This window comes from Glycine max, chromosome 5 (assembly GCF_000004515.6).
Source record: "Glycine max cultivar Williams 82 chromosome 5, Glycine_max_v4.0, whole genome shotgun sequence".
NCBI lineage: Eukaryota > Viridiplantae > Streptophyta > Magnoliopsida > Fabales > Fabaceae > Glycine > Glycine max.
The window spans coordinates 39629175-39886281 of record NC_038241.2 but is presented as its reverse complement, the minus strand read 5'-3'; the positions used below and the strand labels follow the sequence as shown (position 1 = coordinate 39886281).

The window sequence follows — 257107 nt, the reverse complement described above, 5'->3', positions numbered from 1 at the left end:
ACAATTAATTATGATTATAATTCTTTATCATCATCATTATTATTTATTTTTTAAGAGATTATTATTATTATTATTATTATTATTATTATTATTATTATTATTATTATTATTATTCACCGATAAGATTGCTAAATTATTATGTTAATTGATCTGAAACGTCACCTAAGTTGTTTGTTGGTTTGAAGCATTTCCTTCAACCTCAAGCACCTAGGTTTGAAACTTGCATATGTTAATTAATATAAAAAAATTTCTTTCATTTTTTTCATTGTTATATTAGTGTGAAATATCTATTTATTTTATTTATCCCTGTAATCTTCCCAGAAAACTCAGTTGAACAATTTTAACAGGATGTCTGCTTCCTATACATTTGTGACAAGCTAATAGAAATAATTTCATATATAAGTTTTAAAAGTAATTATGAATAATTTATTATAAAAGTTAATAAATTTAATGTATAAATAATTTATGATTTAATCATAGTACAAAAAACTTTTATGCCATTAATACATTCAAATTAATTAATTGATATAAAGTAATTTTTATGTTTAAATATATTGAGTAAAGAGGTTATTTTAAAATAAGGTATTCTATTTAAATTGTTAAAAATAATTATTTTTATGTTAAAATTATAAAAATGGACATGGAATAGTTTGTAGTAATTGTTTTGTATTTGAAATAGTTATTTGGTGAAAATAAAAATTAACTAAAAATAGTATTTTATTTTAATCATGAACTACTCAAACTTTATTTGTATTAAAAAAGATATTTTCTTTATAAAAAAATAAAAAAACTCTAATCTAATCTACTTATATATTGTAAATTAGAGGTGACTGGCCTCTAACTTGCCCAACTCTTTATGTTATACTCTCAACATTTGCTTTCTTCTCTCGTTATTAGAGGTATACACTTCAAACATTATTTTTGAAATTAGGAGTAGGAATATTTATTTTTAATACAAGTATCTTATCATAAATTATCAAAACTAAAACACAAGTCATGCGAGTTTTGTTTAAAAAGTCACATAAACACATTTTAAAACTTAATTATTCATCTATATAAGACTCACATTTACTCTTTTCATTCTCGTATAAAAGTTACTTTCTCATTAAATATATCGCATCCATATATTTTATATATATATGTAAGTCAAATTATTGTTGATTAGGTTAGTTTAGTTTAGGTTTGACAAATAAAATTTATAAAACTGATTAAGTCAATCCATTTTAATAGATTTTTTATTCATAACTTAAAGCAAACTAAGTTGACCTATAAATATATATCCCTTTCGGTGTGTACCAATAAGAATGCGTTTGATTTGTATTTTCATTTTCTATTTTTATTTTTGGAAAACTGTTTTCATTTTTAAAAAATTATAATTCTGAAAACATGTTTGGTTTGACTTCTTATTTTCTGCTTTTAAGAAATAAAAATACTAAAAATGTGTTTTCAAAAGAAAATATATTTTTAGATTTGTTTAAAATTATATTTCTTGCCACCGTGTTTTTATTTTAACCATAATGATGTTTCTGATTTCAACTAAAAATATTGAAAATGATATTTTATTGTTTCCAATTTTTTGTTCGTTTGAAAATGAAAACAGAAATCTAATCAAACACATTTTTATCACCATTTTTTATTTTCAGTGAAAATAAAAATAAAAGACAACCAAACCAAACAGCCCTTGATATTCTCCTTTATTCTCTCTATCTCATAAGTTCGTTACTTGTTGGCAAGGGTAAGGGTTGCTTTTGTAAGTATTGGACATTATCTCTCTCAATAATTTGAAGTTTGATTCAATTTATGACTAATGACCAAAAAATGTTCCAACCAGGCATTAGTGAGAATGATTAATGAATCCTATACAGTACTATTAGTGAAGAGTCTAAGAAAAGGGCATTGGTTCATAAATTTGAGGTTGATTCCTCTTAAAGGCATTAATTTTGATCGAAGCAACAAAAAATTGTTAGCGCTCAAGCATCGAAATTCGTGTTGCATATTAAATTTAAATTTCAACATGTTTGGAGTCAATCCAAATCGAGGATAAGTTTAAAGGGATCATCGGAAAATTGATAAAAAACCACCACATATACAAGAGGCCAATACCCAATGCTTGCTGACTTGTGTAATATTTCAATTTAGTGTATTGTTTTTAGCGTCACAAGATCTGCATTAACCAGAATCTATCAGGGTGACAGCGGAAATTCGCACACTCTTAATATAAACCCAAGCTCAATTCATTAAAGTAAATGTTAATTCTTCCCTCATCTGCCAGACTTGACTGCTGCATGCGTTGAAAAGAAGTATTAGAACAATAAACATGTAAGCGTTCGTAGTTCAGCGTGATGAGTGATCACAACCATTATCTAACAAATCGTGTTCCATTTCTCCAACTACAATTTGCATGTCAAAATGAACCTCCTGGGGCTGTGAGTCTGTGACTTGTGAGGATGCCTAAGCACTCCACAAAAGTAATCAATGAATTGATTCCGAACAAGAAACATATATACTACATGATAACCCCATTTTTCCATGCATCATCCCTTTTTCCCTAACATACAGATTTCACGGATGCCTTGGGAAAGATAATACGTGTAGCCATTTACGTTCATTGAAGTGAATATAATACCCAGAATCCATGCAGTCCACCTTACTTTACCAATTTATTTTGATAAGTGATAGATTAAATTATACAAACGAAAGTGATATACATACAAAAAAGTCAATGTACAGATACCTCATATTATTTCTTCTATGGATCTAATTGCCCCGAATTATAAATATTAATTAATAGATGTTTTGAACGTTGAAACAGCTACTTAAAAAAATCATTTTTCAAAAAAAAAATCTCTCAAGAAATGGATAAAAGCAAACTATTGTCTTTAAATAAGCATAGTCAAACACGAAATAATTTACGATATTCAAAGAAAAGAGTTAGATTACTAATTCTGACACAAAATGAACTATTTCCTATACAAATCTTCTAAAAGGCTTTTCCATAACACATTTTTTTCTCTATTTCTCTAATTTATATTATTTATCTCATATTATTTCTTCTTATTCTGTCTTAATTGTAAGAAAAAAAATTGTACGTTATTATTGTACAAATGGAATTTTTCCAATTTAAAATGAATATATTAATGATTGATTTTTTTTTCGTGTAGTATTGTATTGCACCCCATGGCCAATTGTTCCAAATGATGGGCAAAGGTGATATGTCTAGAATGGACTTGAAATTAGACTGTTAAAAGTTTGTCCAATTTTTGTGTGAGATCTGAATTTACAAAAAGCAAATGGTAGGGTGTCGGCATTCTCTTGAAGATCAGATTCACGAAAAACAAAACTACCTCTTAAGCACACTAACCAGATTGAATTCTCATTCGTAATGTAACTTTAGCAAAGGACAGTATTCAACACAATTACTGAAAATTATATTTTATTGACTTCAGTCTTCAGGGCTCATTACATTAGACCACACGATCTGGGTATATGATTTCAATACATACGAAACAACTATTTTCCATCCATAACTCATATAGTCCTATGAATTTGTGTCCAAAAATCACTGGTTCTCAAAATGTGTAAAGAAAAAAAAAAAGACAAAGTAAAAGAAATACTCAGGTTGAGTTTGAATTCTACTTATGGCCTGAATGGGGCAAAGACAACTACTGAATTGTGTCCACCGAATCCAAATGAGTTGGATATACCTGCAGGGATTACACTAAAGATCAGAAACGATGAATTTTACATTATTACCTCTATTCGATTGAAGAGATAATACATACCAACATTCACTTCGTGCTTCTTCTTAACGTTAGGGACAGTGTCAATGGTAACACTAGCCTCCAAGTTCTGTGGAAAAGTGAGAAACTTAGACGCTTAATATTAAAATGTTGTGGGAATCAACAAAAGTTACAAAGTTTAACATTTGATTAATAGGTTAAGATGAATTTCTAGTTCAGGACGTTACATCTTGGTTAATGGTTGGATGCAACCAGCCAGTTGTTATGGCTTTGATTGTTGCTATGGCTTCCAAACCACCAGCAGCCCCAAGACCATGACCAATCATTGACTGAAACGATAAGAAAATATAATGATAACTTCAAGGTTGACAGAAGAACGCTGTTAAGATTCTGAAGTATTTAAAACTAAAAAAAATGTTTCTTACCTTAGTTGCATTCATTTTCAATTCTGACGTGTCCTTAAAAACCTTTTTAATTGCATTAACCTCAGCCAAGTCACCAGCCAGTGTTGATGTGGCATGAGCATTCACATAGTTTACCTGTACAGTTTAGAGGTTAGCCAAGCCAATTAGAATTCATCAATTTTACATAAACAATTGAACGTAAGAATCTGAATTGTTTTTAAAGGAGTATATATATATATATATATATATATATATATATATATATATATATATATCAGTTCAGTTCTGATACTGGTTACTTGGTAATACTCTCTATTTCTTACCTCTTCAGGGGAAACTCCAGCATCTTCTAAACTCTTGCTTATGCAAGATGAAACTCCAAGCCCATCAGCTCTTGGATCAGTCATGTGATGATCATCACATGTTATGGCACCCCCCAAATATTCTGCTATTATTCTGGCTCCCCTTTTTGTTGCACTCTCCAAGCTCTCCATTACCTTTTTTTTTTTTCCGGTGATAGAGAATCAAGTTGTCATTAGGTGAACAAAAGTAAGTTAAAACAAAAACTTGTTAAGCCATATTGCTTTAGAATTGCTAGCAAAAGATGCATATGGTGTAAAAGAAAATTTTGGGTTCAAGGTTCTACCAGCACACCAGAGCCTTCACCCATCACAAAACCATCACGATCTTTGTCCCATGGTCTTGAAGCCTTCTTGGGGCCTTCATTCCTGTGAGACAAAGCCCTGCAAGCAATGAAGCCTCCAAGACCACTAGGCATGATTGCAGCCTCAGTTCCACCAACCACCATGATATCTGCTTCACCTTTTCTAATGTGATTAGCAGCCGAACAAAAGCAGTAATTCGCCGTTGCACAAGCAGTGGAAATGGAATAATTGGGACCCATTAGGCCTGTGTCTATGGCCAACAAGGCAGAACCCATGTTGGTGATGGAGTAGGGAATGAAAAATGGAGTAATTTTCTTATACCCCTTCTGTACAAGAGCTTCCACACCAGTAGAGAAAGCCGTTATACCTCCCATTCCTGATCCCACCAGAACTCCTATTCTTGTTTTGTCCATCTGCTAGAAACATAATGAATGTATAATTCCGTATCAATCCTCCTTATTAAATCATTGTTCTAATGATTACAACATGGACAAAACTTATATACTGTTCTTTCTTTAGGTGTTGTTTGTACTTTTCTTCAATTAAAATTGGAGTTTCACCTCAATAATCTATCGAATCTTCTAATGCAAACCTTTATTATGTGAATTACTAAGGTAAAACTCCAATTCTAATCGGAAAAACAACACAAACAACACCTTTGAAACTGTATCTAGATTTGTCCTTACAACAAATCAGTCACTACTGATATGGTTAGTGAACCTAAGAATTTAAATACAATCAAATTAATTAAATTGATACAATCAGAATTTTCTTCATTAGTTAGGCAACTACAAATGCAGCTTCAAAAAATTCTGTCACTTACAGTGTCCAGGACTTGCTGTCCAAGGTTGGCATCATCAAGGGCCCTCTTGCCTGCAACAATGCAATACCTCCAGCAATCGTCAAGGCGCCGGTCATTCTTGCCATCAATGTAGCCTTCTGAAGAGAAATCACGTATCTGACCTCCAAAACGGACCGGGAAGTTTGAGGCATCAAACCTATCTATTAGGCTTATCCCACTTTCTCCCTCAAGAAGCTTGTTGTAAAAGCCATCAATGTCACTACCAAAGACAGACACAAGACCCATTCCTGTTATTACTACTCGCTTTTTTGGATCCTTTTCTCTCTTTGGTGCTGCAACAGTTGGTGAAGCCATGACCTTGATTGTTCTGCATCTTGGAGCTGCTGCAAGTGCAAGGGTGAAAGCTTCAATCCACAATTCCCTTTAGAATCACTGTCAACATTGATTTAATATTATGTTTACATTCTAGTTTAAGTCCTGATATTTACGGTTACCCATGGAATATTGGGATTTGACTCATCTAGAGCAAACAATTCCCTTTAGAAGCTAAAATAAGTAATCACTGTCAACATTGATTTAATATTATGTTTACATACATAACATAAATCATAAATACATTAGAACACCAACTGTTAGATTTTTTCACAATAATCATCATTACTTACTTTATCCTTCCGAATATTGGTATGGCAATCAATAGAAGTACTACTTCCTATAGAGCGTGAACAAAGGCCAACATGGGCGAGTTGCTAGGCTCACCTAATTGATCAGTATTACAGAATTGTTGATTATTAGTTCTATAAGAAGTTCCAAAACCTGTTAGTACTATGGGTAGGATGAGATTGGTAATAGGATGTAGAATAGCTCACATTCAAAGCAGAAGAAATAGACATTAAAAAAAAAAAAAGACTACACCGTTTAAACAGTCTGTGGCTAACATGATAAATGAAATATTAATCTTAGATACACTATGTTTACCTATCCAACAAAAAGAGAAAACAGAAAACTCTTCTAATTCACGATCTGCATTTGAGAATCTAATTTATTGGCAGTCCCTAACATACAAACACAACATACACGGCAAGGAGACGTAGGGTTGGCCTAACGGTGAAGGGAGAAGGAAAGGGAGGAGAGGTGGCAATAGGGATGTAAGTGGATCAGATCCAATCGGTGAATCCATCCAATCTAATCCAACCCAATTAGATTTTTATGGGTTGAATTGAGCTACTAGATTAGATTGATTTTAGTTTATTGAACCTAATTAAAATTGAATTAGGTGACCATTTTATTTTGTGAGTATATATTTATCATTTTTTTTTAGTTTATCATATGTATAGTATAAATTATTATGAATATTAATTTTTAAAAATATCTTTACTATTTTTGAATTTGAGAATTTCTTTAATTTTTTTCTAAAACTTAAAAGGTCATGATTTTTTAATGATTAGAATGACAAAATAAAAAAGATATACACAATCTAATCTAACCCAATTAAATTTAATTGAATTAAATTGAAAAATAAACAAATTTCAATTCAACCCGGATCACTTACATCCCTAGGTGGTGGATTCGAATTCCCACTAACAAAAATTAGCAATTAATATTTATTGATAAAAAAATATACGTCTACATCAACATCACATGAAGTGAAATTGAGATAAATTTTAGCAATTAATCATTCAAGTAATTAGTTCTCTCCAATATACATTTTCAAGGACATTGGAATTCACACTACCACGTTTACATTTTCAATACAAACATGCCCTTACTAGTCATCAAGGTTTTCCTTTCATATACAATTAAGCAAAAGTACAAGTACCAATAGGAAAGAGTAATGGCTCTTACATGAAGAAGCTGAAATGTAGTGACTTGGCGAATGCATTTGTAGTCTCTGCTGCAATCTAAGCCCCTCATAATGAACGACAGATATCTTCCCATTGTTTTCTGAGATGTTTCTGAGCAATGCTCCTAAAGGACATGTACCAGCAATGCTTGCCATCTCTCACACACACTCTCTTGAGATGTTTGCTGATTTAAAGTAAGGGAGGGAACTTTGGATTATCAGTGGAAGAAAGAACTAATGGAAAAGAAGAGTAAATTAAAATAAAATAAAACAAGTATTGTTTAACGTTTGGTTTGGGAAGTCCGTCATTGTGTTTATTGTCCTGAATTGCGTTTATGTAACCAATGGCTTTGGCGAAAAAAACAGTGTTTCTTTCTTTTAATCGCCTAACTACCTAAACAACCCCATTGGACCTTCAATAAAGAGAAGTCGTCGTCCATGGCATACTTTTGTTGTTGGTGGATCATGTTTATTGTCCTAACTACTTATGCGGCTTCAGTTTAGGTGAACCTTCAGAATTCAGAACTTCTTGGAATAATTAAACACTGCTTTATTACAAACTTCAATACTTACTACATATTGTAGTCATTTATCAGTACATACATGGAATGATGGAGCCATTACCAAAAAATATACTACATGGAACGATAGATTTGGAAATATAGCTCGTTAAATTTGATAATAAAAAAAAAAGGTTTTCCCTTTTTATAATTTTATTTATTCTGTTTAAAGTGGGTTAAATATTTATCATTAGATTCAAAAATAAAATATTTGTTAAATTAAAAGATAAAGTTGAAACTAAAAACTTATAATTTTGTCGTCAAAATTTTAAACCAAGTAATATATTATGAATATTTTATCTTAATCGAGTTACATATATGTTATCCTTGACATAATATGCTACTAGGTTAAAATAAAAATTAATACGTCTTATTATTTTTTTGATCCCTAAATATGTCTTATTATTTAATTTGAAAATTTAACAATAAAAAAATATGTAAACTTTACCCTAAATTAAATAGCCTCCAAATTACGTACTTTTATTCCATGAAATGATCTTAAATGTGATGTATTGCCAGGTTGGACCAAAGAAACGAGGATTCGTGGTGAATGCTGAATGAAAAGGCATGTTTTTCATACCTTTATATAATGTATACACTTTAAAAATTAAAAACAGAGAGGAACATGATTTTAGGAGTGTAATAAAGGTTATTTTCAAATTAAAAAGGTTAAAAAATAAATGAAATAAGTCAATGTTTGGGTTGTAAAACTCAGCCTTATGTCGTTTATTATTTAACTTGATAGAAAAGAATATGAAATTTGGCCTTGTCTCTTGTTTACCTCATTATTTAATTTTCAAATTTCCCTTTAAATAATTTTATTTGTTAATTTATATTTGATAAATATATTGTAATTCAAATCATTCCGGTCTTACAACTGACATATTTATCAATCAGTTATTAGATTTGAACAATTTAAATTGAATTACAATATCCTAATTAATCACACCAACATATATTAACATGTATTAAGAAGTGAATATAATAGTACTATAATATGCATAAATATATCTAACAATTGAGAATGAAATTTTTGACGATCAAAATAGTAGATTTTTTAAAACTTTATGGTCATTAATTTAAAATAATATATATTGTAAAGAAGAAGTAACAAAGAGGAAGGCAAATCAAAAGAAAATGAAACATCTTCTGATAATGTCGACTTTAATATATTGTGATAAACAATCAATCCAAAAATAAATATCATGACAAAAATTGAATGTGTTAAAAACGAAGAAAACAAATTAGTAAAGGAAAAGATGAACTTTAATGAAATGCAACTTCTCTAAACACTTTCCTTTTTTAGTGACGGATCCTAGCAGTCTTTTAGATGCTTTTTTTTTAGTGTGTCTTTTAGATGCTTGGAAGTTGGATCATCAAACTCTTTTCCTTTTATGTAATGTTGATTCGCACGTGCTCAAGTCATGTACTATTTGACTCTTTACTATAAGTGTAGTTAACAATTTTGCACGCAATTTATTTCAGAAATCCGTCCTAATCTAATGCTTTTTTATCTATTATAAATTTTTATTGTTAATTGTCTTGGCTCTTAAAAAAATCATATTTTTTAATCATATAAAAAATATTCCATGATCTTGGTATTAAAAGAAACAACTCTTAATATGAAGGATAATCAACTTGACAAACATGATGAAAGAATCATATAATCAAGCAAAAATTATTTTAAAAAAAAGTTAAATTCTAGTTTGTGCCACTTAAATGAAAATAGCTCGTATGAGTCATACGGATCAACTTGATCTATATGACTCATACTACGGATCAAGTTGATCCGTAGTATGAGTCATATGGATCATGTTAATCCGTATGAGTCATATGGATCAATTTGATGCATATGACTCATGCATCAACTTGATCCGTATAACTCATGTGGGATCAACTCAAGTAAAGGATATTTTTATTCATTCACTTAAAATGTTGAGTGCATCAGTAATAATGTTAAATGTATCTAGCATCACTCAAAATATAACTAGTAGCTTATGTAGGTCGGTCTTTTTGGGCTTGAACTAGACCAATCCATCCGCCGGATTAGTCATAGTGAAAAGTAATCTGAAACTCCTATTCTTACCTCATTTTATGTTATCCCATCTAATTCTTTGTTTGGATTTTACAATTATTGATAATACTCCTAACTAAAATGCGTTTTTGTCAAGCAAAATACACAACAATTTTTGTTGTGTTAAAGTGTGCAACTCCATACACAACAAAAACACATTTTTGTGTGTTAATGGGTCATTTTGATTATGTATTGAGTTTACACCCATTAACACAATGGAAAGCACGTTTTTGTCACGTTAAACTTTTATAATTTTTTTTGCAGTTAATTCTTAATGTTGGTGAATTTTTTTATAGTAATTAAATTATTGATGATATAAATTATCTTTTTAAGTTAAAATTAAAATAATTAAGATACAATTTACCGATTTTACTAATAGTCAAATAAAGTATCATATAGTCTACCTTTTTTTATTGAATTTGAATTAATTATGACATGAGTTATCGTTTATAAGTTACAACCATAATCAAATTAGTATCATAATTAATTTGACTATATTTTTTTTTTGACAAAATTCAACTACAATTAAAAGGGTAACTTGTGTAGTCATTCATTCAAATTTTAATTCAAATATTCAAACTAATTATGATACAAATTGCACCCAATTTGCATTTTCGTTGAGTACTTAAACCCAAATACATAATGGGATCGCCATTCGTTACGTATGAATACACAACAAAAATTTTATTTATTAATCTCTTAATCAATATTATCTTTTTTCTTAAACATTTATGCATTAAAAAAAGGTTACATCTATCACAAGCTTGCAGATATAAAGGGCAAAAGACCCAACAAAAGTTGACATATTTGACAACTAACTAAATATCTTAAACATGTGGGTACAGGCTTAATTGCTTAAATTCCATTTTTGATAGTGTGTATGAAAAGGGATTTATTAGAGTATTTGTACCCACTCTAATAATTTTTTCTACTTCGAAATAGAATAGCCTGAAATTGTTGGCTAACAAGTAATTTTCTCTTTCTTCTGAAAATCTGCTAACAAATATCTTTGTACAGACCAAACATATAAAGGGCGAAAGAAAAATGAAATTAACTTCATATCTTTATACATACTTAGTATGTAAATGGGAAAGGTGAAGAAAAGGATAATAATAAGTAAATTTTGATTAACATTTTATGAGAGTTGTTAAAAAAATTATAAGTTATAAAAAAAAGCTCTTAAAAAATTTAAACTATACAACAAATATTCATTTAACATGATTCAAAATAGTATATCCGAATATTAATTACGGGTGATTTCTTTAAAAAAGTAAAGTGTTTTGCTTCTTTTTTTTAGAAGTTAAGATTTTTGCTAATTAGTACCTAGAAATGTTGATTAAAATTTAATAAATATTTTGAATAAAAACTATAATAAAATTGTATTGAAAATCATGAAAATAAATTTTAATAATATTTTTATAAAAAAAACATTTTTAATTGTCTGGTTAATATCTTAAAGAAATTTATTAATTTTTTATAATTGAGATTTATAATGGGAAAAAGGAATGGAGAGAGGAGGCTGAAATGGTAATTAGAAGCTTCAAAAAAGAAGAAGAAAGAAGTGGTAATTAGAAAGGGGGCACTACCAAACACAGACACAGGTGTCAATAAAGATCCATTGAACATGGCATAAACACCGACGTGCCCGTTTGTCACGGACCACAAAATCATGCACACACTCACTGCCTCCACACTGTTTTCTATTCTAGACTACACTTCCATTCCATGTCTTAGCAGCTAAGGAAGTTCAATCCATCCACTTTATCAAATAAAGAAGACGACAAAACAAAAACATAACTTAATGGAAGCCATATTTTTTTATTTAATTATCCTATTAGATAACGTAATTTAATTTATCTAGCATCAGTGCTTGGTCTTATACTTTTTCCTACAGAGTAGTAAAACAAAAACAACAATTCTTGGTCTGAACTCAAACTAAAGTAAAGACGATTCTATCAGCTTCTAGAACGTAGTATAGTATACCAAATCAAAACCCAAATGCCACCTTCCACTCCACCTTTTCACGTGTACGCGTTTTGGCATCATCATCACTCATCACTCACTAAGGAGCACCCCACCTAATTTAAATTAAATGAAAAAAAAATGACAACACCACCGAAAACAAATTTTCATTTCACATTTGACAATTACATACGCAACCCGTAAGTAACTTTCCACGAAGTTACATTTCATCTCATCTCATTTTTTCCCATCTTTTATATACCAACACTAGTGATTTCTTATCAAAATTTTCTCATTCCAACCTGAACCTGCTCTGAATCCAATTCTTCTTCTTCTTGTTCTCTGTTTAAGGCAATACAACATTTACTACTCATACTCAAAGTAGCTTAGTGTTTTGTTTAGCATATCATGGAGAATAATAATCAGTCGTTTTGGCAATTCAGTGACCAGCTGAGGTTACAGGCATCCAATTTGGCGAACCTTTCTCTAAACGATTCGATTTGGAGCAACAATTACATCTCCAAGAGGCGTGATGAAAGGATTAATTTTGACATCAAAGTGGGGGGTGAGATCAACTCTTTCAAGTCAAAGGATCCAGCTTGTGATTACAACGATAACGTGAATGGATCTCTTCTTGCCATGCCTTACAACAACAACAACAACAACAACATTATTTTGGGTTTTGGTGGAGTTGGTCTCAATGGAGGCTTCAACAAGGGAATTTACTCCAAGCCTGCCTTTGCCAATCTCAACAACAATATTAATCTCAATATCAATCCTAAGGGACACAAGGGCAAGGTTGAAGATGAGCTTTTTCACCCATCCAAATCTTCCAAGAAAAACAACAACCTCAACAAAAAACATGGGGACAACAACAACAATGATAACAATAAGGATTCCAAGGCTGCTGGCGACAAGAGATTCAAAACGCTGCCACCATCAGAGTCTCTTCCTAGGGATGAAACCATTGGAGGCTATATCTTTGTTTGCAACAATGATACCATGGCTGAGAATCTCAAGAGACAACTCTTCGGTATGTTCCTTAATTTCCTTGTTGAGACTCAATTATGCAATTGTTATATCTTATTGATACAATATACTTCAGGTTTTTTAATTTCCTAGTCATACACTGGAATTGAATCCTTGAACTGTTAAATTATCATTAACCTTCAGTATCAATTATCTTTTGCTAAGAATTTTATCCTGTCCCTTTTTCTCTTTCTTCCAACTTAATACATAACATGTTCTGATGAATCATTTTTATGATAAAGTTTATGCTGATAGCTGTTAGGTGAGGACCCGTGTATACTTATAATATCTGATTGATGCTAATTAAAATTCGTTTCATCGGAAAATGTTTGTGTTTTTAGGTCTGCCTCCACGATACAGAGATTCTGTTCGGGCCATTACTCCGGGGTTGCCCCTTTTCCTTTACAACTATTCTACTCACCAACTTCATGGAATCTTTGAGGTGTGTTAATTGTTAACAATTCAACATCTTTTTTCTCAGTTAATTTAATTAATGAGGCTGCTTGTTCTGGAGCCCAATTTGCATTAAATTAAGGAGTAGGCCATTTATATGAGTCATAACTCATAATTTGTTGTGGGGTTTGTTCAGGCTGCAAGTTTTGGAGGGACAAATATTGATCCATCAGCTTGGGAGGATAAGAAGTGCCCTGGTGAATCTCGTTTCCCCGCTCAGGTAACACTGTAATCCAACTCTAAATTGAGTAATTAGGTTATCTAATCATAAATTGTTTATACAGATAATTACTATCTTACAAGTCATACTGATGATAACATTGGTTGTTAGTGTAAAATTCTTTTACACTAATTAATGGTATCGGTATGAAGTATGATTTATTACTTTGTGGGTGCTTAAGATGCTTCATAAATGATGATTGCAGGTACGAGTGATAACTAGGAAAACTTGTGAACCACTGGAGGAAGATTCCTTCAGGCCAATCCTTCACCACTATGATGGTCCCAAGTTCCGTCTTGAGCTGAATGTGCCCGAGGTATTTTATTTTTATCTTGCTGAATATTGGTCCCATTTGAAAGAAGATACTAACATGGTTCAGTGTTTTTATTTTTCCTGGTCCACTAAACTCTATCCCTTTTTGGGTTTATAGGCGTTGTCTCTTCTGGATATTTTTGCAGAACAAGACACCTTCAATGACGCTTTCGAGGCTTTGCCGGCATAAAAGGAGATTAATAGCAAAAAATGCAACAAGAATATCACTCACAGAGACAATAGATAATTAGAGGTTTCGGTTGGTTTGAAAGTTATATTAAGTATGGACTTAAGAAGAGAGTCCGAAAGACAAAACAAAATGAATATATAGCGGAGGGCGCTTGGATATTCAACAACCTATATATAATGTATTACTGGTACTTTTGTATAGAGGATGGTCCATTATAAGTATTATACACATATATACTAAGAGAATAGAATAAGAATGAACTATTTTTGCATATGGGTTCTTGTACAAAAACTACAGATTGGGTTCAAATGGAATCCTATATGTTGTAGCTTGTGTTGTGTTCAGAAGGAACTGAATATATAGTGGAAAAGTGTGAAACCATGGTGGTTCATTACAGTGTTATTTATACATGATACATGTGTGCTTTTAACACTAATATGCTTTCAAGTTTTTAAAAATCTTAAATCTTAATGGTTCGTGTATGACTCAATATAGTTAGATATTACCTGGTTCAGGAGGGGTTAATTGTAATCATGGGGTAATTATTAATTAAGCTAGACCATTAAATCAACGACTTCAAAATCCGTGAGGCTTGGCGAGATTTAACATTGACCAGGAAATTAGACTATTATCTTCGTCAAGATTTTGTGCTGTGTCTTTCGGGAATAATGAATGATCTTTTATGAACAAGAAGAAATTGTCATTTCATCAGTCATCACAATGGTAGGGTTAAAATTGATGATCATTGTGACAAAAGTATCAAAAGAGAATTAGGTGATCTGTTTCGTGATAAAAGAACATGCTTCATTTCCTAACACATGGCACGGACTCACGGTGCATCATGGTTTAAACGAAAGGCCAATATAAATAATAATTGATTATCTCATTATAGGTATAGATAAACTTTGAAGGAACGTCGTCTCATAAGTTAATAAAAATAATAATATAAAATTGTAAGAAAATTAAATTTAATTCCACATTCGTTTCAATGAATAGTTAGGGAGAGGAATCATTACCCCAGGACATAGTGGAGGTGGAGGAGGTCATAACCGTAAAATTGATTTTGGACGGAATGAAATGAAATAGATTTTTCGATTACCAAATGTAGAGACTCGCGGAGTTGTTGCGGGAGGCCAGAAATTGTCAATAATAACCAAAAACAGTGGGAGTGAACTATCTGTCTCTCGAGGGATTGTAAAAATGTTTCACCAGAAATATTCTTGTTAGTGACTGAGTCGAAACGAAGAAGCATTCTTCTTCCCACTAATTGACAATACACATTTTCATTTCTTTTGCCAATATATTATTTAAATTTTTCGTGAATTTTGCAGTTTGTATGTCACAAGCTAAGACTAGCCGGACACAACTGTTACTTTGGATGCTTGCGCCGATGCCAATGCTGGTGGGCGGTGGCGAGTCACCTTATCCCTCACGAGCCATTTCTTAAAGAAATTCTTTTTTTTTTTTTAATTTTTATGACTATTTCTAGTTTTCTACAAGGTTAAATTAAAGCTATATAGGTTTAATAATATAGCTTGAGACATTTTTAACAAGCAATGGGTCCATAGCTCAGTGGTAGAGCATTCGACTGCAGATCAAGAGGAACCGGTTGGGCCCTGTTTTTGTGTTTTTTTATTTGACAGAAATTCCATCCACTGTTACTAATTTAATGGGCTCGCAGATCAACATGTAGGCTAAAATCACATAAGTACAAATAATAATAAAAAAATATATAAGTACAAATATTATTCTTATCGTTAAAATTCGGTAGACATACATTTTATGATTTTAATATATTGCTTTTGAACTTTTCTAACCTTAACATGAAACTAAGTGCAGGTTAAGGTGCGCAAGTAAATTTATCTGCGTATGATAATAAAAAAAAGAGAGTCTTTAACCCCATAACTAGATTGGTAACAATTAAGATGGTCCAAAAATATTGGGTGGAAGGGTTGATGGTAGAGAGAGAGACAAGGTGTGAAATATGTATGATTCTAGTGGTGATTTGAATAACAAAATTAAACAGCAGATATGGAAGTTATGAAATACAAGCAGGGCAGTGGACCAAGCCATTCTCATTACAATTGGGGCACCTCTCTCTGTGAAGAAGCTTGCAACTCCCAGCACAGTCGAAGCAAGGAACGAACCTAGCCCCACCACAACCTCCACACGTTTGCCTCCCAATCCCCCTCTCCACACGCGTCGCATTCAATATTCTCCCGAGTCGACCCGTCTCGTTCAGCTCCACCAACTCCTCCAACCCACCCACGTACCTCCCCTTCACGAACACCCTCGGCAGCGCCACCCCTTCCCCGTCCACCAGCTCCTTCACCTCCCTCAGAAACTCCCCGTGCAGCGACACGTCTCGCTCGTCGAACACCACCCTGTGCCCCTCCAGCACGTCTCGCGCGCGGTTGCAGTCCTCGAACGTCTTCCTCACGCCCCCCAACGACGTCGTGTACAACACCACCTTCTCGCTCCCTCCCGGCGGACACTTCTCCGGGAACGCGCTCAGCGGGTCCCGACGAAGACGCTCGAAGGTGAGCTCCTTCTCTTCCTTCTGTCTCTCCAGCCTGTCCCGAACTATGAACATGTTTTCCTTCAACTTGTTCCCTCGGACTGGCTCGGTAACTATGCTACTGTTAATTATCTGATCAGCGGGCTTTTTCAATTCTGGATTGGGCTTGGGCTTGGGCTCGGGCTTGGGGTTGAGCTTGGCGTCTAGCTCTTCCACCGTGTGGAAGGACTTGGTCTTTTGTGGAGGTTGAGGTTGTTGTTGGGGTGAGGTGGAGGGGGGTTTGAGGTCTTGGAGTGTTTTGCTAATCTCATCCCAGGATTGGGGGGCATCGGTGGCGTCGAGCAAGTTGAGTTTGTGGAGAATAGGGGCGGGGAGGGAGGGTTTATTATTGTCTTGGGGGAGAGGGGTGGTGTTGTTGAGGTGCTTCAGCCATGGCTCCTCGATGGTGTTGATGTCGAACACCGCCAAGCTTGTGGGTGCGGGACGGTAGGGGACTGCTGCCGCATCAACACGCTTCGAGGAAGCACACCCCATTTGCCTTTCTCTAATTCACTCGATATGCAAATCATATATAACACTGCACAATACATATAGGACCATCCATCCATATCTTTATCAACTTATTTGATTGAAATGTGTGCCTTTTATTTTATTGATGAAAATAAAATAATATAAAAAATAGGATTTAATTTAAATACGGTAACAGCAAATTTTTCATTCAATTATATGATATTTTACTCGCTTAATTATATCATTGATTTTTAAATTATAATTAAAAATTCAATTGAGTCTTTTAATTATTGAAAAATTCAATCAAATTTTCTAATTATTTAAATATATCATAATCACATCATTTTCATCAACATAACTAGCTTAATAGATGAGTTTGTAAAAATAAATATTTTTACGTAGATTGTATTGAAAATCGGTGTAGAATGTTTATTTATATCAACCATAAATCTTAATAAGTACTTTATTTATACAATGTAACCCATGTAAAAATTTATTGTTTCACACATGTATTGAAAATTAATGTAAAAATATCTATTTTTGTGACAGAAAATGTATGATTGTAATGTTTTTTTAAACAATTAGAGAATCTAATTTACTTTTTTAATAATTAAGTGGTTCAATCAAATTTTTAATTATAATTAAAAGATCATTATATAATTAAGCCTATTTTGTATTAAAAAAATTGTTAACTTTTACACTAATTAACCTTCTAGTATTATGTTTGATTCCTATTTTATTTTCTATATAATAATTGCAATCATATTTGAACCTATAGCCTCATACATACTATCTCAAACTCTCATCACTAGATGGATTCTAGTGGTTTCAACAATTTATATAATTTAAAAGCATAATCCCTTCGTTCCTTTTAAATTGTTGAATTTTGAAAAAAAATTATTCATTTACAAAGTTTAAGATCATATTAATTATTATTTTATCAATTATATTCTTACTTTATTTTTTAATCTTTAATTAATTTATATATGCATTTATTGTGGAGTGAGAAAAAAAGAAAATAAAATAGAACATCACACAACTACTTTAATAGAATCAAGAGAAATTTATTATAATTTTTGATTTCTATAAAACAATCTTAAAGGGCAAATAAAAAGGAATAGAGTTGGTATAACTTTTTAAAAAAATCATATAAATATATGCAAATATATTTTTCAAGATATATGTGTTCGATCATTAATAATAATAACCCATGAAAGAAGTGTAAAAATGAAAAAGAAAACAGCAGGCAAGGGGATGAGCTAGCAAGCTAATCTATTGATAATGATAATGCTAATATGGCATACATATGTTGATACACGCGTGGTGCGAGTGCGATATAATATTTATGTGGCTTTGGTAGAAGGATTATCCATGTGGTTAAGTTTATAATGGACAAAATTATGGACAGCGAGTGTGAGTACATGAGAGATGAGGGCCTTACGATAAATGTCTGGCTGTGTGTTATTTACGTGGACCTGCAAGATAGTGCCACCTCAACTACTGTCTGTCTATTCTTCCAAATGGCAAGTGACATTTGTGGCTGTGTTCTGGAGCAAATACCCCGCATAAATCATGCTAAGCTTTTTTTTATATTTTATGCTTCTCAATTTGGTTTGGTCTGACCTATCGAAATTGCAGGCCCATAGATACGACCAAAGATGCACTTGGTCTTGGACTTACCTATAAACTATTTACTTTTGGCGCCATGGTCTCATGATCTCTCATCTCATGCCAATATGGCATATTTGCGCAAAATAAAAAAAAAGACATTGAAATAAACTAGGTATATTAGCACAAAAGAAAAGTTAAAGTAAAATTAAACTTTCCATCTTTGTAGATGTTGCTCATTTTTAATTTAATTTATATAAAAATTCAAATTAATCCTTATGTAAAATTGTTTTTTACTCTATTCTCAATAATAACATCATCATATAGTCATTTTATGTGATTAAGAGATATTTGCTCGCAGTTGGTTAATTATACTCCTTTGATCCTTTTTATAATTGAGAAACAAACGGATACTATTCATTTTCTTAATTATAAGAAACATTTACTCAGTTGAGATGTATTAAATTGTTAGTTTTCATAGTATACTCTTCATTTTGTAAAATCTATTAATGAAACATCCACTCATTTTTCATATATTTATTGGTCTATTAACAATATAAGTTATACATACTATTAGTGGAGGTGTGGTGTCATTAATGCAATTAATTAAAAGAGTGCTTTTGAAATAAAACTAAAATTTATGACAATATAAATTAAAATTAACTAATTTAATTATTTTTATTGGTCTTGACAAATTAGTTATTTGTTTCTTAAGTGAGTATTAAATTAAACTTTTTTTTTATACATAACACTTTTTAGTTTGGCTTCTATATATATAAAATGAAAATTTTCAATTTACTCTTTACCATATTAAATTTCAATTTTTTATACATAACACTTATCCTACGTGCATAGCTAATAGACTAATATGTAAAAACAACTTCTGTTTGACTAATCCTGTAACTTGTGTTAAATAAAAATTTTGATCGTTATGTATAATGTTTTTATTTTATTTACATTCATTGATTATTCACGCTAAAGAACATTGAGGAGTCATAAAAATAATCGAAGATTCAAGACATTTCAAAGAGTCTCATTATACATGATCTAAGACACTTATCTTGAGATAAAGAGAGTAATTTTAACAAATAAAGTTAATTTCTTTTACAAATTTTCTTATTATCTTTTATGATAAGTATTGAATAAAAAGAAAAAATTACTCTTTCAACGTAAAAAAATAAGTTAAACAAAAAATGTTATGATCCCAATGCCATTGACATGCCTGAAAATCCTCGCATATTTGGACAAATGTCACGAACTAAATAGACAAAAAGGAAGGTCACATGAAGGCATCTTCTCATGTTTCTTAGTAACCGTATTCCTTATTGCCCCATTAATGCCCTTACATCGAACCTATGAGTATGAGCTACATTAATTTAGATTTCAGAAAAATTCGCCTACCCCTTTATCCAAAAGTGCTTCAAGTCCAGACAAGAGTATGGGAATTTTCTTCAGTTCGAAGTAAAAATTCAACGAATGAACTTATGATTCAATTAGTCCCGTCGTTTAAGATTTGAACGTGAAGTTGATACAAAAAGTTCAATATTTTATCGTACCACCTCTGTCTCTTTGTACCAAATAAAAATATTCCTTTCTGTTTTCAAACCAAACAGAAATTGTAAAAAAAGTTACACAATGGAGAGAGAGAAGACACAAAATATGGGATAAGGTGATCATATAATGAAAAACTGAAAATGTAAAGAAAAGAAGGAAAATACCATTGTAAACAATATTGTATGATTTTATTGTATAAACAAGTGATATCCAACCCAAATACTTGCACGTTGAACCTTTTATAAACAAGTGACTAATAACACAGTTTTTTTTTTATCTTTTTATTAACAAATGTTAATTTATTAAAATATTAGTTTTGTTAATAGAGAAAATTAAATTTGTGATTTTTTTAACCATCAAATCTATTTTATATCTCCAAACTAATAACATAGTAGATTGACAAAAGTGAAGATGATAATTGTTCACTGTTTAATTTAATTTCTTCCAGCTCTTTAATTCTTGAAAATCGTTCAAAGTAAACTCCATTTTGAAGTGTTTATGTGCAGGGAAGAGAGAAATTAGGAAAAAGAAAGAAGGGAAGAAAGATAGAGAAATTGATAAATATAGCATGTAAAGAGATAAACACACAAAAAAAAAATGTGTGTACGTGGGATGAAAGAGAAATTGAGTTTATAAATATAATTACCCTTAATTCTTTAAAAAAAAAAGATGTATTATTAAAAACTTACGAGTGTGTAATAAAAGTTCCATAAAAGAAAAGTGATCACCTGAGGAGGTGTAGTAATTATGTTCTTTTATATTTCTGGAGTGTATACGATGGATTTCAACAACACCCAATAAGTTTTTCCAAGCAGAACAAAAGCATTCAAACAATTTCCACCAGGAAAAGAAAAATAAAAAATCATTGTAACAAACAAGAAAACATAGAGGGGTATAAGGGCCAGCAAACAACAGAGCCGGATGCAGAGCCTCTGGAGCGGATATTTTAAGTAAATCTGCTCCTCAACTGTTGTTTGATTCTTTCTCAATACTATTTAATTTGAGAATCCACTTCTTATTCTGTTGTTTTCCCTTTGTATTTGTCAAAGCAGTTCCCAACGGTCCAATTTCACATGCGCGCCGCTAAGAAAAATACACCAATTAAAATAAACAAAGTCCTAACAGGACAGCAACGTGGGGTGACACTACGAGGACAAGTTTTCCCACAACAAATTTCAAACTTAAATATGAGTTTTGAGTGGAGTGAAGTTACTAGCACTTTACACTAGGGAGAAACATTGAAGCCATCACTGAAATCAAGCAAATGGGGAATTGCTCAATGAAGGGTACCACTGGAGAATGTCACCACTCTATTCGTGTTATGTGTGACAGTGGTGCCATTTTGCAGTTAAAAGCTCCTAAAACAGTGGCTCAAGTGCTTCAACACTACCCGGGTTATGGTATTTTCCGCCAGGGTCATGCTTCAGCACCTTTGCCAGAGCAAGAGAGTTTAAGCTATGATCTTTTCTATTATCTTCTCCCTTTGAAGGAGGTTCAAGTGGAGCACCAAAAAAGTTGCTGCGACAAAGTCCAACAAGTGGTTCAAAGATCAGAGGAAATGTGCAAATCTGCAGCATGTGATTATGTTGAGAATTTGTCAAATGGGTCAGCGCTTGAAGTGCTGCCAACAGCTAAGAATGGGGTGTGGAGAGTGAAGTTGTTGATTGACCCGAGACAACTTGAGGAAATTTTGTCTGAGCAGGTGAATACTGAAGCGCTGATTGAGAAGATGAGGATGGCTGCAACTTCATGTTCTACTACCAGTCCTTCTCCTTCAAGGAGCCCAAGCCCAACTACGAGTTCTAAGAAAGTGGGGTGGAAGACAACACTCTTCAATGGGAAAATTGCTAAAGACACTATCCCTGTCCCTGCCCCTGCAGGTTCTAATTTGTACCTGGGTTCTTGTTAGGGAAAGCTTTTCTATTTTGTATTTGTATAATCTATATATGCAGAAAAGCATTTAGTATGCTAGCTAAGTTTTCTCTAACAAATATTAGGTCTATATATGATGTATTTGGACTACCTGTCCAAATATTAATGATGTGATATGGATGTAATGTAAGGATTATTAAACATTTTTCAGTTGTGAATGTTGGAGTGAAAAAGTCTGAGCTTTCATCTTTATAAAAGGCATAGTTGTGTTTGAATTGTGCATCCACCGATTCTAATATTTTTTACATCAAAACATTAGACAAGGGGTTCGGCTCCACCAATATGACAAAATCGATATGTAAATACACTATCATGCAATTATATGATCCATTTCCTATTATTTGCCCCTTTAATGTATTCAACTGAACTTCTTTGGATTGATTTTTCTCACCAGAGGGGTTCAGTTGGTGAGCAGGTTCTAACAATAAGTAAAAAAAAAAAAAAAAGGAATGAGTTTATCTGCCTAGTAATCCATAAAATGACAGCAATGATCGTACCATGTGAGGAAGATAAGAGAGGCTAAATAATTCAAAAGGTTGCTAGAATGAATGGGAAGCGAGGGGAACAACAAAACAAATTAAGATGCGCCATTTGGACAGTAAAGTAAAATAGACCATGCATACTGGATTCTGGAGCACGGTTGCATACCGGGCAAGTACTGAAAGTGTTGTAGAATCAAAAAATGCGTTGTAGATAACTTATTATAAGTTTTTTCTTTTTTAATTTTACCAATGAAATAATGATTTATTATTAGAAACACTCAATGATATAGTGTTCAAAACTAATTGCAAAAAAGAGAACTGCGAATACTCTTGCAGATAACATTTTTTTTTTGGGGGGGGGGGGGGGAAGGAGGAGGGCGAGTACACCTAATATTCAGGGTTATGGGCAGAAAACAGAAAGGGGGTGTGATAAATAATGCGACAAACAGATAAATATAGATGAAATGAGATACAAGATATGAAAGAGGAAATAAATTTATAAATATAATTACTCCCTTTCGGTTCATCTTAAATTTTTTGTAGGCTGTTCATGCTCATGCAAGAATTGTCTTTTCCTACTTTAGCTAACCATCTGCGATATAATTTAATAGCGATTTATTTTAAGAAAATAATTATATTTTAAATTTTTTTAAAAAAAATATTAATACAAGTATAATTCAATATAGTTCTAGTACTTTTAAAATATTGTTAAAAGCAGGATTATACCTTTTCTTGGGGGAAACAGGAAAACTCAAATGGCTGCATCATTTAATTATTTGTTTATTTCACAATAATGTCATGTCATGCCAACGGCCATTTAACTAACGTTGAATACTGAATGGTGCTAGCACCAGCTACTGATTCTAGCACTTTTGCTCTAGAATTTTGTCTAATTAGCTCCAATGGTCCATTTTACAGCTTCCCACTTGAAAGAATATGATTCATTTCAAAGGAAATCACATATTAGCTTCCTACTACTTTGTTAATTTCTATATATTCTAAGTTTCAACCAGTTTGCCATCATCCAAATTCCAAACCAAATAAGAAACCTCAGACTCCTCTAGCTTCTTGGTTTATCATTAATTCCCCGCCAGAAGAACCAACATGGCACCCATCATCTATAATTTTTCGTATTCTAAAAGGTTTTCAGAGTCATTCAATTCTTCAACATCAAAAAAAGAGTCATCCAATTCCAACAAGGGCAACACCCTTGCTTTCAACTCCACAGCTTCAATGGAATGCTCATTTTAAAGTCACCTAAGAAACTAACAAGCTGGTATGTTTGTGCAGCTACACTCTTTTAACTAGTTACATGATCAGCAAGTAAAGTTGGTTTTCCTGATATAGTCTTTCTTTAGTTATATTTGTAATATGCACAAACTTCATACAGTGGTGGGCTTAAGCAATATGTAAGGTTATAATGTGACAGTGCCAATGTGGTTCTAATGTGTCAATGCTAATGTGGGCCTTAAGAACTATGTAATGTTATAATCAGACAATGCCAATGAGGTTCTAAAGTTTCAATGCTAATGTGGGCCTTAAGAACTATGTAATGTTATAATCAGACAATGCCAATGTGGTCATAAATTTAGGGTTTAAAAAATATCATAAATTGTAAAAAATTTGACAAAAATTTCAAAAACAATGCCACAGATTGCATTTTCTATTCTTAAAAAATACCAACGCAGGTTCGAATTTACCCGAATCTCGTTTTAGGTCAAAATTTGACATATTATAATTTTATGAGGACAAAAAATAAACAAAATTCTTTACAAATATGAAATATGAACGTTTCCTATTTCTTAAGAATAAAAAACATATTTTAATATAATATTAATTATTTATGTTACAGTTGCATCTATGCATCTATCAAAATTGAAGATGTTAAAATCTTATTGAAAATGTTTTTTTTAATCTTGATTGTGAACAAATTATTTATCAGTTGTGAAAAAAAAAACAAGAATAATATTTAAATGATTATAAGAGCATAATTTTTTTTTGGTTCGCTCGTGGGCATCAAAAATCTCAGGAGCAACCCCTGACTTCATATAGATTATTAGAATTACTTCCTTCAAAATTATTTGATGGTAGCAGAGCTCCATCTTGGAGCAGTGCTGAACAAACACACTTATCAATGCCTCGCAACATAACCATGGTGGTTCTTCTACAGAGGTTCATGCAAATCCCACTAGTGATCCAAATGTTCCTATCCTATCAGTTCCCACCTCTCGCATGATTCCTTTTCACCGCAACACAAAGCATACTCCCTCTCTATCTCCCTTGATACAAAACCTTCTACCTATACCCAAGCCATCAAACATCAGCATTGGATTTCTTATGTATAGACAAGTGCACCTGTTGCATTTGTTTTAGCATCTTGTATCAAGGAGATTTTTTATTTTCTTTAACTGCGGGGTATACCCCGTTTATTATTGTATCATTTTGGGTTTAATATAATTTACATTTTTTCCCCAGATTATTAGAATTACTTAGTTATATACAGTGTAAACTTATTTTCATGTGAAAGAAGGTTAATGGATAGTTACAACTATTAGACTCAAAATATTTGTTTAGTAATCAGCATCACTCTGAATCCTTCTTAGATCACACTTCTGTTGTGTGGTCAGCCTTGATGGACAGATAACATCAAACTTGATTCTAAGATTCTCTTTCTTGCCAGGTTTCTTTGAGATGGGCATGCCTTCATTTGGGACCACCAGCTCATAGCCTGATTTTACAATATCTGTCACTTGGATTGTGAGATCTCTTCCATCCGAGGTAGTCAAGTTAAGACTCGTTCCCGTGAGAGCATCTGCAAGTAATATCTTCTGGATCACTACAAGATCATTTCTATCCCTCTTGAAAATAGCATGAGGCCTCTCACCCAACACAAAAACTAGATCAGCTGGAGCACCTTGTTCTTTGTTGCCTTTTCCAGGAAAAGTGATTTTTGTGCCATTTTCCCAACCAGGTTTTATGTCTATCTTCAAAATTTCTTCAACAGACTTTAATACTCTGACAAAACAAAAAATGAAAAATATATGCTCCAACTTTTATGTTGATAGAAATTCGATCCAAATAGACAGGTTCAACAGAAAATAAGCCTTATATTCAAACAAACCAAAGAAATATAGTTTACATAACACAAGCCTGATATTCACACAAGCCAATGAAACATATTTTACATACACATAACATCAAGGGGGGAAACGCAAATCCCCAAAACAAATAAATTTCACCTTCTTTTCTTCACTTGTGGGCACAGCATACAGATACATGTTAGGTATATGCGTGGCTTGACAAACGTGCATGATCAAGCCAAATAATTAAGTGTAACGCCAAAAGAAAAAACCTACGAAAACAACAGCAAGTATAGAATCCAAACATAATAATGATAAAAACACCAATAATAATAAAGACAACCAAACAAAAGGACAGACAGACAAGGCATGGTACCATGCAAACTGTCCAAGATTTATCGTACAACAAAAAAAAAAACATCATACTTTATTTAATACAATTCCATATTAGCAGCAAATTAAAAAAAAAAAAACATTTGATAACAGTTAAAGTTAAACAAAAGTGATTTTGAGTTCAATGTTAGTGGCCCTAAAAAAAAAAGGTTCATTGTTGGTAATGTTTCAATTCAAAGCCTAGCTTTGTAGCAAACACAAACTTGCGATGTCAATTAATGATAGTAGTTGTATGTATCTTGAATTTACATCGGCCCTTCCAATTCTGTTATGGACAAAACTTAGGTGTTTTTAGTGTTATTTTTCAATCAAAATTAGAGTTTTACGAAGCTAATTCACGTATTAAATGTCAACGTAAGTTACCGGTATGAAACTCCAATTCTGATTTAAAAAGGGCAATAACATAGCTAAGAATCAGTGTCTAAATCTCAGCATGTATGCAATGAAGCAAAGAAGGGCATGGATTAGATAATTACCCGAATTTATCAGAAACAGTACGTCCTTGAGACCTTATACTTCTCTTTGCAACCGTTGTAAAGCTCTTCAAGGGAACAAAGAAAGCTGCATTGATCCACCACTGCATCCTTCGTATTAGAGTCAAGGAGATAATTATCACCGTAAAAGTCATACATCTGGCGCTTGTTAGGGTCACTTAGCACATCATAGGCCTCAGAAAGCTGCTTGAGCTTGGCCTCAAACTCTTCCTTCCTTTCATGGTTCTTCAACTCTTCATCCGTGGCATCATGCTTCACCTTCAGTATTTTGTAGTAGTCACCAGCGCCCATAATGTCAACACCAACAGAACTAGTTCTGCGTGAAAGTCAGTGCTTTATAAGGGAAAAAACTTTTCTATGCTTTTGTCAATGGTCAATGACTTTGTGTAGCGGAAATATGCCTTAGAACTTAGAAGAGATTAACACTTTAACAAAGTAATGACAAGATACGTACAGCACTCGACGCCTACTTTCAACTTTTAGATTTTGATTTTCTTTTTTAATTATCACCAATTATCAATTATATATCACCATATTCATTCTTTTCTTGCTTTCATTTTCTTTTTTTAAAATTCATAAAAATATATCAATTTATTTATTTATAGTAACAAGACACTTATAACAAGTATATATATTTTGTTCAATAAAATCTTTAAAACCTAAATGAATCTTGATTTTATGATTATTATATTTTTTTTACTATCACGATTTTTTTATTATCACGTTTTATATTATAAGTATAACGTACACTGTATATATTCTATTTCAAATTTCAAATTTAGAATAGCAAATCATAAACGTGTATTTAATTATAAGAAAATAAATTCTTATGCTATCTTAAATACTAATTGCTATCTGTATCAAAAAGAAATACTAATTGTTATGATAAAAAATATATTTTATTAAAAATAACTAATAATAATGAATATTTCTATTTTATTATTGATTTATATTGTAATTACCTGTACAATTGATTTATGTGTTATTTATTCTATTATTTAGTTACATGTTAATGAATTATTATTAATCAATATTCAATTATATTTGTGAAAATTCAAGGATTAATTTATTTTTAAAAAAAATCAGAACTAAAAAAGCACACATTCCAACTTTTGAAAATCTACTCAGCATAAAATCACAACACATGACTATCAAACAGCTTCCCAAAGAAAATCGCAACACCCTTAAATATCAAGTACTCCTAATTTCTGCTTGTTCCTCTTTTCATCACTCTCAAGGTGTTAACTGATTTTGGATGTCAAAAGACATTTTTCCTCCCAAAAACCAGATCCAATAAACACTTAGCAGCAAGTTTCGCTTAAGAATCGAATTCTCTGCATTCAAATTCACACAAGTAACCTTGCATTTATAATCCCACGGCTCAATTGTTTTTCTATAAAAACAAAATAAATGGTAAAGAATATACTTTCACTTTCTTTGTCTCTATCTGACCGCAGACAATCTACCTAATAGTTTATCAGTGGGGACACAATGTGTTCATGATTATCCGCAGTTTGCACCATAATCCAATGTTTTTGCAGCACATTACCAAATTGAACCCAAAACCATCGCAAACTACTAACAGGAAACAAGCCTGTGTCTAGCAAATGCTGTGACAACTTAAGCTATGTTTGAATTACCATTTGTTGGTGTTGAAAGTACGTTAGGAGAAGAATGCTTTTTGATACTCTTGGGTTGAAAAATAAGTTTGGAGAGACATGTTTTTTTATACTTTAGGGTTGAGAAATGCGTAAGGGGACACATGCTTTTTGTTACTTTTGGGTTGAAAGTAATTTTGGAAGGATAGCAAGGGTAATCCAAAAACATGCACGTAAGAAACTGAGTTAAAACGACATTGAAGGAAATAATAGACTTAAATGTATTCAGTTTGAAGTTACACTGGCATTCAGTTTAGCCTTCCTGAAATGGCTCTCTAGCCACTCAGGTTGCAAAACACAAAAAACATTCACAGTGACTTCAAGTCCTTTAACAAAAAGGTCCAGTATCAAAGGGGCACCATGGTGCAGGATATATTCACCAAAAAGAAACAAGCAAAGCCACATCACTTGAGAGTTGAGAGGTCAACTCGGTATCAACTTGACTCCATTTTCTTAATGGCTTTTTCTATGGCAGGCACATTTTTCTTAAAGGTTGACCACTGCTCTTCTGTCAAACTTATTCCTGAAACACAAAATGAAAGTCAGAATTCGAAAACAACCTTCAATAATTGATCAGCATCATGAGTTGTATAAGGAAACCAAAATTATATATACAAAAAAAAATGGCCAAAAAGCAGTAGCAACAAATCTTACTTTCTTTTCATAGTTCTGGTTCTAGGTTAGATAGGAGAAGAAAAACTTTATCAGGAACAAACAACATATGTATTTATGCAGATACAGAATTTTGCTTTTTCTATATAGTATAAAAGCTGCTATGTTTGTTAGTAAAAGGTTCTGTTTATCAATCCACACATGGGCATTACAACCAGCAAGCAAAATCAAATGCAGAACAGAAATGCAACACAAGATAGGCTCAAATATGCATAAGCACTTTCATGCTAAGCTGCAGAGGAATTTATTAACTGGATGAATTTTGGCATGCCAACTGCAATACTGAGGCTTCTATCTAGTCAAATTGGCAACATAGAGTGGATAGGTGTAGTCCAATGAAAAATGCAACCAAACTTAAATTGAAGACAGGTAGGTAGTTTCAATTCAAGACATTTTAATGATATGTGAAAGGAATAAATATAGACCAGTCCAATTAATTAACATAATGAAGTAATTCTGAGACAGGGAAGAACCCCAATCCATTTTGGTCCAAATGTTCTTATTTACAACCCACTCTGGCCCTACACTCCTACTGTTTCAAAGCTAATGTTAATCTATAACCAAGTCCCCAAACTTTTTTTTATGTGCCCAACTATAGACCGTCATGTGAAATGCTAAAGTTGAGCTGAAACTGAAGACATTTGAAACATAACTGCAGCCATGCATCAGTTGGTTGAACAGGATGTGAGAGTTATTGTAAACCTCTTGACATTATCTTCGATTCCCACAAATTTTTTTTAAAAAAAGGCTATAGTCATGACTAATGACTTTGTTTTCGAATTAGAGAAAGATGCGTTCAGAAACCATAGAACATCATAAAGGAACTCCACCCCCCCCCCCCCCCCCCCCCCCCTCTGCTAATTAGCTAAAATTTAATGACAAGGTTTAGTACATAAGGTTAAAAAAACTTAAAACAAAACCATAACCAACCCCTATTTCGAAAAACAAAAAGAAAAATCAAAACTTTCAGACCCCCACAGTCCAAAACCGATTTCCCTTTACAAAAAGAATCAGCAGAATCGAAAGAAGAAGAAAAAAAAAGCTTAAAGGAAACAAAGAACACTAAGTAACCTTTGGAAGTAGGAAGCTCCTTGCCATCCTTTTTATAATACTCCCGAATGGAGACCAATGTTTTCCCTCTGAAATCCTGAATCGTCACCCTTCTCTTATCTGAAAGCTGAAATCACCAAAAAAGAAAAGAAAATTCACTTTTTTCCTATTGCCACCTGTAAAATGCCCAAAAGGGGTTCAGAGAAAAGAAAGAAAAAACAGACCCTGCAGATGATGAGATCGCCTTCATCATCGTACTCCTTGCCCTTGGAAACTCCTCCTTGTTCTTCTTCTTCATCATCATCATCTTCATCTTGTTGCTGTTGTTGCTGTCTTTGTTCTTCTTCTTGGAGAAAAGCCTTCACGACCTGTTTGACGAAGGCTTTAAAATGGGGCTGAGACAGGTCGAGGCCAAGTTGTTCGGAGGCCTGTTTTCGAATCTTAGACTCAGTAACCTCGTCCATGTCCGATTCTTGCAAAACCCTGCGAACAGTTTCTTCGATTCTTCCTTTGGTTTCGGCATCGTCCATTTTTGTTGCACTGATTTCTCTGACACAGAACAGAAACAATCTAACAGAAATTTCGGAGAGATACGGAAACGGGGGGATGTGTGTCACAGTGTTGGGTGACTTATTAACTTTCTGCTGAAGGGTGAAAGCCTGCAACATAATAACTCGGAAATCTCGGTTAAAAAGAATAGGATAAAATATATTTGAGTCCTTATAAAAATTTTAACATTATTAATTTTTGTATATTTATATTTTTGTTAATTTTTTATAGTAATTTTTTAGATGATTTTTTATGTGCCTAATAAAATTAATTTCTCTTTTTACCAAATACTCAATAAACACTAGAACTCACTTATGTTTTATTTTTATTTCTAATTTTATTAAAAAGTACGAGAAAATGTAAAAAGTGATAAAAAAAATTATAACTTGTAGGATGTCTAAATATGAAAAGTTTTTAATTCATTTTTGAGAATTTAAATAATTATAAATTATTTAATTTATTTATAATCAAAGTTAGTTTATTAATAAAGTCAGATTATTATGTAATAGAATTGTTATTGAACACCAACAAAATATAAATAAATTAATAAAAAAATTATGAAAATAAAAATAATACTTTTTAAATTTTACATGTTCCCATCCCATAGCCAAAGAGTAATAACTAGGAAATTGTTTTCATAATTTATTATAGTTTTTTTTCGATACAAGACAGAATAAAAGAAAACAATGAGTTATAGATTTAATTAATTGTTATTATATTCAGTTAATAATAATTTTTATAATTTATTTACGAAAAGGATATAAAATTATTTGGGGATGAAATAAAAAAACTTAAAGTAAAAAAATATTAGTTTTCAATGATGGTATCCAAAAAATTTTGTTGATTCTTAAAATATTTTCCTGTGATAGAAATAAATTAATATTATAATTTTTTTAATAAATATTACCAAATAAGTTGGAAAAAATTATGATTTTTCATAGAAATATATTATATTTTCTAAAAATAATATGAACTAGAAATTGAATGAATTATGTATAGATTTAATTGCTTTTAAGAAAATTTCTAATAATCAAGATGATACATCAAGTTATCAAGTTAAACTGTTGTAAAGTATACTCACTCTTACAATATTCAATAATTTTAACTAAATAGTTTTATTTCAAAATTTACAATTAGATTAAAATTTCATTTCATATAGATTATATTTAAAAAAATTATATTAATCTAAAACTATTTGATATGTACATCAAAATTAAAATAATATAGTTTTGAAAATACATAAAAACATAATTATTTGATTATCTTTAAAATATTGTTTAAATTTGACAGTTTTTTACATGTAATATATAATAAATCAATGATTGGATGGGTATCATTTACATTCTATTTAAATTTTTTAATAATATAGTTCATATAACTTACACTATTGTAATTTTATTTGTTCTCACAAACAATTATATACATTATTGATTATTATAATAATCAAATATGTGAAATTCATATAATCACTTATGTTTATATTCATAATAATAATAAAAAAAAAGAAATGTGATTTATATTTGGATATGTTAGTTAAAAAATATTTTAAGAAGATTTAATTTATTTAGATTGTCTAAATAATTAATTTATAATAAAAATACAAATAGTATGAAGTTATTTGTAATTTCTGGTTTTGTATCTTTTTTTTTCCCTTACAAATTATAAGTTTTTTCTTGAAAAGGACTCAGACTTGAAACTATTAGCTAAACTGAAAGTGTCTCATATCAATTTATTAATGGTGAGGAATATAATGAAAAAAAAATAATAGTTGACTAGAAAATAATATATTAGTTTTTAATCGGAAATTTAACTTATTCAGTTAAAAAAAACAACTTATAATAGGAAATTTAATATTATAATATAATTTCACAAATATCACTAAAGAAGAGATAACAAATTATAATTTTTTAAGGAAACATATCAATCTCTAAAGTTAATCTAATTCAGTCACACCAAGAAGAATTTAGTCTTTTTTTTTAATTTAGTAAGAAAATTTTAATTTGTTGCATTAAAAAAATACTTTCACTTATAAGTACCCGCGCATGTTATTTATGATGGTATAAAAAACAAATAGTCGCTGGATATTTGTAATTATTGGTTTTGTATCTTTTTTCTTTTCTTTACAAATTATAAGTATTTTCTTTGAAAGGAGTTAAACTTTAAACTATTAACTAAATTAAAAAGTCTCATATCAATTGATTCACTTGGTGATGATCTAAATTAATTAATGGTGAGGAATATAATGAAAAATAATAGTTCATTAGAAAATATTGTATTAGTTTTTAATAGGAAATGTAACTTATTTAGTTAAAAAAAATAACTTATAATAGGAAATTTAATATTATAATATAATTTCACTAATATCACTAAAGAAAATATAACAAATTATAATTTTTTTAAGGAAACATATCAATCTCTAAAATTAATCTAATTCAAGCACACCAAGAAGAATTTAGTAAGAAAAACTTAGCATAATTTGTTGCGATAAAAAAAAAAAAAATACTGGCACTTATAAGTACTCGCACATGTTATTTATGATATTATAAAAAAACAAATTGTTGCCAACCTAGAGGCAAGGATTAAACTTGCGGATTTCTGGAATGATTAAATCTTAACTTCAACTATGTTCAATCACTTGATTAGTTGTTAGATATGTAAAGTATTGTAATGCAGACCTTGCAAATACTTAATTTATTAGTAAAAAAAAATTATATTATTTAGGTTACACTTTTTTTTCCTACTCTTTTGAGACGAGATTTTTTTTTTATGATTGTCCAGCATCTCAATTTTAAATGGGCTGTTCGGAACAGCCCAAATTTCTTATTGGACTATCATTTTTGCAACCCAGTCTGACCTAATAGCCCGTAAAGCTAAGTCAAATAGGTCCATTTTGATTTATTTTGTCTAAATTTATGTAAATTTAAAAGAAAAATTAAGATGAAATAAGTTCAAATGGTTATTGCTGTAAAAAAAAGTTCAAATAGTTTTTTTTTTATTACATTTCAACTTCATTTTACCAATTCGAACAATGAAATATTCATTATTAATTTATTATATTCCATTCTCTTCTATCTTCAAAGATAGCCTAAAGTAATTATAATGACAGATAACTGATGATGAATGAAGAAAGCCGTCGAGATTCAAAGAAATCCTGAGTATATACATGATTACATGGCATTACCCTATTTGCCAATGCATTTATAAGACGTACATAGCTTTCCATAATCCTTATCGAATATTGAATTTAAACATTTGTAGCAGACCAGAACACCCACATTTTCTTTACCCCTCTTCCTTAAATCTCTTGCTTTTGTCACCTCAATAGAGCCACGACTGGAATATTCCTCCCAAACATTTACCTCTTAGCTTTCTTCGAACTTTCCTTTTTGATACTGTAAAATTTGGCACCATTTTACAACACTATTTAGAAGCTACAGAGGTACGTGAAAGATCAGAAAATCATGACAAATTATAGAGCTCAGATTTTCAAACAGAGTATCACCTCACCTCAACTCACTCTATAAGATCAATACACAAGTTTGAACAATAATTTAGGCTAGCTAGCTAATTCAGATACTCAAGTTCTCCACTGGAATACTAATTTTCCTAGGACCATGGCTTGACAAATAGTTGTTCCCAACCTTTTCAATTATCTGTATAAGCTTCGAAGCATGTACAATAAACCAGAAATAAAGTGGAAAACAGATGCAAAATTAGATTATGTGCGTTTTTGTGAAATCAAAGTATCATGCAGGTCTAATACATTCACAATATCACAAACAACTTCTGCTCAACTAACCACCCCAAGACCTGTTCTCAACTAGACATGCCAAATCAATAGTTGAGGCGTTCGATAATCAAACACCTACATCAGAGTTTGCTTGTATTCGTTGAGAAATACTGTTCTCAAAAGGGTGAAACTCAAGACCTTATTTTTTTACCTTGGTTTTGGACATTCTTATTCAACATACCTAGGAGCTAGTGCTTCAATACATGTTTTTTTGCAAATAGTACAGTTCTAGTAGGAAAGTCGGAAGAGGAAATAAAATGCAAACTGAAGCTATAGGAAGAAGCTCTGGAATCCCAGGGTTTCTGTTTAATTAGGCATAAAATTGTGTACAACAAGGAAGACAAGTTTAGTAAGATGCATTCTAGCACTGACCTCAAGGTGAAAATTGGAAATTAAACCATACAGTTAGGCATCTTGGACCTATGATCTATATCATATATACAAAGTGATGCAAATCATAAGATTCAAACCAACTAAAATCAAATGGCATCTCTGAAGAATTGGTTTCGGACAAAACACGGTAGTGTTTTGGAATTCACGTAATCAACCCACCTAGTGGGAAATGACTTTGATTGTAGCTGTTGATACTCTTCTCAACAACAACAACAATATGTTATCCCGCTAGGTTAGCAGAAGATGCCATTGGACTTATTCAAAAACCAAATTTTCAAGGACACCATGGGATCCCTTGTAATAATTTCCTCTAATATCCTTGGTTTTCTTCTACCTTTTTTCATAATATGCTAAAGACCAAACAATCTACTCTCCTTGCGGGTGCCTCCAATGGTCTTCTTTACACATGTTCAAACCACCTTAATAGATAGTCATCTTCTACTCAATAGGTGTCACACCTCTCTATCTTAACATTTTCATTTCTTGTTGATACTCTTCTTAAAAGGATGAAAGAAAAAAACTGATAGCCATAAAAAAGGTGATATTAGAATCCTCAGGAAGTGAAAAACAAGACATAGTGAATAGTGTTGTTGCAGGTGTCCCTTGTGTTGGAGTCAGTGGTGGTGGGTGTTTTACTTTTACCACTTCCGGAGACAACCTCGTCCATGCTTTGTCCTTGGCGCCTATACCTACCACCGGATGCCATAAATGCAGGGCATGGCCTGTAAGCCTTTATAGGCCACCAACCAAGGCCTGGTACTGTTGCAATCCCACCCTGAATCCTTCCCTCACCATTGCATCCTTGCTCAATTTCTTCTCTTCCACATGCCTTACAACCACTGTATAAGGAAAAAATTAGTTGTTGCAAGAGACAAGACATAACATATGGAAGGATGATTATACCTCGTGAATTCCGAGCTATCAACAACAACGGGAAGTTCATCTGGTGAAGGAGAAGGACCCTCTTCGATAATAGATGTTGGAGGGGAAGGAGAGCACAGTGGAACAATTAACTTGGAAGAAGAAGAAGAAAGAGAAGGATAAGTGGAAATTGGCCATGAGTTTTTGTAGTTGCACAAATGAGGCGTCGGAGGAACTAAGAAAACAGTTATTGTCATTCTCTCTCCCCTCGCGCTATCTGGAGAGGATAACGTGCGCCACTACTTTAATTTTATTAACAATATGATATGAGGCTCGTAAGTGATAACGTGCGCCACTACTTTAATTTTATTAACCTCTCCGAATATGATATGAGGCTCCTAAGTGATAACGAGGTGGCCACTTCACACTTCACAATTCGTTACTCACTTCTCATCAGTAATCAAGTTACATGGACAGACTCTTCCAAGTATCATTCAGCAAAATTTCTATTTTAACGTCTTGCTGAACATTATAATTAATTAATTATTATTCGAATTATCCATTAACTGTTCTCCTAACAACTTACCAAAAAACCTCTTCTTATAACATAACAAATTAACTCCCGTCAATATTTCTTAGACCGTGATTTTACTTGATTATATTGTTTGAAACACAATCTGATTTTGGAAACTTTCTGCAGATTCTTAAATTATACTTTTGCCATCCAAAATCTGTCGGGGGCTTAAGTAACAGCAGGTACTTCTCGGACCATCAATTTTGAATCTCTCATAATCATGCTTTACAATAAAATCATGATTTTGTTAGCATATGATTCAAAATTCAACTCACAGGAAAAAGATGCACACTACTATTAACTAGGATGCAGATGCACGACAAAAATGGAAAACACTTGTGCATTAGCTCCCGCCCCGGTCACTGCTCAGCCTTGCTTTTCACAAGTCTCGACGGTCTAAACATTGGAATGCCTGCGAAGTGCGAACGTCCTGTTCCAACGTATCATTCACAGGTAACCCCTTTCTGCCCATCTTTTTGTATGTACTTTAATCCAATTACTGTACTTATAACTCTTTTTCTGGCACCATAGCGACTTCCTGTCTTATATACATTATAAAAATGAAACTAAAATGGAAACTGCAAAAGGATCTTCCAAAGAAATCACGAAAATTTCAAGCATCTTGCTTCTGCAAATAAAACCACCTTCTGTAACCAGTTTCAGACATAACACTGTGTCATCATCTCTCACTATTATCCATGCACAATCATCAGGTCCACATCCCCATTCATCACACAACTGTGATGATGAACCATATACCACCGTCCATTATGGAACTCATAAATATTGGTCACATTAAATGGTCCTGTATCCATATCAACGTATGTTTTCATTGTAACCCAAGCCATATCTGTCAAGATGCGAGCACGTACATCTTGAACCTGAGTGTTCAATCCTTGCTCCCAGTTGAATGCGAGTTGCCAACTCTGCATAACTGCATTGTACCTGTAACATGGATGATTGTGTTACTGATTGTATAATTGCTCGCTAGTACAGCAGAAATTGGATTAAGGTAAAAAAAAATGAATAAATAATTTCACAAGCTTGTGAGAATCTTAAAAATAAATATATGGAAGAAACAGAACTTTTTTTCCAAGGGCAAAAATATTCTATCATATGTTCAAAGTGCTTGTATCTCTGGAGTATCAAGCTCCACACCTCAGTAATGCAAAAACCAGTATTATGGGCCTGAAACTAGTATACTAGAGGATTCAGCCAAAACATCCATGCTAAAAGAACAGTAATAGGAATTTTGCACTACCATATTGCTCACAAGCTAGATGAGACCTCTCCAGAACAAGGAACAAACCCCACCTTTCTTATCCCCAGAAATATCAGCACTAAGGAGTAAAACTTTGCATAGGTATAACATAATAATATATACTCTCATTTCTGGTCTAAATACAAGACCACTGGTCCAGGTTTAAATTATCGATAAAAATGAAATTCAATGACCTAAGTCAAATAAAAAGCATCCAAGAACTTTTGTAAATTTGATATATATCAGACCTGATAAACAATATCTTCAAGTATCACTCAGCATATATCATACATGTCACGACAAAAAATCAACATGAACAGCAAGTCCAAAAACACGAAGATATTCTTGCAAAACAGACAAGTTTATAACAAGAAAGCAGACCAGCTACTCAAGTAACAAAAAATCATACCCGGAAAAGAGTTCTCCTGAGGCATGAATGCACTTGACATAATCTGCATTCAGCCAAAAACGACTCATTGCTTGAAGAGACTTATCTCTTACAATGTTGAAGAATTCTGTATTAATATTCACAATTGCTCTAGTTGCAGCATAGTAAGCCTTCCACCCATTAGTGGGCGTAACACTATCTTGTTCCAACGTGAAGTCCTAAACCCAGAAATTCAAAAAGGTTAGAACTGAAGATACATAGGACAAAATGAGAATGATGGATTTCATCTAAAGAATCCAATGAAAGTAATTACACATATTCTCAGTTTGATAGAAGAAATTAGAGCATATTTATGTCAATTTGCTTTATGCCTCTATCCTACAGCACAATCACTTCCCCCTGTATTATTTTATCATTCCACTCCTCTTACACTTCAATATTGGGCAAAGGAAGAGAAGAAACTTCATTTATTCGGATGTTTGTTTGTAGAAGTCTACTCGGTTAAAGGAGTAAAGCGCAACAGACAAATCCCCTTCTTTCTCTAGATTAAATGGAGGGCAAGTTGAAGTTCCAATGGACCAGCATTATCAATTGTGAATTGTGGAAAACGGGGGGAAGCCAATAATCCGCTATATCATTATCATATAGCAGTTAGCATCACAGGAAAATAGTGAAAGTTGCATAGCAGTTTCAAATTATGAGATATATCAATTATCAATTGTAGAAAATTAAATTGGATGGAAAAAAACATAAAAATTGGCACAATATTAACTCAAAAAGTTCAATTGACTGGAGATTCGTCAAAGATGACAAGAGGATGCATGATCTGTGCCACAACCACAACACCCACCCATAGCAAACAAAAGTTTTGCCAACATAAATGTTGATTCAAGGAATTCCGTGCAACACAATAGCACTATAGCACCGTTATAACAGCTATTTAACAACATTGCAACAGATCAATCCACTTTACCATGTCATCAAAGGTTTTGCAAGACAGGTAACACCTTCATACTTCCAAACAGACATTAATAGGATTTTCTATTATATAACAATGATGGAAAAGCACGTAAATGAAACTTCAAGCATGATTCGATCAGCAATTATCCAAACAGATTCACACAAACCCTAATGCCACTTCTAGCTTTATAAGAAGCCTTAAAGCTTTGCATACAAACCTTAGAAACAAATGTCACTGAGATTTTACAACATTTAAAGAAAACTCCTAACATTCAATTCAATTCAATTCAATTTTTTCCTTGGATAACAAATAGTACAAAACATGCAATTAGGGCCAAAAAGGTCATCAACGCCAATAAAATGCTACAAAGCATTTTAAACAAATCAATGGAAACCCTGCAGCATTCTTCATGTCTACTCTACAAAAACGGCACAAAAGAAAAACCTAAAAAAAATTAGAAAATCCTAACAGTCACTCATTCACGATTTTGGGTGTCTATTTAGCATAAGATAACAGTTAAAAGAAGCACGAGAATTAGAATTGAGTAATAATATATGTAAATACCTTGTGATAAAGGGCCTTCCAAGCATTATCATCATTCGCAGCCTTTCGCATCAACGAATTGGTCATCGAGAGGCGACAGAGACTGGGATAATCCAAGTAACTGAGAGCGTGCGTTGTAATCTCCGGAACCAGTTCCTCCATCATCGACGACCCCGTTCGCCGCTCCGTCAACACCGCCGGCGCCGGAACGGGACTGGGCTCGAGCATTTCAGTGCAGCCGCCGTTGAGGTAGGGCACGGCGCCGGCGTCGGAATTGGAGGCGCAATCGCAGTGGTGCTTCCTCGGGGGCGTGAATCTGCGGGGCAGGGAGAAGGAGGATCGGAGGAGAGCGAAGAGCGCGAAGAGGAAACAGAGCGCGGTCACGGCGAGGGCGACGAGAAACGGTTCCGACAAGACAGAGAAAATCTCCATTCATAAGTCATCAAAAATCGGCATTCGAAGAACATCAAAACCCTAATTCAATCTCAATGTCCAATATTGCTTGTTATATACAAAAATTCCTTCAAGTGGATTGAGTTGTGACGTTGAGTTTAGTTCCCAATTCCCAAACCCTAGTAAAGTTTTGAGGATTTGAAGAGAAAAAAGGGTTTGGTTGGAAGAGAGAGCCAAACCCGTGAGGTGAGGATAGTGGCGTTTTTGCTGCGCTGCTAACCTGACTCTGACTACTCTGACTCACTCATTCGAACAAACAAGGAAAACCCAACTTCTGCTGTCTCTGCTCTCTCTCCGTTGCTCAAATATTCAATTTTCAAAGGAGCAACGTCGTGTAATAAAATAACCCATCAATTTATTTGGACTTTAAATATTCTTTTAATTCAATTTGAGTAATTGTTTTTATAATTTATTTTTATTAGTTGTTCAAATTTTTGAAAAGTCACTTTTATTTGTTAAATATATTAATGATTTCATAATTTTTAATCGTGATTTTTTAAAATTTTTTTTAAAAAAAAATGATTTGTGACTATTTTATTTTGTCAAATATTTGACTCATATGATTTGATGATATTTTTTTATACATATTTTGTTGATTTTAAAGAAAAAAATAAAAAAAAATGGAGAATTGTTGTAACTTTTTTATATATTCTATGTTAAATTATCATAAATTATTTTAAAAAAAATTAAATTAGGAAAAAAAAAAATTAACGGTGATAAATTATCACAAACTATAACACAATTAACACAAAAAAATAAAAAAAGATTAAAAATAATTTTTCAAAAATTAAAGGGATTAATAAAAATAATTTTTTTAAGACTAAAAAAATAAATTAATCAATTTTAAAAGAATAAAAAAATATTAAGTCATTTGTTTATTTATTCTGGATTAAATTAATTAATTTCCATTATATTTTTCATTTATTACTTAACGCTAACGTTAGCCACGCACTTTTTTTAATATCGGTTATATGACGTGGGTTTCTAGAATAAAATTAAATTCCATGATTATATTTTTTTTTTGGTTCACTTGTATATTGTTTTGATAGTATGCGCGCAATTTTTATTAAAAATGTTAATACATATTTTTAATAATTTAATTTTTTTTATTAGACATTACATGAAAAATTAAAATTATAGGAAATTTAATGAAGAGGAAATAGAAACAGGTAGTTAGTGGTTTTTAATAAGAGACAATTGGAGATATTGGTTGTTCGAATTAGGTTTTGGGGGATAAAATTAAATTTGATTTGACTATTAATGTATAATATTTTCATAAAAACATTAGGAATATATTTAATACATTATATGTTTTCCATTAATAAAATTTTGTAAAATTCATTAAATAAAAGAAAAAATAGCTCAAATGTTTTATTTTCTATTTAACTTTTTATTTGTTTATGAATGCCAAAGTAGTGAGAAAGGGTTCCACTTTCTTGATTAGGGCAATGAAGATTCCATCTCTGCCGTATGACTCACTAAATAAAGGCAATTCCCACGACATAACAACACTACAATTGGCACTTGTTATCTCATTTTGATACGAACTTTGAAAGTACAAAACCTTTGTCGACAAATTTGCTTGCTCAAAATCTAGTTTGCAAAGAATATGATATTTGTTACTGATTGCTCCCAAGTTACATATGGAATAACATGTATTCCATGAGTTATGCTGCCCTTGAAAGGATGTTATAGTTAAACTGTCTGGAAAAGACCATTGTTACAATACAATGAAAGAAAAACTCTCAAAAATTTGAAAACCTAATGGTGGTTTCAACATTAAGGATGTTGGTTTACATGGTCAAAGTTGATTTATCCTATCTTTCATAGCAGTCCGAGGAGTTGGTTTACTTTTGGACATGTTTTATTTACTCTGCTATTCTTTTTCAGTACATCTGGCATGGTATTAAAATTTTCTTCAGAGATGTTTTTGCTGGTATCGACCCAAATTTAGACGCTCAAGCATAATTTGGAGTATTCCAAAAACTTGGAGATCCAAGTACAAAAAGCCAGGTAGTCTAACATTCTTTTGTTCTTTTTTGCCTTTTTTTATGATTTTTAATTTCGCATAGAGCATGAGAATAACATTACTTCAAAAGGCTTATGGATGATTTTTTATTTTTTTTTTACCATTATTTGGTGGTAACGGAAAAGGAATCTATATTTTGTTTTCCTACATGCTAATGTGAAAAGAACCGTGGTCTAGATATTCTTTAGTTTAAATTTAGTTATTATGATAAAAAAGTTTTTTTTACTTGCAATGATTGTTACAGTGGGTAAACTCATTAAGATTAATAATAACACTACTAGGTGGAAGGAGGGAAATTTGCATGTATTTGCGTAGAAATCGATCTTAATCGATCGTCGGAAAACGGCTTAACGACCATTGGCATTAAGTCAAATAGAGGGTTTTTACATAATTTGTGTTAAGTATGGTTGTTTTTGTATGGGGATTGAGCTAATGGAGACACCACAGTTAATGCAACATTAAACTCAACATCAACAAATTTGGGGACAAAATCAGAAATTACCATCACATCCTATAAAGCCAAAATCGGTGGAATCATATTTGAATGAGATTGACTTATTGTTACAAGAAAATAAAAAAAAAAACTCAAAATGCAGATGATATGGAGAGAAAAAAAAGGCAAGAGTGAATTTATTTCAAATAAATATGATAATTTCAGTGTTGGATATAGGGAATGAGCTAGTGGGGCATGAAGCAAATCATTAGCAATCAATTGTTATTTCAAATGTTTTTACAAGCTAGGGTTTAAATTTGGTTTATTATGATGATTTTTGTTTACTTACAACAATTGTTGTAGTGGTTAGACCCATTAAGATTAATAATAACACTATCTGGGTAGAAAGGCATTTTGCATAGAAATCAATTTCACTCAATCAGTTGACAATAAGTATGGCTTAATGTCCATTAGTTGAATATGGGGTCTTCACATAATTTGTTTTAAGAGTGGTTGCTATAGACACTTAACCAAAAAAATCGTAATTTAAAGCCCAATCCTATGAAGGGTGATGGTGGACCACAAACACAGGTCAGCTAGACTACTAGCAGAAACACTACCAAAATGCAACATTAAGTTCAATATCAACAAATTTGAAGGCAAAATCAGATGTTACCACCACACCTTATCAAGCCAAAATCGATGGAATCATATATGCATGGGGATTAACTTATTGTAAGGAGAAAAAACGTAACTCAACCAATTCAATTGATATGGAAGAAAAAAGCTAAGAGTGAATTTATTTCAAATGAAACTGATACAAATTCTGTTTTGAATAAGGAAATATGCTAGTGGGATATGAAGCAGATTACCATCGATTAATAACATTAAATTCAAATGTTGCTACAACTTGGTCCTACAGCATGATGATCGAGAGGCTAAAATGTGAATAAGCAAAAAAGAAAAGAAAAAAGAAGGCATCATGATGTTGCTAATAATTATGCCAAGTCACATGCGAACCAAATAGTAACGTCATCTCTAGGCGCAAAGCTCTTTTAACAATTCCCATGCACGTGGTGCAAGTCACAACAAGAATAAGGAAAAGTTCACCACAATTGAGCCTTCTATAAGCATTGCACAACAAAGCTTTAAGGAGGTGGTGCACCAACAAAATTTTAAAAACTTTTGTGAGTATTTAGCAACTTAGACAAGTTTGTTGTCATTTTGTTAATGAAACTAGTTTTCCTAACCCAAATGTTATGTCTCGATCTAATGACAAAGATTGTATCACATTTGAGACTATGGCCATGGAATGACCACATGACATTGTTGGTAAAATGGAGCTAAATGGTTAGTGATTTCATTCTTGGCACTTGGACCCTCACCTTTAAACTTAATTTTGATGAAGGATTTTGATAATGGGCTATTAATGTTCAAACCAAAAAAGTCATAAACAATGGTTTCTAGAAGCACATCTGGCATTACTTAATTGGTTGCTAGGTGTTTATGGAAGCACATTGGGTATGACCTAATTTCCATTATTGAAGTCGATGGGAACGTGGAAATGGGTCTTTGGGTTTTTGATAAGCAAGGTTAGAATTGCACCGTTTTTCTATTGAGCACCTGCATTTACTCTTCTAATCTCATTGTTACTTTTGGTGACCAAGTTTAAGCGTGCACTAGTGTCTATGTTATTCATTGTTGAGATCCTTCTCCCTTTAGAACAAATGTAAGATTGTTTCTCACAACCAAAGGTGAAGCTTTTGCTCAAATGATGAATTTAGTATGGATTGGTAGATTGTGAATGCACATAACTTGTAAAGGTAAGAAGACTATTACTAAGAAGATTGATTGAGCCACCTTTTCTTACTCTTATAGAATGACCTGCCTAGATGTTTTTGCTAAATTCTTGTCAGTTTCACACAAATCACAACCCCATTTTAATTAGGATGGGAGGAATCCCCCAAGAGAAAAGGCCTAGGCTGTTTCTCTTTGTGGCAACTTAAATTGTGCATAAGGATTGTATAGGTGTTTGTAAGATTGAAGTTTTTATTTTACTATTAACAATGTTGTTTCTAGTCTCAATCATTTAAATTCATGGATATATTCTTCTCTTATGACAAAGTTTGGATTCTTTAGAAACTAATTACGAGAAATGTTAAGAACATCATCTCTCATTAGCTAAAATTTATTGAAAATGACAAAATTTGGGGGGTCTCACATGATTGTGTTGTATGTAGTTTTGTGATTTTGTGTGGTTTGTACATCTAACATGTCTTTGAACCCTTGAAGTTTATTTGATGCAATGAGTTTATGTTTTGTTTTGTGGTTGATATATTTGAAGTGGCTTCTCTAGTTTTGGGGGGTTTTGTTTGGTAGCTTATTCTTAAGACTTTATGAAAAACAAAGTGAAAAATTTATGATTCTTCTTATGTTCTTGATTGTTAGCAATAACAATCGAAATTCTAAAGGGTATGAGAGAAATCACACACACACATGTAAACACAAGAGATTTAACGAGATTCGACAAGTGTATCTACGTCCTTGGAAGTAGAGGGACTATTTCTATTTCTTATTTATAAACAATAAGGTTATATCACAATACATATTATTATGCATACTATGGACTTTACCCGCACCCCAACCCATTTTGCAACCCAACAACAGGTGGACTTTATGCTCTACTCTATAATTTTGTTCAAGCCATAAATTTGTCCAGCCCATAAAATATGAGTCATGCACAATAATCTCCACCTTGACGAATATTTAGTCCCGTGGAAGATAAATAATAAATCCACCTCGGTCCCCTGGGTTGAGAATCCTGTCATGTCTAACACCCAACAACATTAAATAAGTCCAAGTAATACTTGAACTTGTCAATTGTGACCGCCTTCGGTTAACATATCAACTACATTCTCTTAAGTGTGAACTTTCCTAAGCAAAACCTGACCAGATGTCGTCAACTCGCTAATCTTGTAGAACCTCACATCAATGTGCTTGGTTTTAGCATGATACACCTGATTCTTTGCCAAGTCAATAGCACTTTGTCTATCACAATGTAATTGAACTTCACCCTACTCAATGCCTAGCTCCTTCACTAGCCTTGCTAACCACACAACTTCCTTGCTAGCCTTTGCTACCGCCATATACTCCGTTTCAATTGTTGACATTGCCACAAGAGATTGAATATAGACTTGCAACAAACAAGCCCATCTCCAAGAGTAAAAACATACCCTGCTGTAGGTCTTCTGTCATCCAGATCACCAGCATAGTCAAAATCCACATATCTTGCAACTGAAGGACCACCCTACTGACTACCAAACATAATATCATTGCCTATTGTAGCCTTTAGGTACCTCAAGATCCACTTCACTACTTCCCAATGCTGCTTGCCTGGGTTAGACATAAACTTGCAGACTTGGTTTACAACATGTGCCAAATCCGATTTAGTGCACACCATAACATAAATCAAGCAACCAACTATATTTGCATAGGGAACCTTTGACATGTATTCCACCTCAGCATCTGTCTTCAGACATTGATCTACAGAAAGCTTAAAATGTTTTGCCAATTAAGTACCCATAGGCTTTGCATTGCTCATGTTGAACATGTCTAGCACCTTCTCAACATAACCCTGCTATTAGAGCCATAACTATCTCAATTTCCTATCCTGTGAATCTCCATCTTGAGAATCTTCTTGGCAGAACCCAAGTTTTTCATGTCAAACTCCTAGCTCAACAGTGATTTCAACTCATTCACATCATGCAAATGGTTACCAGCAATTAGCATATCATCAACATATAATATTAGAAAAATAAGAGTCATCATCAAGGTTTCTCACATAAACACGACAGTCATACTCACATCGCTTGTAGTCAATTAGAAGCATGTAGGAATCAAATTGTTTGTACCATTGCCTTGGAGATTGCTTCAATTCATACAAAGACCTCTTCAACTTTCAAACCAACCGACCTAGTTCACCTATACTAAACCCTTTTGGCTGCTCCATGTAAATTTTCTCCTCTAGATCATTGTGAAGAAAGATCACGTCCATTTGCTCCAAGTGCATCTCATGACTGGCTGCCAAGGCTAACACTATCCTAATAGAAATGTGTCTCACGACTGGGGATAAAATCTCATCATAATCAACCCCCTTCTGTTGTGCATATTCCTTTGCTACTAAACGAGCCTTAAACTTTTCCCCTTCTTTTGCACTTTTGACTAGTGTTGAAGATCTTTCACATGGAGTAAAAATGAAAAAGTTGAGCAACTTATAGGTGAGGAGAAAACCTATAAACCTGAACCTTAAGGTTTTGAATTAAAATGCGGTGTCAGATTCACGTATATGGTTACTCATGGCCCATTGGTGTGAATCTCCTCGATATTTATCCCTTGATTTTCCAACAATTGATATCAGATCCGATGGTTTAACTTGGTAATGTTGATGAATTGACAAGTGCACCAATGTGTCCCAAGTAGTAAAGTTAAAACAAAAGTCCGAATATCAAATCCATATGAACTTTGTTTGTACTTAGATAAATAAATATTTTATTAATAAAAAGAGTTAAAAAAAATTGACTTGAAAATGTTATGAGAAAAACAATAATTTAAGTTAACAGAAAATTAAATCAAACATGAGGAGAAATTAAATAAGAATTTAAATTAATTAATTAAAAACATAAAAGATGAGAAAATCTAATATTATTGTAAAAGGAAATTCAGAAAATGAGAATGTTGGAAACTTAGCATACGAGAACTACTCTTTGATGTAATGTTAAAAATTTATTGGCTACACGTTGATAGCAGAAGCGAATCCAAATATAATATTGTTATACAACAAGAAAACTGAGTAAAAGGCACACCGTTCTCATCTTCTTTGGTTTCTTTGTTCTTTCCTCCATTTCCCCTTTCGTTCGAATCTCTGTCTTCGTACCGTTAGGCCCATTTTCTTCCCGCTTGTGCTTTCTGGTCTGGGGCTGATACTCTGATTGTTCATTTTAATAATCTGTTTGAATCATTTGTAAGCTTTGATCTGTATACATTATGATAATTGAAAAGGATATACGGTATATCTTTTTGATACTTAATGCATTGCCCGCCTTTTAGTAAATTTTGCGGGCATAGATTATATAATGACTTTTATGAAATTATTTTGTAATAATTGACTTTTATGTTAAAAATAATTAACTGTTTTACCAAATAGAAGTTTTTTCCCCGGGAATACAAATAAGTATACGAAAAGTGAAAATGTGAAACTCAAGGGCAAGAGGATTCGACGGGGTAGTCGTTGCTATGTACGTAAGACCATGGGGTGGGACCAAATTCCCAATTAGTAATCAAATCATTTCATTTGATTAATCACATGAAACTTTGAGATTTTACCCTTTGACTCGGGTTCTCTCAGCTCTTAATGTTTGAATACGTTAGACCATTCAAAACTAAGTTGAAATACCAGCTAGTGTGATTTTAAGTAAATATTCATATGTTGGATCCTAAGTTGAGGAACTGATTGAGTTAAAACAACTTTATATAACTTTTTGTGTTGAATAAAAAAAATTATACAAAATTTTATTACTAACTTTTTTTGAAATAAAAACTTTCAAATATAAATGACGAGGTGAGACTAATCTTAATATATCAACAGCTTCCCAGTAAAGCAAGTATAGCACCATAATAAAAAAGGCGGGTAACGGGCAATAACTAAAGAAAACATTGAGTATGAAATGATACCATATGAATCAATTTTTTCTGTTCTGTTGGGCTGCTTCAGCATACTGCTCTGCAAGTTTCTTTACTTTCTCGCCTTCCTTTATGAGAAAATTAGCATTCTTTGCTTTGGAATGATATTTCATAACCTTCTCAGTCGTTTTTGCAACAGCCCACTTGTATTGGTCAGCCGTGATTACACCACTCTTGCACAGTGGTCTGATGTGCTCCTTGATGTAAGCTTCTACCTGTACAAACTCCAGCATTATTACGGAAATATGGCAATTATACAGGAAAATATAGAAAAGGAAGAAAATAAAAATGATAGTACAAGCTACTGCATATTAAAAAAAATAAAGAAAATAAGATACTTATGGGAATATTAATTTTGCAATACCCTTTTAGTTACATGATTTACAGAGTCAGTCTGCTTAGCAATGACATTAGATTTCTCTTCCTTCTTTTGGGAATTTTCACCACCCTCAGACACATTAGAAGATTTGTCAGTGATGGTAGTAACAGAAACTTTTTCTGTGAGATTCTCATTCTCAAGTTCTGAAGCATTTACTGCATCGTCCAAGACCTCTGTTTCGTCATTATGGCAATCATTGGCCACACTTAGATTTTCTGTCTTGCCATCTCCAAGTAATGATCTTGATTCACTGACTGGAAATTTTTTTATAAGTGGTTCTTTGTCTGGGCCATATAATTCTTCAAATTCTGAGTCAGGTGGCTCAACAGCAGCCTCACAGGGTAGGAGCTCAGAAGAAACAGAAGGCTGGCCCATCTCCTCATCAATTGTAGAAGCCCTGTCCCTAAGGACTGCATCATTGTGACAATTTGGTGAGCAGGATGCATCTCCTGGCACTTCAATTCTTTCAGACCCCTCCCAGTCTGCACAATCCAAAGCGATATCTGACTTTTTCAAATTCATCGTGGAGAAAACAAGTTTCACTTTTGACTCATTTTGCTCTTGTTTTGGATTTGAGACCTTTGTAACACTAGCACCAATATAATCTTCATCTTCCAAATCATACTCAAAATCACCATAAATATCCAGATCAGGATGAGAATCTAGTTCAAGTATATTATCAGGCCCTGACATATCACTATTACATGTTTCTCTGCTCTCATGTGGACTGCTAGGTGGGGAATCAGACAACAGACCAGCATTTTTCAAGGCTGTTTCAACTTCCGGGTCAGTTGAAAGATCATCAGTATTAAGTTCCGATTGTTGATCAGTAAGCATTGCTGATGAGGCTGGTGGACTTGTATCTGTGGCTACATTGGTTTTTGTGTTATTTGTGCGATGCAAGAGCTCTTGTGAACTAAGGTTCAAATACACAAGTTTGCTGTTTGATCTGTCAGCAACTTCTTTTTCAATATTAACTGCATCTGCAACAGCTAATTCTGTATCTGCAGTTCTGCGAATCACAGCCAGATTTGTGTTCCTCAATAAGCGCTCTGTCAGGCGGTAAAGCTGGGCCTGCACAAAAGTAACAAAGTTTAAGAGGGTAAAAAAGTAACCAACAGAACTGTATACATAAATAAAGCAACTTGAATGAATGTTGCACTCTATGTCTGATCAGTAACTTGATCTTTTGGAAATAGCCATGCTCCATTACTTAAATGTGATTCAACTCCACTAACATGCCAAATGAGGAACACAATTAAATTATTCTAAATTTGTATAGTGTTCACCAGTTTTAATCCCAACCCTGAAATCTGGCAACCAGTCAATCCATGACTTTTATCTATTGAAAATTAATTATTCAAAGATTTAAGATTCTATCACTTTTTCTGAAAGGAAACTTTGGGTTGCATCACTCATCAAGTTATATTAACAATGGAACAGGAATAAAGGAGAGGGATGGGAAAACCAGTGGCAATCAGATGTTTGTGTTAAACATTTGAATACAGCAGATAACTAAATGCCAAATTTAGTTCCAAAGTAAGCTGAAAAGAATAACTCCCCTAAGGAATTGGAACTTATTTTCTCAAACCCAATGTCACTGTGAATTGCCATCTATTGGTGCCTTCATTAACTTATTTTTATTGTTTTTTTTTCATCTCAAGTTTTCTCCTCTAATCTAACGTGTAAGTGTAACATAAAATGGAGGAAATGAAAGGTACAGCATACCTGCCTCACTGATATAGGAATTTTATTGTGGCGACAAGGTGCCAATACTGGTCTCATATCAATTGGCAATTGGGCCTACTCACAATAACAGAAAGAAGTAACAGTGAATTGCCATATACAATTTCTGACAATGTCAAAGGTAAAATAAAACAATTTTATACAAAACTAATAAGATCATTTACATACAAGCAAAGGATAATTTCCTTTAAAAACTGCATTGTCTTCCTGATTTCCATTTGCTGTGTTCCTGCTTGTGGCAGCTGTTTTCCTCGCAAGAACCTCCAAGGCCCATTTTCTTTTATCACTCTTCATACAACCTAATTTAAGGCCTAACTCTTTTGTGCTAGTTTTGGCACCAGCTGATGAAACCGATGTCCTTTCTGAGTGATTGTTTGAACGTACTTTACCAGAAGTTGAATTATCACCAACTGGACCATGTACAAGCTTCTTATCTACTTTTTTTTCAGATGAACAAACGCTGTTCTTTGATAAAAGATTATATACATTAGTTGCTTTAGTATTGTTATCAACAAATAGATTTGGTGCTTTGTCTGATGGGTTGTTATGCTTAGTTTGCTCCGAGTTAGCAATGGTTTTAAGCACAGAGAGAGGTTTGACATCCTCTTTCCGAGGGAAAACAGATGTATCTGCTAAATACAACCTGGAAAGAATAGGATTCTTGGCCTGACATTCAGAAGCTTGCTTTGATTCTGGACTGTCTGAACCTTTTCTTAGTAGATCAAGAACTGATTTTAAAGTTTCAATCTTTTCAGGCTTTGTAGCTCTCATGCAACGATATTTCCAAAACTCAATTTCACAGTCCCTATCCCACGCACGCTTTCTTCTTCCATTGGAAGTCCCAAAAATTTTCTTGGTTAGATTTTCACGCACTTTTCCTTTCTGCAACATTGACTTCTTTGCCTTTATAGCTGCAGGGGATAACTTGTTTACAAGTTCAGTTTTAGGCCCTGTTATAGCAGCCCTAAATGCTTCAAGAAGCTTGGGATCAAAATGGTTATCCTCAAAGTTTATAGAGGATTTGTTACGGACAGCTTCTCTAATTTCTTGCCTTAGATTTTGAACTACCAAGGATGATTCTCCATCATCAGAGACTCTCTTCATGATCTTTTTAACCCTCAACCCAGCCATATTTCCTTTGTTTTCAGATAACTTGTCACAAGCATTAGTGTCAGTACGTCCCTTGGATTGCCTCCGGTTTGTCCCTTTAACTATATTCATTATATTTGATTTGACAATGGCCTTTGTTGGAGAATGCTTTAAAGCAGGGCATTTCTGAGCATTTTCTAAGGGATGAGCATCTGCAGAGTCATTAGTACTGGTCATTTGACTACCGGTAGCTCTAATTTTCTTTTGTCCAATTTCATCCGGAAGTTCAGGCTTGTCATCTTCTTCTGGAAGTTCAGGCTTGACATCTCCATCATCAGCCTTTATATAAACTTGCTCATCACTGTGAAGTCAAGGACAAAAATCAGGGAAAAAGAACAAAGAAAAGAAAGTCAAATTTTGAACTCCTCATGTGATGAACATAAAACAAGTAACAATTAACACATTTATTTCGACAGAATATGCATTTAAATATCATAGACAATTGGTGCAGTTTTAATAGCACACAAGAGTATCAAGAATATCTAGGCACCAGCTCCTATGTCTTTCTGTTTGATTATGACTATTAGAAAACATCAATATTCAAAGGGCTCTTTGCAACCGGCAGCACCACTTTCATGATGATATTTTATGCCAACAACTACATCTTTCAGGCTTTAGAATAATATACGACTTTCTATCTATTTTGTTAAGAAGTGCCCCATTAGCTAGGAAAATAATCTAAGTAGTTGTTATAAGACTTGAGCAACCCTCTCCTCTCGAGCTAGCTTTTATGATTGAGTTAGGCCTGGTCCATTTAATGGAAATACTTGATTTGGTAACTGTTAAGAATATAGGCAAGTATTATGGATTAAGGAAGCAGCGACTCCTAAAATCAAGGGGTGACTAATTGGGAGCTTGATTCTGGGTGGCCAATTCCTATTAATTAGGATGTTGATTGCAGGGTGATAGATTGACAATTAAACATTTGTATACCCTTAACCCATCCTTCTATTATAACAGATGCAGTAGGGACACTCCCCTTTCTTGAGGTGTTGAGTGTTAGACACGTTAATTCCCACACCAACACCAGTATGGCACATGTTAGACACTACTCATTCAATGTTCACTTAAAAAAAAAATTATTGACCCAAACATACTATATGACTCAAACACTCAAGTCAACACCTCCATCTCCATATGGACAGACATTTTAAGAAAACTAGTATTATAAAAAAATATTTAGTTTTTAGCATTAAGAAAAAGTCACTTTAAAATGTAATATAAAATATTAAAAAACAATGTCTCTTAGTATGTTTTGTGAGGCTCATTATAATAGAAAGGTGCATATACAAGAATATACAAATATTGGTTACTATTTTAGATCTTTTATGTTTCTCATATGTATGTGTGTTTTATAGAAGTGTCCCACACTCCCACTATCCTATATTTTTTACATTGACCATGTCAGAGCATCTGTGTTAGTGTTGGGTCTAGTGTCCATGTTGGAGTCATCTGTCAGAGTATAATAAGCATGAGGAGTGAGGACTAAGGCAAAGTGTGCTTCATCCCACAGCATTTTTACATTCTCTCTCTCTCTCCCCAACACAATGACCATGGAAAACTACTCATTTAATATGATATGATACAAATTTAAATCATTTCTTACCTATAATCAGTATGCTTTCTCTTTCCACCAGCCACTCTGGCATTGTCCTTACAAGCATTGGCTTCAATTTCATCTCCTGAGATAATTTTATTATCGACATTATAAGGTTTAAAAACCGGTATAAATGCTTTGAAGCCACCAATATGATCAATGGTTTCCCACAGTCCAAGTGTGGACTAAAATAAAGAAAGCAACAGGAATAATATTCCCTGTATGGTGAGTACCTTTCAAAAAACATTCTTCTGAACTCAAGCACAGGACATCAGTTGCTTGATCTTTTGTTTCATTCTTGTCTGCACTATCAACTATAAGCACGTTAAGATTATGACAATCAGTCTAGCTTACAGAAGAAGAGCACAAAAAGTTGATTTATGATATACTTTTCATTCAACCAAAAAGCTAGTGATATACAATTTAATTTACCAGATAAGAAAGAGCCCACTGACAAACCAAGTTGAAGACCCATTTCAGATTCAATTCTGGATGGACTAGTTTTGGTAAGGGACTCGTTGAATAACTTGGTTCCGTCAAAGCCACTTGGGTCATCCCTTGCTCCACTGACACTTTTCTTTAAATCATTATGCACTAAGGATTTAGAAGTTATGCTACAGGATATGTTGTTTGACAAAGACAGTTCCAGTTCTTCTTCCTCCATGATTCGTAACGTATTTGTCTCTGTCTTCACTTCCCCACTTTGCTGACCATTTGTGTCAGACATTAAAATACATGATTCAGTCATTGGGTACCCACCAACTTCAAAAGACAATAGGCTTTTCTCACTTGTTGCCGGAACCCATATTGTTTGGTCAACCATTGAAACAACAACAGCTGTCTCTCCTGTATCAGCAACAGACACAGACACTTTTCCTGAAAAGGAATCCTCAGCATGGCATTCACTGTTACTATTACGATTATCTGCATTACATTCCACGGTTGTCCTCTCTACTGAATTGGATGTTCCTTTAGAAACTTCATCAGCAACACATCTAAAACAAAACCCTGAATTAGAAGACTAAAAGATAGAAAAATATATCAAATCAGCAGCAACACATCTAAAACAAAACTCTGAATTATAATACTAAAGGACAGAAAAAAATATCAAATTTTGTCAGCAAACAATTTTATAATTCATGTGATGGAAGCTTACCTAGGGATTTTGTTAAAGACACCCCTTTGCTAGTTAGTTTTATTTTGTTATTGGATAAAACACATTCTTTTCATAGTTAATTACATCGTAAATAATTTCTCTTTTGTTTAGATTACAATCACCTGACCATGTTTTCTGTCATAGGGAACCATAGACTTTAAATTAGCAGCTACAACTTATTACACTCTATATTACTATTTATAAGATAGTAGCCAATATGTACCAAGGATGTTAATAAATACAAACCATATTGAGCTTTGAGATTAAAGGAAAAGAAAAAGCAATTAGAAGAACAAAAATACCCAGCAGAATGACCAGTTTACCTGGGGCATAACCATGTACTGTCTGATGTACCTTCAGTATCAAATCCCACACAGAAGGCATGATACCTGTCAATAAAAGACACCTATTAGACTTAACTATGCTTCTAACAGTGTTTGTTATGAACTTATCACAAATACTTTGACAAGTTAAGAAACACTTTTTTCTGCCAAATGTCCCTTACAGATGAGGTCTAAGCCTAGGCAAACATGCAATTACACATAGCTGACCAATCCAACCCCAACATCCTAGTCATAAAAGATAATAATAACCTACTGAAATTTTAGTCAATGACATCTTAAACAAAAACAAAAATCATTTCAAACAATATATCTGAAACCTATTAACCTAATCTGTTGATTTAAGTTTACCATATATCACATGAATCACAGGCTATTGATGTATCGAGATCAGAATCTCCTTCAATAGTAGCCAACCCATTGCGAACCTTGCAGCCATCACCATCCAAGCAAATAACTGCCTACAAAATGATGAAATACATAAGGATTAGTGTTATGCATTAAATGTTCAAAATGGCAAGAATGTTGACAATAATATTAGTCCATGAACAAATTATCTGCAAGGATTTTCGTTATTTAAAAATGTTGAGGAATTTATAAATGTATTAATTGTGTCGGAGAATCAACTTATGATAAGAATCAAAAGATATTTGCATAGAGGATATATGCTCATGCAAAAATACAAGAAACACTAGAAGTCAAGATTTTTTGCCTGCAATTCTAAAATTATATTATATGGAAAAAAATTACATTTTCATCAATGTAGTAAGAGGGAAATGACAGTGTGTTATTCTTCTCTTCAATGGACCAGTCATCATCTCTGCAGTCATGAAGGAAAACAGTTAAGATTATATAAATTTATTTACTGCAGAAACATGATCAAACTGTAAAGCATTTATTCAAAATTGAGTAATGAAACTGTGAAGAATTTACTTAAAATTCAGTCATAGTGATGGACGGCTAGAATTATGCAAAATTCATGACTTTCAACTCAAACACCAATTCTGAAAATCCTAAGCTTAAATTGAGTAATGAAAATAAGGCTGTCAATCATACACACATAATAGAGGAAAAGTTACCTGAAGAATGAATCATCTTCAACTTTATTGTTTCCAATGGTATCATATACCTTCACAATCATGAGTTTCACATGTTTAGTCAAGCACCAAATTTAATAGTATTTTCAAGGTATTAGATGCATTAAAAACACAAAATTTCATAATAATATTAATCAAAACAACAAAGTAAATGGCCTAAAACAGAATTAATAAAGTGAGCAAATTCAATTGTAACCTGAAGATTTATACTAAAGCAATGAAGATAAAGCAGCATTCCGCAATTTTATATCACTCACTGGAACACAAGTGATTAACTGAAACTCATTCTGGCAAAGTGGGCAAAGATTAGTGATAGTAGCCCAGTTGTCAATGCATACAAAGCAGAACCTGTGAAATAAATGTACCGAGTCAAAATTTCAGATATTTCAACATACATACTGAAAAGTGAAGAAAATATTATCAACATTTAATGGGACCAAGTGGAGGAAAAGAATGAAAATTTAACATAACGAAATCATGGCGCAAACTAATAGAGGCTCTCCTACAGGCATGACGACAATCCCCTTAAACATATACATTCAACCAGAAGACTCTTCTTCCAAAAGGTCATATAACACATTCCAATATAAAGAATAACTGCACTAAGTAAATTGGAGAGGCTAATGTTACACCAGTAACCTTAATGCTTTTACTAAGATAGTATACTATCAATGGACAAATACGTAATACATGAGGAAAAGAAGCTGAAGTTTACACCAATGAAAAATGACCACAGAAAGAGTAATCTACTACAATATAAAAACAAAATCTTCTAATGGATACTGGATAGTATAGAATGTCTGTGTATCTGAGAAATCCCTTTCATTTGGGAACTTACGTCCATGAAAATCTTCACATTACAACACCACTTTTTGGCATAACTTCCCCTACAAAGCAGAAAGCAAGTACAGAAGGGGGGGGAAAACACAGGGAGCATAAGCAATAAGCAATAACCAATTTAACACAGTTTAACCAACATCACCCATGTCCATAGTTCCGGAAAGATAACTAGGCCTGATCACGGTTCTGTTATTCTTACAGATGAGGCGTAAGGCAGAATCAATAAAACAAATTGGCACTACCGAACCAACGAGATCGAGAAGATGACAATTAAAAGAGAAAAAAGAAAACAAATATGTGAAGTCTTTTTTTAAAAAATAGATACCAGTGCTGACAGCAATCCAGAAGTCCCCTGTCAATAACCATATCCATACATATTCCACATCTTTCCCCTTCAACAGCTACATCATCCTGTTAATTAAGAAATACTAGGTGTTCGGTTCAGGTGAAACATATACCATAAGTGAAATTAAAATTATAATAAGCTGGCATGAAATTATCAAAGCTGCAACAAAAATAAGCGCAAGCGAGGGTTTAAGAGGCATTTCATAAGGTCGAAACTATGCAGAAGAGAAGAGAGCGATGAGCTTACATTATCGTTGGCGTAAAAAGCGTCCTGCGTGAGTGTGAGCATGTCACTGGTGACGAAATCCGCTTCCATTGCACTAATTTCACTGTGAACTTTGCGTCAATTAGAGAAACGAATTCTCAATTGGAAGGAGAAAGAGGAAAAGGAATGCGATGAGAATTGGTAGAGAGAGAGTGTGTTTATTAACCGACTAATAATTGTTTAATCCATTACCTGTAACTGTAATTGAAAAAGTGTATATAAAGGGAATCGGTGAAGAGAAACCACGTTAGTATTTGGGTTCAATTCATCCGATCTGCCTCCGAAACGTTTTGCTTTGAAACTTGAAAAGCTTAATACGTTGTCGACGTCTTAAGCATCACGTGAGCATTGAGCGCTTTCGCACCTCCTGGACATTCTTTTTTATTCTTAGGCCAGTGAGAATTCAGTTTAGGCCCAAATGATAGCCCTATGCATTAGGCCTTAGGCTTTGTCTTTCTGCACCCTTCAAAAGGTCATTCTACACCCCCTTCCTTTTAATATTTTCAAAATCCTTAAACTAATCTTATACACATATGCACTTTATTTTTTTATCCATATAATTCAAAGACAGGTATTAGAGGTTTTACAATAACTCGGGCATCTCTTTCCTAAAATATTTGCGGCAAGTCATCTTAATTCTTTTGAGTTTTTTTTCCCTTCCTTGTTGTTTACATAAGAATATATTTTAACTTAGTTATAATAAAATAAAATGAAAATTTGCGTTTTTGGTCCCCTATTTGTCTCTAATTTTGATTTTAGTCCACCTTTAAATTTATTCACAAATTTAGTTCCCCAATTATGTTAAATTCTGTAAATATGGTCCCCAAACTCAAATTTAAACGTTGATTGTTACAAAGAAATATTGACTATTATGTATCACATTCTGATTAGGCATAATTGGGGACTAAATTCATGAATAAATTTAAAAGAAAAATAAAATTGAAATTGGAAACAACTAGGGAACTAAAAATGTAATTTTCCTTAAAAAAATATGTTTTCATTTTATTTTTTTAATACCCGTTGTTCTATTTTTTACATAATTAGTGACAAAGAACTTATTTGTATTTTTTTTAAATGTATGTATTTTGAGAAAAAAATATATGAAAATAATAATAAATATAATGGACAATGTGGTTAAAAGAAATCGTTATTTAAAAAAATTAAAGACAATAAATACAATAGATATTGGTCAAAAAATATTAAAACCACCAATAATATAATTTAAAACGCTCTCATTTTTATCAAATAAAACAACCAAAACTCACATAACAAAAAGTCATAGTCCATGTGAAAAAAATACTAGATACTCCCTCCGTCTCATTGTAATTATCGTGTAAGAAAAAAAAATCAAAATAATAATCATTTTAACTTGCATTGTAACATTAATTATTTTTTTTCACTTATATCTCTTATGATATTAATAATATGATTTACAAAAACAAAAAAAATAATTAATGACATAAGTTTAATTTTATAAAATAACTATTTTCTTTCATTTATTTATCGAATTTTCTTATCCTATATAAGACAACATAAGTTGACAACTATAATGGGATGAGAAGAGTAATTCTTATTTAATAAACCCTAAACCCTAAATATAAAAAAAACTAATGCCTACGATCTTAGTCTCTAAGTTATGTTAAGGTGTCAGCAACATGACATATAAAAGAAAAGATTGTCAAATTAAGAAAGGTGACGTTTTAACCACTCACCCCCACTTTAGTTCCTATTTAAATTATACATATTATTATAATTTTCATTAATACATTAAACAAAGTCATTAGTTTAGTGATTAAATATTTTGTTAAATTGTGGGGTGAGAGGTTCAATCCTCACCTTTATTAATTTGATAATTTCTTTTTTATGTTTGCACGTCATATTACCATGTTGTGAACTAAAATAAAACTTGGGAACTAAAGATCTGGCATGCTTGAGTTATTGTGAATTTCCTCTATCTTATTAAATGATGTGTCTATCAAGCCCATTTTCGTATAAACTATAAAGTGTAACGTTGAATATCATAAACATAATAATATTTACAAAGCAAATGGTCGCAGTGACTCAGCACGTAAATCAATCAATTAAAAGGAAGAACGAGGATCCAATCGTGCGAATGAAGCTGTTATAGGTCTACTTCTGAATATTTCTGTACCTTTGAAGGGCACAACCATCTATTCTCGTTTCTGTAAGTCGCTTTTATACCATTTAATGGTCTATGTTTTATTATTCTTGCTAACTAAATTCTAAGATGTTTGCACAATGTATTCTTCAATATACGAGGACGGTTATTACTTAATACTGGTCATCATATCATGTCATAGCAAAGATTCACTGCTCTTTTTTGACTTTTTTTATTTTTCATTTCTTTCGAATCATTAATTCATTGGCATTCGATAATATCAATGGAAGTGCAATTAAATGATAAGACAAATGATCAGATGTTATCAATAGGGATGAGAATAGGTCAGGTCAAGTTTTAAAAGGTCTGAATCTAATCTACGATTAATTTTTTAGGTCTGAGTCTAGTCTATAATCTATCAAAGACTTTTATTTTGACTCAGTCTGATCTTTTTAAAAGCTTAGTTTGTCTTGATAGCCTATTTAAAAACATTCTTCACATTAAATCTTTAATATTTCTAGTTATTTTAAAAAAAAAAAAAAAATAACACACCTTCTATAATAAGCTAAACAAAGCCTTAATATATAATTTGCCTTAATTTTTAATCTAACGTTAATTTAGTTGGTGGTCCTTAATATATTAGCTGCTTTTGCTTGAAGAAAGCTAGACCAAAGACTAAGCAAAAACTATCCACCATTCTTGCTTCGGAAGCATCCTGTAAGCAGAGAAAACAACATTCACCTAATTTACTATTTTGAGCTCTTTTTAAATCCTACCTCTTGGAATTTTCATGAAATGCACCATGACTTTGCTATCATTATCAATCTGGTCATGGCCTTTACGTTGTAGTTTATGCCTTTATGGCATGCCACTTGTCACTAGACCTAACTAGTACCTCATGCTGTAAGCATAGGACTACATGGGAGGTGTTAGTTCTTCTTGTTTTTGCAAGTTGTCATGTCAATATGTCACAGCATGCATGATCTCATTGCAAACTGCTAGGTGACAAACCAAAATTTTAGCAGCATATGTTGTGCACTCATGAGTTACTTAATTATGCTTGACATTTTGTGAGGATATACATGTGAGTTTCCATATAGTTTCACTCTCAGGTGCCCTTTACCGATTGACAGTTACTGTGAATGAGATTGAGGCTTTGCTTTGCACGTTAAAGAAGCTAACTAGTGCGTTGTTGATGATGACTTCCTTCACAAGGTATTTCCATTTAAGCTAGTACTAGTAATAGGGATTCCATTTTTTTTCCTAATTAACTAAATGAGCTGATATTAATATTGCTCAATGCCATCATAATTTATTAGCATTTTGATAGAACTTAAGTTAGAGGTGCCAAATTCATGAAGATTTTTACCTGCAGGAGGAGTTCCATCTTGCACCTTTTCATAATAGTAGCAAGCAGAATCTATTTGCAGGTAGGGTGCGTACTTGTGCCAAATCTTATTTATTTTTCTTATGTCCTATTAAGTGCACGAACATTTGTCCAAGAAAAATGATAAATGGTTACTTTACCAAATTGTACCAATATGAGGTGCTTAGTGTTACTTGCAGTGTGAGAAATTTTACTTTTGCTACTAGGAGAGAGACAGAAAGAGAAGAAAGAAGTTAGATATGAGACGAGAAATAAGATTAAAAAAAATATAAAAAGTGTTATAAATGTTTATATAAAAACAATATATTATAGTTTTATTGGTAGATGACTTCTTTTTCAATTCATCCACATATAGTCAGTCATTCATAGCCTAATTAGTCAACTTGTCGTTCATCACTTTTCATATTAATTATTTTTTTACAAAATAGCAATTCTGTATATACGATTGTAATAATGATGAAAAAAATTAATATTACTACCAAGTTTTTGAATTGATCACCGAATATCTGAAAGTTAATTTGAGTATCAAGGTAACCATTATATGTGTTTGTGATGTGCATATTAAATGAAGACATGACTCTACAACTTAGCAAAAATTAATAGTAAACATGTTTATCGGCAAAATGCAGGTATTTAATATGTTTGACACATCAAGCGTAATGGAGTAATTGGCTTTGGGGAATTTGTTCGCTCACTGAGTGTCTTTCATCCAAATGCATCTGAAGAGAAGAAAATTGAATGTATGAAATTATTTGTCTTTAATTATCACATAAACCAAATGTTATTTCACTTCTATGATTTTTTTTGTTATATAAGTTGAGCAGAGCTTTGCCCTCTACTTTAGAGTTGCATTTAGCTAAATTTCAAAGTAGTTACTAAAAGTGCAAAATGTTAATCAATTCACTTCATCTTCTCATATTTCTTCCTTTCTCGTATTTGCACAAAATATCAATTTAGTCCGTAATTGTACTAACTTAATATCATTTTTTTGTTACAACTAACGTGCGTAATATCAAATTAAACACACACTATATTAATAATTGAAAACTATTAAAAAATACAAAACTATTACAAAATACAAAGGTAGGTCTTATTTTTTATTTAATGAGCTCTTTATTTTGTAGTGTTTAATAAATTTCAATTAATAATATTGAGTGCGTCTAGAGGAATATATTAGAAAGTAATTTATATTTATCTCCAACAAAAAAGCGTAGAAGTGTCAATAACGTTCGTCCAAGTTGCCTTTCGGATAAGTTGAAACAATATGCATGAAGTGGGTGTTAAAATATGAGGAGGAACAGTCGTGAAGGAAACGAGTAGCAGTGTACGTACGATTGCGATTCGAAGGCCAAAATAAATTCAAACTTGAACGTGTTCTTGACAGACAACTATTGACTGGATATAGTAAGTAGTGTTCCTAAGTAATTAAACTTTTGTTGTTTTTCTTTGCATCTGCAGAGAATGCTTGCTTTGGAACGTAGGAATTGGAATCAGATTCGCGCCTAATTACTGAACTGATGGGGGGCAATGGAAAAATGACCATTAATTACAACGGAATATGACTGAGGGGCATATCACGTCACCTCATTCACCTGCCCCGGTCGTCGATCTGCACTGCATGTGCATCGAACAATTCCTTATCTCAAACAAATGGAGAATAGAGGCCGATCCACTTTGGTGGCACATATCGCAATACTCTTTTTTCCGCAAATAATTTATCCAACACTTTGTGTGAAGATGAAAAAGAGAAAAGACAAATTAAGTGAATTTGGCAGGAGGATTCCTTTCTGGGGTGGTCAGTAAGTATTCATGAACATTGCTATTCGTTAAGAAAAAAATTTCAATACAAATTGTAACGAAAAATGGTAAGCCAATCACATTGCTATTTGTTGTTTAATTAGAAAACATCACGGTGGTTTGAATAGGCAGCCAAATAATAACTGGCCATGTAATTTGATAGGTCAATAAGTTTATTTATTTTTATCATATTCCACATATCCTTGATTAATATTATTTATTTGAAACTAGTCTCTTTATTAACAAAATAATACTTTGGGAAAGTTAAAAAAGAATATAATAAATTGTATTCAAGCTCTCCTTCATCTGCCACAAGCCTTCTAGGCTTCAATTTATAAAAGGAAAAAGCAATGTGAACAATTGTTTTATTTTTCAATAAAAGCATGCACCGTAAAACATTTTTCAAAGCATTCAAATTAAGTTATTTGCGTTGCAGGCTATAAAGCTAAAGGAGGTTAGTAAAAATTTTCAACAAGTATGGTGCATTTACCGTAACTTTTTGACTGGGCCCTAGAGAGACTTTTTAATTATTGGCTAAATTATCCATCTAATCTAATTCCTATAACTCCCGCTACTTTAATCCTTATACCTTGATATTTAATGAAGATTGATCTCTTTCATTACATCTATGTTAACTCTATCAAGGTATAGTTAATGTGAGAGACATATATGAATGGCGTAACTAAAATTAATAATTAAATTAACCAATTTTAAGAATAAGTTCCTATATGAAAATTAAAAAAAGGTGGGAGTCCTTATAGTTTTTCTTTAATAATACAAAAATATTCCGATCGTTCCCATGGAGAATAAAATAGAATTATTTTTTATAGTACGATCGATGCAAAGCAAGTACTACTTAACTATGTATCAAGTCCTCCCCGCCCAGAGTATAGGAACACAAAGAAGTCTAATTGATGGGGTGTTGTTGCACCAAACAGCGAGTCGATCATAAAGATCCAGCAGTTCTTGCTTCCCAAACCTATTGTAAGCCTTCTTTCTAATTTTTACATTCATGGTCCAACATTGCTGTTCTGTTTTTAATCAATTTCTTATTCGTCCAGTTAATATTTCTGAAATTGAAGCACTGTATGATCTGTTCAAGAAATTAAGCAGCTCCATCATCCACGACGGGGTTATCAGCAAAGTAATTAAATTAAGTTCATATGTTCAAGCTAAAACATGCACCATTACATCGACGCTCCGTATGACTTGTTGAAATTTCACACGCACGATACATATCTTTATCTTTTTAACGCTTACAATGACTCTTCTTATGGGGATATATGGTAGTACGTATACATGTTAAACAATATTACAACATGTTAATAGCGTGTGAAATTTCAATAAGAAACTACTGGTTGAATCAAATTAATTTGCCCTTTACTATATATAGTTAACATTAATGTGGCAGAGGCTTAATTATCAAACAGAAAAATATATATCATGAATATTATGCAGGAAGAGTTTCAGCTTGGCTTATTTGGAAGCAGCGAGAAACGGAGCCTCTTTGCCGACAGGGTCAGCAATTTTAACTCTTGAAATTTAGAAAACATCGTGTGATAACTGACTGTAACAAAAATAGGATGATATGTGATCGGTGCAACAATTGATATTGATCTTACAATTCACTGCTGTTGTCTAAATATGTTGACAGGTCTTCCAATTATTTGACTCAAAAAATGATGGGGTGATAGAATTTGGAGAGTTCGTTAAAGCTCTCAGCGTCTTCCACCCAGCAGCGCCACAAGCACAAAAAGCAGATTGTAAGATTTCTTCTCAACTCGATCAAGAGAGTGTGCATGTGAGTCTGCATGCCTTAATTTGCATTAATCGAAGCCTTGGTGTCTAATATTGTGGCAGTTGCATTTCGACTCTATGATATAAGTCAAAGAGGCTTTATTGAACGTGGCGAGGTAAACAACATGAACTGTGTCAAGCATGAGTACTTACCGTTACCCTAATACATCTTCACATGATTATATCATCTGAAAATTTTGTATTCATCTCTCTTTTTAAATTAGTAAAAATTTGTATATATTTAAGAGGAGAGAATTATAGACAAGATTTCCACATAATATAATAATGTCATAATGTAATAAATGATGAGTAGAGATAAATACAAAAGATAATGTTGTATAAATATTATATATCTTATACTTTTCAAAAGAACAATATGCTATTTGGTACGCACGAATCTCGTTTTTTACAAATGTCACGAATTAAGCTATGAGAGCAGTATCATTTTTAAAAAAAATATGAGAACATTATTGTTTGCGAGGAATTAGCAATGGATTTGCGACAGACTGTTTCCTCGCTTGCCTGCAAGTTTCTTGTAGTGATATAAAATAAGCTTCAGTTAGAAATTACCCTCTTACAGATTTTATGGAAATATTTTCGTACTAATGAGCATCTCCCTTTTCAAAATATGTATGGAAGGTAAGAGAGATGATCCTGGCACTACTGAATGAGTCAGATTTGGTTCTGTGTCATGACATTATTGAGGTCATAATTGACAAGGTATCGGTACTTTCCTTTGGTTGCTATTTAGGTTTATATATTGTTGAATCATATAATATGGTGTGATTTATTATATTATTAAATTTAATTTTTCATTTAAACTTAAGAATTTTTTTAAATTTTATTTATTTTTAATTTAATGTGTTTTAAAAAGATATTTTAATTTTTAATTAATTTCTAATCTTCCTAATTTTAAATCTAACCTTCCTGAGATCTATCAATATTTTCCACCGTTGCGTCATCATCAGCTATCAGAGCACCGACTATTTGTGTTTTACTCGGCTTCTTCTCTGACTTTAGCATATTCAAGAGAAAAATCGTGGGTTATGGAATGTGAAGTTTTGGCCATGAAATTCAAACTGGTCAAAAGGAAAGTCTACTAAACCAACGGTTGATGAGTTTGGAGTTGAAGTAGTAGTGGCTTGGATCATGTCATTGATATGAGATTCAGAATTTGACAAATTAATTTGGGTTCCCTCCAAAGCTGTTCACCCCACTCGAAGACAAGGAAAAGTAATTATTTCTAATGTAGCACGGGACATATATATAAGAAGGAGAGCTGAAGTTTTCAAGCACGGGGGAAGGGAAAACTTGGCTTTCAATTTTGATGTTTGTGGACAAATGGAAAGAATGACTGGTCAGGGGAATCTAGGTTCTCTGTTTGGACGCAGGGAATTAAGATTAGGGGAGTTCGTGCTTAGATAGGTGATGACCCATAGTGGGAAAAATTTATTAAAAAAAATGCAGCTAGACTTACAATTAATTAAGAAGACTGGAAATTAGTTAGAGATTAAAGTATCTTTTTTAAAAAATATTAAACTAAAAAAAAAACAACTTCAAATTTATAAAAAGATTCTTAGATTTTAATTATAAAAATTAAAAATTAAACTTAATTATCTGTGTAATAAAATAAATCACGTAAGATTTTATGATTGAACAATATATAATATAAATTAATGTGATTTGTTTTAAATTCACATCAAAATAACTGTGCTTTCATTTATCCTCTATTTAATTTCTCTTCGTTCTTTGGGGATTAATTAATTATATTTTCTTAATTAAAACATATGAAAAATCTGGCAGCTGGGATTTTGTGATTAAATATCTACCCCTTTCCATTATTGTTACATTGCACAGACCTTTGAAGAATCAGACTCAAAAGGAGATGGAAGGATTGATCCAGAGGAGTGGCAAGAATTTGTAGCTCGAAATCCATCCTTATTGTTGAGGAACATGACAATTCCCTATTTGAAGTAATATGCTCTTTCGATTCCCTTTGATCATAACTTTCCATCCTTATTGTTGAAGTAATATGCTCTTTTTCACAGCCCTCTCTTGAGGCTCCCTACCAATAAACAGAATCTTAAATCACACCGAAAGCTTGCCCCCACATAACAAATTAATTATTCAACCGCTTATTGCACATATATAACTTTATGCTAAGCTAACGAGAGTATATATACTATCAATGGAAATCACCTGTCGTTATTGTGTGTCCCCCTTTCAGCATTCAACCGATGCCCCCAATGGATGGATAATTTTAAGTTTTTACTTGAATCACTAGACCTAAACTTTAGCTTGGCATTTCAACCTACGCAATATATATGTTATTTGACTTAAATGTATAACTCCGATCCAAGGCTTCCAGAGAACTATATTAGTTTTGGATTAAAATATATTTTTAATCTCACATAATACTTTTATAATTTGTTTTTTTATTCAAAATAAGTTTTTAATAGTCTTTTTTTATTTGATATTCATCATATGTTAATATGATAATATTGATTCATACTCCATTAATCAATTTGATATTTCTATAGTTAAATTCTATTAGAATGCATTAATAATGTAAATATTTTTTTAGATTATTATCAAAACATGAATGGTCAATGTGTCGTATATTATAATATTATTGACTTTCACAATAATTACTTTAAAAATTATATATATTTATAATAATTTCTAGTTATAAGTTAATAATATAAAAAATTATACTAATAATATATGAAAATTAAACTTTCTATAATTTACATGAATTTTATGAGTTTAGTTTTAATACATTGTTGTGTAATTTTGTTATATTATCAACAAATTAAATATCAGTATGACTTTAAAAATTATTACATAAGTTTACAATCTTATCATACATTATTTTAGGATAAATATCTTCTATAAAAACCTAAAACTAAAAGTATATTTTGCATTAATAATTTTAATCATCATTAATTGACAATTATTTCACGCCCGCAAATTTCTTTTAAATATATTCAGAATTTTCATGTGACTAATCTTGTTTTTTTTTTATTGTAATGTTATTCCTTGACATGGTTGGTTTATCCACCTACTCATTTGTTACTTACTAGGTTAAAATAAGATTGATTATTAAAAAAATGTTATAAAAGAATTTAAAATTATTCTAGAAAATTTTCAAAACTTCATTTTATTCCTGAACGATTTTTCAAATTAGAGCTAACAGTAGTTACTGGGCCTTGCAGGGATCTTACTACACAGTTTCCTAGTTTCAAGCTAACATCAGGCATTGAAGACTGTACGAGCAGCTCATCCACTGAGAAAGATATCATCTTAGAAGGACAAGTTCAACGGTGTCAGCATTAATATTGCTGCGCAAATAAAGGAGATAACCATTGCAGAACATATACACAATTCCTGTTAGCAATACATGGAAATTGTCCATTGTCCATTATCATAGTGGTCGTATTTGTAATTTCAGCCTCATTGTATTTGTAATATTGCGCAAATTTTTTTCTAACACTTTTAGTTTTTCATTAATTTAAAAAAAAAAACATTTTTAGTCCCTCTAAATTATTTTTATCTATTTTGAGTCTTTCATTTATTTTTTATGTTCCAAATTAATCCCAAATATACAATAAATAAATGACTAAAAATAGGTAAAACAAAAATTAGTTTTGAATAATAAAAATAAACAAAGAGATTAAAAATACACATATATTTATAGATCCATTTATTAGATTCTCGTTAACATATTCACAAGGGCTCGCTCAATGTTAAATTTAAATTTGAACTTCAATTTCGTCGCGGGTTTGTATCTTATTATTTTCATAAATTAATTCATTACTTGTGCAGTAGAAAATAACTTGGTTCGTGGGAATAAGAAAAATAATACATCGCATTTAAATATAAATATAATTTTAGTATAACTTTTTATGCAATTTATTGTAATAAAACCTTAATTTTAATTAAATATTATTAATGATATTTAAAGTGTTTTATTCAAGATTTATAACATATTATGCCGTGAATAATAAAAAAAATACAGTACAGTAAAAGTAGTGAACAACATTAACCAGTTAACACATGTGCGACTGCCCCACCGACCATAACGGTCAAAGAAGAACAATGACGACGTGAAAACTGAAAAATAAAACATTATTCTGCAAACATGTTCCTGCACTCCTATCGATGACAATTTTGTTTGTTTTTTACCTGGACACTGGACAGTGCTCTTTAAAAAATAAATATTTCTTCCTGTTTCCTATTCATTCATAAAGTGTAATCACAAAAATGCAAGAAAATTCATGATCTTTCCGTACTTTTTTCGTTTAGTTTATTTTAAAAAATAGTTATTTATTTTTGACAAATTTTTAGAAAAATAAAAATAATGATTGTTTTCTAAAATTAATTTACACTCAAGAGAGCACTTAATCAACCATGAGAAACACAACTAAAAAAGTTAAATTTCGACATTTTATGATAATTATGAGCCATCACTAAAATATGCATTGTAAATTGTCGAATAGTCTATAATGATGGTTTCGTAATTGTCTTAGTAGGTAAAGAATTTTAAAAAAATTATGACACAAAATTATCTTAGAATCATAAAATCGTCTTAATATATATAATATTTTAAGACGGTTGCTAATATAACCATTTTAAAATGTATGAGATTCTATGACGATTTTTGATATAATCATCTTAGAATATCATACATACCAACTGTCTTAATATGTAAAGGATTTTAAGATGATTATGCAATTAACCATCTTGAAATGTTTTATCTTCTAAGATAATTATTGATACAACGTATTAAAATGCCATTCATTTTAAGATAAATTTTGATCTAATAGAAAACTTTTTTTTTCCAACTATTTTACAATTATTAATATCCATCATCAAAAGTCATGTACATTTAAGGCTTGTTTGACAAATAATGTATGTTAAACATACATGCATTTCATTATGTGTGAATCATACAAGTTATGAAATAACTAAAATCGTATTAATTGAGAAAACTTTTGCTATACAATTTTTATTATTGACGGTTGAAAAGAATATACAAACTCGAGTAGCATATATGTTATATAATTTGTATGTACACCTCATCGTAATCGTACAAACTAAAAATATATGATCTTTAAATTAAGCCTATCTTACTTTATTCTACACGACCGTGATAAGAAGTTGACTTTGGAAGTTGGTCTAACATATCTTAAAATCCACTTCAGAGCATTTCAATGTTGGGTTTAGCCAAAAATCTGCTAACAACAACACCAACTGCATGTGTTATATAAACTTTGCATTGTTCCTTCACCAGATAATATTATCTTTACCAAGAAAAAATCTGATTGAGTGCATGTTTGGACATAAAGGTGATAAATATATATTTGAGGTAAAAGTATTTTTATAAAAAGGTCAAAATTATTATTTTATTTTTTATTTTATTTTTACCCGTTAGATATATTACAATAATTTTATTTGTAAACAAAATATGCATTAAGATATGACACATAAATATAGAGTTCGCATTAGCTAGGCTCGAGCTCAAAAAAGAATAATTGGCATATGAGGAATATTTGGGCCAAGGAGCATGTGAAGAAGAGTCATCACAGTGAAAACATATAAATAAAAAGGTTGAATGATGTTGGGGCAAATAAAATCTATTCACCTTTGTTCCATTACTAGACTGCATCATCAGTGATAATGCAGATCTCAAAGTCATGGGACACCAAATCCCATATTCCTGTAGACATTACTGAATTTTTTAAACATTGGTTTGCTTATATCGAAAGCTAAACCTATATTTTAATTTATAAATTGAAAGTATTATTCAATGAATACGATCTTTAAGGAGCAAAAAGCAAACAAAAATTGAGTGCATCGGAAATTATCTCGTGGAGACAAAATAAAGCAAGTATCTATTTCCTTGGCTAGTGCTTTTGTGAACATGAAGGTATTTGCTAAAGACGCTGAACTTGAATTTCTAGGAATTAACCAACGCAAAGCCAAATCCGTGATAGATACACTACCTAGCGTTGATTGCAATGGGATGTACCATGCACTTCGCCAAATGAGGATATCCATTAACCTTCTAAAATCATTATTAGTCTACAATGCCATGTACCAAACTTAATTTATTGTTGTTTATTTTAAAATAGAAAAAGAGAATCATAAGACAATGAGGTTTAATAGTATTTTTGTTTCTCTACTGTACCAAATATGCAATTTTACTTTCCTTAATTTCAATTATTCTCATCTATTTTTATTTTTTAACTATTTAAATTATTTCTCTTGTCTCCAAATGTTATCGAATAATTAAAAGAAATGTAATAAAAGCATAAAGTATAATTAACTATATATATTATTTAAATAAATATAAAAATAGAATGTATAAAATATGATGAAAAGCATTTTTTTTATTTTAATAAAAAACAAATTCTTTATATATCTTCCTTTAAAAATTTATGCAACTCAATGATATACAGGTTTTTAAAATTGGATCAGATATGGAATCAGTGAAAATATATATTGATCCAAGGTTCAATAACTTAATTTTATTTAAATTAATAATAATTGAATAATATTATTTTAATTTTTAATATAGTTTATTAGGTAATATTAAAAATCATAGCATAATATTTATATTTTTTTATAATTTTATTAATATTAAAAATCAAATTACTCATCTAAATGTCAATACACATGACATATAATATTCAAAATAAAATAAAATTTATAAGATAAAATATATTTTTATTCTTTCTAAAATTTTAAAAATTCGATTTTCATTTCTCTTTTTATTTAATATTTATTTAATTTCTCTTTTGACCCTTCTAGTTTTGCAATGGAATTTTTCAAGCGCTATTTAAATTATTTTTCATCTTGAAAGATCAAAAGTGTACTTTTAAAAATTAAAAGACAAAAAAAATAGAAGAAAAAACTATAATTAAATTTTTAAAATTTTAGAAGAACTAAAAATATATTTATTTTTCTTTATTTGACTTAACACGTTTCACTATCGTTTCTTAGTTCGACATTTGTACGGTTTACCCTCGTTGCAAGTGCAATGTTCGTGCAACGGTCACATACATGCATATAAAAGTACTACACTGTCAGTTTCCACTTTCCAAGTTTCAACTTTCAATCAATTGATTTTTTAAAATATAGAATAAATTTTCAATTTAAATATAAACAAAAAATGTTAAATTAGTTTATCTAATTTTGTTTACTTTTATATAGAAAGATATTCATATTTCTTTAAGTATCTGCAATCTTATTTATTATACATGATACTCACATTTGAATTAGCTTAATGGTATTTTGTAAATAATAATATTATATATGATTGAATTAATTAAAATTTGTTTATTTTTTAGTGTATAAAAATTGACATCTTTTTCTTACATTAGAGTCCAAAATGAGTATTTAAATAATTTTTTTCTTACTAGTAGGAAAATTTTGGATTAGTAAGGACTAGAGAGCATCTTAAATTTTATTATTGTGTTGAAACAATTCAAAGATTGTGATTAATTTATGGTTTAATTAGTTATTTATTTTTGTACTTGCATTTTTTTAATTTATATTTAAAAATATTCTTATTTTAGTTTCTACATATATTATTTTTAAAATTTTTTAGTCTACACATATTTTAAAATAATATGTGTAGACTAAAATTAATTAAAACAGTATTATAATAACTAAAATGATATGTTTTTAAATATAAAAAGTAAGAAATAGAGTTTTTGTGACAAGAGTTAATTAGTCATTTAGTAAAATGGTCCTTTATTTTTAGAACAAAAGATCAGTTTAAATAAGACAAATGACTAAAATGGTTATTTAGTCATTTTTTCAGTCTTCTTTTGACATGACGCAAGTGCATATTTAAATAAGCATTGTCAAATAAATTTTAAATAAAATTAATTTTAAAATAATGTGATTAATATTTTAAAAGTAAGTTAATAGAAAAAATTTAATATTTATTTTTATTTAGCGTAAAGACTACCTAAAACTATTTTAATTGGGAATTAATTTTGAATTAAAAACATTTATTCAATATTTGAAATATGAATATAAATACTTAACATAATTAGGGCAGCTAGAATTTTAGCATAATTTTAAAAGATTTAACATAAAATCAAACACACATTAACAATGATTTAGTTTGAACGAAAGATGAAAATATAGGGATAAAGAAGCATAGACATAAACACCTATATCTAGTATATTTGAAACCTTAAGAGAGAAAAATAGAAAAATAAAAAAGAAGAAATGGTGTCAAATAGTTGTTGTTAATATATGAGGGTATCCAATTATTGTTCATTACTCAAAAACAAAAGAAATAACTTGATAAAAAAAAAAAAAAAAAAGCAAGCAACAAGGATCATGTTCCCGTTATAGGAGAAGGGTCAAAACTGTATAAAAGGCAACGGCTACAATACCCTTCACCTCACACTCCTCTCCTTTACAGCATCACTGGTTTATCGGACCAGAAAAATTCGGCCCCTCACTTGTGTGTTGTGGTAATAACACATAACAGACCGCATACATCATTATCGGAAAATTCCACAATCCCATTCCTCTTAATTCTTCCACAATTCTTCGTCCTCTCTGCAATTTAAGCTCTTCTTTCTCTCACTTTTTCCTTTGATTCTTTCCTTTTGGTAAGAGTCCTCTCTCGCTCGCTTCCCTTTGTTCCACCATTCCTTCGAGAGTTATTTTTATCTATTATTGTTGAGCCCCCCACAACTCACACAACACAATTCCCTTCTGGTACCTCAAGAAACAATTCTTTTTCGTTTTTGTTTCAGTCCCATTAGTTGAACTACCTTGTTTGTTCTTACTTGTTTTATGGATTTCTAACATTTGTTCCTGTGATATACCAATTCAAGTAAAGCAGCAAATAGGTAAGGTGAGGAATTTTCGAACCAAAAACAAACAAAAATTTTTAAAAAGAAAGGAAAAAAAAAAAGTGATTGGATTTGAAAGATGTCAATTGCTTTGAGTTCAGTTTGCAAAGAAAAGGTACATTGGGAAGGGCAACCAGGACATTGTTCTGGCGAGCCAATCTTGATTTACCTCACAGTGGATGGTGCTGTGACCCCAATGCGTGTGTTTGAGTCTGATTCCATTGCTTCGGTGAAACTGAGGATTCAGCAGTGCAAAGGCTTCGTGGTGAAGAAGCAGAAGCTGGTTTTTAGTGGCAGAGAGCTAGCTCGCAATGGCACCCTCATCAAGGAGTATGGTGTCACCGATGGCAATGTTCTTCACTTGGTTCTTCGCCTCTCTGATCTTCTCTTCATTGTTGTGAGGACCGTTTCTGGGAAGGAGTTCGAGTTCCACATCGATAGACACCGGAATGTGGGGTATCTGAAGCAACGCATTAGAAAGAAGAAAGGGGAAGGTTTCATTGATCTTGAGGATGATCAAGAGCTTTTCTGCAATGATGAGAAGCTCGATGACCAGAGTCTCTTCCATGACATATGCAAGAGTGATGATGATGTGATTCATTTGATAATTAAGAAATCGGCTAAGGTTAGGACCACACCAATTCACAAGGATTTGAATCTCTCGGTGGAGGCACCAGCTAAGAGAGTAAAACATAAATGGGAAAAACATGTTCAGATAGCAAAGGTGCCACCTGATGTAGGTTTCTGGTTGGAGCCAATTATTGTGAACCCTAAGATCAATTTTTTTCCTTTCCTTTGGGACATGATAAACTCCACATTTGAAGGTTTGAAGAAAGGAAATCACCCTATTAGGTCCTCTGAGGGCACTGGAGGGACATACTTGATGCGAGATTCAACAGGTCAGGAGCATGTTTCGGTTTTCAAGCCCATGGATGAGGAACCAATGGCGGTGAACAACCCAAGAGGTCTTCCAAATTCATCTAATGGTGAAGGTTTGAAAAGAGGGACAAAGGTTGGAGAAGGAGCCTTGAGGGAAGTTGCAGCTTATTTATTGGATCATCCCAAGAGTGGACCGCGTTTGGCGTCCGGTGAAGCAGTGGGGTTCTCTGGTGTTCCCCCTTCTGTTATGGTGCAGTGCTTGCACCAAGAATTTAACCACCCAAATGGGTTTGCTTGCTCCTCAAAACATGTTAAGATTGGGTCACTGCAGAAGTTCATGAGTAATGATGGTAATTGTGAGGACTATGGACCCTCGGCATTCCCAGTGGAGGAGGTGCATAAGATTGCTGTGCTTGATATAAGATTGGCTAATGCAGACAGGCATGCTGGGAATATATTGATCAGAAAGGAGGCAGATGGCCAGATAAAGCTCATTCCTATTGATCATGGCTATTGTCTACCAGATAAAGTAAGCATTTCTTTTTCTTATTTTTGGATTCATGTTGAATCATCTAAAATCACGTTGAACTACCAGCTAATACGATTTTAGATAAATGCTCCTATGTCTGGTACTGTGTTGAAGAATTGATTGAGTCAAAAATCAATTTTCAATTGAAATAACTTTTATTTTTACTAATATTTTTATTTTAGAATAAAAGCATTCAAACACAAATTATTTCAATTAACTCATTTTTTACCATTATAAAAATCTTGCAAAATCAATTTCATTCAAAATTAATTTTTTTTAAGTGCTCACCCAAACACACACTAATTCCATTTTTTTCCTGAATTTCTGCTATTATTTTGCATTCCCCTTTTGGCATCCACAGAGCTGATTAGATGTGAGAATTTGATAGATACTAGGAATTAGGGTGTTGCATTGATACATCCTAGTCTACTAGAGGTCCACATCCTATAAATTAAGATTTTATTCTTACATAGCTTGAATATGGAGTAACTTCATTATTCTTTCTGCAGTTTGAAGATTGCTCATTTGATTGGCTTTACTGGCCACAAGCACGTCAGCCTTACTCTCCTGAGACTGTGGATTACATCAATTCTCTGGATGCTGAAAAAGACTTGGAACTTTTGAAATGTTATGGATGGGATATTCCACTTGAGTGTGCTAGAACACTTCGCATTTCCACAATGCTACTAAAGAAAGGGGTTGAAAGAGGCCTTACTCCCTATGCAATTGGAAGCATTATGTGTCGGGAAAATTTGAACAAGGAATCTGTCATTGAAGAAATTATTGGGGAAGCCCAAGATTCCTTGCTTCCTGGCATGGAGGAATCGGCATTTCTTGAAGCCATCTCCCAAATCATGGATTACCACCTTGATAAGCTTGCAAACTAGACTCTCTTTTTTTGAGTTATAGGTGTATTTGTATGTATGTATTCAGTGAGTGAACTAGTCCATTTTGGGATGGACTGCAGGTTTGCATAAATTATGACATATATATATATATATATATATATATATATATATATATATATATAAATTATGGCTTGATGTGTCCTGGACATAGGCCTCAATCATGCTCTTGTCTATTTCTAGCTACTCGAAACTGTTTCTTCGGGATTGTATTGCAATTTTGAACAGAAATCAAAAGGTCTGAGCAAGATTGTATTACACTGAGGTTTCATCTGTCATAGTGGGAGTGTACGAGGTGTGACAAAGGAGCTGGATCTGTCACGTGTATATAAATAAAAAATGTAATGTTAGGTTTCAACCCTAAAAAAATGTAATGTATTATAGGCTTATGAAATGAATATATTATATTTTTTTCTCTTCGAAAAAATGAAATGAAATTTTTGCTACTTGCCCGCATCCTAGTTGGGCTTGGGCCATAAGAAAATGGAACAAACAAAATATAAATAAAATAAAATATAAAAAGTATGAATATCACATAAAAGTATAAAATTTATCTTCTATCACACTAAGGAAACACAACCTTAGAAAGAGAAAAAAAAAAGAAAGAAATATGCAATGATATGTATAATAAGTGAAGGTGTCCACATTATTTTTTTTTTCTCTTTATGCTTGTGAGATGCTAGGCATATTTTGGCATTATGATCAGATCTTGATTCACGAAGAAAAGCAAAATAATTCTACTAGCGGTCAAAAGTGAAAAAGATAATGACAGCCATGTGGTCTGGTCATGATTCATTATAATAACATTGATTGTGCATAGTAAAGGAGAGACGCCAATTTGTGGTTGAGACGTAGTCGTCTAGTTGAGGTTGTTCTTGGGTGGGATTTCGCCGGTTAGAGAGAGAGTATACTATGTAAAAACACTTAGATTGAATATTAATCATAACTTGGAATTTATTTTGATGGCTAAGATTAACAAATTAATGTACACGACTTGTTTAGTAGTCATATAATTATTTATTAAGTTTTCATTTTAATAATCCATATATATTTTTAAAAAAATGACAAGCTATAGTTGTGAAAAAGACAATAAATTTCAACTAAGTTGACAACCTCAACAAGCTAAAGTATTATATTGAAGAAATAGGTAAAAAAATATATATATATATGGGGGGACTATACCAACACCCATGAGCAAAGAGGTATCAACAAAATCTATATAGTTAGGAAAATGTAACCTATTGTGCATATCATCAGCTATACAAAAAGAGGAAACAGAGTCCCACCAAGTGAAAGTATTAACTGTAATACCATGGTCAACTAATTTGTCAACGCAGGTATTACCTTCCCTGCAAATATGAGAAATCTGAAAATGCATGAGTGGTCACAAAAAGGCTACTGAGGGAACGATTCCTGAGTTTCCAAGGGACGAGAATAGGTTTGGTGAAAGATTGAATGACTAAAGTCGAGTTTGTTTCAAGCCAAAATCTTACCCAAACCTTTTTGCCAAGAAGTTTCAATGGCCAAAATAGCTCTCCACAGTTGAGCAATGAAAATAGCTCTCCCAGGATGCCTTTTGGCAGCTCCATCAGAATTCCCTTTAATAATTCATATATTATAATTGTATGGTTAAAATGTTATTTGTACATATTTTAAATGACAATTGTTCTATAGAATGAATAGAAATTGAGAAGAAAAAAAAATGAGATGAGAGAAGTAGAAGATAAAAAGTGATTTCATGTTATTTGGTTGAGTACAGAAGTAGAGAGGACAAAAAATATTTGTGAGATCCACCTAAAAAAAATCCTCCTTTGATAAAGAAAAAAGAGAAGAAAAAGAGTAAAAAATTGTAAAATCTACTAAAATTATAATTATAATCTTTTTAAAGAAAACTATATATACAAAAATAAATATTTTTTTTTTATAATTTTTTCTTCTTATTTTTCTATTCAACCAAACAAGTAAAGAGAAAATTTAACTTTTTTTCTCTCTTCTATTTCATTTTTTAATTTTAACAATTCAAACACATTAAAAATCAACTCATTCTTTCTATCCGACTTCTTTTCTCTCCACTTCTTTCTTTATCCAAACAGAGGCATAGTGAGAGGGATATACCTAATGAGAAAATTATTTCACATGCACAATCATTTTTAAAACTTAAGCATATTTATAATAAATGTTTAATATTAGTAAATAAAATGCATTGTTTATTTAGAAATGTTTCAACGTTGCACGAAAATCAATATAAAAGTGATGAAATAAAAAAAAAAAAAGAGAAATTGAATGAAAATACAAATGTAAACCAGCTAGCTTTCCATCACGGAGCTCGATTGCCCTTTAATATTTTGGTACAGGTAGTGCACAATTGTCAAACCAATATCTGACACCCTCAATATTAGTCTTCCAAAGGTCAGGAACATTAGGATGTGTACAGTGTCAAAAGCTGTCGTATTAAAATATAGTCATATTCAAGTACCACTTTTTTAGGTAATATTCATATAGATTTACTGCATTATAAATAGCAGTATAATTTTAAAAGAAAAACAATTATCTGTTAGGACACTCATTTAATTATAATTTATCATATATAATAAATTTATTAATTTTTAAAATAATTTAAATATTAATTTGTGATTAAATGATAATATAAATATATAAATATTAAAATTTAATTTAAAATATATACATTTATAATAGAACAAATGTAAAGAGAAGAAGAACTAACGGATCCTTTGATTTGGTATCTGTAGCCCCTTGGGTGTACTCAGGGGCAGCACCTGGTCATTCCTTGGGCAGGAATTAGGATCATTTGGATATAGGGCGATTGAGCCTTAAGCAAGCACTACGAGGGACGTTGCATAACAATTGGGGAATAACGAACCATGATACGTGTAAGGAAATCTCAGACTAGGTAACTACGTTGTGTTGTGTTAGTTATCCGTAATCATTTTTGAAATATCACTACTTAATCAATACGCTTAACAATATATAAACCTAGGTTGAATCCTAAAGAAGATAAATTATACCATGGTTTATTTCAATCTGTTAATAGAAATCGCAGCAAGTTGCTTTTAATTCTAAAGAATTCTAGTGCGGCAAAGGGACCACCGCCATCACTTCATGTACTCCAACAGCAAATAGTCAACAAAAGTGTCCATAGTTCACTTCAATACAAATATCTTGTTTCGGTAATAAACATCAATTTATGAACCAGAAAATACACCTTTTAATGCATCCTGTCGTATCTTTATTTTCTTATTAGAAGAAATTCAGAAAATACCAGAAGGACTAAAGTTAAAATAGTTTCCAAATATTCAAAGAATTTTAATATTGTCTTCTTAATCTCAACTTGACTATATCACTTTTCTTAAAATGATTTTGTTTTAGAATTAAGAGTTCTTTAAAAATTTCTGAGATATTTAGTAATTTTTTTTAATTATAGTATGCTTATAATCAACTCTTAAACACAAAATGAGTAACTTTACATTTAATTATCAGAAATCAATTTCTACCTATAAAAGTTAAAAAATATATTTACATATGCCTCGAAGGAAAAAAATGCTACATACTTTACTAATGAGACGTGAGAATATCTAGAGATGAAATTATGTTATGCTATTATATATGTTAGACTCTTGTTTGTTATAAAAATATAAACAACATAATTTTATTTTTAATTCTTTAACTAATATGTAGACATAAGTTAATATTTGTGTACTCTATAAAGTAATAAGAAGGAAAAAAGAAAAGTCTTGTATCATCATATCTTAATTTATTTTCTTAAACCATGTGGGGTTTAGTTTTGGTCTCATCCTTAAATCATGCGCATTCACATCCCCATTCTCATCCGCATCCTGCTCTCAACATAAAACAACACTCTGGCTCTCCCTCCACCGCCCCAGGCCATGGCGGCCGGAGTCTCTGCTCCGCCCCCCGCCCCGCAGGCGCCGAGGCCAAAGCGGCCTCGGCCTCCGTCGGGGCGCACCAACCTAGCCTCCTGCGTGGTGGCCACCATCTTCCTAATCTTCATCATCATCGTTATCCTCATTGTATACTACACCGTCTTCAAACCCCAGGACCCCAAAATCGCCGTCAACGCCGTCCAGCTCCCCTCCTTCTCCGTCGCTAACGGCACCGTCAACTTCACTTTCTCCCAGTACGCCTCCGTTAGAAACCCTAACCGTGCCGCGTTCACCCACTACGACAGCTCCCTCCAGCTCATCTACTCCGGCAGCCAGGTCGGCTTCATGTTCATCCCCGCCGGCGAGATCGACGCTGGCAGGACGCAGTACATGGCAGCCACCTTCTCCGTCCAGTCCTTCCCCCTCTCGGTGCCGCCCAGGATGGGCCCCACATTGGCCAACGGCGACGGAGTGGGCTTCAACTATGGGCTTAGGGTTGAGCCCACTATGGAAATCGAGTCCAAGTTGGAGATGGCGGGGCGTGTCAAAGTGTTGCACTTCTTCACCCATCACGTTTATGCCAAAGCCGGTTGCAGGGTTGCCATTGCCGTAACTGATGGATCTGTCTTAGGTTTTCACTGCTAATTCTTCTTCTTCTTTTTTTTTTTTTTGTAACTCTAGACTTTTTAATAGTAAAAAAGTAAAACTGTAATTGTTACTTGTTAGTCATGTTAAGTAACCAAACCCAAGGCGTCACGATTAAAATTGTAAAGATGATTTTCAATTTTCCTTCTCGAATGCAAAGTTTCGCCATTTTGTTTGTCGAATTGGGAAATTGTGGCGTTTCTAAAAGAATTTTTTTTCTAGTTTAGAACCAGAAAGTTGTAAACTATTCATTTTTATTTTATAGAACAAGCCGAAAGACGAGAGGGGAATAAGACATTTAATTTATAATGCTAATACGTGGATACCATAGGAGAAGAGAGAAAAGTATAAAAAATTGACAAGTGATACAATGTAGTAAAGAAAAGCGAATTAGAAAATGTGTTGATAGTTAGAGGGTAGCAATACTATTTAGAAAGGAATATGGGTTAAGAAATGTGAAGATTATTTATGTATGTATCTTTGCTTTATTGGTATAAGTTAAAGCTTAAGTAAAGGGTCGTAGGGGGAGGCAGCAAGTGGAGGGGAATGATGAGTTTGAAAGGCGGGGAGGGAAACTTTATACTTTTTTGGGAAGTTAATTAATTGTAGGTTAAGCAAAGTTGGATACCATGCTTGATAGTGATACTAATTTGACTATGTCACGGCTTTTGTATTGGTTGTGGGCATTGGAATCAACTGAATCAGATTTGGGTGAGAAAAAGAGGGTTGGGGCAGGCATGGCGTAGGACCGGCTCTATTTAGGGATGTTGATTTCTGTTGTCTGTTTTTCCTCATATGTTGATGGCCATGACATCTTGAAAAACAAAGATAGAAATACAGTAGCACGTCTACTTGTATTGATAATTATGTCGGTCTTTTTCTACTTGATTAATTTATTTGGATGCGACTTTATTGAAACGATGTAGTTTTTTAAATATGATAAGTTGTAATTCTAAATGACAAATTGCAAAAGATAAAGTGTTAACAGTAATATTTATGAATTGTGAAATACTTCCTCCACTCTTTTATATAAGAAATAAATAATTAATAATCAATTTATCACATATAATAAAAATAAGGATTTTACTTGTATGTGAAAATGGCCGTTATAAATAATCTTAGGTGACATTTATACAATTAAATTAATTTGAGAGAATAACAAATTCACATTGTAATTTTAAGATAAATTTTTAAATCATAATTTATATCTAAATATTGTAAAATTGAATTTTTATTGCGACAAACATGTTCTCGCAAGAGTTGTTCACCTATTTTTCCTTTATATCATCTATGAGTGTGACTTAGGTAATAAACTTATTTTCTTTTATATTTAGTAGTATTCTCAAAAAATTACATGCTTGTCAAGATATTGAATTGATGAGTTAATGATTGAACCATAAATCACTAATTCAACCTGTTTGATTTGATATATATGAGAAGAAGAATCAACTTATTTTAAGAAGAATTATTTATTACAACAATTAGATTTATTGACTTTTATCGATTCAATTATATTTATATATTATTAAGATTCTCAGTCAATAAATTATCAAATTATGTATATTTTAATATATTTTAAAAAATTTATGTTATGTCTATTTAAATTTATACAAATCTGATAGTAAATAATATTGAATTAATATAAAATTTTATACGTAAGGATACATTTTTAAATGTAGGGATCCATATGATATTTCCGAACCCCTCTTTCGGGTGGATATAAGGGATCCCGAGCTTATCTTTTCACATGGATTTCTAGCCATTTATTATTATCATCTAATATAGCATTAATGATCATTAGTCCTTATACATTCTTCCAAAGGACTTGTTCATTTTTAAGTAAAATTCATTATTAGTGATGCTTGTACATTTTCCATAACATCAAATTTGACGTGATTTTGTTGCATTACTCCTTGAACTAAATATGGTAGTGTTCTAGGCCCCTCATCGTCCCTGAATAATAATTAAAAAACTTTTCATTCTAAAAGCGAGGTATTTCCACAATTGAATTGTAGAAGTCATGTGAATAGTTTCTTGAAGAATGAGGTTTATTACAATAGTACCCTACATGAAACCTATCTTAAATATAGGGATCCATATGATATTTCTAAGGTTTGTTTCCAGGTGGATACAAGGATTCCGGGCTTATATTTTCATGTTGATTTCTAACGATTTATTATTATCATCTAATTTTAACATAACAATCTTTACTCGTGATACATTCTTCTAAGGACTTGTTCGTTTTTACGAAAAATTCGTCGTTAGTGATGGTGCTCGTACATTCTCCATAACATGAAATTTGATGTACATTTTATAATTACGTTTGTCCATATGTGTGTGTCTTATAAATTGAAACTACTGATACATTTTTTGTATCATTATGATCCAGGGTTATGTTGGCTTGAATATATTCCTTAACATAAATTATACTCAGGCATTTAAATTGTGAGCAGTTTTGTGTTTCACTTATCTTATTTTTGAGGCTGAGGGACCAAAGAGTCGTTGGTGAATACTATGACATGACATCCTTGGTTTTGTTTCTGTTTTGTCTTACCATATGATGCCTAATGTTCGACCGATCCTGTACACCAAGGATCGTGTTCTCTATGAACAATTCGATAATGCTATCCAATTTCTTATAGTCTGATCCCTTTTGTTTAAGGGATTCTGCATACAATCTCCTCCCTTGGTAATCGGAGATGATATAATGAATAACAGAAAAGGTGGAATAATTCATTCTTTTTTTGTGAAAAGTACTCAATTTTTGCAAGGATGTTTAAGAAACAAAATAAAAAAATAACGATAAATAACACCCCATATTTACTGAGATCACAAGCGAACAGTAGCAATTCTTACTGAAAAAGGCTGACATCGAGGTCAATTGAGAATGCCAATCTAGGCCCATCGACTAAAAATTTCCCTGCAGGTATAACTACGTGCTCCTAAGCTTTATCAAACAAAATTTCAGCCAAATACTTTATATACAACATTAATCATTAATGAACAAAGAATAAGCTAATTCGAAGACCAACTGCTGTTTTGATTTTCAACAATAACAATATAGTATCATTTTTTTTTTCTGGTAAATAAAAGTTAAATGCTTTAAGGCCGAGAAGGTTTCCTCAATCCAAAATAGGCCAGAGCTGTAGAAGTCACAACAGCCACTTATCTAACAATTTATACAAAATGACAATTCAATCATTCATAATTTACCTTGATCATTCCTAATGAATTTCATCAGTCTATACAAAAAAACTAGAACCAGCACCCCCCAATGTATCACAATAAATAAATAACTACAGGAACTATTTGTAATTGTAGAGCTTGCGTTCTAGCTGCAAGTCTGGTTTCCACCACTGGTGAATCCCATGGGCTTCTTTGAAATCACGCGAAGGAGTAACATTAACTGTCAGAGAAGCTGAAGGAATGAGGTGAAGGGGTTCAGATTCCTTCCCAAATGCACTCATCAGTAGGCCACCAAGTGAATTTTGAGTTGCTAACCTTTCAATGACGCCTGCTCCAATCTCATCCATTTTTCTTCTATGTTCAAAGTAACCAATATACTCTGAGCAGATATGGTCAGATGGATTCACAAACAAACCTGGGACCCAGGCAGCCAAAGCAGCAAATGGATCAACAGATAAATCCTTCGGCTGCTTGGCTTGCATAGCAATGGTGAGTCCAGCTGTTATCACGCTGCCCGCAATTCGAATCCCATGTTTCACCCTCTCATCCTTAATTCTTTCAATTGGAGCAGATACAAATGGTGGGTTGAAAAGAAAAGATTCGATAAACATGCCATTCTTGGCCATGGTTTTCCCAGTGAGCATTGCCATTGCTGATCCTAGAGAGTGTCCAGCCAACCAAACATTTGAATCACCTACAGTTGCTACTGTGTTTTGAACAGCTTGAATAGCTATTTCAGAGCGGGAAGTTTGATGAAGCCCTTGCTTGATAAAGTGGATATCCAGCTCAATATCACGAGAAACTGAATGTGATTTGGTTAGAGTTCCTCTAAAGGCAATTACATAATGTGGACTTCTATATAAAGTGTCATTATATTGAGATGATGGAGGCCTGAACTCATATATTGCACCAAAGATGGAGGAATCAACATCATCTACTAGGGGACGGAGCAGCTTAAAGTGAAAGAATGTCCACCAAGGTGGTGCAAGAGCATTTTGCCCTTCACGTTTTTCTTGCCTGTCCCTTTCTAGAATGTAAACTCCTTGGACCAAACTAGCAGCAACTGACATTCGATGATATGCATTGTCCCTGAAATAGATGATATACTATTTTGTATAAGCCAAATTCTTCCAATAGGGGGGCAAAAAACACAAATCCTCCTATACAACTATCAGAATTCTAAAGAATTTCCACTATCGAAGCTCTATGCAAAAAGAATGTATTAGGCTTTAGAGAAACGGAGTGCTTGGTAAAAAAAAGTGCAGTCTAAAGAAGAAAAATAGGTCTTGAAGGACACATACATATCCTCTCTCAGAAACAGGATTCGGTGCATTTATGCATTCATGTCAATATTGGACTGTTCAAATTTAGGATGCATATTTAATATTTTTAGTCTGATTTATGAGGAAAAAAAATGCGAATAGTCTAATCTTAATCCAACCATTACAATTAGCTAACTGCGTGAATGTGTTAAATTTCAACCTGCAAAGAATCAAAGTTCACATATTCCCCGATGTCTAGATGAGAACACAAGGGTTATGTTCACATTAAGGTTTTAAAATACGGTCCACAGCCATGATTTCAGTCACAACGGTCAAGGCTTTTGTATTCAACACAACCGCAATTGATGTTTCATCAACTGCATTTATCAGAAGTTTTTGCAGCATCAAGGACCACAACCAAACCGCAATTTAAAACCTTTGGTGTGATATTAGTTTCACCATATTTCCCTGATCATACACCGTTATGTATACAATCACGCAACTGATACTCACATCAGAAATCATACATGGTGAAGAAGAAACAATCTAATCTAAAAGTACACAAATACACCCCCCCCCCCCAACCCCCCCCAAAAAAAAAAAAAAAAAAAAAAAAATTAAAGTGGGAGATTGGTTTGATAGATCTTACCATAAGACATAAGTTAGATGCAAAGGTCCTGAGAGGTCAAAACTTTCTCTCTCAGATTCCATGGCTTCCTTCTAATGGTAACTTGAGAAATTGTGAAAAAGGAGAGAAAATAGATCGGTACTCAGTATCTGTCAGCAGCTGAAAAGCAATTAATTGGCCAGCATAATGATATTCAGTCAAATCAAATAAATGGCATGTTTGACAATATGAGTTTAATTTTGAAGAAGAAAAAGCAATTCAATTTCACATGAATATTATGGTGCATTCCACACTGGAGATTCTATAATTGAAATTTAAAGAAGATTTGAAATTCACATAGCATTTGTAGAAGGACGGATTGGAGGAAGCATATTCGCATCGCAGCAAAGAAAATGGAAATGGAAGTTAACGTTAGAATCACGATGCGAATCCGAGTCCGAGGATCTCCGCTTCAACCGCATCGCAATTTTGTGTTAAATAGTCAGTTCACGTCGTAGGGTCCAGTGATTCTCCTTAAGTTAGATTACATTAATGTTTTTTTGACAGCTAAAATAGTGTAAAAATAGAGAAATGAAAAAAAAAATATTAACTTAAGTTAAAAATAAAGGTACAGAGAAAATGTTATAGTCTCTATTATCAAATAATAATGTTAATTGGTAATGTCATAATAACATTAAGATTCATTGACTTTCCTAGTTGATAAATTGACTGTGTAAAAAGTAACATAAAAAACATTATAAACTTCTAAAAAATCTTATTTACCAAACACTATTAATAAAGTCAAATAAAATTGTACTAACATTTTCTGAAATTTTTTCAGATTGCAACGTAATATCAGTTTTGTATTTCTACAATAACTTTTTTAATTATTTAGAAAATATTAAACTGACTCTTCACACATTTTACTAATTTCATAATTATTTGAAAAATGTTACATCATATATCCCGGTCATTATATATATATATATATATATATATATATATATATATATATATATATATAATATGAAAAAAACTTTCAAACTATGAATGTAATTTACTCTTCTTTTTTTTATTTTATTCTCCTTAATCTTAAGTATGTAGCCTGCCCATAGCTTTGAACTTTCAGGTTGGAAACCAAAGGTTTTGCCAAGAAATCTTTTTAAAAATTGGCTTCAAAGGATCGTGACATCTAGTTGCTTGCTAATACAAACACCAATTCACCGTCAGCGACAAAGGACATAGTTTTCTTCTCTCATGATAGTTTTTCTCATAGCATTTGCCATCGGCAATCCCATCAATTTACCATGTTAACTTCAGATATTTTATCCTTTATTAAAACAATTTAAGCAATCTACAATATATTTAAGTAACAAGCATAAGTTTATTCTAATAATGAATAAGTCAAATAACTTATATTTTTATTTGTACTTAATTTTGCTTCAAATTAAAATATTGATTTAACTTTTTTTAATTAATACGTATAAAATATTAAATATTATTTAAAATCATAATAATTTAAAAACGTCAACAAATATAAAACATTACATAAAGTTGATTTTCAATATTTTCATGTTCAAAGTACTTCTAAATTTTCCTTGCAAAAAATATTTCTAAATATGCTCTTCAAATCCGCTTGAGATTGACGATGATTTTGTTTATCATCACGAAAATTTGATTTTTTCTTTGCAACATGTTCAAATAAAATCGAGGCAAGAACCATTAAATACTTTGTTGGTCAATATGCCATTACTTACTTTCTCGTTCATCTTCAAGCAACTTAAATTACCACAATGATTATTTAATAAGATATTCATTTGTGTAAATAAAAAATAAATATTTATCATTAAATTTTATTATAACATCAAAATTAAAATAGCAAACAATTTTTTAAATAAAATTACATGACATTGATACGCTCATCTATGTGACGTGTGTGAGAGAAGAGTAACGACAAGTAATTGAGTTGAGTTGGGTAATTACTCATAAAATTGTTGGCTCTACAGATATAATAATATAGAGAAAACAAAATTGTTTCGGGCAACAAATGAATCCGAAGCACCATTTGTTTCAAAGAGGAATGGACAGATTATTCATACTGTGATTTGTGAACACATCTGAATCTCAAACAAACAAAAATGGGCAGTGGAGATTTGGAAGGACTGAAAAATGAAAGATATAGGGACACTCAATTATATATAACCCAAAAAATCATTTTTTTTCCTTTTTCAGAATCGTCTCATCTATTCAAGAGGACAATGCAACAGAATAAGATGAGAATGAAAAATGAGTATGAATAAGAAAATAGTGAACAATGATAATGACACTGCTGGCTCTCGTATAAACGTGATTTGACATACATATCTCTACTTAGACCAAGCAACTGCATCTATTTCAGCTTGTGCACTCCGGTATAACTCTAGTCTCTTTGCGAGCGCACTACGTCGTTCCATAATTGCAGGATCCTCATTCAGTAACGAGGACAGACGCTTGATCTGCAAAGAGGATTTATGCAGACAGTCAATACTTAATTTTTTTGGCCCATATCAAAACCAAATATATAAGAGAGAACTTAGTTAATGTGAGCAATAAAAACTATAAATCCAGATTATATAATATAAGTATATATGGATAATTAAGATTAAAAACTAATGGTTACCTTTCTACGTAAAAAAATCATGTGCATTTATCTCATGTCTTGTGAGAACTAATTATTATTAGTAAGAAATAAGAACAATAAACATTTTTTTTGTAATAATAAACATATATTATTTGATCACATGTGAATGATTAAGATTAAAAGATGAATGCACATGACTTTTCAAGGAAGAATAAATATAGATCATTAGATCTTATTTGGATGATCAAAATTAAAAGAAACATATACATAAATGATAAAACTTTGGAAAGGAAGATTTATTCTTACCTCCATTTTGCCTAGCTCGGTAAAAAAGTGATCAAGTAGACTTCGTTTTGCCTCCCGCACTTGACAATAGACGATGGACTTGGGAATTGAATGCCGCAGAGTAGCACAGACCATATTGACATATGACAAAATTGTGGTTCCTGTTTATACAGTGTGAGTGTGAATGTCTGTAGTTCAATGTATTTCGATGGACATACCATATCAAACTATGAGAACAAAGCTGTAGTATAACAAGTTTGAGACTGCAAATGGTAAGACTTACCAATTCGCCTTAGATATGAATCATTATATCTATCAAAAATTGAATGTGTGGGATTGCCACCCTTATCAACATCTTGAGGAAGCTTCCGAAAGAAATCAACAGTCAGATAGCCACACTCCATATCAACTAGCTGCAGTGTTGCTCTTTTGCTTTCATCCCTCATTCTTTCGAGTGAATCAACAGCTGCAGCCCCAACCTCAACCCGGAGACCAGGATACTGCTTCAAGTCCTGTAAAATCAGCCAAACTATGTATTAACTGGGAAAATTGTGAACCCTATAGAACTAAGAATTAATGGAAAGAAAATATTAAAGCCCATGTATATGTAAAGTAAAAGTCAGTAAAATTCCAAACCATCTTAGTTTAATCATAGATAATTACAAAATCATGAAGAGGTCAAAGGTCATCAGTTCCACATTAAAGACTTATCACCATTACTTTGGAAAAGATAGATGCATTAGCATTCACAAAACCAATACAAAATTCGTCTAACAAGGAAAGGCAGGTTCATTGTTATGGAAAAGCTAAAACCATTTGAGAATTGGCAAAGAAAATACTGAGAGTTAGATATTAATGCACAACATCTCCAAGCATACATATCTTAATACTTGATCAAAGAAACCCCCCAAAACAATGCATGTTTTCAGATTCTAAAATTGAAGTTTTATCATATTGCTATACAATCATCTATACTCTATGGTAGTAAATGTTGGATTTTAAATGGACAATATGAAAAAAAAAAAAAGTGGTAGTAGTAGAAATAGTATGCTAACACAATGGCATTGTCTTAAGAAAGACAATGGAAGAAATTATTTAAAGAATCCCATGATGTATCTTTGAAATTTGGTTTTTAAATGAACTAAATGCCATTGTCTGATCCATATAGCCAACCTCACCTATTGGGATAAGGCTGCTATTGTTGTTTTTGTAAATGATATTAAAAACTGCACTTTGTCACTAGAACACTTGTAACAAACATCATTGACTACGAAGTATGAAAACTTATCAAACACAAATACAGCAGCAAGAAAATACAAAAGAAAAACTAAATAAGTACTGCTAGGAACATACCAAAGTTTCACAGTAGCTTTGTGAACACCAAATACAGCATAAAGATATACAATGGGAACATAAAATAAGTACTGCCAGGAACATACCAAAGTCTCACTCATAGCTTTGTGAACCAAGTCCTTTAACAGGGAGTGAACCTGGAAGCAATCAATTCAAAATGACACTTGAATGAGCATGAACAGTGGGATCAGCAAAAGATTGATGTAGAAATACATAATACTTCAAAACATCAATTTTGAAAAATTGACCAATTTACAATTTTTTTACTAGATTGAAGATGAGGATAAGATTTTAGTGATTTTATCTATCCAATAACGAGGCTAAGTTGTAAACTCAGAACTACAAGGAAAAGGAGTGTGCCCTTTAATCAAGTATTTTATTTGACCACATGCTTTCCACCACCACCATCACCAAGACCAGAGATCTCGATAAAACTTTGTGGTACAAATAAATTTCCATTGACGAGTGACTATCAACGGTTAAATTTTGATAATTCGAATATGAATATCATACCGCATCAACAGCTGCCTCAGCAGGGCCCCTAATAGTTATTAGAGAAGATTCAATTAGACGGCGGTATCCTTGTTCTGGAGCTATTAGATGAGGCTGATACCCATCAGCTTCTGTAATAAGTTTCCTTATATTTTCCATTGAAAGCTGCTTATCAAACTGCAACCTTTTTAAAGCAGCAGGGAGCTGATTGTCAAAGACATTATAAATTTTATCACCTCCAGGCCGCCTGTAGGAACATTGCAAATTATTGAAATTAGTTTGAATCCAAAAATGAATGCAGTATGGAGTTAACTTTGAAACAGAGAAATTTCAAACTAGAATACAAAAATGTAACACGTACACGCCATCAAGATGGTCTTTAAATATTTGATCAAATGAGCGGCATATTTCCATGATAGCATACAACTTTCCCTGCATGTGATGGGCAATGTGTCATTAAAAAATTTCACTAAAACACCAAGCTTGAATCCCTCAAAAATAGAATCACACTATCTTCCACCACCACAGCTACCATAAATGAGTTCATCAAAATCAATGGCGATATTGTGGGAATGGATATTCACAGACATGCACAATGACAGAAGTTAAGAAGGAAGGACAAGGCCTTTTGAGCAATGGACTTCTTAAATAACCATGGTTTTTAAAACTGAAAATTAATAGTTAAAAACTGGTTGAGCAAAGGAGAGGAAACTTACCCCAGCATCAGCTGCAACAGGTTTTCCTAAACGAGTTAGTTCAGCTTCAAGTTCGGCAATTGTTTTGTTAATTAGGGATTGAATGCCAGGAATTTTGGACTTGATTACTGTCTCCAAATGCTGAAATATAAAACCAGAGTTACATAATTACAAAAACAGTACATTTTATGATGCTACAATTTTCATTTTATACCTTTGAGAGCATCTTCGCCAGATGTTCAGAACCCATTCTGTTTGCAAGGTGTTTATATTCAGGGGTACTATTAAAGTACTCACGTTCTCTACGCCTAGCAGCAATCATGTCAACATTCTTGTTTATGTCTTGTTGTGATCTATTCACAACACCAATCCAGGGAAACTTTAACCTATATGCTCTTCCTTCCAATATCTGAGCAAGAAAAAATGTTATACACATCAGTATTCATCATGTATTTAATTTTTTTTCCTTCTTAGAATGAAATATCAGCCTTACTGCCTATTCATTGGGGTTGTCATAAATTTGAGAGGTGACTGAGGATTAATGAAACTATGCTCAATTATACAGTAGAAAGAATATTTTAACATGAAAAATCAGAGCCTTGTAGACACTTCATCCAACTCCTAATCAAATATGACACAATGACTAGAGTCCATTGAAATAAAATAATTCTGTTAAAATAACACACATGAATTCAGTTTCAATTGAAATCAAGCTCATATTGCCAATTAAGGAAAAAGCTCACAGTCAATTTGGGTGACTGATTGTTCCAATAAATGAAGATCAATCTCGGGAAACAGGGGAAACCAGTAGAGCAGCATTCAGGAGGGAGGTATCAAAATCTAATTTTTCATATTCCATAGATAATAACAGTAGAAATATAAAAGATCTTCATGTGCCTTTCCATATTGTTGAGCATCTTTGATCTTACAATGAATTATCACCATGCCATTTGTATTGGAATTATGTTTGACTTACATCAACAGCATCAGTACCCTTGTCCATAAGATCAATCTTTGTCAAAACTCCAATGGTCCTATCCCCTAAAAATTTGAAATCAATAAACCAAGAATTAGAACACCAACAAATTACTGCCTTTAAGCTGTTCACTTCAACTAAACATTTTCAATAAACCAGCAATGTAAACAATTAGAATCAAGATGAGAATTTGGCTCCTCTATAGTTAAGGTGGCTCTGCCAAAGCAAGGCGGCTCACTTCAAAGGATAATGTGTAGTTATAACTTTTGATTTTCTTAATTGATAATGTGATAAATATATGCATATGTATAACAAACTATTAAATTTTTAAAAATTCAAAAAGCTAATTTTCTAAAGTGCACCCCTCACTTTAGAGGAGCTAAATCCTCATGGTGAAACTTACATTGTAAATATATAACACGCTGAATCCCAGTAAAGAATGAAAAACTTCATTAAGTGCATGCAACATGAACAGTATTCAAAGATGATAGAAAAGATTAAAATTACCAGTAGGGTCCACTTCACGGGAAATTTTAATTGCATCGGATGTCGCAAGATCTTGATTGGCTGGTGAAATAGCCAAAATTATACAGTTCGGCTGCACATTAATCTCAAATTCAGCACAAGCACATTTTCTTACATGGAAATTTTTTTTTTCAAAAATGTCTACTCTATGTTTTTGCACAATCAAAAGGTCAGAAAAAATATAAACTAGGTTTTTACACAATCAGCGAGCTTTCTAAGTTAAATTTCCAGATATGCATTATGTTTGTAAAAATAAAAATAAAAATTGTTACAGGGAGGTAAATATCTATATGCTCGCTTGTAAATTTTGTTCCTTAGATGTACTATTTCCAATTACAAGCTAGAGCATTCAAACGAACCCTACCTTCTCAATGTAGGAGCGAACCATATCCTCAATGTCTTTCACAATACTATCCGGTTGACCCTCTATTTTTTTGCAAAAACATCCGTTAGTATCTCATGCATCATAAAATTTTAAGAACTCTCACCATCTGTAACCATGGACAACAGAGACATGTCAATTAGTTGCTTACCTACAGCTACTTTCGTAAGGCCGGGAAGATCAATGAGCGTCAAGTTAACAACTGCAAAAATCCAAGGGGTCACCCCGAAGTCAAACAAACAGACGTTACAGATCGCAAGATAATGCTACTAATCATTGTTCCTGACAGATCAGATCTAAGATAAAAATGTAGGACGATAATATAGAAAAACGAATTTCAAACGCACCATTAGGAGAGTATATACTAAGATGAATGGGAACACTCGAAATTTGTTTGGTTCGTCCTGTCTCTCTATCAGTTTCGTCCTGAATCTCCTTCCTCACAGCAACTACACAAATTAGAGATTATCACTAACAGCCATACATAGGAATAAGCATTCAAATCAAGCTTGGAGAGAGGCATATACATATACATAAACAATAATACAACCATTTATATACCTATTTATTTAAAACAATAATAATAAATAAACAAGAGGCTGAGACAGAGAGAATAGAAAACTACCAAAATCGGTGAACCTCTTCCTCGGGAGGTGGAGGAACTCTGCGTACTCCCTGCTTCCCTCGTCAATCTTGTGAAGCTGCAACACGAGAGGTCGTCGCGTAACAATGCCTGCAAAACGATTCGCACGCGTAAGTTTCAAATCACAAGCATCGATTTAAGGCAAACAGAGAGAGAGCGACGATGACCTGATCCACGAGGTAAGAAATCTTTGCCGACAACGCTCTCCAAGACGGAGGACTTTCCTGAGCTCTGACAGTGAGACAAACACGATTCGATATGAATCGTTATGAGATGAAAAGAGAAGAGAGTAAGAGAGAGGGATCGGAGGTGAGACCTGGCCTCCGACGACGGCGATGGCGGGAAGAGAGTCCCATAGTGTGGGGAGTGCACTGTTTTCTCCGTGGTCGCCTAAGGCGGTGCAAGCTCTCTGGATTTTGTTGACCAAAGAGATTAGGTTCTCCATTTGGATTTCTGAGATCTATTGGCTGGATCGGGTTCAGATGTAGATCGCCGGTGACGGTGACGGAGAGAAGAGAGAGCTAAAGCGTTGTTGGTGTCTGTGGAACTTGGTTTGAAAAGGGACGTGATGCCAATTGCCAACGGGATACTCGCTTTTACGACGGTCTTTTAATATACCAATGGAAATGGATTTTACTGATTCCACCGCTATATTCTCGCTTCCGCTCTCCTCTCTCTAATGGAATTTACTTTTTTTTTTATTGTGCTTAATTATTAATTTTAAATTTTAAATAATTCAATTCCATTCTTAAATTTTCAAGAGATTCTTTTTATTTTTTAAATTCTTAAAAATTTAAGAATATTAATTTATTTATATAAATTTAAAAATTAAATTGATTCTCAAATTAAATATTTAAAAAAAAATTAGACTAAATTGAACCATTAAAATAATCTAAACAACAAATTGATAATTAAGTCTTAAATTGATTTATGTAACTACAGTTGTTAAAAATAAAACCCAAATACTTTCGTTTTTAAATATTATAAAAATAATAAATAAATAAGTGAATAAAAACAACTTAAGTATTGAGGAAAAAAATGTCAGAAGATTAGTTTACGATTCTTATGTCGACAATAAACAGAAAATTAAAAAGTATAAGTGAGACAACTACTTGTATAAGAAAACGAGAAACTAAATTTAAATTATACAATCTATAACATTACACCTAGGTGGGAACTTTCATTACCGATTCTGACCTTTTTCTCTTGATGGGCTTTTTGTTGGTCTTGCGAGCTCGTGCTCTTTTTGGTGGGCTATTTAACCATAACAACAATTTTTTTTAAAAAAAAAAACTCATGTTACTTTATCTTTAAATTTTATTATTTTATGATTTAATTCAATAACCATAATTTACTCTTTCTCATCTTCTTGTAATAGTTATGTTATTTGTACAACAATTTATAGCATAATATATTTTTTCTCTTTATTACATCATTAATCATATTCTCTTTCTCCTATCTTTCACTATTTCCTTCTTTTTTTGTTGTTGTACAACCATTTTTTCTCTTCTCATGATAAAAGTCTTTTTCTGTGCTTGATTTCTCTCTCTCTCTCTCTCTATATATAAGAAGCATATATCAAGTGAAAAGAAATATTTATATGAAAGAGTGAAATGAGTAAATTAAATTTGTATAATATGCATAAATTATTAGAATTAAAATTTATTTAATGATGATGTGACAACTTAAAAAAGTTACACAACTTTATCTTTTAATTTTAATAATTCATAATTTAATTTAAGTTTAATAATTCATTTGATTTCATAGTTATACAAACTTTATTTTTTAATCAATTTACTTAAAATTATCCATTTTAATCCTTATTCATACTAGTTATAATTTCATGTAATCCGTATTAGTTTGGGGATATTAAATAAAAGAGATTAAAAATGATACGTATATGACTAAAGAGATTAAAATGCTATATAACTATATATAAGGACTCAAATGGATAGTTTTAAATTATAGGGAGTAAAATATAAAATCTATGTAACTATAAGTATTAAATGACTAATTTAACCCTTAATTTAATAGTCATAATTTACTCTTCTTATTCTCCTATAATAGAGTTTTCTCACTTTACATGCCTTATATATTTGATGTATGATGTATTAGGTAAGAAGCATAATTTTAAACCACACAATTATATATAAATGCTTAAGATCAAAAAATAATTTAATAATCATATCACTCATCAAAGAAGTCACATAACTACTAAGAAAATTTTAGCTTAATCAATTGAACATGTGTGTTAATTTTTGTAAATTCTTTAATACTTATCTTCAATTTTTAATAATAAGGAGAGGTCGCATAAGTTTAAAGTTATGGTGTTGAATCTTAAATTAGTAAAATATTTATAAATCCCATTAAAATGTACATGAATATGTGGTAAGCATGCAATAATATTCATTGAGATGAAATGGTAAGGAATTAAAGTATACATTCATATCGTTTAAAAATCAATATAGATAGATTAGAAAATAAGGGAAATATATTCTTCATATTTTCATTTAATAAAAATAATTTTAATGCTTTTTTATAAATTATAATTTTGGTTCCCTTTTTTGTGATTTTAGTTTTCACGTTTTAGAAAATCTGCAATTTTAGTTTAATCTGAACTTTACATATATTTTTTTATTTTAATTAATGAAATTACTTTTTTTTTATGTCACTTTAAAAAAATATTAGTTCTAAATCCAATTGGAAAAAAAATAAAAGTTAGTTATGAATTCTGCTATGTTAGTTATTACAGTAAGGTGATGGAATCGTGAACTTTACATATATTGTTTTATTTTAATTAATGAAATTACTTTTTTTATGTCACTTAAAAAAAATATTAGTTCTAAATCCAATTGGAAAAAAATAAAAGTTAGTTATGAATTCTGCTATGTTAGTTATTACAGTAAGGTGATGGATTAGCCTGGGTATACTTTTTTTTTTAAAATATAGAAAAACTATGGATATACATTAACCCAATGAATATTATAGCGTATAATTTATCCCTATTCCTTCTCTCATTTATTAATTACTGCTTATATATCTTTATGGTATCAGAACTTGAATGATCAAGCATAACTCTGCCTAGCTAGTATCTTATCTATTACATCCTAAACCTCAAATTAGACGAGGAAGGGTGTGTTCGTTTTAGTATTAACAAGTCTCAAACGCTAGCTGAATCCAATGTCACAAGATTCTTGGATTGATCTAAGCATGCATAAAAACGTGTGCTGACTGCAAACAAACACACATGAAAACTATCTTACGTGGAGATAATAGGCTGTTGCAACAATCAAGGGTTATCAGCTGCATAAGCTTATATCAGAAAATTGAGGCCAAAAAGGTTATTGAATGAAGAACATGAACTAACTAGACAGCAAAAGCTAGAGTACCTAAACTGGGAGCAGCAGGACAAACAATTAGTGTCTTTGGCTTCTAGCATCAATGGCACCGAGTCTTCACACAAAAGAATGGTTGGAAGATACTTCAAACTTAACCTTTTAGACCAAAGCCAAAATCAAACAACTAAAACTGAAACTAAGTGTCTAATAGATAGGAGCAATATAATGAATGACTATAGTTTTGAAACATAATCATAGTAACACGAATGGGTAAGAAAAACTATCTGTTTTTGAAACAAAATTGACTATAATGACTTAGTATCGTCTTAGTCTAATTTAAATCTCCAAATTGATAGTAACACGAATGGGTAACAAAAGCTATGGTTTGGAAACATAATCATATTGACTAGTCTCAGCATAGTCAAATATCAATCATATTAATTAGTCTAACTATGGTTTCGAAACATGATCTTATTGACTTAGTTTCATTCAGCTTAGTCTAATTTCAATCCAAATTCCAAAGCGCGTTGCATAATTTCTCCATGACTCATTCTTCGCATCACTTTCCAAGATGCCGTGATGTAAAACTTCAAGTTGCACCCTCCTTAGTATGTGCTTTACAGGATTAAATAAAGTAGAAGGGCTTGTCTCTAATGGACAGTGTTCACCTTCTTGAACGGATCACAAGCTGTAGAGGTGGCCAAGGTGTCCATTCAGCTCACAGTTGAAACACCAATAAAGCCCTCAATCCATATATGCATATTGACCCTTTCAACAATGATAATATAGTCTTTTTAACTTCAGTATGTAGATGTACACAAAAGAGAAACATCTAATTTGACAATCAATCACTTGAAGCTTGACTAAATATAGATTCCTAGTCGTGACTAAATTTCCTCATTGGCTAATAAAATTTCCAAGGTAACTAACACCTTTTACTATTATTTTCTTTGCATGCCCCGGTTGGCACTTCAAACTTTTCTAGACCAAACCAAATTATTAGTATAAATTCACTCCTTCACATTCTCTTATTGTATCTTCCCTCTCCTTCGTTCCTTGATAAAAAAACTCAAAACTCACGCTTGTAATCTTGTTAATTAAGAATGATTCGCACCATATTTGCTTGCTTTAATGGAAAAGTATCACATAAAAAAGTGAAAGTAGAGCCACTGGAAGTCACAAAACCAGTTTACAGAGATGAGTTAACCAGAAAACAAAGGCCAAGGAAGGCAGTGCAGAAAACTGTCCGGTTTGCAGAATCAGAACCTACCATTTTGGGAGAAGATAGTGAAAAAGAGTTTGAGAAAACAAGGTTTGGTAGTGGTAATGAAGTAGGAGAAAAAGAAGAGATGAGAGTGAGGATTAAATTGACAAAGGAAGAAGCGGCACGGTTGCTATCAAAATGCAACAATGGAGGAGTTCTCCAATTCAAGGATGTTGCTCATGAGCTTGCGTTCCTGGTTAACCGAGTTAACATTGTGCCCGATGCACAATGCTAACTTCTTCATTTGGATGAGTGATTATTTATTGCAACCCTTCTCTTTTCCGTGTAATTATTATGATTTATTTTTGTAAAAAAAATCCATATATATTATGAGAATTATATTCTTTTTTCATGATATTAATGTCCACGAAACAATGCATAAACCTCATTTCATGGTTGCAGGGCTCATTAAAAGTAACTTAAGCATAATTGTTACATTAAGATACTCTTAACTGTTGGGAGTTTGCATAGGTCTAATATTGCTGAAATTAACATCTCCGGCTTAAACCTCATATATGAAAAAAAAATCATTAGAAGAATTAGATTGCGAGATTATGGCTTCCTCATCCGACGATAGTTATAAAAAAATCCAAGAGAAAATAAAAGGAAAATCAAAAGCATATAATGCTATGTAAAACTTTATTATGGATAATGAGGTAAGGTAAGATTATACCGGTTAGTCATACTCTATAATGTGTGGTTTAGATTTACAAAACAGGATGCAGTCATGTTCATGAAGAACATGAGAGAATACCCATTCAATATTCTGTGAGTTGGAACCTAAAGAATCACTAAGTAAACTAAACCACTACTTATTTACCACTTTATTATAATTCATAATAAACTAGGAAATGATTTAACTTCCACCTTAGAATAGCTAAAGAAAAACTTTAGGGACCTATTGGGCGACAGGGTTCAAAAAGACCCCAAAAGAGAACATATATACTATATCCGACAATCATCGACATCAATTGGAGGAATCTGCAGATGCACCATAGCCATAAGGGTTTTTGCTAGCCCAATTCCATTGATCGCGGCACATATCATCGATGCTATATTTAGTCCTGCACGGCGATAAATTTGTGAGAAAAAAAGAAAAAGGGAGCGGAAATAACAATTAGAGAAACCTTGCCCATTTTTTTATTTATCAGAAGACGAAAACATTTCCATGTGTAATTAGTTGCAAAATTGAAAAGACCGAAAAGAGTTTTGAATAGACGTGAAAGTATTCAGTCATTTAATATCGTGGCGGTGATATTCACAAGGACGGTGATGACTTAATTTGGGCACGGATTGTGTGCTTTTGTTGGTTTAAATGTTGCCAGCCTAGGTGGTTTCTTGCTATTTGGTGACATTCTTTCTCTAAATAGTGGGTAACCATTTATTGTGGCTGTTGTGGTTTACTTGTAAACTGCACAATCTCTAATATAAATTTTCTTTTCGCTGATAAAAAAAAAGGATGGTGATGACAATGAACAAAATCATAAATGTTCAGTTCAGGCAGAAAACTGAGAGCCTTAAGTTGAGCTAAATCTCATGTCATGTAATTATTCACTTTGAAGCAAATTAATACTTACTTCCAATTAAGTTCTCTTTCCGCTTTCTCTGTTGATGCATAAACAATTTCAGCATCTCCAGGTCTCCGACCAGCCATTGCAAGTGGAATTTTCTGAACATTAATAAATTGTAAGATTATATTAGTCAGGTACTGAAGAATATCATAAACAAGTTGGTTCAAGATGTTTTAGGTTTATCTATTTAAAACACTTAAACATGAAATTGAACAGATCCGTTGCGTAGGAAGGGAAGATGTTTGCTTTCTAAAATTTTAGTTGCCCCCTTTCATGTTGTTGTGTCTACCAATCAGAGAGACAAAACATGTAGTTGAGGTTCAAAAGAATCAGGAATGCACCGGGACAGATGCATGAAAATTGACAGTCCAAAAAAACGACTAGGTTTGAGTTTGATTCACATTTCTTCCATTTCGTTGTATCTTATCAGAACACATGATAATAGAGATTTAGTATGTCAGATGAATGGTTACTCTATCAAATTTGAAGTCCCGGGAAGAAAGAAAAACAACGAAAATGAGAACCAAATTGCATTTATATAAAACTGCCAAAAAATTGCAGCAAGGTTTATAATATACTACATAGATAATAGATAATAGATACAAGAAAAGACATGAAGTTACAAGTCTGTTACCTTTCCAGAGGCCTGTTCAAAAGCGTTTACCATCTCCAAAACAGATGTTCCCTTTCCTGTTCCCAAGTTATAAACCTCACAACCTGTATATACAAACAGTACAAAATTTTACCAAAGTAACATGACGACAACAACAAAGCCTTATCACACTAAGTCAGGTCAGCTACATGGATCACAGTTCGATTGGATAAAAGACCAGAGTTTCAACATAAAAAGAAATCCAAAACAAAAATGGCCAATAGGAAAATTTATCACTGCCTTATAGAAATTAATCATTCAATTCACATTCACAATAATTGCTAATGCCAGAGTTTACCAAAAGAACACAGTAAGTTATTAGAAGAAAATAATAATTAGGAATAATACCTATTTTAGGATCATTGAGTTTACGCAATGCCGCAATATGCCCATCTGCTAAATCAAGAACATGAATGTAATCACGAACCTGAAAAAAAAGGTCCGTTCTGTAAGATTCTTGAAGAAATCTAAGGCAGATCTTAGGAAATGGGAATATAGGCATGTAAGAATGGCCAAACTGTGACTATGGTAGCTCAGGATGTCCAGATCATCAAAATATTCCAAAAAAGTGTATTGTTTCAGGATATTAATCAAGTGTTAGTTGTATCAGTTATGAAATGAGTTAGTTAGTTAGGTTGTTACAAATGTTTATTAATTGTTAATGACATCTCTAATAGGCCCTATAAATAGAGCTCATATCATCAAATTAATGGGATATCGCTGTGGAAGTCTTATCTTATTCTTATGATTTTTGGCCTCGTCAACTTAGGTCACTTGTATCTCTTCTCAATTTTCTAATATGTATAGGGTGTGTGTGAGCATTGCATTAAATCTTTCAAGGAAAATGTTCACTAAACCAAGTCAAAAACAGTGAGAACATACTCCAGTGCCGTCAGTTGTTTTATAATCGTTTCCAAAAACAGTCAATGCAGGGCGTCTGCCAACTGCCACTTGTTGAACAAAGGGCATGAGATTGTTTGGAATTCCACGAGGATCTTCACCAATATAACCACTGGGATGTGCACCAACTGGGTTGAAGTATCTCAACAGTATAACTTTCCAATCAGAATCTGCACGGTAGATATCACGACAAATTTCTTCGATGATAAGCTGAAAAGAGAAAAACTCTCATTAGATATCATTGTTAGTATTCAACAAATTATAATTATGAAATTAAAATGCAAAACCTTGGTTCGTCCATATGGGTTTGTTGCTGACAAAGGGAACTCTTCGGTACATGGGACCTCCTTTGGCCAGCCATATACAGTTGCTGAAGATGAGAACACAAGCTGAAATCATTCAAAGAAATATAAAATCAGTTAAATAATCAGATTGCAGCATCAAGAAAATATAATTAATGCGTAACCAATTCCACAAGACACTTCAAAATAGCAGGGGATAGGAGAGGAAAAGGTCTACACTTCATCATAACATGAAGCTTCTATTTATTTTTTTAAAACAAACGGTTGCAATTTAACGGTTGACACTTTCCCACTTCACTGCCAGTACTAAATGAATATGACATTTATGACCCATTAAGGACCCTGATTCCGGTCTCACAAATTGAAATGCTATGAAAGTGTGACATATTCATGAATATAATTATATTTGTCAATGCAGTTGAGGCAAACCACACAAGACCCAAAAAGTAAAAAAAACAAATGAATATACCTTCTTGCATCCGTGGGCAGCCATGACTTCAAATAGAACGATTGTCCCTATCAAGTTGTTGTCAAAGTAGAGCAGTGGTTTATCCACGCTTTCACCCACTGCCTTAAGCCCAGCAAAATGTATCACAGCATCAAACCTGCAGGAAAAAGACACATACATGAATGAAAAACAGTTACAACTTAACAAACTAGTACAAGAAAACATGAAGCACCGACAAAGAAAAGAACAATCATTTTTTTCTTTTTCAATTATAAAAATTTCTGCCAAATCCTTACTTATTGGTTGAAAATATTTTCTCGAGGGCAGCTCTGTCCCGCAAGTCTAGCTGCAGCAGGAAAAATATAATGAAGAGTTAATCATCACCTCAATAAAGTAATTGTATAGATAATCAAAACCAGAGTTCGCAACTAAACAGACAAAAAATTGGCTTAAAAAATCACAGAAACATCAATTGGACTTGAGAGGGAGAAAAAGAAACATACAAATACGAGTCTAATTGGAAACGAAATTAGACATCATGGAAAGTAACTGAGCAATACTTCCTACTTTCTTCGGTGTGCAAACTTATTCCTTATAAAAAAAAGATCCGAGGTAATATTGGATTTGGATCTTAAACTCACATCACATCAAAAAGTACATTATGTACTTGTCGGGTTAATTGTGAAACAGACAGAGCTTCGTATGATTATGAAACACTCGTGATTTTAACATGTCACCGTCTGTTTATAAAACTATAAACTATGGAATAAAGCGAAGCGCAACACTTTTGCTGCTTTTACCTGTCGGTGGGGCCCACCACAATTTACAAAGCGGAATAGGCCCCGTAAAAAATTTAGAAAAAGCATAGTATTACTACACAAACCCAAATATTGAATCCAAAAATCGAAAAAACAAATCTTAAACACAAATCAAACAAACAAAAAAAAAACACAAAATAAACCAATTTTGAGGGCCGTGCAACCAATCAAAACAGAGTTTTTCTCCGGCATACCTTGGAAAAGGAAAGGTTATTTGCGAATTCTCCGGCGAGTTCCTTGACTCTGTTGATGGCGGTTTCGGAAGAATTGTCGAAATTGTCGACGGCGAAGACATGGTAACCGCTGAGGAGAAGCTGAAGGACGGTGTGGCTACCGATATAACCGGCTCCTCCGGTAACCAGAACCGATTGGGAAGGCATAGTGGAAGAAGCGTTTGGCGAGAGAGAGAGAAAAACGGAGCGAGCTAGGAAGATGATAAGTTAAGTGAATGAATGAATGCGTAGACGTAAACAGAAGAGAGAAAAAGAAGGGTGAGTTTGTTACGTGCCAGGACGTTTTTGGAGCAGGCGAGAATTCTGTGAGTGACACGTTCATAAATAAAGTCGTAACTTACTACTTATATAGCCAAAATATCACGTCATTTTCTTCTTCTTCTTCTTCTTCTTCTTTTTTACAATATTTATTTTATATTTTGTAGTCGGGAGTTCCAGGTCATCCACGTGGAGTTCCAGTGTGTTTGGTTCGGATTTTGTCTTTTGTTTTTCCTATTCTTTCCACTGCAGTCTTTACGATTTTCTAATGATTTTCTTCTTCTTCTTCTTGTGAGTGTGATTCTTTCTTTTATAGGGTTAATGATTGGCATAATAATACATGTTAATGACAGTTACACTCTCTGGTTGGAGTTTTTGTTTGTTGCCTCGGTAGCTATTATATAATGGAATTATGGCCTTAGTTGTTACAATTTTCATATTATTGTTACTGTTTTGATTATATATTGTATTCCTTTTTTTAATTCTTTCGAGCATTATTGTACTCTAAGGATCGGATAATTTATTAATGTCATTTAAAAAAGTCTAACTCTTTTTTGTATTTTTTGGTACTAGAGAGGATTTTTCTTCGTTAAAGGAAAGTTATTGGCAATAAAAGAGGATTGTTCTATAACATTTATTTAAGAAGACATTTATTGTTAATTGTTCCGTCCTTTTATATTGAAATTTCTCTTCGTCTATCAAAATTTAATATACTAGTTAACATAAATAAGCATGCTTATTGACTTTCGACTTTGTACAACAGATATGCAGCGCTTAAAATGTGTAAATCAAACAAGTGGAGCTGTGCTTAACTTAGGTTCAACTCCATTATTTAATGACTTTAATTTGGAGCTGTACTTTACTTAGGTTTAACTCCATTATTTTACGATTTATTTTTTTAATTTAATTAAGTTCAACTTATTCAGTTTATAAATCAAAATTACCGAGTTACTAATTAGTCCAATTTTCAACTAACTTCGAATTAGTTTTGTCAGTAGTTAGCCTTAAAATAATTAGAAATCAAGTTTCGTATGCATGGTGGGTTATGAAAATTTATCCGTGGATCAAATATCAACCCGCTGGGTAACTTTTTTATTCGATATATATCAAAAAATTAAAAATATATATAATATAACTAATAAAATATTAGTAATTTATGGTTTATATTTTAATATTACATAATTACTTATTATTATAAATTGTTTTGTTGGGTGTTATTATTAAGTTTCTAAGAAAACTGTTGTTATTTTTTAGCCTAAATATAAAAATTGTCAAATGATCATGAACAACTAAATAAATATGAATGTATAAAATATATAAATATTAAATTATATCAAGATGAACATGATAATTATTAGTTATTATATTGTTATTAAGTTTCTAATCCAATAGTTTAAGCGGATCAATCGATCCATTGATTCTTGATTGAGTCAATTCGACCAAAATCACCAGATTTAATATATTTTTACAACTATACGTTGATACGATAAATCTAATAATATTAATAATAATAAATTGAGTTTCATCAATTAATAGTGTAAGTATAATGTATTTACTTAGCTAGAATATGAATTTTTTTATCAGCTTATCTGAGTTCATACATTATATAGTCCCTCAAATTGATTGTGTGTGTATTATTGTTCATATATATATATATATATATATATATATATATATATATATATATATATATATATATATATATATATATATATGCCACGTTTTATATATCCCCAGACATAATCGTTAATATCTCTATTCAATATGAGCCAGCATTGATTAAGTAAATTGTGACTCTTTATGAATAACATGAGATTTTACCATATGTTTTATATCATTTTATTTTTTTTATAAATAAATAAAACATTATGAGTTTCACTTTGTGATTTCATGTTACTATAGCTTTTTTGTATACAGAGAATGACGAAATTGACCAATTCACGAGGATAGCAATACTAATTCTTAAATAATTCAAACTTAGATACCATAGTTTGTATATTTTTTGTACTACCTCTATTTTCTGATTCTTTATATAAAAATGGAAATATTTTTATTTTAATTATAAAAATATAAGATTACTTGTAAATCTATTAATTATTAATTTTGTAATACTTTTAAATGTATAAATATGATGTATTTATTGGATTATTAACAATATGAGTCATAATCATTGGTTAAAAAACTTATTCCTTGAACTACAAATAATCTCATTGATTAAAAATAATTATCACTTAAACTATTTGATTATATGCTTAATTTTGAGAAGAAAAAAAGTAAAATTATAAAATTATTAATTATAATTAACTGATTTAATTATTTTTAATTGATTTTGATGAATTAAGTATTATATATAGACACATAACCGTAGTACTATTATTTTTTAATTAAAATAAAATCTTTATTTAATAATTTGTAATATAAAAATTAAATACTCTAATTTTAATCTGACTAAAAGGTTTTAAAAAAATGCATGTGGATGGATGTGGTATGTTTTGCATAACTCCCAAAATCCTATGGTGAGATTGTGACTCCTTCCCGTAGACTTGTGCGGACCAAGCTGACAATGACTTGTTTATATTAGAAAATACATATAAATTTCGTTAACTTTTCAATCAGCCAAGGCTTAGTTAACCAGTGTTGAAATTGCATCAGTTGATGTTCCAACAGTTAATGCTTCAATGCCCGATGTTAACGCTTGGCACTCAAAATATTTGTCTCAAAACTAAAAAAATAAAAATCTTAATCTTTTCATAAAATTTCTTTTTTCTCAAAAATATTTGTTTATCTAATTTTCAAGCATGCACTATACTCCATCAACTAAGTTATCTACTGTTTTCCTTCGGTTCACTTATAAACTAAGTTTTGTTGTCAGCATATGTTTGTAAGTGTCATAAATTATATTTTTAAGGAAGTGTCATAAGTTGTATTTATAAGTTTTAAAAAAAATATTCAACTAAACCGCGAAATATTAAATATTGATTTGATTTGGTTGATATATAATGTTATATTAATCAAATCATACTTAATCACATGTTAATTTTATGCTTGCTGTGAATGACTTTTTTTTTTTACTAAGGGACATGACTTTTCTTTTAAAAATCAAACGAAATCATTTAAATAAAACATAATGTTTTATATTTATAATTCTCTCTTATCACATTAACAATAAAAAGTTTTCATTTAAGGTGTTATTTATATATAGGAGTGGGATTGAATGACACTGAACTCTATTTAAATAAGTTTCTCAATGAGATCATGTAGAAGAAAATAAAATAAAATAAAAAAATCAAATAAGTTGACAAAGCTAAAGTCATTTAGCTTCTAAAAAAATATATTTACTTTATTTTTAACGGGATATTTTTTATAAAAAATCTCCCATGAGATTTTTTTTTCATATTTGATTATTCTATAAATACTTATACGTATTCAAACATGTGTCAGATTAAACTTTAGCCCCAAATTCTATATATGAATTTTTTTATTTGATTCAAATGTTAATATAATTATTAACCCTTTTATTTAATCTACCATCATCACAATCCTATATAGGTGACAGGTGTAGTCACAATAATAATAGTAGCGATGAATTACATAAATGATTAAATTTTTTAACTTTGGAATTAAATAAAAATAGATGACCAAAAATTGATGTCAAAATGTAATTTGCCAGGTAGTGTTATTTGATCCTCACACACGCACACATATTAGTTAGGTAGTATATATCAAACATTAAATACTATAAGGATTATATTTTTCTCTCGTCTTATTTTTATCCGACTACTATATTTTATCATGTGCTATCCAATGATGTGAGACAAGTCTATTAAAATACATATTTCAGATACACATTATTAGTTAGTTAGTATATATCAAACATTAAATATTATAAAGATTTATTATATCTTTCTCTTATCTTATTTCAATCCAACTATTATATTTTATCATGGGTTATTTAATGATATTAGATAAGTTTATGAAAATACATATTCCAGACACACATATAGTTAGTTAGTATATATCAAACATTAAATATTATAAAGATCTATTCTTATCATGTGTTATTTATTTAATGATGTTAGATAAATTCAATAAATACATCAAAATGTTTCTTAAATTATGAGAAAAAATAGTGGAATTGAAGAATTATTATTATTATTATTATTATTATTATTATTATTATTATGATGATGATGATGATGATGATGATGATGGTTAAGTTATAATTTTGGTTTTTTTATAATTTTAAATTTATGATGTTAGTCTTTTATTTATAAATTAAAATATTTAGTCCTCTTATTTTTTAGAATAAATATTTTTATTATTTTTTCAATTGATCATCCAAAATTAAATATTGAGATGTGACATATCGATGCTTATATAGATTATTGATGTGACGTTTATATGACAATAAGTTAAATAAAACAGAAAAATAATGATGATAGAAGTTGAACACATGACCTTTATTTAAAGACAAAACAAAAAAAATTTAAAACACTTGTTTTGTTTAGTTAATTTTATAAATACCATTTTACATGTATCATTAGTCAAGAATTATTATTTTTTGAATTTTATAAATTTAAAAATAAAATAAATTATTTAATATTTAAATATATTTAGTATTAAATTTCACATGTATTTATTTTTATTATAAAATTTTATATAAATATAAAATAATAAATTATTATATATTTTTTATTGAATTATAATTTTTTAAAAATTACATAAACTAATATATAGATTATTTAAAAAATTATTTTATGTAATTTATACAAATTATGTAAATTTAAAATAATATATCAAAAATACAAAAAATAAAAATAAAAATTTATTACTTTTTTATAATTAAAATGAAATTTTTTATTATTTACATATAAAAATAAATTCACATAAATTTTCTAAATTATATAAAATTATTTTATAAATATACATATTGAGTTATGTAATTTCTTGAGTTATATAATTGATATTAAAAAATTATTTACTAAATATTCTTATAACTAAAACGAAAATATTAACATGTAAATGTCCTAAAAAATTAGATATTAAAATTTTATTAATTTATATAATTAGAATAAAAATAATTTACATATTAAAAAAATTATGTATTTTGCATAATTTATATATTATTTGATACAATTATGTTAATTTATATAATTGGAGTAAAAATAATTCGTTTTTTAAAATTAATTTATAAAATAATTTATATATTAATTTATGAAATTTAATTATAAATTGATAAAATTGAAATGAAATAGGTAAACTATTCAAAATAAAATATATTTAAGAAGATTTATATGTTAAATATTCTTTTAATTTATAAATTTTTATAATTTGAAAAAAAATTCTCCACTAGTGATCCATATAAAATAATGTTTATAAAGTTAACGTGTCTTAATGATTTATTATCTTACATTTAAATAAAAAGGTCATGAATTTATCTGTTATTATTTTTTTCTACTTTATTTAACCTTTGTCACATAAGTATTATGTTAACGATCTATAAAAATATAACATCAACACTAATACATCCTGATTTAAAAATACTCCTACCAAGATCTTTTTTTATTTTTAACTTTATTTAATCTTTTGTTATATAAGTGTCATGTCGATAATCTACCTAAGCACAATAATACTAATATGCTATATCAAAGTTAATATTTGACTTTAAATGATCAACTGATGAAATAATCAACATTGTTTATTTTTAAAAAATAGGAGACTAAATATTTTGATTTAGAAATATTTCTATTAAAATCCTTTTTATTTTTTACTTTATTTAATCTCTTGCTACAAAAATATGATGTCAACGGTTTTAAGTAAGCATCATAATATATTACATCAAAATTAACATTTATCTTTTGGACCAAAATTATAAATTTAAAATTATAGGAGATTAAAATTATAATTTAGCTTTAACTTAATTGGTGCGTACGCTATGCTCTTTAATTCATTTATGAATGTTTAGCTTTGACTCTAAATGTTAACTTTACAAGCTTGATTCTTCAAAGTCAACATGCTTGTATTTTCAAATAAAAATATCCTCTACCTCCCAAACCTTTTGCCTTTTAGGGATTTCGTGTTCATCGTTCCTAAACTCAGGATTTCTGAATGAACTTTTAATCTAATTTTTTCCCTTGCATGTGTCTTACATAATTTTAGATAACATTAGTACGTCAGATAATAAAAAGAAATGAGACTATATAATCATTTTTATAAAACTATTCATTTTTATTACTCAGTTTATTTATAAAAAAATCACATAAATTTTACTCATTTAATTTTCTTAAAATAAAAAATATAAAAAGTAACAAAATAAAGATACATATGTTTTTAATTTAAATTAAAACATCTTGAGAAATTCAATTCATTTTAAATTATAGGTAAATACATCTTTATTTTTTTTTAATATTTTACACCCTATTATTATTTAGAAATGTATGGAGCTATAATTTATCAAGCAAAACCTTATTCATCAGTAGCAATCAACATGTCAACTTGATGAGGATGATCCTCAACCCAATAATATTTCATCATAAGAAAAGGCTAAAAGGCTAATTTATCTGTTGCCAAATTTGATGATCGCCTAGCAAATCCAAATTTAATGTGATGTATAATTTATTATGTTTATCGTTTGAATTTTTGTCATTTCTTGATTTGAATAAAGTTAGGTCGTGGCTCTATCTCCTTGGAGCTGCCCTCACTACAAATACAATCATCATACGCCAAGTGTCTCCTTTGAGTTCCATACCGGCACATTATAATAGAGTTGGCAACACTTTAGGTAAGGAAGAAACTTTTAGCTTTATCGTTGTAGGACCTTCTCTGCTCCTTGAATTAGTGCCACAGTATCTAGAAGAACATGGAATCAGAATATGAAGAACTCCATAATCTAACCTTGGGAGCAAAACAAAAAGCATGAACAAGGACAGCCCCAAAGGGAATAAAAACCAAAATAAAAGAAGACTGATAAGACATAGAATCATCTGAACAATCATTGTATACAAATTTGACCAAGGCTGGCAATGGTAGTTAATTCATAATAGTTCAATTTGGGGAATCCTATTCAACTTCAAATGATGGAGAATAACATAATTAACATACAATATAGTACGATTAATAACATAATTAACATACAATATAGTACGATTAATTAAAATAGTATAAATAATTAATGAAAACTTTTTTCTTAACCATTTCATTGTAGTTTTAAGGGTATTTCAAAAGCCACAAGGTCTACATTAGTATAGTTGAACATTGTATTTATTATTTATATATCGACTTTTAAAGTGATTGATCCAACTGATAAAGAATTCGGTTTCCATAAAATCTGAAAACTTTTGTCTTATGTGATTTTTTTTCCAAGTTGATGTAAATGTGAAAAATATAGGATGACATCTACCGGTTTGTCTCAGTCTTTAACTCTTGAACATGCAATTTTATTGATTGTTTTTTATGACCGTTTTCTTGATGTGGGATTTGTTTGAACTTAACTTTATCATATTACCATTCCAAAACTTGTGGTATTTCAGAGAAATTATGCATATAGCACATGAATAAATCAACTATTAGGATTAAGTGTATTAGTTTGACAAATAGTTAATTTAATTTGATAACTTGCTAATAATTAATTCAATTGAATAATAAAAATGTAACAATACTCAAAGGGTTGGGTTGGACAATACTTTCAAGTTTCCATTGGATTTACACGTCTATTTTTACTTATATAGGTTCATACATATTAGTAACAAGTGTAGCTTACTGAGATTGGTCTAGTATTGATTTTTTTTTCATGCTTCTAGTAATGAAAAGATTAAATACTTTGCATAAAATCGTAAGTTTAAATCTTGTTATTATCATTGTATACCAAAAAAATATTGGTAAAAAGTGTTGTTTTGGATGTGAAAAGGAACAAAAAGAAAAGAAAAAATAAGTTATAATAATGCAATAAAGATTATACTTAGCATTTTTTAAAAATTTTTTAGCAAAGAACACTCAATAATTTCTAGTAAAAACTTTTAAAATTTTAGATGCGTAACTTGCTTCTCAAAAAATTTCCCGTTTGAGTAAAGAACACTTGTTTGTTAAAAGAAGAGAAGTTGTGGTACTTTGAATAAAGACGATACTTTCAAAAGAAGACGATAGTAAAGTAAGTTACGATAAATTACTAGAAAATTGTAGTTTTACTAGTTTGTCAAACAATAACGTTTAAGCCAAGAGGTAGCATATTCTCTTTTTGGATAATTCATTTTTCAAAAGAAAAAAGAGACTCCAGTTTGACCTGTAGGCTGTAGTATGTAAAGCTTCGAAAATGCCCAACCCACCGACGTTGTCAAATTCAAAATAAGTTCGTTACAATTTATTATAAAATAAATAGGTGTCATTGTGAGAGGTAGCCACGATGTGGTCCTAATTGATTGTGAATAATGAATAATTTGTATTTCAACCTGGGTTGGACTAGCCCTTTGTTTTGCTTTGACCCCTGGGTTAGAGAGCTGCGAGGGCGCATTTTAGTGGCAACAAATATTTGCATTAGATGACAGAGATGATCATATACAATGCAATCCTTCTGGTGACATAATGGTGATTGTTCTAAGACATCAAAATTTCAAAAACTTGCCTGCTAAAAGACACAGGTGACTGGATATTGCTCTTTTGCTCAATCAAGAAAAAGATCATTGGGCTGGGAGGTGAAGCTTGCCTAATGATACAGCACACGAATCAGATGCATCCATACAACTCAATACTTCGTCCAAAGGCATGGGCTAGGAACTAAGAAGTCTTTCAGCCTCATCATTGGCTTCTGCTTGTATTCTCTGCGAGGTAAAGTGAAATGAACACTTACAAAACAAAGCACAGACCAATGCTTCACACCTGGCATGAAAATAGTCTTCGAATAATAGTCTTCGAATTCCCTGATCCCAATGTTAACTATGCTTTGATTTGGTCATGTTTATAAATTTACTGCAATATTGAAGTACCATTTGTAAATTTTTGTAAATTGCACAGTTATATGCTTCGATGACTTTGTTATTTCTGTTTTGGTATATAATACCTGCTTTTATTTTGTATCATCATCAGACTTCTTTTGTACATACCTTGGATATTTAGTTTATGATTTGCTTTTGTTTGGATATTTAGCCTTTGATTGGCTTTTGCTTTGGTTTGGATATTTAGACTTTGCTTGACTTATGCTGTGATTGATTAAGTTTGTGGATGAGTTAAGCTACTTGTTTTGGATATTTTTTGGTTTTGTTCTTTTCTCTTGTTGTTTTTTGGCTTTTTGATGTTGCCAAAGGGGAGAGAAACCAAGGGTAGATTTTATCTAAAAACTAGGCCATAAATTCCAAATTTAAGGGGGAGTAAGGATGAATGCACGCATTACAAATTGTATATCGTTTATCTTATTTTCAGATTTTTGTCATCATCAAAAAGGGGAAGATTGTAGCTTCTACAGTTTGTTATGGACATAGCCTCACCAGGATAGAAATCAGGGGCCCTTGGACTGAATTTAAAGGGGCCCACCTTTCTATATACATTAGACAGAGCTGCCACAGCAACAGTTACCCTTTCGCCTTCTTGTGCTGGCAGATCAACTGTTTCAGTTGCAAATCTATGAGTGCGAGTCAGACCAGAAGGGGTCTGCACCTAAACAAAAGGAAAAGAAAGGATAGATGTTAAGAGGTAATATATGTGAGACTTCAGAAAAATGAAGTGTTAGGTAAGGATATCAGTAATTGACAAGAGGTTATTTCAGTAACAAATTAGTATTGAAAGGAAAAAACAAATAAATGAAGCACTAGTCTCTCAAATCTATGAGCCCATTTCCATATTGATAAGAAAAGATAACCAACTAAAATATATTCACTTGTGGAACAAATCAACTGGCTGAAACAATCAATCAAGATGGGAACAAGTAATCATAGAAAAGAAAACAAGAATCAACCAACAGGCTTAGAACATTGTATAAACACGAGAAATGCCGAAAGTTAAAGCTGGGAATGAAACCTTTACCCAGTGCAGGTACCTCCAATGAGGTCCTGGCTGGGGGAATATCACAGCAGAAGTATTTCCAACATTTATTACGACTCAACAGTCAACATTGGCATACAAAAAATTATTTTGAAAGATCATAATTATATATTTTCAGTTTGCAGTGAAATTTTCCACTACTAGACCAATTGGCATGTATTTGTAAAAATAAAAAAGTAGAGGTCTGAAAAAGATAAGACATCAAAAGGTATTCCTTGTTTCACTGGGTGCTCACTACTGAATAATCAACTTAGTCACAAATTTTATAAGTTCTCAACTACAACTATTCATCAGAAGACAACCTACTGATCAGATGTCAAAAGGTGAGTGGAGAGTGCATACCACAATAGAGTGAACAGCAGCAGGAATGCTTTGCTTCATCAATTTCACGTATCTTAACCCCCTTTCCCATGCGGTGATGTCCATGCTGCGTTCGGCAGGAGGTGATCCTTAGAAAAAGTGAATTTTCCATGATCAACACCATACACATACATATTGTATTAAAAAAAAGACAAGCATTGGCTACAACAAAATGAAGAGGGGGAGGGGAGAGCAAACACTGGAACAATTTATGTATGGTGCTTGCCATGGCAGATATAAAATACATGGATTAATAGAAATCCAAAATCAAATAATGAAAAGACTTTTTTTTGTTATATGACCAACCCCAACCTGATTTCTTCTGATTCAATACTGACTATGTCTCCCAAAACAAGTTCGTATTGGCAACGACACTTTGCACAAGATACTATCTGCAGCAGAAATGTTTGTGTTGACCTTAAAACTATCATATAATCACAATTCACAAGTAGTAAAATACAAAAGAAAATCACGAGAGACCTACCCTGTGTTTCATCCAAAAACAGATGTCTAGGATAATCAATAAAAAGATAGTTTCGCAAATCTCAACAAAAGACCATAGCAGAAAATGACTTCGCATTAACAAGAACAACTCACTTCTAGTACTGTACACACTGAAGAATGACCCTCATTGACAACATTAAAACAAACATCCTATCAAGGAACTCGTGAGTAAGAATGGAATAGAAGTTTGGCAATGATGTAGTTGCGTCATCTTTTTATCAACATGCCCAAGGGAACTAGGTTCAGTGTGAGAGGGGAATGTACACAATTTTTGCACACTGAATGAAGCACAAGCATACCCCATCCTTGATAAAAATATGATATATCCACGGAAACAAGGATCAGTGAACTACATAGATAACCAAAGTAATAATAGAATGAACATTGGGCAAAGGCAGGGGAATACCAGAATACCTTGTTGTGGCTGTGCAACACCTACAGCTATCCGACAGCTAGGGCATTTGACTATTTTCCCAAACGGAATCTGCAATAACCAAAAAGGTTAACATAGGCGTCAAAGACAAGTCCAGTCTTTGCGACAGAATATATGCGAAGTGATTCAGTGTAATGCCATTTCCTCAGAGAAAAAAGTGTTGAAGCGTACCTCCTCACCAGGAGAAACGCCGACTTCGCAAATATATCTAATAACCCTAAGAGCGTCAGAAACCCTTAACACGGCCGCTAAACCCTGAAGAGTTGTCGGCGATGATCTGCAAGGCGTCGTCGGAGGAAGAGTTGTTGGTCCAATAAGTTGGCAGCGGTGACGTTGGAGGTTCCATTGTGGCTCTGGCTCACGGAAGCTCGAATGGTTGGGGAGTGAGGAAGTTGAGAAAAATAATAGAGAGGGAAAAGGAGTGTTAGTGTTGGTGTGTTTGGGGAGAGAAGAAGAAGGGTGGTGGAAGGGCAAAATTGGAGTTGCGTGCACCGTAAAAGAATGGAGGTGCGGGGAATCGAACCCCGTGCCTCTCGCATGCGAAGCGAGCGCTCTACCATATGAGCTACACCCCCTTTATTTTTTACCCTAAAAATAACATAAATAAATAAAAATTCACTCTCCTAACAAAACTAATTTAAGAACGTATCAACTGATATTTAGAAAACACAATTCTTCTTCAAATTTGTAAATAAATTCTCATCTAATAAAATTTTATTAAATAAAGATTTAGCTAAATTTTTAACTTTAAAGTGCATGCAGAGACACAAGGTATCTTGTAAAACTAAGAACAAACCTTTTTTTTTTCTTAATTTCTCAATAATTATTTTTTTTAAAGGAAACCATATTCATGTTATTGTTGGTGATTATATTCGTCACAGGGGTTACTTAAACAGAAAATCCAAACGTATTATACTTTTTTTTTTTTTACAGAAACAAACGTATTATACTGATTATGCTACTTTATGATAAGGGTAATCAAAATAAATAATTTACAGTAAAATAAAACCATTTTAAGAACGTATAAACTATTATTTAAAAAATGCAGTTGTTCTAAAATGGTTCAAGATGACTCTCCAAAACTCAACAATCAAATTTATAAGTTCTTATTTAATAAAAGTTTATTAAATAGTAAACATAAAGACAGACACAGAAATTATACAGTAAAACTGAAAACAAACCTTTTACACTAATTTTACAATAATTATCAAATGTTTTAAAGAAAATGATGATAGTATTGCTGGTGATTATTCGATGTAAGGTTACTTTATTTTTTAAAAGAGGCAAAATTTCATTCGAATTTAGGGAACTTTTTATTCGCATTATTTGTTGTTTAGCATGTCGGCATTTTGTTATAGTTTTTTTTTTTTTTTCTTTCTTGGTACAGCCTTATTTTAATTTATTGATTAAACGTTGCTTTGATGGAAAGTTCCATTAGTTGAAGTTAATTTTCTTTTAAACTTCATTCTCCATCGTCAGGGCTTGGTTGAATTTTATTTTGTTTAAATAGATTTTTATGGCTCCTCTCGTCCATAAGTTTGAAATAAGATGATCCTTATTATTAATCTTTGGAGAGAAAAAAGAAGAGAGGTTATAACAGTGTAAGTGTAACACAGAAACCACCAGCACTCTCGATCTACAACTACATCAAGTATATATATATAAAAAGGGTATTTACTGTGGAGACCGAGAGGACGATGAAGAAGTGGGAGACAAGGAAAAAAAAGAAGCAGTGGAAGATGCCTCAGGCGAATTCCTGCACAAGGGACACGTGGCATTCAATCTGAGCCACTCATCTATGCAATCTGCGTGAAAATAATGGTTACATTCGGGAATGCTCCTCAAGGTCTCTTTGGGTTGATATTCAGAGAGGCAAATTGCGCAGGTGTTGTCATTGGGCTTCAGTAAGCGCCCACTCTCCCCAATAAGAGTTTTGGGATACTTGTCAATTGTGGCACCGTCCAGTCCCATTACGAAAGGGACGGGTTCTAGGGAAATTGTCACCGGAAGATCCGCGCTACGTCGACGATTTGTTAGCTTGCCGCAGATACAGCAAGAAATCCCGATTAGACACAAGAGTCCAGGTATTCCCACTCCTATTGCTAACCCATATTTGGCACTTCTTGAAAGACCTGTGTATATAAGGAACATCTCATCATACTATTCATATTAACTGCTGTTAGCTTTTACAGAAGCTTTTTCTTTTTTTTTTTTTGTAAATTATAAATATCTATTTAAAAATTTTGTGAGGTCTGCCTCCAAACTCATCACACTTCCTTTGCTTCACACGCTCAAACAGAACCTTGAGAATTTATTAATAATATTTTATAATCCATGCCTCACGCTTTGAAAGAAACTAACTCATCTCTAATAGTATTTCTTCTAGTTGTTGTCATATTCTTCAACTAATCATGAATCATGCTTCTTGTGTTCTATTATTCTATCACTATCCATGACTACGTGCCAAGTGTCCTAATTTTATTTTAAGCAAACGATGCCTCTAGTCCATTTTCATACAATTGAAAGTCAAAATATCAAATCACCTAACCGCTTACCTCTTAATAAAAAAAACAAGAAAGGAAAACCTCTCACGGTCATAACCCCCCAGAGACGGAAGATCTAGCTAGTAAATATCCATGTTCCCATAATATATTACCGTACTTTGATCAAACTGGTTCCCTCACTCCCATGAAAAAATCTCCTTATTCAAAGTTTGGCAACAAAAAAAGAGACTCAGTCGTTTGAAGTTTGGCAACAAAAAAGGAAATCCACTCGTTCTCACTGGACATTTTCCCTATTTAATTAAAAACATTATTCATATTTGAAAACTCCAATAATATAACACCCAATTAATATTTTTCATTCTTTTCTATCTCTATTTTCTTATCACATATAATTGTTACTACTCAGTACTAGTTTGCCGATCTCTTATCTCTCTCGTCCAAACATATATTGTCTTAATTAAAATGTTTCTTCTAAAATCTAAAGTACGAACGCATTTATTTTTATTTCCTATATATATAGTGTCAACTTCAAGCACAGCCAAACCATTCATTTTCTTTTGTTGGCATTAAACCTGAAGTTGACAAAGCGATGCTTATTTGTTTCCTCAATCGTGAAAGCCACCCCTTACCAACCAAACCACAGATTAGACAAACAACCTCAACCATCCGAAATAAACGTCAACGTCGCATGTTGTTGGGAATTAAACATAGCCACAGAACGAAAATTGAACAGGAAAAAGAAAACACGCGCACAGACGAACATACCTTTGGTGGAGTCCCTAGCGAAACACCGAACTTGAGGGGTTTTAGTTTTCTCCTTGGAGAACCCACAAACTTGGCCACTGAGTGCACAGTTCCTACAATCGGGTTCGGTCCAAACCAAATCAAGATCAGTGTTGAGATCGGGCCAGAAGGGCCACATGGGCATGTCCAACACGGGGAGAGGGACAAGAGCCCGAGACATGACCTGGCACTGTTGAGACAACGAGGGTGACGACATAATAGGTTGCGACCACGAAGCTATGACCGAGTAGTTGCTGTTGTTGCTCAGGCACGAAATTGGCACCAAGGGGTATTGAGACGAGTCCGTCACGTTGGAGGGGCATCGCAGGAAAGTGAGGTTAAAGGGAATTGTCCCATAAATCATGGGGTTTAAAACAAAAGGTGAATCCGAAACCGAAAGGCTCCACTTTTGTAAGAACCGTTTCGGGAGACACCCATCTGGGTCGTTGACTCGGATGCTTTGGGATTCGTAATCGATGCTTTTGACGGTTAAGTTACCGAAGCCTGGGAGGGTGAGAATGGTTTGTGTTCCTCCGTGGAGGCACGAAAGTTGGAAGCTTTGAACTGGGTAATACCTGCAGCCACGATCTTGGTTGGATCCTCTCAAACCGAAAGGGAACTGAATATCTATATCGCCGCAACGCAAGGTGTTGCAGTTGATCTGTTTGCTCCCTCTTGTGCTTTGGAGATTGGAAAGGAAGATGCAAAAAGCACATAATAATATGGCTGAGGGAGCCATTGATTTGAGAGGGTGGGAAGGGGGATAATTAAGAGTGGAAAGTGTGGGGGTGGGTGAGGTTGGTTTCTTTAATTGTGATTCATTAGAACAAGTAACCAAGGGAGGAAAGAAGTGGAAATGGAAGCCCCAAGTCAAATTTTTTAATGAACTACAATTGTCAACAATGGTCAATTCGGAGAATAGAGTAGCAAGCGTTCTTGCGTGGCATTCTCATTGAAATGGTCCCGCACCTAATTGACCAATTCCAAGAGACAGAAAGAAAATGCTGCTGGAGCCGCTTCTCACCACGGATTCACTGCTTCACACTTCAGCTATCCTTAGCGGTGCGTTTGTGCGATTAAACTTTCTTAGCAAAATTTCAGTCTTATTTAGCAGAACAAAAAAAAAAAAGTCTTCCCACACCAGTTGAAACAAAATACTAGAAAAATAAAAATTTCTACAGTATATCTTGAAACTTAAGCTGCACATAAAACTTATAAGACAATTTATGACATTTTTATGGTAAAATACACAAGCAAGATGAATCCCCTTGTCACCCTCAAATTGACACAGCAACTCATCTGATTGATCCTTTTGACTAGTAAAGTTAAGCTAATTAAAGGAATTGTCTAATCATATTAGTTAGACTATTCATGCATTCCACCAACTTTTTTTTTTATATATATAAGCAAATTAAACCTTATTAAACAGCCCACCTAGGCACAAGGAGTTCTGAGGAAATTCCACCAACTTTTTAAATTCAATAATAATAATAATAATATTTTTATTTTATTAACAAATTTCTAGCACATGTTTAAACTTTTATTATTTCATCTGTAAAAAAAACAATAGTTTATAAAAACTATAGTTAGAACATTTAATGGAAAAAATTAGTTAAAAAAATTGTACAAACTAAATTAACATAAAATTTAATTGTTCTAGACCTCAACTCAAATTTGTAATCAGTCATTAAGTTTACCCACTCACCAAACAGCCCAACAATATTTCATTAGATCTAGAGCTCACACAAGGGAGGAAATAAGCTACACAATAACTACATAACTACTCGCAAGGCGCCAATAGATAATTGTGTAACATTGTTCATCAACATCAAATAATTACCTTATCACATAAATAGATCTCTGATAAGACAAACAGTAATATATATGTTAGACTAGCCTATAAAAGGTGACACCATTTACGACACCAAGACTTGTTACATTTTGAAGGATCACAATATATTCACAAAGTATCTATTCATTACTTGGGTTAGTGTAGAATATTGATATCGTTTGTGAGAACGATTTGTTCTTATTCCTTGTTCACCCTCAACATGTGCTTATGAACCTCCAAACTTCTATCATCATATGAGTGAAAGTGGAAACCAAAAGGGACAACTTTGGTAGTCATCATCAATGTGGAATCAAGACAAACATATTTAAAATTTATCACTCAAATTGATCAAGAGATGCAAAATACCCCCTATGAATGGAATGAGAGGGAACTTGCAAAATGCATCAATAGTGTGGAGCTTCTAGGTAAAATAAAGTAAGGGAGAAACAGACATATGCAAAAGTAAAATGATAGAAGAAACAAAGAATATAAAGTGACAACGTGAAAAGGTATTTGCTATAGGAAAAAGGAGTTATGATGTTTGCAATAGCCATATGAACAGGATTGCAAACATTTGGGCACACTCACCAAAACCCTGAAACAAAACAACTACGTTTTAAACAAAATTGAAATTTTGGATTGGTTGTGACTGGAGTTGATTGAGAAAGTGACCATTTTGTTAAAAAAAATTAAGATTTTAACTATTTTCAAAAAATCTTTTAAATATAGCTTGTTGACATGTTTAAATAATTAACTGAGCTAAATATGTTTATAGTTTATACCTATGTTTAATTAATGCAACTGACTTTGCTATCCTGCCATGTCCTTTATAATTTGGGCTTGGTTTGTATCAAATCATTGCAATCAACTATTTGTATGTTTGGGCCACGGCCCACGATAAACAATTTTTATTTTATTATGTATAATTATAAGTAAAATTACATAGTTGATCCTAAAATTATATTAAAAAAATTTAAGAAACTCCTTAAACTAATATTTTTTAATTTAATTCATAAACTAGAAAATTATGTCCTTAAGATTAGTTTATGATAACTTGAAACCACTAATATGATAATTTATAATAACAGTTTAAAAATTTCACATACTCCGCTAAAAGAGTTTACATACTAAAAATGACTTGCTTCTCGAATAGGCAGACAAAGTTTTTAACTAGTAAAAAAAAATAAAAAAAACTTGCTAAAATACATTGCTAAACATAACCTTTATGTATAGAGTCAAAAGAATAAAGTTTAGAGATCAAAATAATAATTAAACCAATAAAAAAATCAAACAAATTAGGATCTCAACCACATTTGGGAAAAATCTCAAAGTAAAAGGAGGCCATAGAAGGACAAGCTAAAAGATGATGGTTCAGCTAGGAACAAAATTAAGCAAGCCGAATATGCACATACACATACAAATTTAGTGGGCACAGAAGAACGGGATAAGAGTTGATACTTGGTACACTATTGTCCGTGTAGGAAACTTCAATTACCAGTGACAAATCAGCCTTTCAAAGTCTCCCACAATGTATAAAGTTAGTGGAATGTAATTTGAAAAGTAATTTCTATATCAAACTGGAACAGAGGACCAAAAGAGCTACCAGTCTGAAAGTGTTTAATCAAAATTATTAGTAGGCTATTTCTTGATTCAATCTTGAGACATTATTTTTCATGAACGATTTTCTATTTATTCACACCTTACAACACAACACTAAATTTCATTCACACCCTATCAACATCAAATTCCTATGAAAAATTCAAGAGGAATCTGTAGAGTGAAAGCCTATATGAAACTTTTGAGAAAGATGGTGCACTGCAACAACTATTCGACAAAATAACAAAAACGAAGAAAACGAAATATAAAATTAAATTAACATAAAAGAAGGAAAAATAAACGTACAATCAAATTAACATAAAATATTGGCAACATTTTGAACTCATGATTATTGAATCTTTATGTGATCTTACCTAGTTTTGCTTGTTAAAATTTTCTCTCCCAGTGAGTTCTTAGGCAAGTCATATTGTGTAACTAATGTAAATATACAGAGCATGTGACCGTTTCTAAACTAGCATAAAGTTCCTTTGAAGAGTCATAGATTATGTTAATAATATAAGGGACTAAGTTCATATTCTATTTTGCTTGGGCAAAAAATGGTTCTCGTATTGAAACCTTAGTCTTAAAAGGATAGCCTAAGCATCCACATCTCGAGTAGAAGAGTACTAACTTGCACCAAGCCACCAACTCCACATTTGTCATATTTTTGGGACCAACCTGCAAACATTGTTCAAGTACCCCAAAAAGAACTTGTCTACCACAAAAAATCAGTTTAATCAATCTCGGAGTGCTCAAATGCTGAAATTGGTTAAGCCAGTTGCTAATTGTGGCTTAATAGAGATCCCAAGGGAACTAACTTGCAGAAATACCAGTTGGAGTGAGCTTTTAAGCCATGATTTGCTCCTACAAATTTGTATTACCAAACCAAGTTTGACTTCCAAATTTGAGGTCAAAAGAACAGTGTAACTCAATTTAGGCCCAAGTCTTAATATGTTATGATGCTGTCCGTTTTCCCAAGTCTTAATACTATGAAGCAAGCAACAAGCTTGAATCAAACAGCTATCCTATCCTGTAGTAATATGTTGTGATGCTGTCCCTTTTCACTCAGACTCATTTGTTAATTGTGTTTGAGGACATCCATTATCCAACATTAGAACAAGATTTGTTAGACTTGGATAGTTGCTAATCGAGAAGTCCCAGCAAATACTACAGAAACTAGAAAGCTATTGATGTAATGAAGTCCCACATCGCTCAAGAGAAATAACAAGCACTGAAGACTGAAGTATAAAACAAGCATTATTTCATTGTGCAAAGCATACCTTTCTCGGCCTTTTGGCTAAGATCAAGTGTAGTATCTGTTCTTATCAGTTTAATATCTGATATGTGGACCATCGGTTCACACGATATTAAATTAATTTTTTGAGGGGGAGGGTCCACTACAGTAGCTTGCTATTGGGGCTCTCATGTGTCGTCCATGCGTTGCACTATTGCACGGGCCTGGCGCACCCCACCTAATCAGTTTTTAAGCTTGCTCTTCACATTGTTTCTCCCCAGTATTAGCTTGCTTTTTACGTTGTCTTGCTCCTTCTAGTTGATTTGGTGGTTTTGAATTCATGCCACTGAATAATTTTTGTGTTCTCACCTAGTTTCTGTTAAAATATTGTCTCCTGAGTTCCTAACATAAGTCTACATACACAGAACATGCTAACATAAAGCTCCTTTCGTGAGTTATAGATTGTGCTAATACGGAGTTAATATTCTATTTTGCTTGGGCAAAAAAGCGGTTCTGCTATTGAAACAGTCTTAAAATGCCAAAAGCCTAAACACCAATAACTTGATAGTAGTGAATTGCACCAACTCCACATTTGTAATAATTTTGGGACCCACTGCAAACATAGTTCAAATACCCCAAAAAGAACATGTCTGCTAAATTTCTGTTTAATTCAACTCAGAATGCTCAAATTGGGTAAAGTCAGTTACTAATTGTGGCCTAAAATAGATCCCAAGGAACTAACTTGCAGAAATCCCAGTTGGCCTAAAACACAGGAAACCATCCTAAAAACCTAAACCAATAAAACCTGCAAAAAAATATCAGAAAATCAATGGTTGTTCCAGTTCAATTGGTTAGGTTATAAAAACCTTGGAACAGTCGTAGAGTAGCTTGAAATAACAAAAGATTATCCCTGTCTAGATTATAAATGATAGCTACAACATCCATGTGGGGCTTTCTAGCGAAGTAGAGTAAACTTGTGGCAAATGTGGGACTTAGCTGTACAGTGTGCAACACTGTCTATATCTATGAGGGACTTACAAATGAAATTCAGTACCTTCCATTTAAGTTTCAAGCTAAAATCATTAACGACATTTTCCCTTTCCAATTCTCATGTGTCCTTAACGACATTTTCTCTTCGGTTGCATCATACAGAGATTTGCAATCAGTCTCAAGACTGTCCCTTTCAAAAGACAATTCTGATTGCTCATCTCAAACACATGGTTCCAATCTAACGCTGGCTGCCTTGAGAAGAAGCAGCTACGAATGTGTTCTTTTGTTGCTGAATAGCTATTGGTTACGCTTGTGCCACTAGCAAAAGACTTGGTACAAATATTTGATTTGCCTAAAATTTAGTGTGTGTGATCACTGAGTTACTATCAAAATATGTCATAGTTGAATCAATAAATTTAATATATAAATATTTATTAAAAAATAAACTTTATTATGAGTTACTTCTATAGTATCCTTTAAATTTATATATAAAAGGAGAGATCAGGTTATACTAAAAAAAAATGAAAGAGTGAAAATTGGCTTGTTTGATAGAGATAAAGTAGCATGAAAATATTTGAAAAAAATATTAAGTCCCACTATACAGAAATTTCCTTCCCTCATTGGAAGAAAGCAACAGAAATAAGTAGAATGCATTAGATGGTGACTGGGAGATGGTATGCAAATTAATATGTGGAATGACTCATGGCTTTGGTCTCATGATACACCTTATGTCGATAGTCCTCATATTGAAGGCCGTAAAGATCTTAGGCTGGGTGAGCTAATTGATCCCATAAACAAAGTATGACGCCAATATGACACATGAATTAGGATAATTTCCCATAACTTGCGTAGAATTTGTAGACCATTTTCTCATGTGATTGTTGGTTACTTTAAATTAAGCTGCTTTTCTGAATATAATGTGTGTCTACTTTCTATTCATCACTTCTACCTCGACATTAATATCAAGAAAAAGAAAATAATTATCTTAATATATCATGCTTTTAATTTGTACAAAATAAAATGTAATAATTGTAGGAGCTAGAAAGAGAAGGATTGCAATCATCCAAATGAAGAAGCTTGAAATAGCTTCCCAGTACTACTACAAATTGATTGTGCCATCGGACACAATGCTAACTCGGTTAACAGGGATCAACACAAGCTCACGAGCAACATCCTCGAATTCGAGAATTCCTCCATTGTTGCATTTTGATAGCAACCGTGCAGCTTCTTCTTTTGTCAATTTGATCCTCACTCTTATCCCTTCTTTTCCTCCCACTTCATTGCCACTAACACACCTTGTCTTCTCACTATCTTCTCCCAAAATGGTAGGTTCTGATTCCGCAAAACGGACAGTTTTCTTCACTGCCTTCCTTAGCCTTTGTTTTTTGGTTAACTCATCTCTATAAACAGGTTTTGTGACTTCCAGTGGCTCTAGTTTAGATTTTTTATGTGATGCTTTTCCATTGAGGCAAGCAAATATGGTACGAATCATCTTATTAACAAGAGTTTTGAGTTTTATCAAGGAAGGAGGGAAGGCACAATTAGTTACTAGATAGGAAAGAGTGCTTGGTTAGTGTTGAGCAAAACGGGTAGGGAGGAGTGAATTTATACTAATATTTGGTATGGCTGAGAGCACTCGCCTGAAGTGTCTACTGGGGCAAACAAAGAAAATATATAATAGTAAAAGGTGTTAAGTTACCTTGGAAATTTTGTTAGCCAATGAGAGGCCTAGGCATCAACCCATGAAATTATTGACGACTAGAAATCTATTAGTCAAGATTCAAGTGATTGGATGTCAAATTAGATGCTCCCTCAACCTTTGTTTTTATTCTATTGATTGAAACCAGGGAACTTTTTCTTCCCTTTTGTTTGCATCTACGTACTGAACTTCAAAAGACTATATTCTCGTTGTTGAAAGAGTCAATATACATATGGGTTGAGGGCCACCCCTACAGCCTGTGACCAGTTCAAGAAAGTGGGACTATGTGGCAATGTCCATTTAAGACAAGCATTTTTGGCTTTGTTTAATCTTGTATTCATGGACATATGGTGTATGAAGGTTTAAGCTATGCCTTCGAAATCACCTCTCCCCTGCTGCTTGATTAGTTATCGTGAAAGACTTGTCCAACTTAATTTATCTTGTAAGTCTTGTGTGATGGCATCAGTGACAGAGACAATTGAGTTATCAAATTAACTGTTTAGTGCTGAGTAACATAGATGGTCAAGAATTGCAATATAATCATGTACCTTGGGATTGGGAGGCTACTTGGAGGGAATACCCGATTTGAAGGCAGTAGTAAATTGGAAGTGCTTCTAAGAAATAAACTATAATTTGTTATATCTTATTATATACTGATACAAGTACCAAATTTAAGAAGAAAATTTGGCATCTATGTTCTACAGACTCCATTATAAAGGACCTATTATTAAAATTAGGCTAAAATATATTTTTATTTTTTTTTATATTTTTAATTATATTGAGTTTGGTCCTTTATTTTTTTAAAAAAAATTTAATTTAGTCTTTTATATCAAAATATTATTTCCAAAACAATGATTTTTTTCGATTTTGACACACTATTTTAAACAATTTATTTTACTAATTAAATATATAAAATTTATTTCATTAGATTCGTATATAACCAAAATGATATTCAAACTAAAAACAATCATAAACATGATAAAATAACGTGAAAAGTGTATTTAGCAAGGAAGCAAAAAAAATTGAAAAAATTTAATGTGATTTTTTTTTTTCATGAGATTCATTTGTTACCCCACTTTTATCACCTTTATGGCTCTATTTGATTCAAACATATAGTGAGATATATACTATATAGTTTTTAAATATGTAAATTTAATGGAACAAGTTTCATATATTAAATTAGTTAAAATAAATTCAAAATTATGTCTCAAAATAAAAAATGATCATTATTTTGAAAGAATTATTTGGACTCACTCAAAAAATATAAAAGACTATTTTTTTTAAAAATAGTAGATAAAACTAAATATAATAAAAATAATATAAAACTAAAAAATGTATTTTAGTCTTAAATATAAAACTTGGTATGCAACAAAAGGGGCAAAAACACCAAAAAGGGTCACTTTTACATTTTATTTACTAAATAGGGGCTGTTTTGCAATTATTTACCTAGGGGGTCTGTTTTTTTATTACAAAGCGCCCCCCAGGAAGGCGCTTCCATGAAGCACGCGACACGTGGCACAACGCGGCGCACGAGGCAGCAGCAGGGTAGCGCCCCTGACACGGGCGCGTCTGGTAGCGCCCTGCCGCTGGGCGCGACTGGTAGTGCCCTGCCGCTGGGCGCGACTGGTAGTGCCCCTGACGCGGGCACGACCCAGACGCCTATGTATTTTTTAAATATATTTTAATAAATTAAGCTGATTAACGATTAAATAATTTAATAAAATATTTGACATGTACATAATAAATAAATAGTTATCACTTAAGGTTTATAGAATACTTATGTCAACATTTAAAATTGATCACAAAAATTAAAATTGTTGATTTTTTAAAAGTAAAAAATAAAATATCTCCATTAAAAAATAATGGGACTAAAAGTACAAATATAAGAGAATAGAGGAACAAAAATTGTATTTTAACAAAATTAAACATTTAAATTAAAAAAAAATACACGCCCCCCTTCCCAGTTCCGTTGAGTCTGGGAGAAAATGTATTTTTTTAGTGGGTCTAAATCTAATTTCTTTTTTTTTTAATGTTAAGAGACGTTTAAACTAAACCAACGTACTGAATCAATGTTTTACTATCAATTCAATGAGTCATCTGTCATATGCTATAAAGTTCCAAACGATCATAACTTTTTTATTTTTTTTTAAGAAACAAAAGATCATAACTTGGAAATTTCATATTTTATAAAGTTATAAAATTCATATTATACCATAGAAAACTTAATTAAATGACAATTTAATTGAGTTTCGTCGTAAATTAGAAAACTTAATTAAATGACAAATATTTTTTTAAATTATTTAATCGTTAATCAGCTTAATTTATTAAAATATATTTAAAAAATACGCGCCTGGGTCGTGCCCGCGTCAGGGGCACTACCAGTCGCGCCCAGCAGCAGGGCGCTACCAGACGCGCCCGCGTCAGGGGCGCTACCCTGCTGCTGTCTCGTGCGCCGCACTGTGCCACGTGTCGCGTGCTCCATGGAAGCGCCTTCCTGGGGGGCTTTGTAATAAAAAAACAGACCCCCCAGGTAAATAATTGCAAAACAGCCCCTATTTGGTAAATAAAATGTAAAAGTGACCCTTTTTGGTGTTTTTGCCCAACAAAAGGAGCATTTAGAAGGTAATGATTAGTTGTATTTCGTAACTACAGCATTACCAAAACCCAAGACACAACAGTGGAAGTTGGTCAAACAATTTAAGCAATCGCGTGTTGAAAATTAAAAACTATTCTTAACTCATTTACGTGGTTAAATTCTGTTTTTTACTTGAAAAAATGCCATCACATTGACTCATTTTCCATTGCTTTCTTATTCAGTCTGTTGAATATCATATCATGGCATCATAGAAAGTGATACGAAGAATAAGTCAGAGAGAAATTATGCAACGCGTTTTTGATTGAAATTAGACTAAGCTCTTCTAAAAAGAAGAAGAAAAAAATTATACTAAGCTGAGAATTCGAAACCATAGTTAGCTTTTACTACCCAGTTGGCCAGTTGTGTGTTACTATGATTTTGGGTTAACTATGTTATTGTGCGTGATATATTTTGGGTTAATGGTATAAAAAGTTTTATCAAAAAAGCTTGTGCAAAAATATAAATTGCAAAACTATTAATTAAGAACATAGTAGTGATACAAAATGGATTCACTAAAGTCAGTCTAATGGTGATGAATTTGATATTTTACATGAGATATTAGATTTAAGATTTGTTGTTGTAATTGAAAATAAAATAATAATAACAATAATAAATAAATAAATATAATTAGAAAATATTGATAGATTGAAGATTTTTTTTTTAAATTGTCCTTAATAAAAAAACTATTATATATAGTAAGACTGTTGAGTTTTGTAATATTTATTTTAGAAGTCATACTTAGAATATTTTTAATCGATAAATGCATAAAAAAAATTATACCACAACTCTTAATTAAAGAAATGAAACTTATAAAAAATTAAAACAGTTTATTAAAAATTAAAATTTCAATTCCAGCACGTCATCAATATTATAACAAAAGAAGAAATAAAAGAAATAAAAGAAGTACTACTCCTTCCATGGATATAAAGAGAATTGTTTTCCTTCCATGGATTGTTAAAGTTGTGATACACATGGCGGCAACCCTAGTACTACTCATTTTATCATATCATATGTCCACAAATTTCGTTGCAAACAAAAGTTTTCATATTCCGTTGACCCTTTTTCGCAGAGCATGGCACGACGGGGTTTTTAAATTTTGTCGTTCCATAAAAGAAAATTGCAAATACTATTTAGATTTTTAGATAAAGTACTAAGAATTTAATGAAATAATAAAAAAATATTAAATAAAAATATATTTATTATTTTATTAAAAGATATAAAAAAATAAGAATTACTTTAAATGATTGTAATTATTATTCACTAATTCAGGCTAATAATGGTAGGAGTTGATTAGAGTAGTAGACACATGAGAATTTATACTCGAACTCGATTTTTATTATCAGCATTTTAAGAATATGATTGTAATAATTTAATAAGGTGATAGTATTTCTTAATTAATTTTAGTGGCAAGAATATTTCTTACTTAATATATTTTAAAATACTTATTAATATTGTACTCATAAATATTAAAGTACCCATCTTAAAAAGTGAAACTCATTTAAACTAATCTCTTAAGTATTTCACTTATATTTTTTTCTCTTTTCTCATAAATAAATAAATAAGGATTCCTACACACAATTTTTGCAAGTGGAATTATTTTTTAAAATATTTTTTTAACTTTTTTAAATTATTATTTATATGAGTATGCTGTTATTTAAAATTCAAATACATTTCATTTTAATTATAGTTATTGTTATTATTTTCAAATTAAATTTTTATTTTAAGTTCTAACAAATTTTACTATCTTGAAAATATTAGTATTATAATTTTATTGTTATCTTGAAATTTAAATCGAATTGGATATTATTTTATATTGATTTAATTTATTGAAAAATATAATAACATAATTTTAATTTATTTAATTAAAATAAATAATTATATACAAAAATATCTATCCAATGCGAAAAAATCAATTTAGTTATAAGCCAAAATCAATTTAGTTATAAGAGAGTTACACCAAATTTAAACCGTTAATGCAATGCGAATGCAGGAGGTAGGGTTTCAAAATAGAAACAATGAGGGGTATTTTGATCTTTTAATGTTTTACTCAAAAAGAGGGGGTAGAGAGATTAAAAAAGTGAGTGGGACTATCAAATCAAAGACCATGTTTATTGCATATTATGAGAGAGGCCCTAATGTTGGGCTTGTCTAACGCAATAAATCGATTGCGAAATGGGAAAAGTGCGTTTGTAGGAAGCAGCGATGGGTGGAGCTCAGGCGTTGAAAAGAATCCCCCGCATCAAGTTTCCAAACAGCCTCTGCTTCCTACTTTTATTTATTATTATCAATTCATTCCCCTTTATTTTTATTTTATGTCTAATTTCCATTTAAGCGTAATCTGTCCCCTATATGCTTTTATAGTTTTAAGTTTATTCTTTCAGATGAAGGGGCTAATTCGTGCATGTATGCCCATGATAGTTAAAAGCTGTTGTCTAGAATTATTGAAATTAATATCTCATTTACTCTGTTTAATTGCATATAAGGATTCATCATGGACAAAATCGTGTTCTCTACCCACACCTCATCAACAACATTACTAAGGCATGGGATATGGCTAAGTGGTTGTTTGTTGTTGTTTTAAAAATTGGATCAGAGATTCAATAGTTTAATTGTGATTGAACCGTGGTCAACAAATTGTTGATTATTAAATACATATTTTCAAAACTATATAATATATACTAGATAGCAAACTAATGTAAAATTGTTAGAGAAATAAGTTTAAGTAAAATTTTAATCTAACATAAAAGAATCAAATTACATGTTTATTACCGGTGCAATATTCTGAGAACAAAAATCTTATCATTTCTCTCCCAACAAATTTGAGGGTAAATACTAATTATTTCAAACATGAAAAACTTTACCATATCATAATCAACTTCAAACCAACCAATTAATGAATACTATTGCTATCTCATTCTCATAGATTTGCACACATCAGGAACTTTACCTTATCACAATCAATCTCAAACAAACTAATCAATGGATACTATTGTTATCTCATTCTTGTAGATTTGCACACATAAGAAATTTTACCATATCACAATCAATTTCAAACAAACCAATCAATGGATACTATTGTTATCTCATATTACAAAAATCATAAAAAGCACAAGATTCCCTTGTTATGAAGAATAATGAACAAGTGGAATGAATCAAGCGGGCCCAAATCGCTTAATTGTAGCAAGAGCATGAAAAATTGAGTGTTTCTTATCACAACCTTTTTTTCGTAGCGGAAGCTTTTATCAATATATTGGTCTAACAAAAATAATTAAAGGGTTTAAATTGATTATTTCTAGAGAAGTAGATGATTTCCCTGAACAAATTTTTTATTTGGTAGGTAATATGATAAAATTACTGCGAAAGTTACGAACTTAGAAATGAAGAGTAATTTGAAGAAATAACTTTATATCTTTGTGTACTGACTCCAACTGAATTGTTTGGATGAAAGAAATCATTTTATCTACTAATCATAGACAAATTGGAGTATTACCAAATGATGCACGTATTGCCAATGTCGTAGATATAGGTACTTTGAGAATGTCTTCTTAAACACCAATGGCTCTGATGGGCAGTTTTACTAGAGAATTTTGTAAAGTTCAAACCTTTGAAACTGATTGAAGAAGGTAAGAGTTCCCAGAAGGTGGAGAATGCAAGATCTTGAAGACAATTAGAATTGTTATTTACGAACAAATGTGGGAGCTTTGAGGTGTGTGACTGTGAATGACTTGCACACATAAGAAAATTTATGCACAAACGCGGGAAGCAAAGCAATGCACCATCTCTCTCTAGAATTTTAGCTTCTCTCTCGTGAAAACTCGCATCTGTGTCTCCCCATGTAGTATATACTGCAAAGATTTTGCTTTTAACGAGCAAAGCAACAAGGCAACAAAGACAAAATTTTGAATTTCTTGATCAGCAAGTTTCCAAGTGAAAAAATACTCCTGAAAACACGGTTAGGTTTTTTTTCTCCTGAAATTATTAAAATACTCATTTCAATAATTTTTTATATTCAATTTTTATACACTTTCATTTATACTAGTGTTAACTAATTAAAAATCACCCTGTTATAATTTTTAAAATAATTATTATAAAATCAGATATTGCACGTACTTAATAATAATTATTAAGCACTTAATACACTGTGTAGTTTTAAATCCAACTATTAGAATCTGTTAAATTTAATTTTTAAACACGTACTTATCTAGACATCAATAAGGGATATCAGTTAAAATACCCAAATAAAAATGTTATGCTTCTAGTTATCTAGACACGGTCACCATGGCAGCACCGCTTATACAGCATGAAAAATAGGATTTATATGGAAATTTAAATTTATGGCATTCTATAAGCTAGACCTGTTATTTCAAATCTAATACCATAGTAGGAGTTTATGTTTTTTTTAATGATTTAAATATATATATATATATATATATATATATATTATATTTCGTACCAGTAATTTAACATTTTCTTATTTTTATTTTTGCAATTTTTTTTCTTTATTTTAGTTTCTGCATTTTTTGTTTTATAATTTAACGTTTTTTTACTGATTAAAACACTTACGGTTTAAAGTGTTATCATAACACTTTAAGTATAAAAAGCAAAACAAAGAAATCTTAAAAAAAGAAAATGATTTTTTTTCCAATGTATTTAAGCCTTTTTTTAATTAAAAAAAATACGGATTTTGTTTTGATCTTGTTGAAGAAATGTATGCATGGAGTCCAGATGTGAAGGACATAATAATTATTGTTTGGGGGTGGGGAAAAGGATGGGTAAGTGTGTAATTTTGGTCCGTAAGACTAAACCGAACCGAACAGCCTCGTTTTACTCTTGGGCTTGGAGTCACTTTGTATTTCCTCAAAGGAAAGTGTTCAGTCTCCTCTACCAGACCGAGTACGCAACTCTTTCCCTCTTTTCTCTATTCTTAAATTTCACTTGTTACTTGTAGCTGTAGCTCTCGTGCATCATGTTCTATTTAATTCATTATCTTACGATCCTCGCTCGTTCTCGATATTAGGGTTGCAATTGTTGATCTGATCTAGTTAATACTTCTGATTGCGATATGCTTTGCTGAAATGACCTTGGGCAAAAACACAAAACTGGTTAGCAATTTATGACTTAGTTAAGGAAGTCATGCCAACGGTGCTGTTTTAACATTTTGTTGTTGTTACTGTTTCAGGATAAAGCGCGCTTCACTCTTATCATTACTGCCATCCTTTCTTCTTTTGGAAGGTCAATGTCATGGATGACGGTCCTGCAAAATTAAATATCATCCCTGATCATTTTCAAGTTCCAACAGCAAGTATAGAATCTCCTGAGAGCAGAACATCATCTATTGCCGAACCTGGAACCGATCAATCTTCAAGGTATTGTTTCCTGTCTATAAAGAAAACAATAATGAGAACAGTTATTAAGAGACTTTCAATTTGTTTTAAATAAGTTACTCAATCTAGCTTAGTTTAGGTCCTCGTGCCGTCAACGGACTCGAAGTAAATTAAGGACGGCTTTCATGTTGAACTTGTTTACTCCACAGCGGCTGTCATGGGGTTCCAGTACTGGAGGTCAGGAAAAGGTCTGATTTGAGCAGCTTTTATGCTGTGCATCTTTTGTCGTTGGTGAAGGTTCTGTTATATCCTACCAACAAAAATTCATATTCTGTAGGTTGAGCTAACAGCTGCAGAATTAGAGTCACTTCGATCGGAGCTTGCTGATATAGCAGAGAGGGAAGCTCACTCGAAAGCTCAGTGAGTGATGTGATCCTCAACTTTGGGAATATTAATGGCTTTGCTGTCATGATGTGTTATAATTGTTCACTAAGTATTGAAGTCTAGATATGTGTGAATGTTTAAGTATTAAGAACAAAATGAGGAATTCCTTTTGCTTTCATTGTTCTCCATTTCACTCCTTACAAGTGATTCTTTCTGGTGTGTTAGAGATAGCTATTCTCTAGTCTTATATGGAGTGGAAATTGCTACATTGAGAATTGATGTGTTTTCCTCAAATAATGATATTGTTAAAATAATTTTGTTTAACAATTAACACAGGTTGGAACATATTGATGAAGTTTTGCGGTCTGCTCGTCTATCTGGATATTTATACATTCGAACTGTACTGACTGCCCACCCTACACCAGTTTATGGTTCATTAGTTCGAGCTTTATTATTTATTTCACATAACAAGCTGAACTCTCATTTGCTTTTGATCTTTCTATGCAGAGATGGGCAACACTACCAGGAGAACCTCCACCTTTAGATGATACTGAAGTAGATGATTGGCTTCCTCGTTTTGTCGTTCTCCATGGAGCATGTATATTTTTATATTTGTTGTGTACAGGTAATGCAGTTGTGTTCCTTCCGACAAGTTGTAGTTCACATTTTTTTGCTTTAATATTGATGTAGGCAAATCTAGAGCAGTAAATCTTTGCTCTTTGTTTCACATTCTTCTTCCACACCTCTCTAGTCTTTGAGTATATAATACAGACATGTCGATTCATCTGCTGAGGTTATACTCTTTTCGAATATGCTTGTAAGTTACAAACATTTTTATGCTGGTGCTAGAATGTGCATGAATGGGAATCTAGTGGTTGGAATAGGATATAGATACAAGTATCATGAACTTGCTGACATGCAGCGATTCAGCTGTTTTAGTTAGGATAACTAATGTGAATTGATTGCTTGTAGGAATTGCTATTTCATCACAAAAGTGATGGAATGTCTATTTCATTTTACCAAAACATAGATGTAAATAAAAAGGAGCAACCTATCCAGCACACTCCTTCAGCTCTAAAAAGCTTTCAGGCAGATTTGAGTTATTTAGGACCCAAAATATAGCACAGGCTGACTTGTTTGTCAACCCAAAAATTTATTTGGTTCAAATTGGTCCAAGTGGCCAAGCCAAGCTTATTAAACTTAAAAATAATTTTTTTATTATTTTCTAATCAATTACTCTCTCTGTTCCAAAATAAATGTCATTCTAGGTTGTTTTACAATTTATACTAATAAATAGAAGAGAGTAGTATGCAAAACTAAAATTATTATTAATTACATTGAAAAACTAAAGTGATATTTATTAGGGGTATTAGTGGAAAAAACCCAATTAATATTACATTGAAAAGCTAACATGACACTTATTTTTTTTCAAATGTGACACTTAATTTGAGACGGAGGGAGTATAACATACCAAACATAAAAAGGGAATGGAGTCATTTTTCATTCCATCCACACCAAACACAACATGAGAATGAATATTTCATTCCCAATTTCCCACTTCCATTCCTTCAAAATTATTCTATCTAACCAAATATGAGCTTATTTTTCATCTTTGAGTGAACATGGTAATACTAATCAGAACATCAAAATTTACTGGGCTTAGCATTTTTTGTCTTCTGTAGATAAATTTCATTTGTGGTTTTTCCAATGTGGGTGAATGAGAAATGAAAGTATGGAAACCTCCTTTTTTTTTTTAACTGAATATTGGAAACCTCTTAATCACCAGATTTGTGTGGAATTCCTTTTCAATATTTTCTTTTAATAAATTCCTCACAATTATGGAACATTCCTTCTCTCCATTGGCTAGTACCTCTTCCGGTACTTGCTTTAAGTTTGTGATTGGCATTTTTCTTTCAAATCTGCAGCTTAGTGAGGCTTCATCACCATATTGTTAAAGATGTCTAGATGATGTTTGAATTTTGAGCTGTCAAGAATCAACACCCAAAAAGTTTAAGCTATTAGAAGATCTGAGAATTCTTTTTATCAATATTTTTTAAATTCCCTTTTATGTCAAGGGCTGGACAACCACAGGCCCAATCAAATTAACATAGAGGAGTAGGAGCAGCTGGGAATTTATTTTTGACAGCTTTGTCAAGGAGGTCCATATCATGCTCAGAACTATCCAAAATGCTTAAGTTATTTGGAAAAGGCTTAAGTTTGTTTTTAATCAATGTCTTTGAAAAGAAAATTGCAAATGGTTAGCTCAATCAAATATATTTTATTCTAAAGCTTTCAGATTGCCTTTCATTTACAATGCATCATGGCATGCTTGCTGATTAAGGGGAAAAAATTGCAGACCTAAGCCCCCAGGACTCAACCCTTCTATCTGATATTGTTGAGGTAAGGAGATTACCATGCTTTAAGCGAGAAGATGGTGAAATTCAATATGCCTTTTGTATTTTAACTCGTCATGGATTGCGCTATGAGTGCTCAAGCAATTCTAAGATACAGGTGTGTCCAAGTTTAAGATAATTTGATGGTATTTATTACTATTATATTTCAGTTTTTACAGTCTGAACAGATTTTAAGCAATTTACATCCCTGATACAGTTATGATCAACTTCTAAAGACAGTCTGTATTCAATCACTCATGTCATCATGTCAAATGATGTAGTTTACCTCCATTATTCTTCTTTCAGGTGGCCTCTTGGTTATCAGCTTTACAAAGTGACTGCAAATTGGAATCTGATACATTTTGCAAAGCTGACTACAAACTGGAATCTGATACATCAGTTTCCAATGGTTCGATTGAGATGTAACATAATTACACCTTGTTTGGTGAGTTTAAGCGGCTTTGTAAATCTAAGCTACTTTGTAAATATGACAGTAATGTCTTGAAGTGTTTTCAGTAAGTTATTAAAGACTAACAATTTATTTGTCACTTTTGGCTCAAATCGGGACTTGAACTATCCCTTTTTTAAACCTTGCAATTTTAGTGACCTTTCTATAGTATGTAAACTAGAGTTAGGATATCTACATAAGAAGCATAAAAAATGAATTCTTATACCTGAATAATCAGTATTGTGGCACCTTGAGGGGAAAAAAAGAATAAAAACCCTGCATGAAGGGTGGTGGTTATACTTCTGTGTTATCTGGTTCATGGCCAGCATTATGAGTTGTTAGTGTCTAACTTTCATTATCTTCCAGGGGGGATTCTGATAAACTTTTTATTGTACTGTAGGCATATAACTTTGGTGTACTGAGCGTGGTTGATGGCCGAGAAACTAAAAGAGGCCTTGTATATCTTTGAAAACACAGGGCAATCTGGACCTGGAAAGCTTTTGTAACTGTCAGAAAAGGAATGACAGATAGGAAATCACATTTTGCCAACATTTGTGGGGGATTTGTAGACCTAATCTGTTGTAATCTGCAATGCCATGGCACCCTTTCTTGTTGTTATAGCCATAGGTACAATTTGTAAATCACCATCCAACCCGTAACCAATGGGAAAGCACTATTTAAGGAAGATATGAGATCGGAATCATTTGAGGTGTTTGTTTTAAGATAGATGGTTTCATTCCTGTGAATAACATTCTTACATGCGAGTATATTAAAAAACATTACTGGGTTTTGATTTAATATTTTCCAAAATATTTTCAAAATTCAAATAATGGGATGAAGAAGTGGGAGTGGGAGTAAAAGTTGATAGTTGGGTTATGTGTCATGGGAAAGACATACCCGCCTCCCCAGTTATGTAGAGTTCACGTAAATAATCACATTAAGTTGTTAATTATGGAGTATATCTGAGTTGGTCATCATCTAATTCTTCTATTAGGAAAAGCACGGGTGCAAAAACTAAAAATAAAATCTGAAGGGAGTGGTACCTTTTAGCTATTACTGAGAGAGATACTTCTGGCTTGTGTTTCACATCCGAACTTGTTCTTTCCCCTTTAAGTCTGTTCAGGGAGGAAGGTACTAGACATTTTAAAAGGTGAGCAGTTATTTTGTACAACACAAGCTGAGAGCTAGCGGATTCATTATATTTGTTATTATTGTGTTGCATATCATGTGATTGTGAAGTTTATATTAGTGTTTATAGATAGAGAAAGATCTTTTAGCCTTTGTCTTTTTTGAAGTGTGTAAATCAATGAAGTATCATAGATAATTTTATGGGCAAGACCAGGATCCCTCTACCTCATTAACAAACCATAACAGTCCTTGTTAGTTTCTTCATTAAGAATAATAACTTACTTATTATGACTATTGTAATAATTGTTTTATATTCTGTAATAGTTCTTTATTATCAAACAATTAACTATAATAGGTAATCAAATCAATTTATACTATATGAGCCACGAAATATTTTCCAACAACCTTTTCGTGGAGTCATTATCTACAAGTAATTTCTTTTATTTACATAACTGGTTCCCTACCTGTACCCCTCTTTTCTCACCCTTTAACCTAATCAGTCATTTGATTACGCCTCTATATTGATATTTGATACTTGATAGAGTGCCAAACTTGTTGGAAGTGTCTCATCAAGAAGCTTATATTACCACATCATCGTTTTGAATAATGATAAGTACTTGTGTGATTTGATTTCTTTTGCGGTATCCAATATAATAAAAATATGTGATTATATTACAAAATCAATTCGAATACAAAAATTGGTGTTAATATTTTTATTTGAACCCGTGGGTTGCATGGGTTGTTGGACTAGTATTTGTAACGACTGGGATCATATATAGTTTATAGTTAAGTAGGCACACAGTGAAAATCTTTATAAGGAAGCCGCTGTAAACGTTACAAGCGGAGAGCCGTATCAATTCGCTTTTCATTTGTAATGTGTAAAGCAGGCATTGCAATATTACTGATTTCTTTGCAGCTAGAGTTTAATTTATATTATGTTATCCTATGCATTAATAATATGATACGATGAAAAAATATTTTCTTATTAATATGATTTCACTTGGAGTCTAAAATATACATATATTTAATATTAAATTTCAGCGCCTATGTTAGGTGAGAAAGAAAAGTAGAGATGTGAGGAGTGGATCTGATTCCCCACAGTTTGGGCTTAGGTTAGGTTTGACCACAGCAGTAAAGTCAGTTAATTACTCCTCCTAACTACGTGTGCAGAGAAAGACCACACATTATTAAGCAAAAAATGAAAATGAAGATAAAAGCAAGGACCAAATTGCAAAGCCAAAAGAAATAAAAGAAGCGATAATCCTTGAACTGAACCTTCACCGTCGCATATTTCTGTGCCAACAAAAGAAGATGGCCTCACAGGTTTGCAAAGCTGCTTCCAGAGCCGCGAGGTCCCTTCTCTCCGCTTCCAGAGCCTCCCGTAATTACCTTTCTCTAACGAAGCCTCATTCTTTGTATTGCCTTAACTTTATTTTGATTTAAACCTTTCATATACCCTAAATCTTCATGATTTTTATCCACAAAGAACCTTGATTTGTTATGGTTCTGGTAAGGATGAGGAGTAACCAATTGTAATATAAATGTGGGAATAATCACTTTTGCAGATGGACGTGCGGTTGGGGCTGCTACGGCTGTTTCATTGAGCTGCAAAGTGCCTCTTTTCTACGGAAAGAACGGTTCTGGAAGTGGTTCCGCTTCATCATCATCATCATCATGGATTTCAGGAGCACTTGCTCTTCCTGCCGCAGGTTTCGTCTATACTCAATTAATAATAACACTGTTCAAACGATACGTTCACTTTTTCCACTACTGTTTAGTTTCATCGTCACCAATAGTACATATCATATATCCTGCATTCCACTATGTTTTTCTACAATGCATAAATCTGAACCATACAACTAAAATGGACAGTTACGATCAGATTTAAACCAATACATCCTTGTTTGTCTATATGTAAAAGAAGATGCCGATTGGGGTGTCAATATATATATATATATATATATATATATATATATATATATATATATATATATATATATATATATATATATGCATTTTTGTTGTAAAGGAAGAGGAGCCTTGTCCATTGCTTAACAGTAGCATTGTGACTTCCGGTACCTTTTCTACATCAATATCACTGTCTGTGCCTGGGGATCAGGTTAAATTTTTTTATGTAATATATTATAGACTTTATTACTTCCCTTAGTATCCCCTACAATATTGTTAAACTTTTTCAAAACTTCAATCCGTGCTTATTCTTTTAATTTTTAATCCAGTCCTGTTAGTTTTTAACAATTGACAGGGGTTCCTTGATCTCCATCATGAAGTGTATTACATTCTAACAGATAAATCATAAATCACTTGGAAAAACCATGCCAATTTTTCATTCTGTTTGCCTTTGCCGTGTCTATCAGTCCTCCTACAAGATTGCATTGATTATAATATATATATATATATATATATATATATATATATATATTATTTTGATATCATGGTAGTTTACACCAGTTAACTTTGAACAAAGTCTCAACGATTTGCTATATTTGTCGGTGGGTTCTCGATGTTACAGAAATACTATTACAGTGTGCGTCCTTTAACCAGATATTTTCATTCTGCTGCTAATTTGATTTTATTTGTTTTGTCTCGTAGCTTACATGTTCCAAGATCAGGAGGTGCGCGCAGCTGAGGTACGCTTGACATTTCTCTAACTGCTGCATTTCCTTGTCTGTTTTTCACTCCTATCCTTGCTTGCGTGCTGTTTTTCCTTGACACGATTATAACGTGCAAACCATACCATGTGTCTACTTTTTCTTACTCAGCTGGAGCGCACTTTCATTGCCATTAAGCCTGATGGAGTGCAGAGAGGGCTGGTAAAGTGAAAACTTCATTTCTTGCACTTCTTTATCATTTGTTTGTGAAACAATGGGAACATGCTAGTGCAACTTTTGTCTGCACATCTCGCTATATGGTCCCCACTTTGATAAATTATTAGATGGGGTCTGAGAACATTATATTTTCAAGTTTCAACTAATCTCCACAACATGATACCTAATGAATTTTTATTAATTTTTTTTTAAATTAAAAAACTTAAATGTATCACACACATATTAGTTGAATCATGAACGCGAAGTAGTCCAAGATTATCTAATAATTTCTCTCCCACTTCCCTGTCTGAGGTTTGTTTAGGTTTTTCTTACCATTTATTTTTTCTCTCTATTTCAGATTTCTGAGATTATATCTCGTTTTGAGCGGAAAGGGTACAAGCTTGTGGGGATTAAAGTAGTGATTCCTTCAAAGGAATTTGCCCAAAAGCACTATCACGACCTGAAAGAAAGACCCTTCTTCGATGGGCTGTGTGATTTCCTTAGCTCTGGCCCTGTTATTGCAATGGTTAGAAAATATAAATGACTAAACCAATGACCTTAGGAATCAAACAAGTCAGTGTCCCTAATCGGTCTGTTTTTTTTTTTTTCCAAAAATTGATATCATAGGTGTGGGAAGGACAGGGAGTTATTTCCTATGGCCGAAAGCTAATTGGAGCCACAGATCCTCAGAAATCAGAACCTGGAACCATTAGGGGTGATCTTGCTGTTGTTGTTGGAAGGTAACTAATAACGTGTTTGGTTACAAGATGTGGTTTTCACGTTTACTAAGATGCTAATAGTTATAATTTTCACATGCAAAATGTAATTTCTTACTTCTTAACGGGTTCCAAACATATCATATAACTGTTTTAGCCAAGAAACGTGCTAGTTTAGTTTCTCTTTACATAATGCATTGTCCATCATTTGGTGATCTCAAATTGATTGTTGTTGTCCATGCCTGCAGAAATATCATTCATGGGAGTGATGGTCCTGAGACTGCCAAGGATGAGATTAAGTTGTGGTTTAAGCCAGAGGAGTTGGTTAGTTTCACTAGCAATGCAGAAAAGTGGGTTTATGGTGTCAACTGATTCTTTCCCTCATGCCTTGGGTTTTCTATAACAACTGCTCAGTGAGTTTTTGAAATAAATTATTTGTCAGCGGCAATACTAATGAACTCTGGAAGCCACAAATAAGCGCGATTGAGAATAGTACCAATAGGAATTGCATTATTTTTATATTTTATTAGCCGGGTGAAGACAATGTGTGACATTTATTATGCCAATACTTCAAAATGGGTTAATTGGCCTTTTGAAAGGAGTTGAGGATGATTTGTTCATCCTATAATAGAAAAGGTGATTGAAAATTGAAAATAAGATGTCTTTCAAGGGTATTAGCTAATAAATTAATAATATGAAGTGTTATACTTTTTTCTTCTTAAATATGTTTTTATTCCTTTAAAGTTAAAGTCATTTTCTTTTTAATCCTCTAAATTTAAAATTATTTTTTAGTTCTTAAAATTCACATAATACTATTTTTAATCTTAATCCTCTTGTATACAATTCGTGACAATTGTTTATCATAATTAAGTCCGTACAAAAATAAAAATTCATTAATTGTTTTAAAAATTGTTTTATTTTTTTTGTTGACTTGATCTTGATATTTTAAAATATTTTAAATTACTAGATAATCATGTTTTAAAATGTAAAAAAAATTAAATTATGACGATAAAAAAATGTTAAAATTTATGAATCTCTTATTTTTTATTTGATTTATACTTTGTAGAAGGACAACAAAGAACATTTTATGGATTTAAAAAACTAAAAAAGATAACTTTTAAATTTAGAGGACTAAAGAAAATAATTCACATTTTAGAAACTAAAAATATATTAAAGTCCTTTTATATATAAAAAAAAAATCACTTATAACTTTGGCCTTTAAGTGGGGACGGAGGGTGCTTAGAAATCATCTCTGGAAGGTGGTTGGCGACAGCATAGTTGGAAAGAAGAAGAGAAATGGTGGTAAGATGTGACAGGTACACTTTAAAAAAAAAAACAATTAAAAGAGATAATGTTATCATTTTAAAAAAATATCAACAATGTTGGTAAATGATTAGGTCTCACAAGGTTGCAGACTAAGGTTCCATTTCTTTATTTGGAGAAAATTTCGTATCTCAAAAGATTCATTTCTTACAATTAGTCGAGAAATATTTTTGGTGCTCATAATGTTTTACTTAATACATTTTTTTAATTAAGGAGATAGGAAATAAGATAAATAATTTAAATATAACAATTTCCTTTGTTTAGGTGTATTTTAGTTAATGATTTTTTGTATGAACAAAATATTTATGAATGAATACAATAAAAAATCTAAATAACAATAAATTATTTTTAATAAATATTTATTGTTATTATTATTATTATTATTTTAATGCATTATATGTTGACTAATTTTTTATTTAAAAATGTTTCCATCATAAAAGAACGAAGTGGATAATCTAAGAATATTTGAGAAATTTAACAGAAAATTATTCTTCCTTATATGTTTTATTATCTTCAGAAACGGATTTTTTTAAAAAAATTCTAAAAATTAATTAGACCTTTTTCTAAAACACAGACACACATATATTTAAAAGGGTGTTTAGTTTATGTTATATGTAAATACTTTAAAATATATAATTATAAAAAAAATTGTTTGAAATTTATTACATCGAACAAACTTTAATTTTCATGATTTGAATTTCACTACTTTTTAGTTTGGGTCCATTTATATTTCCTCAAATCTTTTATATAAGAAACAAATAAGTCTATTTCAGGTAAACCTAGAATATCTCCGAAGACTAAATTTTTGAAGTAATTATTTTTATTTTATTACTACACAAAATAATCTATAAAATACCAACACTCAATCTTATAAAGTTATTTAAAAAAAAATTAACCTTATTTTAAATTTAAAAAGGCGTTAATTATTGTAAAATAAAAATAAGTACATCGAGTATAATTATTTTTTCTTAACTTTGGTTCTGAGTTCTCTGACCCAAGACCTTTTCTGCATGCAAATGCGCGTGATATCTATTCGTGACAGTTGCTTTCTTTTTTCTCCAACGCATCACAAAACGAAACAAAGATGGGGAAGATTTGTACGTTGGCACAAACTTTACTCCTACAAATAATTATAGACCCATAAAAAAACCTCGTATGTATATAAAAAAAATGTTGGGAGAAATAAAATTCATTTCGATAAGAGTAATTTTGTTGAATTTTACTTTAACCATCTTAAAAGTTATCTAAAATTTCTTACATACATTACAAAAAATTAAACTCTTTCTATAATTTGTCTAAAAAAAAGTTTAGTAGGGACAAAAAAAAAAAAGGTAATAGATGTAGTTAAGAAAACAAAGAATAGAAGTGAAAAGTAAAATAAGAGAGAATTAATATATGGAAATGAGTAAGTAACTAACTAGCTAGTTAGCCGAGAAAAAATGCGTAGTGATCTGAAAAGGTTGACCAATAAAATCTATCTTTCACGTAAGTTTTAATTAATTAAGGTTACAAACAAACAATTCAGAAGAGAAGAGAAAAGATAAAAAGCAGAAGAAAAAAAGGGTTCATCTCGATCGGGATGGCAGAAAAGAGGTTCATCGTTGAGGTGGAGAAAGCCACAGAGGGCGGAGAAGGAAGGCCATCCATGGGCCCTGTCTACCGCAGCATTTTCGCCGACGATCTACTTCCTCCTCCCATTGAAGGTCTTAATACCTGCTGGGATATTTTCAGGTATATCACTGTTACTTTCATGCACAATTCATCAATCTTATCTTATTTTCTTAATTTGATTAACACAACACAATGGACACATTATCAAAAGTTCTAATTACATAATATCTGAATTATTATAAACTTTTGATACTTATCTTGAATTTCTATAAATAAAAAAACAATGCACACATTTAGTGCTAAACAGACTGATGGGAACAGTGTCTCAAGCAAGATGATTTGTCTCTAGAGATATATCATAACGCAACAAAACAACAATCAACGCACCTCATGTTACACGCCCACACAATGTCTCCTACGTTAGAGTTGATACATTTTTAATTTTAAAAAGAAGACAGAATGGAAAAATTGGAAAATGATGAAGATTCATTCCATTTTTGGGCTGTACAAGTGGAAGGAAGAGGGACATAGAAAAATAAAGAAAGAAAAAAAAAAGTTAGATGTGACTGTAACAAATAATATGATGACTGATGAGAAATAAAGAGAACGATAAAAAAAAAGGATGTAATGAGATGGAAGAAAAAAAATAGATAAAAAATAAATTGATAATTATAACTCAAAAAATATGAGTTTAATTTTGACAATATAAAAGTTTTTATATTATCAGTTAATTAGAAATTATCTTAGACATGATTTTTAGAATAATTATTATTAAGTTAACAATCTTATTTATATATGATAGTTTATGACTAAATTAAGTGTAAAGACTTTACGTACCTTCAACTGCAAAAAAAACCTTGTTAGTGTATTCTAATGATGAGTGTGCATATATGTTTCTACATGCAATGGGTGAATGGTGGGCTTTTTCTCTATTACATTCAACTGTACTCGGAGTAGGAGGGGGATATATGGGACTTATATTTTGTAGTGATTACCATTTCTGACACTGCTTGTGTTTGTTCAGGATGTCTGTTGAGAAATACCCAGCAAGGAAAATGCTTGGTGTCCGTGAAATCGTGAATGGGAATGTAAACTCTCTTTCTTTCTCTTTCACTTGTCATTATGAAAATGTGTTGCCAACTTTTGTCATATATACTCTTTTGTAGCCTGGCAAGTACAAGTGGCAAACTTACAAAGAAGTGTATGACTTGGTGATGAATGTTGGCAATTCCATCCGTGCTTGTGGTTACGGGGAGGTATGCTACACATGCTTATTTTCATTTCACCGGAAAATGAAACCATGTGTTTTCTTTCACTTGTTTTAACACTTTAATGTGTTACTCCAATATTTAATTTGGATTCTCATTGCATAATGTGCTGTCCACTTGTTCTGTTATTTGCTATCAACATTGATGTGCTTGGTAGTGCACTTTGATATATTCAGGAAGCCTTTTGATATTTTTTCTTCTTCATATAAGTATCTTTTCTTGCAGTTTGTGTATTTAAGTTTAATTTACACAATTCCTATTTTCAGGGTGTAAAATGTGGTATTTATGGTGCCAATTGCCCCGAATGGATTGTGAGCATGGAGGTACAATTTATTTTGATTTTGATTACACTTATGTTGTCTTTTCTCCATATAAATTTGCTTTCTAATAGCATTGTTCTTTGGAGTTTTTTTATTGAATTTATATTTTGATCTCTGTGTTTTTTGCATTGTATGTTTATCATTGTTTCTATTTTTACTGTATTGTTAAAATATTCTTTTATTAAATGTTTGTTGTTTCATGACTTTCGTCTATTGAATGTCTATTGTTTCTATTATTTGGTGCTCTAAATTATGTGGTAGGCATCCTTGGCTGCCTAGTGATGGCCATTTTTAATGTTGCTAAACTAGCTGATCAGTATTTTCTGACACATTGCAACATAATTGCAGGCCTGCAACGCTCATGGACTTTATTGTGTTCCCTTATATGATACCTTGGGTATGTGCAAGGCTTCTTTAGCATGTTTCTACATCATGGTGATGGATTGACTCAACCACAAACTGATTTTTTTTTTTCATATTAGTACACAAGGTTCACTAATGTCAAAGACCAATCATCTAAACAAATTAATTATTTGAGGAAGTAACATGAATGCTTTGTTTATATATCTAACAACTATTCACTCAACAGTCCTTTAGGTTTGAAGTGTTTATTTCGAAAAATAGGCATCCCATTGTACACTCATATTGATAATCCATTATAAATTGCTCGTGAAATGTTTTAGATTCTTTAACCATGAACATTTGCCATCCTAATATTTTTCAAATGTTAATTATTATGGATTTTGACACTGATATATATACGATTTACTAGGTGCCGGGGCTGTGGAATTTATTATATGCCACGCAGAGGTCTCAATGGCTTTTGTTGAAGAAAAGAAGATACCTGAGGTTTATGCCTATTGAAATTATCTGTTATATTATTGTTAGGACTTAGAGGGATTAAGAATTGCGCAATATAATTTTCTGTTAATAGTCAGTCTATTCTAATCGATATATTTGTTATTGAAATTTTTCAGCTATTGAAGACATTTCCCAATGCAGGAAAATATCTCAAGAGTATGTTTCATTGATTCTCTCCATTCATTCCTAAAATATCCATGTATTTGGAAAGAAACAATTACCTTAGTTTATTTATTAATTAATTTTGTAGCACTTGTGAGCTTTGGAAAGGTTACTCCTGAACAAAAGCAAGAAGTTGAAGAGTTTGGGTTAGCAATGTATTCATGGGATGAATTTTTGCAAGTGGTGCGTTATTCATTTGACACATTATTACTCTTTCTCTTATTATTAGCTGTAAAAGGTTCACTGAAATTCTGAAAATATGCTCCTTCTATAATTACTTTGCAGCATCTGCAATTACTCTTAACACACACACGCACACCCCATAAGAAAATAATATTAATGATATATTCCTATCTCTATCCAACATTTCCTTGTAAGTGGGAAATTCAGTTCAATTCCATACTTACATATGCACATTTAGGGCAAGTTTACTTTGAGAAATTTTTCCTGTTTTTTGTTTTCTCTGCTTCCTTTACAAATCTTCTATAGCAGGAAACAGATTAAAAATAGGATAACAGTTTTGTAATTATTAAAAGTAAAAAGAAGAAATAAGAACAGAAAACATTTTCTCAAAGTAAACGGGTTAAGTTTCTAACTCTCAGCTCAGAAAAGGCCAAGGAAAGCAATGTGTTTATGGATATTAACTGGTTTCATTTCTCATTCCTCATTCCAGTTTTTGATGTCTAGAGCAGGGTCATAATCAGAGTTTTGATCTTCCTGTTAAAAAAAAAAGTGATGTGTGTACAATAATGTATACAAGTGGAACTACTGGTGATCCCAAGGGAGTTTTGATCTCCAATGAGAGCATTATTACACTCTTAGCTGGGATTCAGCAATTGCTGAAGAGTTGCAATGAAAAGGTAAGCTAGTGGTGGTATTTTAATTTGAGTGCTCTAGTCTCTAGAAATGTTTTCAGTTTTAGGATAATGAATATTTTGCTATCCTATCTTTGACTTACCCACCTTTTTCTTGCTTGCAGTTGAATGAAAAAGATGTATACATATCATACCTTCCTCTTGCACATATCTTTGATAGGGTCATTGAGGAGGCAATGATAATGCATGGTGCCTCAATAGGTTTCTGGCGTGGAGTGAGTATATGTGCCAAATCTTTCATTTCTTGATGAAGGCTTCATATGATTATTGAGCTTTATATTTGGCTTTATCACAAGAAAAGTCAAACTTTGTACTTGACACTAATGTGAACACAATTTGTGCAATGGCTGCAGGATGTCAGACTGTTACTGGAAGATATTGGAGAGCTAAGGCCAACCATTTTCGTTGCAGTTCCCCGTGTGCTTGATAGAGTGTACAATGGTAAGCTTTTGCCATTGTTGATAGTGTAGTGATCTTTCTAAAATAATGTGATGTTTAACTGATGATTATCAAAATATGATTTCAGGAAGGACACAAGACTACTCTCTAAATTATTTTATAGTTATTGGAGTAGTCTTTTTTTGTTAATTCCCTTTCTCTTTTTAGTTTTTTTGAACAATAAATCCACAAACAAAATTAATGCATTAAAAAATTCTCAATCTCAATCTGATATACAGGTTTGACCCAAAAGATTTCTTCAGGGAGCTTTATGAAACAGACAATGTTCAATTTCGCATACTCATAGTAAGTACTATATATGTTTCTGTATGTCATTGCTATCTTGGCCAAATCACGACATACCCTGTAAAACTTACACTGTATACGAGTGTTCCTATCCTATGTCAATCAAATCAATTCACACAAAAAGGTCATTTATATTATTACTAGGTTATGTATCAAAATTATTGTTATCCCTCTCCGGGCCTTACAATATTCTGATAAATATTGGTTTTTTTTGTTAGCAAGTTGCATAACATGACTAAAGGGCAAAATCATAATGAGGCATCTCCACTATTTGACAGAATTGTATTTAATAAGGTGGTGAAACTTTATTAATTTTAATTATTCCCCTCCCCCTTGTCACGAACAGCAAGTGTAGCAAAATTGCTGACTAATATATTCATTTTGTAACTTGATCAGGTAAAACAAGGTTTAGGGGGTAATGTACGCATTATTTTGTCTGGAGCAGCACCTCTATCTAGACATGTGGAAGGTTTCCTACGGGTGGTGACTTGTGCTCATATCCTACAAGGATATGGTATGCTCTTGTTAAAATTTGATGAATTCTGTTCACACCATACATTCTTTGTTTTAAATCTTTTTTTTGAAAAAAAAAATATTCATTTACATGAAGAGAAAAAAAAATTACGCAGAATTTGAAGGATTAGAGATCCTCCTAATGAACAAAGGAAAAATAAAACAACAAAAAGTCAATGGAGAATAATCAATTGCTTCCTAGTTAGTCTCATGGAGCATAACTAGATAAGGAAAGATTATCCTTTGATAAGGGAAAATTTGGCAAATGTACCAAGTCGTATCAAGTAATAAAGAGTAAGAGTATTGTTTTCATAAGATATAAGTACCAGCTCACAAAGTTATCACTATTTAGACCAATTTGTGAGCAGAGAGAGTGTATATACATCTAAAAGAATAACAAAACACAGAAAAAACAGAACATAACATCACAACTCATAAGAATTGACAATATGAGGTGAATGCAATGGTTTAACAATACACAGGGTTAGAATCCTCCTAATCCTCTTTCCAAGAAACCTAATATAACCTCAACTCAATGTTTAACTTCCAATTAAAGATCAAATTCAATATTATTGGTTAACCTTACTTCAATTCCTTGATAGTTGTTACTCACATACGGCTTTCTTCAAAACTAAGAATCCCAATTTCTTAGATCTTCTCAGTTTGGATCAAAGCATTATGTGTAAGAATTCATAATATCACACAATTATCAATTCCTAATCCTTTGATATCGATATCTATAGTGATTTACTCCCAAGTTTCAATCTACTAACCAATTTTTCAATTGTTAATGTAAATTATGTCTGACTGAATCCTCAAATTATGACTAAATATGGAAGTTATTGTGATGTCTCGTCACTTCAATTCTGTGCATTTGTCAATAGACCTAGTGTGTGCTTGTGTTGCTATTTAGAGTATGGACTTATTAACGTGGTTTTGTTCAAATTAAAATAGGTCTTACTGAAACCTGTGCTGGAACCTTTGTTTCATTACCAAATGAAAAGGACATGCTTGGTACGGTGGGGCCTCCTGTACCATATGTGGATGTGCGTCTTGAATCTATTCCTGAAATGGGATATGATGCACTTGCAACCACTCCAAGAGGAGAAATCTGTGTGAGGGGAAGTACTGTGTTTACCGGCTACTACAAACGTGAAGACCTCACCAAAGAGGTTATGATTGATGGATGGTTCCACACAGGTTCATTTTTCAGTTTATGTTTGAATAAGATATGCTTCTACGTGGATTGCATGATCATATTTTATTCATGAATGGTCTATTTAAACAGGGGATATTGGAGAGTGGCTACCCAATGGAACCATGAAAATTATTGATCGGAAGAAGAATATATTTAAGCTTTCACAAGGAGAATATGTTGCTGTTGAAAACCTGGAGAATATTTATGTTCAAGCTTCTTCTGTTGAATCTGTATGTCTTGTGAACCCTTCTCTTTTAATCAACTTATCTGCCTTCATTATGAATGATATCAAAAGGTTTGGTTTACTGCAAAGATAGTAACAAAGGTTTTAGTTTCAGCTTCATTTCATGAGCAGATAATGTTCCGTGATATGTTGATATTACTTCTTTTCCAACTCTATTTCAGATATGGGTCTATGGAAACAGTTTTGAGTCATACCTCGTTGCTATTGTCAACCCCAGCAAGCAAGCACTTGATAAGTGGGCAGAAGAAAATGATATAACCGCGGACTTCAATTCTCTCTGTGAAGATTCTAGGACAAAAAGTTACATAATTGGAGAACTCACCAAGATTGCAAAGGATAAGAAGGTTTATGGATATTTCTCTAATTCGTTATATTATACAATATATATTTAACTTGATGAATTTGAGAATTTTTAGAAGAGTTATGTTATTCATACTTGTCTTTTCTCTAACATTTTTTACAACTTCCTTTTCCTTCTCTCTATTACATTATCTATCTTATTATACATTTCTTTCTCTTTTCTTTTCATTTATCCCTTGTGTTGCAAAACAAGTTGCATAAATTTGAAGTTCTTTTCTCAGAAAACTCTTTCATAAATTTTCACATTAATTTGAAATTTCCTACACCGTCGAAGTTATTTTTAGTCATACAATACATGTTTTTCAAGCAAAAGATAATATCAACCATTAGACCTGATAAGTATTTCTTTGAATTTTTTAATTTTGACATGATATATTAATAGAATTACTTATAGTTTAATAGTTGGATGGATCAAATCATTTTGTATAGAGTGATTGAATGTTGTGTGAAGTATTATTCCAATATCAATTGACCCCTACCTTATTATATGTGCTTGTATGTCTGCTGGTATATATATATATATATATATAAATGATGAAGCTTTATGCGATCCTGATTATAGTAATTTGTTTGTCAGTTGAAAGGTTTTGAGTTTATTAAAGCTGTTCATCTTGACCCAGTTCCATTTGACATGGAACGTGGTCTTATGACTCCAACATTTAAGAAGAAGAGACCCGAATTGCTTAAATACTATCAGGTACAAATCGTCAAAAACTCTGGATTTAATTTTGCTTCATAAGAATTGAATGGATGGTGGTTTTCTTTTCCCTTAACTTAAAATGCCTATCAACAAATAAACACAAGTTTAATTTCTATGTATGGTTAGTGTAAAAAAAATTACATAAAAAATTATAGTAAATATGAACTTTAAAGTAATTATTAATTATTGTAAAAGTTAAAATATTTATCACACTTAATAATTTGTAATAAGAAAATTTAAAAATAATAGGACATTCGAATTGATACATATCCACCCTTCAGTTTGTCAAATGCCTTGACTTTTTTCCCATTCAACTGCTATTTAATTTTGCCCCTTTTATTTTTGGTACAAACTTGTTCACCTTTTTAATCTACGGGATTCAGAACTAATACGTTTACGTTTTTAGTTTATGTTTTTAGTATTGACTGCAATTTTGTGTGCACAGAATACCATTGACAACATGTACAAGACACAGAACACGCAGAACAAATCCAGTGCCTGAGATATGCTTTGGGAGCCCACGTCACGGAGACAATTTATTTTATATATGCATGTGATTGAGCTTGCTTTTCCTTTCGGGGACTCTTTAAATGATTCATAGATAGCAAATAATATGCATGGATAGCTAGCTACGTGACCGTAAGGAGCAAAAATATGTTTAGATGGTTTAATTTGTATTTGAAACTAGCATTAAATTATTGCCTCTTCATGACAATAAATATCACTTACTTCTCTTATACAATAGTGAGCAGATTTTCAATATGGGAAATTTTTCTACATAATTTCCTGCAGTCCAGAGTCTTTTTTGGGTTAGGTGAAGACATGAGTTTGTCTCGTGATCAGTTCTATCATTTCCGCGAAAATATTTAAACATCTATTGTGATAAACCAAAATGTTTTACGATATACTAAAGGAAAAAAAAAATCCATGATTTTAATTGTTCATTCTTTTTGTTGTTGTTGTATAATAATAATATTAGTAACAAAGAAGATCGAGTAAGTTTGAGTAGGCTTTTCCGAGTGAGTCTGATTCGCTGATGCTTGTATTTCTATTATTCGTGGGGACACGACCCTTAGAATTGTCCACCCTTCAGGTAGATCATAAGCAACACAAACCCTCAAGAGGTCATTGAGGTATTCAAGAAGTGCACAGTTAATGTTTGTCTCCACGCAGAACCACCCCCATGACTGCAATATTCAATACTATTAAAGCAAGAAATAAAAGCTTAAAAAAAGTAGGAGCAGTGGTTTCACAATTTTATTTTATCTTTTTCACTTAAAAGCCCTTTCAAATTAAAAGTTGTTTGATGATAAATGCAAAAACGTAAGTTTTACTTATAATTATCTTGTCCAATAAAAAGCACAGTGTAAAATTAACATAATTTAAATAAAATTATCTTAATGATGATATAATAGGAAAATAAATGTATTTAAAATAATATTTAAAAATGTCAAAATTACTTTAGTTAATTAATAAATTTGTATATTAATGATAAATTGTTAGAATATAATAATTTTATAATATATAGAATTGTAATAATAATTCCATATTCCATAATTCTATAATATGAAACAGATGATGGTTTAAAAAAATACATATATTACAATGACATTGTTTACACTAAATGGCTTACGGCTTAAATATATAGTTTATACAAATTTATATACCACAAAATATTGCTGATCGAACATAATTTTTCATACACGCTTTTAAGAAGTTAAAAAAAATGGGAAATTGGAATTCGAAGGCTGGTGCTTTAAGCATAAGCCAGCGAAAAACTATAAAAAATTGCTCAAGAGAGCTTACTTTTAAGATGCTCTTTTTTTCATCTTTTCTTTAATAAAAAAGAGCTCCTTTTATTTTTAAGAGCTTCTACACAAAATATTTTGCCTAGCTTTTCCTTAGAAGGAGAAGAAAACCCACAAATAACTGGCTAAACACACACAGAAACCCGCAGAAACTAAGAACCAGCAATCTTTCACATTCCATGTGTGATGTGTTCACCATTGCACTGGAAAAAGAATAACGTGTCAGCCAAATCATGCAATAAAATTACTAAAAAGCCTTTCTTTAACCACATTGCATATCTACATGTTTACTAAGTTGGAGTCAAGGCATATCATTCGATTTCTCTATCAGAAACGTGATTCAGCTTTGAGCTTGTGCATTCGAGTTGCACCTTTCCTTTTGGTGAGAAGCCATACTTATGAAACATTGAATAACATCATACTTGGGCTGTTAATCCTGAGGCAATCTCTGTTCAAATCGCATTCCCTTCCCTGCAAAGCAACCAAATGCACATACCCAGCATAAATAGGAGGACGATATCATTATTTAAAATAAAATCAAAGAGAAAGAATATTGAAAAAATGACAATTATTAAGAAAAACTAGAAAAAATGAACATAAAAATTACCAACGCCATGAGTGCAAACAATTATATGGAAGGAGATTTCTCCACTCAACCCAATTGTTTCTCAAATATTGAATTGCCACTCTCACTACTAGATGCAAGGGGCAAAGATGTAAACTGCAATGCAAGTAACTCGTCCCTGCTATACTTCAATCTTTGATCTATGTCAAAATAAATGAAAAATTCAAATTAGATAATCATATAATACTAGCAACTAAAAGATTAGAAGGTAAATAGAAATTACCAACAAAATATGGAGATAAGGGAATTTGATCTTTCTTCTTAGTCATTTGCATAGTCTTGGAAGTTGATCGAGATGGAGAGGAATGATTAAGTCCGTTTTGATTGACAGGAAATAAGGTACCAAGTTCATGCCTGACTTCAACTTGTGGATGATTTCTACAGAATGACAAGATAGTGTCTTCAGTTAAGAGCCAACAACCTTTGAGGTCCAGCAGTTTCAGAGTTTCAGGAGCCTTAAACATATCAAGCCCATAATTTGTCAATACCGCATCACAAATACTAAGATTTGTCAATTTAGGAATTGATGATAAATAGTAAAGTGAGATGTCTGCAAGTGAAGCACTTTTAAGAGATAAATATCTCAGCTCTTGGAAGCTTGACAAAGGGTATAACGCTTCATCCCTAACTTGCGTATGCTCCAAATTCAACCTTTCTAATTTAAGATTTTGCAGAGCCATTAGAGAGAGCAGGGAGTTCACATCAGTCCTTCCTTGGTGCAGAAAACCTGAGTTGAAAATACGGATAACTGGATAAGAAGCTTAAAGACAAAATATTAAAACTAGAAGCAGAAAATGGAGATACAAACAAAATGAGAGAGATGGCAGGAAACAAGGTGGTGGTTTTGTTATGAAAGATGAAAACAAAAATAGTTTCATCAAACCAAATGGCCCCTTGTTAATATGCAATCCTTGATTTCTAGGACCAACAGCAGTTATTTTATATATTGCAAAAACACCCAATAAAAGTCAATTGATTTCATGAGGTAACTTGAATAAAAGATAAAATATTGAAAAATGAACTGTTGTCCCTAACATATTAATGTAGGACAAACAGGATAACCTGAATATCTGGCTTAATTAAAGATAAGATATACTCTTAGTAGGGTTTCAAAACAACTTCAAGATCAGCAAATAAATAAAATATAAATGCTATCTAATAAATACTAAAACAGAAGAAGAAAGAATCTTTAGAGCCTCATATGTGAATGTCTGCTAGCACGCATCCTATTCTTCTTCCCCAGAAATGCAAAAAAGGAAACGAATGTTAAATACATTAAACACAGACAGGTTTTGAAGCAGTATAGTCTAGCATAAAAGTTTTCTAGCGAGGAGCAGCTCAGTGGTAACATAATAGGGCTCAACCAATAGTAGGATTAAACCAGAGTAGAACATATAGCAGCCACTGCAGGTACGGAACATGAATTTATAAATCATAATAATAGTAACAACTTTGTCAACTAATCAAATACCTTTAATATTTGTATTGCTCAGGTCAACATCCTTTAATGAAGGCATCATACTGATAAATGAGATGGCAGTGTCATCCACTGGTGTCTGAGATAATGACAGAATTTCAAGATGGGGAACATGTCCAGCTAAAATCCCTAATCCAGCAGAACTAACCCTGGTACCACTCAAATTCAGACTTTTCAAGTTTCCACCAGCGCACGCAACCATCTCAACTGAATCATCCCCCATCATGCATGAGCTGAGATTGAGATGTTCTATCACTTTCATTTTACTTAAGAAGAAGAATCTGTGAAAGCTGGAATTGGCCACGTCCAAAAAGGATAGGAAATTTGTATTTGCATATAACAAAGCTTCAGCTTCATTCATGAACATGGCCCCAGAGAGAATAAGCTTTGCCAAAGGAGCTTTATCATCTTCAAGTATAGAATCAATAGTACAGTTACTCATGTTCAGGTATTCAAGAAATGATAATTTAGGCAATTTTGTGACACTGGTCCAAGCAAGATTGAGATAGGTCAACTTTGGGAATGTATTGAGAACAGAAGCACCTTTGTTTGATATTTTACTACCCCAGAGATCAATATAATGTAGCCTTTTCAGTACCTAGGAGGAGGGTGTTTAAAGGGAAACAGTAAAGGATATCAAAAGAGAAGAAAAAAAAATGTATGTGTGTATATATATATATATATATATATATATCAATATTTTACAACCTGAGAACTGTACAGACTCATAAAGCAGTCCTTTACAGCCGCAACATCAGAGGCAGTGCTAAACTGATCCCAATTAAATACGAGACCATAACTAATCGGCAATGATAGAAAGCAATAAATAATGGCTTTGCCAAGATGTATTATGAATTTAGATGCAGAGCATGACCAATGCTGTGCACAAAAATAATCTTAGAAAATAAGAATCGATGGTGTAGCAAACAATGTCTCACTTTTGGTATAAACACGCCAAAAAAAAAGGTTTGGATCCTTTAGCATAGCGTAAGAATTGACACAATTTACAGCATCTAACAAATTTCTGCAGTAATCTATTTAAACAATCCAATATGTGCATCTGGCAGAACAACAAATTCCATAAAAATAGGAAATGTGATCAAGGGCCAAATATATTCATCTCTGTTAGAAAAGAGTACGTAGATTGGTATAGTAGTGATTATGAATTACACTACCTGCAATGAAGTTAATGCGACGTCATCAACAGGCAAACCACCCAAGTCAAGAAGAGACAAGTTTTTAAGCGAGGCGAGAAGCTTGACTCCTTTTGCAGTGACGCTTGTTTCTGAAATACGTAGCCTCTCCAGATTAGGAATGGAAAGAATATGGTTAATTCCAGCATCGTTGACCTTGAAGCATCTAGATAGATCCAACTCCTGAAGGCTACTCATTCCTAAAACCAATTAAGCGCCACGCAATGAGCGATATCGGATATAGTAACAGTAAGAACAGGTGAAGAATGAAGATAGATACAATAATGATACCTGTAATTGGCCAAAGAGCTGAAGTGGAGACTCGATGACAATCGGAGAGGTTCAAGTAGCGCAAGTGACGATATGCTCCCAAATACGCCATCCATTCTGCGTCCACGGAGTTGTCCCCTCTCACATCAACCTCTTCAGCACTATGTTTGAAAACCCTAACACGAACGTAAAAAAAACAAAAAAAAAAAACTATTAGAATTAACGTGAATCATATACACGGTGAAGATGAGAGTACTAACTCGAGGAGAGAGGGGTAAAGGAGGCGGCGGGCGATGAGGCGGCGGAGGAGAGAGTCGGCGAGATGAGAAGGCAAGCGATCGAGACTGCGGCTCTGCATCCGCCATTTATCCACGCTTTCTCTGCTCTCACATGCTGCCTCAATGCAGAATCCAACCAATTCGCTTTCGCTCTTCATCTTCTCTCTCTCTGACTTCTGAAATCGGAAGAATGATATGATATGAGATTACGCGAGTCTGACTTTGATTTCGATTCGGCTAGAGTCAGATCATGATGTTGATTGTTGAAGACGAAACTTGCTTCTTCCCAAAAGAAAAAACCAAAAACCTGCTCATTGGGCCTAACCCATGTCGGTTTATGAGAGCCCATGCTTTGCGGTAAACACATATGGGCCTATTTTTAGATATCTCCCTATATATAAGCGTGTTTAACAATTTTTTATTTTTTTATTTATAAAAAGCGTGTTTAACAAATTATAACTGAATACAAAAAATAATTATATATATATATATATATATTATATTTAAAATTTAAATATATAAATAGACTCTTGACATGTATTTGATGTATTATCTTATATTTTTTAAATCAACTTAATAACTTATCTATTTCAATTTATTATTTTTATTATATTTATTTCTAATTAAAAATTAAATATTTTTTAATCAAATTATCATTATTAAAAATTCATCACAACATAAGTTATTTATCATAAATATAAAATATATATTTATTATAAATTCTAATTATACAAAATAAACAACAAATAAAGTCAGAATAAGATCCTATAATATTTGTCTTCATACCTCTATTTTAAACAAAAAATACTCATAACCAACCTCATACTTGCACAAGTAGAAACTTTAACCCCCCAACTTCATAATCGCTAGATACTTATATATTGGCACTTGCACTTTACTTATAAAGTTAACATATCAATAAAAAAATTACTATAAAAAATTAAAAATTTACTCTTAAACAATCTAAATATCCACACCTAATATTAGAAACAAATAAACATAACATTGATTCATTTAAATTTTAGTCATAAATAAACAACATCACAAATATAACAATCCAACAAATCAATTCTTAAAATTAATGTTTTAATCACTTAATAAAATCTCTAATTAAACTTGAACATCATATAACGATGATGATATACATATATAAATTTATTATTCTTAAATAAAGTAAAACAAATATAATATAAGATGTATCAAATTTAATACTATTTTACTACACAAAATAATTTTATTATTTATAAGTTAATCCAAAATCAAAATATTATTTGAAAGCATATAAATAATATTAGCTTTAAAATAAAAGTGTTAATATAAAATTTACAAACCAAGACATGGTCGTATCTCATGATTCCAATATAAAAAATCTTACATGAAATCAATATGACATATCTTAGTATAATAACCTTAATTATAACATCAATATTTGAATTGAAAGACATAAACTATGACTTTAAAATACTAATTGAATTAGAAAATATAATTATTTTTTTACAGAAAAGAATATGTTAATATAAATTATTTAATTAAATAATGTATTTTAATTACATTAATACTCATATCCTACTTATTCTCACAAAAATCTGGAGATAACACCTACTTCATCTTCAAAACAGATAACTATATTTTTTCAGTTACATATACTTTTGTAGATACATGATATATGTGGAGTTGAGGTTGATTTTGTCATCTGAGTTAAAATATTAGATATTAATATTAACCTAGAGTGACAGCTTATTGAAAACCCCAATAACAGGATAACCAGAGAAAATCCGTTAAATAAAACATAAAACTTCAAATATATATAATTTAATAAATTTTGACCAACAGTAATAACGTGTCAGCGTTACTAGCAATTTTTCGCTACAAGAAAATCAACACACAAAGCTTGTAGGAGTATGTTTTTAGCTGCAGCCTGCCGACAATTCACAGGCAAGTACTCGTTATAGCTGATTTTTCTTGTGTTGGTTATTCGTTTAAGTAATGTGTGTTCCTTCTTCATCTCTTCACATTTTTCATATTTCATTACTAATTTTATCATTTTTTTTTATTTCTCAAAAGTTTAACTGTTATCTCCTGTGTTTGTTTGACTCTCTGAAGCCCACGTGGGCTTATAATAAGTGATAGCCCCTCACATTTGTTTGAGATTAGAGCATCTTGTAAGCAGCGCAAAGAAGCTTCCTCCCAGTTGAAAAATACGTCGCCTAGGTTGTTTTTTTATTGAATCCCCAACTTGTCCTTTCGTTTGTATGATTGTGCGCCTGTTGCAATTTGGATTTCAGTTGTTCTTGTGTTTTCAAGTTTGTGCTTTGCCTCTTCTTAAGTGGGGTTTTGACACATTTTGTTGTAAGACCAATCTTTATTTCAAAGAGTCACTTTTTTCTCACAAGTGTTTTTCCACTTGTGAAAAATTTTCAGGATATGGAAAAATATATAGACAACATAATGATACTGTTATTTTTTGGAAATTATTTCTTTTACTATATTGAACATGACTACTTATAGAACCTAACCCCTGGATGTAATGCCTAAAGAATAACATGTGATAGGAGATAACATTTGAGTGACTACTATTGTTTTTATAGTTTATACACGGCCAGAGAATTTTTGGCCACTCATTTTGAGGGCTATTATGTGAAAGTGTTGCACTAGCATTTAACATTACTCTGAGTAGAATATAAATAGTATTTGAATTTAGATTCACACATCACCGTCTTCGTTGGACCTCAGATATACCACAGGCTGGAAATTTTTCAACCATTCAATTAATTTAATAATCATCAACTTGAAATAACCAAATTAGTATTGCACAGCACAAAAACATAATACTATATAGCACAAACTGTTTCTCTGTAGAGAATACAAAATGCTGCAAAGCTTACAACATCAAACACAGAAAAGACATCCAAAGCTGTTGAAAAATACAAGAGATGACTCTTCTCTGAAATATTGAGAAGTTCACTTTGTTTTTTAAACTTCTCAACAACACTGTTTCACTGTCTGTCTTGTATCACTCACTGTATATAAGTTGTAAAGCGGAGAAGAAAGAGGATGAGCTCTGCCTTTTGTCTCTTCACTCCTTTCTGCTCCGGTCCTTCCATCTTATATAATCTACCTATTTTGATCTAACCTACTGAAATGCAAAATACACAAGGGAAGAAGAAGATTTGACATCAAAATATAGAAGGAAAAACGTAAAGACCCTCTCCTCACTGCACATTTGTATGGCTACACAATCTTACACAACAAAGCAGTAAACCATTCCCATGTCACTCTCAGGCCAACACGTAGTTTGTCACGGAGACATCTGCTGCTGAAGCAGAATGGATGTAGACAAATTCAAGGCTTTTGCCTGCTGATAATGAGCTGAGCCATGATGGGAATGTGTATGAATCACCTGATTTTGTGACACCCCAGATTGGACCATAAAGCTTGGATATTGAAAGATTGAGAGAATTGAGACTCTTGTTAGATTTGTTAGTCACCACTGTTGAGTATCTGTAGTAAGTTATTCCATGGGCAATCCACGAGGTGGTCATTTTCTGTTCAATGGAAATTGGACCTGACCACGAAGCTGAAAGAGAAATTCCTCGGTTAGATATTGGTCAAAACTTACATATCATTTTAGTTTCAAGTATTTCTCAGGTAGTTAACTTAAGCAATAAAGAATGTGCAAGTGAAGTGACTAGCCAAAATAGTACCTGGAGGTGGAGTTGTCTTGGGACTGGGGGTTGGTTGAGGCTTGGTAACAACAGGCTTAGGAGCTGGAACAACAACTGCAAGGAAGTAACTAAAGCTGATTACTATATTATCATCAGTACAAGAATTTTAACAGGAGAGGGGCATAAAGCGAGAATAATGATGGCAATACCTGGAAGAAGCTGGTTATAGCCACCATGACCTCCACCTAGTCTTGCCAGAATACCGATAAGAGGAGCATTGTTATAGGTTGCTGGCTCTGTCTGCTCATAGTTATCTCTTTCATCAGCAAAGTCATCATATGCATCAGGTCCACCAACAAGAGCACCAGTGAGCAGGTTCGGGTCGCTCCTTTTGCTGCTAAACCAAGTAGCATAACCTCCACGGCAGCTGACAAATGAAGGGTTAACCTTGATGGAAACAATGGATGAACCTCTGTGATGAACCCTTTGTGGGAAGTTGCTTCCATAGCCCACCATATAGCTAGTGGCTCTTGGGTTGTCACCAAGAAGATAGTCAACCTGAAGATTTAACATGTCAAGTACTTAGATCCCACTGATATATTTAATGAATGAAACATCAAAGTTCAATTGAAAGTGAATTGAACTATTCACTTGGTCCTTATAGTTGTGTCCATTTTATTTATGTTTTAAGTCCCCATACTAGAAAATTGTATGTTTTACACTCTATACATACATGTCTGCCAACACATTCGAGACTAAAATTTACAGTTTCCTCCAATAAAAATTAAAAATTAAAATAGAGACAACTATAAGAAACCAAGTGAAAGCAGGAGGTGGAATTACCTGAGACTTTGCAAGGGAGATAAGTTCAGCAGGGGGCACATTGCCTGAACTGCACCTCAAGTTTCTACCAGAGGAAGCAAGGTAGTCAGAGTAGACAGTGGCTAAAAATGAGGCACTTGTGACAAACTGCATGTTGTTCCATCTCTGGCGGAAGATGAGGCCACCCGGAGTCTTCTGAACATTGCGATCACCCTTTCCAAGGCACGAACACATGAAAGATTCAGCCTTCTGCTGATATCTCTCGAAAACTGGAGCATGATGCCCAGCTTTGCCTTGCATCAGGAACTGCCAGGAAGAAACAAGGAAAGCTGCTTATTCACTAATGTGTGATGTTTGATATAATACACACAAAAGAAGCTAACCTATGTTTGTTTATTACTTTTTCACTAATTGTTTATAAGATAAAGAATCAATGGTGTTACCTTGGCAACTAATGTCTGAACACCAGCATACTTGACATCCCAACCAAATTCAGTCATCTTCCAACCAGTTCCACCCATGGAATCACCATTTCTTCCAAGGTAATCCAAGTAATACTGATTGTTAGATGCTTGGTAGAGCCAAGCAGCAGCCCAGAGCAATTCATCCTGAACGTTCAATTACCAACACTCAATTAATGGGAAAGTTTTGTATTTGTTCAACTTTAACATAAAGGGGTGAATCAATAAACACAATTATAAAACAAAAAATTACATTGTAACCACTGATGGATCTGTAATATTTCTGGGCAACCGTAATGCTGCTGTCATATTTGCCTCTGTATTTGTCAGCAAAATCAAATAGCTGAAATTGAACAAACCCAGAGAGAGTAAGTTGAACAAGTCCGGATGGAAAAGGAATGGAGTAAAGTCAATCGAGTACCATAATTCTCAATAAATGAATCAATTAATTAACCTTATGTTAAGTTGGTGAACATTTATTAAATCAACCTCTTGGGTATCCTCATTTATTAGATGCAACTAAAATACCAGACGGGATCAGATTCAGATCTGTGACGACAGTAGTAGTAGTAGTATTTTTTTACTTAAGGGCCTTATTGAGATCAGAATTTCAGAAGCATCTTTCTATCTTCACCACTCCAACTCTAATAAATGAATAATTAAATGTAACATGTTTTCCACCTATCACAAACAGTGACAGAAAACAGAAAAGGAATCGAGAAGGTGGTCGAAGAGTAAAGTATAAGGTAGCAGAAAATAGAGGTCCAATGTAACTATTACTAGTAAAAAACCCAATACACATTTTGATTATTTTTATTTTAAGACCCAATACACATTGATGGTAGCTAAACGAGCCGCAGTGGTCGTAAAGTAAATGTACATACCAAACAAATAAGGTGTGAGTTCACCCAAAAATAGCACCGACACTGTACCCACGTGATAGGCACAATGGCAATAAGGAAGTTTCATTTGTGTGATGTGAATCCGTTTTGAGGGGATCAACCGGGGCTACATTTGTACTACGATCTAAAGGGTATGTTATACCGTGACAAGAGGGTAAGTGTGCCCCTTCGCCAACCCATGAGAGACTTGGCCACTCTTCTTTCTTGTCCATGTTCCCATTTAGACATAACAACCTAATTTATTTTAGGACCACACTCATTACTATTATTATTAATAGGGTGATAAAAAAACGAAAAAAATCAAGAAAGAAAACATATTGTTAGAGATTGGGTATGGACTAAAAAGCTCAGTAGGTGATTTTATTTTTAATAAACAAATTTCACTTTTGTCATAAAAAGAATCCATTCACACTACTTTAGTTATTACGTATAAGAAAAAAATAATATAGAGTGAACTCTTGCTCAACAGAGCAAGATTAAGGGAGACCAAAGAAAAAGTTTGGGGGGGTGGAATTAAGAAGTGTACAAAAAGCAATTTGATGGGTCCCAAAAATGCTAGATTAGATACTATCTTCATTTCATTGCTTTTTTAGTACACTAATATTACGTAGCGTTCTGGAGATGTATTAGAACAAAATAATTATTTTTTGACTGCTAAATTATATGAGATTATAAATACTTTAATTTCATTTAAAAAATAAAATAAAAAGCTGTTTCACTTCCACCTACGAATATTTTCTTGTTTTGAAACAAGTGCCGATTTAGAAAATTCTAAAGGATTAAAGAAATCAAAATTCTTTATAAAATAATTATTACTCCTAAAAGACTAAATCATCATTTTTTTCTTGAAAATAAACGCCATTAATAATTTGCATTTTGAAAAAAAAAAGGAATGATTATTGAACATTAATGAACAAAAAGTAAACCATTTTCTTCGTAATAAAAAATCACAGAAAATTTATAAAAAAATAATTCACTAAAAATATGCTTAGTTCAAACAGGAGACTAGGAAGGCAAAGGGATTGGGTGTTCATTATCAAAAGAAGATTAGGTTTAATTTTATTTTAACTTTTTGGGCCATTGCATAAATCGCGGTCTAACCTACGCGGCCCAACTTTGATCGCTCGCAATAACGACTCTGACGAAAGAGCCATAAAAGTGTAACTGCCAATTAACTCCAACCGTTTCGCTAACATATGCCGTTCAGAACAAACAATTCATGCGCACCACGCTTCACTGTTTGTCCACTTTCTACACTACAATGCGCACATCTAATTAAATTATATACCATACGAAAGCGTAAAAGCTAGTAGTGTGTACTACCTGGTAGGCATGGCGGAGGAGTTCGGCGGCATAGGCAGGGTTAGAGCGTCGGAAAACAATGGAGGCAGCGGCCATAGCGGCGGCGGTTTCTCCGGCAAGATCCGACCCGGGATTGCTTGGATCGATCTTGTAGGCATGACGGTCGGTTGTCATGTCCTCTGGCCTTTGCCAACAGTAATGGTCAGTGTTCCCGTCTCCCACCTAATTGTCAAAAACCCACAACACCAACATAAATAAATTACTACTACATGTAACATCTAAATTCAACTACGAACAAAACATTTATAATAAAAAATAACCCCGAACAAATTTACTATTAAAATAACAAAAAAAGGTACCTCTCCGTAGAGAACATTGGGTTGAGGGTGAGCTTTGATGAAGTAGTCCGTACCCCACTTAACGGCTTCCATGGCGTGACCAAGTTCACCACTAGCAGCCATTTGTTTGCCGTATTCAATGATGCTCCACGACATCATCGTAACGGTAAACGCCATGGGTAACCCGAACTTCACATTGTCCCCTGCATCATAGTACCCTCCAACTAGATCCACCTGTATAATTTAACATCAATAATTTGTAACCTGAATTTGGGTGAGGAAAGTGAGAAACTAAACTAAACTAAAAAAAGAGTTGAAAAGCTTACCCCGCTTGCTTTGCCATCTTGCAAACCAGAATGTGCTCTCCATGTGACTCTCTGGTTGTGGGGAAGGTAGCCAGATCTCTGGGCTTCAAAGAAGAGAAGGCTCTTGCTCAGAGCTTGGCCATAGTCATGGCCAGCGAAGGCAAAAGTGGGGAACAGAAGAAGAAGAAGCAAAGGGAACATGCGAATAAGCTTTTCCATGTGGTGAGTGAAACAGGAAATGGCAATGCTGATGAGTGGTAGCAGCTGAAACTTGGGATAATCCCACCAAATTAGGAGGGAATCCTTTAAGGAAAGAGGGAAGTTTCAAGAAAAGGAAGAGAGAGAGGGAGTACGGGGATTGGAAACTGAGGAGCTCGAGGCTCTATATATTATGGAGGGGTGGGAAAAAGGAAGGTATCAAGAACCCCCAAATTGACAGTCGTTTAATAAATAAATAAATGTAAAATTAAATTATTATTTGTTTTGCTGGTAGTATTGTTTTTATTTTGTTTTTGGATTTTGAAGTGGCTGCAAATTGCAATGCAGACGTTCCTGATGATATGAGAATGGGACAATGGCATGTGGCCTTACAGAATGGAGGTCGGTGAGGTTTAAAAGTATCTGTTTTGGTTGAAATAAAATTACTGTTCACTCATAGAGGAATAAAATATGGGAAAAATAACTAAAAAATGGTTTGACTTACTGAATGGAGATTGAGCCAGAATGGTAGTAGTATGTGATGTATTCAATTCTGACTCTGGCATCATTTTATTTCCAATGTGTTTTTCAAATTTTAAGACAATTTCTAGTCAATTTATTTAAAATATTTCTTGAAATTATTGTGCGATTAAAATTCTGGCAAGCAATAACTAAACACTTTTCTCAAAAGAAATTATTTATGGAGGCAAAATTAGAGTGATTAGAGCAAGTCTATTTCAAGGTCACATCACATACTCATACCACATGTGTCAGAGTACACAATAATATACTATTGCTTGCTAGTAACCTAGCAATTGAGCACCAGCATTTTGAATTCAACAAAATACAAGTGTTTCATTAATTCTGTTAGGATAGAAAATACAACCACTCTAAAACACGTGTAACTTTACAAGGGAAATCTGCCGGGGAACTATTCTTAAATAAGATAGGGGGAGAGGGAACAATAACTCTGCAATCAATCAGTAAATTCTTAAATAGACACATTCTATCAGTATAATTTTGTAGTCAATTAATTAACAAATACTAGAACTCCTTAATATTTATGAGTGATCTACTCGTCCATTATTTATCAAATGCTTTAACAAGGGTGGGTAACATTTGTGAAAGAGGGTTATAATAACCCGAAAGCCTCTTTTATATGGTCCAAAGCAAGGCAAGAGCCACATGACATACAAGTTACGTGGGGGTTTGCCATTGGTTTAGTTACTGCAAAAGTGTCAACAATGTTTGACCGGTAACGATTTCCATTTCCCAGCGTTATTAACTTCTCGCCTGCCATGTTTGGTTTCAATGTAACCCCCATGTTCTTTCGATTTGATTGTTCCTTGTTCTATGCGTGGAAAATGAGCCCTTCCGTAATTTACGTGCCGTAGCCCAGGCCCCATTCTATTTAATTATTGATTAGTCTCTTTGTTTTTTATTGATTAGCCTTTGTTTAAAAATTATTTTATTCCTTAATTAAATTACTCATGTTTTTTTCCTAGTGGAAATCTTCACTTTAGAAATTTAGTAACGAGCATGTTTGGATGATTTGAGAATTACTAGTACGATTTTTTGAAAAAAGGTTGCACGGGTTGCAATATTGCATCACTGCAAATGAAAAAGGAACATCAAAATTCATAGATAAATCTACAATTGAACGGAACAATGGCTAGCTAGCATTCTTCCTGACAGATGCATATGATAATTAATTTCCGTAACCTCATATTCCATTTTTGTATACTCTTACAAAAGAAAACGTGTTTGTAGTAAGAGTCAAAATGAGAGTACAAGCAGTTAGATGTAAAATTAATCACAGAAGGGAAGAGATGGTTGGTAGGCGCTTGAGTCACATGTAATGGAGAACACTAACAACTAACAACGAAATTGAAGTAGTTGTACAAGCAACCAACTATGAACGAAATAATTGATACGCAACGCAACGCTGAAGCTTCATCTGCGTTCATATGGTTTTATCTTAGAACATCATCGCACGCAGGTGAAGGACCTGTACCCAGGATTCGGATGCCCGACAACCCGACAACCGACACTCATAGCTATTTATTTTTCGTATCTCAAATTAGTTCTCTATTGCCACCGACAGCATCCCAGGTAAAAATAAGCTAATATAAAATTTAAGAATAATTATCTTTGCACACGTATAATCATTTTTATAAATTTTTTGTTACTAAATTCTGGAAATTTTATATTTTATAAAACTCTGACCACAATGAAAGAAGTGAATTGTTATTTAAACAAATTTAATTGCAACAATGTCAGATATTTTGAATAGGGCATTGTCATACTGGAAGAGTGGAGAGGATTGCTGACGATCAGCGTCAATTCAAAATTTCATCGTACAACTTTTTCTTTTTGGAAATACTTGATCGTGAAAAAGAACATTATTAGAAAAATATAATAAAATCAAATACATATATTTACACAAGAAAATATAAAATTGATTACTATTTTAACTATTAGATTTGTAAATAATAGTAGTTACTGTTGTATTTTTTTTTAAAGTTCACTGCTACTACTGATAAAAAAAAATTCTATAAAGTGCACTACTTTAAAGAAGTTACTAAATCCTGAATTCTTGAAAACATACAAAATGGATTTTCTATCAAATCAATTTGAGTTTAAGAGAACATTTTACTTTAAACTTACTTTACCGCCATAAGTTCAGCTGAATCACTAGGCACTAAGGTTGCTTTTCCTGATTAATGTTTATTTTGATATTTGAAATTTTTTTAATATTTGAAAAAGTAAACTAAGTTGTTAATTTTTAATTATTAAAAAAAAATAGGAATGGAGAAAGAAAATGTAAAAGTAGTATGTGGTCAAAACCAAAAAGTGTTGTCCCCATGTCAGAGCGCTTTATTCCCAACCGCAATCAACGGCCTCCGCCGAAAATGAGATATATAAACTCTCTTTCACATACTCTCACTCTCTCTAAAATTTTTACTAGTACTTTTTAAAAAGTTTTAATTAGCATAGAAAAAATGAAGACACAAACGAATTTGACACGTCATGCATAAGTCAAAGAGGCAAGTTTCCGGAATGACTGAGTCCAGCGACAATTCCCACCGTTGAGTGCCCGTTCTCCAACGTTTTATATGCCAAGAAGTAATGTAAGAGGCTCTTGAATGTTGATTTTCATTTCTTTTTCTAATATATGAATAAAGATATAATATCACACAAAATTATTTTAATTTAATTAGTAATATATAATTATCTAAAATATTTAGTAGAAAATTTATGTCATGTGTCTTACCTTTTTTTTTTTCTTTATGCATGGCACTGCTATTCGATGAGTTAAATATTGTGCAATTAGCTTTATCAATTATCAATTGAGTTAAAAGATAGACATGAGCATCGTTCAACTTTGTTTTTTAAAAAAATAATCACTTACTTTTGTTACTTTTTTCAAAAATAAGATAATAGCTATTCCTCTAAAATAATCTTACCAAACATGGATTTACATATGATCTTCAATGAGACCGCACGTTGCTTGCAGTCTCAAGGTCAGTAAAAGAACAAATTTGAAACAGCTTTAAAGGGTTCATACATAGTACTCCATGACTTCATAAATCGGACAAAGAGATCCTTCCTTTTGTTAGTGGAAAAAAATCACTGTTGGTTCATACCCTAACATTGTGTCCCCAAATTTAAGTCTAGAGTATTTTTTTTTTTTTCTTTGCCTTTTGTTGAGTGCGTTAGGTCACCTTTTGGAAATTTTGGCACTTGCTCCTGACTTTACACAAGACGATATAGACAAAACATCTTTTTTTTTTTTTTCCTTCTTAGTATAGCTGCCTTCCACATTCCCTAGTTGTTTTACACTGACTTCGATTGGGAGCTTACAGAAATTAGAGATCGTCAAAAGTCAAAATTTCAAGTTGCGCTTAGCAACTATATGATCAAGGTGAAAAGCCTAGGTTAGCTAATCAATTGCGTTGACATTGCACTTGGTAGACCAATTTCTGCTGGAAATCCTTTAAAGGTGAAATTTGATTTTGCAAACTAATTCATAATTTATTCGCGGATATGCTGCCAAACATCATGTACGAATCCTACCTTCATCAAAGGGTTGATATTGACATAATGCATCGTAAATTCTTAATAGTATGATACATGCAAGAGGTCTAACAAGAGTGACAACTTAGCAAATGGTTGAATTCGATTCCCATATAAACAGATTGATTATGTGAGCTATCATTTTATGCAACCTTAACTAAAATTTTTGAAATCAATAATTTAAGTTAAAATATATTTTTTGTTTTATATAAAATTAAAAATATTCAGATTTCGTCTCTATGAAAATTTTAGTACATTTCTTATGCTCCTAAATTCAAATCTACATGTAATAATTTATGGTAATTGTAAATCTAGAGATTGAAAATTGTCACAATATCAAAAAAAATGCCAGAAATAAAAGAAAAGTTATTACAAATTACATTTTTTTTCTATAATTTCTGATAATTTTTAACTTTATAAATTGCCATGTAAGTTTCAATTTATCCTAACATTACTAATTACATAGTAAAAGATCCTCAGTATGACACAATAAATATGATTTTGATTCATAGCGAAAAGAACTTTAGTCACAATCCTAGATAGTCAATGTGAAAATTATGAAACAATATCTAGCAGGATATTTTGTTTAGTGTGTGCATAATCCATTAGAAAAACCAACATTTCATGTTAGTTGGATGTTTCGATGTATACTATGTTAGTGATAAAATGAAAGGAAACATACTAGTAAAGTATATGTTACTTCATTGGCGATTCCTTATCTCATGGGTCAACAAGTAGTAAAATTCTATAACTCTATCGATTACTGAAGCAGCGTATATTTTAATTTTTAGATATTGTTCACAATTGCTTTGGATAAAATATAAAATGGAATATTATTTTAGTATTGAAAAAAGTATTATTGGTTCTTTATGATAATGATAATAACATTCGTACCATTAATCTCTAAAAAAATACAACATTTTAATGATAGTAACATTCGTACCATTAACTTTACACCATTTCATTAGAGATTATGCTCAAATGGGAGTTTTGAGAAAGTTAATTCACATTGAACACCAATAGATTGACATATTTGCCAAATCTTTGGCCAAAGTTAGATTTGTTTTCATTAAGGGATCATTTACACATGCATGTGTGATTTGCATAACCATTATACATCATCCCACAAGCATTGACATGCATTCGTCAAACTTGCATCACCTTATCCCTCTGCATTCTGGATATTCCATCTTATGTTGTTTCATGTGATTCATGTTTTTTACATTATCATCATTTATGTTTTACCGCACATTAGTTTAATGAAACCAAGCGTATTCACTTTCTCAATTTCACGTATCTTTGAATTTACACTTTTAAGTTTTAACCATATGTTTTAACTGCATGTATATATGTTTTTAACTCCACAAATATTTGAAGTTTGTAACTTCCCCCTAAAAAATTGTACGTCTTTTATGTTTTATTCATGACGGGTTCTAGCGTGCCTAAGCTTTCCATATCATTTCTTGAAAGAAAAAAAAAAGCTTCCCATATCACGCACAGTTTGACATTTTTAAAGACCTTAGATATTATAATAAAATAGTTAACGGTAGAGATAGTGAAGGTGTAGCAAGTAGACAAAGTATTGGATAACTGCCTTTTTTTATAAGTCCCGTATTTCTCTCTCTCATCAGAGTCTCTCCTTCTTCCTCTAAATTTTCCGTAACAAGTAGACAAAGTATTATATTTATTTATTTTGAAATATATTGTAATATGCTGTGTAATATGTTCCATATTCACTAGATAGTATTGAATTAGATTCAAATATAAATAAATAAGTTTATTAAAAATTTATGTCAAGTAAAGGCGACGATGAGTTCATTTCGACATGTCACATGTAAACCGTTAACCTCTTGTACTCCAATTTAACAAAATAATGTTTGGTTGATAATAAAAACAATGAAAAATCAAGTTATAAAAAAAAAAATCACTTACAAGTTACAACCCTTTGTATAATCGGCAAGCAATAGATAGCAAAAACTTTGCCTTTGACGCGTGCCATATGTAAGATTCATGGGTTCAACATAAAAGTTAGAAGTGTGGGGCTTTCCCCTCAGGCGGATTATCAGCGTGGGAACAAACAACTTTTTGAAGATTTTAAAACTACCAAACTATAATCACAATTATTCTCTCTATTTTATTTTAAGGAAGTAATTAGTTACATCACCTTCTCATGATAAATTATTTTCATTTGACTAAAATAACATTATCTGACCAATATATTCTTATTTCATAAATGATTTTTTTTACATTATTTCATAGATGATTGACTACAGTTTACAATTACAATTATATAATTACTGGTACATTTATTTGTTGCACCAAATAAGGATATTGTGAAAAATAATAATTATTACTTTATTGATATTAAGAAATAATTGAAAACATAAAAATGTTTTAAAAACGACAGATAAAATCAAACCGAAACAATAAGAAAGAAAACTTATAAATAATGTAATTAAAAAATAATTTTAAATTATTTTGTACAAATCCTTTTACTTATTATGTAAAAATAATTAATATATATATATAGCTTTTGCTTTAAGAATTAAAATACAATTATGTGCATGAGGTATATAAATTATTTGGACCCGGCAAAGATATTAGGAAGTTGTAAAGAAGCACGGACCCATCATGACCTTAAATCGATATCGAGATAATAGTGATAGAAGTTGGGAGCTTTTATGGGGACAAGGGGCCCATTTATCCTCTCACCTTCCAAACAATGAAGTAACCTTCGTTTTAAATTTCCAGAGATATTTGAAAAAGTAGTATGTGAGATATAAATAAAGTTATATCATTAATCCAATCTCTTCTTTTTTCTTCATACATTTCCTAAAGTTCTACTGTAATTTTTTGCCTGAATATTTCTTTTATAAAATCCCTATTTTTTTTTGTATACTAATACAACATCTTTGAAGCTTGCAAAAATGACAGTTATACAACATATGAAATATATATAAATTAATATTTCATCGTGAGTTATTTTAAATAACTCGGGCTCATATTTTTATAATTTTTAATATATTTTAATTAACAATAAAATATATTTAAAAGAGCATGTTAAAAAAATATGTAATAAAATTTAACTCCTTGTGTAGCCAATTTAAGAATATATATAGAGAGAGAGAGGTTAGAATACAATCGATTTATGTGATCTTATTAAATATCACCATATGTGCCTCTAAAACACTTTCACTCTCAAACAATACAATATTTATTTTCCTGTGCCCTTGCTGCTCTGGTTCTCGTGCCCTTCATTCTCGTGGACGTTGTTGTTCTCATTCCTTCATTCATTGTTTGCTTTGATGCTTTCTCATGGCAATCAAATATGTATTCGTGTGTATTCGCTTAAATCTATCTTGATTTTAATGGGAAATATATAAGTTGATTGGGTATGGATTTGAGTTCAAAAATTATCAAACTTTTTTAATTGGGATTAAAGTTGGAGAAGGAGATATCACTATTAGTCTCATACCTATTTTCATATCTGTCCCAATGATGACGAGAATACTCAATACTCAAAGGATACGAAGATGAAACATGAGACAATAAAATTTAATCTATCAACAAAGACGACTATGAGCATATGTTAGGGAATCAGGATTTGAAACTCGGGAGATATCTCTATCCCACGACTTTGCCATGTCTAAATGCTCCCATGACCATGTTATCGTTCTGGAACTGGTGGGTTATCACTGTCATTAGTATGCTTTTTGTAGTGCTTGTTACTTGTATTTGTTAGCTCTCTGTTTTCTTTCCTTGTAGTTCTGTAAATTGGTAAACGTGTTGTTCTATGAATTTTTAAACAGCTATGTCAGCATGTAGTTTTGTGATATGGTAAATGTATTGTTAATTGTTTACGAAATTAGATTGCCAGATATTTGTTATTACCAGGTACATTGGCTGTTCTTCTAAAAAAAAGGTACATTGGCTGTTTCAATATTTTTAAAAGAAAAAAAAAAACATTTTACATTGGCTTGACTTGTAAGCATTATTGAAATTGGCTAATTCTACATAGTGTAAATTTTTTTACGCTATAAACTAATAAAAATTATAAAAAATATGATTTTTAAAATAATTATTATACAAATTAACAATATCATATAGAATAATTTATAATTAGATGCTAATGTAAAAAAAATTATGATGTTAGTATATGCCTTTTTTTCATTTTTTTAATTAACAAAATTGTGTATTGGCTAACATTCCTCGTAAGAGAAATTTCCATCATTTTTTATGCTATATAGAAATTTCAATCCTTTTTTTTACTATATAGAAATTTCAATCCTTTTTTTTACTATATAGAAATTTCCATCTTTGTCTTTTTTTTAATTCCATTTTTGTCTGTTTGATCCTTATGTAGTGCGCATAAAATAAATTTCCATTCGTGTCTGCTTCTGCCACTTACATTAAATAGAATTTACTTTTATGCTATTCTATCCTGGGTCTGAATGTTGGACCAGTTAGTAACAGTTACCTGCATAATGTTCCCCTCCATTATTGTAAGTGATGATAAGTTGCTTTGTCGTTTTTCAATTTGTTTATTACGATGATTATTACATTAATGTTAGTACTGTGGTCGAAATATGCATGCCAATTGATTAAAAATTAACACAAAAATCAGATAATAAAAAGAGTTTTTTTATAGAATATATTTTAAAAATGTGTGCATATAAAAATAAGATAAGGAAATAGTAAATCAAATAATCTAATGTTTTTTATATTCAAAAAATAAAACTGATTCACTAATGTAGGGATGTTGTCGTTCCAATGAGTGGCAGTTTATATGTCACTGAATTTCTATTTTAAATTAATTTTTATATTTAAAATAGTTTTTCATAAAATTTTATGAAAATAACTCAATAAAATTTAAATAAAATGAATTAAAAAAAAAAAGATACCCTGCCTTTGAACTCGATTCATCCATGGTGGGGCTTCTGTTTTGCCTTTGATCTTTGGATTTGGTTACATTGGAAACAATGAAAATATTATGTGAGATTGCATTAAGGAGGAATAAAAAGGTCTAGAGTTTGATCTCTTTTCCTAACTAAAACTAATAATTAATATTTTCTAATAAAAAAGTTACATTAACAAAATGTGTTTTGGGAGGGACAAGAAAGACTGTCTTTGAGCCTGTGTTCTGCACTCTACAGGCGTAATGGTTCTGAAGCTCTCTTTCACACGGAATAAAACCCTGCTATACTTGATTCCTTGATAAATTAATATGACTAAATCAAACAAACACCAAATGAAAACCAAAGGATGATGCATCATATAAGGTTTTCTTGTTTTCATATAAATGAAAATAATTTATTTAATGGAAGAATTTATGTTATATTTGTATCATGTGTGAAATTTATTTGGATAAATAATAATCAAATGCCTCAAATAAAATTAATCTATGACTTGATGGATTACATAATATCTGTTTACCTTAAAAAAGAAACTCCACTTTGAAAAAGATGATGAAAAAATTAGCCGAGTCCATTCAAAATTTGGGCGGGGACCTTTGGTTTTGTACTTTTCTTAAAGTTAATTGCTAGTGCCTGCTTAGTAGATTTCGAAATTTAAGTACAACTTTGCCCATTGATTTTATGCTCCATTTACTAATTATTATTATTATAGAAGGCCAAAAGGTCAATTCATTAACTTTTTTTATGAACTACATGGCGGAGTTCTTTTATGGAAATGGATTCCCTTTAATAAGTGAATGCATGAAATTCTATTCATTATTAAATTCTATTTATTAAATAACAAAATAAAAAATCACGAAAATTTTTTACATTCTGTGATGATAACAGTAGGATCTGTAACTATCTTTTGATTTATGGAATCTCGGTCCCTTCTTTTATATGGTGTCATTAAACATTCACAAACTAACCACAAAAAAAAAAATTAACATTGGAAAAAATGATGTATCGTATCTAATAGATTTATTTGCACTTTTTATTGTCAATTTTTATTTATTAGGGGATTTTACTTTAACAAATTAATTTAGTGTATTTTATCTTTTACTTTTAAAATTTTTGTAAATTTTATCTTTCGTTGTATATTCATTAATTAACTAACATGGCATGTTGTAATTATATTTTTTACCCGTCAACTTTTTACTTTTTTGATGAGTTTTATCTCAACATTTACTAATAATTAATAAATAAAAGGCGAAAGATAAAATTTATAAATTTTTAAAAGTTATAGAAAAAATACACAAAATCAATTTATTGAATATAAAGTTCGCTAAAAAAAAGTAAAAGGTTAAGAATAAAAATTATAGTTAAACATATCTAATATTACAAATTATTAGATATAATAAATTTTAATTAGATAGTTGAGATTGAAAAGATAAACTTTAAAAAAAAAACTCTATTATCTTTATTCCTAAAACGTGTTTGGATAAGTTTATCCAAAAATACTTTTAAAAGAAGAAGAAAAAAATAATAATCAAATGAACTTTGTATAAGATAAATTATTATGCTCACCCCTCTCAATTGAACCTTCACCTAATAGTTATTGCTGCACGGTGAAGGAGATTGAACAAAATAGCATCGTGATTTTGGCCATCCCACCCCCACCTGCCCCTTGATTCTCAATTTGCAGTCGAATCAAAACTATAATGAAGCGATTTTTATGTTTTGCCAATTAATCTGTGTAATTAACTTGGAGCAATAATAACTATTGATCACAGTATCCTCATGGTCGTATGCGAACTAGGTTAACTAGGTTGTTGGCTGACTTTTAACTTGACCCTTTGGGGACCAAGGTAATAATTTTTACCTGGTACCAAAGCCACATCACATGTTGCACCTCTGGTCAACAGTCAAGCAGCGAAGTGAAAGAAACACCATCCCCAAGAATATTGAATGGGTATGTTAGACAAAAAAAAAAAACTTATAAATCAATAGTTAACCTAGTTTGTTGAGGTTGTGAGTTAAATGGATTTGGTTGAGGAACTTATAAATCAATTCGTTCAATTCACATCTTATATGTTTTAAAATAATAAATTAATTATTTGCGAAAATTAAAATAAACTTATAGATGTTTAAATAATGAAAGCCATTATATTTTAACTTTTCGATATAATCTTACTCAAGATATTATCAAACATTAAACACAAATGCTTATTTCAACGAAAATTCAAACTTAATTAATTCGTTCATGTTGTGAGAAAGTATTCGTTCTGCTAAAATAAATTCCGTTGGTGCACTTTTGGATGCCTACTAGTTAGCTTTTCTTGTTGTTGGGGTATACATACATACATACCATGACCATACATTATTAGAGAGCATTGAGACTTTAACAAGTTGAAGACGCAATAAAGAAAAGGGTAAAAAGAAGGTGAAATACTATAGGATTAGGATCCTCTGAGATATTCTAACTTGGAAGTATGGAAAAGTTTGTTGTAGTAGGAGGACTCAATCTCCAAAAGCCGACACCAAAATCCTAACGTCCAAAGGTCCCCACTAACCGTAATAAATTTCAAGCTTCAACTTCGCCTTGGAATTCCTCCATCTCCGTTATGTACTATCATTTTTCATCTGTGCAAAAACAGTATTAGTTGACCTACCAACAATTCATTTGTTATCGCCAATACACACAAGACAATGGTTGAAGGAGATTTTGTACTGTTTCATTTTTGAGGTTTAATTATAAACTTACTCTCTACGCTTATATTTTAGTCACTGTACTATCAATAATTGTATATAAATCAATTCATGCCGCTTATTAAAATTACGGGAATGTCTAAACTTAAGTTCACAGTCTTAAGTCTCCAACCAATCACCTTGCTAGTTAAACTTCAGCGCACACAGCACTTAGAACAGACAGGGGCTACTCTACATGATGGTCCTACACTCAAGTCATGAGTTTTTCCTCAAATCTACATCGAGAGTTTTGTGGCTTAAAACTTGGGTGATTTTACTAAACCCCCACAACTAAACATTCATATTAAAGGTTTTGTGTGTATTAAAATATAAACATATATTAACATATAAAAACAGAGTATAAAATCAGTTTTACAGCTAGAATCTCCATGTAGTACAAGGTTCCCAATCATATTAAATAAATTTATTTACATACAACACTTTTATTAACTTAAATAATTGGTTCTCATGTCAAAAATCAAATAAAATCACGTGTTATTCATACCAAACAACAACCCCTATATTCCAAGATATCTCATTTTCATGGTTAAATACAGAGAAAAAAAAAGTCAAGATAGTAAGGTCTTGGAGAATATTAAAAAACCTTCCAACAACACTCTCACCGTAGTGACCATTATGGACCCAACAACAAACAACAATCCCTACAACATTCAAGTAGTTCATCAAATTCATATAATCATATGGTTCCCTTACAACTTAGGATTTGCTGCGAAGCTTCAAAGGAGGAAGATTTTTTACTTTTTCTACTAAGCTCCATTGTTCTTCTCTCCAGCAAGCACGAGGTAATAATTTTATTATTTTTCTCTCTTAAGTCGGTATGTAAAATTAGTTTAAGAAGGGTTTGCATCTTAACTATGGGTAATAGGGTTTTATTATCTAGTAGAATAAGAAGTAAAAGTTGAATTAAACAAGTACGGCTGGCTAAGCAGGCTCAGATTTGGGTGGTTTGCCAAAAATAGTAAATAAGAAAGTGATTTACCTTGAAGTAGGTGCTATTTTTTTTTTTTATCCATGAGAATGAAAGTAGATATAATGATTCAGGAAAATGTATTAATGACACACTAATGTTGGTTCATGTCTTCATAATTTATGTCAGGCTGGCTCATTGATATAATATAAATTTACATTGAGTGTACAGCTGAATCTTAATTTGATTAAAATTTTCATAGAAAATTGTTACATATAGTCATACGAAGTATTTTAATTTAATTTTTCTCAACTCAATAAAAATTAAATTTTCTATTATAATTAAATTCAATAACTTTGAATTATTAATTGAGAAGAACACAGTGTTACACACTCCACAATATTTAGAAAACCTGGTTCATTTTCTCTGTACGTAATTGGTCGTTGATTGTTCTATTTCCTAAATTCCAAATAATCCAAGTATAGATTCTATAGTTCCCATTACAAGTTGAACCCGAGTGTTGTTCTTGTGTCTTCTCTTTAAACAACCATTATTGGTCAGAAGCCACGACTATGAGTCTGAAATCAAAGAACATGTTATTATAGTTATGGAAAGAAGTAGTCTTAAAAAAGCAGTAGGAGAATACGATAAGAATGTCTCATCCTAGCCGTCAGTTAATCCGCAATTAACGTTAAAAGGGTGGGCCCGAGAGATGAGATGGACGCGTGTATGAAGGGTGATTTCATGGCCGCGAAATGAGGGGACACGATAATGGTGGGCCAATCATGAAGAGCCATTTATCTCTATGGTCATGTGAGTGTGAGTGCTCGTGTGCGACGGGGCCCGCCACGTGATGGTTGCCACCTCACTTCCTCGCTGTGCACGTGCTCCCCCATGCTCCATGTTTCTAATACTCCACATTCACTCCATCAAAATATGTTGTTACTCTTTTCAAATCAATCATGTACTGTACAATTTGTTAAGAGTCTTAGCTAATTAATAAATACTATTTTATTCCGTTTGTTCATGTGACTTTTTAACTGCGTACAGTATATCAATTCATCATTTCTCATGAGAATCAAAACCACCTGTTGTTTTAATTCTCATAAATTATTTATTTTTTATTTTCCGATAATTCTTCAGTTTGTCTCAACAGTCAAGTCGGCATTATTACTTTCCTTAAGTTTAATTGTTTTATATTATTAAAATAGTCTATAATGTTTTCCCCCTCATCCTGGACTCTCTTCTTTAAAAAAAAATGTAAAATTTAGCAACCTTGTATTTATGAGTTCAAAAGAGCTTTGTTATATGGTAGGAGCACTTTCGTACGAATATTTTACGAAAACAGGAGCTTAAGTTACGAGTTTGATGAACTTGCATTGCAAATTTCACATTGTTAATTTATTAAAAAATAGAAAAAAATTTAGCATTAAATTCTTTTATGGTTGCTCTTAAGACTGTTTGTTAACATGATTTTTATTATGTTTATGTTTTTTTTTATGCTTAAGTTACGAGTTTCCTAATTTTTATATAATAAATTTAATGAGATAAATTTTACGAATAAATCAATAAAAATGAATCTGTCTTATTTATGACAATGACACTGAATTGTAAGTTTATTTCTTACCGATTAGATCAATATCCCTTAACTCCAAACCGAATATAATGAAAGAAATAAAAAAACATTTTTCCATGATTGTTAATGTAAATTGTTCGTTATCTTTTTAAATCCTACCTTTTACCCCTTTACATTTTTGTCATTCTTTTATCTCCATCTTAATTATACACTTAAAAATATTTCTCCTTTACTAGAAAAAAACTAAAACAATCAAATTAAGTGACCCAAACAATGGAAAATTTTGCAAACTCAATATCTATACGCTGTAAAATAGTCCAGAAAATGAAAAAGTTAAATCAAATGATATTTAAAAAATCTAGAACCACAAAAAAAAACTATAAAAAAATAACTAATAAAATCTGGAAATATCATATTTTTAGAAAACAGAAATATTTTCTATTTCTTATATTACCGTTCTATTATTTCCTTATGTTTTTACCAATTTGTCTATGTATCTTGGTGCATAATCTTTGGAACATGGTTTAAAACTCAAAGACATCTTTACGACAATATCCTTATAAAATCTGTACCATCTGGGCCTATAGAGGGAAAAGCCTAGAACTGCTTTAAGGTTCAAGACATGTAGCCTAATCCAGCTCACCTGAAGCTGAATTCCGTTAAATTTATATATATATATACACACACACCTGTTTATTACCATTTAAAATATGTTACACTAGTATATAATTTAAATTATTCTACCAAAAAATATATACACATAATTTAAATTTCTAGTCTCCCTCACTGTCAAGGAGTATAAACCAACGCCAGGGATGTGGAAATATATTGGGAATGAAGCCCACGTGAGGAAGCGGGGTTCAACATAACAAACAAAAATACAATTTTGACTTTTCTTTAATTTTTTATTTGATTCTTCTTCTTTTTTCCTGCAATTTGAGTCCCCACATTTTAGAAATTTTGTAATGTGGATTTAATTCTTAATGTTACATACATTTTGTTTCTTTTATTTTACATCAATTGAATCATAAACCTAACATATTCATTTAAGGTATTATAAAAAAATAATTTAATAAATTAAAAAATAAAAGAAATAAAGGTATGCAACATTATGATTTTTCTAAGATGTGAAGTCCAAAATCGCAAAAAAGAAAAAACAAAGACCAAAATTATGAATCAGGAAGGGGGACAAAAATATAATTCAGTAAAAAAGAAAATGAAGTGCTGGGTATTTTGCAAAGGAATATGGGAAGCTTATGCGTGTGGCCCATTTGAGTTGGAAATAACCAACAATGTTCAACATAGTAATAGACAGCTAGATTCGTTAAGCAAATGGCCAGGGATTTAATTTTTGAATAATATGAAAAAGATTTATTGGAAGGGTAAAATACATTTTGATGATTTTTATATCTCTAAAGAAATTATCTTGGACTATTAATTGAAGAATATCTTTTGTAGAAGAAAAAAAAAAGAGTTGTAATAAACACGCACATGTGGCCCAACTGGAGAAAAATAAAAGAAATGTGTTAGCATGCAGAAACCCATAGGGTTGGGACGTTATGGCGCAAGTAGACATAAGAAAGAAACCCACAACAAGAAAATAAGGACCAGCGATATGGGCCATTCGGAACAGAGAGAGGAGAGTAAAATGTAAATCAAGTGAAGTAGTTGAACATGTGCTATGCCATTGGGGCTGGCCCAGGGACACATACGGACAAGGGTCAAGAAAAATATCAAATTCAATTTCTTCTGCTATAAAAAGAAAAATAAAGAGAAATGAGATGTGTCGGTGACATATTTAAAATTAAGGATATCTAATTGTTTTTTATTTTAATATACATGTATGGTAAATGTTTTTGAAAAAATATCCATATGAAGCGCTATAAATGCCCCTGGACAGGGTTTGAGGCTGTGTTTTGGCATCCAACTTTGCAATAAATTAGCATCTTATTTTATTGAATTGGGAAAAACAATTACAGGGTGGCTTATTTGTTTCTTTCATTGGTAAATACTATATCATTCCTTTCCCTCTCAATATATCTTTGTCTGTGCGCACAATTTCTACTCTTGGATTTCAGTGGGCACTTACCAAAAACCATGGAAGGCATGCGTGCAAAAACACCCTCGACTCAGCTTTCTCTTATTCGGGGAGTGAGACTGAGACAAAATGGTGGCAGAGTCCCTCAGAAGAGAATGAGGGTACTGTGATTGGGCACTTGTGATACAGATACTCCTCAAGGCTCAAGCTGCCGCACAAGATATATATAGCTTCATCTCCTTGCTCTTCATCTTCGCATAATACATTAGTTATTAATTCTTTTTTGTAAATTGAAAGACCTATCTACATCTCACATTGGTCATTTCGTCTGCCTAATCAATTTTCTTTTGAAATTGTTTGTTTTTACTAGAAAATAAAATTCTGATAAAAGTAATTAATTTCAATTTCGCATTCAACGTTTAACAATGCATAGAGGAAGTAATTCATGATCTTGCCAAACGAACACACTTGGTTGTGTTGTTCTCTAAATGTAAAAATATTTAACATATATTTTTTATATTTCTCTCTCTCTCTCTTTTTTATCATATTTTTTCTCACTCCACACATCCAACAACGAGTGGAACGCTTAATTAGGATTTTTTAATTTAGATTGCCACGCGGGACTGCACCTACTAGTGAATTCTCAAATGTCAATGTCTTCATTTATGCATCTCTTGTTCGTAAACGACGTGTCTGGTTAGAAAGCTGATTCATCATTTTATAGGTATTTTACTAAAGAAATGTCTTTTTTAAACATATTATTACTCCTAATTAATATGGACTCCTTTTTTGTTACTTCAGTCCAAAATTGTCAAGTTATATAATTAGGTGGTGATTGATTTTTATAAACACGTGATCCTTTTAATAAAGGACCGACGCTCGTGTGTACAACAAAAAAGAGTTGTCGTGCATTAATTAACGCGACTCAAGTGGGTGAGATACTGAGATTTTTTTTATTATTATTAAGAGGAGGGGTTTTTTTCTTACATAATTCAGAGGAGGGCTTGAAAGCCCAACAAAAGGCCCAAGGAATTACGAAGACACATTAAGGCCACAATAAGTAAAGCATGCAGTCCCCTATATATCATGTTTATGCACAAGCAAGATTCGCCAAACAGTCTCTCACCGTGTTGGCTTCTCTATAAACGTGACTAATAGTGATATGCATAGCTGAAAGGAGGCCTGCATAGAAATTCAAGTTGTCTTCAAAAGTTGGGTGGCTTCTCTATAACCAGATTGAGTTTTACAACTATGATATTTTATCACTTTTTCATTCACTTATAGCCTTTTCCCATTTTCTTTTTTTGGAAAAAATATAAATTATATTAAACCCAAAATTATACAATAATAAACGGGGCATACCCCGCAGTTAAAAAAAATCAAAAGTCTCCCTAATACAAGAAGACATATATCAAGATGCTAAAACAAAATGTAACATGTGCGCTTGTCTATACATAAGAAACTTAATCTTGCTAATAATCTCTATGACAGAAAATTGATAATCTTCAAAAATCAGCTTGTTCCTAGACAGTCAAATGCAGTAGACTGTTTTCTTTGACAGAATTCCTTTTTTCATATATATATTTTTTGAAGACAATTCTAATTAATTCATGATCAAATATTAGATGTGGATGTCGATCTTTTCTAATAAATATTTTAATTTTAATTTATCATATGGAGTAACTTCTTTTAGTAGATCCAACTAAAGTATATGAATCTTTGTTAAAAAGGATGAAAATAGAGCAATATGTACTAAAGTATATTTTCTTTTGTGTATTGAACTTGAATTTAATTTCTTATAGCCATTGTCATAAGACAATTAATTAGCATAGGGACTAAGACCGTCGTGTACTAAAATACCTTGATTGATAAGAAAGAGGGAGATAGAAAAAAAGAGTAATGTGGATGCAAAATTTAGGATGAGGTTTTTCTTTTTTATGAATGTAAGGTTATTTAGAATTGTTAAATTTCATTTTAAAATTGATTGGTATTAAATAAATATATAAATGATATTTTAAAAAAGTGAGACAGTCAAGTAAACGTGAGACTTGAGTATTTCTTAACAAGAACAATCTTTAGATGTACCTGTCAAAATAAAAAAGATGTAGCTGGTGTTAATAATTAATAATAAAATAAAGGCTTAAGTTGACTTTTACTAATACCATGTAATTGTACAAGATTATGGAGTATGACCCAAGTGCCAAGTGTGAACGATGGTGCTTCATCATGTTGCACGCATATGCATTAAGAAGTAATTAACTTGCTATTCTCTTTAAGGGGCGCACCGCCGAAATCAGAATCTTTAATGTTTCTATTAATAACAAATCAATAAATTTCAATTAGTCGGTTCAAATTATAAATTCCTTGGCGGTGTTCATAACGGAAAAAATTACCTCTAAGCTGTTACATAAAATTGAAACCAACGTGGGCCTAAATAGCTCCTAGTTCTTTTTTTTTTTTTTTCTTTCTCTTCTCTATTATTGCTTCTCTACTGGGAAAGTCATTCAACCTTTTGTTGTATAAATAGGTGGCCAGTGGAGCAGAAAACTGGCATTGCCAATCAAATTAACAAGAGGCATTCATAAATCTTAATGGGAAGCACAAAAGTCGAGTCCTACTTTGTCTTCATGAGCTATGATCCTGAATACGGGAGACTTCAAGCTGATCGGTCTGTTCTCCTTAATTTGTTTTATTATACCATTTTCTTAATTGATTGTAGTACTCATTTTATTAATTTATTGCTTTCTTCTTGCTGCCAGAACCAAGAGAGGGGTACATGAGCTTGATTTGTACCTTGATAGAAAACACGATGAACTCTTAGCAAGTACCCTAGAGCCAGGAAGCTACAAGAAGACATCTTCTTTGGTCATTGTTGATGCTTTTGCAGTCGAAATTACCGAGGATCAAGTAATATATATATATATATATATATATATATATATATATATATATATATATATATATATGGTTCTCCTCTTTTCTTTTCTTGTTTCTCATTATGTTTATTCATGTGGCGGCATCGATATCTCATGTTTGTCTTTTATATCTAAACATATTATTTTCAAACAGGCCAATGTGCTCAGATCTGCAAAAGGAGTGAGGGTTGTGGAGAAAAATGAAGTACCACTCTAGTGTAGCATAGAATGATAGAATATTGGGGGTTTAATTTGAGGAGAAAATTTCCATGGTTTTGTTTTATTAACTTTCCTTCTCTTGAAGTTTCTCAAATGTGTAATTTGCTACGAAGATGTGAACTCTGTATGCAAGATATATGTATAATGTGTTAAGGGAAACCAAGGTAGATTTGTGTTGATTGTGTTTTTTGTTTTTAATTATATTATCTTCAGCATAATGACGCACATAATATAAGTTTGGTGAATATCATCCATACTGGAATACTTTGAGAACAACTCTCTATTGTGCACACATCAGATTTAAATAAACACACGTGGATCAACCGGTGAAAGAACACCTTAGTCGTGGAAAATAAATGATGGGATCTCACCGGAAAACTCTTTGGAGTTTTTTTCCTCCTAAAAAAAGTCATGCATCTTGAAGAAAGTGGGTTTGAACTTTCTTATTCTAATATCATTTAATTTCTAAAGTCCATACAATGAGCCCTTCAGTGCTCAAATATATTCTAAAGATACTCTAACGAAATAATAATTGTAATAAAGTTATTTTAGTGTCTACTGTCAAGCTACAACAATAAAGTCTCTTAAAAAAAATACACATGCTCATAGATTTCATTTGAGTAATCATATAGACATACAGCTTCTTTTGATATAAAAACCTATAAAAGTGTAGTTTAAAATTTTTCCCATCATCATCATATCATATCACCACATATCATATCACCACATATCATACACAAGCAGGGAAAATTTGCCATCGATTCGTTGTTTTTTCTGTTCTATTTATTATTCTGTCTTTTTTTTTTTTCAGAATTTCTATTTCTGTCTATGCTTATATGTTTTTAGGTCTGCAACTCTGCATGCTCGTGAGCAGTGTGGTGGATATGCAAGACCTTGAGTGAATTATTATATAACAAAAAATATTATTATTATTATTATCATGGAATGGAATGAAATGAAATTAGATGTTTAATTGAATAAAGGTAAAATATACAGAGAGCTGAAAATGGAATGAAACATAAAAAAACAAAAGTTGACACTGGAGTGAAAAATTGAAGACTATTAGTTCAAATATGTAAAACTCTAAATATATATTTATGTATAATTTTCTTAAAACCCTAGAGTGAATTCGTACATCCTCAGTTAAACATAAGTCTGCCACTGTACTAGTTCACTAAGTGGGTGAAAAAACAACTAATTGTAGGTTTTAGCATTCGAAATAAAAATAAGTTGACTCACAGGTAAATGAGAAAAAGCTGCCAACATAGATATGATGCTAAATTTACTTGTATCATTTACTTATGATGCATTGATAAAACAACACATACCATGTGTTTGTTTTAATTATGAATAAATTAAAAGGAGATTTTTTGTTTCCCCCATGAAAGTTTCATTAAAAAAGAAAACTAATAAAATATAATAAAATTCTTCCACTTCGATCTTAGTCGTTTTGTGTTGTTTTACCAATTAGCATGTTTCAAATTAAAGTCGCAAATTCCATTCATAATTGGTAGGTAATACAAGACATGTACTATCGAACAAACAGAAACACCAAAAGTACAGAACCAATATTGCTAATGCTAGTTAGGGTAAGAAAAAGAGTACGGCCTAGTGTCATAATTTGCTTCCTGTTTTCAGCGATGTTCAGAAACAAAGCCTGCCCTGGACTACGGGTTGGATCATTCACATGCATGGATCACAGGTTATATATAGTAAAAAAAACTTTACCCTTTACAACTTTACCGCTACACAGGACTCGTTCTCATGTTATATATAGTAATAGTAGTATATTTTATTTTTCTCAGCCTTAAAATCTCTGAGATCGACAAACAAAGGAAAGTTGAAGGGTGGGTCCTCTTTCCAGGTTCAATGGCCTGGTGCTGCACAAATATTGATGAAGGGTCCCCCTTTCATTTCTCAAAAAAATACCACGTGTAACCCCTCCCCGCAAAAAATCTCTTATGCATGCAGCAGATACAAGTAACTGCACTTATTGGCAAGTGGCAAGTACAATCCACCAGGGGAGTGCAGGTAGGCCTAGGCCCTCGCTTATTACCTTAACTTTGTTGAGTTATAGTCGCACAATTTATTAATGACAAACGACCCATGAATCGTTATCCATAAATAAGGGAGAAAACTAAAAAATGAGACAGATTTTCACCGTTGCAAAATGGACATGAAAGAAGTACCTGCCATTTAATTCTCTCCTTTCTGGAAATTAAGGTGTGACAGGCATTATCCAATCTCGCCAAGGGAGATTGAGCAATGCAAATTGGCCGTATAAAAACCCAACGTTGGGCTCAGAAAGAAACTAAGGATATATATATGGAAATGTATTGATTACTGAAGGTGAGAAACAAGATGAACTTCTTTGTGCTAAGCAATCTCGCCAAGGAACAGTTTATTTACTCCTCCCCAAGGGCCTCTAGCTAGTCTCGCTCTTGGACCCAATGATCACGCACTAATTGGTTCAAGCGAGAAGCCCTTGAGGGAGAGTGAACAACCAACCCCTTCATCGATTATCTCTTGACTTGGCCTTGTTAATTATTGATTCCTTGAAGAGGGTTCATATATATATAACACAAGCCCTTTTTATACTGCACTACTGAATAGAAGCTGCCTAAAAATGTCGTTGACTTTTATCATGTGGGGTCTCCATATCTTGTTTTGTGGCAAGATATTGCTTCACAAGATCAGGATCTCCCTTTCTCCATTTATCTTAGAGGCATGATCAAACACACACGCACTTCTCGTTGGAATCTTTGGCATCGGGAACAAATATAGTTTACAAAAAGAAAACATGCATGCATGTATGGTTTTAATAATTAACAGGATGGCCTTTAGAGATCATGAAGGGCAGTAACACAGAATATAGCAGCTTGCATGCCTCAAGTCAATTAGGGCATCTCAACGTTATCTTTAATCCCATAAGCATTAATTGCTGTTTGACATTCCTTGTGTCTCGTCCCTGTCTTTTGCTTTATATCCTATTGGCTATGCCTATGGCTCGCTCGCCCCTTGGTTTTGCAAGTCCAAGTGTCTCCAAAGTCTTCTTAATTTCACGTCTAATTTATACGCTTTGGCTAATTAATAACGCCAAGACACAAAAAAAAAAACACAGAACCAAAAACCTGGTAGCTAGCCACTACCTTCTATATATAAGGACTCACTATAGGATGCTGTATAGCTTTGGTATAATTTTGTCGGATTTATCCCCGGGAAAAAAAACTATAAATTTGATTAGATAATGCTATAAATTAGGATGTTAGTTACGGAAATAAAATGAGAAAATATTTAACCTGTAAATCATAGGAGAGGATAAAAATAAATAACATGATTTTACATATTTCATTAAAAAAAATTCTTAATTCTTTAATTAATATTTTAAGGAAATTGGCTATTATTTATCATTAATCAACTATATAGTAATTAAGTAATTAAAGAAGAAGGAAGTATTATGGATACAACACAAAACAAAAAATTATCATGAACCCAAAATAAAAATAAAAATTATTTATCCGAAACCTCAAACATATTTTTTATAAAATAAAATAAAACTTTCCAAAACACGAAGGTGAACACTGCATTCTCTTGTCTGTTTTAGATTTGGCGCGAAAATTAGTATTTAATAGTGTGTGCAGTGAAATTTAGCGGGATAGGGTTTTGATTGGGGGATTTCTGTATTCCGAAGGCATGGATTCGTTACCACCTGCAAAACGGCGTCGTGAGAGCAAAGACGGCGAGACCGAAGCATGAACGTTGCCACCGGTTGTGATCTTCGCTCACGGTGCCGGCGCTCCTTCCTCTTCCGATTGGATGCAAAGCTAACATTACATTTCCCTTTTTAAGCCCAACCATACAACTACATCGATTTTAATCATAGGACTCTTAATTTTAAATTTATTAAATGGGTTAAATCTTTTTAAAGGCTTTATTGTGAAAGTTGTATCTCTATTTTTGTGATAGATGGAAGAACATGTTAAAGGAGGCACTGCACGCTGTTGATGTTGTCACTTTTGACTATCCTTGTGAGTTTGTTTCTAACTATATCCCTTGTATTACATTTTCATTTTATTTTATTTTTAAAAAAGTGTACGATCTCTAGTTGTGATGTGCTACAATGGCAATGGCAAATGGCAAAGGAGGCAAAGCACTAAGCCTTATTTGTTGTAATCACATCCCAAATCATGATATATTAGGAAATATGGAAACTAGACAAATAAGGAAAGTAATCATAAGAGATAATCTATAGGATAGATAAACTCATAAAAGTGTTCTGAGATATATTCTTGATGTCCTAAAAGGACATGTATGTGATAGGATGCAAGAAGCTACTCTACTTCTACTACTAAGAAAACATCATTAAAGAGCTACAAAGAAAACTACAAAGAAGATAAAATAACAACTTTGATTTTTCATTTGATATCTCAATAGAGTGCAAAGCTTACATTATATAATAACTCTAATGAATGACAACCATACATGTATCACCATCTAGTATTTTAGGAAATCGAAATAAAACTAAAAGGATAATATCTGAGTCTTAAGCCACCTATTTGGGCCTAGTAAGGCCCATCCTATCAGTATGTTGGGCTGAGGAAGTCCCAATTAAGATGATTTGTATCAAGATATTTATGGCATAATGTATCTTGTGTTTATTTTCTTGTAGAGTTGGCTGCATGGTGGCTTGCATGAAAGACATTAATGTTTCTGCTGTAGTATGCTTGGGCTACCCATTAAAGGTTTGATGTTATTTTTTATGATTTCATGCCAATCTTTGCATTATGGGATAAACTGATTGCGTATGTTTTTTGGCTCCTTTTACCTTGGGGTAGTAGGAGTACTGAAGAAGATTTCCAACTATTTGTCTATCTTAGGGTGCACTCCTTGCCTCATTTTTATTTTCTCGATAATTCAAAATCCACTTATCCCTTTTGTTGACGATTATAGTTTAGTCATGAATTTCTAGTCTTTTAAATATGCCCCTTAAGCATTTTGCTTCCTATGTCATTTTGGCCTTCCGCTAGCCATCTTAATTTGCACACTTCGTTGATGTAGTTTTCCTCCTTGGAGCATGTAGTGTGGAGCTCTGAATTCAGTAATCTTCATTATGCCACTCCTTTGAATATTTTTCTTTTCATTTCTTCCTGGCTGGCTGTTTCATCTGCACTTGTGATACTCAGTTTTCTGTTTGAGCAATTGTTGGCATGTCACATTTAAGGCATTATAGTTGGTGCATCGGTGTCCTGTGGCTGTTTTGGTAAAACAGAGATGTCATTACAACTAAAGTACAGATTTTAAATAACATAACTAAGAATCACATTAATTTAGTTGCCAATATTGCAGGGAATCAATGGTGCAGTTAGAGATGAAACACTGTTACAGTTAACAGTTCCTACAAAGTTTGTACAGGTAGTTTTTTTCTTTTCTAATTTGTCATTAACCATTGTGGTATGTATAGAATAACCTGTCAAAATTTTCATATTCTATCAGTATGGGTAATAACACATAAATTGCTTGTGTTATGCTAATGACTCTCCTAATTCTATCCTTGTGTGTGTGTTTATGTGTGTCTTGCACAGGGCAGCAAGGATGCTCTCTGTCCACTTGAGAAGTTAGAAGCCACTCGGAAGAAGATGAAAGTACCCAATGAGCTGCATGTCATCGATGGTGGTGACCACTCTTTCAAGATTGGTAAGAAGCACCTGCAAGCAAACAATTCCACCCAAGATGAAGCTGAGGATGTTGCTGTGCAGGCTATTGCTGCTTTCTTTTTCAGGTCTCTTGAAGGATGAAGAATGCCCCTGCATTTGTTACTTCTGTAGTGTATCAAGGTTTGTATATAAGAATTGTCGTATCTTGCATGGTGTTAATCTTGGCCATGTTCTTGTAGGTGGCGGTAATTATACTTTTGGGAATTTTTAGTTGAATAGACATATATTAATTCCTTGTTGACAGAATTGATTAACATATGGCGATGACTGTTAGTTTAACTAAATGCAGTTTTATATATCAGTGTTTGTGCTTGTTTGGATAGGCATTTTCATGTTAGAGAATCACAATTCACACCATGACTGCGTTTTGAAATTTGTTCCAACATTAGTAATTTCAGAGCAAAATTGATTTTGCATGAAAACCATGGTTCTGTTGTCTCACCGCAAAAGCAATATTCTTGTTGCTTTTGCAGTGAAGAAAAGTCCAGTTGGAGGTACATTGATAAAAATATCCTCTTAATTGAATATTATTCTATTACTTTAACAATATTTATGCACCCATATTAATAATTGTACTTTTAAAAGTGTTTTTTTATCACCGTTATAAGCATTTTTTGTACTAAAATCAACTAATAAATGTTCCTAAACATAAATTGATTCACTTGAAATTTAACTAAATTCAATTCTGCAAAATTAAGTTTACTCCAAACAATTTTACAAACTTCAATCCAAACAGACTAGGCAACGCAGGTACTGTAAGATCCTGTTGTTGAACAGACCAGTAGATGTAGGTATACTTCAACGTATATTATTTATCATAAGATTCACACAGCCAAATGAAATATTGGAATTTATTTTTCCCAACTATTTGGGTACAAGAACAGCATCATGAAATTGTAAACACACTTGTTATTTGTGATGATGTTCTTTCCGCCAGTTAAACAGGCTTTGTTTTAGTTGCGTCCTGTTTGCAGTTTCCTCCTTTCTGCAGACGTAAACAGAGAAGTCAAGATTTATCAATGAAACAAAGAAAATCTTGTTCTAACCCAACGTGCATGCATTTAATGTAAAATATGTAGTTTCCATGTGATGACTTTTAAGAATAGATTTGTACTCCTGTGCATATAAGTACTTAGTTACCTTTGTCTTTGGGCACTTATCATCACTTTCACTGTCACTGCTGCTGCTGCTGATGCCTCCTTCATTGTTATTATAGCTGGATAAGCCATTCTTAATCCTCCGGAACAAGTTCATATCCTTCTTATTGTTGTTGAGCTCTCCATTCTTCTTGGCATGAGCCCCAAAGCATGTTGTAGTGGTGCCATAAGGATAAGGGTCCTCTTCGGTGTGGGTAATTTGTGCTTGGACCACAGTAACTGTGATCTGGGTTTTGGAGACCCCATGCTTTTTGTCATTTTGGGTCTGAGTTTGGCCATAATAGTGAGTCTCTGTTTTGGTACCATTGTGGCCTTGTGACTCAACCTGAGTTTGGCTATAGCATTGAAGTTGATTTTGGTTGCTACCATGTCGCCCTTTGAAAGCCTTGCTAGTTATCTCAGACAATTTTTGGCCGAACGAGCTGTGTTGGGTTTTGGGTTGGCAGACTTCAATTGCAGTATTGGGGTTGTGTTGGCTTTTTGGTTGGCTAACTTCAACTTTTGTGTTGGGTTTCTCACACTGAGCAGAGGCCATTGCAATAATTTGCGTTGCTCAGATGTGATTTGTTTCCTTGCAGTTGCATGGTAGCGTATCAAGGGCCTTTTATTGGCATGGCATGGTGAGGCAATAGTGAGACTCCTCCCCTCCCTTTGTAGTGGAGAAATAAAATAAGAGTTTCAATTATGCTTTCTTGAAATATGGTCTGAATAAAAGTAGTCTTGTCATTTTATCTAGAAACAGAAAACGGAACTTATTCTCCGCGTCCTTCCACAACATATCAAAAAATAAATTGAGAGGACCTAATTTCATGGCGTTAGCACCACCGAACGCACAGACATGTTGATTAAGTTCCCACTCAATTTGTGGACCAAGAATTCAAGAAAAGAAAAGAAAAGCTATGAAAAGCAAGATGGCATTTTCGTTTTTGGTGAACAACTCATGGCATATTGGTTATTAAATTTTTTTTTTGGTATCTCAAAAGTTGTTTATAAACACATTTATCTAACATATTGAGAATTGTAAACTTTGTAATTTGAGCTTTAACAAGTAGTGTTTGTTTCACAGTTCACCTCAACATAAACCCACGTTCATCCAAATGAAACAAAATCTGGCTTCTACATTTTGTCTTTTGGAAAGTGTGAACGGAAGTTTAAGTGCATCTTAGCAGTTTTCCAAATATACCAAGTTTTTTTTTTTTTTTATCTTGGGAATTAAAAACAGTATCCAGAAATTTATAATAATTCATGTACTTCATTCAACTAACTAAGTTAGATTTCCTTGATAAACATACTTTAAGTTTGAGTTCAAACTTACTAGTTAAAAATGACTCCATAAGTTTTCTATTTGTATTATTGGAATGATAATCTCAATTATTGATTAGAAGCAGTTAACAAGTTTTTCTTTTTTAAGCATCTCAACACTTGGACATTGAAGTTAAGCCTCTTGCTCTTTTTTTGTTACAACCTCCTATTTGCTTGATCTTTCTTGTAAAAACTTATACAAGAATTTTCCATTGTTGAAAAGCTAACCCAAGCCCCTGATTAACTAGCTTAAAGTATGTGTAATTAATGTATGTGTCATGATATATTTTTACAACTCCATTGGTTATTTATCGGCTATGGGTTTTGATTATTTTGTATTCTCTAACCGTGGCACATGCTAATGTAAAATGTTTTAGATAAATTTGGTCATATGTTCTCATTACGTTTGGGTGAACTCACGACGATATCTCTCGGCCAGAGGTCAACAAAATCAGAAAATCAAAATATCTTAATTTTTTTTTTTGCTGAATGATCAAAAGCATCTTTATGTTGTTTAGCTTTCTATTTTAAGTTTTTATTATTCATGTTTTCCCTTATACTTTCACTTTATTCGCTCACTTCTATCGTCTAAAAATTAGTTTTTGAAAATAATTTTATAAAAGATTTTTTGAAAGCTAAAAAACAAACACAATAGTGTAGTCTAAAAAGGTTAACTCTAACACAAAGCATGTTCTTGGTTTCATATTTGGTTTTAAGGGAAACTTTTCTCCTAGGAAAATATATGGGAGTTTCCATTATGAAAAAAATTGAAAGACCTAAGGATTTTCAATAACTTGTAGATATAGTCAAAAGTAAATTTTCAACTTGGAAAGTAGTTGTCCTTTGTATAACTAAATTTAGATCAGTTATTGAAGTTATCCCAATGAAGCCTACAAGCTATATGCTGGATGTCGTGTGATCTTAAGGGGAGAATCTGGCCATGCATGGTTGGGGGGATTTCTTAAAATTCTTGGACAAAATCTCCGCTGATGTGTCTAAACTTTATAGTTGTCGCAAATCAAGAAACTTCTGATAAGAGACTAGAAAGTCCAAATTTGTCATATTTATAAGTAAGCAGATTCTCTTTCAAATCTTCTCTAACAATGGTTATTTATATAAGATTTATCAAACAAAAATTTAAATATCTTAAAAATTTAAGTTATGTTAGGAATGTCATAATCATCATGATCACGTCGTTGTCGTCGTCATCATCACCATGTTAGCGACGATCACAATATTGATGTTATTAGTGATGACAATATTGACAATAAAATACAAGTTGGTAATGATGACAATTGACAATCATGATAATTGTTACCGTGATGATTTTGACATCGGAAACATATATAACAATGATAGTAGTTATGGTGATAATAGGTTTTAGATATTTTAAAATGTCATAAATTAATCTTTAAAATATTTGATGATCTGTTTAGTAAAAATCTTATAGAGATTTTATGATTAACTAAAGTCTTAATTTGAATTTAAAATGTTTTAATATTAACTTTTCATTTTAATGTAACAATTGAGATTAACCATTATTATTCTCACATAAAATGGATATTCTCATATGATATATCCTCACTTTCTCTATATATAATGATATAATAGTTACTATAATATATATATATATATATATATATATATATATATATATTCCGTGACTCCCCATGTCAATGTTATTACTTTGGAGTTTCTCTTTTTACAATTCAATCTGTTTTGTTAATCAACATACAATTAGTAAATTACTCCCACTTTAGAAGATATATATACGAGTGGAGTCATGAGAGTGATGAGATTACTGTTAAATATTGGACATGATATAGAGACTACAAATAAAAAATAAAAATAAAGCAACAAGTGATTTTAACACCAAACCAAACAGTTTTATTCATATAATAGGAAGCTCGAGTTTATATCATAGTAGATGCATTTGTTTTTTGTATGTCTCAATCCTCAGACTTGCACCATAACCAAAGTACATTGATTTTTATTTAGTAAGTACTTTTACTTAGCATCTTCTCTGCTATAATTTTTTAGGGTTTTTTTTTAAAAAACTGGACAGCAACAATCACCCCACACACACACACACACATATATATATTGGCCTCTCTGAGACTGAGTTGCGAATTCTGATCTCGAACTCCAATTATTATTATTAGCACAAAGCTCAATTTCAGTCCTGCATGTACGTAAAATGTGTGAGGAATAAAACTGAATACAAGACAAGAGATAAAAGGAAGGAAAGGTGTTAATTATTAATGACTTGCCTTCCTCTTGTGGCAAGTTTCGTTGTCGCTCTCGCTGTCGCTGCTGGTGTCACCTGATAAGCGATCCTTGATGTTCTGCAGCATCCCTCTCTTGTGCTCCCTCTTAATTCTCCCTTGGCCATGGCCATGGCCTTTTGTGTTGGAGCCATGAGTGGTACTGAGATGTGTTTGGGGGCAACCGCATTGTGTTTGAGTTTTGGTGGTGAAGGGGCCTAACCCTGACCCTGACTGGGAAAGCACTTTGGTTTGGGTGGCATAATTGGAGCTGTGGTCATTATGTTGATGCCCTTTGAACAAGTCAGAAACTTTCTGCCCAAACGAGGCGTGCTGGTTTTCCTGTTGGCAGCTCACTTTGCAGGTTTTGTGGCACTGAACGGAGGCCATGCTGATAAATTGAAGTGTGTGTTGCTTAATTAGTTTGTTTGTTGCTGATGCTTCCAAGGTTTCAGACGTGAGCTCTTATATATAGGAAGGCATTCATATACTACTGTACTGTTCCATCAATCAACAAACTTGGAATCTCCTTTTTTCTTAATGGAACCAAGAATATATATATCACAATTATTATCTTTGTATCATATTCGATAGTGTCATCACCTTTTTGCCAACTGAATATATACCAAATTAATTTCGTTCGGAAGATCATCAAAGATGGACTAGAGAATTCAGATGAGCATCCAGTATATATATATATATATATATATATATTGGTATTTAACGATGAATATTATACTCACCTTTTTAGATTTAGCGATGTTAATTATATTTATTTTTTTACTTTTTATTTGTATTTTCTGATTCTATATACACTCTTATTTGTTTTGCATAGGCCACTTAGTGATATATGTGCAGGGGCTTCTGCTTGCTGATGCTTCCAGAGGATGTAATTTTATTTTTGTTTTGGTGTTTTTTTCTTTCTTTCTTTATCTCATGTTACCAAAAAAATTATAAACTCTTATTTTATACAATATAATTTATATGTTAAAAAATATTAATTTATTATAAATTTATTATATAAAATATATATTTAAAATACTTGTTATATATGTAATATTTAAAAATAAAAATAAAGATTGAGAAAAAAGTAATACTTCCAGAGGCTTCTGCTTGCTGATGCTTCCAGAGGATGTAATACTTGTTATATATATATATATATATATGCTTATTTTATTATCTTTTGGGTATATGTGCATCTCAAAAGTCATCCCAAATTATTTATGTTAAAAAACATTTTCCTCATGTATATATCCAGTAGCGGAGCTTGAGAAAAAAATTTGGAGGGGCAAAGGAATAAAAATTATAATATATAAATTAAATATAATATCATTTCCTATGAGTATATTTAAATACTTAATGATATTATTTAAACATTAACTATTGATAATTTTTTATTTTTGTCAATAATAAAAGTCACAGAAAAATGGGGTTTGAAAGAGATTTTCAATTTTATAAGGAAAAAAATTATTAATCCTAAATATTTTTTTTCTACTTCATTAATAACATTTCTCGGGTTTTTCTTTTATAACTATTGTGACAAATTTACAAGAAACATAATTTTTTATACAACACAATATTTGTATGAGAATACACAAAAATAGAATTATGTGATATTTTGTCGACAAATTTAAGGGAAAATAATCATAGTTTTGCCCAAATTATAACAAACTATGCAGAAAATTTTTGTAGAAAAATTTTCAAAAAAATTAAAAAATTAATAAAAAAATCTACACAAAAAATTCAAAAGAAAAATCGGCAAGTCCAAATCATATTACATAAACTTTATTATACTAGAGAGAATATATTAAAGTCACGACATTATCAAATAAAAATATTCTGTCAGTATTGATATAAATGATGTTTCCCTTGTTTGTGTTTGACTATAGCGGAAACAAAAATGGTGGGTTTGGAAATGCAAAAAAATAACTTTTATTAATTAAATAGGTAATAAATAAAAGTGCTATTAAATTAGTCATAAGGATTAATTTAATGAAAAAAAAAATAAAATTAAGTGTTTATAATAATAATAATAACTAAAGATTGCTATTTTATATTTTGTCAAAGTTTAAAAATTTACAAATTAAAATATTCTATATTCTTTTAATTACTTAAATTCATTACTAGTTAAAAAATACATAACTTTAAATCATATTTGAGATCTTTATAAATTTTTTATTAGTGTTATTAAAAATATAAACATTTTCAATAATATAGAGGAAAAATCAAATTATACTAATATAAATTTAATAATTATTATATTATTTTATAACTTTTAACCTAAATAATATTTTCTTAAAATTTATTGGATTGAAATTGCCTGCCCCTATGTCCCTTCTAAGCCTGCGTGTATATCCCTGTTTGTAATGGTTAATTCAGAGTCCCACTAGCAATTCTACAGCGTTCAGTTCTGGAAAAAATGTAAATGATTAAAGAAATTCCTTTCGAGGAACAAGCAATTGGAAGTCTATCGTATGGAACCATCTTGATTCGAGCTGCAGAAACGAAATGAATATTGGTGTGTTCGTTTGCAACGAGGGAATTAGGGAAATATCAAAATTGATTTGGTCTCTAGAAAAAAAAAAACAATTTTTTTAATTATTGTTAGATTTTTCTTCCAATCTTTAGTTTGGTTGAAAATCATGAAAAATAATTTTTGTGTTAAATACAAAATTACAATATAATTGATTTTACAATAAAACATATAAACATAAATAAGTTAATTTCAAAATAATGTTTAACCAAAACCAATTTTTTAAAAATAATTTTATTCAAAGTTATTTACAAAATTCATCCAAACACATATTTAGTGAGGTGATATATTCGCTAATAAATTTAACTCAATTGATTGAATAAATAAGTAAATAACTATAAATTATAAGAACACCTTGTTTTTTTATTTTTCTTATATTTTCTTCTTAAATTATATCTATCTATCTATAATTCTATCTATATAGATAGATAGATATCTATAGTTATAAATTTTTGTTTGTTGTCCCCATCAATCAAATTAAAAACTCTTTTCTATAGGAACGACCAATCACAGAAATTAATTATATCCCTTTCAAATTGTTAGATTAAGTACATAATAATACTTTTTTTATATAAAAAAGGTAAAATTAGTTCCATCTAGGAACTTCTAAATAAAATATGAATGTGACACTATTTTCAATTCTTACATGTAAAAAAATATATGCTCAATTACATATAAATTTCATGAGATGGATAATTACGACTCATATATCGGTTTGGAGAATAAGATGTTGGGTAAGAATGAAAACAAGTTAGATCAAGCCATGATAAGTCTGATTTTCATTAAAAAAAATAAAGTCTAAATCTAATTTATTTATTTGTAGTGAACCTTTTTTTTTAAGTTGAGTTTATTTGCATAAAAGTTTGACCTAAGTCTGAATAAAAACAGATTGGTCGATCAAAATTAATAATATTTTTTTTTTATTTTTACAGATTTAAGCATACTTTTTAAAAAGTGGTTTAATTTAGTAAACAAGCCAAATTAGACCATAGGTAAATTAGATTGCCAACCTTGACAAATTGTCTAATCTATTTCCACCTTAGTTTTTTTGTTTGCATAATAGGTTTCCACCTTAGTGATAACTAGCATTGTAAAGTTTCTTCCCTTTTTACGTAATTATGCATCACCATGATGCATCTACAGCTACGTATATATGACGGTGGAGAGTAGAGATTCCCGGCAGTTTCCGATGGCTCATATTTTGATATGTGTTCATAAATATGGCTTTTATATTAAATAAAATTTAAAACTAGCCGAAGATATCCTAATTCTAGTAAAGCCAATGTGGGAAAGCAATGATGAGTTTGGCGGCTAAAATATCTCCTTTTATTCAAAGATGACAATAATAATGAAGCATTCGAATGTTGACTTTTAGTAAAACAAAACAAGATCAAATTATAAGGCATTGGTGTGAAAATAGCAGTAAGTTTCGATGAAAGCAAGATATTCTAGTTAAACAAAACAAAAAGAAAATTTAACAATAAAATTAAATACCAAAAAAAAAAAAACTTGAAACGTAATGTACCCGAATTAAGTTAAGTTAATCGTTGTCCGTTGAGTTGAAATTCATGCTAACTAATTATCCACCATGCTTTAAGCCTACTTACATGATAACATGAATTTGGATCAGCCACATCTGTTTTAGACTCTAGTCCAATTTTAAGATAAGAGCATAAATGATTTGAGATGTTTTTAAATTATTAGATATTGATTAATCAAATAGTTGTGTTAAATATATATAGATATATAAACAAACCCAAACTCTTTGGGGGAGCACTCAAAAAGGGTTAACATAACTAAGAGAACTAGAGTACCGTGTATAAAGAGAAATCAAGTTACTTTTAAGTGTAATTTTTAATAAAGTTACTCATTTCAATAACTCTTTCTATTAAATTTTATTAATGCATTTGTTAAATTTGAAGTTGTTCATCAGATCAATTCTATAATTTTTTTTATAAAATTTAAAACTATTTTATACTCTATTAATAAAATGAGTGACTTTACTAAGAGTTGTTGAAATAACTAATCTCCGTCTTCCTGCCTATATATTGGACTCCTTACAATGAATAATTCATATAAACAATTAATTTTCTCATCAAACGTTACTTATTTTACCATTATTTATGTCAAATCCTATATAGAGATAGAGTTTAATTTTGATATATTATCCAAATAAAAATTTAGTCTATCTATTAATTAATGCTTTTGATATAATTTTTTAAAATAATTATAATGCAAGTCAATGATTTTCAATAATAATACAATTAATTTTTTAAAAGAATAGTAATAATACAGTTCATGAATAGATCAGTGTTTTTTTTTTTGTATTTGTGTACTAACACAGAACGAGAGACTACCAAAAATAGGAATGGTAAAATAATATTTGAAAGAAGAGATTAATAGTCATGTATATAAAATGGTTTTGTATCATTATCTAATCACAATTCGTTATTAATATAATTTTTAAAGTAATTATAATAAAAGTCAACAAATTTGATATATAACATAAACTATAATTAAATGAAAGTATAAAATTTCTCTTAAAAAAATTTAAATCACTGTTAAAATAACTCAGTCAAATGTTTTTTAGAATTAACTTTCCTCATATATGATAGCATAAGAACGAGAATTGAGCAGATAGGAACAACCAAGGTGAGCTACAGTAGAGACTGGAGAGGAAGTATCAAATCAACCAAAAAAACAATAGAGTATGAAACTATTTATTTTGCGTTGACTTGGCCTGAGCGAAGATCAACCAAGAAATTGAGTAGATGACCACAACCATGTTACTTAAACGGTCTTCTATGTTTCTTCCTTTCTCTTTCTCTTAGTAGTAAGGGACCAAAGCGACCACGCGGAGTGAGGTTTGAAAATTCCCTTCATTCGAACCCTTCAAATTTAATCATGCCTCGCAGGAACATGGACCCTATCATTAACCAATAATAACTTATCTAGATGACAGTGGACTCGGTCAGCTTTCTTATTCATCACACTATTCACTGACCAAATACCGGTCTTAGCTGAAAAACTCGCTTATCTTAGTCAAACTTGGACTTTCAACCCTCCAACACTTGCTCCTTATTTGCCACTCAAAGGTAGTATTAGTACCACTCTTTAAATACATACAAGGCCTTCTTCATTCAGCAACAAAACATACCTTACTCACTAGCCTAATTTGCTCCTTTAGCCTCACTCCTGCTCTCTTCTACGTCAAATCCTAAGAAACCCATTTGAAATTTGAAATCTCGTTCTGGCTAATTCCATGTTCATTGTTTACTATACCTCACCACTCCAAGGGTCTCATAAATTTCTTCTGCTTCCAACTCTGCTCCAGAAAAAGAAACTGTTGGTTCTAGATACAAGTGGGTTTCCAGAGTAGAAGTGAGGCTATTGGGCATGAGATAAACAGCAAGCACCATCATCTACGACCCTTTTGACTATATTATAAACAACACAAAAAATGGAGAGTGACTTGAGCTGGGAGCAGAACACGCTCATAAATGAGCTAATTCAGGGGATGGAGGTAGCAAGGAAGTTGAAGGCAGACTTGAGGATGCCGTATTCAGTTGACTCAAGAGATTTGCTTGTGCAGAGGATATTATCTTCTTATGAAAAGGCTCTACTGATTCTAAGATGCAATGCATCATCAACTTCCGAGTTGCAGGCCATGAGTCAAGCAACACCAACTTTGCTACCCGAGTCCCCATTATCTGTCCATGGAAGTCCTCTGCGCGAGGACGTTGATGGGACCATCAAGGATCACCAAGAAGTTAAACATGATTCAAAGAAAAGGTGAATTTTACTATACAGACTTGGTAGCAGTTTTCTGCCACATAAAGATCAGCTATGTTTGGTTCTACGGCTCCTAACTATTTGTGTTTCTTTTTAATTGCTTTCAGAAAGGCAACGCCCAAATGGATGGATCATGTAAGAGTGAGCTGTGAAAGTGGTCTTGAAGGACCACATGAAGATAGCTACAACTGGAGAAAATATGGTCAGAAAGACATCCTTGGAGCCAAATATCCCAGGTGAGAGAACTTTCCTCTATCCTGCTTTAGAAAAGAATCACAAGTTTTTCTTAAGGATAAAATTGCCTTCACCTTGGCCAGCTTCTAATAAACAACTCATTGTGACAATTGCAGAAGTTACTATAGGTGCACCTTCCGCAACACTCAGGGCTGTTGGGCAACAAAGCAAGTGCAGAGATCAGATGAAGATCCCACAGTATTTGACATAACTTACAGAGGCAAGCATACCTGTTCTCAGGGAAACAATGCCGTTCTGCCACCTAAGTCACCAGAAAAACAAGAAAAACCAACACACAGTCATAACATTGATATTCACCGTGCACAGGCATCTCAAGAAAGCCTTACAAAGTTCAGAAACATCTTGTCTGTCAACACAGATAATCTGAACAATGGAGATATGGCATATCCTTTCACTTTCCCTTCAACTTCATTTGGATGCATGAAACAAGACAACCACAGCTTGATTCCTTGGGCCCTGGAGAACGAGTCCTTCTTAAGCGACCTATACCAAACACACCTTTTATCCACAACAATACCAGAATCAAACTATTTCCCATCTCCAACTTTCCAGATGAATGTGTTTGATGGGATCTACAGCAAGCCACATTCGGAATCCGATATCAATGAGATCATTTCCACCAACACATCAGCAACCAATTCTCCAATTCCTGATTTCAATTTCTCACTTGATCCAGTGGAAATTGACCCAAATTTCCCTTTCAATACCCCAGGACTTTTCTCCTGATTGCATTTCACTATAAATGGAATACTATAAGCACATAGTCTTCCTAAAATGGGACAACTTCAGACAGCAGTAAAATTGTAGAATAAAGAATGAGCAACTGCAGCACTTATGAAGGTCCTTGTGGCTTGTAGTCAATATCAGAATTACAATTTTGGCACTGAGTTAGCAATTAGCAGTATGTACTTTTAAATAAAATAGTCTCTCCAAATTTGCATTGGTACAACCTACAAGACACATCTTTAGCAGAAGAGCTGAAGAGCATAGCAGTCACAAAGAACAGCTAACTAAACCAAATTAAGTTACAAGATTACATCATCCAAAAAAAGAATATTATTCATATAAGAGAGCTTTTAGAACATTATTGAAGGGTAGTAAAGGGAGCAGATAAAAAATTACACATCAAAATTGGATACGCTGGCCAAAACTCTGTAACATTTCATTCGAATTGATGATTTAATTACACAAATATCCAGCACTTATATCCACTTTATTTACAACACAGCCCATGATCATGAAATTATATAAGTATATAATGATAGTGAGAAACTGACAATAGAATGACTTGTAATATCAAATCTGCATTCTACGTTTCTTCTTGTTCTACTCGTCCAAGCCTGAATTGGGAGTGGAAGCATTTTGATCACGTTGTGAATTTTCAGCTTTTCTGAGACCCTCTCTGAGACCCAAGACAATGAACAAGTTAGTGAGAGTGAGGAGCGACTCAGCCCCACCGTGTAACCAGTCTACATTGGACAAAGAAGTCCCATAATGCACCTTCGCTGCCGTAACATAAAAACACAAATCAAACATTCGTCCATCTTCATCATTTATAAAATTGAACATAATTTTAAACAAATAAACGCACCATAAATTCCAGCTGGTACTGCTCAATGGCAAAAGGTTCAAAACACAGCAAATCAGCAACCTTAATATGTTAAAGCATCTAATAAAATAATTGGAGCAGAGAGAGAGAGAGAGAGAGAGAGAGGGAGACTGACTTGTGGCTCCAACAAAGGCAAGCAAGAAGTAAAAGCCGAAGAGGGTGAGGTTGGGAGCGGTCTTGGACTTGGTAATGAAGTACAAGAATCCGATGTATGGAAACAAGGAAAACGCGAAGAGCTGGGATGCGATGCTCTGGGAGTCAATGGTAGGTGCCCATGGATCAACTGGCAATGGCAACCCGCACACGATCCCTCTTCTTTTTCTGCAAGTGTTTGATTCAGTGATTCTTCTTCTGAGGCTGAGGCTGAGGCTGTTTACGTATTCATGTTGCAGAAATCTTGTTGTTGGAGGTTTCAGAAACTTAGGGGGTTTGCAGAGGGACAAAAGGGGCAGGGACAAGTTAATAGTAGCTGCCATTTCAATCTTGTTCATTCGTCACTCAAACTCAACTCTCTTCTATCTCATCATCATTGGGACCGTTCAACTTTCCAAACGGGCTGGCCCAGTTACTAACTGGCCTATTGGACTACCCTTCATTTAATGCCTAAAACTTCCTGCACCCCCACCATTACTTCTTGTGCCTCGTTACATTTCAAAAAGCTCAATTCCAATTTTTGCGTTTTGGATGAGCTTTTTCCAAAATGCGATGGGATGCAGTAATTGCATTTTGGATTGAACTTTCCAGAATGCTGTAAGGCACAACAGAAAGTGATAGTGAGAGTGCATTAAAAGGTGATAGAATTATCCAAAATGTTGGTTGATTAGATTAGATACTGCAAATCTAAAATACTATTATAATTACTAATTTGCTTCCAATTTAACTAATTTAAATATTGATTTTAAAAAAAATATATTTTGTTTTAGGCACTATTTTTTTATTTTATTTAATATAAAATAAATCAAGTTTTAAAATATAAAGTAATCAAATAAATCTTTAAAATCTTTATTTTAGTTTTTTAGTTAAATAAATGAATAAATAAAATATAAACTAACGGGGACAATCAATATACTACTCCAAAACTAGAAATGACATTAGTAGTTTTGGAATTTATCTGTTGGGACTTGGGAGATCAATCTTTTAAATAGATATTAGTACTTTAAGGGATTGATTTTTAACTTTCAACTAAGGAATACCTTGGATAAAAAAACAGTTTTTGAGTTTTGTTTGACTTGTTGTAAATTAACTCACATTTGAATATTTGATTCAACCTACAGCAACTACAAGATTGATCCCAAATTCCAAATGGGTCGGATTACCTTATCTTTCTTCATAAAATAAGGATGGATGTTACTATTGGCCCAGTAAAATCACTCTTGGCTCCTACTAGTAAAGAGTACATACCAAAGTATCTTTTTCCCATCCACCTTTTCCCACTTCCCCTATTTTCATTCTCCTCTCCTCTTTCCCTTTCTTCACTCATTTTCCCTTTTTTTCCTCTCTTCTCACTCATATGCTATCAAGTTTTTTTTTTTTCATGGTCCAAATAAAATCATAATTTTATTGTACAAAATTTTACATAACAAAATTATAATTTTATTTTTTTCGGTTTTGTTGTTCAACCAAATCAAAATTTAGTTATACAAAGTATTATCTAACACAACCAAATTACATTTTTTTTGTGTTGTACATTTATTGCACAGTAAAATCATGATGCATTACGAAATTGTGATTTCTTATGTAATAGGGGTGCAAAAATTGTGCATCGTGATTGGCATAAACAACAGTACTTTCTTAATTTGTCTCCGCAGGTTTAATTGCTTTCAGCTAATATAATTGGCATAAACAACAGTACTTTCTTAAAATCTTTGCAGGCGCGCATGTGTATAAAATATGAAGATAACTCTCTTAAATCAACTACCTTAAGGAAAAATTAAATAAACAAAATGACAATCTAACAACTTTTTGATTTTGAATTCCTGTGCAGGCGTACGTGTATAAATAAACCATGCTACCTCATAATAGATTATTGATTAAATTTGAATGAAGTTCATAAAGTAATTTCATTAAATAGAAAATAACTAAAAATAGAAAAAGTGAAAAGAGTGATTTTTATTTTAAACACACTTTTTATTAATGTTTTTTTGTATACCAGTTAACATTAGTGGTTGCAAAATAGGTTAATTTGCTTTAAACTTGCCTTAAAAGGCAAGTTGACCCGCCAGTAGAAATGGATTGGAAAACAAAATTCATCATGCTTAGATGTGAGTTGGTTGGTTATAAAATATCGGGTTGACAGATTGACCTATTATGACAAATTAGCGAGTGATAAAATGTTGACTGAATGGATTGATTGGTCAAAACTCACTAAAAAAAATCTTAACATTCCAAAAATGCAAGGTTATTGATGTTTTCCTTTGTTTTTTCCCTTCAAACGTTAACTTAAAATTATTGATACTACTATATGATAGGGTTTATTTCCAATCCATTCATCTGGTTTGCTTGCCCTGTGGTCATCTCTAACAAAATAAGGGATAAGATGAGCTCCAATCTTTAGTTAGATGGTCCAACAATGTTACCATCATAGAAATGCACTAAGTGTTATATTTTAATAAGCCTGTTGATCATTTGAGTCACTTAACTCACTTTGTCATTTTTTACCGGTTAGACAAGTTGTCTTACTAGATTCAACTTGCTTTGTCACTCATAATTAATATGATTGTGTGTATTAACATCATATTTTAATTTTAAAAAATTATAATCAGTGTTATCTCAACTATACAAAAACAGAAATCATAAACACACATTTCCTCTTTTATTTCATTTATACTCTTTTTTTATTTATTTCTTTTTTCATCACATTACTTATCAAATCTATTATTTTCTTCCTCTGCTTTTATTTCTTCCCTTTCTTGTTTTTTTTACCGCCTCAATCTACTCCGAAATGAAATGGATCTTCATTATACTCTGTACGAAGAGGGTTGAGAATTTCGGGTTTAGTAAAGTTTATTTTATTTTTAATTTCATTCTATCACGTGACTTGTTTGATTATACATCTTATGTCATTCCTCGATCTGTATTACTATATAGAAATTGTAGTAAAATTTTAATATCATAAAAGTTCAAACCTTTGTAGTTGATAAACCACTTCGGCCGTTGCCCATTGGCCTGAAAATGGATGCACCACCACCCATATACGCGTCTCCTACCCAGTTGACTCCGGCCGAATCCTAATTATAGTGTACCCTTAAAGTCATTTTCGCTTTAATTTCGTTTGCCGGAAGAACTTTCGAGTATATTTTATTTTATTTAATAGTAATGATAATTCACATAAACGTCCAAGTTACAGATTCGTATGCGATCCCAGGATTCAATGTTGCCTTGTAAAATAAAAATTAAACAATTGCGTCGTGAATCATAAAATTTGAAACTTATATATATATATATATATATATATATAACAAAAGCATTAAGCCACTATATATACACATATGCTAATTGCTACGTTATGACATGAAATGATAATAATTATTATCATCATCTAAAGACTGAGCCAATTGTGTTAAGCACACGAAATACCGATAGAAGCGGTGGCCATAAACCGCTCCGACGCTGACTTTCTGACGAAGGAAGTGATATCTGGCGAAAGAACACCCACCTCAAACTCTGGAAGTTCGGGAATTGTGGAGAGAACCGGTTCGGACTTATCATAAACAACGTAGAAACGGTCATTGGAATATTTCTCTGCCACTTGGAAAGTACTAATATTGTTACTAGTACTACGGGTGCTAGAGATCCTCAGTTTGTTGCGGGACTTGAAAACAAATCGAAGGAGTTTCTGGAAGGTTCGAGAGAACCTGAAAGACTTGTTGTTGGACATGGGTGGTTGTGGTTGTGGTTGTGATGAGAGACAACGTTCGGGTAAATGAGACATGGAAAGAGTTCTTCTATTGCTCGGGGAATTCGCTATTGCCGTGTTTAATTGGCGTTTGAAGGAGTTGAGCTCGTAGGAATCATATAGGGTGCTGCCACAATCCCAAACTTGCCTAAGCTTTTCTTCTCTCGATTTCTCCATGTTGTGAAAATATATAGTGTTTTCTTAATTTTAGGTTGGATACTATATAGGAGGAGGTTTGAGAGGGAGAGAGAGTGACGTTTGACCACTTTTATGTGATGGTTGGTGAAGGATTAAACGCGGTAGTAATGACTTTGTGTTATGACATGGAAAGTGTGGGTTTATAATAAGGGTTTCACGTCCCGCGGATATTGACCACCATTACCATTAAATCCGTGAGGATACTTTTATTTTTTCAATTTCGGTGCCAGCAGTAATATATTTTTTGCTAGCTGCTTGCTCTACATTGGGCAAATCATTAAATGGATTAATATTGAAAATAGATGAGAAGGAGTGGGAAAAGGTGGGACACCGGGACGTGGAATAAAAGTGGCCTTGAAATCTTGAATCATGTGTGTGTAGTGTGTAAGTATCATGTCACATCGCACTCACACGTACTAGTACATACTTGGCTATAAGTGCGATTATGTTCAACCATGGATTAATTAATGGATCATGAGTTAACTTAATTAATCGACCTATTAATTAAATTAATAATCATGTGGACGCGGTGGCCTTGCTAATCTATACAACCTCAACAAGTTTAAGTATTTGCGTTTTCATTGTCGTCCAAGTTACTGGGTGCTTCTCCATGAATATAAGAATTGATCATCACATAAGTCTTCTTTTTTCTTTTTTAAAAAGGAGACCACTTAAAGTCTTAAACCATAATATAAACTTATATATAGAGCCACTATAGAATTATTTTGAAACACAAAATTAAATGTTCTATTACACCTGTGTGATAATGCATTTTCATGATAATTTGGTTCGACTCTGAATGCATTAAAATTAATAATTTAGTTTCTTCAAAATTAACAAGATGTATAACTTTTTGGATCTTTCATTGAATAATTTAGTTTTCATCATCTAAAAATGCATAAATTAATATGGAAACTTTAACTAATAAAGGTTTCATGCTCTCACTTAACTTTAATAGAATCTTTTGACTTGTTAAAGAAACTAATAACCGTTCTACTTTTTTTTTTTAATTAAGATTACCAGCAGTTTTGTCGAATTGAAACCTGAAATGTACAAGTTAACTACTTAAGAAGCTGGAATACGCAATAACCTAAAACCTTGTGGAAAGATGCAAAACGCAGTTATCAGCTTCCAGGTGTACACATGCACACTTTTCGGATAGAGACACTTCAAAGTGGCTGATGATAAACTCGATCGTGATAAATATGTCATGAAAAGTATGGGTAATGTGAACAACTGTGAAATTGGAACTCTAATAGGAAATTTGACTATGGATTAGATAAGTTTGGGCAGGAAATGCAGTAGGCTAACTTTGAGTAAATAAATTGGTCATTTTCATGAGGTACCGTAGATTGAATATATGACAAAACAGGATCCACGACAAGAATAAACTATTGGATATTATATGTTAAAAGAATGTTTCCACGATTTAAATTTATTTATTAAATTGGTTTATTCACATTTTAACAACTTAAAATAAATTCAAATGCTTATAATAAAAATACTGTTGTGTGCATATATAGCCGGTAAGTTTTTTTTTATTATTACCTAATGAGAATGCAAAACATGCAAAATTAAACTTGAGGTGCAGCACAATACATGCCAAATAAGACTACTCACAGCGACCAACCCAAGTTTAACGCGAAGAAAACCTACAAAAAGGTACACTTAGTACGAAGACCGTGCTAAGCGCATGATTACCGTCATATTTTCTAAACACAGTCGTCACGCTTAGTGCGAGGTCGTGCGTGAATTTTAAGCTAAGTACAGCTATAAAAAGAGGTGCAAGATGAGGAGAAAGACACATTGAGACTCAGAGCTTTCTACTGAACACACACCCAAAATTGAGTATCTCAAATATGAGAAACCCTCCTCCCCCCTTCTCCGCCTCTATCCTTATTCTTTTTCTTTTATTCCCATTAACCCCTAAAGTGTTAAAGTCTTTCATGATAATGAGATGTTAAATCTCCATTGTTGGGAGTCTAGCGGCCAAATTCTTGTAATGTAATTGTTTCCTACTATCTATTTAATGCAATGCCAGTTTTTATTATTCTTTTTTATATTTATTATTATTGATTGTGGTTTGATCACCCATATTTCATGCATCTATTTAGGAAGTAAGCATTGGAAAGTATTTATTTTTTAAAGAACTGATAAAAGACATCTAAATGAAATCATGTCTAGGAATAGAATGATCATGTTTAGCTTATTCATGCATCTCTATTCTTAATAAAATTTACTATTTTATCTTTCCAAAAAAATTTGGGGGAGAAAACAGATAAATTAGGTTCTTTTACTTGAGGAATCAAGGTTAGAGTATCATAGTAGATGTGGGTAAAAATTATTGGAAAAATATTAGATAGAAAAAAATTATTAACATTATATCATGAGTAGTTTGATATGTTAGACCCCAACACATCTGCATTCTGAATTCATCTTTTGCATTCAAAATATTGTTTATTTTTCTTGTCTTTCTATCTTTTACCTTTTCCCTTTAATTTCACTCATAATTTTTTATCTCTTCTATTTTGTCTATTGCTTAAAAATTGGGTTTACACCAATTTAAGTACAAACAAAGTTATTGTGAATTTGACACTTAAAATTCCATTTTAAATTTTACTACTTGTGACAATTTAATGCACTTGCCAATGAATTAATACACAATGAGGTGGTGACCCGATGGTGTGGTGTGGAGGTGGCATTGGATGGTTGCGGTGGTGATGTTTGAATACAACGGTGATGTTGAGTGGAGGGGGTTAGAGTTTGCTTGGAAGGGGAATGAAAAAAATGGGATATTAAGAATTTTGGAGTGCGCCAAGAAAAAATTAGTGACATTAAGTATTTGCCTTGACAAGGTAGGACATGTAGAAAATAGAAGTAACCCAATCCAAACTTTAAACATTATATGAAACTGACATTTGGGCTTTAAAGCCCACTAACGTTATAACATAATAATAATCATATGGACAAAAAAATTAATCAAAAAGAAAAATTGATATATTACTTTTATAGAGAAAATGTCTTTTTTACATGAGATAATCATATTCCAACTAGTAAGTTCACTTTAGGTGGTAGGACTTTTCTCAATATTTAATATAATTGGATATTTAAAACTTAAATTTAATATCACTAGTTAAATTATAAAAAAAAAACCTTAGATTAGTTGATTCTTTGTGATAATAAAATAGTCGATATAATAAAGATGTAAAAAATAATAAACTATGTTTTTATTGTGACTTATTTATCAAACATTTAAATTTAAGTTGCTTATGAGCATTATTGTTGATTTTATATTTATGACACCAGTATTATGACCCTCTATACATAGATATTGAGAAAAAATGTACCATTCTTCTTTATTTTTCTAAATAAAAAGTAAATTTTCAACATTAAATATTTAATTTTTTAAAATTCCATAATCAGTGTGCAAAAACATATGCACACAAAACTTCAATGAAGAACTGCTTTTTTTTATAAATTTTTTTTCCAGGTTTTGAAAAACCAATCTAGAGCGTATACACAAACCCACCATGAACTCCAATACATCACCAATGCTGGGAACAGTGCTTTTATCTATCTGCATTGATGATTTATGTATGCATTAGGTTAATCCACAACATCACTACTAAACAACTTAAATTGGTTGGCATCAAGAACCAATTTCCTTATGGAAGAGAATGCACCCATCATTCCAGCACCCGTGAATATCACCATAATTGAGACGTTGATCCAGTAAGTGAAGGATGATTTTGGAGGCTTGTATTCCATGTTGTATAGAAGCATAGGCAAAATGAAATCTAGAGGGATGAAACCAATAGCACCAACCACACCGTTAATGTCTCCAAAAAATGGTAGCATGGCTGCCAAAACCCCACAGAATATCATGTAAATTGTTCGGAGAATTATGCGAGGAATGAGATTTCTTTTGGAAAACATCCCCTGCCTCACATCAGCTGATTTCTTCTCCATTATCTCATAAGCAACTTGAGAATAAACCTGTCACATGTTGGGACAAACATTAAATCTTGCTCATGGTTGTTTTGTTTATGGAATTTATTTACAATGCACTAAGTGTCAAGTTTTCTTTTTGTCAAAAGAATAGTGTAAAATTTTCTTAAGAGTATCATCAATCATAAATATACATAAATGTTGGTTAATTTTGAAAATCGAGATAATCCTGGATAAATCTGAAGTCGTGTATAAACACTTTCAGATTGAATCAAATTTCGGGATTCAACCAAAATTGTTCAATCGGATAAAATCAGAAGATTATAATTCAAGAGTTTTGTTTTGGTCTTGTGAGTTTTTCACATGTTATGCTTTCTGAACCAGGATGATTATTTATAATCAAAGAACAGGTGGCTATTGGCGGTTGATGGAAGTTATTTATTTTTTAAAAATTGCCGTTGATGGAAGTTTTAGTAACTTCCAACCGTTGATGGAAGTTTTAGTAACTTCCATGTAACTTCCAACCTTTGCCTAAACCGAACATCTCGTTATTACATTAAAACAAGCGTGCACTCTTATTTTAACACAATAAAGAGATCAATTACACTAAAATGTCCAACAAACCTCCCCCATTTTAGTGTAATTACCGATCAAATCACCAAAGTCATAACATACCACAAACTACTGCATAGATGAAATATCGTGACGATTGAATTTCATCTTAGCAAATTACACGTTTCAAATATTCGAATATCAGGGTGTCACTAAGGATTGAACCCTTTCTATTCATAATGAATACATGAAGATAATCTGCACAATAGTTTATAACATTACTCTTGCTCGACACTAGTTTTACTAGCCTGTGTCCCTATCCTTCATAAGCATATCAAAGCCAAGTCCCAGCTTCTTGAAGCGGCTAAACTTCATGCTTATATAGGTAGTCCTTTTCTTTCTTGCACCTGCAAATGCAATTTTTCAAAAGAACCATTAAGAAGTTATACTTCAACCTCCTTAACTTGCAGAACCGAACACATTCCTTTTGGGATACTTTCGATGATGTGTTCCAATCTCTACATGTTAAGCTTTCCACATTGAATTCAGCACCTAATGTCATATTAGATGGGAATTGGGTATCTTAACATAAGAGATTTCAGATGGACTTTAATCCTAATCCCACAGCCGACCTTTTCACGAGATCTCTACTTAACCCTTTGGTTAAATGATCGGCCAAATTATGCTGAGTTCTCACAGCCCTACATCCCCAAATTTTGAGATAACTCAAATTTGGTGTCTTTTTGTGCCAAAGTTCATATGGGGTAACCTTATTCCTTTTGTTAGGAATTTGGTTCAACAAGTAACAGGCTGCCAACATAGCCTCACCCCAAAATCCTTCACTTAAACCCGAATAGGATAACATGGAATTCACCATTTCTTTCAAGGTTCTATTCTTCCTTTCGGCTACACCATTTTGTTGTGGTGTATAGGGAGCTGTAGTTTGATATATTATTCCAGTAGATTGAAAATAAACCGGATCATAATACTCACCTCCCCTATCCGTACGAAGAGTTTTGATTAGTTCATTTTGATGAAGTTCTACCTCTTTCTTATAAATTTTAAATTTATCAAGAGCTTCATCTTTTGTATTTAATAAATATACATAACAATACCTTGATGCATCATCAATAAAAGTAACAAGATATTTTTTATGACCTAATGATGGAGTAGCATGCAAATCACTATGAATAAGGTCTAAGACTTTAGTCTCACTTTTAACATCCTTAAAAGATTTCCTAGTGATCTTGGTCAACATGCAAGTTTTGCATTTTTCAATGTTCATATCAAAAGGAGGAATCATACTTGTTTTTGACATATCTTTTATTCTTTTGTAATGAACATGTCCTAATCTAGCATGCCAAATTTCTGATTTTGTCATATTAGTTATAGAACTACACGAGGCCATACAAACAGATTCATGAACAAAAAGAACATCAATGTTTAATTTAAACATTCCATTACAACGATAACCAAATCCAACAAACGAACCATGTCTTGACAAGATGTACTTGTCACTTTCAAGTACTTGCTTGAAACCACAATTATTTAAAACCATACCAGACAATAAGTTCTTACGAATACCAGGTACAAATAAGACATTATCCAAATACAAACTTTTTCCGGAAGTAAAAACTAAATTCACACAACCTAATCCTAGGATTGGTTCAGTTGCAACATTGCCCATCTTCACAATAGAGCCATCATCGATTGGTCTAAATTCCTTGAACCAACGACGATCTTTGCACACATGGCTTGTTGCTCCCGAATCAAACCACCAAGCAACGTCATCATCCTGCACATAGAATGCATCAGATATTAGTGATACATAATTTGAATTCGTATTCGAATTAAAATTATTCACTACAATCTGACCTTGTTGCTTTTCAGGATCATTAGACCCACTTGGACCAGCCTTGTTCTTTCCTTTGAACACCCGGCAATCCCTCTTTAAATGACCAGGTTTCCCACACTTCCAACATGACAATTTTGTCTGTTTGTTTGGACCTTTGTTCTTATTTCCTTGAAATTTTCGTTTGTTACCTTTAGCATTGTAATTTTGCTTAACTGTTCCACTTTCCTCTACCATATTAACGGAAGAGGAACCTGCTACGGTTTTATCATTGACTTTGTCAATTTCCTGAGCCCTCAGCGACTCCTCAATCATGAAATGACTACCGAGTTGAACCAGAGTCAACTCTTCCTTCATATGTTTCAAGGTATGCTTGAATTCTTTCCAAGAAGAAGGCAGTTTATCAATTATAGATGAAACTGCAATGGATTCATCCATTTTCAAATCATGTTGAGTAAACTGACCCAAAATCCGTAGCAGTTCATTATATTGCTCCATAACAGGCCTCGAATCAATCATTTTGTAATTAAAGAAATTACTAACTAAGAATTTGTTACTTGAGGCATCTTCTGCCATATACTTGGATTCAAGAGAGTCCCATAATTCCTTAGCAGACTCAACATTTTGATAAATATCAAAGAGAGAGTCAGACATACCGTTCAGAATGTGTCCACGACAAATGTAATCGTCGTTCTCCCATTTCGAACGCTTCCTTGTTTGATCCAGAGTTTCGCCTTCCATATACACCGGCATCGGTGTACTCAGCACATACACCACATTCAATGCTGTCAAGAGAAAGTGCATCTTCTTCTGCCATCTTCTGAAATCCTGCCCTTCAAACTTGTCCAACTTTGCAAACTTGCTTGTCATCTTCAAACTATCGTTCGTCATCTCGAAAGATTTGATTCAATCTTTTGTTGGTTAATTTTGAAAATCGAGATAATCCTGGATAAATCTGAAGTCGTGTATAAACACTTTCAGATTGAATCAAATTTCGGGGTTCAACCAAAATTGTTCAATCGGATAAAATCAGAAGATTATAATTCAAGAGTTTTGTTTTGGTCTTGTGAGTTTTTCACATGTTATGCTTTCTGAACCAGGATGATTATTTATAATCAAAGAACAGGTGGCTATTGGCGGTTGATGGAAGTTATTTATTTTTTAAAAATTGCCGTTGATGGAAGTTTTAGTAACTTCCAACCGTTGATGGAAGTTTTAGTAACTTCCATGTAACTTCCAACCTTTGCCTAAACCGAACATCTCGTTATTACATTAAAACAAGCGTGCACTCTTATTTTAACACAATAAAGAGATCAATTACACTAAAATGTCCAACAATAAATGGTAAGATTGTTAATATTTGCAATAATTAAAAGTCATATCTATTAAACAAGAAATTATTGTATGGTCTTAGACCAGATAGGTCTGGTCAATTCCTATCTAAAACATAATCAAAATTTATTTGATTCTTTTTTTTGAAACTAAAAAAACTCATTGATAAAGATTATGGTCACGTTGTGGTCCGTACTAAATAATGTTTTTAGTGTATAAAAATTAAATTCTTTGAGCCCACCCTAAAAAAATCAAACAAAACCAAATAATATTTTCCCATGACAAAACTCAATCCTGGTCAATTGCCCATTCCATGAAAAAAGAGAAGCTTGTTCGCTTACCAGACCAATGGCAAAGAGTTGAAGAAGAACAAAGATGATTGCAAGTCCAAGAACCCAAGTTGGAGCCAAAGGAGGTCCACTATCTGGCAGCAGACTCTTCAAAATGTTTGAGTTGGATTTGTTTCCAAATACCCAATACCCAGAAACTGCAGCAGAGTAGAATGTTACAAAAATAACGGAATAGCACATAAAAAGGCCTTTTACCATCTTCCCAGTGGCAGGGGGTGCTAGAGTTGCCTGTGTTATTCATAATGACATACATGGTCAATGTAACATACAAATAAAGTAAATTATTTGTGTCTTATACAGAAAGAGGAACAGTGGGTACTTGTATCTCGGGCAATATGCCATTCCCAAATATTGCTGCAAGTATGGACATGGAAGTGAAGGCACTGAAGGCCCTTGCAGACTTCTTAGGTTCTAAGGAATAGTCCCTTGGAGGGGCATTTTCTGATGTACCTGCAAAATGGTTGTAACTTTCTTAAATCATAGGACCATAGGTACCATACCAAATTATGTCTTTAATTCTATTGTAGCACTAATGAAATTACCTGCATGAATACAGGCACCAACCACCAGGATGGTGTAGCCCAGGGCGAAAAGTAGTGAACACAAGTTGATGTGTCGCAGGGAATGAAAAGAAGGAAGCTGAGATAAAACTATCATTATCACTGTCACCATTGCTATAAAGTGGTACAATTTGAGGGGTCCATGAGGTGAGATATTGGAGTACATGATCTTCCATAAAAAAAGGAAAACCAAACAATTAAAATTTAAAAACTGAAATATTTTAACCAACGCCATTTACTTGACACTAATGTTTAATATTCCAAATCATTAATGTATACTCTTGAACAATATGCAGCAAAAGCAAAACATAGTTTGCACAGTATAAATGGTCCAAAGCTCTTCAAATCCGAATTCCCCGTGCTCACGCAAGAAATTCTAGCTTTGATTATTTTCAGGCAAAAGGAAAAACAATAAAAATCCAATAGCTAGCTTAGAATTGAAGTTTGTAAATTGTAATGATCAATTATTAGTAGCTTAGAATTGAAGTTAGTCGTATATCCTTACTATTTCATTCAGTACAGCGTGAAACTAGTGAGTAATTCAACAGTAACATGACCACCATCAGTGTAAAGTTTAGCAAAGGAGAAATTTGCAATTACTTCAAGGTTTTTAATTTAAATTTTTATTTGCTATTATTAGTAATTATCTGTCATTTAATAATTTCACCTTATTTTAAATTCTTAATTTATAAATATAGAATATAATTATTTTATTTGAATGTTTTGTTACGTTGAATATTATAAATAAATGGTTAATGTAGATAACTGACAAACATTACATAATAATAATAATAATAATAATAATAATAATAATAATAATAATAATAATAAAGTATTAATTTTTTTCTCTTCCTAAAACATTTAAAACCTAATTAAAAAGAGGTATATTATTTGTAGGACATTACTTTTGTTTTTTTTTTCCATCAAATCAATTATTTTATCGTACAACTTTATCTTTCTTCTCTTTCTATCTGTCCTTTTTATTGTGAAAACTTATACAAGGAAAGGAAATTATACAAATTCAATCTCATCGGAAAATGGCCAAAAGGATTATTCTAGATTTATTGGTCCAGGCCGAAATGCATATCATTATCATTTGTGTGCAAAATTACCTTCATGATTAACCAAAATTTCAAATTTTTAATGTGTAGAATGGTGACTTAAAAAATCACAATTACAATCTCGTTGCACCACTTGTGAAAAAAGCAGTCTATTATTGAATTTGAATCTTATGATTTTCTTCCTCTCTCTCTTTTTTCAATGAAAATATATCATTTTCACATTGACTAGCCTCTTAGCCATTTTCATTTGTTTCTACTCACTACAACTCATCAGTTCGGCTAGACCCCGGCCCTAACCATGGTTATGTCCAGTTTAAGTTTAACATTACTGTATACATCTAAAGATGGGCTGTAAATAAATTATGAGTGGAAATTTCCGTTACTAGTTATTATCAACAGTGAAATTCAGAATTACAATATGTAAGACTAATTGATTATTTTGTATATATACTACTTTCTCATGTTTTAAATATAAGGAATAAAGTTTTTTTTTTCTTAAATATAAATAAATCTCAATTACTTTTATCTTATTTAATGAGATTCTCTTTAAAATATTTTTCGTTTAATAAGATTAAAAGACTTTCTTTTTTAATACTGAATATAAAATTTTAATGAAAAATAATTTAAAAAATATATATATTTTTTAATTATAAATGATTCAATTTAATAAAGTTAACTAATTTTTTTTCATGAGTATGAAATATGTCTTTTTTCTTCTTGTTATAATGGAGATAGGAAAGAGTATAAATTATAACCCGTTGCTTTCATTGATATATGTCACTATAATCCTCCGAAGTGTTTATATTTTCTTTTATATGTGTATCTTGATTGGAAAATGACAGAAAATTAACCTCAAATGAGTTTAATGTATAATAATTAAGTAGCAAATCAATCGATAATAACAAATATTGAAACGGGAAGCTAACCTGAAGGCATTCCCCCGCAAGCAAGATTGCCCCTACGCCAACGCCAGTGTTGATTGCCGTTTGAATAAAGATTACAAAATAGAACATCCAACCGGACCCTGTTAAACGACAGCAAATCTTACAAACCATGTGACACGTCTTAAGTTGAATTAATTATAAATGTGATGTATCAGCACAAAAAATGATATACACACAGTATTGTTTTGTTTTTGAGTAATAGAATTAAAAAAAATAGTGTAGAGTTTCATATAAAAAATTTATGACCATTATCCTCTTAAATTTTCTACTATAATTTTATAAAGAAATTTCAAATTTTTTTTTTGGTGAATAAAGAAATTTCGATGTGATCCAAAAGATAACATATCTTACCAAACTATGATCATCGGTGCACAAATTTGGGCCACATATAATTTGTGAGCGTAAGTAATCAAAGTAAATTAGTCAGATAAAGCCCAAAATTTCTGCGCCAAATAAAAAAGAAAAAAGAAAATGCCCTGGATAATATTGTAAATAGATGTAAGCAAGTTGGATTCCAATTTAGTTTGATTGAACTTCTGGTATAGTTTATATTGACTTCGGTCTCTAAATGATTTTTTTATTTAATTTTATTTTCTTAATTATTCTTATTATATTTATAAGTTTTTTTTAATTATTTTTTCAATTATTTCTCTTAAACTTAAAACTATAAATTTTCTGTTTTCAAATTTAAAATTTTCATAAATAAATTTATTTAACACTGGTGTTTTTGCTCTCCTACATTACATGATCAAATCCAATATATAAATTTTATAGTTGTAATTGTTTATCATAAAAAGTAAAAATCATCCATATCATATGAAGTAAATATATATAAAATGATCTAAATAAAATTTAGTTTAATTAAAAAATTTAAATCAGTATACAAGTTGAAAGAGATAAATTATATATAATAAAAAAGATAAGAATTCATAAGTTATCATTAAGAAATAAGAGAAAAGCCTGTGAGATTGGAAAAGAGAGTAGGAAATTAATTTAAATTAGAAAAAGAGATGAAGAAATCAAGAAAGATCTAAAGAAATTTAAAATTAAGAAATAAAGAAAGAAGATAAATCTTATAAAAGAAAATTTTCTAAACGAAAAATATTTGCACATAAGAGGTGTAATTCACCTTTTATACATAAAATGATCAATTAAAATATCATATTTCACAATTCCTACCTTTGCACCTTTAAAATGATTTTGCAATCCGAATTTGTCACAAGCCTCTAATTATTTAAATCTAAGAGTCTTTAAGGAAAAGTAATAAAAAAGAATTGATTAAACAAGTCAAGAAGACAGTTAATGATGAACCTAACACGCAGTCTGAAAGCGAGGAAAAGGAGAAACAAGAAAGTTAAAGTTTTCTTGTTTGTGCGGTGACACAAACCAAGTAACGTAACCATGGTAGCATTATGCATAGTAATGACGCACCTAAGACGTCAGCGGCTAGTTCCCGGAAACGAATATGCCGGCGACCGGATTTTTCGCAGTGATCGAGCACTTTGGACATGAGGAAGTAAGAGTAGAAGGTGACGATCCCCATCACCGTCAAGCACATAAATCCAAGTCCCCACCCCAATCCCCTGAACGCGTATGGCAGGGTTAGTATCGTGGGTCCAACAATTGCGGTCGTTAAGTGAAACCCCGCATGCCACCATTCACCTGTATCATATCATGTTATTATGTTAATTTCTTAAGCCATGCATATATATATCTTAATTTCTTAACCTTTGGATTGGAGAACGAAAGCAGCTCCGCCGTCCTCCTCATCCCCCTTTGGTGGTTCTGCCATGGATATGCCCTGCTCCTCAGCTGTTGACTAAGTAGGATATAGAGGAGGAGAATCCATGAGACCACATCTTTCTTTATATAAGATATGTTAGGTGTGTTTCACTTATTTATCTGTTTGATCCCTTTTTTTTTATTTTGAAAGAATTTTAATCTGACTTCTTTTTTTGTCTAAATTATAGGTATGCTTCAAATAATTAAAGTTAAAATAGTCGTTGATCAACATGTTTGATGGTAATTTAACTTATTTTGCAATTAAGTTTAACTACTTTTGGCTTGGACTCCGAAAACAAAGTTGAAAGGAAAGACCTAAGCGTGCGGAGGGGGGGGAATATTTCTATGATTGAGCCGTATGAAACTAACTAGGTACTACCACAGATTGTTCTACACTATCAGGATTTGCGTGTTGTGTTCACACTTGCACGTTCAACGCGTGTCGTTTTTTCAGATTCAAAATAAAATAGACCCGACAATAACATCGTGCATCAAGCATCCCATATTTCTGTCTTTCCAAATTGGAAGAATTTTTGCTGCTTTTTCTTATTTCCTCATTTCAACTACAACAATACTGATAAATCAAGGTGAGATCAAAGTTGTTCCGGATTTAGGCCTCTGCGTAGGCCCAGCCCAATAGATCTAACACATGTCACCAGCAAGGTCGCGAGAAAAAGCCATCAATACTCATAAATTTCTTTTCTGGAAACGAGTTTGGTTGACAAAAAATATTCCACACGGGTTTATTTAATGTTAATTAGTTTTAAAGAGGCTGCTGGAAGTTAGTAATCTTGTAAAAAATAAGAGGTTTGAAACAGCTGTTGCTACTCCGTCCTGTAACGAAAACAAGTCATATCATTCCCTCCTTTGATGTTTTAGGGAACAAAATTTGTAGCGGCCATTGTTATTTAGTTATTATTTATAAATTATGTATTTTTAATTAATTTTGATTTTGATTAGCATATTAATTTTGATTTTTCATCGTTATTATTCTCACAATTCTTTTCATTGTCTTGTATATTTTATTTTTTATTAGCATGTTAAATTAAAAAAAATTCATTTTTTTAATTAGCAAATTATACTTCTTATTTTCTAATATATGCGAGTATAATGTTCCTTTCTTTTTGTTTTTTTAAAAAATGTCTATTTCAAATATATTTTTATTTTTTAAAAAACATTATTACGAAAATATCATTTCCAGTGCCATTTCCCAAACGGGTGTCCCTTTTGTTTAACAAATGGAAATGAAAAATCAGGCAAGAAACACGAAGGATATAAGATTAAAATGGCCAAATTCAATATTAATAAAATCTGCATGAAAGCAACTACATGAAGAAAAATTGCTAGAAAAAGTCTTCGTAAAAGAAAATTTACAGCTAAAAAACTAACTTCAATGACAACTAAATTTTAAAGATAAGCATATTCAATACAATTTTGAACATGCACAAGAGGATTTTTAATTTCTTATTTCTCCATTATTATTCGGTTTTCAGCTCCTGGCTTGCAGTTGCGGCAATGGATTTGTTGTATTCCTCCAATTCCTTCTTGTATGCATCCATTGCTTTTGATGCTTGGCCATTCCAGAATTGTCTATCCTCCACGCTCAGTTCCTAATAGCCCAAATTGCACCACATAGATATGCAATGTAAGAAAGTTGAAATATGGTTGTATTAAGCAAAACATAAGTTAAAGATGCAGAGCAACACTTACCTTCCACTTCAATGAAACAAGTGCATTAAGGGTTGAGGTGTTGATTCCTGGTCGCTCCTCATGTAAAGTTTTCTTTGCTTCTTTGCTGCACGAAATAAAGCTTTGACTTGTTAGATATGACAGAAAAATTTCTTGTTAGTTGTTACTATACTTCCAATTTCATGTTACTTGTAAATTGAAATCACCTGAATAAGATGAAAGAGGATGCAGGCTTCTTAGGCCTGTTTGGATCAGAATTCTTGTCATCCTTGTTTTGTTTCTTCTTCTGTTTTGTTTTCTGCAACATTGCTTGGGTGGATTAGCATGAACTGAAGTACTGGATGTGAAACAAAAGGGCAAGGACTAAACTGATAAAGAAGAAAAAACCTTGATTATATTTTCGGTTTTCTCCTTCTTCTTCAGCAGTTGCAATGCTTCTTGTTTTTGAAGTTTCATATGCTCCTCCTCTTCCTTCATGAAATGGGCAGCCTCCTCATCTTTCTTCTGTTTATAAACCTCCATTTCTAGGGCATATTTCTCCTTATTTTTCTTTGCCATCTGAGAGTTACATAATAAGTTATAAAATAAGTTATTAGTAAGAAAGCATGCCTCTAAATGACTATGAGAATTGATAGACCAAAGAAGCTGAGCATACCTCTTCATAGGGTCTCTTTTGTTCTTCTGTCATGTTTTTCCACTCTTCGGCTGTGATCTTTGGAACCTGAATTAAAGAGAACCAACCCTTTATATCTGTTATTCAATCATGATTAATGAACACAAAGATCACTAACAAGGGTGACGAGTAATTACCTCCAAGAAATTCTTGTTCTCAGCAACAAGAGCTGCTCGTCTATCATTAGTGAACAAGAAATAAGCTGACATGGGGTGCTTCGGTTTCAATGGATCCTTCTCTTTCCTGTGAACATGTACATGTACATGTAAAACTAACATCAATAACCACACAACATAGAAGAATGGTCCAAAGGGAGGTATATATATATAACTTACTTGTTCTTCTTGCCCTCTTTTTCTGCCTCTTGTTTGAATTGCATGTACTGTTCGAGCAACTCCATGGCAGTCTTCTGCTTCTGCTCGTCTTCCAACAACCTCATTGCCTCAGTCTCACGTTTTTCCTTTGCAATCATTTGCAAATAAGCTTCTTTCTCGGCATGGTATATCTCCTCATAAGGCTTCTTCTCTTCTGCAGTAACAGTCTTCCATTTAGAACCCAGCATGGTAGAAATTTCCTTAAATTCTGCCTCTGAGTTCGCTTTCTTGATCTGCACCAAGCCATCAATACATAAAAACCATTGAATTTAACTAAAACCAACAAATAAAAGAGAGAAAATAAGAAAAATTTAATTATCCCAAATGATTTTACCTCATTCCATTGGTCTTTCATCCACAAAATGTAAGGTGGAGAAGGCCTTTTCTTCTCAGAGCACCCCTTCTTCTTCTTATCCTTCTTTTCTTCATTATCTTTCAACACAGGCAAATTCTACACAAAAAAGAGAAGAAAGATGAGGAGGATGCCCAAATGCCCTAAATTTTCCACAATCACAATTTAGGTCAAGGGTTTTTGGGGTCTCTGAAACCATGGGTCCCAAATGCCCTAAATTTTCCACAATATCAAAGATGGCGATGAACTCACCATGGTAGGTTTAAACTCCTTCAACTTCTGCAATTTTTTGAGCTCGGTCTGAAGCTTCTCTTGCTCGCGGCCGCGGTTTTTGAGCTCTTCGTCTTTCTGCTTGAGAGCCTCGTCCTTGAGCTTCAAGAGCTCTTCGGTCTTCTCCTTCTCGAGGCGCATCTGCTGCAACATTTCCTGCATCTCAAGCAATTCTTTCTCGAAAGATTGCTGCTTCTTGGAATCTTGTTTTTTCTTTGAGGGAACTTGTGCCTTATCGGATGATGGCGAAATTGGTGTGGCTATGATGATGTTGGCATCGTTCGTTGATGGGGTTTTCTCCTTCAGGGCCCTTCTGCCCCTTCCCCTCTTTGCGGGTACTTCAGCAACAACAGTGTCGCCCATCGATGAAACAAAAGAGAGAGAGGGAATAACGGAATTGTATTTCGGATATGAATCAGAACAGTGAGTCAGTGTGTATATTGTGAAGAAAAGAGGAGCATTTTATAGGAGAATATGAGCAACGGTCGGATTTTTTAAATTTGAAGGAGTAGGTGCGACTCTTCGCTTCTCTTTTATTATTTGACCATTGATTTCTGAGAGAAGAGACAATCAATTTTTTTACCATGTGTGAATTTTCAATTTTAAAGATCCACAGAATTACTAGTGAGCATTAACGGGTAGTTTTGAACCATTAAGGAAATATATAATTATTATAATAAGGCTTAAATATACTTCTTTTATGTTTTGTTTCTTATGAAGTTATTTATTTAAAATAGTTCTTGTAAAAAAAATTATATTCTAGGCCTTGTTATTTTATTTAAGTCTTTGTAAATTATTTAGTCCTTAAAATATTTTATTCATTTTGAGTTAGTCTTTTTGAAAAAGACAAAATGATAGATTATTCACATATTACAAGGACAAAAACAAAAAAAATAATTTACAAGAATTAAAGTAGAAAAAAGAAAATTTATAAGGATCATTTGAAAAAAAAAATAAGGATCAAAATAAAAGGATGATATATTACAGAATCAAAAATATATTTGAGCATAATAGTAATAATGATGATAATAATAACAATGGAAAATGGATTACTGTTTGGTTTTGAAATGAATGGCTGTTAAGGGGAAAAAACAAAGGTAATTTCTTTTCTGCAGAAATTAGTAGTCATTCAAAGATATACAACATGTTTAGATATAAATTCTTTCCAGTTTTGAATATAAACAAAAAAAATACATGTTTTTTTTTTTATCTCAACTATAAGTAAATTTCAACTAATTTTATCTTTTATTAAAGTTATGTTTTCAATGATTATTTTATATTTTTAATATCAAGTTTTGATGAAGGATAATTTATGAAAATATATATGTCCTAAATGAGATTGACGTAATTAAATAATATTTAATTAACTTCTTTAATAACCGTAAAAATATTTTTTTTCTTATAGTCAAAGAGTCTAGGCACAAGCATGTCACTTTGGTTGACAGTTTCACACATAACTTAAAAGCTCAAATAGTTTCTTATTTTTATATCTCTGGCATATGTTTTTCTTTGTCAAACAAAAGCCACAAAACCAAACACATACTCTGGATTTAAATATAAACAAAATAAAAATCATCTTATATAATAGACTTAAATATAAAAAATTAACTAATTTTAGTCTATTTGAAATTAGTAAAATTAAATAATATCAACTATTTTTTTTAATTAGTACAAAATTAATTATTTTTTACTTATATGTAGTTTGTACGAGTGAGATACTAAACTAGATTAGTTCCCGTGCAAAATTCAATTTTAATGAAAAAAAAGTGATAAATGCAAAATAAAAAAAAATGAATGAACATGAGAGACAAAGGGGTGTGCCCATGCAATAAGCTTTTTAGTGTTTGCATAATAACAGTTACATAAAAAGCACAAAAGAGATATATATGTAGAGAGAGATAGAAAGATAGAAAGTAGGAGAGAGTAAGTGAGAACATAAAAAAAAAAAAAAAAAAAACACTTGACAAAGTGTTGGACAGTTTTTATAAATATATAGAAGACTACTAATCTAAGGAAAATGCTACAAGGATTAACCGCTTTGTTTTTTCACTAATGCCGCAATGTTTCCATTTGATGGAATGTGGATAAATGCAAAACTAAACTGATGTCATCAAATAAATAAATAAAAATATTGCTAACTAGTATTCTTAGGTCATTGATTAATGAATTAAAAAAATATTTATTATGTAAATTATAAAAAAAAATCATGAACAAAATAACTTTTCACCGTCTAATAATAATATTTTTACTTTAAATTCCTAAATCAATACCCTTAATTAATACCCTCAGAAGGATTATTTACCATGAATAAATTAATGATCAACTGCTCAAGCTTCAAGCAGTGGTTCGTGCAGTAAAAATTAAATTGCACACGCAATACGCCAGCCAACATAAAATTTCACCATCTGAATTCTGAACCATATCTCGAGGATAACTTATTATTTATTGAAGAAAAAATAGTTTATACATTCTATTTATCTGCCTCCAATTTCCATTGTCCTTCTGTATAAATATGAATGTCAAGATCACACATAGTATACAGAGTAACGATGCACTCAATATTCACAACTGTACGGGGCTTTTAACTGATTTTTTTTTTCCTTACCCATCGACAACCATATCCATTATTATATCATTCCAAGAGTCTATTGGCCCAGGTAAGCACCAATGCAAACAATCATTCTGAACTTTAGAAGCATTTTGGTCCTTTTCAAATGGGTGAAATTGCCTGTATGGACTAGGATGCCCATCAGGTCTCAATAGTGAAAATGGAGCAACATCCACAAGCTTTAAACTCACCCCATTTTTTTAAGCTTCAGTAGCTGCCTTTCCAACCTCATCCAACTCAACGTCACGGAGCATCTTTCTCAAATATTTCATTTCCATCTCACCTTTAATTGGTGTCGTTCTCTTACAAGTTCCCCCATTAAGCCACTCCATATTTTCAAAATGATCAGGTGTGAATGTCCGTAAAAAAATCCCTTTGTGATTCGAAGACACTATGAAGTTCATTACTAATTTCAAGGCATTGCAATAAGCAAAGTTAAACCCCAGCTCTGTCAGGTTCTTCTTAGGACAGGAGTGGCAGCCCAATATGGTGTCATTCTCATAGTAGATTGCAGATTTGAGAAACCATTTCCCGATTGAAAAACTAATGTAATCAAAGTCAAGGTACTGATCCGTCCATTTACTATCCAGTTTGTCAAGATGTAGCTCAACTTCAGAACTCGAAACACCATTTTCGTCTTCAAAAATAGCAGCTTCCACAAGGAATGGTGACCAAATAAGTGACATACTGAAGTTGTATGAGGGAAAACGCCAGCTTTTGCACTTGTATTCCTCGTCATGGTAGAATGAGACAAGTTGTTCCACCTGAAGGACAAAAGAGTTCAAGTGAATCACTCCTCTTCCAATGGTTTCTGCGAGTAATTAATAAACATATACTTCCTCCGGTCCTATATATTGGTCACATCCTAAATGGAATACTTGGTTCTATTTATAAGCCACCAATTAACCTATTAATAATGATTTTCCAATTCTGTCATTTATACTATTCTCAACACTTCATTATTAAGGAAGTCTATTTTTCATGCACAGTCCACCCACTCTTCTCACTCCATGCAATTAATGAAAATATGAGTACCTCTTCAAATACTCAATTCTCTTTCTGTCTCTTGTATTATCTTCTCTCTCATATTACCTATGCCTTTTGTTTTCTTTCTCAATTGAAACCGGAACGTTTTTCTCTCTATGGAGAAAGACAAGGAACCCATTGTAAGCCAAGAGGATTTGTTGGCATTGATTATTGAGATTGAAGGTTGCTATTGGTCAATATCCATTGATGGGGATAGTAGAGTAATGAGTGAATGTTAATAATGGTGTGGAAGAGAGAGAATGTGAGATGATAATTTAGGCTAAGCATTTAATTAGTTAATAGTGAAATTAGTTGGATGTGTAATTATGTTAGGGTATAATTGGAAACTTGTTTTATTTTCAGACATATTTAATGGCTTAACTTCCCTTCCTTGATCTTTGATGATTCGATTGAAAGTGACCAATATATAGGACCGGAAGGAGTAACTAACTACCAAGTACTTCGGCCTATTCTATCATTTGTTTACACAAACAAGTGCAGCTAAATAAAACCTTTCTCACTTGAACAGCAACAGATCCTTGATTTTATTGTTCAAAGTAAATAAACCAACCTCCAGCATTTGGCATTGGAACCAAAAAAACAAGATCTGGTTCAACACACAATCAGGAAGAAAACATAAGTACAAAATGGAAACTTGTATGATCCTCATGGAATAAAAAAACAATAACAAACTTTTCAAGTCAGTAAGTAGAACCATTCTTTGTGTGTGAAGACATACCTTGGCAAGAATGCAGAGCAGCGATTGCACATTGTTGAGTGAAATGGAATCACCAACGAGTGCCCAGGCTTTGCTCCACATCATGTAGAGAAACCTTTCTGGATCAAGCTGAGGCAAATCACAATCTCTTGGAGCCCACCTCCAATACAGAAACTCTCTATCAGGCCTCCCATTCTTCAAGCAATTTTGATGAGATACAATGTTCGCATAGCGAAGAGCCTCCGGGCAATGGGGTACGAAGAAAAACAATGAGGTCACAGCTTTCATTAGTGTAACCCGGACCCAATCCCCACTAAAGTTATAACATTTCTCTGCATCCAATTAAGTTCAAATTAGAACCATACACTCACATCCCTAACCCACAATCCAATTAATTTATGTAGAATTTAATTAAAATGTACATTTTTGTCTAATTTTTGTGTTACAAATTACATGTATCCCTTCACAAGAGACAATCTTAAGTGAGTAAGAACACTATAGGCAGCAAAGTATTTAATACTACTGCATAGCAGGGCTAAAGCTTGAGATTAGTAGTTAAACTGACACATTTTAATTAAATTCTATGCGTTCGGTGGTACATTTTAATCTGATTATAAATTGATGTAATAACTATTTTAAAAGATATATCAAAATTCTAATTAGTTGATATTAGACTCCAAGTACATAAAAATTAAACTCATCCATGTAACATACATAACCATTCAGCTTCATACGGTACTACAACCTATGATGAGAAACTAAATCCACAACAGCATTTCAGGATTGCAAAGTTAACACCCGTGCATATAGTTTTGTTGTATTTGGGTTAAAAGGTAATAACCCAACACTCACTTGAGTCTGTGGGAGACAGTTGATCTTCAGTTTCGCGAACATGTTCCAGAACAGGTGGGGGTTCAGGAGCATGTTCTGGAACAGGTGGCTGTTCGGGAACATGTTCTAGAACAGTTGAAGTCTGAGGTGGATTTTGAGGTTCTGGTAATGGCACTTTCTCAGGAAATGGGGATTCCAAAACTGGGGAAATCTGGGGGGACAGGGAGTCAAAGAAGAGGATGCAGAAAGCGAGGCCTAGGAAGAAGATTGTGAGAAGTGACTTGAGGAAGAAATTTTTGTGGCTGAAGGGAAACTTTTGCTTCAAATAATCCATCCTCATTTTCTCTGTTTTTGGTTGGTTCTGTATCTGGCTCAGTGCTTGGACAAACACAAGTCAGAGATACTGAGCATGGAACAGGGTTGTTGAGTCTTTTTGAGCAAAGAAATGAAGAAGCTAACAAGATGGGGTAAAGTGAAGTAGTCCATTGCTTCCTAGATCCGTGTGACCGACTGATTAATAGTTTTGATGACAGGACAAAATTCTCCACCAGTTATTTCAGAGTTTAATTAAGAATTGAAGACCATTGTTTTTTAGTTTCAGATGCATAAATAGGCTTCATTTATTATTAACAATTTATAGGCTTAATTACACTTTTGGTCCTCCAATTGTTGCTATTGTGCAATTTTAGTCTGTCAGTTCCCATTGTGCCAATTGGATCCCCAAGTATCCCAAAAGTGCAATTTTAGTCCATTGGGTTCCAATTGCGTCAATTGAGTCCTCCAAGTATTGCAATTATGTGCCATTTTAGTCCCCTCAGACACATGAATGTCACTTCAACAAGTTCCAATTAACAGAGGGACAAAATCGCACAATTGTGACACCTGAGAAACACAATTGAAACCTGGTGAACTAAAATCACACCTTTCCAGTTTTTACCTCATTCCATTGGTCTTTCATCTACAAAATGTAAGGTGGAGAAGGCCTTTTCTTCTTATCCTTCTTTTGTTTATTATCTTTTAACACAGGCAAATTCTACAGAAAAAGAGAAGGAAACACAATCACAATTTGGGTCAAGGTTTTTGGGGTCTCTACGACCATGAAGACCACAATTGTGGACACATGTCTAACTTGCTTGGACCTGACTGCCAGATACTAATCCGGTCCTGATTACGAATTTCTCTTCTATGGATTCACGAGCATTCCAAGGTGATTTACTTACTTGTTAGTAATTGTTAGCGTAAGGACCAACTGTTACACCGCATTCATTAGATCTTAAGCCAGTGAACGAAGCGTAGCATGGTTCACGAGAAGCTAGTCAGCAAGGTTCATAGGGTCCCAATTGCCCTCAACACAATTTAAAAAGCAAGATAAAAATAAAAACATTCATATGCAAGATGAAGTGAACTCACCAATAGCATGGTAGGTTTAAAATCCTTCAACTGTTTCAGCTCAGTCTGAAGCTTCTCTTGCTCACGCCCACGGTTTTCGAGCTCTTCAGTCTTCTCCTTCTCAAGACGCATCTCAAGCAATTCTTATCAGATGAGGGCGGAATTGGTGTGGCTGAGACTAAGATGTTGATTGTTGGCTTCGTTCGTTGATGAAGTTTTCTCCTTCGGGGCCCTTCTGCCCCTTCCCCTCTTTGTGGCTACTTCAGCAACAACCGTGTCACGGTGTCACCTCATTATTATCTCATCTATAATTTAGTTTTTAGGTTACATTTCGTCCTTTAATTTTTTTTAGTTGAAATTTCATCCTTCAATTTTTAAAATTAATTTAATTTGTAAAAGTTTAAAATCATCCCTAATAGTCCTATGTCTAAAAATAAATTTAAAAAAACTAATTTAACCCAACTTTTTATGTATAAAATACTTTCATTTTGTGTCATTTTTCTTCTGAATATTTTTACTTTCAATTATTATAAATTAATATAATATTTTTTTTTAATTTTTAAAAAAGTTTAAGTTCAAATACGGAATGTCTTTTTTACATGAGTAATGATAATAGAAAAAAACTTATAAATGGAAAATGCATCACTGTTTGGATGGTATAGAGTCAGAAATTGAGTAACAGTCATTCAAATATATGGCGTGTGTAGATCTATATGACGATATGTCACTTTGATTTCAAAAATTGCGACATTTTCACATCAGCATAAAAGCTTATACAAACAACTTCTGATTTTTCATTTTTGTAATCTCTTCGGGCTTCGACCCTCCTTAATACAGAAAAAGTAAAAATAGCTTCTGATTTTTATGTCCTTACATACGCTTTCCTCTTTCGGGCGAAACCAAACACATACTACATAGTAAAGGTTATATGTAAGGAAAATACTACGAGAAATTTATAGCATATATAGTATTGAACCCATTCTTTTTGCAATAATGCCACAATATTCCACTTATTGGAATGTTGAACTAATATATGCTCAACCATTCGTCTCAGGCTCAAGACAAAAATAAAATTGCATACGAAATTCGCCAGCCAACATAAAATTCAGCCTACTCGCATCTAGTGGATAATTTTAACATATTCATTGAATTAAGTATAAATAATCCCTGACATTTTATCTTATCCAACCATCCTCAAAACTAATTAAATTACATTTTTATAGCTGTGTAACACAACACAACTCATCAAATATATTGCAAGAAAATGGAAAAAGATAGAACTATAGACTATAGTTGCCTAAAATAACCACGGATGGCGCGTTATACAAGCACCAAAAACAGAAAAGGAGACAAAGAAACAGATTTCCATGCCAATGCACTTCCATATCAAAATTAGCTGTAAGCTGATATTTAGAATCCTTTCTGCTACATTTAATTTATTTGCCTCCAATCTCCATTGTCCATCCGTATAAATATGAATATCAAGAATCATGGTATACAGAGAGTAACAATTCACTCAATATACACAACTGTATGGGGCTTTTAACCGTCTTTCTTTTTCTTACCCATTGACAACCATATCCATTATTATATCATTCCAAGAGTCTATTGGCCCAGGTAAGCACCAATGCAGACAATCATTCTGAACTTTAGCATTTTGGTCCTTTTCAAATGGATGAAATTGCCTGTATGGACCAGGATGCCCATCAGGTCTCAACTGTGAAAGTGAAGCAAAATCCACAAGCTTAAAATTCACCCCATTTTTTGAAGCTTCAGAAGCTGCCTTTCCAAACTCCTCTAACTCAATTTCACGAAGCATCTTGTTCAAATATTTCATTTCCATTTCACCTTCTTTAATTGGTGCTGTTCTGTTGCAAGTTCCCCCACTAAACCATTCCCCATTCTCAAAATGATCTGGTGTGAATGTCCTGAAAAAAATCAACCCTTTGTGATTGGAAGTCACTATGAAGTTCATCACAAATTTCAAGGCTTTGCGATAAGCAAAGTTAAACCCCAGCTCTGTCAGGTTCCTCTTAGGACAGGAGTGGCAGCCCAATATAGTTTCATTCTCATAGTAAATTGCAGATTTGAGAAACCATTTCCCGGTTGAAATAATAATGTAATCAAAATCGAGGTACTGATCTGTCCATTTACTATCCAGTCTGTCAAGATGTAGCTCAACTTCAGAACTCGAAACACCATTTATGTCTTCAAAAATAGCAGCTTCCACAAGGAATGGTGACCAAATAACTGACAAACTTAAGTTGTACGAGGGAAAGTTCCATCTTTTGCACTTGTATTCCTCGTCATGGTAGACTAAGGCAGGTTTTTCCACCTGAAGGACAAATTAATTCAAGTGAATCACTCATCTTCCAATGGTTCCAAAGAGTAAAAACAGTATATGTAGGCCATCATAATTTCTGAAATACATTACGCTTCAAAATGATGTGATACAATTTTGTAGTGGTGACGGTTAAATTTGATAAGGAAACAAATCAAGTGACAAACACAGTTGTACCATCGAATAGAGAAAGACATGTTGATGGGTGGGGCCTGCATTCACCTGACAGAGGAAAGTGCTAGTGCATACATTTCATCAAAGTGGTTGGAGTTAAGATCATGCTGGGTTTTAATACACACTTACTATGCATTTTACTTCTCACTACTACATGAGGCAGGTAGAATTTGCCAAACTATATGAAAATTTGTACTTCTCTTATGCCTAATTATAGATTAATTTCATAATTAAACATGCTTCAATTGACAGTCCAAACAGGCCGTGGCAAAGTCCAGCTTTCACAATGCAGTCAATCATTTAAGAAAGTGAATTTATTACTATATGAGATGTATGTATACACCTAATGTAGACACAAAATGGTGAGCAAATAAGGTTAAAAAAAGAACAAGAAGAAGAAAGGAGAGGAACAGGGACCACCCTGAGACCTAAATCTCATAAGTCTTGAATTAAAAATAAATGCATAATTATATCAAGAAAGCTGAGACACAAGTCAGAAGGGACTTCTGGAAGTTATGACGTCAGGCCTGAAGTAGGCTAATTGCAACTATGTGTGACTGGACTGGACTTCTTTATAAATATGAGCTCCAGCTTGTTCATGCCATTAGCCATCATACTCACTAGTCACTATCCTTTTTAAATCTGTCACTTTGAGATGATAACTTCTCTACTTATGCTAGCCCATTCTTTTTTCTTTTTGGCATCTTCTACAGCTATCTTTCAACAATTTTTTCACTACAAACCCTTTGAATAATCATTCCAATGGAAATTCAAATCAATCATCTATCAATAGACCATCAAGTCTTGTAAACTAAAATGATGCTGCTCTCAATGACTTCAGAGCCAAAAATAAAACAAATGATTTCAAATATTCTTGTAGTATCTAAATCTCCGTAGCCTAGATTCTGAAGCAACTTGGGTAAGCACAAAGCTAAGAAATAAAAAACAATGACTTAATTCTCCATACGCTAGACGCCAACATAAACATATAACAACCAAGTATGTAGGCCTACTCCATCATTAATTTATGCAAACAAGTGCATCTAAACAAATGGTTTCTCACACAAACAGCAACCAATTCTTGACTATATTGTTCAAAGTAAATAAATTTCCAAGGTTTGGGAATTGAAACGAAAAACAAAATCTGGTCCAAATACATAAGTACAAAAGGCAGTTGTCTGATCCTCAGAAACATTCACAAAGATCATACAGAAAGGAAAACAACATTTGTGCCGAACGACTAGCTTTGTCCATCATGAAAGAAAAAAATAATGACAATCTTTTCATGTTAGCAAGCAGAACTATTCATAGCGTGTGAAGACATACCTTGGAAAGAATGCAGACCAGCGATTGCACATGGTTGCGGGAAATGGAATCACCAATGAGTGCCCAGGCTTTGTTCCGCATCAAGTTGAGAAACCTCTTTGGATCAAACTGAGGCAAATCACACTCTCTGGGAGCCCACCTCCAATACAGAAAGTCTCTGTCAGGCCTCCCATTCTTCAAGCAATTTTGATGAGATTCAATGAGGTCGCAGCTGTCATTAGTGTAAACTGGACCCGACGGGTTCGGGATCCAATCCCCATTAAAGTAATCACATTTCTCTGCATTCAATTAAGTTCAAGTTAGAACCTTGCATTCACATTCTTAATCCACAACCCAACTAATTTATGTAGAACTTAACATGGGCAACAAAGATTTCTCTTTGAATATATATGGCAGATGTATGTGCTGGATTCAACCTCAAGTTTAGTTGATCCATGCAATCAAATGTACTTTTTTTTCCATCTAATTATAAATTGACGCAATAATTATTTTAAACGTCGTGTCTAATTTCTAATTAGTTGAAATTAGACTCAAAGTACATAAAAATTAAACTCATGTATGTAACATGGAAAAGAAAACCATTCAACTTCATGTAGTACTTAACCTATGATCAGAAAAAAAACCCACAACAACATTTCTGGAATGCAGATCTAAATCTCACGTGGGTATATTTTTGTGTAAGGGGGGGTTAAAAGATAAGAACCCAACAACACTCACCTGAGTCAGTGGGAGACAGTTGATCTTCAGTTTGGGGAACATGTTCGAGAACAGGTGGGGGTTCGGAAACATGTTCTATAACAGGTGGAGGTTCGGGAACATGTTCTTCTTCTGGAACAGTTGAAGTCTGAGGTTCTGGTAATGTCACTTTCTCAGGAAATGGGGATTCCAAAACAGGGGAAATCTGAGGGGACAGGGAGTGGAAGAAGAGGATGCGGAAAGCGAGGCCTATGAAGAAGATTGTGAGGAGCAATTTGAGGAAGAGGTTTCTGTGGTTGAAGGGAAACTTTTGCTTCAAATAATCCATCCTCATTTTCTCTGTTTTTGGTGTGCTTGGATAAACACAAGTGACAGAAAGAGAGCATAAAACAGGGGTGTGTTGAGTCTTTTTGAGGAAAGAAGAAAATGAAATGAAGAGGCTAACTAACTAAGAAGAGTGAAGTAGTCCATTGTTGTTGTTGCTTCGTAGATCCATGTGACCGACTGATACTAATAAGTTTTGACGACAGGACAAGATTCTCCACCTGTTATTTCGCAGTTTTTTAATTATCGATTCAGGACCATTCATAAATAGGCTTTGAGTTATTATTAATTTACTAAGAGCATCTGTATTAAAAATAAATAAATAAATAATCAAATTCCTCATTAAAAAAGTGTAAGCACGGAAAAATTGATGTTTAAAAAATATATAATTTAAATTTAGGATATGTTTACAGGATATTTTAATTAATTTTTAATTTTTTTTACTAATTAAAAAATTTATTTGACTATTCGATAAATACATTTTTTTTAGTGATTTTTAGTATTTTTTGACTATTCTATCTTTTTTATTTTTTTATTTTCTTTTATTTTTATCCTCAATATATTTATTCAATTTTTTAGTTATTTTTTTAAAATAAATCATTATTTTATTATTTTATGTGATTTTATATTTTTCATCTATTTTAGCAACTAATTTTACCATCCTTCAATATACTAGTTTTTCAGCTTCTATTTCAGCAACTAACTTTTGCCTAGTTTTGTCAAACATAGTCTTAGTATATGAATATGTAAAAAGTATGATAAATTAATTTTGAAGATAATTTGATAACAAATTAGTTCTATAGATAATTGAATGACAAACTAAATATCAAACTAGTTCTCAAAAAATATAATATATTGTCAAACTAGTCTTTAAATATTATAATTTAATGACAAAATGGTCTTACAAATTTAATTATATTAACTTTATAATTTAGTTCTAAAAAATATAATATATTGTCAAATTGATTTTTAAACATTATAATTTAATGATAAAATGATCTCACAAATTTAATGATAGGATTAAATTGTTGTACTTTTTATATATTCAAAGACTAAATTTATAATTTTTTATATTTCTAGAATCAATTTATTCCTATGACACCTCAAAGACAAATTTATATATATATATATATATATATATATATATATATAAATAAAGCAAATGCTAATAACAAAAAACAATAAAATAAGCAAATGCCTCACCTCATTCTGCTTGATACCGGTTAAGAAAGTAAAAAAGAAAATGTTTTTATTTTTTCTAACAGCCATAATTAGGGTAGAAAACGTGTAATAGCTATCTTTATTAAAAATTTGTCATAAAGGTAAGGAAATGTGTAATAGTTAGTTTTTTTTTAAGAGAAATAGTTACTTCTATTAAAAATCCACTTGAAAATAATTTTTAAATTCAACATTCAAATATATTTAAAGGAAGTTATTGAAACTCATTAGTTTAAAAAATTTCAGTTACAGAATTGAAATTCAAGGACAGATGCAATTGTTATCATTATCATTATAATGATTAAAATTATGATCTATAACTGATTTTTACAAAACATTGCAAATTTGTGTAATTGACACATGTACTTATAAATTCTCAAGTTTATTTCATGGACAAGAAAAAGAAAGGGAAGAGGGTTATGTCATGTTTAAGATTGATTTTGAAAGATTGGAACTTTCTTCGGGCTCACTCTTATTGACTTTGTCTTTCCTCCAAATATTGTTAATCTCATCATGAACTGTACCACTTCAACCTCTTTGACGCTCAAATAGAACAGTGAGAAGTTGAAGTCCTTTGCACCTACCAGAGGATGAAGACAAGGTGATTCTGTCTTCTTATCTTTTTGTTTTGTATATGAAAAAATTATCTCTCCTTATACAGAAGAAAGTAGATGAGCATAGTTGGTTGCCAGTGAGAGTTGACAGGAACGGTCCAGCAATTTCACATCTCTTCTTTGCTGGTGACTGTATATTATATTATTATTCACTGAGGCCAAGTCTTCTCAGATCAAGTTAATGAAGGAAGTTTTGGACTTGTACTGTAAAGCGTCTGCGTCTGGTGGAAAAGTTAATCTCCAGAAATCCAGGTTCATGACTTCTAATAGTATCTTACATGTGAAGATTGATAAATTTATTTCAATCTCTCATTTCCAGCACACAAGACAAATTGGGAAATATCTAGGATTTCCTATGCTCTCTGGACAAACTAGAAACAGTGATTTTAATTATATCCTTGAGAGGACTAACTCCAGATTGGCAGGATGGAAAAGGAATTTGTTGAATGTTGAGTAGCTTTGGCCCAACCTGTGGATTCCAGAAGGAATTTGTGAAAGGATAGATACTACCATTTGGGGTGGTGACTATATATTCATTCTCACTGGGTGAGCAGGAACGTCATTTATCGTCCTAGAAGTCTTGGTGGTCTCAATATTCGCCCTTCTCCTATGATTAATATTTCCTTCTTAGGGACTTTTTGCATGAAAAGCATAATAATAAACTTGGGTCCAAATGCTTGAGTCTAAATACCTTGGAATTCAATTATAAAGCCACTGGGAATCTTGAATTGGGATTTCAAATTCGTCTATTGGCTGGAAGCTAGGAGAGAAATCCAGAGTTACATTATTAATGAGCACATGGAGGATAAAATCATTTGGGGTGCATCCGGAGATGGAATGTTTACTGCATCTAGCTTCTGCCTTCAAATGGCTCATTGCCTACTGGTAAATTTGGAAATGGAAAATGAGAGTGAGTTCCTAAGAATATAAAACATCTCGATCTTTTGGCTTACATTTCATGGTAGCCTCACTATTAACCATTTTCGTGTCTGATGTTTCTTCTTGTAACAGGTGTGGCACAGTCTCAACATGGATGGCGAACCTTCATTTTATGCTGCTACGTGCGTGGATTGGCTAGTCAACAACATCAATAGCCCACCAAGAGTAGAAATGCTCTTATTTTTCAAGACAAGCTCAGATGTCATCAATGTGATTCAACAGTCAATGCCTCTGAAAGCAATGAAATCTGTTCGTTGGGAAGCATCAAATTTCCCTTTCATCAAGCTGAATACTGATGGATCATCATCAATGGACGCTTTCCTTCAAGCGCATGTTCTTTGGGAAGGAAATTCCAGTGCTATCTGGCTTAACACATTGGTGATTGCTGATAGATTAAAATAATATTTACTATGTCACATCATCATGTGTCGGATGGGTTGTTTTTACCATGGAGCGATCTGTGTATCAGTCCTCTTGCTGTATCAAACAAATTATAAGAACTAAATTATAGATTTACCAAACGATAAATGTAACCATGATTAAATTATGGTTTGTGACCGAATAAAATATCATCATTACAATGATTTTTTTTGGTAACATACCAATGATTAAAATTATAGTTTATAATTGAATCATATGTTTACAAAACATTATATAATAACACATGTTAGTTGGACCTCTGAATAATTACTTCCATTCTTGAAAGTGACTCTTGATTTGACAATGTAATTCGAACTTGTAATTGAATTATTGATAATGATTCCTAAATTTTTGTTAAAAAGATATAATTTTAGGTTTATGAAATAATAAATGTAATCATTATGATGGTAATGATTAACGTTATGGATGTTATCCAATATTTTGTGTAAGTGACTTCTATCATTAAGAGGAACTATTGATCGATTGGACACATAATCGGAACCTATGATTACATTCTGAAATTCTCAAATATATATAATTAACTTATATGTTATGAAGTGTTTAATATTTTTCTTCAATAAATTATAATATTTGATTTATTTTATTTTCTAATCATAAACTGATAAAAAAAAATATAATTGATACGGTTAAACTTAATAAAAAGTGCAGATACTATCATAAAAGTATTATTTGCAAAAAAAATGTTTATAATTTATAATTAATATAAATATAAGTTTCATTTTTTAACATATTTTTTCACTTTCAAATAAAAATTCATGTAGCATACGAGTATTATATTATTGTACGGGAAATGCTATGCACATATTATTTTGAACACTCTTATTTTTATTAATTTTATTGGTTAAAATTTATTTATAACTTTATAAGTATGACATTTTATTTAGTAAATATATTTTAAAAAATGTATTAAATAAAATATGAGACTTACAAATTATCTTATGATGTTACGGTTTTCAAGAGATTTTAACATAGGAATTAACGTATTGATCTTTCAGTCAAAACGATTAAACTAGTTAGTCGATTCGCTTTTAAAAATAATCTATTTTAATGTTAACCTTTGAGGATATAAGTTCTAATAGCTTATATTTATCGGGGGGAAAATCTCACTATTATATACATCTCTTATTATGAATATGTTCAAAATATAGGTGTAAAATTTATAAATTGTTTTTTATATATAAAATCAAATTTTAAATTATTTTTTTTAAAAGAACATTAAACCTTCCTCACTTCATCCATTTCGGAATAAATATCGTTCTAGCAGAAAAAGCTAATAAATAAAAATATATTAATTTTACAAAACTAATTTTATTAAATATATAAAAGAGAATAATATTAATGGAAAAAAAAACTCTCATTCATTAACTAGTATTTTTCACTTGACAAAGATACAACCATAATCTTTTTGTGTCTTTTTCTCTCCAACTAGAAAATTCAAGGTTAGACCCTAAAATCCAATATTAAAGTAAAATTTATTAAAGGTATTAGTAGAAAAAAAATTATGAATGTTACATTAAAAAGATAATTTAACATTTATTTTGAGATAATTTTTTAAAAAATGTGACAATTATTTTAGAATAATTTTTCTTTTAATATAACACTTATTTTGGAATGAAATGACATTTCTTTTATAAATAGACACCTTAAAATTTAATTTTATTTCGATTAATTCTTTAACTTTATCTTCTTTACCTATAGACACCATAAAATTTAAATTTATTATGATTGAAATTTAAACTTAACTTTTTTTAAATGGACATCTTAAACTTTAATTGCATTTTAATATATCCTTAAAATTTATCCTTTTTATAAAAAATCATTTTTATTTATCTTAAATGTTAACCATTCACTTTTTTTGACAACTCATTTTTTCATATTTAAAATATTATAAAGAATATAAACTTAGAACAAAAAGGTTTTACTTGATTTTTTAATTCTAAACTTTATTATGTTTTAATGTTTGGAAAAGTGACTTATAAAAATAAAACTAATAAATTGTTGAGATTAAATAAATAATCAGCTTAGTTTTTTTTTAGTAATTCAACTCCAATTTAATAGAGATGAAATTGAAATTTAGGTATCTATGTGTTAAACAGTTAAAGTTCAAGGATTGATTGGAACAAAATTAAAATTTATGAATAGCTATTTGTAAAAGAGATAAAATCTAAAGAATAAATGGGACAAAATCAAAATTTAGGGTTTCTATTTGTAAAAGAGTTAAATTTAAGGGGGTTGAATACTTTCCCTCCATGTTTTTAAATATAAAAAAAATTTAATGACAATTTTTAATGTGAATTTCTTTAACGCTGATGTTTTTAAAGATTATTATCTATATAAAAATCCAAACCAAAAATATAATAATGGTTTATAACCTAATAAAATACTCAAAATATTTTTTTTACAACAATACTCAAAATAAGTTGATAAATAAATAATAATTACATCATTCTTCATTTTGAAATAAAAATAAAAATATATTATTTTTATTTTGATTCAAAAAGGCAATAAATGCAATGCATGCTTTTTTAAAACAAAACAAAATTTGTATCAGTTTTTTTATATCCTTACCATTAAATTCTTAAACCAAAAGATCATATATAAAATTTTTAATATTAAATATTAAATATTTTTTTGTGTTTTAAAATACAGTATAAATATAAAATTTGTTTAATGTAAGTTTGATTTTTTAAAAGTATGAAATTTAAATGTAACAATTGTAATATTTTTAATGAAATAATTCAAACTTATACAATAAAATGAAATTAAAGATTTACACTCCTACTACTTAATTATCACGATTAAATTCTAATTGTCATTAGAAAAATTCATCAAAGGCACGAAAGTTCTTTTATAATCCTCCTGTGGGGTAGGTGCGTGGCCCTACTTGGAGGTTGAGCATTCTACTAATAATGGCTAATTATTGACTAATAAATAATTCACCACGTATTCATCTCATTGTCTCTTCTCTCACCTTTCTCGTGAATCATTAGATGATGAGACCAATCATGCATCATTCTAAGGTCTAATAAGCCATGTGTCGGTAGGAATTTTATAGTAGTATTTATTTTAATATTGATGAACTTCAACTGTGAATAATTTTTTTAATAGTTCATTCATAAGGTCTAATAAACCAAAAGAATAAACTATTACTACTGTTTAAAATAAACATTTAAAGAATACATTATAATTTATAAAAAGAAAGAAAAAAATTATATAATCAAGTTGTTATATAATTAGATAAACAAAATAAAATTATTATAATTTAAAGAAAGGAACTTATACTGCCTTTCTGTTGGATTCAAAACACAGTTTTTCTTTTGGTCATAGTTCTGATTCATAGGCATGTAAAACTATATTTAAGCCTACTCAACTCAAATTTTCATTCACTAGTTTGCATGATTAAGCTTTAATTTATATTTTTTTTAATTGAAGAAGTTAAAGAAGAGAGTTTTTGAAATACTTATCTAAAGAAATTTTGGCTTCAAGCAACTGAAAGCTGCATTCTACGGACTGCCGCGAATGCAATCTAATTAATACAATGTGATACAAACTTTAATCATGCAAGCATAAGACCCATCATGGTCAACCTTCTACTTGGTGCATTTTTAAGATCCAGTGTAAGCCAAGTTTCGAATAAATTTGATATTCGGTGAAAGCGTGGAAATGGCAAAACAAGAACGTTACAGAAAATGAAAGATTAAAGATGAACTTGACAATGGTGACTTGTTTGTCAAAATTCGGGGTGCACGTGGTTTTGATATTTGTATAACTATAATTAATAAATAATTCGATCATAAGTGAGTATTATAACTTTTGGTTTTGGTAAAAATGGATATTATAACTGTAATTAATTAAATATAATTATTTATAATTTGATATAATCAATTATTATTTTTAAAATATGAGTATACAATCGATTATGAATAAACTAATTATATAATTAGTTATATAACAAATTATATCTAAAATCAATTAGATAATAGGTTATGAATGAATAAAAATAAATTATATAAAATAGCTATTTCTATAAAATTGATTATATTTGTAATTACTTTTATATAAGTAGTTATAATTATTTTTGAAACCTAGTTTGTTTTTTTATCAGCTCTAGTCTAAATATTTGCGTTGAACAGTTAAGGAAAAAACTGCTGTACCATTATTCAGTTCAAATTCAAGGGAAGAACAAATCTAATTCTATACGATGCTCCTGATACTGGACAAATTAAATTACAAACACGCACAAAAAGAATCAATTCACATGAACAAAAAATGAGCTAATGAGAAGTTGAATCACCACAACGAACAAGCTGCATACAAAAAAAGAAAAGAAAAGAGGATTTATGCTGCACTCTGGCCTCTGCGAGACTTCGATAGAATGTCCTTGAGATAATCATAACGACTGCGGTGATAATCAATCCACAAACACAACTGCCTAATGACCTCCCTCTTCTCCTCTCCCAAGTCCAGCATGCCATCCTCTTTCTCTTTCATCTTTTTCTCAAGCTCTCCAACTGTCCTATTTAGTTGAACTACAGTTGTTGTCAGATTCATCTTCTCTGATTCCTCCTTGCTTGCTTTTGCCTCTAGCTTCTCAACACTCTTCCTCAAAGCCACTTCCTGTTCTTTTTTAATCTGCAGCTGCTCCAACAAGTGGTTTTTGTCTCTCTTTAACTGCTCTTTTTCCCTATTCATCTCCCTCACATGGTCCTTTGCAACCCCTAGCTCGTGTGAGATGTTAGAGATACTGTCCTCGAAATTTTTACAGTCATCAGAAACTTTCCAGCTTATAGTTTCTATGCCAGTCGTGACATTGTTCACACGCTCTTTAAGATTAGAAACAATTTCATCAAAAGCTTCACTGTTGGCCGTTATTATTGCTGACAAAGTAGCAATCCTGTCCTCAAGGGCTCTCTGATCTTGCTGAAACTTTTCCTCTGCCTTCCTAAAGCTTTCTTCCTTCTCACTCAACAATTGTTCTGTGACCCGGAGCTTCTGGTTTGACAGACGAAGCTTAACCTCAAGCATCCGAACATTCTCAACCGAAGTACTGATTTCATCTCCTTTCTCTTCTAGGTCTCTTTTAAGCTCTTCCACTGTATGTTCCAAATCAGCTACCTTCTTATCTTTCGACTCAATGCCTTCATGAAACTCTCCTGCCATTTCTTCAATCTTCTTCTCTGCAACTTCAAGTTTGACCATGCATTCCTTAAACAAACTATCGATTTGTTTATACTCTTCATTCAACTTCTGATATGAATCTTCTCGCTCTTCCAGTGATCTCTTAAGATCCATAGTTCTGCTTGATATGTCATTCTTTTCATTCTCTACCATTACAAGGCTTTGTGCATGTTCTTCGCTAATTTTTTCACAGTGGAGCTCCAGTTCTTCTTTTGTTTTCTGAAAGGAAAGCAGGTCTTTTTGCAGATTATCAATTTGAGACGTGAAGGCAATTATTTGCCCTGAAGCCTCACTCTCTTTTTCGTGAAGCTTTTCCTGTAAAGTGGATAACTCTGATTCTTTCTCAGCTAATGTTTTCTCCAGTGCAGCAATCGCTTCCTGCAGTCTCAAAATTTCCTCTCTCAGTTCAGTGTTCTCATGGTCTTTAGCTATCAGCTGCTCTTCAATTTCACCCGTCTGGTTGTTTGTTGAATCCAGCTCCATCTTCAGCTTTTCACACTGCTGTTCTAATTCCTGTTTCTCATTCTGCCAAGACACCAAATCATGTTTTAGATTATCAATTTGGACTGTGAAGGCAGTTATTTGGCCTGAAGCCTCACTCTCTTTTTCGTGAAGCTTTTCCTGTAAAGAGGATAGCTCTGCCTCTTTCTCGGCTAATGTGTTCTCCTGAACAGTAATTGTTCCCTGAAATCCCAAATTTTCCTCTCTCAGCCCAGAGTTCTCATGGTCTTTAGCTCTCATTTGTTCTTCAATTTCACTCTTCTGGTTCTGTATGGAATCCACCTCCAACTTCATCTTTTCACACTGCTGTTCTAATTCCTGTTTCTCCTGATGCAGGGAAGCCAGATCATGTTCAAGATTCTTAATTTGTTCACTGGATACCTTTATTTTAGCTGAAACCACTTGCTCCGCATTAATAAATTTATCCTGGAGAACTAAGAAATGTGATTCTCTATCTGTTGATATTTTCTCTATTTCTGCTATTTTTTCGTGTAGCTCCAGCATTCCCTTACTCATGTGACTGATTTCATGGCTTTTAGCCCTTATTTGCTCTTCAGCTTCACTGTTTTTATTCTTTATAGTGTTCATCTCTAATTCCAGGGTCCTTAGCTTCATGGCTAAATTTTCCTTGTCTTCCAGAAGTCTCTCTTGTTCCAGGATTTTTCTGTCAATTTCCTCTTTCAGAGTTTGCATTTGAATCACATACTCAGAATTTTCTTGGACTTTTTCCACTAACTGAAATTCCAAGTCCAATTTCTGGTGTTGGAGGGACTCCACTTCTTGCCGCAACGCATTCAACTCATTTGTAATGCTTTTGACTTGAGTCGAAGCTTCATCACTTTTAGAAATGATCTGCTCTTCCAGTTCATTTTTCTGAGCATGTAATGTGCCTATATCGGCCAGCAGCTTATCTATCTGAGATGTTAAATCTGACATTTTAGAAGATGACTCATTCTCATTATCTTTGAGTTTCTTCATCATAGCAGATAGCTCCTCTTCTCTTTCTCTGGACTTTATTTCAAGTTCTGATATTTGGTTTTGTAGTCCTGAATTGAGCTCTCCTAGTTCCCCCGCTTCAGTTGTGCTGCTCTTAATTTGCTCTTCCATATCTCTCTTCTGGTTTTGCAGTGATTCTAATTCCTGCTCCAGGGTTGTGGCTTGTGCCTCCAGTTCCCTGATTTGATTTGAGGATTCTTTCTGATATCCTTCATGCATCTGAGTGAGGGCAGAAATTTCCCTTCCACTCTCATCAAGTTTCTCCTTTAACTGACTTGATTCAGCTACAAAATCTTGTATTCTATTGTGAGCCAGGTGAACCTCATTTGAAGCCTGTGAAAGTTTCACTTTTAAAGATTCATTTTCTTCCTCAGCAACTTTCAGATTGTGCCTTATATCTGTCATTTGCTGTTCTGCATGTTCCAACTGCTGTTTCAGAATGGAAAATTCACCTGTAACTGCCTCTAACTCTTTGCCAAGTGCTAAATTCTCATCTTTCAGTTGATCAACAAGGGTTCTCAAGCCATCAGTAATCTTCTTTTCCTCCTCAATCTGTTGGAGAGCTGTTTCCTTCTCCATGGTCAAACTATCTTTTTCTGCTGTTAAGTCTTCCAATTTTTGACTCAGTTCAACTTCTATTTTACCAGCAGTGTCCAGTTGTTTATTTAGTTCAGCATTCTCAACCAAAAGTTTTAATCTTTGAGTGCCTAATGCTTCAGCATCAGTTTTCAAGTCCATGTTAATTTTGTCTGCTTCTTGTATCTTGCTCAATGCTGCAAGATATTTTGAATTAAGATCCTCCTTCTCTTCATGTGTGATTGTCAACTTACGATTTAACTCAGCCACTTCTATATGCACCACTTCAAGTTCTTGCCTTAAGTCATGAATTGTCTTTTGAAATTCATTTTCCAGTTGTCCGTTTTTGTTGTCTCTGTCCTTTGAAGAATAGTCTGAATCTGAATCAGAGTCTGAGCTGGATGAAGAACTACCCTTTTCTCGCTTGCCCTTAATCTTTTTCCTTAACTCGCCCGTTAGATGATCATATTGTGCATACAGTGATTGGTATTGATTGTGGAAATCTTCAATCAGTTCAACAAGCGGTTCCTTCTTAGAATGTTCTACTGGGGTACCATCCTCTTCAAGGTTGTCCTCTTTAATAAGTTTCAATATCCTTTTCACTTTGTCTTCAATTTCTGTAGGAAAAGTAGAAAAAATTAAAATCATAGGTATGATCATAAGGTGATACATCATACATGCAAATCATAGTAAATTCTTCATCACTATTTTCAATGATATCATATCACGCTGTCATGGTAGTAGCTGAATTAATCTTTCAAAAAAATTGTACCTGCTTTAGCTTCCTGGAGCTGCTCTTCTTTATTAGAGTCAATGTGACTTCCAAACAAAGATTTAATAGACTCTCTAAAGCGATGTTTCACCATCTTTTCTATAGATTTTCAACTTCTTAGCAGTATCACATCAAGATAATCTGTAATTTGAGCCCTGTAATGCACACAATTCCTTGATATTTGAGCCCTGTAATGCACCCAATTTTCTAGATGTTAAAAGAAATTTTTAAATGCCATTAATGAGAATACAAATCTAGCTACTTTTAGAGCAATCAAAATTTTATTTATAGTTTTATACCCATCAAACTTGCTAAACAAATATAAATTATAGGAGAACAACTGAAATACGTACAAATAGTCCATGAATGATACAAGTTGATCATGAGTCCCTAATTGATACAAATTACACTTTGTAGTCCATAAATCTGCATTTAGGCATTAAACTAGGACTTGAATATGTATTCAGTCAATCAAATTGACTGCAGATTTGTCCCTTGAATACTAGTTATGTAATAGACCTTAAGCATAATTTTCAATTTTTCATCATTAAAGGACTAATATGACCAACATCTAATTTATTTATTTTTCTTATTGTTCTAGTTATAACAGAAAGAGTGCATGTAACATCCGTGGTTAGTCTTTCGACACCAACACCTTGCCATTACAGCTTCTGTGTCGCCCCCAAGATGGCGGTATGCAATATTTGATATGTGAACAAAAATATTTTAAGTCATATTTTTATATAATATCGCAATCAAAAGACGTGGCAGGAAATTTAACGCAAACTCTTGTCACAGGGAAAACAAAAATATTGAAATATAGGGAAAGATTGTAGTAGTATAATATAGGGCTCATTCAAAAGAGCAACCACTATTATTTTCTAGCGGCTTTATATCACTTTTTGAATATGGGAATTGGGGTTCAATCATGGGATTGACTATGGGCATAATCTAGAAAATAGAGAGAGAAAGAAAAGGAGAATGTGTAATTGTTTGGGTCCACCCTTCACCGTCAGATTCTCAATAAAATACTGTAGATGTTAAGGCTATCATCGCTGGACCAACGTTTTATTCGCCCAGCTTGAAGAGTTCAAATATTCAGAACGAAATAAATAATATATATATATATATAAACAGGTAAGAAATATTAAAAAAAGGTTAAAAAAGAAGAGAGAAAGAAACAGTGCAACTAGTACGTGCCAACAACAGTAATCTGGCGCCACGTCAGCAACTCTGGGAATCACCCCAGAAATAGATTGGAATTCAAACGGTACAGCTCAACAAACAAACAAGCTATTTTTTTTTTGTTAATTTCAAATTATTTGTAACAATCAATGAATTCTACCAAGAAAAATGCCTACGGATAAAAGGAGAGAAAATTTACAAAAGAAGAGTGAGTTTCAGCTTCAACCAATGTATCAGATGATAATAAAATTACCAAAGACAAAGGATAAATAATTTCATAAAGCAGCAATAGTTTTCTTTTTCTTTAAAATCCAAAAGAACAAAATCGTCCAAGATCGACGTGCTAGCATCCAATACAAAATTAACAGCACAGTAAAAGATTCAGATGAAAGATCAGATACGACTGTATAGGAGTTTACCTTGTGCAACAGCAGAGAAGACAAAAAAAGAATAAAAAAAGAAACCGAGAGAAACTGAGTTCCGAAGCAAGCGAAGATGATCCGATCGAATCCGAGAGCTGAAACAATTGAAGAAAAACGAAAGAGCTTCAACTAAGAGGTTCGAGAATTGAAGTGATGCAATATTTAGAATAGGAAATTGGCGGTCAGGTTACCTGTGAAAGTTGAAAGTTGAAAGCTGGAGCAGAGCAGAGGATCGAAATTCGGAGAAAAGAAAGAAAGTAACTAAGGAGAAGCTCTTCAGTTAATGCAAGAGACAGAGAGAGAGCCGACCCGGTTTTTAATTAAAATATAATGATATCGAAAAGTGGCTTTGTATTTTTTGGATTAGAGCGCTAGCCAGCATTTTTTGCACCTTCAAATTTCAGGAATGGAATCTTTGGATTGCATTTCAGATCTTTGCCCTTTCCTTTCTCGCTTTATTACCATGATGCCACTATGACCTCTTTCGCGTTATTTCTCGCCTCAGGACACGTTGAGCCTTTGAAGACAACTGGAGACTCTATTATTAATGTGTTTTCTTTTTATTATTTTTGTAAATTTTACACGAGTATTCTCTAATAATATATAGCTTTTTTCATAAAAAAAATATTGTATAGCTTTTTTAATTAATATAAACTTCTAATAATAGCTACTTTAAGAAGGCATATTTAAGAGGATTTTTAATTGTTTCCAAAAATCTTCCAAATATATTTTTTATTTTAAGATTCTTTTAATATAATGTTTAATTAAATTTTTCCTTTTTTAAAATAAACTAAAAAAGTAAAATAAGAATTCTATGCTTTATTAGTTAACTATTGGGCGTGTGGATTTGGAGTGTAATTGTTTCAAGTTTTAACTTAATTAATCACAAAATCTTTTCTTGTAACAAATATTAGTCATAAAAAAAAAAAACAATTATTAGTCGTTTTCTTTTAATTTTAAAAGCTTTTACGTGGATCACACAATGCATCCCATTATCTTTCTTGGATTTTGATTTATTTATTTTTGGATGCCATTTCTTGGATTTTGATGTTTAGGAAGAGAAGGACTATTTTTTTATATCATTCGAAATAAGACTATTGTTTTGTTTCTCTTTAATAAATTTATGAAAGTACCTAGTCCTCTTTGAAATATCAAATAGAACTATATATTAATAAAAACACAATAGTAAATACTTCATTTATTTTTTCTACAAATTGTTTTTCTTAACTTCCTGAAAAACTTTAATACAAGTAATTATTTTTTGAAACATGAGCATAAATGGAAGGATAATATTATTTAGTAATTAATTATTTAAAGAAATTTAATTAATACCAAGTGTAAAAATTTGTAAAATGACATTTTTTATGTTCTGTAAAGAGAAAATTTTGTTAATCAAATTATCATGTTAAGGTCCGTTCAGTGGTCAGGATATAATAATAAATCAAGTCTATAAAAAATTATATTATTTAAGAATTAACTGACATTTTTTTTTTTTTTTACACATACAATTGCAAGAAATCTTTCCGGTTGTTATCCTATACTAATATCCTTCGGGGTATGAAGGTACTCAAATTTGGATTATTTTTTTTCCTCCTAATTAGCTTTATCCTCACATAAGAGTAATTAAGATTTTGAACCTTTGATCACTTGCTTTAAGTGTGTCAAACTCATCATCAGACAGGCAACCATTTGTTGGTATTAATCAATATTTTCTTGTACTACTATATTTTTAATGTACCGCATTTTTAGAATATATATATAAATAAATATTTGAAAATCAATTTTGAAAAGTTGGTTAAGAGTTCTTCAATCCTCATGTCTATAATAAATTCTTAAAACAAAATTCTAAAACATCCTAAAAGAGTTATTGTTAAAAAATCATTTAATAAATTATAATATCTTAAAAGGTTTGTCTCTAACTCCAAACACAAAAATATTCTAGCTACGTAAAAAAATATAAATAAGTTATTAAATTTAATATTTATTAATGTTCATATTATGTAAAATTTATCAACATGATGTCAATATGAATGAAATTGGACTCAAATATATAAAGTAAGATTTAAAGTTTGAGTGTTATTGATAAAAAAAAACACAAAAAGAAGACATATTAAAAGTAATTAATCAGATTTTTTGATAAAATATAATCAATGACAAAGTCAAATTTCTCACCAATAACATAATATCCAAAAACTCCTCAAGAAAATAATGTTACTTTTAAGAAACATTCTTCTTAATTTTATTTTGATTTAAATATGTTTTTCTTTTATCTTTGTAATATAATAGATAAGCTAAAAGATAAATATCAAATGAAGGGAAAGAGATATTTAATATTTTTAATATTTAAATTTAATTTTTAATAAGTTATCATCTTAAAAATCAGGACAATAATTTTGTATTCTAAAATAATAGCAAAGATTTGATGATTTTACTCGTACAGTTTTAAAATAATTTTTTAATAAACTAATATTGTTTTAAATAAAAAATTTCCTTCTTTGAAAAAGTAGAATTAAGTTAAATAAACTCATATTGTTTAAAATTAATTTTTTAACAGTTAATTTTCATTAATATTATTATTTTAAAACAGAAAATAGAATATATTTTTCTTTATAATTTTGATATTTTATCAACTTTTGTTTAGTTACCAAATATTTTAAATTAAATAAATAAATAATGTATTAATTCAATAAAATAAATAATTTAAAATTATACAAAACAACAAAAAAGTTGAATCCCAGGTTTCATGATAACTAAATATATATATATATATATATATATATATATATATATGCCTAAAAAATAAAATAAAAAATTAATATTGCCTTAAAAATATGTATATCTTCTCATGTTTGTAAGAATGTTAAAATAGGTTTAAAAAATTTAAAATTGAATAAAAGGATAAAATGAAATTTAATAAAAAATCAGTGAGGATAAAATTATAAAAAAAATAGTTAGTAGTTTTTGAAGTAGCTTATTAAATAAAACTACTAAAATAAACTCATTATCAAATAAAGTTAACTTTTATATGCTTTATTTTTTGTAAAATCATTTAATTATATTTACAAATTATTTTTGCTGCGTTAATTGTTACATAAAATGATTTCTTTTAACGGAACATAAAATGAATGGTGTTCTATACTTCTTCACGTGATTTGAGTGTCTTTCATGTAACAATAACAATTAACTTTAATGGTGATACATTAATAAGATCAATCACAAATTAATACTTTTTTAAATGTAAAATTTAAAATAGATACAGCCTAATATTGTGCGTGTGTGTATATTACTTTGATGATGTATATAATCATAAATTTTGTTTGGTATATATAAATTGTATAATGGGATGTCAAACATTTTCAATCTTCTCTGGCTCATAAGAAAAAAATATAATTAATTAAAATTTTGATTAAAAAATAAATAAAGTTTAATCAATAATTATTTTTATTAAATATCAAACTCAAATAATATTTCAATAATTTAATTTTAACTTTAATACATTAATTATTTATACTCAATTACTTTATTTAAACTTTTTTTTAATCGAACCCCTGCTAAATCACATATAATTGTAAGATGAGAATGTGCTTGACTCTCACAAATTTAAGTTTCAATTTCTAGGAAACTGACAAAACATCATAATTAAAAAGACAAAGCTGACATAATATAATTAGAAAAAAATATCATTAACGACTCAATGCCAGAAAGGAGCAAGATAAGATGCCACGAATATCATGCTGAATACTGATGATGATCTGCCTCCAATTGCAGTTTCCATGTTCTCTGTGGCCGTTTACTCCCGCCTGCAATTGCAAGTCACTGGACCAATTATTGTAAACTTTTACAGATTTATTACTACTTCTTAAATTATCTTTTCAGTCTTTCACCCTTAGGTGGATTATCTTTGCATGTTCCTCAACTTAATAATTTGTTCAAAAGCTATGTTATAAAAAAATAAACTTCTTTAAAAGTATTTGATTACATTACAAATAGAGAATGCTGTATTTTTGTTTAAACAACAAACTTATTGAGTTCATCAACTATGGAATTATGTATTTTTGTTGGTACATTACAAATAGAGAATGCTGATTTTAAAAAAAATAGAAATAGAGAATTATATATAATTGTATAATACCTTATAGAATAATATTTATTAAAAGTAGTCAACCATTTTAAATAGATCTCAATATTCTACAAGGTTAATTAGTTTTTTATTTTATTTTTTGATTGATAGATAATCTTGATTTATCCAAAAATATCAGTTAAATTATTGTTTTAATTCCTCTTTTTATTAATTATTTGATTCAATTTGGTTTCTTTATTATTAAAGTTCAATTTAGTAACTTAATTCCAAGATCACACAATGTTATCCTTTATGTCCAATTGATCAACATAAATAATTTTACATTTTTTTAAAAAAATTGTCACTATGTAAAATTTAAATTAAATTATAATTTTAGTCTTTTTATAATTTCTAACGAATGATTTTAATTTTCTTATTTTAAAATTTATAATTTTAGTCTTTCTTAAAATTATGTAACTTTAATTCCTTTGTTTGTTGATCGTGAATTAATCATGAGGAGATGTTATCATGCTGATACAGTCAAATAATATAACACTTATAGATTACAATAATATGACAGAGTGATATATTATTGAAAAAAATATTACAAAAATGATAAAGATGTGACTATAATTTTATAAATTATAAACCGATTTTACAGTCTTAGACGCATTATAAAGGATTTTCGATATGGTAGCTCTGAGCCTGAGGGGTTTGGACCCTAGAACACTAGAGCAAGAAAGGGGTGTGGTAATCTATTTATCTACCGATGCCTCACTGCTCCTTCATCGAGCTATTTCATGCATTTCTTATCCAAAGAAAATATTAAGTTATCCATAAGTTTGATATATAATTCTTATATCAAACTAACAAAATCATAATACAATTTAACAATTTCTGACTTTACAATTCAATTTGTACCAAACAAAAAAGGAAAAAAATGCGACTATAAAATTCAATATGCCAGTCGCATAGAAAGAAAAAAAAATATTAGTGCACACGATCAGAGTTCCATACACCATGTACAACAATAAGCTTCTTGGAGAGATTCTTGACTCTTTTTTCTTTCCCAAGCTCATGTCATGTTATTTACCCTTTTTTGGCAACCATGTCCTTTAGATAGTTATAACGATCTCTATGAAACTCAACCACAAAACAAAGTTGTCTTATTGCTTCCCTTTTCTTTTCCCCAAGGCTAATCAACTCCTCATCCTTCTCTTTCAAAATTTTATCCAATTTCCCCACTTTCTTCTCAAGCTGGCTCACTTGTTTCCTTAGGTTCAACTTCTCCCCTCCCTCCTTGCTTACATTTGCCTCTAATTTCCACACATTCTCCCTTAACACCAATTCTTGCTCTTCCTTTTTGTTCAACAACTCCCTAAGACAATCCACGTTTTCTCTCTGCTCTTTCACTTCTCCATTCCTTTCCCTCATCCAATCCTTCACAAACTCAACCTCACACCTCATTCTAGCCATGCGACTCATGTGCTCCTCAACCTTCTCAACCACCAAATCCAATCTGTTTAGTGCAACCAATTCAAACCCAATTGGAACACGCGTTGTCTTTTCCTCTTTGTAACTCGCAATTTTCAGTCCTAAATTCTTGTTCTCTTCCTCATACCTCTGCTTTGTTACTTTGCAACTGTATTTGTTCTCGTTGTTCAGTTGTTCTGCCACGTGGATCCTTTGGTGCAATAACCTGATGTTGTCTTCCATTTTCCTTCGAAACTCTTCTGCAAGTTCATTCATTTTCCTTTCTGCTGTTACCTGAATCAACTTCAATTTACTATACACAATTTTGGCTTGTTTGTTCTCCTCGTTGACTCGTTCAATCGTTTTCGCTTGATCGTCTATTTGGGTTGCTAAGTTGGTGTTCAAAGTCTCCACCTTTGCCAGGCTTTCAGCATATTCCTTTTGGCTTCGTTCATTTTGTAGCTCCAGCTTGTTTTTCTGTTCACGCATAGTATCTAGCTCAAGTCTCATACCGTTAAGTTTTTCTTTTAAAGCCATAACCTCCATGGAAGCTCCATTCTTATGGTTTTCATGTTCTCTCATAAAAATGGAGATCTCTTCCCCTTTCTGTGTCATTGTTGTTCTCAGTTCATGATTTCTGTCTTGAAGGGCCTTGTTTTCATCTGCCAGTTGTTTAACCTCGTAACTTGTGGCTCTCAACTTCTCTTCCAATTCATTTTTCTGGTTGTTTTGAATTTCCAAATTTAGTTCTAGATCCTTTAGCTTCTCAAGAAACCCCTCTTTCTCTTCCACCATATTGTGCTCAACCGATCTCATTTCAGATAATTTGTCCTTCACATTTTCTATTTGAATAAGGTGTTGAGAAATTTGTTCCCTTTGGCTTTCCATCTCAACTTCTAGTTCCCTTTTCTCATTTTCTATGTAATCTAGCCTTTGTTGCATGGCATTGAGCTGCTCCATCAAGTCCTCTCTTTGGGTTAATGCTTCATTTTTGTCACATTTTATTTTTTCTCCCATTTGATTTTTTTGTGTTTGTAGGGATTTGGTCTCTAGTTCTAGCTCATTGATCTTTGCCATCAAATTTGCAACATTGGACTTTGCTAAGTTTGCTTGGCTCTCGCTGTTATTTAGTTGTGTTTGTAGATCTGATACCACACCTTTTTCCCTTTTCAACAACAACTCAAGTTCTGATACTTGGTCATACAACTCAATGTTCTTCAAGGTTAGATGCTTAACTTCATGTGTCTGGCTTTCAACTTGAAGTTCTAGATTCTTTTTTTGCTGGCTCAAACTCTCAACCTCTTTCGCTAGTGAAGTTAATTGTTCCTCAAACTTTGTTGCTTCAATCTTAGGAACCTCATCTGTACAATCACCTCTATCAGATTCTTGCTTAAGGGTGCCAAGATAAGATACACTGTAATATTCTTTTTCTGACTTTCTCTTAATGCCATCTACTTCCTCTGGGGAAAAGTATTCAGAGTCCGAGTCAGAGGAAGACATTGCAACCTTCTTGATTCTTTTGCGAGAAACTACTTTCTCAAACTCTTCAATGACACAATCATATATGGCATAAAGTGATTGTTGCTTCTTGTATAAATCCTCTATTAACCCAACAAGTTCTGTCCCACTTGTAGAATGTTTGTGGTTCTCATCATCTTCTTTGCTATGGCTTTTGTTCTTAATAAGCTCAAGAATCTTAGAGATGTTATTTTCAATATCTGTAAAGAATGAGCAATAATTATTAAGCTTTGTCACTTAAAATATGAGTAACAACTCTGTTGACTAATAGTAGTATAATTACCAAGTTTTTAAGAAAGTGTTGCTTCATTTCTTTTCTTGCGAAAGTGATTTCTTAATCTTATATATTACTCCAATATTCATGTGTGACACAAGTATTTACAAACCTGTTTTGGTTCTTTGGAGGTCTTCAACATTTTCAGGATCAATTAGACTCCCAAAAAACTTGATTGATTCCTTTGAGTGGTGATTTGTCATTTTTACTATGGGACATCAGCAAATATTACATTTAGATATAAATTCCTGTCAAGGAACTCTTTTTTTGTCTTCCCAAATGACTAGGAATCCTGAAATCGAGAAATAAAGACATATTTTGAGGGCCTTTTCGAAATGATGTATGCACATGACATTGTAAGACTAGGACTCAATTAAGTAATTGATTATGATGTGGGGACAACTATAGAACTAGTGCAAAGTACAAACACACCACAAAAATTGTATCATCTAAAATTAGCCATATGAAAACAAAGATAACATTTAAGACAATAACATACGTAGTTGTCACTTAATAGTAGGAAATAAATCAATAAATGGAAAATTTTTGAAAGAAAAATTTACGTTATAATAATCTAACTTTATGTTAGTTTAAACTGTCTTTGGATTTTGTTTTTAGGTGATTAAAATATTTTGCAGTATTTGTTGTATAGGAGTATTGACAATCTCAAATAAGAAAAGGAAATAAAAATCCTTCATTGAAAGTTAGAACCAAGCACAGATGATCATGCCTAATAGAATAATTACAAAAATATTATAGTGATTGAGAATATTCATGGAAAACTTAATGTGGATATGTAAAAATTTATCTTTTTTTTTATTATAATCATTAATTTATATAGAAACACATTAAAATTTACATATACACTAGTTATTTAATTTTACTGTCATGGTATTTTTTATGATGCAAACAAATGCCTTGATAGTTAGGTTGAAATGCATGTAATTTCCTTTAAGTACACAATGATTGTAAAAACAAAAAGACTAAAAATATGATAGGTTAGTACAAATCCATTTGCTCCCAATATATAAATATACACAAATTTATATGTCCAACTGAGTGACTAATTTTTTCAATTACAGAGAATTTTTCATCTAATCAACATAATTTAAGAGTTAACAACATTTTTACTTAATCTATATATCACCGAGAGGAAAAATGTATTTTATCTCTTTTATTTAGTATACACACTTATTATATTTTGCAAGAATTTGTAACATGTAGATGGCTTAAAATAAAAGAGGTTTTTTTTTATATAAAAAACTTGGTCATAAACAAGAAAATAAAAGAAAGAAAGAAAAAACTTGGTGCACAGTGGCCAATATTCACACTGATACAAATTTTCCTAACAAGCAAAAGAAAGAAACTGTGTAATAAAACATTAAAATTAGCCCTTTTAAATCCACTTGGTTTCTTCTTACTATTAGTGCTTTGTGAACACTACGATGTTGGCAAACATTAGCATCATCCGTCATGGCTTGACCAACACAAATAGAGATCCAATTGTTTTGCTCATGAAACAAACTTATATCATAAATGTGGCAAGCCTAAGTTTAGGCATATGTCAACTTCCCACATTCATTTGCAAAACAAGACCATCCAATACCAAGTTCACTCCTTTTTCCATAAAGATAAGCTTGTTCAAACACCTTAATTAGTATTTGTTGTTTTCCTGATTTATTGAACAAACTATATAGTACCTTATAAACCGGAAAAGATCTTAGCATTTCCTTCAAGCTCATTGGTGAATTGATCTAAATGCTAGAAAAACATATATAGCTAGCAAGTCAAGTTGACAACACTTGTTTATCATATGGACAAGAATGAAAGTCCAAAAGTGGAACAACTAAGAACTTATATTTCATAAGCTCACATTTTTTTTATTACTTTTAAAAAATTCTTTTAACATACAATCATGACACATGCCTAACTAACTATAGTAATTGTCATGTGGGAAACTCTTATTCTGTTGTCACTTTCTAGTTTTTATACACAGAAAGATGGTAATGATAATGGATTCGATTCAACTTTAAGGCATAATTTCTGAAATATTTACATTAAGAATTGATAGAATTATCGTTTGAAAAAAAAAAAAACAAAAGAAGTCTCAACTCTCAACAACTCAATACAAGACAAAAATCTAACATATTCAAGAACACACTTAAGGGGGGACTGCATTGATTTGCAAGTTAGGAAAAAGAAAAATAATTAAAAATGCATAAAGTTTTATTAGTTTTAATCATAACTCAATTGAATCTAAAGGTAGAGGAATACGCTAACAGCTTTTAAGTAGACCTAATAATTATCCATCCTGGATGCATGAGAGAAAAATTCCAACATAATGGTAATTATGACATAAATATTTTCAATAATTTTTCTCATCCTGAATCCTTTCATCATTCATGTGCTTTCATTAGATTTATGTTACAATGATTATTCCAAATTTAAGTAACAAACGCATTCATCCTGAGATAAAGATTATGCCACAAATCAAATGACACATTTTCTTCAACAAATATAAAGGAAGCAAATAAATAGACAATAGATCTAATAGATTTATGTTTTTTCCGGATAAAGATATGAGAAAATTACCTGGGAATGGAACTTGATAACCACAACCCGAATTGATTAAGAAATATTGAAAAAGGAAAGCAAAAGATAAAAAGTAAAAGAGTATAATGTAGAAAAGAAAACAAACAATTTTGAAGATATCTCACGCATGATGAGTCGAAAAGAATAACAAGTATTGTTATTATTACTTTTCTGTTTGTCCTTCTCTCGTGAGGGTGGTGAGGTAATCTTGGCATTTCCTTATAATAAAATGCCCTTTAAATATTGAAATTATTACGATTGAGAATCGCTTGAATATACCGGGCATAATTAATGAGATTTTAAAAAGGGTTGTCTTATTGCTAGTTTGTTTGGATGGAGGTAAGAGGAAGGGACGTGGAACTGTGGAAGACATAGAACTAAGAAAGAAAAAATAGCATTGCTATTGTTTGAAAGATTTTATTCCATTAAGTTTTTTTTTGATGAATTCTTTTATTAAGTTAAATAACCTTATTTGTAATGTTTTATTATTAATTATAGGAATTAAAATACTTTGAAATCTGTTCAAAATAAATACTTTCAAATATTTTTAATTAAATTATATATTATATAATATATTATAATTTACATTGAATTTTTATTGCTAACATATTAAAATTTATATTTTATTGATTTGTCAGAAAATATTTATGCCAATTAAAATATAGATAATAAATTTGTT

The 257107-nt window shown here is 32.0% G+C and overlaps 36 protein-coding genes, 2 non-coding genes and 1 pseudogene across 66 annotated transcripts; 13 read left to right on the top strand and 26 right to left on the bottom strand.

Annotated features, from left to right (window-relative positions):
• Positions 1 to 3416: 3416 nt before the first annotated feature.
• On the bottom strand, positions 3417 to 7832 carry LOC100808453 (3-oxoacyl-[acyl-carrier-protein] synthase I, chloroplastic-like). Of its 3 annotated transcripts, none has more exons than XM_006579379.4 (8): positions 7457 to 7832; positions 5633 to 5994; positions 4791 to 5225; positions 4468 to 4641; positions 4166 to 4279; positions 3968 to 4069; positions 3783 to 3849; positions 3417 to 3704 (listed from the first exon to the last, which is right to left on the bottom strand). In XM_006579379.4, the coding sequence occupies exons 1-8, from the start codon at positions 7608 to 7610 to the stop codon at positions 3637 to 3639; spliced, it is 1476 nt and encodes a 491-aa protein (XP_006579442.1). In that variant the 5' UTR covers positions 7611 to 7832; the 3' UTR covers positions 3417 to 3636. The 3 variants fall into 3 exon arrangements, with proteins under 3 accessions (XP_006579442.1, NP_001241906.2, XP_006579443.1); NM_001254977.2 differs by having other exon boundaries at positions 4791 to 5222; positions 7457 to 7761; XM_006579380.3 differs by lacking the exon at positions 7457 to 7832 and adding an exon at positions 6590 to 6789.
• Positions 7833 to 12302: 4470 nt separating this feature from the next.
• On the top strand, positions 12303 to 14662 carry NRP-B (N-rich protein). The gene is made up of 5 exons (NM_001252850.3): positions 12303 to 13083; positions 13421 to 13521; positions 13669 to 13752; positions 13958 to 14068; positions 14183 to 14662. Exons 1-5 carry the CDS (start codon positions 12459 to 12461, stop codon positions 14252 to 14254), a joined length of 993 nt encoding a protein of 330 aa, NP_001239779.1. The 5' UTR covers positions 12303 to 12458; the 3' UTR covers positions 14255 to 14662.
• A 1484-nt stretch (positions 14663 to 16146) lies between these two features.
• Positions 16147 to 17398, bottom strand: LOC100809536 (uncharacterized). The gene has a single exon (XM_003525290.5). It carries the CDS (start codon positions 17304 to 17306, stop codon positions 16293 to 16295), a length of 1014 nt encoding a protein of 337 aa, XP_003525338.1. The 5' UTR covers positions 17307 to 17398; the 3' UTR covers positions 16147 to 16292.
• A 3795-nt stretch (positions 17399 to 21193) lies between these two features.
• LOC102666704 (uncharacterized) lies at positions 21194 to 22591 on the top strand. The gene has a single exon (XM_026128517.2). The coding sequence runs from the start codon at positions 21709 to 21711 to the stop codon at positions 22351 to 22353; it is 645 nt and encodes a 214-aa protein (XP_025984302.1). The 5' UTR covers positions 21194 to 21708; the 3' UTR covers positions 22354 to 22591.
• A 2649-nt stretch (positions 22592 to 25240) lies between these two features.
• LOC100807038 (dnaJ homolog subfamily B member 1-like) lies at positions 25241 to 27553 on the bottom strand (annotated as a pseudogene).
• A 1098-nt stretch (positions 27554 to 28651) lies between these two features.
• LOC100305633 (transcriptional coactivator PC4/P15 protein KELP-like protein) lies at positions 28652 to 30813 on the bottom strand. The gene is made up of 3 exons (NM_001251346.2): positions 30430 to 30813; positions 30227 to 30332; positions 28652 to 29006 (listed from the first exon to the last, which is right to left on the bottom strand). The coding sequence occupies exons 1-3, from the start codon at positions 30733 to 30735 to the stop codon at positions 28918 to 28920; spliced, it is 501 nt and encodes a 166-aa protein (NP_001238275.2). The 5' UTR covers positions 30736 to 30813; the 3' UTR covers positions 28652 to 28917.
• Positions 30814 to 33871: 3058 nt separating this feature from the next.
• On the bottom strand, positions 33872 to 36135 carry LOC100810596 (uncharacterized). Of its 4 annotated transcripts, none has more exons than XR_005891615.1 (3): positions 35841 to 36123; positions 35272 to 35776; positions 33872 to 34146 (listed from the first exon to the last, which is right to left on the bottom strand). XR_005891615.1 is itself a non-coding variant. In XM_006580453.4 (3 exons), exons 1-3 carry the CDS (start codon positions 36053 to 36055, stop codon positions 34110 to 34112), a joined length of 489 nt encoding a protein of 162 aa, XP_006580516.1. In that variant the 5' UTR covers positions 36056 to 36121; the 3' UTR covers positions 33872 to 34109. The 4 variants fall into 4 exon arrangements, 3 of the variants coding, with proteins under 3 accessions (XP_006580516.1, XP_014631329.1, XP_014631331.1); XM_006580453.4 differs by having other exon boundaries at positions 35540 to 35776; positions 35841 to 36121; XM_014775845.3 differs by lacking the exon at positions 33872 to 34146 and having other exon boundaries at positions 34816 to 35457; positions 35540 to 35776; positions 35841 to 36124.
• An 828-nt stretch (positions 36136 to 36963) lies between these two features.
• LOC100807571 (F-box protein SKIP8) lies at positions 36964 to 40307 on the bottom strand. Its single transcript, XM_003524385.4, has 3 exons — positions 39547 to 40307; positions 38043 to 38239; positions 36964 to 37317 (listed from the first exon to the last, which is right to left on the bottom strand). Exons 1-3 carry the CDS (start codon positions 39955 to 39957, stop codon positions 37065 to 37067), a joined length of 861 nt encoding a protein of 286 aa, XP_003524433.1. The 5' UTR covers positions 39958 to 40307; the 3' UTR covers positions 36964 to 37064.
• Positions 40308 to 47202: 6895 nt separating this feature from the next.
• LOC100808102 (uncharacterized protein At4g10930) lies at positions 47203 to 57441 on the bottom strand. 8 transcript variants are annotated; one of them, XM_006580455.4, is made up of 16 exons: positions 57287 to 57430; positions 57077 to 57191; positions 56810 to 56895; positions 55902 to 55992; positions 55627 to 55676; positions 55298 to 55367; positions 54899 to 55008; positions 54530 to 54595; positions 53483 to 54045; positions 53284 to 53364; positions 53060 to 53135; positions 50473 to 51754; positions 50287 to 50361; positions 48544 to 49632; positions 48171 to 48394; positions 47203 to 47445 (listed from the first exon to the last, which is right to left on the bottom strand). In XM_006580455.4, the coding sequence occupies exons 2-15, from the start codon at positions 57143 to 57145 to the stop codon at positions 48179 to 48181; spliced, it is 3924 nt and encodes a 1307-aa protein (XP_006580518.1). In that variant the 5' UTR covers positions 57146 to 57191; positions 57287 to 57430; the 3' UTR covers positions 47203 to 47445; positions 48171 to 48178. The 8 variants fall into 8 exon arrangements, with proteins under 8 accessions (XP_006580518.1, XP_014631328.1, XP_006580517.1 ...); XM_014775842.3 differs by having other exon boundaries at positions 57077 to 57165; positions 57287 to 57417; XM_006580454.4 differs by having other exon boundaries at positions 57077 to 57441.
• Positions 57442 to 63256: 5815 nt separating this feature from the next.
• On the top strand, positions 63257 to 67764 carry LOC100808628 (calcineurin B-like protein 7). The gene is made up of 8 exons (XM_003524387.4): positions 63257 to 63381; positions 63459 to 63541; positions 63856 to 63915; positions 64052 to 64160; positions 64258 to 64310; positions 64834 to 64914; positions 66052 to 66167; positions 67410 to 67764. The coding sequence occupies exons 1-8, from the start codon at positions 63312 to 63314 to the stop codon at positions 67528 to 67530; spliced, it is 693 nt and encodes a 230-aa protein (XP_003524435.1). The 5' UTR covers positions 63257 to 63311; the 3' UTR covers positions 67531 to 67764.
• Positions 67765 to 72610: 4846 nt separating this feature from the next.
• LOC100809172 (phosphatidylinositol 4-kinase gamma 4) lies at positions 72611 to 75785 on the top strand. The gene is made up of 2 exons (XM_003524388.5): positions 72611 to 74484; positions 74994 to 75785. Exons 1-2 carry the CDS (start codon positions 73156 to 73158, stop codon positions 75369 to 75371), a joined length of 1707 nt encoding a protein of 568 aa, XP_003524436.1. The 5' UTR covers positions 72611 to 73155; the 3' UTR covers positions 75372 to 75785.
• Positions 75786 to 79015: 3230 nt separating this feature from the next.
• LOC100812014 (uncharacterized) lies at positions 79016 to 80009 on the top strand. The gene has a single exon (XM_003525294.4). It carries the CDS (start codon positions 79295 to 79297, stop codon positions 79934 to 79936), a length of 642 nt encoding a protein of 213 aa, XP_003525342.1. The 5' UTR covers positions 79016 to 79294; the 3' UTR covers positions 79937 to 80009.
• Positions 80010 to 83029: 3020 nt separating this feature from the next.
• Positions 83030 to 85650, bottom strand: LOC100811139 (GDSL esterase/lipase At4g10955). Of its 4 annotated transcripts, none has more exons than XM_006580459.3 (3): positions 85349 to 85517; positions 85034 to 85171; positions 83030 to 84211 (listed from the first exon to the last, which is right to left on the bottom strand). In XM_006580459.3, the coding sequence occupies exons 2-3, from the start codon at positions 85093 to 85095 to the stop codon at positions 83242 to 83244; spliced, it is 1032 nt and encodes a 343-aa protein (XP_006580522.1). In that variant the 5' UTR covers positions 85096 to 85171; positions 85349 to 85517; the 3' UTR covers positions 83030 to 83241. The 4 variants fall into 4 exon arrangements, with proteins under 4 accessions (XP_006580522.1, XP_014631326.1, XP_006580523.1 ...); XM_014775840.2 differs by having other exon boundaries at positions 85281 to 85512; XM_006580460.3 differs by having other exon boundaries at positions 85034 to 85161; positions 85349 to 85510.
• A 1501-nt stretch (positions 85651 to 87151) lies between these two features.
• LOC547855 (SDL12A) lies at positions 87152 to 93569 on the bottom strand. The gene is made up of 16 exons (NM_001248246.2): positions 93279 to 93569; positions 93130 to 93193; positions 92945 to 93052; positions 92667 to 92768; positions 92471 to 92521; positions 92302 to 92363; positions 91920 to 92010; positions 91413 to 91477; positions 90651 to 90845; positions 90458 to 90577; positions 90103 to 90173; positions 89763 to 89988; positions 89336 to 89386; positions 88180 to 88408; positions 87918 to 88057; positions 87152 to 87486 (listed from the first exon to the last, which is right to left on the bottom strand). The coding sequence occupies exons 1-16, from the start codon at positions 93405 to 93407 to the stop codon at positions 87358 to 87360; spliced, it is 1833 nt and encodes a 610-aa protein (NP_001235175.2). The 5' UTR covers positions 93408 to 93569; the 3' UTR covers positions 87152 to 87357.
• A 4599-nt stretch (positions 93570 to 98168) lies between these two features.
• LOC100812565 (UDP-glucose 4-epimerase GEPI48-like) lies at positions 98169 to 102713 on the bottom strand. The gene is made up of 9 exons (NM_001255031.2): positions 102450 to 102713; positions 101734 to 101783; positions 101459 to 101594; positions 100975 to 101076; positions 100670 to 100897; positions 100136 to 100214; positions 99770 to 99852; positions 99142 to 99233; positions 98169 to 98628 (listed from the first exon to the last, which is right to left on the bottom strand). The coding sequence occupies exons 1-9, from the start codon at positions 102633 to 102635 to the stop codon at positions 98532 to 98534; spliced, it is 1053 nt and encodes a 350-aa protein (NP_001241960.2). The 5' UTR covers positions 102636 to 102713; the 3' UTR covers positions 98169 to 98531.
• Positions 102714 to 111156: 8443 nt separating this feature from the next.
• On the bottom strand, positions 111157 to 115507 carry LOC100809707 (uncharacterized). Its single transcript, XM_041015306.1, has 7 exons — positions 115485 to 115507; positions 114244 to 114646; positions 114046 to 114123; positions 113448 to 113527; positions 113118 to 113202; positions 112223 to 112391; positions 111157 to 111559 (listed from the first exon to the last, which is right to left on the bottom strand). Exons 1-7 carry the CDS (start codon positions 115505 to 115507, stop codon positions 111537 to 111539), a joined length of 861 nt encoding a protein of 286 aa, XP_040871240.1. The 3' UTR covers positions 111157 to 111536.
• TRNAA-CGC (transfer RNA alanine (anticodon CGC)) lies at positions 114575 to 114647 on the bottom strand. The gene has a single exon. It is a non-coding gene; the product is annotated as a tRNA-Ala (tRNA).
• A 102-nt stretch (positions 115508 to 115609) lies between the features above and the next one.
• Positions 115610 to 121067, bottom strand: LOC100810240 (RING-H2 finger protein ATL20). The gene is made up of 2 exons (XM_006580461.4): positions 117342 to 121067; positions 115610 to 116204 (listed from the first exon to the last, which is right to left on the bottom strand). Exons 1-2 carry the CDS (start codon positions 118096 to 118098, stop codon positions 115747 to 115749), a joined length of 1215 nt encoding a protein of 404 aa, XP_006580524.1. The 5' UTR covers positions 118099 to 121067; the 3' UTR covers positions 115610 to 115746.
• A 995-nt stretch (positions 121068 to 122062) lies between these two features.
• On the top strand, positions 122063 to 122258 carry LOC113001707 (U2 spliceosomal RNA). Its single transcript, XR_003267195.1, has one exon. It is a non-coding gene; the product is annotated as a U2 spliceosomal RNA (small nuclear RNA).
• Positions 122259 to 124109: 1851 nt separating this feature from the next.
• Positions 124110 to 124502, bottom strand: LOC102662341 (uncharacterized). The gene has a single exon (XM_006580835.1). It carries the CDS (start codon positions 124500 to 124502, stop codon positions 124110 to 124112), a length of 393 nt encoding a protein of 130 aa, XP_006580898.1.
• A 7596-nt stretch (positions 124503 to 132098) lies between these two features.
• On the top strand, positions 132099 to 136615 carry LOC102668726 (uncharacterized). Of its 3 annotated transcripts, XM_006580462.3 has the most exons (10): positions 132099 to 132237; positions 132362 to 132446; positions 132524 to 132710; positions 132808 to 132916; positions 133006 to 133088; positions 133389 to 133452; positions 133560 to 133677; positions 135409 to 135563; positions 135752 to 135890; positions 136294 to 136615. In XM_006580462.3, exons 3-9 carry the CDS (start codon positions 132586 to 132588, stop codon positions 135869 to 135871), a joined length of 774 nt encoding a protein of 257 aa, XP_006580525.1. In that variant the 5' UTR covers positions 132099 to 132237; positions 132362 to 132446; positions 132524 to 132585; the 3' UTR covers positions 135872 to 135890; positions 136294 to 136615. The 3 variants fall into 3 exon arrangements, with proteins under 3 accessions (XP_006580525.1, XP_040871594.1, XP_025984301.1); XM_041015660.1 differs by lacking the exon at positions 132099 to 132237 and having other exon boundaries at positions 132244 to 132446; XM_026128516.2 differs by lacking the exons at positions 132099 to 132237; positions 132362 to 132446 and having other exon boundaries at positions 132582 to 132710; positions 132798 to 132916.
• A 1685-nt stretch (positions 136616 to 138300) lies between these two features.
• On the top strand, positions 138301 to 141280 carry LOC100527475 (uncharacterized). The gene is made up of 7 exons (NM_001249632.2): positions 138301 to 138402; positions 138587 to 138730; positions 139632 to 139669; positions 139802 to 139852; positions 140205 to 140372; positions 140474 to 140586; positions 140811 to 141280. Exons 1-7 carry the CDS (start codon positions 138333 to 138335, stop codon positions 140932 to 140934), a joined length of 708 nt encoding a protein of 235 aa, NP_001236561.1. The 5' UTR covers positions 138301 to 138332; the 3' UTR covers positions 140935 to 141280.
• A 1964-nt stretch (positions 141281 to 143244) lies between these two features.
• Positions 143245 to 151526, top strand: LOC100811306 (long chain acyl-CoA synthetase 4). The gene is made up of 19 exons (XM_003524392.5): positions 143245 to 143616; positions 144521 to 144584; positions 144663 to 144752; positions 145031 to 145087; positions 145433 to 145481; positions 145857 to 145933; positions 146062 to 146101; positions 146196 to 146290; positions 146800 to 146967; positions 147087 to 147197; positions 147336 to 147423; positions 147660 to 147726; positions 147945 to 148020; positions 148123 to 148240; positions 149194 to 149439; positions 149528 to 149667; positions 149843 to 150025; positions 150619 to 150738; positions 151187 to 151526. The coding sequence occupies exons 1-19, from the start codon at positions 143465 to 143467 to the stop codon at positions 151241 to 151243; spliced, it is 1998 nt and encodes a 665-aa protein (XP_003524440.1). The 5' UTR covers positions 143245 to 143464; the 3' UTR covers positions 151244 to 151526.
• A 1017-nt stretch (positions 151527 to 152543) lies between these two features.
• Positions 152544 to 156759, bottom strand: LOC100814174 (putative adenylate cyclase regulatory protein). 4 transcript variants are annotated; one of them, XR_005891609.1, is made up of 8 exons: positions 156375 to 156707; positions 156136 to 156290; positions 155827 to 156044; positions 154646 to 155249; positions 153398 to 153901; positions 153157 to 153314; positions 152833 to 153020; positions 152544 to 152752 (listed from the first exon to the last, which is right to left on the bottom strand). XR_005891609.1 is itself a non-coding variant. In XM_003525298.5 (7 exons), exons 1-6 carry the CDS (start codon positions 156548 to 156550, stop codon positions 153202 to 153204), a joined length of 1770 nt encoding a protein of 589 aa, XP_003525346.1. In that variant the 5' UTR covers positions 156551 to 156759; the 3' UTR covers positions 152544 to 153020; positions 153157 to 153201. The 4 variants fall into 4 exon arrangements, 2 of the variants coding, with proteins under 2 accessions (XP_003525346.1, XP_040871591.1); XR_005891610.1 differs by having other exon boundaries at positions 152921 to 153020; XM_003525298.5 differs by having other exon boundaries at positions 152544 to 153020; positions 156375 to 156759.
• Positions 156760 to 159200: 2441 nt separating this feature from the next.
• On the bottom strand, positions 159201 to 164762 carry LOC732598 (endoglucanase 6). Its single transcript, XM_003525297.4, has 9 exons — positions 164209 to 164762; positions 163904 to 164116; positions 163566 to 163766; positions 161594 to 161683; positions 161323 to 161487; positions 160901 to 161185; positions 160267 to 160615; positions 160097 to 160171; positions 159201 to 159969 (listed from the first exon to the last, which is right to left on the bottom strand). Exons 1-9 carry the CDS (start codon positions 164404 to 164406, stop codon positions 159671 to 159673), a joined length of 1875 nt encoding a protein of 624 aa, XP_003525345.1. The 5' UTR covers positions 164407 to 164762; the 3' UTR covers positions 159201 to 159670.
• Positions 164763 to 182749: 17987 nt separating this feature from the next.
• Positions 182750 to 183955, top strand: LOC102669617 (subtilisin-like protease SBT2.5). 2 transcript variants are annotated; one of them, XM_014776099.3, is made up of 3 exons: positions 182750 to 183312; positions 183404 to 183509; positions 183714 to 183955. In XM_014776099.3, exons 1-3 carry the CDS (start codon positions 183236 to 183238, stop codon positions 183774 to 183776), a joined length of 246 nt encoding a protein of 81 aa, XP_014631585.1. In that variant the 5' UTR covers positions 182750 to 183235; the 3' UTR covers positions 183777 to 183955. The 2 variants fall into 2 exon arrangements, with proteins under 2 accessions (XP_014631585.1, XP_006580530.1); XM_006580467.4 differs by having other exon boundaries at positions 182774 to 183312; positions 183404 to 183551.
• A 3481-nt stretch (positions 183956 to 187436) lies between these two features.
• On the top strand, positions 187437 to 189771 carry LOC100811835 (KAT8 regulatory NSL complex subunit 3). Its single transcript, XM_006580468.3, has 4 exons — positions 187437 to 187806; positions 188448 to 188520; positions 189125 to 189190; positions 189361 to 189771. The coding sequence occupies exons 2-4, from the start codon at positions 188458 to 188460 to the stop codon at positions 189571 to 189573; spliced, it is 342 nt and encodes a 113-aa protein (XP_006580531.1). The 5' UTR covers positions 187437 to 187806; positions 188448 to 188457; the 3' UTR covers positions 189574 to 189771.
• Positions 189772 to 190197: 426 nt separating this feature from the next.
• LOC100526973 (uncharacterized) lies at positions 190198 to 191277 on the bottom strand. Its single transcript, NM_001249775.2, has 2 exons — positions 190633 to 191277; positions 190198 to 190477 (listed from the first exon to the last, which is right to left on the bottom strand). The coding sequence occupies exons 1-2, from the start codon at positions 191182 to 191184 to the stop codon at positions 190430 to 190432; spliced, it is 600 nt and encodes a 199-aa protein (NP_001236704.1). The 5' UTR covers positions 191185 to 191277; the 3' UTR covers positions 190198 to 190429.
• Positions 191278 to 193812: 2535 nt separating this feature from the next.
• LOC100305657 (uncharacterized) lies at positions 193813 to 194659 on the bottom strand. Its single transcript, NM_001251722.2, has 2 exons — positions 194222 to 194659; positions 193813 to 194133 (listed from the first exon to the last, which is right to left on the bottom strand). The coding sequence occupies exons 1-2, from the start codon at positions 194603 to 194605 to the stop codon at positions 194128 to 194130; spliced, it is 390 nt and encodes a 129-aa protein (NP_001238651.1). The 5' UTR covers positions 194606 to 194659; the 3' UTR covers positions 193813 to 194127.
• Positions 194660 to 199883: 5224 nt separating this feature from the next.
• LOC100815760 (probable WRKY transcription factor 41) lies at positions 199884 to 201987 on the top strand. The gene is made up of 3 exons (XM_003525301.5): positions 199884 to 200540; positions 200648 to 200776; positions 200891 to 201987. Exons 1-3 carry the CDS (start codon positions 200209 to 200211, stop codon positions 201519 to 201521), a joined length of 1092 nt encoding a protein of 363 aa, XP_003525349.1. The 5' UTR covers positions 199884 to 200208; the 3' UTR covers positions 201522 to 201987.
• LOC100816295 (uncharacterized) lies at positions 201834 to 202909 on the bottom strand. 2 transcript variants are annotated; one of them, NM_001254222.2, is made up of 3 exons: positions 202520 to 202889; positions 202387 to 202404; positions 201939 to 202300 (listed from the first exon to the last, which is right to left on the bottom strand). In NM_001254222.2, the coding sequence occupies exons 1-3, from the start codon at positions 202878 to 202880 to the stop codon at positions 202122 to 202124; spliced, it is 558 nt and encodes a 185-aa protein (NP_001241151.1). In that variant the 5' UTR covers positions 202881 to 202889; the 3' UTR covers positions 201939 to 202121. The 2 variants fall into 2 exon arrangements, with proteins under 2 accessions (XP_006579464.1, NP_001241151.1); XM_006579401.4 differs by lacking the exon at positions 202387 to 202404 and having other exon boundaries at positions 201834 to 202300; positions 202520 to 202909.
• A 2915-nt stretch (positions 202910 to 205824) lies between these two features.
• LOC102670105 (uncharacterized) lies at positions 205825 to 206504 on the bottom strand. The gene has a single exon (XM_006580469.4). It carries the CDS (start codon positions 206474 to 206476, stop codon positions 205964 to 205966), a length of 513 nt encoding a protein of 170 aa, XP_006580532.1. The 5' UTR covers positions 206477 to 206504; the 3' UTR covers positions 205825 to 205963.
• A 3442-nt stretch (positions 206505 to 209946) lies between these two features.
• LOC100815232 (putative GABA transporter) lies at positions 209947 to 219146 on the bottom strand. 2 transcript variants are annotated; one of them, XM_006579399.4, is made up of 7 exons: positions 218825 to 219146; positions 218528 to 218758; positions 217079 to 217176; positions 215074 to 215170; positions 214851 to 214981; positions 214523 to 214759; positions 209947 to 210493 (listed from the first exon to the last, which is right to left on the bottom strand). In XM_006579399.4, exons 1-7 carry the CDS (start codon positions 218886 to 218888, stop codon positions 210104 to 210106), a joined length of 1248 nt encoding a protein of 415 aa, XP_006579462.1. In that variant the 5' UTR covers positions 218889 to 219146; the 3' UTR covers positions 209947 to 210103. The 2 variants fall into 2 exon arrangements, with proteins under 2 accessions (XP_006579462.1, NP_001242384.2); NM_001255455.3 differs by having other exon boundaries at positions 209963 to 210493; positions 215074 to 215260; positions 218825 to 218967.
• Positions 219147 to 220153: 1007 nt separating this feature from the next.
• LOC100814709 (high mobility group B protein 6) lies at positions 220154 to 222680 on the bottom strand. Its single transcript, XM_003525299.5, has 9 exons — positions 222219 to 222680; positions 221949 to 222065; positions 221576 to 221847; positions 221378 to 221483; positions 221223 to 221288; positions 220955 to 221125; positions 220774 to 220865; positions 220589 to 220673; positions 220154 to 220488 (listed from the first exon to the last, which is right to left on the bottom strand). The coding sequence occupies exons 1-9, from the start codon at positions 222597 to 222599 to the stop codon at positions 220357 to 220359; spliced, it is 1422 nt and encodes a 473-aa protein (XP_003525347.1). The 5' UTR covers positions 222600 to 222680; the 3' UTR covers positions 220154 to 220356.
• A 1980-nt stretch (positions 222681 to 224660) lies between these two features.
• LOC100812379 (protein trichome birefringence-like 23) lies at positions 224661 to 229109 on the bottom strand. Of its 4 annotated transcripts, XM_006580472.4 has the most exons (5): positions 228830 to 229106; positions 226860 to 226920; positions 226610 to 226810; positions 226442 to 226477; positions 224661 to 225608 (listed from the first exon to the last, which is right to left on the bottom strand). In XM_006580472.4, the coding sequence occupies exons 3-5, from the start codon at positions 226691 to 226693 to the stop codon at positions 225045 to 225047; spliced, it is 684 nt and encodes a 227-aa protein (XP_006580535.1). In that variant the 5' UTR covers positions 226694 to 226810; positions 226860 to 226920; positions 228830 to 229106; the 3' UTR covers positions 224661 to 225044. The 4 variants fall into 4 exon arrangements, 3 of the variants coding, with proteins under 3 accessions (XP_006580535.1, XP_006580533.1, XP_025984300.1); XR_001388495.3 differs by having other exon boundaries at positions 226383 to 226477; positions 226610 to 226920; positions 228830 to 229109; XM_006580470.4 differs by having other exon boundaries at positions 226610 to 226920; positions 228830 to 229107.
• An 827-nt stretch (positions 229110 to 229936) lies between these two features.
• LOC100816814 (protein trichome birefringence-like 24) lies at positions 229937 to 233923 on the bottom strand. The gene is made up of 3 exons (XM_003525303.5): positions 233367 to 233923; positions 232650 to 232927; positions 229937 to 231143 (listed from the first exon to the last, which is right to left on the bottom strand). Exons 1-3 carry the CDS (start codon positions 233677 to 233679, stop codon positions 230370 to 230372), a joined length of 1365 nt encoding a protein of 454 aa, XP_003525351.1. The 5' UTR covers positions 233680 to 233923; the 3' UTR covers positions 229937 to 230369.
• A 1377-nt stretch (positions 233924 to 235300) lies between these two features.
• LOC121174915 (uncharacterized) lies at positions 235301 to 237111 on the top strand. Of its 2 annotated transcripts, none has more exons than XR_005891612.1 (2): positions 235301 to 236411; positions 236513 to 237111. XR_005891612.1 is itself a non-coding variant. In XM_041015661.1 (2 exons), the coding sequence occupies exons 1-2, from the start codon at positions 236300 to 236302 to the stop codon at positions 236840 to 236842; spliced, it is 417 nt and encodes a 138-aa protein (XP_040871595.1). In that variant the 5' UTR covers positions 235301 to 236299; the 3' UTR covers positions 236843 to 237111. The 2 variants fall into 2 exon arrangements, 1 of the variants encoding a protein (XP_040871595.1); XM_041015661.1 differs by having other exon boundaries at positions 235301 to 236386.
• Positions 237112 to 241014: 3903 nt separating this feature from the next.
• LOC100812919 (COP1-interactive protein 1) lies at positions 241015 to 246868 on the bottom strand. Of its 2 annotated transcripts, XM_006580475.3 has the most exons (4): positions 246703 to 246868; positions 246509 to 246606; positions 244905 to 245092; positions 241015 to 244749 (listed from the first exon to the last, which is right to left on the bottom strand). In XM_006580475.3, exons 3-4 carry the CDS (start codon positions 244996 to 244998, stop codon positions 241220 to 241222), a joined length of 3624 nt encoding a protein of 1207 aa, XP_006580538.1. In that variant the 5' UTR covers positions 244999 to 245092; positions 246509 to 246606; positions 246703 to 246868; the 3' UTR covers positions 241015 to 241219. The 2 variants fall into 2 exon arrangements, with proteins under 2 accessions (XP_006580538.1, XP_040871588.1); XM_041015654.1 differs by having other exon boundaries at positions 244905 to 246606.
• Positions 246869 to 251371: 4503 nt separating this feature from the next.
• On the bottom strand, positions 251372 to 253800 carry LOC102662482 (COP1-interactive protein 1). Its single transcript, XM_006580836.3, has one exon. The coding sequence runs from the start codon at positions 253542 to 253544 to the stop codon at positions 251661 to 251663; it is 1884 nt and encodes a 627-aa protein (XP_006580899.2). The 5' UTR covers positions 253545 to 253800; the 3' UTR covers positions 251372 to 251660.
• Positions 253801 to 257107: the final 3307 nt, after the last annotated feature.

What these genes read in the sequence shown, in the direction of transcription:
- LOC100807571 (XM_003524385.4), bottom strand. Translation starts at nt 39,957, where the DNA reads ATGGAGATTTTCTCTGTCTTGTCGGAACCGTTTCTCGTCGCCCTCGCC. An exon ending in GGAAGGCCCTTTATCACAAG is followed by an intron (nt 38,240 to 39,546) that starts GTATTTACATAT and finishes TTCTGGGTTTAG; the next exon opens with GACTTCACGTTGGAACAAGA. An exon ending in TCAGGAGAACTCTTTTCCGG is followed by an intron (nt 37,318 to 38,042) that starts GTATGATTTTTT and finishes TCCATGTTACAG; the next exon opens with GTACAATGCAGTTATGCAGA.
- LOC100812919 (XM_041015654.1), bottom strand. Translation starts at nt 244,998, where the DNA reads ATGGTGAAACATCGCTTTAGAGAGTCTATTAAATCTTTGTTTGGAAGT. An exon ending in GCTCCAGGAAGCTAAAGCAG is followed by an intron (nt 244,750 to 244,904) that starts GTACAATTTTTT and finishes CTTTTCCTACAG; the next exon opens with AAATTGAAGACAAAGTGAAA.
- LOC102666704 (XM_026128517.2), top strand. Translation starts at nt 21,709, where the DNA reads ATGGGGAATTGCTCAATGAAGGGTACCACTGGAGAATGTCACCACTCT.
- LOC100811835 (XM_006580468.3), top strand. Translation starts at nt 188,458, where the DNA reads ATGGTGGCTTGCATGAAAGACATTAATGTTTCTGCTGTAGTATGCTTG. An exon ending in GCTTGGGCTACCCATTAAAG is followed by an intron (nt 188,521 to 189,124) that starts GTTTGATGTTAT and finishes CCAATATTGCAG; the next exon opens with GGAATCAATGGTGCAGTTAG. An exon ending in TTCCTACAAAGTTTGTACAG is followed by an intron (nt 189,191 to 189,360) that starts GTAGTTTTTTTC and finishes TGTCTTGCACAG; the next exon opens with GGCAGCAAGGATGCTCTCTG.
- LOC100812379 (XM_006580470.4), bottom strand. Translation starts at nt 226,876, where the DNA reads ATGAAAGCTGTGACCTCATTGTTTTTCTTCGTACCCCATTGCCCGGAG. An exon ending in TGCTCTGCATTCTTGCCAAG is followed by an intron (nt 226,478 to 226,609) that starts GTATGTCTTCAC and finishes GTGTTGAACCAG; the next exon opens with ATCTTGTTTTTTTGGTTCCA. An exon ending in TCCAATGCCAAATGCTGGAG is followed by an intron (nt 225,609 to 226,441) that starts GTTGGTTTATTT and finishes TTTGTCCTTCAG; the next exon opens with GTGGAACAACTTGTCTCATT.
- LOC121174915 (XM_041015661.1), top strand. Translation starts at nt 236,300, where the DNA reads ATGGAGGATAAAATCATTTGGGGTGCATCCGGAGATGGAATGTTTACT. An exon ending in AAATGGCTCATTGCCTACTG is followed by an intron (nt 236,387 to 236,512) that starts GTAAATTTGGAA and finishes TTCTTGTAACAG; the next exon opens with GTGTGGCACAGTCTCAACAT.
- LOC100809172 (XM_003524388.5), top strand. Translation starts at nt 73,156, where the DNA reads ATGTCAATTGCTTTGAGTTCAGTTTGCAAAGAAAAGGTACATTGGGAA. An exon ending in GCTATTGTCTACCAGATAAA is followed by an intron (nt 74,485 to 74,993) that starts GTAAGCATTTCT and finishes TTCTTTCTGCAG; the next exon opens with TTTGAAGATTGCTCATTTGA.
- LOC102669617 (XM_006580467.4), top strand. Translation starts at nt 183,236, where the DNA reads ATGGGAAGCACAAAAGTCGAGTCCTACTTTGTCTTCATGAGCTATGAT. An exon ending in GGGAGACTTCAAGCTGATCG is followed by an intron (nt 183,313 to 183,403) that starts GTCTGTTCTCCT and finishes TCTTGCTGCCAG; the next exon opens with AACCAAGAGAGGGGTACATG. An exon ending in TCGAAATTACCGAGGATCAA is followed by an intron (nt 183,552 to 183,713) that starts GTAATATATATA and finishes ATTTTCAAACAG; the next exon opens with GCCAATGTGCTCAGATCTGC.
- LOC100808102 (XM_006580454.4), bottom strand. Translation starts at nt 57,145, where the DNA reads ATGGAAGCGGATTTCGTCACCAGTGACATGCTCACACTCACGCAGGAC. An exon ending in AGTGGGCTCTTTCTTATCTG is followed by an intron (nt 53,365 to 53,482) that starts GTAAATTAAATT and finishes ACGTGCTTATAG; the next exon opens with TTGATAGTGCAGACAAGAAT. An exon ending in TAAATCATGTAACTAAAAGG is followed by an intron (nt 48,395 to 48,543) that starts GTATTGCAAAAT and finishes GAGTTTGTACAG; the next exon opens with GTAGAAGCTTACATCAAGGA.
- LOC100808453 (XM_006579379.4), bottom strand. Translation starts at nt 7,610, where the DNA reads ATGGCAAGCATTGCTGGTACATGTCCTTTAGGAGCATTGCTCAGAAAC. An exon ending in CTACATTTCAGCTTCTTCAT is followed by an intron (nt 5,995 to 7,456) that starts GTAAGAGCCATT and finishes TTGCACTTGCAG; the next exon opens with CAGCTCCAAGATGCAGAACA. An exon ending in GAAGCACGAAGTGAATGTTG is followed by an intron (nt 3,705 to 3,782) that starts GTATGTATTATC and finishes TAATCCCTGCAG; the next exon opens with GTATATCCAACTCATTTGGA.
- LOC547855 (NM_001248246.2), bottom strand. Translation starts at nt 93,407, where the DNA reads ATGGAGAACCTAATCTCTTTGGTCAACAAAATCCAGAGAGCTTGCACC. An exon ending in TCGCCGTCGTCGGAGGCCAG is followed by an intron (nt 93,194 to 93,278) that starts GTCTCACCTCCG and finishes TCTCACTGTCAG; the next exon opens with AGCTCAGGAAAGTCCTCCGT. An exon ending in AAAGACCATCTTGATGGCGT is followed by an intron (nt 89,989 to 90,102) that starts GTACGTGTTACA and finishes ATGTTCCTACAG; the next exon opens with GCGGCCTGGAGGTGATAAAA.
- LOC102670105 (XM_006580469.4), bottom strand. Translation starts at nt 206,476, where the DNA reads ATGGAGAAATCGAGAGAAGAAAAGCTTAGGCAAGTTTGGGATTGTGGC.
- LOC100811306 (XM_003524392.5), top strand. Translation starts at nt 143,465, where the DNA reads ATGGCAGAAAAGAGGTTCATCGTTGAGGTGGAGAAAGCCACAGAGGGC. An exon ending in ACCTGCTGGGATATTTTCAG is followed by an intron (nt 143,617 to 144,520) that starts GTATATCACTGT and finishes GTGTTTGTTCAG; the next exon opens with GATGTCTGTTGAGAAATACC. An exon ending in GTGAAATCGTGAATGGGAAT is followed by an intron (nt 144,585 to 144,662) that starts GTAAACTCTCTT and finishes ACTCTTTTGTAG; the next exon opens with CCTGGCAAGTACAAGTGGCA.
- LOC100816295 (NM_001254222.2), bottom strand. Translation starts at nt 202,880, where the DNA reads ATGGCAGCTACTATTAACTTGTCCCTGCCCCTTTTGTCCCTCTGCAAA.
- LOC100814174 (XM_003525298.5), bottom strand. Translation starts at nt 156,550, where the DNA reads ATGAAGAGCGAAAGCGAATTGGTTGGATTCTGCATTGAGGCAGCATGT. An exon ending in AGCTCTTTGGCCAATTACAG is followed by an intron (nt 156,045 to 156,135) that starts GTATCATTATTG and finishes AATTGGTTTTAG; the next exon opens with GAATGAGTAGCCTTCAGGAG. An exon ending in GAGCAATACAAATATTAAAG is followed by an intron (nt 153,902 to 154,645) that starts GTATTTGATTAG and finishes TTTTCAACTCAG; the next exon opens with GTTTTCTGCACCAAGGAAGG.
- LOC100810596 (XM_014775843.3), bottom strand. Translation starts at nt 36,055, where the DNA reads ATGACAATAACTGTTTTCTTAGTTCCTCCGACGCCTCATTTGTGCAAC. An exon ending in GATAGCTCGGAATTCACGAG is followed by an intron (nt 35,777 to 35,840) that starts GTATAATCATCC and finishes TTCCTTATACAG; the next exon opens with TGGTTGTAAGGCATGTGGAA.
- LOC100305657 (NM_001251722.2), bottom strand. Translation starts at nt 194,605, where the DNA reads ATGGCCTCCGTTCAGTGCCACAAAACCTGCAAAGTGAGCTGCCAACAG.
- LOC100808628 (XM_003524387.4), top strand. Translation starts at nt 63,312, where the DNA reads ATGGGGTGTTGTTGCACCAAACAGCGAGTCGATCATAAAGATCCAGCA. An exon ending in ACAAGCACAAAAAGCAGATT is followed by an intron (nt 64,161 to 64,257) that starts GTAAGATTTCTT and finishes ATATTGTGGCAG; the next exon opens with TTGCATTTCGACTCTATGAT. An exon ending in ATGACAATTCCCTATTTGAA is followed by an intron (nt 66,168 to 67,409) that starts GTAATATGCTCT and finishes TGGGCCTTGCAG; the next exon opens with GGATCTTACTACACAGTTTC.
- LOC100816814 (XM_003525303.5), bottom strand. Translation starts at nt 233,679, where the DNA reads ATGAGGATGGATTATTTGAAGCAAAAGTTTCCCTTCAACCACAGAAAC. An exon ending in ACTGTCTCCCACTGACTCAG is followed by an intron (nt 232,928 to 233,366) that starts GTGAGTGTTGTT and finishes AATTGAATGCAG; the next exon opens with AGAAATGTGATTACTTTAAT. An exon ending in TGGTCTGCATTCTTTCCAAG is followed by an intron (nt 231,144 to 232,649) that starts GTATGTCTTCAC and finishes TTTGTCCTTCAG; the next exon opens with GTGGAAAAACCTGCCTTAGT.
- LOC100812014 (XM_003525294.4), top strand. Translation starts at nt 79,295, where the DNA reads ATGGCGGCCGGAGTCTCTGCTCCGCCCCCCGCCCCGCAGGCGCCGAGG.
- LOC100815760 (XM_003525301.5), top strand. Translation starts at nt 200,209, where the DNA reads ATGGAGAGTGACTTGAGCTGGGAGCAGAACACGCTCATAAATGAGCTA. An exon ending in AAACATGATTCAAAGAAAAG is followed by an intron (nt 200,541 to 200,647) that starts GTGAATTTTACT and finishes AATTGCTTTCAG; the next exon opens with AAAGGCAACGCCCAAATGGA. An exon ending in CTTGGAGCCAAATATCCCAG is followed by an intron (nt 200,777 to 200,890) that starts GTGAGAGAACTT and finishes TGACAATTGCAG; the next exon opens with AAGTTACTATAGGTGCACCT.
- LOC732598 (XM_003525297.4), bottom strand. Translation starts at nt 164,406, where the DNA reads ATGGAAAAGCTTATTCGCATGTTCCCTTTGCTTCTTCTTCTTCTGTTC. An exon ending in AAGATGGCAAAGCAAGCGGG is followed by an intron (nt 164,117 to 164,208) that starts GTAAGCTTTTCA and finishes TAAATTATACAG; the next exon opens with GTGGATCTAGTTGGAGGGTA. An exon ending in CTATAACCAGCTTCTTCCAG is followed by an intron (nt 160,172 to 160,266) that starts GTATTGCCATCA and finishes ACTTCCTTGCAG; the next exon opens with TTGTTGTTCCAGCTCCTAAG.
- LOC100809536 (XM_003525290.5), bottom strand. Translation starts at nt 17,306, where the DNA reads ATGGGGTGTGCTTCCTCGAAGCGTGTTGATGCGGCAGCAGTCCCCTAC.
- LOC100809707 (XM_041015306.1), bottom strand. Translation starts at nt 115,507, where the DNA reads ATGGAACTTTCCATCAAAGCAAC. An exon ending in GAACTTTCCATCAAAGCAAC is followed by an intron (nt 114,647 to 115,484) that starts GTTTAATCAATA and finishes TAAAAAATAAAG; the next exon opens with GGGGTGTAGCTCATATGGTA. An exon ending in GCGTTTCTCCTGGTGAGGAG is followed by an intron (nt 114,124 to 114,243) that starts GTACGCTTCAAC and finishes TGGTTATTGCAG; the next exon opens with ATTCCGTTTGGGAAAATAGT.
- LOC100812565 (NM_001255031.2), bottom strand. Translation starts at nt 102,635, where the DNA reads ATGCCTTCCCAATCGGTTCTGGTTACCGGAGGAGCCGGTTATATCGGT. An exon ending in AAAATATTTTCAACCAATAA is followed by an intron (nt 101,595 to 101,733) that starts GTAAGGATTTGG and finishes TTTTTCCTGCAG; the next exon opens with GTTTGATGCTGTGATACATT. An exon ending in ACCCATATGGACGAACCAAG is followed by an intron (nt 100,898 to 100,974) that starts GTTTTGCATTTT and finishes TTCTCTTTTCAG; the next exon opens with CTTATCATCGAAGAAATTTG.
- LOC100526973 (NM_001249775.2), bottom strand. Translation starts at nt 191,184, where the DNA reads ATGGCCTCTGCTCAGTGTGAGAAACCCAACACAAAAGTTGAAGTTAGC. An exon ending in ATAAGTGCCCAAAGACAAAG is followed by an intron (nt 190,478 to 190,632) that starts GTAACTAAGTAC and finishes TTACGTCTGCAG; the next exon opens with AAAGGAGGAAACTGCAAACA.
- LOC100811139 (XM_003525292.4), bottom strand. Translation starts at nt 85,095, where the DNA reads ATGGAATCTGAGAGAGAAAGTTTTGACCTCTCAGGACCTTTGCATCTA. An exon ending in CATCTAACTTATGTCTTATG is followed by an intron (nt 84,212 to 85,033) that starts GTAAGATCTATC and finishes CATCTATTTCAG; the next exon opens with GGACAATGCATATCATCGAA.
- LOC102668726 (XM_006580462.3), top strand. Translation starts at nt 132,586, where the DNA reads ATGGATGACGGTCCTGCAAAATTAAATATCATCCCTGATCATTTTCAA. An exon ending in GATATTTATACATTCGAACT is followed by an intron (nt 133,453 to 133,559) that starts GTACTGACTGCC and finishes CTTTCTATGCAG; the next exon opens with AGATGGGCAACACTACCAGG. An exon ending in CAAGCAATTCTAAGATACAG is followed by an intron (nt 135,564 to 135,751) that starts GTGTGTCCAAGT and finishes TTCTTCTTTCAG; the next exon opens with GTGGCCTCTTGGTTATCAGC.
- NRP-B (NM_001252850.3), top strand. Translation starts at nt 12,459, where the DNA reads ATGGAGAATAATAATCAGTCGTTTTGGCAATTCAGTGACCAGCTGAGG. An exon ending in AATCTCGTTTCCCCGCTCAG is followed by an intron (nt 13,753 to 13,957) that starts GTAACACTGTAA and finishes TGATGATTGCAG; the next exon opens with GTACGAGTGATAACTAGGAA. An exon ending in TTGAGCTGAATGTGCCCGAG is followed by an intron (nt 14,069 to 14,182) that starts GTATTTTATTTT and finishes TTGGGTTTATAG; the next exon opens with GCGTTGTCTCTTCTGGATAT.
- LOC102662482 (XM_006580836.3), bottom strand. Translation starts at nt 253,544, where the DNA reads ATGTCTTCCTCTGACTCGGACTCTGAATACTTTTCCCCAGAGGAAGTA.
- LOC100305633 (NM_001251346.2), bottom strand. Translation starts at nt 30,735, where the DNA reads ATGGACGATGCCGAAACCAAAGGAAGAATCGAAGAAACTGTTCGCAGG. An exon ending in GCGATCTCATCATCTGCAGG is followed by an intron (nt 30,333 to 30,429) that starts GTCTGTTTTTTC and finishes TGGTGATTTCAG; the next exon opens with CTTTCAGATAAGAGAAGGGT. An exon ending in GGAGCTTCCTACTTCCAAAG is followed by an intron (nt 29,007 to 30,226) that starts GTTACTTAGTGT and finishes TTTGTGTTTCAG; the next exon opens with GAATAAGTTTGACAGAAGAG.
- LOC100815232 (NM_001255455.3), bottom strand. Translation starts at nt 218,888, where the DNA reads ATGGCAGAACCACCAAAGGGGGATGAGGAGGACGGCGGAGCTGCTTTC. An exon ending in TTTCGTTCTCCAATCCAAAG is followed by an intron (nt 218,759 to 218,824) that starts GTTAAGAAATTA and finishes GATATGATACAG; the next exon opens with GTGAATGGTGGCATGCGGGG. An exon ending in TGGTGCCTGTATTCATGCAG is followed by an intron (nt 214,982 to 215,073) that starts GTAATTTCATTA and finishes ACCATTTTGCAG; the next exon opens with GTACATCAGAAAATGCCCCT.
- LOC102662341 (XM_006580835.1), bottom strand. Translation starts at nt 124,502, where the DNA reads ATGATTCGTACCATATTTGCTTGCCTCAATGGAAAAGCATCACATAAA.
- LOC100527475 (NM_001249632.2), top strand. Translation starts at nt 138,333, where the DNA reads ATGGCCTCACAGGTTTGCAAAGCTGCTTCCAGAGCCGCGAGGTCCCTT. An exon ending in CTGGCCCTGTTATTGCAATG is followed by an intron (nt 140,373 to 140,473) that starts GTTAGAAAATAT and finishes TTGATATCATAG; the next exon opens with GTGTGGGAAGGACAGGGAGT. An exon ending in CTTGCTGTTGTTGTTGGAAG is followed by an intron (nt 140,587 to 140,810) that starts GTAACTAATAAC and finishes CCATGCCTGCAG; the next exon opens with AAATATCATTCATGGGAGTG.
- LOC100810240 (XM_006580461.4), bottom strand. Translation starts at nt 118,098, where the DNA reads ATGGCTCCCTCAGCCATATTATTATGTGCTTTTTGCATCTTCCTTTCC. An exon ending in CGCTAGGGACTCCACCAAAG is followed by an intron (nt 116,205 to 117,341) that starts GTATGTTCGTCT and finishes TTATATACACAG; the next exon opens with GTCTTTCAAGAAGTGCCAAA.
- LOC100814709 (XM_003525299.5), bottom strand. Translation starts at nt 222,599, where the DNA reads ATGGGCGACACTGTTGTTGCTGAAGTACCCGCAAAGAGGGGAAGGGGC. An exon ending in AAAAGAGACCCTATGAAGAG is followed by an intron (nt 221,126 to 221,222) that starts GTATGCTCAGCT and finishes TGTAACTCTCAG; the next exon opens with ATGGCAAAGAAAAATAAGGA. An exon ending in TTGTTTCATTGAAGTGGAAG is followed by an intron (nt 220,489 to 220,588) that starts GTAAGTGTTGCT and finishes TTGGGCTATTAG; the next exon opens with GAACTGAGCGTGGAGGATAG.